General features: G+C 38.2%; 2 protein-coding genes across 10 annotated transcripts in view; one reads left to right on the top strand and one right to left on the bottom strand.

Moving 5' to 3' along the window:
- The window catches only part of mad1l1 (mitotic arrest deficient 1 like 1), a 246,651-nt gene extending 166,596 nt beyond the window's left edge, over positions 1-80,055 (top strand). For 2 of the 4 annotated variants that reach the window (XM_058995955.1, XM_058995957.1), the window contains exon 18: positions 77,847-80,055. In XM_058995955.1, coding sequence (XP_058851938.1) covers positions 77,847-78,005 — 159 coding nt within the window. In that variant the 3' untranslated portion in view covers positions 78,006-80,055. Of the gene's footprint in view, positions 1-25,420; positions 25,583-77,846 lie in introns of those variants that run through there. The other 2 variants (XM_058995958.1, XM_058995956.1) reach the window with 2 other exon arrangements.
- A 26,944-nt stretch (positions 80,056-106,999) lies between these two features.
- LOC117431539 (protein ELFN1) lies at positions 107,000-255,927 on the bottom strand. 6 transcript variants are annotated; one of them, XM_058995953.1, is made up of 5 exons: positions 249,971-250,873; positions 165,576-165,672; positions 165,117-165,176; positions 130,062-130,164; positions 107,000-111,736 (listed from the first exon to the last, which is right to left on the bottom strand). In XM_058995953.1, the coding sequence occupies exon 5, from the start codon at positions 111,344-111,346 to the stop codon at positions 108,947-108,949; it is 2,400 nt and encodes a 799-aa protein (XP_058851936.1). In that variant the 5' UTR covers positions 111,347-111,736; positions 130,062-130,164; positions 165,117-165,176; positions 165,576-165,672; positions 249,971-250,873; the 3' UTR covers positions 107,000-108,946. The 6 variants fall into 6 exon arrangements, with proteins under 6 accessions (XP_058851936.1, XP_033908434.1, XP_058851935.1 ...); XM_034052543.3 differs by lacking the exons at positions 130,062-130,164; positions 165,117-165,176 and adding an exon at positions 248,965-249,041; XM_058995952.1 differs by lacking the exon at positions 130,062-130,164.
- Positions 255,928-288,358: the final 32,431 nt, after the last annotated feature.

The raw sequence follows: 288,358 nt of genomic DNA, 5'->3' as shown, positions 1-288,358 counted from the left end.
TCAAAAGCTACAAGAAAACATCACCTTTATTTTACAGGACCATAATAAAACACGTCAAGGAAACATGTTGCCTATACTGTTGCCAGAATGTTTCCTAAAGTAAACCTGGATGCCTTTGGTCAGTCGTCTGAGATTCTTTGAGCCTGTGACTTTGCAAGATAACAACTCGCCCCCAACAGGTTCTTTATAGCAAGGGTGTACTGTACTTTTTAAGCACAATGATATAAAATAATAAATAACTATTTCTTCCTGGCGTGTGATCTCTTCCTGTGATCTATGTCACAAGAAGTGATTTATAGCTACACCATTGTAATGGATCTCCAGCACATCTCCAGCAGAGGGCTTCATTTTGTATTGGGACTTACAGCAACATTTACTTAAGTGTTGCCTTCCAAATTCAAGATGTAGCTGAGGCTTTGTACTGCTTTTTTTTTAAGCTTGCAGGCTGTTTATATGTTTTCTCCTTTTGGTTCATTTTGATTACATCCAATTTGAAGTATATTGATTTTCCAAGAAAGTCAATGTCAGTCTAAAGAAATAGGCATAAGACTGTCTTTGTTAATCATTCTGTTTTAATGTCATTTTCGCATTTGCACAGCAGGGTTAGCACCTACCGGTTTAACTTTATTGGTCACGCCTGCAAGCTGTGTTTTGTTTCTTTGTTCCGTTGCTTCCAAGCTGTGAAACCAAGGAAGCGAACATTAAACATGGTAAAACTTCTCTGGAAGTCATCACGTACTTGACCTTGCAGGTCGGAGACAAAGTGTTAGACACGTCATGGAGCAGAGCAGAGAGCCTGGAGTTTGTGATTTTAGACCGAATGATTTCCATTAGATATGCAGTGCATTGGAGACCTTTCCTGCAAGGGTTTCTGATGCTGCGAGTCCCTTGTCATGTATTTTTTTAATACCTTTTACATTTCCGCAGATGTGCAGGCATTATGAAAAGTGTGGTAGATCTTGTATTCTTACAATTACTCTGGTTTTCGTTTTCCCCAGAAACCCAACATGCAGTAATGTCAAATATTTAGTCTTGTACTGTTCTGGCAAGAGGCAAAAAATATGGTCACATTTACAATATGTTGTACTATTTCCTAAATGTCTTTCTGACATTTTCGTTGTGTGCAGTTAAGTTAAGGTACAATTTCTTAAATTCAATATTTTTATGAAAACTCTCTCCCGAGATGATGTGTATTTCCTTTTTTCATTTATTTCTTTATATTTATTCCTGAGTTTAGTATGATAAAAAAAAAGGGTTCCCCATTCTGTCGCTCACAATGACCTACTTTTTGAATAGTGCTACAGAAGGATTTATTTTGGGAACTTGTGCAGTATCCTTGTGAAGATAGACTTGTTAATTAGAGATCTTATTTATATCACCATATGCCACAGTAAGAAGTGTGGCAGCAGGCTGGATAAAAGGGTATTGCCTTTAGATGTTTAAGCTCTTTCATTAAAGAAATATTTTAATGATGTATGTTAGGTTTTAATTGGGCGTCCTGTTAACAATGAAGTATACACTGGCTAGGGTATCATCTGATTTTTAACTAACACAAACAGGAAAAAATTATATTTAATTTCATCATTTTACAATGCCAGAAATTGGTCAAACTGCTCTCCTCTCTCATAATGTAGACTTATTAGAAGTGGAAGTTATATTGGGTTAAAGAAGAAAAATTGACTGAAATCATTGGAGTAAAAAAAAAAACCCTTTCTGCATGGTTGGGTGACCTCCAGTTTGACAACCTGTCATAAAGCTTTAAAGACAGTTGGTACCACTTTCTGTTTTAAAACCCTACGAATGCAGAACTCCCTAGTCACTACTTTTTGTTTGTCCATATTTTGCAAATCCATTGTTCGTTTTATGTTCTCTTGGGTACACGTCTTCCGTGTAGCCCCCCCCCCCCCCCCCCCTCGCCTCATGCTTCGTCTCATCACTAAAGACTTGTCCTAATTGTGTGACTTATCAACAGAACACGACAGCTCAATACCCATGGATGAGACTTTTTTTTTCTTTCTTTTTGGTACATTGGAGCAAGGAACTAATAGATTGTTGGACACCTCTGTTTAATGTGTTTGGACCTCAATATTTCTTCATGACATTTCATTGACCCTCCTTGCCAAATAATTGGTCCGAGCCCCAGGTACGGCACTCTCCATTAAAAGTATTAAAGGCATGAAGGCACACACAATTGATCTATTCTTCTATTCAGCTCGCCCTTGACCTGCTAGTGATTCTCTTGCACATCCTTTCATTATGGTCACCTTTTAACAATAGACCTGTCTATGAGCTTATTTGAGTAGTAGTAGTAGTAGTAATAATAATGTGACAATCCAGTGCTAGTTCAAGTGTACATAGTCATGGTTTGGGTTACAGATGGTAACTGACACAAAGCCACAATGTAATCCATGTGTGTTTCTGTAATCCCTTTATGAAGCTACAGCATTGCTAAAGGGTATGTGTGCTGTTGGCTGTTCTAGCAATTAAGGTGGGTGCCCTGATAGTATCTAAAGGGTTAGCCTGATTTAAAATTGTCGAGTTCCTACCAAGTCACAGAACATGTTTGGTTAATCTGTCCCGTAGTGTGTGGTTTGGCAATGTGCAGTGGTGTGGCCTAGTCAGCTGGATAATGTAGTTTCTTTTCAGTCAAAAGTTCTGTAAGCAAGTGGAATGAACAGATTGAAAATGTTTTCACCCCTGTAGCTTAAAACTTATTTTTCTGTTATTTAATTATAACCCAGCTCAATTAAACAAATGGCAGATAATACTAGTGACAGTGATAAGGCTTTTTGTTAATGGCCAGTAATTTAGACCAGCCCAGTTCTCCCCAGCAAAGAGTTCTTGCATGCTGTCAACTTTGGAAACTCTCTCTTATTATTCTTCACTTCTGGACAATACAGATTAGGTGAATGTTAAGCAACAGAAAGACTTGCACTGGAGGTTTTCTTGAAATACAGATACATTACAATAGCAAAAGCTCCTAGTTAACATGGCTGTTGGTTTAAATACTGACTATGTAACTATGTAGTAATTATATAGTGGTTAGGGCTCTGGACTCTTGACCGGAGGGTCGTGGGTTCAATCCCAGGTGGGAGACACTGCTGTTGTACCCTTTAGCAAAGTACTTTACCTAGATTGCTCCAGTAAAAACCCAGCTGTATAAATGGGTAATTGTATGTAAAAATGGGTAATTGTATGTGATCTGTATAATGTGAAATAATGTATAATGTGATATCTTGTAACAATTGTAAGTCGCCCTGGATAAGGGCGGCTGCTAAGAAATAAATTATAATAAATTATAATAATATATAATAATTTCTGGAGTGTCTAAGGAAATTTAACACACAGGTCTTTGAACTTGCCTGCCTGGAAACTGAATTCTTTAATTAGTCAAGCAATGTTGTTAAGAATAATGTGCAGTACAACTTGAACAGCCTACCGGTGTTTACATCCCCAGGCTTGTACCAAGCAGGTCTTGGTAACAGCCCAACTGAGGAAGCAACTGTACATTCCTACTGACCTGACGTGACTTTCAGACGTGGTGCCTGCCTCGGGTTCAACCCCACGACCTGTCCCATAGCAGTTTATTCATCTGTTATTTAATCCTTTAGTTTTTCACTCCTATGTTGTTACATGCCACTCATTTTTAAAACTTTGTCCCTGAGTTCTTTTGAAAGCGCCTTGGTGCTCATGGTTGAGTCTTTGCTTTGAAATGCACTACCCAGCAGAGGGAACCTACAGGAACTGCTAAATTTATCCTGAAATCATGTGAATCACTACAATTTAACACAGGTGGAGGCCACTTAACTTGGTGTGTGATTTTGAAGGCGATTGGTTACACCTGAGCTAATTTAGGATTGCTATTACAAGGGGGGTGGACACTTATCCAACCAAGCTATTTCAGTTTTTTATTTTTAAGTAATTTTCTAAAAAATTTCTAGAATATTTTTTTCACTTGGAAGTTGTGGGGTAGGATGTGTAGATAAATGAAAAAAAAAAAAAACGATTTTAATGCATTTTAATTCCAGGCTACAAGGCAACAAAAGGTGAATTTTGAAAGGGGGTGTAGACTTTCTATAGGCACTGTATTTACACAGAATTATACAGAAAAACTAGAATTTGCTGTTAAATTGTTTGAAGCAACTGCTCAATCACAACAGTCAGTTTATTACTCGCCTTACTGCATTTCAAATGAAACTCCTATTTATTTTCTTAGCAGTTTCCTTTAAAAGGGTATCCGTTATACTCATCATCAAACCTGTTTTTCAAACTTTTAAAATAAATGTGGTCACTGAAATACAATTAAGTCGGTAGCTATCCACTTTGCAACAGCTTTGGTAATAGTGTCCCATTGAAAGTAGCCCAGTAAACAACGTACAACTAAATAAATAATCACGTGATGGAGCAGACACAGGCGTGTACAAGAATCCTCATTATTACAAACTCGCTTTATACAGGAGTGTCACTCCCAACATGGACTGAATGCCAACATCTAACTGAAATACTTACGGGCTACTTTCCAGTGGGACACACTGTATCCTACTGACATGATGTAGCTTGATGCACAGGCTTGCAGAGATCCGGAATTTAAAATAAAGTACTCTGTCAACTGACGGGTTTCATTTGTTGTTGCTGCCTGTAGCAGAAGAACTGCTAGAAAGTGTATTTTGAGAAGTGAAGGCGTGTTTATAGCACGCAGGGGGTACAGCAGACTAGATGCATTCTGTGATACTGTGACTAACAGATACAAGTAATAGTCTTTCTAACCAATGAACTGTCAAAGAAAAAAAAAAAGAAAAAAAAAAAATCCCATAGAGAAGTCCTTCACTTTAAGTGCTTTGTTCCATAATGCAGTTCTGTGACTAACTTTCTATGCAATCGCAGACTGCACTTATTGCGTTGCATGCACTCGAGTATATTAATAGTGCTGCAGGGACTGAATTGCGGTATGCTGAGGGTCAAGACAGAGGGCTATTAACGTGCGTTAAAAAGAAATTAAAACGTTAATAACAGAGGTTAACTGCGATTAATTGACAGGCCTAATTATTTATATAATTAGGCCTGTCATAAATTATATATATATATAATTTGACAGGCCTATTTTTTTTTTTTTTTTTTGGATGGTGTTTTGTAATGTTTCCATGCTTTTTATTGTATGGATTTTTTTGTTTGTTTGTTTTAGCAGCTAGTCAGCTGTTTCATCTTATCTGACACAGATATGACTCGGGGAAAGCATACATATTTTTCATTTCTGGCACGGTTCCTGGTATGTAAGAATATTATCACAGCGCATCAGACAGTAATTCACTGAACTGTCATTAATACAGTGGATGGTAGCGTACTATATGTTGCTTTGTGTTCATGTCCAGCATGAGCCAGTGTCTTAAATTTGTTCATCTGGCAGTAGGTGGAACATGATTCCTGGCTCCTTATATTATTTCAAATTCAGTTATATTGTACAAGCCATAATAATTGTAAGCAAGACTAGTATGTTCTGTATCTTTTCTTACTACACTGTTTTAATATGACTTTTTTGGTCTATATCATGCAATTTCCAGTCTGTTTATTAAAGCCTCAAAATGGTAGTGTCTCAGTAACTCAGGGGTGTGGAGACTTCTCCAATTATGATCTTTCAGTTTTGTATTTAATATATAATTTTTCTCAATAAAAACTTTTTTCCCCTTAATAGTGTGGAGTATGGTGTGTAGCTAAGTAAAAAAAAAAATCCTCATTTAAATGCATGAAACTCTGAGGCACTGCCACAACAAAATGTGAAAAAAGGTCAAAGGGGTGTAGACTTTCTATAGGCACTGTATGTATAATGTTATCCACAGAAAATATCAAAAGGCACACGATAAAAAAAAAATCTGCCTTTGTGGACAAGCAGGACAAAAAAAAACCTCTTACATGATCATGCAATTGGTTACTGGTTTTATTTTCAGGCTTTTAATTAAAATTGTGAATTACTAGTATTCCCTTGCCAAGGGACATTTGTTTTTTGCTTTTTTACTGTAATAGTGATACATTTAAGTTGGATTTTAAAATTCTGTCATTGAGTGCCTAATTAAGAAATGTAACCAAGATGCAACTATTTCTGTACTTAATTAATAGTGTAGGTTAATTTGCCAGATGATTTATCAACCGTAAAATCAGTCATCTTACTATCCAAAGTAATAACAGGGCTGCTAATTTGCAGTAAACTTAATGGGTTATTTCCCAGAGGCAGATATACCTAATAATGGATAGTGATGGCTTTATCCACTTTAGCTGACCCCCTAGTTGTTGGAGAGAGCACTAGCAGGTAGGTGTTCCATATGCTTCCAGTCAAATTGTTCAAAACATGCCCGTAAGGGGCACAGTGTGTTTCTGTATTCATCCAACATCTTATGTATGTTGGGTGAAAAGCACAGAAACCGTTGGAATCATATTGCACATTTATCAGAGCCTGGAATTCATACCTTTTGATAGATAGATAGATAGATAGATAGATAGATAGATAGATCAATGTTTTTTTTGTTGCAAAATTCCTTTATTGTAACATATTTATAAATAGTTTCCAGAAAAAAGAAACATTTCATACACAAATCACAGAATTTTTATGTTGACAGTCTTCATAAAAATAAGTGCAAAAGGATTTAAATAGATGATCAAACAATATTGTACACCCCCGTCCCCCATGACAATCACCCCGGCCCCCATGACAATCACCCCCTCTGGTGCAGACAGGCAGGTGGCAATCAAGAATGGGATTTTCTTGCATCCAAAAAAGGTGGTATGAATTGAGTATAACTTATAAAAGAAAGTATACAGATTTGTTAATTGATTAGGTAAAGTTGTTACAAAGTATATTGGTAAGTAAACCAGTATAAATAAAAACATGTAAATGCATGCAAATATACTGTACGTTTTAAAGACTTAACACTTGTATTGTATTGTATGCTTGGAGTAGATTATACATTATCATTGAATAATAGTATGAATGACTTTAATATAGAATGTAGTACCTCTATCAAGATGGCGTATTCATTGCACATAATAAACTAGCATGCTGAGATGAAGCATTTCATTGACAGTGTGACCCTAGTACTGTTAGCTATTCCCCTTATTTGCATGTGCATGAACTACAACAAATCTACAACAAATCAACAAATGAACTACAACTATCAGGGGTTTTAAACCCTGTAACATAATGGGGTTCTGTATGTATTGACCAACCAAACTGGGAGGATAGACCACAATTCTAGTTCTGAAAGATCACAGTACATAAATGTTCTCTTTGTCTGCACCAGCCCTCTAGTATATCCAGTATTACATTAATTATATAGACTCTCATAACAAACTCCTGGGTGTTTTCTTATTTCAGTACTGTTTTACTGTATATGATCCCCATAATGCAAGGTACTTTTTGATGATTTCTTGACATAAAATGTAGTTTCCTCTTGCATGATAAAAGTAATGATCTGTGCATTTATAAAAACAATGTGCCCATTACCCCTCCAGCTGTATTGATCCCTATTGAACTGTAAAGCAGACAGGTATAAGAGAATGTCTGAAAAAATCAATCGGCATTTGTTTTTGTTCGTTCTCTATTTGGAATATTGAACTCTTGTATTATGTATTAGTTTCACAACAGGGCATTGCTGGAGGATATAATGTGTTATTACCTAGCAAGATTATGTCTCTATAATTAGCAAATAGAAAGAAATATTTTGCAAACAAACATATAAACTAATGTCAGGGTGCTTTCCTGTGTGGTCTATTTTACTTGAGTTCAGGAGGTGATCTTTGGTTCTAGTTTCCTGCCATAGATATGTAACCTAGGCTAGATCAGCCAGTCTCTTTTTTATAGAAGTAAGAAGCAGCGCCATCTAGTGATCTGCCACTTTGCTATCAAGTTTCCTTTAGCTTTTCTAGCAATCACTACTGTACATTAAAACACTTTGGCTGATCTAGACTGCATCACACAGGTAACATTACACAGTTACAAAAGTAACTTTAAATGCATAGTCCAATCAAATTAAATAAATAAATAAAAATAAAATATGAACTTTACAAAGAACAAGCATAAAATGAATGACCTCAAATTCATAGTTTTAGAAAAACTAGACAATGTACAATATAGAAGACTAAAAGAAAATAAATGGATAAATAAACTCAGTACCAGGATTTCTAAAGGTTTAAATAGAAAGGAATAGTAGATCATTACATCTACAGTATGTGGTGAATGACATCACTATCACATTAATAGATTTAAATAGAAATAAATGAGTGTAGTTGCCATGACATCCAAAGCCTATAAGTACCTCCACTGATTGTTTTCAAACACTTTCCCTTGACAAAGGTATGGCTCTTGAGTAAAAACTTAATTTGTGTGAAACTATTTCAAGATAAATATTAGATTATAGATATATTTAAAAAAAAAAAACTATAAATATAAAAAATATAAATATTAGCTCAGAGTCAGCTGCCCAATGTTTCGATATGTTGTACATATCTTTCTCAAGGGAGCCTGTGTTTGAATCAAAACATTGGAGGTATTTATAGGTTTTTGACGGCATTATTATTATTATTATTATTATTTATTTCTTAGCAGACGCCCTTATCCAGGGCGACTTACAATCGTAAGCAAAAACATTTCAAGCGTTACAATACAAGTAATACAATAAGAGCAAGAAATACAATAAAACAAGTAAAGTACAAGTTTGACAAACCACAATTCAATAATACAGCAGGTAATAGTGATAGTTACATCAGGATATGATTAAATAGTGATAGTTACATCAGGATGTGATTAAATACAAAGTACTACAGGTTAAAAACTTGGCAGATTACAGTATTCTGAAGTACAGGATTAAATGCAGTAAAATAGGGGCTGATAAGAGCAAAATAAAGCACATTTACATGAAGGGTGATAGTGTCCCAGGATACAAACAGAGGAGTTCTACAGGTGCTCTTTGAAGAGGTGAGTCTTAAGGAGGCGCCGGAATGTGGTCAGGGACTGGGCAGTCCTGACATCTGTAGGAAGGTCATTCCACCACTGCGGAGCAAGGGTGGAGAAGGAGCGGGCTTTGGAGGCAGGGGAGCGTAGCGGTGGTAGAGCTAGTCTTCTAGTGCAGGCGGAGCGGAGAGGTCGAGTGGGGGTGTAGGGAGAGATGAGGGTCTGGAGGTAGCTGGGTGCAGACTGGTCAAGGCATCTGTAGGCTAGTACAAGAGTCTTGAACTGGATGCGAGCGGTGATCGGGAGCCAGTGGAGCGAGCGGAGTAGTGGAGTAGCGTGGGCGAAGCGAGGCAGAGAGAACACTAGGCGGGCAGCAGAGTTCTGGATGAGCTGGAGCGGTCGGGTGGCGGACGCAGGGAGGCCAGCCAGGAGGGAGTTGCAGTAGTCTAGGCGGGAGAGTACCAGGGCCTGGACCAGGAGCTGGGTAGCATAGTTGGTGAGGAAGGGTCGGATTCTTCGGATGTTGCTCAGGAAGAATCGGCAAGTGCGTGCCAGAGTGGAGATGTGCTGGGAATAAGAGAGGCAGGGGTCCAGGGTGACTCCAAGGTTCTTAGCTGAGGAAGAGGGAGAGAGTGTGGTAGATTCCAGAGGAACAGAGATGGAGAGATCAGAGGAGGGGGAGGAGGAGGGAAAGAAAAGGAGGTCAGATTTAGAGAGGTTGAGTTTGAGGTGATGCGAGTGCATCCAGGAGGAAATAGCAGACAGACAGGTAGAGATACGGGAGGAGATGGTGGAGTCAGAGGTGGGGAAGGAGAGGAAAATCTGAGCATCATCAGCATAGAAATGGTATGAGAAACCATAGGATGCGATGAGGGGGCCCAGGGAGCGGGTGTAGAGAGAGAACAGGAGAGGACCCAAGACTGACCCTTGGGGGACTCCAGTTAAGAGAGGGTGAGGTGTGGAGGTTGCTCCACGCCAGGTTACCTGGTAAGGCATGACAACTATTTGTTATTGTTTACATTCAAATCCATGATTTATTCTTACATGATGTAATGGTGTTCTATATATTGTGACATCATTTTTACTTCTATCTTTGAATCTGTATTAATTCTAATTAACACTACTTTATATAAACTTACATTTTTATTATATCATGCAATGCTGGCTCTGAGGATCAGTCTAGATTTGGCCTCCCCAGCGCATCAGTATGTACAACTTTTGAATGAATTTTGTTTATTTATTTAAATGTTATATATTTATTGAAGTTAATTAGTTCATTCTTTTCTGTTGAGTCCCGCTGGCATAATCGTGTTCAGTCTATTTATCCATTTACTTTCTTTTATTCTTCTATATGTCGCATTGTCTAATTTGAGCTGTTCTGATACTACAAACTACAAACATCATTTATGTGATGTCCCTGACTGGTGAAGTGCTGTACTATTGGTTCATTCATTTTTTTATTTCTAATTAATGAAAGGTGGTTCTGAATTCTTTTATATAAAGTAGTTCCAGTCTCTCCAACATACTTGATTTCATCACATTTTTCACAGGCTATTCCATAAACAACATTGCTATTTTTACAGTAGGTATTAGTTTTTAGTGGATATGTGGTGTTCTTATGTTTAATTATATTTTTACTTTTGTCTGTGTATTTACACACTTTACATCTACTAGTGCACATGTTCGTAGAACCTATTTTGTCAATTATTCTTTTATGTTTACTGTGAACTAAAATATCACCTAAATTAGCTTCTCTTTTGAATGCTACAACTGGGGCCTTAAATACTTTTTTTAATTTTTCTGAATTATGTAGAATCCGCAAGTGTTTCCAAACTATTTTAGAAATATTGGGCAAAAGTTTAGAGTAAGTCATTATTAATGGGACTCTTTTGACCTTTTTATCTCTATTTTTATAATCTAGTAGATCATCTCTTTTTAGTTTATCGACTTTTCTTAACTCCATCTCTATAATTCTTTCTTTTGTATCCTCTTTTTTAAGATTTGTTTTTAATACAGTTCTTTGTTTTACGTAGTAACTTTCTTTTGAGCATATTCTTCGTATTCTTATTCCTAGACCCTTTGGGATTGCCCTTTTAGTGTGTATCGGATGTGCAAAGGACATGTGTAAATATATATATATATATAAAATACATATATATAAAACTGCAGTGTACAAAATTGAAGGCATATGAAAGTTTTTTTTTTTTTAAATGGACACAAAAAGCTATATATATATATATATATATATATATATATATATATATATATATATATGCGCACAGTGCCTTGCAAAAGTATTCAGACCCCTGCCCAATTCTCTCATATTACTGAATTACAAATGGTACATTGAAATTTCGTTCTATTTGATATTTTATTTTAAAACACTGAAACTCAATCAATTATTGTAAGGTGACTTTGGTTTTATGTTGGGAAATATTTTTAAGAAAAATAAAAAAACTGAAATATCTTGCTTGCATAAGGATTCAACCCCCACACATTAATATTTGGTAGAGCCACCTTTCGCTGCAATAACAGCTTTAAGTCTTTTGGGGTAAGTGTGTACCAGCTTTGCACACAGTGTCGGAGTGATTTTGGCCCCTTCTTGGCAGATTTGCTCCAGGTTGTTCAGGTTGGTTGGACGACGCTTGTGGACCGCAATTTTCAAATAGTGCCACAGATTCTCAATGGGATTGAGATCAGGACTTTGACTGGGCCACTGTAGGACATTCACCTTTTTGTTCTTGAGCCATTCCAATATTGCTTTGGCCTTGTGCGTGGGATCTTTGTCCTGCTGAAAGGTGAATTTCCTCCCAAGCTTCAGTTTTTTAGCGGACTGAAGCAGGTTCTCTTGCAGTATTTCCCTGTATTTTGCTCCATCTATTCTTCCTTCAATTTTAACAAGATGCCCAGTCCCTGCTGATGAGAAGCATCCCCACAGCATGATGCTGCCACCACCATACTTCACTGTAGGGATGGTGTGTCCTGAGGCATAGGCAGTGTTAGGTTTGCGCCACACATAGCGTTTTGAGTTTTGGCCAAAAAGCTCTATCTTGGTCTCATCTGACCACAAAACCTTTTCCCACATCGCAGCTGGGTCACGGCTTCTTTCTTGCCACCCTCTGATACAGGCCAGTGTTATGCAGAGCTCTTGATATGGTTGACTGGTGCACCATTACTCCACTCCCAGCCACTGAACCCTGTAGCTCCTTCAAAGTGATTGTTGGCCTCTCTGTGGCTTCTCTCACAAGTCTCCTTCTTGTTTGAGCGCTGAGTTTTGAGGGACGGCCTTTTCTTGGCAGTACCTGGGTGGTGTGATGCAGCTTCCACTTCCTGATTATTGATCCAACTGTGCTCACTGGGATATCCAAACACTTGGATATTATTTTGTACCCTTTCCCTAATCTATGCATTTGTATTACTTTATCTCTAACTTCTGTAGAATGCTCTTTGGTCTTCATTTTCCTTCAGATTCACAGCCTGACCAATGATCCTTCAACAGTGGGGTTTTTATGCAGAAAATGTGACAGCAACTTTAATGGTTCACAGGTGGAGGCCAATGGTAAGGTAATTGTGTCCTCGTTAGGGCAATTTCTTTCATCGGTGTAAACTGGGAGCTTCCACAGCACAGGGGTTGAATACTTGTGCAAGCAAGATATTTCAGTTTTTTATTTTTCTTAAAAATATTTCCCAACATAAAACCAATGTCACCTTACAATAATTGATTTTGAGTTTCAGTGTTTTAAAATAAAATATCAAACAGAACGAAATTTCAATGTACCATTTGTAATTCAGTAATATGAGAGAATTGGTCAGGGGTCTGAATACTTTTGCAAGGCACTGTGTGTATATAATAGTAATTGCATAAAGAACCACTCAGTTGTTTTTTTTTTTTTGCAAACATCATACAAATTTTAAGGTGCAGTAGTAGAAAGCAAATGTAATTTGAAACTGCTCAGTACTTGGAGGGTTGGTGGCACACAGACTTTATAGAGTAAATAAATGTAACTTTTGCTGCCAAGCTAAATTTTAACTGCTACCTCCCATTCTGTGCGTGCCACAGTCGAGTTTGGCCAGGAAATCAGGAACCTGTAGCAGCTAGAGCTTTTGACCACATCTTTACTTTCAGAAACAGTGCTGTCAATCACTTACAAATAAGTATATACAAATAACCAGCACACTGTAATAGAGATGATTTGGTACATTGAGAGGCGCTAAAATGACAAGACCTCTCGTCAAAGGCCACTGAAAGGATTAAATCCAATCTCGACAGAGTCTTTGCATTTCAAGGTTTTGTCAAAAGGAAGTCCGCCATCTGGAGTTGTCAGTACCGTGGTATGTGTGTGTTTTATCATCTTTTTAAATTAAAACAGATCCTGTCTGAGAAACATTTGTTAGATGTTTGTGATTGTCCAATTTCCCACTGAGAGTCTCTGTCTATTCAGTGATTGTACTAATTGAGGATATTAACTGATTACAGAGGCTGCTTAATTAAATTACTCATCAAACAGCAGTAAGATTAACACTATTACTGAGCTTAGAACACATTGAATTAAAGCTTGTCAAATTTTTCAATTATCCACGTGCAAATATAGGGGACATGCTAAAATAGCGACGATAGCCAACCATTTGTTGAAGACACTGTCCCAACAATGTATCAGTTGGGTGTTTTTTTTTAATCAGCTTTTTATAGTAAAAAATAAGAAAGCCAGCATAATTTTTTTAATTCTATTCATTAATTTAAGTTTTAACTTTTTTTTTAGAAGTTTGCTGTCCATAAGTATTGCTCTGTTGCCTGTAAGTGAATTGCTAATACATAGTAATGTGACCCATGAGCATTACATGGAAAATGAGTTGAGTTGTTGATTTCATCTGTAACATTACAAAGACGTTGTGATTAACTTAGGTAATGCACGTATTACTTAAACAGAGCTGTGAAGTATATTTAGATTAGATTAACTCCTATGCATTTTCTGAATTGAGCCTATGGTGTCTGTTTTGTGTGCAGGACAGGAAACTAGTAGATGTGATGTATTTTCCAGTAGTGGGACTACAAAGGAGTAATACGCTGTTTTTAAAGCAAATCAAATTCACATTCTGCGCTCGCCACTAACCTTAAAGTAAAGAAGCAATCTACCAGCTTTAGATTTTGTGGATCCTACATTCTACATTATCGAGCTGCAGTGTTTGCAGAGCATGATCCTTGCAAACTTGTCGGTTTTGTGAAGGCAATGTTTTTATCCCCTTAGTCACTGGGACATGCTGGATGGTACTGTGCCAGTGCTGCATACATAGCATGATGTTTAGCTGCTTTCAGGCATGTCTAGATCTGGATGCCCTATGTTACAGATTTACTGTCACATTTGGAACATCAAATGGCTGTCACTCCTCCAATGTGTATTTCTAAATGAGTGCTGGCTTTAAAAACTCCTCTTACTCGGTGGTCATTGTAAAGCATATTAAGCATAGTTATCAAGGCCAGATATTGTCCTGCAGATATAGCTGCCCTGAGGGAAATTAATTGTCAATTCTAATATAGTTGCCACTTGGGATGTCACAGTATCAAATTGACGGTATGGTAACCGTCAAAGAATATACCACGGTTATTGTCATACTGCAGTATAATGTCATTTTTTTTGTAATCTGTTTTTAAATGGCTATTTAAAGAAATACACTAAAATTTCATTTATTGACAATCACGTTTGCTAGCGATCATTGTTTAGTTGGGCGGTTTATATTAAATATGACGTCACTTATTTAATAGCCTACTCGAATAATCTCATGGCAGTTTTCAGAACTTTAGATGTCTGTGTTGATTAGTTAATTCTAATGAACACAGTGGCTCACCGATGGACAAACGGTGAATAAAAAACCGCTCCCATATCACCTTCAACCGTGTGAACTCGGTAATCATGGCATAGAAAATTGGTTGTGGTTTCAAAACCGTGCAAGTTTATACCACAGTTTACCATAAAACCGGTATACCATGACATCTTGCCATCCCCTCTAAGTTCCCTCTCCCTTAGATGCACCGGGTAACACAATAAAGTTATGGCTGGATGTTCTTTCCTTGAGCAGTCGTGCATAATGAACTTGGCTTAATGCCTGCAAAAAGAAGGAAAAAAGGAATGTTGACTTTCCTTTATCGCTAGCTTTAGATCTGCTCGTCATGAATGAGGGAATGCTTTTTGACTTTTGTGGATTACACTATTGATCCTGCAGGTTTAAAAAGATATATCTTTTTGGGGGATGCTGTCCTCTGTCAAGCAAAAACAAATAATCATGATAGTGGCTGGGAATCTATCTGTGTTCACTTTAGCTTACAGGGGCTGCTCTGCAGAAGTGCTTTGCAAGGATGAATAGAACGCTGGATTTCCATTACTCTTTTTTCGATCACATTGGGATGGTTTTGGGGTAGCAAGAGCAGTACTCCATTCACAGCGTCCTTTTGAAAAGACTTTTGTATGTGAATCGAGCATAAGACTCTCACTGCCTTGGAGTTTGAGCCTACTTTTCTCCTGTGCAAATTGCATAATGTTTGAAATGTAAGGGGAGTTTTATTTCCATTCATAGGGTAGGGGTTTTATCACTCCTCTATACTTCTTCAATCTTTAGCACAGTCATCTCCCGAGTAGCTGGTGTTTAATCAAACAGAAGGTCCCTTTGGAGTCAGTTGCCAAATGTGTCATGGATCTTTTGTTTATGAATTCCTGTCCATTAGGAATCAAGTTGCAACTTAAAGAATCCTAACTTGTATCTTGAGACCGATGTTAAACACTAAACTACAGATGCATGTCAGGTCTTTTAAAACCCATGAACAATATCCAGTACTCACTTATAGACAAAGTGTTATTGGACATGTCAGCTTTGAGTTCAGAGCTGTCCTTTGTGTTGACAGTAAAGCAGGACAGAAGAGGGGTTCCTGGAGGACCTGTTTCAACCGCTGCATCACAAGCAGTGAAGATGCTAAAAAGCACCATCTAACTTTACAATCTTTTTTTTCATGGAATTGTAGAATGCACTTGGTGATGAGTAAGTGCTGAGGTGACTTACACTAGTGACTGCACTAGAAACTGTGACTTAGACAGAATATACCTATCTGTATCCTCTATCAAAGTGCATGGATTTTTATTCATCTCTTTTAGTAAAGATTGTTTAAACCATATTGACCGTGAATTCAAATAAACTCTCTAACCAACTGTGCAGTGTCTCCCCCATGTGTTTATCTAGAAATAAGTGCAAATGGTTCTCTTTCAGCTAAAGCCCAGCATCTGAAAGACTTACAAATTATATATTGTTTCACCCTTTTCATACTGGGCTGCGATGTCACCATCGGATATAATTTAAAAAGCCACTAGGCAGCTTGAGACAGTATCATTTGAAAAAGGAACACTTGTGCTTGTGCGTTTTATTGAAGAACAAGGATAATCCGAGTTTCTAAATCATCTTGGAGCTTCTGATCCTCATAAATGTCAAAGACGCTGCACAATGAGGAAATGTCAACAGTTCATCAGGAAGTGTCACCGTTTAGTGCAGTCACTCTTTATTGTATTCAGTGTTGGTCCCCACGGCTGTGCTTATAAATCCCAATTGTTGTAGCAATGATGGAATGGGCTTTTGAGGAGAAAGGGAACGTTTTGCCACCCAGACATATAACTAAACAGCTCACACAAAGATCTACGTTGGCTCTGGAATGTACATGTCTCCAGCATCCAAGCCTCTGACCAAAGTAGAAGCTTTGTGTTGCCTTGCTAGGTTAAGGAGCATCGTACAAAATGTCTGTGATTTTGGGTTTGAGTAGCATCCAGACAAGAAAGGAAAGCAGATCCTATTGATTAGGTCACAGATGGGGATAATAACAGAAATGTTTCAACCATTCTTTGTCAGTGTGGCAGGACAGGCTGAGTGGTGGCGTCAGGCCAGAACTGCAAACACACAGGCAGTACTCGGGTGCAAAGCACGCACTGCGGCGCTATTTTTTTATTTTTTAGACAAATAAAAAGGTTTCACAAAAACACTTGCTCACAAAAACAAATCACAAACACAAAAGAACACTAAGGTCAAACTGAGCAATTGCCTTCCCTGATCCTTATCTTTTTTCCAGACTCCCTTGTCTCTTCTCTCCTCCGAACTCCCCACCCAGAGCGCAGAAAACTGTAGGCTTTTATACTGGTGACCATCTCCCATTTAGTGACAATTAATTAAATCGAGAGATCTCCACCTTCTGCCTGAGGTTTTTAAAATAAACAATTAACAAAATGCACAGCTTTTTGCCGTCATTTATATAATAAATGAATCGCAATACAAATTAGACACGGGCGGAGGGGTACCCTGTTCTAAAATAAACACAAACAATATATATATCTATATAATGAATTTTAAATTAGTATCTGTTCACAGAAAGCAATATTCAAAATTGCTGAAAGATGGAAGAAAAACATTTTCATCTATCAAACCTAACATTTTCTTCATTTTAATTCTTGTGTATTTCTATCCCCAATTTGCAGTGAGAAGCAGGTTGTCCAACCAAAGGGTTGGAGGGCTGTGTCCTCAATATGCTCAGAAATTGGCACAAGTATATTATAAGACTGAAGTGGCCAAACCGCAGCATTTGTCATCCACACAGCTCTCCAGTATTTAATACACGCAGCAGTCAGGTCTTAAAGAGCTTGTCAAAAAGAACCCTTACAAAAATGTGCCTGTGGTGTTTTTGATGAAATCAGGTCAGCTATTGTATTTTGCTCCAAACTGAATATATTTTATTTAAAGTGCATAATATTATTATTATTATTATTTATTTCTTAGCAGACGCCCTTATCCAGGGCGACTTACAATCGCAAGCAAATACAAATACATTCAAGTGTTACAATACAAGTATAATACATACAGTATAAACAGAAATAATGGAAAAACACCAGTGTGTTACATTAATTAATTAAGTTAATACAGTACAATAAAAAATACACAAACTTTGTAGGCTCTGCAATATTCTATCCCTTGATGTGTATTTTGCTGCCATCAAGAGACTGCCTAACAACTGCTGCACTGCACAACAATGCTAATATTAAAATGTCTTGCTCGCACATATTTCATGTTTTACAGTATGTATCTTGCAGCTCTCGACCCGGTTAGACTTACTTGTAATAGTTATCAATGTTGTCACAATGGAACAATATAGGTGGATGTGTTGAATTATTTACACTTGTAAATGCATTATCCCAAGTCTGTCTGAATGATTTATAGGTTGGCCCTATAATCTGTGAGTGTTTAGAAGTTATGGACAAATTGTCACAAGATCTACTCATAATGTGAAGAAACCGATAATTAAAATATCCCTTGCATACAGCACTCACAAAGACGTGAACTGAAACAGTGCCATACTTTTCTTATCTACTTAATTTTGGTTAACAAGGTTGGAAAACAATATGCTGGTCGCTGGATTTATTTTTGGCATTGGGTAGCTTTTCCTAAGTAGCACCACTTCAAATGCTTCTTTCCAGCTGACTTTCCATAATGACTGACATGTTTTGCTTTGACCCCCTAAATCATGTGTTTATATATAGGTACACAAATGGCGGTGCAAAACCAGTATGATTTATATAATTATTTAATTGGCTATAACCAAAACAGGAGCTCTGATCTGAATTCTAATGATACGTAGAGAAAAATGGTCATTCTTTTATTGAATAGAATGGTCTCTAGGTAGTACCCCACTTAGAACCAAACTACTTTATATGTACTAACCATCATTCATTTCCTTGAACGGTCTCCACTCCTTGTTCGGCAGTGTAATATGAAGACCACGGAGGGCTTTTTCATTTTAATAAAATGTTCATAGCAGTGTTTTTTTTTTTCTTTCATAGCAGTGATGGAGCAGGAGGAAAGGGAAAAAAAAAATCAATGGCAGGTTTATTGATCTTGATTTGAAGCCACGTGAGAAATGGTATTTCTAAGCAGTGCTTTTATACTGGCCTTTTGACCACATTCTGATCTTTTTGATTTTTTTTTCCTTTTCTTTCACTCAGCAGCAGTGCCATTTTCTGTACCTAATAACTTTTCAAAAATTGTAATTGCTGTTGACATGCTTGCCTATAAAGAATGTTCTGACACTGGAAATGCAGACTTTTATGTTTCTATTAAAATAAATAAACATATTCTATAATGGTACATTTTATTTATTTATTTAGGTACGTGCTCTATGTGCCGTGCTTTGGGCCTTGCATGATACGGGATGCCCGTTATGAAAGTTGATGTTGGGTCATTAACGTCAGCAGTGTGCAGGCAGGATTTTTTTGTCCTTTTCTCATGAATTCACTGTGAGCCTTGTGTTGAAGTACAGTACTGTGGGTATCAGCTACTGCAGTGGTTTTCCAATCTGGTCATCAAGTACACCCAACAGTCCAGGTTTTTGTTTCAACCTCAAATGAAACATTTGTTTTTAACATGCATTGCTTTACAGTGCATATAATATAATACAACACCTCGATAGTTTAGTGCACCAGAGTATGTTCATCAAAAAGACTATATTAAAACCATAACCAATTATTTAACTATTGAAAGTCAGAGTACCAATCCATGGAAGGATAAAAAGAACCAGCCCCCAGAGGGGAGTGTCCCCTCTCGTTTTTTATTGGGTGTGATTTATTAATTAGCTGCTGTTGGATTGCAGTTACTGATACCCCCTGTCGTTATCATCTGTTGATCCCATTCAAACTTTTTCATCTTGTTCTGGGGAAAAAAATGTAACCCAAAGAATCAAAGCAATACAAATCTTAAAAGGAACTCTGAAACTCAAATTAAATTAATGCATTTGCATTCGTGCTAGACCTGGAGCTCAATTGGATACATCCGTGGTCTTTGCTGTTTTCATGTGCTGAGCATTAATCCCTTATCAGATCATCTGCTTAACAGAGAGGGTTTACAGCATGCTGAGAGGCAGTTTCATGTTGCCTCTCCCAAACTAGGAAGCGTGGATGTTTTATGTGGTTGAGGTTGAATGCTTGTAAATTAGCTCTCAGTATTTATCACTCAGTTGCAATTAGAGCTGAACTAAAACATAGCATTTTCCCTATACAGTAGGAAGGACCAAAAAAAGTGAGAGATGCAGAAATATAAATAAATACTTTTATCAGACCCTGCGGAGTGATTACATATCTGTTTTTTTATTACCTATTTTCATGCATCTTGGTTTCAGACATCATCTATTTTACTGTGAATAGGGAGCAAGAACAATTTAGCCTGTTCTCACAACAAACCCAAACAAGACATTCATCACTTCCTTACCATTTATAGGCCTTTAAGAAAAAATAAGTGCATCGACTGAATGGATTGCATGCGACCGTAGGGAATGGGTATCATTGGAAAGTTTGAATTACTTAATCAGCAATGCAATTAACCAGAGCTGTATGGCTCAAATAACTTTAGCTGCTAAGTTTTAGTCTTGAATATAAAAGAGCATAATTATTTTAGTTCCATCAAGAAGACTTAAGTAACAGGCAATGATTTGGGAGTGAACTATTAGAAATTTATATTTAAAATCAAGAGACTATATTTCACAGAGAATAATTATCGCTTTAAGTAAGAGATTCATGGAAATTGCTCAAAGCAGTTGATGTGTCCCTGTCAGCAGGATGAGATATTTACTTGGACTGGGGTGTTTAAATCTTTTAATGGAAATAGCTGAATCGTCAAAGTAAATCCAATCATTCTGCGGGTGCCTTCACTGGCATTATCTTTCTTAATTACAGTTGGTAGTGTGTTCCCTTTCAAGTATGAAATGTAACCATTATCTTATTGGTTATTTACCTCCTAATGACCCAGAAACCTGAATAAGATATACCAAAGCTGCTCCTTTCAAGACTGATCTGACAGAGAGCCTTGTTCAGATAAGTACTTGTTACTTCTATCTACTATATATTTTGCATTTATTCTGTTTTCGCTTAATTTATGCAATATTAAATTAACGCTGTAATAGTTTTTACTAATTACGTATATATTGTGCACTACAGCCTGTTGCTTGTTACATCCCTCTGCGACCTTGTGCCTCACATGAAGCCAGCACCTAAAGTCATCTGACTTTGTGCTTTCCCCTCAGGCTGCAATAGCTCTGGCTGGAGTTCTTTATTCTCGCTTTGGCAAAAATTACAAGACATTTTAGATTATTTATGTAACTGTTAAATTACTGTTTTGTTGAGAGTTGTTTCTCTTTTTTGTGTGTGTGTGGTGTTTTTATACAGACTACGCGCAGGCTGTCTGCAACATGGTGCCATAGCAAGTGCTCTTCCTGCCTGGGGCCAGAGCATGCCAGAGGCACTCACTGACCACAGTTTATTCAAGTTTTGTGCACGTTTTTCTAAGCGCACGCTGGAGAAACGTGCGTCTCGCAGCTCTACAGAGCGCTTGTGTCCATTGCACCAGAGCAGCGCAATTCCCCATCACCCTCTGCCAGAGAGGTGGCTGTGTCCTCTCCACTTAGCTCTGTGTCAAGGGAGAGTAGGCCCACGTAGGAAGCCGTCTTCACAGCCGCCTTCATCCTCCTCTGCCTCTCCTTCTCCAAGGAAGAGAAAGAGTCATCGATCCAAAAGATCGGCAGACTCAGAACAGCTGGAGAAACTCTGGGCAGCTGTTTTCCATCAAGGAACGGTGCTTGCAGAGCTGGTGAGCGTGCGGCACTCCCTGCCCCGTTGGGGCTACAAGCACAGATTGGCAGCAGGATGATAGGGGTGATCAGGAGCTGGCATTCTCCTCTGACGAGATGGAGTCAGACAGCACATCCCCTGCGGTTAAGCTCTCGCTGTTAGCAGAGCTTTTGCCACCAATTTGAGGGCCACTGTGGTTTTGCAAGTGCCCTAGCCCATAGGTGAGATGAGGCAGTCCATTTTTGATGATGGGCCTGCTGCCTCTTCCGTGTCCCCCCCCAGTGCACCCGTATTTTCTTTTTGAGATACAATCCTCCTGGGGTCACACGGCTACAGCTCTAGCTGTTTCACGGTCGATGGATGCATTGTATAGCCTTCAATTGCCGCACTGATATAGGCATTGGAAGCTGCTTGTTATTTTTAATATATTTTGAATAAATGTAGATTTTGTGAAGACTAAATTGGAAATATTTCAGGAAATAACTGCACAAATGTATTCCTCTCCACCATGAATAAAGTGCATCTTGACTTATGTAGCCATCCTTGTAAAACGGCACACTAATGTGTAACAGTGACATGAGAGGTTGACATTAGACACCTGCCTCTAATGATTATAGACTTAGTCCTCTGGGATGCACTCATGGCCAGAATCCATTGCCACAATTCAGTGGTGTATCTGGGAACCATTACAGTATCCTTGCAGTGCCGGTTTCAGCTTTTTAAATGATGGAGTTGCATGTAACCCCTGCCTATCGCATCTAAACTAATTTTATAAACCAAAACACAATGGCAATAAGAATAATATTTTGGCTTTATTCGAAATGTTATAAATATTTAAATAGTTGTTTTGTAATTTAAAGCCCAGCTGTAGATCAAAGCGAGAACCTGTGAGAGCACATGTTATGAAGGAAATAAAACAATAGATTTGTATTGTACTTGCTCTATGGGCTCCCCTGAGCTCCCCTGTGCTTGCCTTGCTAACTGTGTTTTGACGACAATGTGTTAAAACAGTGGTTGTTTAGATGTGATCGCTTAATGTCTGGGCTAGTCTCTGACCAGCTGCTGTGAGGACATCATTCCAAAGGTTGAAAACAGTGAGGGAGATCCCCAAGGCATAGCAACAGAGTGAATGAGAAACACATTCACATAATTCCATCTTCCTCCTCAGTCCCTCTGTTCTGTGCGACGTGCTTCTCACTGACGCAAGCTGCTTCAGGTGGCCAGCTGGATGGGTTTTCTTTTGGCCTTGATTTTTGATGAAAGAGAAAAAATTGAGAAGTGATCCAATTTCAGTCTTGAATTGTGCTGATAATATTGCACCCCCAAGATACTGCAATACTGCATTATCTACAATTTTAAACTCATGCATTTCTACTAAAAAATAAACTTCTGGTATAATTAGACATGTATATAGACAAGTGTTGAAAAATGCAGTATTGTAGCATGCTTTTTTAATGTATTCATTTCAATTCCAACGACAGAATGACTTGGCAGATTGTAAATTAGCCTACTTGGTGTTGCTAAGCAGAGACTTGGTCTGAAAAAGCAGAGTAATTCCCCGCATTTTTCTGTTTTAATTTAGGTTTGACATACAGCACTTTCTTTTCCATGCATTGCACTTGTTATATGTATAAACAGATTACTTCATTGACATAGTGCTGTATTTATTTCACACATGAGGATGGCTGCAAAAATAAACAATATGCACACTTCGAGGGCTTGTTTGGTTATTCTGCCATCCTCACAGAACTTCATGTACATTCAATACATTGACCAGTTTCTCATTGCAACATTTAATAGTATTACTTAGTTTCTTTTAGGTCTTGTGTAATTACTAGTAATCCAATTCTAAGAAGGCTATGTTCTTGTGGAAATGAAAAGATTACCAACTCTGCAACTGGCCTCATCTGTCTGGTTACATCTGAAGCACATGCCACACAGGTAAGCACAGTCTCAGGCCTTCTCGTGCTTGTGACTGTTTGTCTGATCCCTGACGTGGTGGTTCAGTACAATCGCTTGTTTTATTACATGGGTCCTGTAGCGTATGTATAACCGTGACAAATTGGTTGCATGTGTATTTGTCGGTGGAGATAGTAGTGTGCTTACTTGTCGGTGAAACTGGATTCATACTCCTGTTTTTAAGATCACTTTTCTCTGCCAGTTGTGAAGGGTCGCTTCTAAGCAGTGGTTGCTGATCTAGATTATACTAATACCATCGGACCTACTTGCCTCTGTTTGTGAGGTCCCTTTCCCAATCAATCTTAACATGGAAAACCGTACCAGGTTGGGTCCAGAAATCCGTTCCTAATATACTGTAGTAAAAGAATGTTCTGATAAATGTTGACCGGGTCTAAAGAGGCTTCTATAGATCTTCTCTAAATGTTGCTCGTTTACTGTATGACCTAAGAACAGTATCAGTAGACAGCAGCTGGGTATAAAGCCTGGATCTTGCAGTGAGGTCAGTAAAAAGAGTTGATCATCCTCATTTTGGGATTAAAGATATCAAGAGAGATACCAATAACATTGAGAAACAGAGCCACTTGAATTAATCCCGACTAAATGCACATGTTGCAGTCCTCTCAACGTGTGCAGTATTAACCTGCAGCTGTGCCATTTTAGAAGGCAGGGAGGCTACAGTAACAACTGTCGTTTCCAGAGAGGACTCACTGTAGAGTAGCTCTGGAACTATGGACTGACTGAACTTCAAGAAGGCCTGATTGCTACCGTGAAAGCACTTACATTTATTGTGAAGTGAGCTGGAGCAAACTGTGTAATTAATTCTTCAAAACTTTAAAGCCATTTGTTACAGTTTTCAAACAAGAGCTGAAATTAGAGGGTGACATTGAAATTCCACAGAAGCCATCAAATTGTTCAAGGTCCATGCTTTTAGCACAGTGTACTGTAGGCTTTATGTATATGTGTGTGTGTATATATATATATATATATATATATATATATAAAAAATATGTGTGTGTGTGTGTGTGTGTGTGTATATACTCTCCAATTTAGACACTATGGGGTAGGTGTACTAAGATGGGCCAGTCATAGCGCAAATATAACGCAGTTTGCTTTTTTGTTATGACATTTTGTCGTATATACTAAGAAAAAATATGTTGATGAAGAGAGCCGCAATATACTAATTTAAATATTATCCGTAGTGCACTTTTTTTTGTACTTTAGCCTACTTGTAACAAAATAAATCATGCTGCTGCATTGTACACATTGGTGACCAATGTGAATAATAAAAGATTATTTTCAATTTAAACTAAATGATTTTCGGGTTTTTTATTTCATTTTAATTATTATTATTTTTAACTTGTTCTACTTAGTAGCCTAGACAATTAACACACATTTCTGCAGAACGCCCAGAATTACATATTCATTTAAGGCTAAAGCGCAAATAAGAACTGCAGCTGCAAAGCATTCGTTAAAATGATGCGAACAGTGTTGCGCTTGTTTAGTGCATTTCACGCTAGACTTCCGACTGGTTTGCATGTGGTTTGCAACGATTGTGACGACGCCTGTAGTACGTTTACCCCTATGTGAGAAAAACTGTAACCTTACATTTGAACTGTTGTACAAAAACCCGGTCTTGTAATAAAAACCAAAACAACAATTATTCTTATTTGCTTTATTGACCATAAACAATATGGCTGTGAAGCGAATAAACACAGAAACAGATTTTTTTTTATTAGAACGCTGCAGATAGAATATATATATATATATATATATGTATATTTAGAATCTTAAATTATTTTTCTCCCGTTTTTTTTTTTTTTTTTTTTCTCCCAATTTTGAATGCCTAATTTATTATTTTTCTCCTTCACCGCGGCGATTCCTCACACAGCCCAGGGACCCTAGCCTCAGTGGGCGTCTTTTTACACCCAGGAACTCGAGAGCGGATGTCTGCAGGCTACCCTTCTCTGGAGGACAAAGACCAGCCCAGCAAATCTCTGCCCCCAAGTTCACTCGGTGCCTAGCTGCAGAACAGTGAGAAGATACAGTCCAAGCTGGATCCCACCTCTGCAACCCCTGAGCACCAAAGCCAGTGCTCTCCCCCAGAGTCCTCAGCGAAGACAGACTGCCTTGCACAACCAGGATTTGAACTTGCGATCTCTGGTTGCATGACTTCCCCTGCACGCCGTGCGGCCAGATGGATACTTAAGAAAAGGCCTGCATGCACATACCATATATTTACAAAGAAACGATAATACTGTATTCCTTGTTAACCTCCGTGCTATAGCAATATAAAGCATCCTGACTCTCCAAACTTAAAATTAAAATTGTATTTATTATTACATTGCAAGTGAGTGGATTCAACTGGACTTATTGGTCATATGGCAAGTCCCAGGCAGGCTACAATTAACTGTCCTGACAGTCTCTAGCTACTGCACGCAGTATATTCACAATTGACCACTGAGATGCTGGGAACCAACAAAGTACAAGAAGCCATTGTCTCTTGTTACGAGTGGAGGGCGTTCCTTAAAAAAAGGGGTGGGACTGACAGTGATGTAAACCAATCACATGTCAGAGGGGAGACTATTTCCCGGTGGTGTAAGGATGTTAGGGCAATAGTTCCATCTATTTTTGCTCCTCCTGAGGTTTTAACCAATCATAGGCCAGGATTTACAAGCAGTGATGCTTTTAATACACTTTTGTATTTTAAACTGTACAATACGTTGTTGCAGACAGATGTTATGGACAAACGCATACTGTAGTAAACAATTGCTCCAATAGTATATTTATTCTCCTCCTGGACAAAGCGTTTAAAAATACATTGGGCCAGATAGATCAGTGCTTCCAATTCTAAGTGCAATTTGCACACAATTTGTGAAGTATTAAATACAGCTCTAAGTGTTACAAAACCAAACAAGACCTTGATACAGAGTGTTCTCTTCTGTGTTTGAATGGGTATTTTGACCTTGGTATTGTCACACCCTTTAAAGGTGGCATTGGTTACCTTAAAAACTAAAGAGGATTATTTTTGCATAATTTAGAGGGGACATGATATGATATTATTTGTTATGGTCAGAAATTATATGAGAATCGATTTGGATTGTATTAACTAAACTCAAGCAAAATTACTCAAATGCAATAGTACTTTGGGGGGGGGGGGGGGGGGGGATAAATAAATAAATAAATATACTGTCTAGTTGTATTGAATATCCTCTCCCAGGAAGCACAGGCACAAAACATCTTTCAGCATATGCAATTTGCATAGCAGATGATGCTGTTTGTGAGGCTGGCATGCTGATATATCTTTGTTAGTTAGTTACTTGGAGAGCAAGGTCCTTATTAATAAAGCAGATGAAAAGAGAATTCAGGATGTTAACTGAACAATGGATGTAGACAAGGCTACATAATGCATTTTACAGTAATTAATGTATTCAGACTCCATGCTGTATATTACATTTTGTTTTGAGGATCAAGTCTTAACCTGTTTTTATTAAGAGGCTAATAAAAAGGTGTTGTCATTGTCACAATGAAAATTAGAAAAAAATATGACTGTTTTTTTATAATTGAGATTCCTCCCCCCCTCCCCTCTTGGATCCTTTTAATTTACTACAAACTCGGAATTTATTTATATTCTGATACATTGCGCTATATCATTTCTGTTCTGATTACTGGTTAATGGCAATTGTTATCATAAATGTTGTTGAGTGCTTTCATTGGGGTGATTAGAGTTGCAAGGGGGGAATGGGGTTTAAAACCCTTTATTTTGATTGAATAGGAGCTTGTTAAATAATGAAGTGAAAGTAGGTTCATTGAGGGGGGTGTAACAGACTCTTGCTATCCTTGTTGATTGACTCCGATCTCATGAATATGATACTAATTATAGTAATTTAGAATAAAAAGTGGTGATTTAGCAATCAAAGTATGCTTTTCATTCTGTGAAACCAGAATGCCAGCTAATGGTGGGTGACCTTTTTGTAATACAAATATTACATTTAAACTGACTGCTTGCAGTGGTGGTTTGATGCCTTGGCACCTTCTCGTTAGAAATGTGTTAATTGCGTGCATGGTTTGAGGCAGTATAGGGAATGCCACAAACCGTAGAATAAAAAACATTCGCCAAAATTAGGTAAAATTCTACCAGGAGGAAGATCACTCACTTGTTATGTATCTGTAACACAGCCTGCAGGTGCAAGTTCCACAAACTAAATTACAGGGCATAGTGGCATCACTGGGTAGCCTAAAAAGCAACTTCAATCTGATAGATAAGTGAGCATACCATTGAAAAATAAAAACCAAAAAAAAAAAGATTGCACACATTCACGTGTGTCCTTGATGGTGGCAGATGGCTTTTCCCTTGAGACTAATTAATCAGGATGTGTTGTGGTCTGCCTCCCGTCCTGGACAGGTCCGAGCTGCATGTGGAATTGTGATCTGTACAGATATCGACAGAATGAAGCATCAGGCACTCATTAGTACTAACAAGTTTCATCACCACCAGTGAACGACGTCATCCAGTTTCCAAAACAAATCAATTGAGAGTGCTACCTTTGTAAGATTGTATGTTAACTTCCTTCCTTTCTTTTCATTTGTTTGTTGATATAGGGACACTCCCTGTGGTGATTTTAAGGTGCATTATTCATTGCACAATTTAACCTTGTTTTACAGTACCCCGTACTGGTTTCATCCAGACATTTAAAATGGTACTGGAAAAGAAACCCTGTACCTTTTTTGTAAAAATTAACGGCACGTAAATAAATCTGGAGCTACATAGAGTTCCTGTGATGAAATACATTTGAACAGCACAGTACATCAAAATAGTCAGTTTATCCACGAAAAATCTAAACAATACTAGCATGAGAAATAACATGCATGTAATGATACTAGAAAGAAAAAAAATGCACTAACTGTAGGGCTTCAGGTTTGTGTGGAAAAGCTGTGTAGTGATGGTTGTCTTCCATTATTGAATTACATTAACCATGGGGGTGTACGATGTTTGGATCAGAAGCCTGCGCAGTTTAGATTATTGGATTTAGGTTTTATCAAAAGAAACAAAACGGTTATTTTGCACCTGAAATTTATTTATATTTCAGACAATCAATACTTGAGTCTCCCAAGTATCAACTATTTTGTACTATAGTTTGCAATCAAGTGCATTCTTTTCAGGTTACCGAAACCCTGTACTGTGAAGTAAACAAAACGTCCTCTGATTGCACCAGCAAATACTGGAGTTTTCCCACCATTGTTTGCACTAGCATTATACTTTTTGGCCAGTTATAGAAGCTATCATAATTACAAATAGAAATCCTTTATTTTGACAGCTCCAAGTGTGCTGTCCTGATGGATGATATGCTCTAATTTGAATTTGTATGGCGTCCCTCGGCTTTTACCAGTTTACACCTACCCAGCGTCTCGGGCAACCACAGTAATCAGCAGGAAGGCGTTTGGAAGATGACACAATCATAATTACAGCCACTCTGAAAAGCCCTATTATTGACCAATTTGGAGCTACTAAAAAGCTTGTTTGCAAGCACTCTGCCAGTAAAAAGCATTGTGCCATGATAAGCGATGCTGAGCTGAAGGAATATAAAATGAGGTTTCAAGGTGACTCGATGATGGTCCCAGGTAGGAATAGGGAAGTAAATGATTGAAGTGCTGGGTTGTTTGATGCAGAATGGTATGTTTTAATGAGCTTTTTCTGAGTTTGCACTGTAATGCATTTGTAGATACTTATATAAAAATGTTCAGTTAACGATTTTCATGTAAACAAAGCTAAGAAACTTTTTATTCTCTAGACTAAAGTGATCAATTTTGATTAAGCTTAGTTTTTTTTTTTCATTGTTGCACTTTATAGTCCCAGCTTGTGTGAAAACTTGCAGTTTTAAACTACAAATTCTTGGGGAAAGAAAACTTTGCCCCACCATTGTATATCCAAAGTGTGTACATACAGGAGCAGTAGGATCGTTTAAATAAACAGAACAGAGTTGGTTCAGTCGCAAAATTGCTCCCCTCACTCCTGAACACACATTTTCTTTGTCATTTGACGAGAACGCTATATTTCTGTTTACTCAAAATGATTTAAAAGCTACACGCAAAGAAATTAGATTATAGACCCTACTCTTGGAACATTTGCATGGTTGAAATTCAAAGAAATACATTTGCTGTGCTTTTGTTTTTTGAGAGATTACCAGCTTGATTCTTTGGACTGAAAGCATGCTTTTGACTGCAGCCTGCCATCTAAAAGAAATTGGTTTACTGTTGTTATTTCCACATTGCTGTTGCATTTAAAATAAAGGTTGACGGATTTTCAACAGTACAAAATATTTCACAGGCATTTCAGATATAGTTGACAGATGTTGTTGGGGCCAGTTTTTTTTTTTTTTTTTTCCTCTTGCAAATTGACTTCCATCTGATATTCTGCCCATGGAAATAAGCAGTGTTATTTGTAAAAGCAGGCAAGCTGTTCTTATTTTGCTGGATGAACAAATGCATTATTATATTCCACACTACTCAAGCTCTATAATTCGTTTTAATAAATCTAATCTAGTCTCCATGTTCTCTGTCGTACCAATCTAGATCTAGATAGGCATGGTGCATCATTATGCAGAACCATGCTGGAATGTTGAGATCCAATTAATTTCAGTCCTGTCAAAAATGCATGTCTTAAACAGTCTATGTTCTTTGTAAATAAGAGTAAAGTATCTGATAATTCCAGGACCTTCACATTACTAATTACTTTCTGTAATCAAACAGGTTTGTCCAACAACAACAATGCATTGCCCTATTTACATTTTTGATGTTGTGGATGCCTAATTAAAAAGGCTATATTGTTTCTCTTTATTATAAAGTCATATTTCCAGGAATACACTTGATTTTGGTTGTATTGATTCTTTTTTTATCATCATCATCATCAGGAGTTCTTCCCACCATAATCACCCAATGTATTTTATTATTTTTTTTGTATATATATTCTGTTCCCTCATCTCCAAAGTAAAATAATAATAATCATGTAATCTCATGCGCATTAAAGTCAATAGCAATTTCAAATTTTCAGAACTCAGGATAATGCTTTTATTTGTAGTACATAATCTCAATAGACATACATCAACTGTATTTGCCAAACTGGTCACAGTCAGAAAATGTATTTCATTGGTTTAGGGTTGAATGGTAAGAAATAAATAATATGTAATAAAAAATACATCAGAAGAAGCCTTGAGCGTATGATCTTTTTCTTAAAGCGCTGTCCTTTTTGATACAGACCTGCATTCTGACAGAAAATAAATTAATTTGCTCCATAAACTTGAGAATTTTATTGGGATGAAGCTGCTATTTTTCAATAACTATTTATGATTCACTCCCAGTATAATAACCCCCGCCACAGGTGGTAAAGAAGAGTGTATCACAAAAACAGGATTAATTATCTCATTTGGCATGTATTCACTAATCAAGCTGAAAATTGCATGGCAATGAAATATGGAATATTAATTAACTATTGATGATGAATTAATAAGGCAAAAAAAAAAAAAATTGCAGGATTTTGCATTTAGCTGCAGTAACCATTTCCATGCTATGATGAAACAGAAGTTTAGTTGGTTTGAATTGTGTCATTAAGTCCTGGGATCAGCCTATTTGCCTTTCTCTGTACTTTCAAGTGCAATGATGTATTTTTTGTAGTGAGGTGACCAGAACTGCATGCAGTATTCTTGGTGGGATCTAACCAGGGCATTGTATTATCTTATGATAACCTCTCTAGACTTATATTTCATGCTTTTTTCAGTCCTCGTCCCCTATTTCCATCTCGTGTTTTTTTTACTTATAACCTGGATTAGTATGACCAATCTGCAATGCTCTACATTTCTTAATATTTAAATGTATTTAGCCACACTTGCCCACTTACTGAAAGAAAGTTAAATGATAAATGAACTGAGCATGTGTCATTAAATTGTATTTAATTTAATTCGTTCAGCATTTCTATATATACCACCACTGAGTCATAGTTTTTATAAATGATATATACAGTGACCTTACATACTTTACTAATCAAGAAAATCACACAGACTCATTTAATTTGAAGTTTTAACGAATCAGAGCATTAGTAGTGCGAAGTTCCTGTGCTAACTGTAAAATATATTCTCTCCTTGGTAAATTCTTCTCTGTACATTCTTTGTAAAGTACCCAGGAGTTGATGGCTGCTAGGTCAAATACATTGTAAAACACCTGAAAAGGCCACTGTCGGTAGCCAGGCTGAAAAGGCTGATTGAAAAACAATAGACTGTCAGTCATTCACTCAGGCAGAGAGTAGAGACTAATCTAATTACAGCTAAGCACACTGCGGACTAGTAAATAAAAATAATAAAGTAGAATACCGTTCTGTATAATCACAATACAATTGTTTGTGTGGCCGTCAATGTGACTGCTTCCGGAGTTTTTAGGTATAATGTAATATCTCCTTTATTTCTGCACTCCCGCATTTCATGCTTTGTGAGAATATTTAATACATGCGGACAGAAAGGTACATGAACACGCAGCCCCATATGTGTTACACGACTGGAGAAAATTACATTTTAAAACCAAAAACCGCCAAAGTGACTACCGCGGGGCTTCTAGTGTTAAAGGTCTATCTGGCAGTCATTTCGGCTTGCCATGTCAAAATTGACTCTGTCTCCACAGGAACTTGAAAGGCGCTCCGCGGCTTATGAAGTACATTGTTCCTCGCTGGGAGCTTAACGTGGTGCTTGATGCACTCATGAAGCCTCCATTTGAGTCCTTGCATTCAGCTGAGCTAAACTTTTTATCGCTCAAAGAGGCCTTCTTGCTTGCAATCCTCTCTGCCAAGCAGGTGAGTGAGATGCAGGCATTCTCAATTGCGAAAGCCTGCTTTAATTGTTGCAGAAGCCAGGACAAAAGCTACGCTCCGTACTATCCTGCTTTTTTTTACCGACAACCAGTCTGGAATTGGAGGCTTTCCATCCGCCACCTTTCCGCCCAGTGCAGGCCCTAGCGTATTATGTTGACAGGACGAAAGGTTGGAGGCAGTCCAAACAATTTTTTGTCTGCTATGGGGCGAAGTTATCCGTAGTCAAGCCCTGTCTAAACAGAGGATGTCCAGATGGATAGCAGATAGTCAGGACTGCGTATGAGCGAGTCAACTTGCCCCCTTCAGAAAAACTCACTGCCCATTCTACCAGGAGCATGGCAGCTTCATGGGCTTTATTCCAGGGTGCATCTGTCAAAGACATGTATAATGCAGTGGTGTGGGCTATTCCCCATACCTTCACTAGGTTCTACAGACTGAATGTGTGGATCATCAAAACCCTGGCTTTGGAACTAGACTTCTGAGTCGACCCTTACAACACAAACACAGACGTGAGTTTCTCCCTCAATTTTTAGCTCTAACTACTTGTTACTGGGGTTCCTAATGGTAATGCACAACGCAGCCTCTCGGCTTAGCCTTGTAGCACTCCAGTCATTCTGCAATCTTGCCCTTGCGACGGCTTTGGTACACTCTCCCATTACGTAATGGTTACATTTCGTACTTGAAACGGAATGTTAGGTTATTATCATAACCCTGGTTCCCTGAAATAGAAATGTAACCGTTAACCTTCAAGGTCACTGCATCCATGACTGCAGCAAGCTTGAAGGAAAAATAACTGAGATCTGTGCACGCAGTTCATTTATACCATTGGGGGCTGGCATGACTGTGTCACAGGCTTTGGTATAGAATATTCAGGTTTCGGTAAACACCCATTAGGTAATGGTTACATTTCTACTTCAGGGAACCAGGGTTATGATAATAACCTAACATTACTTTTCCTGTCATGACAGACGTGGCGGAAGCTGCTGGCGGCTTTTCTGTAATAGTTACTGTCGTAATCCAAGGGGGTTCCACAAGTATCATCTTCGCTGTCACATCTGCAGAAGTAGCCACTTCAGCTGAGCTGTTTTCCTATTTTCATAGGTTTAGTGGGCATAAGTGACACATGGCATTTATTAACTACTTAACACTTGGATAATTGGTCTCAGTGGATTGAACATAAACTTGTTTTTCCTTTTTATTTCCAAATGGAGACAGGAAATGGCACTAATGGCCTATTGTTGCTGCTATGATTTTTCTAATGGGATCAGCCCATTCTGTTACCCTCTTCACACTCTCCAGTCAACACGTGTTCTCAGCGCATGTTGATCTTGCATTATTTAGGCCGTCTGAAATGGGTTCTTGTTTTCTAAAATAGTAATAAAGCACAGGTATAATTTATTATAAAATTACAGTAAATTGTTTGTTAAATAAAAAATACAATATCAGACTTGAGAAAATATATTTATATCAGAGTGTCAAGGTTAATGCATAAAGTATATTTACAAAATGTGTATGCTTCTACTATGTTTTAAATATACTGGTACTATCCTTGTTCAATCTACTAGACTTCAATTCAGTATTCAATTTGTATTGTTTTTATTTTATTTTTATTTTAGAGGGTGCTTTGTCTAATCCTTTGTAGCATATCTAGTTTAAATTGCATTCTGCTTTAGAACCTCTGACTGGTTAGTTAGGAAATTAATTAAAGATTTTCAGATTGACTTTCTTCGCTTTGTTACCAAAATAAATCATCTGTACCTGATTTTATTAAAATATATATGAGCGCAAAGTTATCTATCCGTCTGTCAGTCAAACAGATGTGCATAGATTTTAATGAAGTGTTAAAGTAGTTCATAAATCGATTTTATTACGAAAAAAAAGAGAAACTTTACTTAATTATGAATGGATTTTAAGTGGAAAGAGCTTAGACAAACCAAGTACAATCTAGTGGTGTTATGCAGAAGTTACACATTTGGCAATACAGTTATACAGCTACTTTCCACCCAGGGAAACGTTTTCATTGCAATACGATGAAGTTACTATCAAACAGCATTGGATATTATTACTGCCCTATTGGATAAGGAACATTTCAAGCTGTCTGGGTATTCAACTCACCTAGACAGTTGGAATGCACTTAACTATTCTTTTATTTTTTTGTATTTGGGCATTTTATATAGTACACAAAAACATGTGGATATATACTGTCTTCTCTGGTGTTATATATTTACTTATTTTAGTTGGCTGGGTTGCCTGTCACATTAGTGCTGCACTCCACTGACCTATTGAATTAAGGTGAAGAAAACTAGAAGTAATTGCACATCCTCCTGTTTCAACCTACCTTCTTTACAACTGGAATTCAGGTCTGTGGAAGGCAATGACCACGGGGGTTGCCTACGGCTGCTGCTGTATTGTCCATCAAGGATTTAGTGTGGTTCCATCCTGCAGTTGTTATATTGTAGTTTGCAGCTGGCAATGCAACGGAGAGACTATTGTTAATCAGAGTAACCTAGGGCATGGAATGAATTTTAAACCAAGATATAATATTCTAAAGAAGTGTGAGAAAATACAACAACATTTTATGTGCCTATGTTATAATTATAACTGTTTGGTGCCGATCTAAAGAAGTCGACAAGGTATGTAATTAAAAAGACTGATCCTGCAAATGTTCAGATTTACACTGAATTATAATTCCTTGGTCTCTTTATACTACATGTGTCCGTTGGTTGCGTATCCTACTGTGCAATCAAGTGTTGACAGTTTGTTGACATTCCCCAAAGGATCCAAAAAGCCATGCTCCTGCTATTACAAAACAAAAGGGGGTTAAATATGACATAGGCAAGCTCTTTTGAGGCCCAAGAAGCAAAACTGAAATTTGAAATGGTGTCACAGTTTATTGAAAATAAACATACTCACTTTACTGTAAAATGCCAGATTTTCAGTAGAAATCTGTGAAGACAACAGTATGATGAAGAACCAGTTACTGTATTATGATGAAAAACGACAATAGGTATATGCGAAGAATATATGGAAAAATATCTTCTCCAAGCTTGTTTGATTAATATGTTTTCTGGGAAGTATGGATTGTACATTGGTTTGTATTTTAAATGGAAGTGCTCTTGGTGGCTGCTCACTGTTTAGCCCTTTGTATTCAGTATCTGGGCATTATGGTGTTTACTGTTTATGGAAAGTTCTAAACACCACACATATGCAAATAGGGTTTCACGAAAACCCTGTTTTTAAGCAAAAAAAGGTTCTGAAAAGTGGGAAGCATTGATTAGAGTGCTACTATAAATACAAGAAGGACAAAGAGAATTTTAAGTCATAACATGACCCATAAGAGCACTCGCTTCTGAAAATTGAAAGTAGAAAGCTACTGTCATGTCACCGATGCTCGTAATAATAGGTTTTGCATGTAGAGCCCCACTCATTTATTTACTTCAGCCATTATTGTACATTTAAGAGCAACCCCGCCCCCAACCTCATTACAGAGAGTTTGTGACGTCAAGGCAAAGAGATTGAATCTAAATCTATGACAGGAAGCCTGGACATCACTTTCCAGCCTTGCCTCAGACTGAATTAAAAACAATCAATCTGAAAAGGAGTCCAGCTTCTTTATTAATGTCTGGTTTAGTCTGAACTTGTCAGGTTCCTCTGCAGAATAAATGCACTATGTACCTTGCTCTGTAGTCTATAATTGCATTTCACAATGTCTGATATTTACAGCATAAAAAAAGGGATTTCTTTGTGTTATGAATCTGAATAGGTACCATAATCTGGGAGAAGGATGTAATTTACACCCTAATCAATTAGAAAATTGTCTTTCCTTGCAATACAGTCAATCACTCCTGGAACATGAAATTTAAACTTCCCATACTTACAGATCCAGACCGGGTTAGTCATTCGTGAACTGGGCATGTAATGCAATTCTGTTGATATACTGTCAGATCTTTGCAGTGCTTATAGGAGCAGGACAAGCGCTTCAAGAAGGGATGGTGCAAGAAGGGACAAATATCCACCAATGGGAAGTACCTTGCATCCAGAAAAGGAGAGTTGTGCTGTAGAAAGTGTTTTTACTGCTGCCAGGTATGCCTTGTAATACTGCCTAATGTACTCTCTTTCCTATCTGTCTGACAGGGATTATACAAAAATACTCAGAAATGTGTGTCTATTACCAGTGTAGGGATTGTGTACAGACAGAAGGTACATGCTTTTGAAATATTAGGGCTATACATACAATTTATCAACAGTATCTTATTAAAATACTTATTTGTGTTATTTTTTGTAGGATATTTGTCTACTGAAGTTAGCACCACTTTTTCAAATGTTTTGTATAATCCTCCTATTGTATTTGGAAGTTGGTAAAATTTCTATTATATAGCATTGCTTATTGAAACCGCTTGCTTTCCTTTGCTGTCTAATTGACAGTAGAAGTGAGCGATGAGAAGTTGAGGCGGACAGTTTGAACTGTTGTGGACGGGTTGTTAAAGGGACTGTCAAGGAGAGCTAATCAATAGAGATGGTGGGCAGCCCGCAGTTGAGGTGCAGGTTAATATCCAATCTGTATTCAACGGGCTGGATGGATGGGAAGAGAGACTGTGGGAAAGCCAGCAAATAGGCTACAATACATGTAATGGGTAACTGGGTCTAAATATATTAATATGTATTGATGTTTTATACTAAATATGAATTATTTTGAAATTGTTCTACTGTAAAGTTTTGGTTAATGACTTGTTGATGTTACTTTTATATAGCTGCATGTCCATTCAAATGACGCAAATGAAAGTTGGCCTTTTCTTAACAGTAAGAGAGAAATCCAGTCGAACAAGCTGCTTTTTTAAAACTGGGAGTGTCTGTAAATGTTTGGATAACTACAACACTAAAACTGTCATTTACATAAATAGAATATTACCTTAATATGCACCAGTTGGTTGCACTTTTGACAATGGACCCTTTGCAGCTGCATGTTTGTTTGTTTTGACATTTTTTACAAACAGTTTTCAGGCAAACAATGCCCAGTCAATGAAGACAAGCACTGTTATTTCAATCCCTTACTTATCTCAGAAATACAGTTGAGTTTCAAGAGCTGCTTTGCAGAGATACCCATACCTTAATTTACTATTTAAAGGGCCTGCCATCATTGATGGAGGGTGTGTTTAAGGAAAATTAAAATGCTAAACAAATGCACATGGAGTGATTGATTTGTCTGTTTTTGCCCCATTCTTGAGATTATGACCGAGTGTTTGTGAGCCTTGCTGCATGATACCGCGGTTTATCACCAGGGTCTCGTGTGAGTGGATAACTGACTGAGTGCTGCATGGTGTGTTTAGGACTGTCAGCATTGATACTGAATAGTTCCGCAATTGTAGTGGGAGACGGACAAAGTTAATGTTTGAGATTAATAAACGTTACTGCTATTTAGGTGTAAAACAATTGGCTGCACTGTAATGTGTTACAACAACGTATGTATGTTCCAGCCTGTGCTGCCTCGATTTGAGTTTTTTTAAAGCCAGTAGCCACTTCAGAAATACTGTAGAACAGAAGTAAAGCCAGCTGGATTAACATTGAAGACTTTTACAAGTTGCCTTATAGTTTGGTGTGAACTGTTTTAATATCAAGGTGTAAATAGGTTATAGGCAATAATGAAGTAGCTGTGTAGTGCAAAGGGTAATCTCATGACAAGATTCAGACAGTGACTGCATTGGACAGGGTATTGCACAACAAGGGGCGTGTGTCTGTTTTTAAAGTTATTGCACAGTAACAGGCTTTATGAACAAGATCACATATTATACCGCGACTGCTCTAGAGTTTACTGCACAATACAGGGGTTAAGACCAAGATCAAATGTGAATTAATGGCGGTGTGCTGGTGGGTTTATTGCACAGCATGGGTTTTATTACTGCATGGAAGGTCACCACACAGAACTAGGCTTTGAGTGTGGGAACACCTGAAAGAATAACTCGAGGCTTGTCAGGTACTCCTAAAGTAGCCAGCATTGAAACAGTGATGGTTTTGACAGGGCTAATGTGGAGCACAGGGGTTAATGACGGAGGTTGAGTAAAGAAAAATGTTGTTAATTAAGGAGCTCAGTGAGACTGGGGCTGATATTAAGATCTGAATGCAGTGATGGGCTGTCAGTAAGATGCTGTACAATATTGAGTTGTAGTAGCCCCTCCCCCGGAGAGAGTTAATAATTATATATATATATATATATATATATATATATATATATATATATATATATATATATATATATATATATATATATTCCCTTTTTTGTTGTACAATAAATCTAAATGTACCAGTTGCATTGTGGGGAGAGTGTATCGCATAGAACAGTATAATCATAAACGGTTTTACTCTACCAAGCAATACACGATTAGGCAATAAAGTACCTGGCCAAGGAATGCATCGCTCCTCAGCGTTTGCTTTGATGCCCAATTCAATGAAGAGTGGACCTAATCTGTTCCATTTAAGAAGGGATAAGTATAGCGCTTGGATTATCTGGGTTCTGAAATTGAGTTTATTAAATGGCTCTATTTTGTGAACTCTTGCTGTAGTACTTCTTACATCTTTTTGAGTGCCAAGTATTCATGGAAAGACATTTATCTCTGTTCACGGTGACATATATTGAGAGGTGAGGGATAAATGGGGCTCAACAAAATACATTTTTTTTGTCCTAAGACCAATTTAATTCCTACTATAAAAATCAGTCTGTATTCGTATCATTGAGAATTATACACAAACATTTGTATCCTCAACATACACACCAGTGAGCTGTGTTATCCTGTACCTGTGAAATAGGCATCTCATCTCTGAGTGTATGTGTGTAAACTTATTAAAAAAAAAAAAACACTGACCCACCTTAATTTAGAAAGCCAAACTGTAAAGACAGCTTATTAAAATATGTGATATTTTAGAGCAAATTGCTTTTGAGCTTTTGGAATAATCAACTGAAATAAATCATGGACATTTCTATACCAATTTAAGGGTAAGAATGCTATGCAGTGTATATGATTAGGACAACATATATAATTTAATTAATGTGGACATGTATTATAATGCTATATAATATCTTTATAATACAAGTGCTTGGAAGACCAGACCACCTGTCCATTTGACATCGAAGCGATATAAATTCCTTCAGGGAATTGTTAGCTGGGTGAATTAATGTGCTGCTTTTGCACACTGACCTTTGATCTTTTTGTTTTATCTTTAATTGCTCATCAAGGGAGGGATGACAGTTATAGACATAGCAGCATTGCAGTTCTTTATTCCCTGGCCAGTACAAATTGCTCACAAGGTTAGGGATGTTCCAGGGCCACAAAGAGGGAGGGGGGGGGGGGGGACTGCAGCAGCTCTGCATCAAGACCCCAGTTACCGCTGTTCTTTTATCAATGGAATGTATCGATATCGGAGGCAGAGTAGTCCAGTGGTTAAAGTCCAGGGCTTGTAACCAGAAAGTCACCGGTTCAAATCCCACCTCTGCCACTGACTGACTCACTGTGTGACCCTGAGCAAGTCACTTAACCTCCTTGTGCTCCATCCTGCGGATGAGATGTTAAATCAATGTCCTATTGTAAGTGACTCTACATATAATGCACAGTTCACAGCCTACCTCTGTAAAGCGCTTTGTGATGGTGGTCCATTATGAAAGGCGCTATATAAAAATAAAGATATTATTTATTATTATTTTAATAAGTGATATCGTGGGATTTAAATAATAACTAACGTACGCTTGCAGGGACATTACTTTTTATTGCTAATCCTGCTAATACAAGCGCAGTATAATCAAGTTTATTTTATATTGAAATACAACAAACCCTATACATACCAATCATGTTCAGTCTCGCAGACAAACACCACACACTAAAGTGTTATATAACAATTGTATTACGCTGTTCAGCCAGATATACCCCTTTTGCCATACAATAGAAAGTAGCAGATTTGTCTAAATGTTGGTGGATGTGCTTCTGCACACTGATGCGGTAGGCAAATACTGAAGCATGATTAATTAGAATGCAGAACATTCCAGAACCTTTCCTTAGGCTGTAGGAAACATGAAAGGGGAAATGCATGTTTCTCATCCTGGCTTCTCCACCTAAATGTAAAATATGATAATGAATAGATCTACTTATCTCCTGTCCCATAAAACACGGTTGCTGCTCCAACAGTTCCAACTATTTGATTACATGATAAATCCCCTCACTGACAGTTTTCAGCAGTGACTGATGAGACTTGACAGATTTAGATAAACAGCTGTCTCTGGCGACCAGATAGTCAAGGATCAGATATCACAGAACACATTGGGGCAGGGCTTCAAGAAAAGTGACAGTCCAACATGGTGCTTGCGTGTCGGTTGTTACCAGAATTCAAAGCAACGGGAACTGTATCATTCAGTTCAAGCCCTGAAATGAAAACTATTCGAGTTACACATAAAAATTGAATAAACAGCTCAAAACTAAATTCAGGGGGACGTGTATCAACGTCAACTAATGCAGCTCTACGTTGGCGGAGTGTAAAGTAGTGCTCTGCCGCAGCACAAATTTTACCCCATCCCAAATGTATTAACTGGCCCATTTAAATGAGTAAGATGCCACATTTAAATGGAAAAATTTAATGAACCAAGTTTATTATACGACCAGTACAAACAATTGTACACAATGAAATAGCCAGTATTGAGCTATAATTTAATCCTCAGGGAGATCAAAAAGGGTAATGCAGACCACAAATACTCTTCCTTCTTCTCAGTACTCTCCCTCTGTTCCTGGGTTGTTCAGGAAGGTTAGGAGCCTGCACTCTCCGTTGTAAGAAATGCCCCTGAACATTCACAATATCACAAATTTCACGGAAATCGTATATTTGACTGCCTACCATGAAAAATATGCATTTTATTTCTCACAGTATTTTACATTACTGTACTGTTCACTCCCCTGTTGATTTCATACTTTTATCAAGTAGAAGCAGTGCTTCTGCAGCCATGCATTTAGTTACTACGGCAACAGGGTCAAACAAATACCGGCTTCATGGTTAGTGAATTCCTCATACTGTACAATGACATTTCTATATACGAGGAAAAATACAAAAAGCTTCGGTTTTGTCATTTCAGGTTTGCAGTTAACGTTTCTCCTGTGTTTTAATATTTTGGAATTAGAGGCAGCAAAATAGGCTATAAATTACACAATCATTTTAATTGATGTGTCAACATAAGTTTTAAAGGTTTACAAATCTTGAAAATGTTGCAGAATTTGTCATTCAAGGTTGTTTTCTAAAAACTCTAATTTGTCTGCTTGTTTCTTTGTTTTGCAGCCAACATTTTAAACGTCTTGTTTCCAGCAGAAGTTTGTTCCTTTTTTTACATTTTAAAGATTGTTTCAATCGAGTTACAATGTACATTTTTAAAGAGTTGACTCAGTAGCAAGGCTAAATGTTAAAATGTTTCAGCCTTGGTTTATGGGTGATGTTCTTGATGAACTATCAATGATAACATATTTTAGGCATCAGTAGAATATTATGTAAATAGAAAATGTGTTTTTTGTTTTATATATATATATATATATATATATACACACACTACCGGTCAGAAGTTTTAGAACACCCCCATTTTTCCAGTTTTTATTGAAATTTAAGCAGTTCAAGTCCAGTGAATAACCTGAAATGGTACAAAGGTAAGTGGTAAACTGCCAGAGGTTAAAAAAAAAAAGTTTAGGTTACCAAAAACTGAAAAATAATGTACATTTTAGAGTTATACAAAAAGGCCTTTTTTCAGGGAACAAGTAATGATGGGTTAACAACTTACAGCTGTTCTGCAGCAATGGAAGTAAATTAAGCCTTGAAAGTTGATGCTAACAATTCCTACAGGTGTACCAACTTTTGTTGATTACTTACAAATCCTCTGTCTGTATAAAAGCAGTGTTGGAACAGACTGTGTTACTACACCCTCTTAAGCATTATTTGGACAGTATTGTACTGCAGGAAGTCGTATATTGCTCTCATAATGGCGAGAAAAAGGCAATTAACAAAGGAAGACAGACAGAATCAGAAGACAAGTTTCTGAGAGTCAACAGCTTGCGTGATAGGCGGCTCACAGGACAACAGCTTCAAGCACAGCTTAACACTGGTCGAAGTAAGCAAGTCTCAGTTTCAACTGTGAAGAGAAGACTTCGAGCTGCAGGTTTGACAGGTCGAGTGGCAGTAAGAAAGCCATTGCTAAGATGGCAAAATAAGAAAGAGAGGCTTGCCTGGGCCATGAAGCACCGCCAGTGGACTACTGAAGACTGGAAGAAGGTCTTATGGACCGATGAATCAAAATTTGAAATCTTCGGTTCATCACGCAGGGTTTTTGTACGCCGTCGAGTAGGTGAAAGGATGGTTACTCGGTGTGTGACACCAACTGTCAAACATGGAGGAGGAAGCGTTATGGTCTGGGGCTTTTTTGCTGAATCCAGAGTCGGCGACTTGCACAGAGTGAGTGGCACCCTGAACCAAAACTGCTACCACAGCATTTTGCAGTGCCATGCAATACCCTCTGGTATACGCCTAGTTGGTCAGGGGTTCATCCTACAGCAAGATAATGACCCAAAACATACCTCCAGGCTATGTCAGAACTACCTTAGAAGAAAAGAACAAGACGGTAGGCTTCAAATCATGGAATGGCCAAGCACAGTCTCCAGACTTAAACCCCATCGAGCTGGTTTGGGATGAACTGGACAGAAGGGTGAAAGCAAAGCAAAGCAACCTACAAGTGCAACACATTTGTGGGAACTTCTGCAACAGTGTTGGGAAGAACTTTCCGAACAATATTTGATTTCCATTGTAGAAAGAATGCCACGAGTGTATTCGGCTGTTATATCTGCAAAAGGTGGCTACTTTGATGAGTCAAAAATTTAGATTAAATTTTGTTAAACAAAACGATTCCATGATTTCTTTTTTATTTCCAATTGATTATTTGTTCTATGGTTTAATTTGTACATTGAGACATTTAAACTGCGTAAATTTCAATAAAAACTGGAAAAATTGAGGTGTTCTAAAACTTTTGACCGGTTGTGTGTGTGTGTATGTGTGTATATGTATATATGTATATATGTGTATATATGTGTATATATATATATATATATATAGTACTGTGCAAAAGTTTTAGGCAGGTGTGAAAAAATGCTGTAAAGAAGGAATACTTTCAAAAATAGACATGTTAATAGTTTATATTTATTAATTAACAAAATGCAAAGTGAGTGAACAGAAGAAAAATCTACATCAAATCAATATTTGGTGTGACCACCCTTTGCCTTCAAAACAGCATCAATTCTTCTAGGTACACTTGCACACAGTTTTTGAAGGAACTCGGCAGGTAGGTTGGCCCAAACATCTTGGAGAACTAACCACAGTTCATCTGTGGATTTAGGCAGCCTCAGTTGCTTCTCTCTCTTCATGTAATCCCAGACAGACTTGATGATGTTGAGATCAGGGCTCTGTGGGGGACATACCATCACTTCCAGGACTCCTTGTTCTTCTTTACGCTGAAGATAGTTCTTAATGACTTTCGCTGTATGTTTGGGGTCGTTGTCATGCTGCAGAATAAATTTGGGGCCAATCAGATGCCTCCCTGATGGTATTGCATGATGGATAAGTATCTGCCTGTACTTCTCAGCATTGAGGAGACCAATTAATTCTGACCAAATCCCCAACTCCATTTGCAGAAATGCAGCCCCAAACTTGCAAGGAACCTCCACCATGCTTTACTGTTGCCTGCAGACACTCATTCGTGTACCACTCTCCAGCCCTTCAGCAAACAAACTGCCTTCTGCTACAGCCAAATATTTCAAATGGACTCCTCAGTCCAGAGCACCTGCTGCCATATTTCTGCACCCCAGTTCCTGTGTTTTCGTGCATAGTTGAGTCGCTTGGCCTTGTTTCCACGTCGGAGGTATGGCTTTTTGGCCGCAAGTCTTCCATGAAGGCCATTTCTGACCAGACTTCTCCGGACAGTAGATGGGTGTACCAGGGTCCCACTGTTTTCTGTCAGTTCTGAGCTGATGGCACTGCTGGACATCTTCCGATTGCGAAGGGAAGTAAGCATGATGTGTCTTTCATCTGCTGCAGTAAGTTTCCTTGGCCGACCACTGCGTCTACGGTCCTCAACGTTGCCCGTTTCTTTGTGCTTCTTCAAAAGAGCTTGGACAGCACATCTGGAAACCCCTGTCTGCCTTGAAATTTCTGCCTGGGAGAGACCTTGCTGATGCAGTATAACTACCTTGTGTCTTGTTGCTGTGCTCAGTCTTGCCATGGTGTATGACTTTTGACAGTAAACTGTCTTCAGCAACCTCACCTTGTTAGCTGAGTTTGGCTGTTCCTCACCCAGTTTTATTCCTCCTACACAGCTGTTTCTGTTTCAGTTAATGATTGTGTTTCAACCTACATATTGAATTGATGATCATTAGCACCTGTTTGGTATAATTGTTTAATCATACACCTGACTATATGCCTACAAAATTCCTGACTTTGTGCAAGTGTACCTAGAAGAATTGATGCTGTTTTGAAGGCAAAGGGTGGCCACACCAAATATGGATTTGATTTAGATTTTTCTTCTGTTCACTCACTTTGCATTTAGTTAATTGATAAATATAATCTATTAACATGTCTATTTTTGAAAGCATTCTTACTTTACAGCATTTTTTCACACCTGCCTAAAACTTTTGCACAGTACTGTATATACAGACGTGCTCAAATTTGTTGGTACCCCTCCACAAAAAACGAAGAATGCACAATTTTCTCTGAAATAACTTGAAACTGACAAAAGTAATTGGCATCCACCATTGTTTATTCCATATTTAATAGACTTTGCTTTTGATTTTTTTTATTCAACATAATATTGTAAATAAGAAAACAAATGAAAATGGCATGGACAAAAATGATGGGACCGCTAACCTAATATTTTGTTGCACAACCTTTAGAGGCAATCGCTGCAATCAAACGTTTTCTGTAGCTCTCAATGAGACTGCTGCACCAGTTAACAGGTAGTTTGGCCCACTCTTCCTGAGCAAACTGCTCCAGCTGTCTCAGGTTTGATGGGTGCCTTCTCCAGACTGCAAGTTTCAGCTCTTTCCATAGATGTTCGATAGGATTCAGATCAGGACTCATAGAAGGCCACTTCAGAATAGTCCAATGTTTTGTTCTAATCCATTCTTGGGTGCTTTTAGCTGTGTGTTTTGGGTCATTATCCTGTTGGAGGACCCATGACCTGCGACTGAGACAGAGCTTTCTGACACTGGGCAGTACGTTTCGCTCCAGAATGCCTTGATAGTCTTGAGATTTCATTGTGCCCTGCACAGATTCAAGGCACCCTGTGCCAGGCGCAGCAAAGCAGCCCCAAAACATAACCGAGCCTCCTCCATGTTTCACTGTAGGTATGGTGTTCTTTTCTTTGAAAGCTTCATTTTTTCGTCTGTGAACATAGAGCTGATGTGACTTGCCAAATAGCTCCAGTTTTGACTCATCTGTCCAAAGGACATTCTCCCAGAAGGATTGTGGCTTGTCAATATGCATTTTAGCAAATTCCAGTCTGGCTTTTTTATGTTTTTCTGTCAAAAGTGGAGTCCTCCTGGGTCTTCTTCCATGGAGCCCACTTTTGCTCAAAAAGCGACGGATGGTGCGATCAGAAACCGACGTACCTTCACCTTGGAGTTCAGCTTGTATCTCTTTGGCAGTTATCCTTGGTTCTTTTTCTACCATTCGCACTATCCTTCTGTTCACTCTGGGGTCGATTTTCCTCTTGCGGCCGCGCCCAGGTAGGTTGGCTACAGTTCCATGGACCTTAAACTTCTTAATAATATTTGCAACTGTTGTCACAGGAACATCAAGCTGCTTGGAGATGGTCTTGTAGCCTTTACCTTTACCATGCTTGTCTATTATTTTCTTTCTGATCTCCTCAGACAACTCTCTCCTTTGCTTTCTCTGGCCCATGTTCAGTGTGGTGCACACAATGATACTAAACAGCACAGTGACTACTTTTCTCCATTTAAATAGGCTGAATGACTGATTACAAGATTGGAGACATGTGTGATACTAATTAAAGAAACTAATTAGTTTGAAATATCACTATAATCCAATTAGTTATTATCTTTTCTAAGGGGTACCAACAAATGTGTCCAGGCCGTTTTAGAATATCTTTGTAGAATAAGCAATAATTCATCTCTTTTCACAGCTTCTTTGCTTTATTTTATGACATACCAAAGGCATGCAAGTATACATGATAAAATAGCTTTTAATTTCATCACTTTTCAGGAGGAATGAAGCATTATTTCAATGAGCTGTAAGGGTACTAACAAATTTGAGCACGTCTGTATATCACGTTATATCACAAAACAGAAATTCACGAATTGTCATTCGTGAATTTCTTTTAAAAATACAGTGAATTTTCCGGGCCCCTATATGACTGCTGCCATAATGCTCTTTACTATCAGCTGCTTTCAGACTTTTTCTTTGTGCCCAAATAAGAACAATTTGAAATCGGTCTTATTTGTGGACCCTTTTAGGACCGGCACTGCTGTTTTGCCGCTTCACAAATGAGCCACACCTACAATTTGCACATGCATATAATTAAGGCTTGACACACCTTAAAATGCATGGCTAATGAGCGGTGGAGCTAATACGCCCTGAACTTGCCAAGTGTGTCATGATACATACGGGGCAATTAAGACCGTTGCAAACGCTTGATACGTGTCCCCCTTAGTTTTTTCCTTGTCCAGTTGTGTAATAGTGGTGAGCTGTTTGTTGTTGTTCTTAGAGCAAAATAAGTTCTCCCCTGGATATTTTATTTGTCTAGATGATTGTTTCCCAACAATTGACCAAACTTTCACAGTACATCATTGGGGGTAATCTGCTGGGAACTGTACTAAAACTGCACCTGAGGATTGCAAATGAATTGCAGGTTGGCTTCACTGCTGCTTTCGTTAATTTAAAGTCCAGCACTAACCTGGAGCATGGGGTCTTTATTAAAGGGTCTGCCTCCCAGGTGTGTTTTCCTGTAATATTGATTTTAGAGTTGTTGTTGCATTGTACTGTGTAAATGTGTTTAATTTTATAAAGGGTGCAGTCATGTGTCATGAAAGAACACGGCAATGTCATTTTAAAGACACCACTATTAGTATGGGCAACTTTTTTTTGTTTGTTTTTTTGGAATGTTTTAAGTAATCTTATTCGTGATGACTTCTTGTTCCTCTTTGTACCTGTCGACCACTGTTCAGTATGTCATTATTGTACCTATGAGGCCCAGTGACCCTCACAGTGACAAATGAGTTTCCACAATAAGGATGACATTTTATTGCGTACACTAATCTGTCTCCAAGGCCGTTTAGCACCTACAGTAGTTGAGGGTCGGTTCAAGATTAGTCAGTCAGGGTTATTTATGGACTTGAATGCCGTGTGTATATTCTGTTTAATGTATGAACTAGCACTATGCACTTACTAAAAAAAAATAAAGAAGCAATGATGTAATTTAATCAGGAGCCGTGTGAATTTGAGACATTTTTAAATGTAAGGCAACCGCGTGTTAGTAGTTTGATTCAATTGTGAGTTCATGCCCGCCCCCCGCTATCTGACTGACTTTGTCTCTTTCTTCAGATTTAATGAGCACATTTGAAATTTCCACCCTCGCAGCACAATAATAGTGATTTTTTTCCTTAATTTCAATAATTGCTAGGCAGGAAGAATATTACATTTGCATATTGCCTTGACTGGAATTTGAAACCATGCTAAATGTCTGCTCTCTGCTCTTGCAGGGATATGAAGACCCCGAGCCTGAGTTAATAAATTACTGTCATCGGTTAATTGCATTTTTAGAGCTGGGGTAAAATGTTCTTGTTCACACTAATTCCAAAATTTCTGTTGGATCTGATTTAAAGTGTGTGTTTTTTTTTTTTCTTTTTTTTTTTTTTTTCAAAACACTGTGAAATTTGCACCTAAATGGTTTTAAAACCCTTCACCTCCTTTACTTAATTTGCATTCAGTGAGAGCAAAACAACAAATAACTCACTGCAGGAAACGTACTATAAATATTATAATGTCTGTTGTTGGTGGTCTGGATATTATTATTGTTATGGTTGTTGGTATAAGAACAGTATTGTTTTTATTGTTAGATGTTGCAGATGTATTCTAGCTTTGTTTTCATTTTAAATGAGATATTCTTAAATTGTGAATGAAGCATGTTGCTGATGAGCCACTGAGCCTTCAGAAGCCTTCTCTTAGCAGCTGTGTTGAGATTGTGGGAGAACTGCCTCCAAGTCTATTGAAGCACATGCTTCCACAATCCACTAGTCCCTCGTCTGTGGCTTAAACAGGTATAATTTTAAGTTTGCAACAAACCAGAACTTATTGAAGTTCTAGTGTATATTTCTATGTTTTTTTGTATACCCAAAAAATATATTTTGAAGGAATGATTTTGCTTCCGTACTAGTATAGTATCTACAACTGGAAGATGCATAGTTTCAGATCTTGATTGTGAACAGTAGGAGTGCTTAGCCTCCTCACTGGTAAGGTTAATGATTTCTTTTTGTGTTGAGGGTTTTTATGGGTAATTTAACGTATAACAACGCTGTGGTTTACTATACGGAACTGCTGGAAACCGGGAAGCTTACAGCTAATGGAACCTGAGCAACAGCCACCGTGGAAGTACAGTTTTACAGGCAAGATCAATGTCCTACTCATTTGGCATAAGACTGTTGCTACATCCGGAGCTGCGGTATACATTCATACTCCTTTTGCCTTCTGGTATTTCTTCTATTGTTCAATTAACAAATTATTAGCTTCTTGATCCATTAAAGTGATTGCTCAAAGAGCTTTAAGTAAATAACTTTGGCCTACAGTGGCAATTCATTTTCATTCTGAAATAAATCTCAATTAAGCATATTAAGTTTGCCGAGATGATGCATTGTTAAACAGGCTCTGCATAAAGTAGTGTCAACATTTTTTTTTTCAAATAAGTTTAATAGGTAAAGATTTCAGGGTACCATTCTATGCTCATTAAAATATCTAGCATATTTTATAGAGAGGAGATACCAGGGTATTTAGTAAGTAAGGGGTCTGAGTGAGGAAACATGGGTGATACAATTTCCATCCCTCGTCTTGCTGTAAATCATTTGTTGTTGCCATCATTTATGCCGGTACTGTATATAACAGCAGGAGAAATAGCATGTTATACTAGTATCTAAGATCTGTCAGCTCAGCTGTATATGTCTGAGTAACCACAGTTAGTTTGAGTCTAATGTCTCCTGACTATTATTTTTTTTGCTGTTCCTCATTTGCCTTATTTTTGAGCATATGTCCGCTGTCCCATTGGGGAGGGACTAGTCAGAAAGCCCCACAAGGGCTCATCATCCATTTGTACCAAAAAATAGTAATAGCTAAAACACCAAATTAACAGATTCCATGGGGTAACCATGACATGGCTTTATGTACCCATACGTTAAACATTGTGTGGCTTTTCTTTCAGTAACGCATTATTCACAGAATATGGTAACGGGTTATATATATTTTTTTTAGTAAGACTATATCATATTTACAGGTGTCCTAGTTTTTTAAATCGCGTACATTAGAAGCTCTCTTGGTTGAGTATTTTTCAAGGTAATGGATTTGAAATTCTTGCAAGTCATTTTTGGCACTACCTGTAGTTGGCATGGAGGGAATTCCTTGTTTCTTTCTCACTAACTTGCCCCAACACTGACCATGGTGGCATTGAAGTCCAATATGCACATTTTACTTAATTTTGCTGTCGTCCAATAGGAGCTGAGACAATCAAACTTAATTCACATTTGAAATATGAGTAGAATTCAAAACATGAAGGACTTGACAGACAATCTAATACCCACAAAGGAGTTATAACACAGATGTACCCACAGCAAAGCCATCACATTATCTGGAAGACTTAATTAGAGCAAATTACAAACAACCTCCTAATTAGTTCAATGATGATCTAAAAATAGACTAAAGCAAAAGTTTATTTTATTTTTTTTTATTTTTTTTGACACGCGCGTTCGGCAAAGTGTGAAAAGGACGTGATTAGAAATTCTGCACCATTCTGTTCTTTCTGATATGGAATGCAGAGAACATTCTGAGAACGCAACCAAACAAACCACAAAACCTTTTTATTTTTTTATTTTTATTTTATTTTTATTTTTATTTTTTTTACTACTAATGGCTCTTATTTTGGTTACCGGGAGCGTGCAACCATTCTTAACTATTCCAGCTAATGTGCCTTGACAGAATTGTACATAATGGTATGTTAATGTAGGTGTATGAGACCTTGTAACTACCTTTTAAAAATAGTGTTGAGCATCCTTTCCCCAGAGTAGCATGCTTCACTACAACAGGTCATTTATAGCTGTTTGACAGATTGATTAGATAGTGAAACTGAATTATACGATTTGCGGGACCAGGATTGGGATACCTAGATTCACCTATGTAGAAGTGTACATTTTATAATAGGGTTTATTTTGGCTCAGACCTGGTTACCGTGCTAATGAGCACCATTAACCCACAACACACAATCAACACTTTGTAATCTCAGCTAATAATACATTATACAAGGAAGCTGTGTGGTCCAGTAAGGAGGCTGTGTGGTCCAGTGGTTAAAGAAACAGGCTTGCAACCAGAAGGTCCCCAGTTCAAATCCCACCTCAACCACTGACTCATTGTGTGACCCTGAGCAAGTCACTTAACCTCCTTGTGCTCCGTCTTTCGGGTGAGATGTAATTGTAAGTGACTCTGCAGCTGATGCATAGTTCACACACCCTAGTCTCTGTAAGTCGGCTTGGATAAAGGTGTCTGCTAAATAAACAAAGAATATAATAATAATAATAATAATATAAATACATGCTTGTTAGCCAAATATAAAAACCACAGAAGCCCTTAATACAAAATAAATACAGTAGGTTATCTAAAACAAAGTCAACAGGGGTGTGATGCTGCTTGAGTTCCATTCTGATCTGATATGAAAACAGCACCAGGTCATTTCATCATGAAGTTTGGATTATTTGTTCCAGTACATTCTCTGCAGCTGTAAAACCCAAATATTTCGTCAGGCTAAATTTGAATCTCTGATCAATGTAGAATTTTAAAAATGTAGTTGCTTTGGACTAACAGTAAAACTTAAAAAGGAAAGTGTTTTGTTTGACAGACTTTTACACCTACACTACAATAAGCCGGTGTTGTATACTTGCTTGGGATGTTTCAGAATTAGTTTGTATTTTCCCCAACAAACTCAATTACTAATGCATCATTGTCACAAGGCTGGCTGAGTGGTGACACGTCGGACCCGGAAGAAACAGACAGACAGAGACAGCGAGGTTGGTGAAGCTGAGCACTTGGTTGTGCTCAGCATTTAATAAACAAAACAAGAGAACACAAAAAACAGGACACGGCACTTACGTCAAAATAAATATATAAACAAAACGCACTAACACACACAAAACAAGCGGACGAACGTTTAAACAAGTACCGTGCTGGCACTTCCAGCACGCTGTAACAATTGTTATTCTTTACTTTAGCTTTTATTTCTCCTTCTCTCTCACCCGTTCTCCACTCACGAACACCCAACCCCGAGTGAATGAAATGTGCATCTATTTATACTGTTGTGCTGGGATTCAATTACTAAATTAATTATTCACTTGAATCCCAGCACGTGACTTGATTATGTGCAACCTCGTGCGCGCATATTACTTACTTTAAATGCACGTGCATTGATGTGCAATCCCGTGCCTAAATACAATTATACATTTTTAAATACACGTGAAACACAGACCCGTTTTATATCCCGTGTACTATCTCTATAGACCAACATTTACACACGCGACATACAACACATAACACACAAATACACACAGGGGCGGGGCACATTGCCACATATACCCCCCCTTGTGCGCGGCACACATGGCCTCAACGGCCACCTCCCCCCTTAAAAACCCAGCAGTCCAGGACAAAGTCTCGGGCTGGGAAGGGAGGCTTCAGTGGGCCCATGGTTTGGCCATGCTGTCAGCACCCCTGCCGGTAGTGGCACGGCTGACAGCATGCTGGTCCACTCCTGCAGCGAAATTGCTGCGGGGGATGCTGGTCTCCTGACCTCTCCCCCTTTCTTCGTAGCCGGTAGCTCCCTCCTGTGGGGCTCCGCCCACAAGAACTCCTGCAGCGAAACTGCTGCTGGGGAAAGTGGTCTCCTGACCTCTCCCCCTGTCTTTGTAGCTGGTAGCTCGACTTTCTGGGGCTCCGGCCACCATACTACCTGTGGTGGAGGTGTAGGAAGCAAAAGCAGCTCCTGCTCCTCTACTCCGGGCAGTGGCGGAGGCAGAGGCAGCTCCTGCTCCTCTGCTCCGGGCAGTGGCGGAGGCAGAGGCAGCTCCTGCTCCTCTGCTCCGGGCAGTGGCGGAGGCAGAGGCAGCTCCTGCTCCTCTGCTCCGGGCAGTGGCGGAGGCAGAGACAGCTCCTGCTCCTCTGCTCCTGGCGGTGGCAGAGGCAGCTCCTGCTCCTCTGCTCCTGGCGGTGGCAGAGGCAGCTCCTGCTCCTCTGCTCCTGACGGTGGCAGAGGCAGCTCCTGCTCCTCTGCTCCTGACGGTGGCGGAGGCAGAGGCAGCTCCTGCTCCTCTGCTCCTGGCGGTTTCGGAGGCAGAGGCAGCTCCTGCTCCTCTGCTCCTGGCGGTGGTGGAGGCAGAGGCAGCTCCTGCTGCTCTGCTCCTAGTGGAGGAAGCGGTGGAGGTGGCGGAGGCAGAGGAAGCTCCTGCTGCTCTGCTCCTAGTGGCGGAAGCGGTGGAGGTGAGAGCAGCGTGTAGTCTCCTGGCGATGGAGGTGGGAGCAGCGTGTAGTCTCCTGACGATGGAGGTGGGAGCAGCGTGTAGTCTCCTGACGATGGAGGTGGGAGCAGCGTGTAGTCTCCTGACGTTGCAGGGGACTGGTGCCGCTCTGCCTCTCTTGCAGGGGACTGGTGCGGCTCTTCCTCACTTGCAGGGGACTGTGGTGGAGGCAGTGGCAATGGGGCTGATGCTGGCCACTCAGAGGGAGGCTGTGGCGGTGCTGGCTCCCTCTGCTGTGGCGGCTGGGCTGGTGTGTGCCGTGCCCCCTTCAGCAGCATAAATAGAGGCTGCTAGGGGACACCAGCATCCTGCCCTTCTCCCCCCCCAGAAAAATTCAGGGGGTTGAGCCTGTAACTCCTCCCCTTCTGTCTCTCGGGATGGCAGCAATGGCTCCTCCCCCTCTAGCTCTCGGGACGGCAGCAGCAGGTGAACCAACAGGCATGCTTCCTCTGCTGGTGGACACGGGGACAGCAGGCATTCTTCCTCTGCTGGTGGACATGGGATCAGCAGGCATTCTCCCTCTGCTGGTGGACATGGGGACAGCAGGCATTCTTCCTCTGCTGGTGAATATGGGGACAGCAGGCATTGTTCCTCTGCTGGTGGAGGTGGAACCAGCAGGCATTCTCCCTCTGCTGGCAGCTTGGGTCCTAGGGCTGTGGAAGCACCGACTCCCCCCTCTTTGGGCTGTGGACGCACAGACTTCTCCCTTTTGGGCTGTGGACGGACCGACTCCTCCCTCTTGGGCTGTGGACGTTCGGGCTCCCCCCACTCAGGCGTAGGACGTTCAGGCTCCTCCCATTCAGGCGTAGGACGTTCGGGCTTCTCCCATTCAGGCGTAGGATGTTCGGGCTCCTCCCACTTAGGCGTAGGACGTTCGGGCTCCTCCCACTTAGGTGTAGGACGTTCGGGCTACTCCCACTCAGGCGTAGGACGTTCGGGCTCCTCCCCATCTCTAGGAAGGTGCAGCTGGCCATGAATCCTCCTGCTGGAGACCCTGCTACCTGGGCTGCTGTTCCACTTATAGCTGACTCCAGGTAGCTGAGGACCAACTCCACACCTTCCTCCCAGGTGCTTAGGGTGTGTTCCCTCCCATAGGCCTCCCATCGCTACCTGTCTATTGATTTATTATTCTGCCCTGATGTGATTATATTGCTGCTTATGCCATCATGGTGTGGGAAGTATTTACTACTTTTGAGAAGAGTGCTTACCTTCATACGTATGAGAATATATTGAAAAGGAACCTGTAGGCATTGATTCTTACCATTCAAGAAGTCAATGCAAGATTGTTATATTATGAAACACACCCCTACAGCAGTACAGTGAGTTTGCTTGTGGGATCAGTCAGGTGCTGATGATACATCCTGAGGGTTTATCTTGCTGAATATTCTGGTTCACCTTTCCATGTGCAAAATGTTGTTTTACAGTCAAATGTTTTTGGATGGTGATTCTGTCTTCATTGGATTTCATCTAGAGCAGTGGTTCTCAAACTTTGGACCTCGCCTCCCTTCCTCTTGTCTTTGGTGCTTGACAAATATGTACTTAAATGGTAAAAAAAAAATCCAACATGGCTTTGGCTTCTCTGTATGTCACTGCTGTTGTGTTTCTGATCGCATCAATTCCAGATTTTTTAAATCCATTGCTGGAAATGTCTGGTCTACTTTTAATGTTTTCAAGCAAATTGGCTTCATCACTGCCATTCTCATATCCACTTTGACATTTGACACATTCTTTCCATCGTCCAGCGCTTCTTTAACATTTTCTGCATACTGGTCTGCCGAGGACGAAATCGCTACGAGCACTGTGTGCAACCCTCTGATTTGATGCCGGTATTATTGGCGATCCAATCAAAACCTCCAATAAAGCCAAAATAAATTATCCGCCAGTTATACAGTATAGGTTAAGATGTGCGTTGTAATAAAATCCTGAACCATCTAACACCCTACCAGGATACAATCTGCGCCCCCCAGTTTGACAACCCCTGGTCTAGAGTTTATCCCTGAATTATCTTGCTCTATGACATTTTGATCTGCATTTCTCCACAAAGCTCATTCAAGGCATGCGTTTAAACTGCAGTCAACTTGATACGTTCAACCTCTATGTCCTTAATCATTTTCAAACCAACTAGTGTCATCTTATAGTGTAATTTTAAACTCATGTTGGTTAACTATTCTTAGACATAAAAGCATATGAGAATATATAGGAATTAAGAAAAAATATAGCTTTTATTAAGTGAGTTTATCTATTTGTATTCCTTACTATTGATTTAAATAATATTATTAATAATAATTATAATAATTATTATTAAAAGCATACATTTTTATATAGAACTGGAAAAGCCATGTAAGGCCCATCTGAAAATGTATTGCCCGTTTTAAACCGCAGCCCTATGGAAAGGGCCCATTGTTCAAACATAATTATAAAATTCACTTTTTACTCCTGGTGCATCTGGTATTATTCTTTAGCAAAATGTCAAAATCTGCATTTAAATTGAAATGTTTTCATTTACATTTTTTAAATTATCCAATTATTTTGAAGCTATTCTCACAGTTAATAAATCTCGCTTGTTTTGCATGGCAATCAGCCACTCTTCTAATCCAGTGGCGTCACTGATTAGTGAGGATCGGACTGCGTTCCAGGCTTTCTGAGATAGCATCTGAAGAGCCTCGGTGGAAATGGGATGGCATGTTCTCGACTGGCACGATAACATCATTTGAGTCCAGTCACTTTGACTAGCATTCGCTCTGACAGGGACATCAGAACCCCTTGTTTGTAAGATTAGCGGATCCTGAATAAATCGATTTACCACAACCACTGCTTTATTTGTAGAACATTGGATTTGCTTAGCCCCTGTGTGGGCTAGAGTCCAGCCATATTTCATGCAGCTAATTGAACACTCTGATCTGTCATGTATTGGGCTTATGGCATTGTGTCCCTAGGATATATCTGGCTGTTGCTATTATCACGGGCAATACAAATCGGTGATATTATTATTATTATTATTATTATTATTATTATTATTATTATTATTATTGTTGTTGTTATTGTTATTATTATTGTTATTATTATTGTTATTGTTATTATTGTTATTATTGTTGTTGTTTTAGTACAAGCACTTTCTGCTGTTATGATAAAATATTATAAAAGCCATTTGTAAGCAGAGTATAAATCCTACCTTGTGATTTCATTTTCTTTTTTTACACGGCTAGGATAGCAGAGTGCAGAGCAGCTGCAAATGTATCTTAGGTGCTTCTGTAGTTTTAAATGTACTTCAGCTGTGGCAATGAGCTATTCTTTTGTGTGCATCGTGAATCTTGGAACCTGAGGAATGTAATATGGATGTGGATTTTTCTCCCCTGCAGTTCAGCTCCTCTGTGTGTATTTTAGACTTTAAACACCAGAGCTGGCTACAGAACAGCTTGCATGAGTGTTTTTCAGTGAGATGCAGGAGTAGAAAATGAGTTTCATTGCAGGCATGTGGGCAATGCGTCTTTAAATGAAAGGTAGGATCTACTGAACAATATGAAGAAATATAATCTAATTTCTTGTAGGGCTCCTTAAAATTAGATCAGATGTGTTCTTTCATTTCGAAGAACTAACAGCTTTATTTTAAATTGCTTGCTGCTTCAAGAGAGGTTTCAGCCTAAAAAGTAAAGTCTAATAAAAGCCTTGTAATGTATGTAAAAAAGATATGGTTACAGTTTAAGCTGTGGTTCACACTGCTGCACCAGTGTTTACATTTATTGCTATATTTTGTAGCATATGGTTTCAGTTGTGTTAATGTAATAGTTTACTGAAAATAAAAATATATTTATTGGTGGCTATCAAAATGCCATGCATTGTCAGCAGTTTAGATACAAATACAGTTATTTAATGTCCTATAATTTAAGAACAAAATTAACACTCCACTTCTGCAAGCATAGGCTCGATTCTGGCTCAAGCTACAAGTTTAAATCATCTTATTTAAAGTTTTTACTGCCCGGTATATAACCCCTTAAGATTACAATGGGGCTATACATTACAAATACATTTACAATCACAATATAAAAAGCATCATGTCATTTCAATATCAACATTTACTCTCAAACGATATAATCTCGGAAATAATTTGTTTGATGGTTTAAACTTAGCCATCTTTGGCGACTGCAAAGCCACCAAGCAGTCAGCACAGAACTGAGCATTGAGAGGGAGACTGCACGGCACCTTCTGGATGCATGACTCCATTAACAGGCATCAAGATGTGTGTGTTTTAAATAATGAAATAAGAAACACATTTCTCAGCCCTGACTTGAGGTGTATGGGTTATGGTACCATTCAGAATTTCTAAGTGACTTGGAGTCCAATAAGTATAACTTCCAGGGAACCATTGCTGAATGGTTTAATGAAAGCCTGGCTGGCTCCATTTGTTAAACTATTTTTCTATTGCCTTAATACTGTATTCCAACCTTTTTCCAGAGGCAATTCATTTGTCATAATTAAACCATAAGTACGTTTTGATGTTTTTTCATATATGAAATAGTCATTGAAAGTGCATACAGACACATCTGCAATGTAAGTTTAATGGCCTAAATAGTAAACTTAGAACTGAGATCTCATGTGCCATAGTGTCAAATCCATCCAAGTAGTGTGTTTGGTGTCTATTCTGAGCAAATACAGCTAGTTCCTATTACAATCCTAGAATGTCAAGAACTCTAGTTGTGTTTTGTTGGTTTAAAAGTTGAGCTTTAAGTGTTTTCACTAATGGCTTCAGTTTTCAAGTCAATATTGCACATAAAGGTTAATACAAGGTTGATGGTTTATAGCAGTGGTTCCCAACCTTTTTCAATGTAGGGACCACATTGGTGTTAAGATTTTTCCCACGGACCACTTGTCACGCATTTTTTCACATCAGCATTTTGAAACTAATACCAATAATGTACCTAATTTAGTTAGATTCCTGGGCTTGGATCTTTGCTACCAGGTCAGCAAGGAACGTTGTAATTTTGCACATTGAAAGTTGCTGATGGCAAAGTTCAGGTTCTCTTTTGTTTACATTTTTTTTTCACATTCTGAATGCTTTGTCGATTTTAAATGGTGTCACAATTTTGCACGTTTACGAATTTTGTTTGGCAAAACCTGCTGACAAATACTGTACTGGGGCTTGGGTCATCCTCGGACCGTTTCCTCGTGGCAAATTAATCTATCCAAAACATTTCTAACGCAACTTATTATTTTGCCAATTTCGCTCAATGTACATATAAAAATACCGGAACAAGGTGGGTGGGAAGCAATTTAAAAAAAAAAAAAAAAAATGATTGGAGAGTGTACAGGATGTTGCTTGCCACTTCTGGTGGGCTGTGATGTGTAAATTAAACAGTGTTGGTGGAGCACAGTCGATGTTTCCAGAAGTAGTGTCAAGAGAATTTCCTTTTGGCATATTTCCTTGTGAGATTAAATCTGGCTGAGTAAACCAATATAATAACATGGAGCTGAAATCGATCATTGACATTACGGTACAGTTCACAAGTCAAACTACAAATATAGCCTAATTTTGTATCACATTAACTTCTATTACTATATGCAGCTAAACTCTCCAAAAACGTATGGAATAGGTATATTCCTATATCCCTGGCAACACTGTAGCACATTTTATATTGAAAATTTAAAAGTACTAAAACTGTGGTTTTAGTGTGTTTTATTTTATTTTCTATTTTATTTTCTTTGTTAGGAATATTCAATGCAGTGCACTACTTTTATACAGAGCGAAAAGGCTGGGACAGCCAGATTATGTTGTTTTGTTTTTTTTTCTCCCCTGAACAGTGAACACAAACAGTAGAATTAGCACAGATTAGATTTACGTGAATGCTAGGTGTCGATTTTTTAAAATAATGCTGGCAAAAAAAAAAAAAAGTTTGTAAATGACAAGACAAATGTGCCTTCATAATGTGTAACTTATTTAATTAGTATTTGTTTCACATTAGAAAGCTGTTTCAGTTAATGGCGGTTTTGAAGGTGATGCTTGGTATTGCATAAAAGGGTTCTGTAATATTTATTAATTTATAAACACACCCGTAATAAAAGAATACAGATAAAGGGGAAAATGCAGACTACATACATATCTTGTAATTGTATATCACGTGGTTAAAGCAGTTTATTGTGTTGCTTAGTAGTAGCACAACGTGTGATTGTGTAGAAATGCTTCAAGGCACTCTTTCACAGAAAACCAGTGGTGGTTAGTGAAAAAAAAAAGAGAGATCTGTTTCCCACTGGCTGAAGTCAGAGATGAATAAAAAAAACAGAAATGAGCTGTAGGTGGTGCATAATTCTGTGGTTTACTGGCAAATGGCAATAGCTAGTAATCTAAGGTTGTTCATTTTCTCCACAAGTTTCATATGAAAATATTTAGACTGTTTGAGTGATGTAAGTTTTAATGATCAAAATCCATCTGTTCTACAGTATGTGTGCATCGAACTAACTTCAGTCCCTCTGTCAGTGTTCCCTACATTGTGTGCAACCATGCTTATAACCGTGCCCCATGATGTAGACCTGCAAAGACAAGACATTAGAATTCTACACCCTTCAAGCTATATTGAAACTAGCAGACGGTTACATTTACAGTGAACTGAAATGCTTTTACTTTCCATTGAAAGAAGTGGGTGTTTTAAAGCAACAAAACCTGTAAAGAAAATCTTCTTTATGCATTTGCAGCAGTGATTTATGTCTATTTATTGTGATTCCTGCAGGGTGGGTTCCCTTTCATGTGTGAAATGTAACCATCACCACATGGGTGTTTACCCCCTAAAGACCCCAAAACCTGACTAGATAAACCAAAGCTGCTCAGCCGAGCCTGTGACGCAGTCATGCCTGCCCCTGAGGGTATAAAGGACTGTGCGTACAGATCTCAGCGCCATTTTTCCTTTCAAGATCTGGCCTGACAGGATCCTGGTATGAGATGAGTACTTGTTGCTTATGACCTGTATCATTTTTGCTAATTATTGTGGTTTACATAATTTTTGTGATTTATGTTATTTACATTGTAATCTTTTTTTTTTTTTTTAATTACTTGTATATTGTGCACTACAGCCTGTTTGTTACGTCCCTCAGCGGCCTTGTGGCCCGCATGAAGCCAGTGGCTTGAGTTGCTCCTTCCCAGGGATCAAGCAACATAACTCGGCTGATTGTGATCTGCTCACAGGCTGCTAGCTCCGGCTGGAGTTAAATTAAAATTCTCGTTCAGTTACGAGACATTTATTTTCTGAACTGTAATTGTGTTTACTGTTTTTTATGGAGAAATATTTTTCTTGTTATATTTTCTGTATTTATTTTACTGAAATACACGCACAGCTTCTGGGCTCAGCAGCGCTGCGCTGGACCAAGATACATTCATCAGATTGAGATTGCTTGCAGTCTCATATCCACAGTACGAAGGCTGTTAGTACCTCCTAACAAGCAGGCTTCCCTCAGTCTCGTGTGGGTACTGACTCTGTGGTTTTGCCAGTAGCTTGTACATGTGGGCATCCCTATATCGTGCTACCTGTGGTAACCGGTGGACCCGTACTGTACGGGCTGAGGTTACCACACCAGTACCGACCCGGTGCTACAGTTGCTGAACCGGTACCAAACCGCGGTGGTTTGGACCCGCTACCAACCAGTGCTTAAATCCCCTGTCCAGTGCCTAGCCGGTCTTGTTCGGGTCTTGACCAGCGCTGTTGCTGTCTTTAAGCAGGCTGAGGCAGCGCCTGTACATTGCTTACTGTACGCTGCATTGCTGCTTGTATCATGCCTGGGTTTTATCCCTGCGAGACGTGCAAGCCGAGTGCCTATTGAGGACAAGCACGGCAGATGCTCTACCTGCCTGGGGCCAGAGCACGCCAAGGAGGCACTTACAAAAGTTTTGTGCAACTTTCTCCAAGCGCACGCTGGAGAAACGTCTCTCCCAAAGCTCTACAGAGCGCTCTGCATCTCTTACACCTGCACAATGCTCCCCCCCCCCCCCATATCCCTCTGGTACGGAGGTGGCTGTGAGATAGATTGGCAGCAGCATGACATGCTCTCCATTTCCGCCTCTGAAGAGGTGGGCAAACAGGAGCTGGCGTTGCTGCCAGTTAAGCTCTCCCTATCAGTAGAGCTTGTACCACTGATCAAGAGGGCCACTGCTGTCTTGCAAGAAAAGCACACTGCCCATTCCACCAGGGGCATGGCAGCTTGTGGGCTTTATTCTAGGGTGCATCTGTCAGACATATGCAGTGCAGTGGTGTGGGCTATTCCCCATACCTTCACTAGGTTCTACAGACTAAATGTTGTGGATCCTCAAAACCCTGGCTTTGGAACTACAGTGTTATGGGCAGTTTCCGAGTCAACCCTTACAACATAGGCATAGAGGTGAGTTTCTCTTACAGCAGGCTTGAAGGAAAATGACTGAGATGTGTGCGTTCAGACCTTTTATACCCTTGGGGCGGCCATGACTGCTTCACAGGTTCGGCTGACTTTCAGGGGTCTTTTAGGAGGTAAACAACCATGCGGTAATGGTTACATTTCAGGGAACCAGGATTATGATAATAACCTAAGGTTTTTTTTTTTCGTCTTGATCATTCTTACGCCATTAGATTTGACGTATGAATAATAATAAGGGCTGACAATCCTGAATATACAAATGCCCCTGTGGGCAGGCTGCCTGTAAAGACTTGGAGTCCATTAAATATTTACACTTTTATTAAAGGACTAAGTTCTACTTTTAATAGCAGATGCTTAGGTTAGAAAATATAATATAATTATATAAATATAATGACAACATGGATCTTCGGTCCTCTCCCATAACTGTGATAAGTTATTTTTTTAATCTAGTATTAACAAACACAATTAATACATAAATAAAGATATCCTGAACTAAATGTATTGAATGTGTTGTGTTTTGCCATTCCAGCAGTTTGAGTTCAAATAGCCAGTGGTTAGGTAGGGTCCAAAATAGAACTGTTATCATATCACATTGAGAATTTTTGTTATGTGATTAAGTAAGCCAATATGTTATGGCAGGGATCTGTTTTATGGTTGTTCCATTGTTTCATGGCACCATGTAACCCAAATGAACTTGGAATACCCTCTCTTCAGAAAATACTGAACTTCTTATTTTATAAATATTAAGATTCTTTTGAGTGGTGTAAGTGTACATTAAAAGGACTAGTGGTAATGACACTGCATTATTATTATGATGATGATTATTATTATTATTATTATTATTATTATTATTATTATTATTATTATTATTATTATTATGATGTCCGTTCAGTACATTTAACAAATGTGGAACATAGCCAATTTTGTATGTCTCTTTAGATAAGCTACAATAATTTTGAACATTAAAAAGTATAATGTTTTAAGTATGTTCCCTTCACGTACAGTTTTATGAAATATATACCCCTCTGACCCGAGGGCTATGCACCACTATTGATTTACAGGCGCTTAAGATAATAGTGTCAAAGTCGGTTCATATTTACAGAAAATGGGAGCAGAAGTGTTTCTCAAGCAAGTGTAGTAGGAGGATTTTTTTTTTAATGTAGTTTTTGGACATCTAGATTGGAGTGTCCTTTTACCTCATTAAATCCCAATAATGTGGTTGCAGCTTCTTTAGAATAACGAATGTCAATACAGATTTATTTGTATACAGTCTTGGTTGAGTGTTTGTCTGTTGTCAGTATAAAATCAATTTGGCCAAGCAGATTTATTCTCTTGTCGGCTACCCGCTTACATCTGCCATTTGTAAATTGTAATTTAAAAGTGGGCCTCTCTATTGAAAATCAATGGAACTGTTGGTACGGGTTATCAGATAAGAAGCACTTGCAGTTGATAATCGGAATAGCCTTTACCTAGGATTGAGATGTGGGTCAATGCTAAAAGGCTATTTTCTCTGGTTCAGTTTTGCAATGCCAAATGCAGCCAGTTTGTCATTCAAAATTGGATAATAAGTGATACTATAAAAGTGTGATCTGCAACTATGATTTTCTTAGCTCCTATTCTGTCTCCTTGTTTAAATTACTCTACCAGTCCATTCCCGGTCAAATATAATACAAAGAGCCTGCTGCCAGTAACACGCATACAGTACTCACCAGTGTGTGCATTGAACCATGGGAAAGATTGAAGGCCTTCACTTCAGAGCTCACCTATATCAACGGCCATCAATCCTAAAGAAAATAAGCATTACAAACGGCTTGAACAGGATAAATTACTTGAAAATAAGCATTATAAATTACTCCATGAGCCATCCCATGTTGCCTCTTGTTGTAGAACCGTCAGATTTCTATTAAAGCAACAGAGACTTACGATAGTTGTGCTGATTTTTTTTTAATTCTTTTTTTTTTCTATTTCTTACTGCTGTTCTAATAAACTACAAAAATGTAAAGTTGAAAAAGTGGTAATACCATGTTGACATTTTTTCTGTGCAGTCCTATTTTATTTGTCCGACTATCTGACATCAAATGAAATGGGTTACAGACAACTGCCATCAATCTTACTAGAATTGTCCTGAAAAACAAAAGAAAATAGTTGCTACACTACTGAGGGTTCCTCATTTCTTTCCTCGATAGAGTAATTTTAGAATTTGAAGTACAGGTATGCCATTTTTTAGGTATTTCCAAAGACTATGCATTTCATTTGAGGTAATCATTTCTAAATGCTGAATTGCTTTACAGTGTCCCATGAGATTATAACATGATTTCAGATGGCATATGTTTACATATACCACTAAGACTGAAAAGGGTTACAGATTGAATCTGTCTTTCTGTGTATATAAGAGTATGTTGTGCAGTAGTTTAAAAAAAAAAGGGGGCTTGTAACAAGGAGGTCTCCAGTTCAAATCCCGGCTCACTCACTGACTGTGTGACCCTGAGCAAGTCACTTGTTCGCCATCTTTCGGGTGGGACGTAATTGTAAGTGACTCTGCAGCTGATGCATAGTTCACACACACTAGCCTCTGTAAGTCGCCTTTGATAAAGGCGTCTGCTAAATAAACAAATAATAAGTACACATCAAAATGGGTGATTTTGTAGTGTTTGTAGAAATAGTTATGTTTTTTTTCCCCCATCACCTATACGTGCTTGTATCATTAATGTGAAGCAGGTACTGTATGGAATGGGGAAGACAATAGGATTCTTATCTGAACTGGTGTTCATCTTAATACACCTACATCTGTTCAGAAGATGTAGGTGTGTTTGATTTAGCTCAACTCAATATTTGGCCATAGACCCTATGTAACCCGATGCACCCTGTCTAATATCATTAAGATCATTGATATCCTTCTAATAAGTTTATCAGATCAGAGGCTGATATTGATCACATTTCAAGACTGTTAGCAAAATAACGTTATAAACGATAAGCACTGTAAAATGACCATCTCTCCCTTATGAAATGGAAAATTAAGCTCATTTGCCTTATTACATTTGTCACTGTTCATTTCATACTGATGACCAAGCAGTCTTTTAGTTGGGACATTACCAGTGGCTTACTTAGTGACTCCTTCAATGATGGAATGTTATTGATCTTCAATAATATATATATATATATATATATATATATATATATATATATATATATATATATATATATATATGGGGTGATGCACAGTGGGTGTAATGAAATCATTTAGACAGCCCTTCCCTCCATTTCCTGGTAGTATCCCACCACAACACTAAACAAAATCATTATTAAACTCAATTAAATTAAGAAATTGCCAGCAGTACACCTTGGGTGCCGCCGAGTCACTGAACGCAACTGTGAGAGAGCTGGAGAGAGAGATACTTAAGCTTGAAAATGAACAGAGCACAGTGGCACAGGAGACCTTGCGGGAGCAGAGACAAGCCCTGGGCAGCCTGCTGGAGGAGAAGGTGCGGGGGGCACAAGTGCGATCCCGTTTTATTGAGTTCAGAGACATGGTTGTCCCCACAAGCATCTTCTTTGGACTTGAAAAAAAGAGAGCAAGCAGCAAGCGGCTGACTTGTGTCCGACTGACCGGTGGCAGGGAGCTACTTGGCCAGAAAGAGATCAGCGAGGCAGCGGTGCAGTTTTATACTGAGCTGTTTTCCAGAGAGCTCTGTGACCAGACTGACACAAGTACGATGCTACAAGGACTGCCCATCTTGAGCCAGGAGGAGCAAGGGAGTCTGGAAACACAGCTGTCTTTACAGGAACTGACCACCGCCGTCATGCAGATGGCCATTGGAAAAGCCCCAGGGATTGACGGACTGCCAGCTGAATTCTGTTAGCGCTTCTGGAAGGAGCTGGGGCCAGACCTGCTGCTGGTGCTGTAGGAAAGCCTGAAAGCTGTAGAGCTGCTGCTCAGCTGGGGTGTCATCACTCTGCTGCCAAAGAAGGGACATCTGTGCCAACTTAACTGGAGCCCAGTCTCATTATTATGTGTCGATTTAAAAATAATATAAAAAAAAGTGAACTCTATATTTCACACTGATCAAACATACTGTGTGCCAGGATGGTCAATTTTTAATAATTGTTTTTAATAAGTTGTTGTTTTTTTATTTGACCAGAATGGGTTATTTTAATGTGGGGCTGGTCTCCATAGACCAAGAAAAAGCGTTTGATCGTGTTGACCACCGCTACCTATGTAAAACGCTGCGAGCCTTTGGGTTTGGCCCTGTGTTCATTAAGAAAGAAGCGTCTATCTTCTTCCAATGAACTTCCTCCCCAGGATACACTGCATCGCCATCATCCTGAAAGCTGCTACCCTGCAAAAATGCTACTGTCTGGCCTGCGAGGCCTGGCAGGACTGTATCAAGGGCAGAGCGAGAGCAGAACTTCACTGTAATATTGCTGCAAGGAGGCTATCATGTGGGATCTTCATATATAGTAGCAGTGGAACTGTATACGAACTGTATACTGTGCACATAATGTTTCCTGTGTTGTCTGCTGATGTGAGTGGGTGTATGATGCGAGTCTGTTTTGCCGGCTAATCTCTCTCCCTAGCAGCCTGCCTGCATGTTCGTTATTTGTGTGTGTGTGAATGCGAGTGGATATCAATGGGCCAATGGGTGATGAGTGGGCGGAGTCAGCATCCATAAAAGGGCATGCTGCGTGCTAATTGAAGGAATTGAGTAGAGAGAGAGACTTTGAATAAAACAGCGTGAAAGCAGTTTTACTTGTAGTGCTTGTAGATCAGACTTTGCATACAACGACATATTGTATTACATTTAAGTCTCACTATGGCTGAAACCCTCATACACAGGAATGCACAAAACATAAAGTAAATTCAAAAGTAGCACACATTTTTATTTTAAGTGCTTCATTGCGTTACATTTGTGCCTCGCTATGTTATTGGAATCCTCATTGGGTTGGGGGTGTAAGTGGCCCGCTCTGCGGCTACCCGCAGGTCATTTGGCCCACCATGAAATTTAATTGCCGACCCCTGTCCTAAAGAATGTTGGTCAAAGTTAATTTTCAATGTATGCCTTTGCCACTAATGCTGAATTGTGAGCAGGCATCTGCCAATAGTGCTAAATTGTGTGCAGTCATCTTCCCTGATTTTTAATCCTGTGCTGACCCTTTGGCACTGTTAATTCAACACATTGGTTAATAGATATTGAATTAGCTGTTTTAATAAAGACATGTTGTTATTTTTCATTTTAAAGCTGAAATCATCTAAAGAAAGGAGCATTTATCGCTGCTAAGCATGTGCATTTAAGCTCTCGCATCTCCTGTATTGAGTAAGCAATTTCATAAAGAAGCAGGGAAGAAATAATTAGTCAAAAACCTTTTATTCTTATAGAAGAATAGAGCTATTGTTTTTTTGTGTCTTGTTCTTTTATTCTCAAGTATGATCAGAAGGAAAAAGAAGGAGGAAGGAAGAAATGAGGGAGCGCTCATTGTAGCCAGAGGCAAAAGTTCCTGCGTAGGCTGCAATATTTTTTTTTTCTAAATTTAACTCATGAAGGTTCTTTGATATATCCTCTCTTTGTATCATAATGAGCTGTGGGCTTTCACCCTGCTTCAAAGATGTTTGCATTTAGCTTATTGCATGCTGCTTGCTTGAACTCTTCTTCCTCCTTCCCTGTTTGGGGGTCTTGTGTTGATTCTACCTGGCACATTCCTCACTCTAGTTCAGCGCTTAACCGTGCCCTGGCACATTATACTGTCAGTCATGATGAGCCTTTCTCCTCAAACGTGTTGCACTCAGATCACCTTAGATCATTAATCTAGTGGCTGGGCTGTTTCTCATTTCAATGTTTTGACTTCATGGAAAGAAACCCTATATAGTAGGCTTAGAAACTTGCTGGAATGATTTCAAGCCAGGGGCTTCCCCAATTAATGTGTTGGGAATAGTGGCAGTTAAAAAATGACCTTTGCAATGCTATTTATGCTTTGCCTAGCCCATGTTTTATTGTAAGTTTCTTTACTGTATGTTGACTTGATATCTGACATTGGCACTGCATCGTAACAAGATTGTGCAGGTTTCTAAATGGGGAAAACAATCCATGATCCAGCTGAAATCAGTGGGCGTTTGTGGCTCTCTACAGTATAAAGCTAAATTGTCATCTTCCTAGTGATCTGAACCCAATGCATTTGCACCAGGAACTGTTAGGAGTCTTGCCAGCATTTTAGTATATTAAGTTATTCTTGATCAAAGGTTACACAATGCTACATTCTCATTTTAATAACATCTAGGGAAATTACATCTACTGAAAAGACAAGTGTCTTGGAGTGAAGAGTGAGCTTTGCAATCATGGTTAGAATCCAGCTAAATCAGACTTCCAAGTGTCTGTTGACAAACCTTGCACTGAGCCTTGACCCCGCATATTGAGACGTTACAATGCTTCTGCTTCTGCCATCTTCAGCGTGGATAGTAAGGTCAGATGTTTGGACCTTTTATTTTTATACTCCACATATGGATAAACTGGAACGTGCTTAGTAAAGCGTGGCTTCACCCACATGGTTAATCAGACAGTAAAGTACAATTCCATTGTTCATGAATACATGATTACCTTCTGAAGAACTAGGTATGGACTTGGTGTTCTCTTGAGGCAAGAATAACAAATACTGGAGAAGCAGTCCCATGCAGCACACACATACAGTCAATCATTTTGGAGCTTGAGGCAGTTATATCCCTATTCCTTTTTTTAAAGTCTACATACATATATGTGTGTGTGTGTGTGTACAGTTAATCCTTGCAGATTGGGACTGCTTTGAGCGCGAATTTAGTGAAAAACACGGATTAGCCGAAATTGAGTTTACTGTTTGGGAAATCCCTGCGCTATTAATTGAAAACTCGAAAAATGCAACAATACAAATAAAATATAACAGAGTTAACGCCTTAACTTGCAATTTCCTCTCTTTTGAGGACTTTGCTTGAGTAACCTTAACATTTAACACAGTGAATATATATATATATATATATATATATATATATATATATATATATATATATATATATATATATATATAAAATAAAGAATTATAGAGATGAAGTTAAGTGGATAAACTAAAGAGATAATCTACTAGATTATAAAAATAGAGATAAAAAGGTCAAAAGAGTCCCATTAGTAATGACTTAATCTAAAGTTTTGCCTAATATTTCTAAGATAGTTTGTAAACACTTGTGGATTCTACATAATTCAGTGAAAATGTATTTCTTAAGGCCCCACTTTGTAGCATTCAGGTCATATTTTAGTTCACACTAAACATAAAAGAACAATTGACAGAATAGGTTCTACAAATACTTTAAATAGTACATGTAAAGTGTGTAAATACATGGACAAAAGTGAAAAATATAATTAAACATAAGAACAACATATATCCACTAAAAACTAATACCTACTGTAAAAATAGCAATGTTTATGGAATAGCCTGTGAAAAATGTGATGAAATAAAATATGTTGGAGAGACAACTTTATATAAAAAAAAATCAGAACCACCTTTTCATTAATTAGAAATAAGAAAATTAATGAGTCAATAGTACAGCACTTCACCAGTCAAGGACATGACATAAATTATGTAAAGTTTGTAGTATTACAACAGCTAAAATTAGACAATGTGACATATAGAAGAATAAAAGAAAGTAAATGGATAAATAGACTGAACATGATTATGCCAGCGGGACTCAACAGAAAAGAATGAACTAATTAACTCCAATAAATATAACATTTAAATAAATAAATAAACACAATTCATTCAAATGTTGTGCATGCTGATGCACTGGGGAATGCGAATCAAGGCTGATCCTCAGAGCCAACATTGCATGATAATATACCGAGCATCAAAAGAAACGTATCACTATTTTAACACATTTATTTAAAAAAAATATAATAAGGTATATAAATGATGAACATTGACAAAATGTTTTTGGTTTCTTTTTAATCACTCGACCATTCATCCTTAACCATGACACGCTTGAGTGACTATGACTGAAGCATATGCACTTAATCATCTAATTAGTGAGACAGTTGATTGGACACACGATATGTAGTGATTTCAGCTGTTGAATTGCTAACTTCAATAAAAGCAATAAAGAAAATCACAGAGCAGCGCTTTCGTGCAGTTGGCATGTTGGAGGCTGGACTAGGGCAGCATACTGTGGCTCGCCATCTTAGGTGCTCACAGCCAGGAATTTCAAACCTGGCAAGATGGTATAACCAGACACACTGTCAATGACAGTCCATGAACTGGGAGACCAAGAGTCACAACACCTGCTCAAGATCGACAGATCATTTTGCAGGGTCTTCGTGATGTCAATTAGTAATCGGCACAATAAAAAGTCACTGCACCTGCTCTAAAACAGTCTAATTCATTTTTCGATCACATCTAGTGAATTTTATCCAAATATAAGTGATAAGTTTCTTTTTATGCTCAAATATAAGTGATACTCAGAGTTTTTTTTTTTTTTTTTAATTTAGTAGTCGGCAATAGGAGGCTGTGTGGTCCAGTGGTTAAAGAAAAGGTGGTGAGCCGCTAAGCCCTCCCGGGCGGTGCTCTGGCAATTGTGCGCCGCCCCCTGGGAGCTCCCGTCCACGGTCGGCAATAGAATAGCCTGGACTCGAACCGGTGATGTCCATGCTATAGGGCGCATCCTGCAGTCCAGGCGGAGTGCCTTTACCTAGACATTGATCGTGGCAGTGGAATTCATAGAGGCACAGTGTGATGTTGGTGTATCTATTGGAGACATTTGCAATGCAGCGGTGTGGACTGCTCCCCATACCTTTACTAGGTTCTACAGACTTAATGTCGTGGATCCTCAAAACCCTGATTTTGAAACAATTGTGTTAAGGGTGGCTTCTTGGTCGACCCTTTCAACACAGGTAGAGGTGAAACTCTCCCTCCATTTTTTTTCACCCCAGCTACTTGTTACTGGGGTTTCGAATGGTAACACACAAGGCAGCATTTGGCTTAGCCTTGTAGTATTCTGGTCGCTCTGCAATCTTGCCCTTGTGAAGGCTTTGGTACACTCACCCATTCGGTAATGGTTACGTTTCGTACTTGAAAGTACGTTATTGTTATAACCCTGGTTCCCGGAAATAAAAATGTAACCATTAACCTTCAAGGTCGCTGTGTCCATGATTGCAGCAGGCTTGAAGGAAAAATGATGCTGAGATCTGTGAGCACAGTGCTTTTGTGCCCTCGGAGGCAGGCCATGACTGCGTCACAGGCTCAAAGAGCAGCTTTGGTATACAATATTCAGGATTCAGGTCTTTAGGTGGTAAATACTCATTCGTTAATAGTTTCATTTCTATTTTAGGCAACTAAGGTGGTTATTATTATTATTATTATTATTTATTTCTTAGCAGATGCCCTTATCCAGGGCAACTTACAATTGTTACAAGATATCACATTATACATTATTTCACATACAATTACCCATTTATACAGTTGGGTTTTTACTGGAGCAATCTAGGTAAAGTACAACAGCAGTGTCCCCCACTGGGGATTGAACCCACAACCCTCCGGTCAAGAGTCCAGAGCCCTAACCACTACTCCACACTGCTGCCCAAGGTTATGATAATAACCAACGTTTCCACTCTTCCCACTGTAATTAGGTCATGACCTTCGCATATTCAATCATTGCTTTCGCAGTGAACACCAAGACATTTCTACGCATATGTTTTGTCTTTGTGTGCTGTTGATAAATGCATTTGAAGAGCCATTGAAAAAAAAAAATCTTCTTTTAAAGCAATAGAGTTTTGCTGCCGACATTAGTTTTATGTTTTCTGTTGACATGCTTACAAATCTGTGGAAACTGCAGATTGATTTGTATGTTGTCAAAATTGTCATGTGTGAGTTATAACCTGACAAAATGATAATGGGCAAAGGGTTAAGCACGTCTGTGAATGAAAGCTCTGCAGTTCCCCAGCAAGTACAGTAAAGGGCACTCAGAATAGTAATATAAATAACATTTACTAAAGTGAGATATCAAAGGCGAAAAATGTTTTTTTGACTGCATAATACTTCACTACAGCACTTAAGGTAAACACTCGCCACACTAAGCAATGAAATGTGTGGTTAAAAGGTTAAATACATAATGTTTTTGAAAAAAAAAAAAGATTAGTCATTGTTGACCTCTTTTAGATGCATTAGTAAGAACATCATTGTGAACATTATAGAAATACATAATGATGTGTGAAAAAAATAATGTTGAATTTTGTTAATTTTAATGACACTTAAGTGGTTGCTTGGATTTAATTGTGTTGATATTTTAGATCATTAACTATTTCCATACTGCATTTTTCCCTAATTTAGGTATGTTTGTTTTTGTTTGTTTTTTTGCATGCTGACACAATTAACTTAAATACAAAATTAATACATTAAAAAAACACATATACCATGTTTGTGACGTGATTCCTACTAGTTTTTGTTTGCGTGATTTTAAGTGTCGATGGGATGAACGGAATTTGTAGTGTTGTACTGTACAGTACGTATTTTCTTAAATGTAAATCATTGATGACCATGACAATTATTGGGGAGGTACAGCCATTTGTACTTCACACAGCGTTTACAATGACATTGATGGTTAGGATTTCAAAAAAAGCCAAAATAACAAAACAGAGCCCTTGCACAATCACATACTCATGAGTCACACAGTCAGATTTGAGATCTAGTCCTTCAATACCACCTGTTGAAGTCTAAGGAACCTTCTGTTTTTTCTTTCATACAAATACAATCCGTGGAATGGACAAACTGGACCATCCAGTCCCATCAGGATGTATTGACTGTTTTATTTATGAATAAGTTTTTGGTATTTTAGCAGAAGAGCCTGACTGCCCAGCTTTATGGCCAGAAATATCTCCAAGGTGTCCCGCGATGACATTTACAATACATGGGGGAGTTGAATTGCAAGGATATTTTTATCAAGCGGAGTGTTCACAATAGACTAAAGGGTAGCCCTGGTAAATGGGAGACCCTTCCCCCCCCCCCCCACACAAAATGTCAGTAATTGGAGAAGGACACCTCGGTGAACTGTAAGTCCCAGTCAGGTTTAATCTTTTAAAAGGGCCCAGGTGATTTTTGAGTCTCAATCCTGGCAGATTTGATACAAATCTTATGGCTCAGTGACGGTAGTGAACCTGATAGAATATTTCCTCTCAAAGTTCAGCCTTTAACAGATTTATTTAACCACTTTTATTTTTCATGTCAGGGATGGAGTTGTTGAGTTAATGGGTCACTTACTAAAGGTCATGTATTGTAACTGACAACCTGTATAGGTCTTAATATGCATGGCAGCATTGATAAGGTGATATTTAAAATCAAACTGGGGTTTTCCAAAACAATGCACTTGACCTTTTTTTTTGTTTTGTTTTTTAAACTATATAGTGATTGGAACGTTCTAGAATGTATGTAGTATTGCAGTACTTTACATTGTAGGTGCTATTGGTGTAAATATTTCTGCAGAAGTGTGTCTGCTTGAGTCCTTGGTCACAGTCCACTGAGGTCTGATTCTATTACAGTAGTAACTGACTTGAAGCTGAATCACATAAGTAGCTTTGGGATTGAATACTATAATTTAAGATGCTATCAAGAAAATAGCGTCTTTTAAAAATTACAGCAGCAAGTAGGATTATACTATTTAATATTACGGAAAGTAACTTATTTTAGTTAAACTATTAAAGATAACATTATGACGCTGTTAAATTGGGGTCAATATACATCAATAATAGAATACATGCACATTTTAAAAATAAAGCTTTTACTGGCCCCTGAAGAAATAGTTTTAATGGGAAAATTTCAAAACCTATGATAAGCTAAAATGCAAAACAAAATGTCAGTTACAGGATATTTAGTAGTTTTATTAAACAGTAATACCCTTAGATGAGGACATTATTGTTAGGTAATTACCTCATTGGGGTAATTGCTGTATGTGAAGATGGTTCCAGTAAACGAGAATGTGTTCTATTTTAAACTGTACAAAATTAAATTGTGTTTTTTTTTTGTTATCTGTTTAGATATATATTTTTTTTTTTAGCAGGACAGCATTAATCGACAATGGAATATGACGAGCAGCAGTGTGGCGTAGTGGATAGGGCTCTGGACTCTTGACCGGAGGGTCGGGGGTTCAATCCCAGGATGGGGGACACTGCTGCTGTACCCTTGAGCAAGGTACTTTACCTAGATTGCTCCAGTAAAAACCCAACTGTATAAATGGGTAATTGTATAAAAAAATAAATAAATAATATGATATCTGTATAATGTAAAATAATGTATAATGTGATATCTTGTAATAATTGTAAGTCGCCCTGGATAAGGGTGTCTGCTAAGAAATAAATAATAATAATAATTACCTGTTTTCTTATTTAGGGGTATGCTTTGGTAATGTTACTTAATTTTGTTTTAGGTGCAATGTTGGCATATAATTGATTGTGCGTTTTGTCAGTAAGCCAGATGTAAACTAGAAGTAATGTCTTTTTAAAAACTGCTTTTCAGTCTCATTTTCAGAATTTAGTCCCCAGGATTTAATGTGAGAATACAGATTAGATGCATACCTTGGTATCTGTCAGTCTGCAATGGACCTTTAGGGAAGGGAAGTTTTGAAGGTCGAGCTGTGCAAGCTGGAACTGTTACAAAATCAAACCAACCAAAATGACTTACACATGGTCTATAATGGAGTCCCAGGGACAAAAGCAGTCCAGATGCTTCATGAATCTGAACTGGTCTGGGACTTGTGATTTGTTTTTTTGGGGAACTGTTGTCTGAGGACTGGTGTCTCACTAGATGCCAGATGACTGCAACCCCCCGCCATTCCCCCCTCCACTCTCCATGTTTTTTCTTTTTTTTTTAGTGATAAAATAGAGGTACAGTTCAGTTGTTCATGCACTGATGCAAAGAACATACTAAATGTGATTGACATCACATGGATAACCATAGCACTATTAACACAGAAAATACAGTGATTTTGCTCTCCCTGTTCCTACTGGTTATAAAATTAAACTGACAGGACTCAAACACCACGTCCTCGTATGTAGCCTTTCAAAGCCTTTTAACATTGACAAAAGTAGGTCAGGGCAACCAGGGAGAGGTAATGCATTTCTCAGCCAAATTGTGGTTTCACAGGAGGGCTACAATGTCAGGAGAAAAGGTACCTCACCGCAAACTGAGTTTGGAAAGGGCAAAAATACTTTCAGATGGTAATACTATAAGAAAATTAATTTGAGTTGTAAAAATGTTCAGCTATTGCAATTATCACTTTGTTACAACGATGAAGGTGTTGTCTGAAGCATTTGACTACATGACTTAGTTTGTTTTATATATACAAATCTTGTACAGTTAAGTTCTCCCTTGTTGTTTCACGACCACACACTACCCTCAATATTTAATGATTTTTTTTGTGAAATGTGCTGTCATCATGGGAATTATCAACACTGGAGCTCTCTAGTTTTTAACTTGGTGAAGGCTGACAAATCATTAGCACAGTGGCTCATGCTTTAATTTTCTAATCTTTGCACAGGTCTTTAAACTGGTGGATGTTCCATGCCATTGAATTAAGGTTGTTGGGAAGAGTTGTAACTGCAGTCTCATTTAGGGAAGAAGACTTTCAAAGAAAGTAATTTTTAAATAATCAGTGAGTCAGACCCCAAAATCTTTGGGTTGTAAAGAATGGTAGTCCAGCAAGGTTAAAGCCAAAACGAGCATTTACATTTTTATTATTATTACTATTTTATTTTGCAGAAATGATTCCCATGGCTGTCATTGTATTTGCATCCCATCTGCCTGTGGCGGTTGACGTTTTTTGGGCTAATATTGGCTGTAGGAGAGCGCACTTGGAAAGACGTAATAAGGCTTGCCGTTGGCTCTACTTGCTTGTACAGTACTATTGACCCATGAGCACTAATAAAATAAGCTATGCATGTAGGTCACCGCTGACATTATCACAATTGTAGGGTAATTATGTAAGGTTCACCAGTGGTTGGAAAGCTAAAGAATGTGCCCTGATATTTGCATTCTGTGCAAGTTATTATTATTATTAGTTTATTTAGGAGACGCCTTTATCGAAGGCGACTTTCAGAGACTAGGGTGTGTAAACTAAACTATGCATCAGCTGCAGAGTCACTTACAATTACGTCTCACCCGAAAGACGGAGCACAAGGAGGTTAAGTGACTTGCTCAGGGTCACACAATGAGTCAGTGGCTGAGGTGGGATTTGAACCGGGGACCTCCTGGTTACAAGCCCATTTCTTTAACCACGGGACCACACAGCCTCCTATATTATCTTAGAGGAAGCAGACTTCTAAGACACTGCAGGAGGCTGGATAGTATTTGAACATTTCTGTCCTAAAGTCTCTTTAGAAATCCAGAGCTTGATAAAAGCCAGCATGACTCTGGTGTCCACGACAGTATTAAAAGGGGTCTTGTTTTATCATCTTTTTCTTTAAGCCTGACAGCACTATGAGTTTGTGCCTTTATCAGTTCTTTCCAGTGGGGTGATAGTGGTTTTCCCTTTTATTCACTTGGCAAAAAAAATACACTTGCATTGAAAGGAAGATTTTAGATAGATTATAAATATTGACTCAACTTTTTAGGTTCAAGACCAAAATAATATAAAGATTATCTTGAGGTAAATAAGAATACTATTATGTTCCAAAACTGTATTTTTAAAGATTTATCTTCTGTATTGATTTCCAATAGCAAAACTCCTGCAACTGCCTCTCTTGCTATCTCCATGCCCTTCATTTGTAAGCTTAGCAATGTCCTTTCTTAAGTTTATTTTCAAAAGAAAATTCTATTTTTCATACAGTATTTATATTGCTTATACTGTATAGCATATCTTCAAGTGGTTCTAACGTAGAATATTCAAATTGAAAACGGCTTGTTTTTTCTTGTATGGGTGCATGAAAACATGCCATTTCCAACAGAAACATACAATAATGTGTTTGCATTACTCTAACATGGCGTGTCTAATACAAGCATACACATTTGTAGTCCCTTATATTTATTAATTCATAAAATAACAATAGAAGTGTGCTGTAATTTTATTTTTTTTAAAAGTGCCCTGTGTATAACATGCACTGCAGTTATTACACTACAGGTGAGGAGAATTGGACTACATAATTATTTCCTCGTCACATTGGTTTAGTGATTTTGTTATTTTTTTAAATCACTCAATTAACTGAATGAATGAACAGAGAGAGAGAGAGGGGAGGGGGTCCATTAATTTCTAACCAAATATTTTGTCACATTTAGTAATGTTTGTGTATTATTACACCATTCCATGAAATTCCTGAAGCAGGGTCCCATTTTGTAAAACAAAAAGCAGCTTATGTATTTTTTTATTTTTATTGAAATTGAATTTACAACAAACAGAAATATACATACAAAATAGAGCTCACACATGTTTTTTTTTTTGCATACAACAAAACAACATACAACAAAACACCTGCTTTATTATATTCAGCCCTACTAATTACCACAAAGTACCACAAGTAACCACATACTACCACAAACAATCTTTAAATGGCATAAACAACAATGCATTTGTATAATTTGATACTGTATTGTGATTCAGTGCAGTACATCATAAGAAGCTTTTTTTTTTTTTTAACACGTTTATATAAATGAGGATAACTAAACATAACTTCATTAATGGATTGTTATACATCACAGGTAATGGAAATAAACATTGAGAACATATCACATCACGATCTGATCCCCCTTCCATGTATTTCTTCTCTCTTCTAGCCTGTATCTCCCCTACATGACAGGAACCTGCTGTAAGTCAGCCTTCTGGCTGTTGGGACCGTTGGTGTGATCTATGTGTAAACGTCTTATCATTTGATTATACACCTTTCTTTTCCTGTATAAGTAAAAATACATAAATGGCAAAAAAGTCAAACACAGCTTATTATAAGTAACACAGAATTCTTGGTATTCTTTGGTATACTTCATTCATGGATAGCTTCAAAAGTTAAAATGTGAACAGATGTCATTTCCACTTCCAGGTCACAAGTGAATCCCTTCTGTGTATACGGAAGACTGATTTGAGTATGTTGATGCGATAATGATTATTGCAGCGCCTGAAAAAAAAAACACTGCCTGCTGGTGGGCGTTCCAGTAATCTACAGGATGGGCGTTCTGCAGTATAGAGGGTTAATACACATTGCAGGATCAATATTGTTTTTGTTTTTATTGGGGGTTTAATGTTATTTTTTATATGTATTTAGTTTTTTATTAATGTTTTGCAGGCTAACAATCAGACTGGTGGAAGCATGCAGCTCCTTGAGACAGATTTCTCCCGAACTCTACATGAACTCATCGACCTTCACCTATTTCATCAGAACAGCATCCCAGCCTTCCTCAGTGCCGTGACCCTTGACCTCTTCAGCCGCCAGACATCTGTCTGACCCGGCCCCCTCGCTCCAGCCATGGTTTCCCCGCAAGGAAACCCGTTCTATTCATTTTAATAGGCTGATTCTTTGTGATTAGATACATTTCTGCACAAGGCTGGAGATTTACTCAGGCAAGCTGTAATGTAATGTAATTTTTTATTTTTTTTTGGGGGGGGGGAGTTTCAAACCACCTCACATTGAATAATAAAAGTGTATTGGTAATTAGGCAAATGTAGATACATTTGTGTCCATGCTTGTGAAATGAAGGGTTTAGTTACACCTTGGGAAAGCCAGTAAACATGATCGAGGCAGACCTACTGACCTACTTTTCAAGCCGATAATGAAAGATAATGCCCCTGCAACAGTGAATAATTCTGTCAGGCAGAAGTTTCAGTCTTCTGTATTACTTTACATATAATGCACAGTTTACATTATCTTCCAGTCTGGGGTCTTTGATATTCTACTGGTGTGCATGCCAATGGCTTTTTATTAGGTTCATTATAACCTCTATTTCGTACTTCTAAGACAAAGACTACACATTAGCAAAACCAAGTAGAATATTAGTTACACCTTGAATCAGATAACATGGCACTATTGCAGGTCTCACTGTAGTATTAAACTTACAAACTGGTAAACCAGCTTATATATGCAGACAGATTTGGGGAGCACCTACTGATCAACAGCAGTTCTGTTTTCGGCATACCACCTATGACAAACAATGCATAAAACAAATAATGCCATCACTTAAGTAAATAACAGAGCTGTTGAAAGTGAGGCGAATAAAGGCAAATACAGCATGAACAGACTGATGGCTTTGAAGAACAAAGCTCAGACCACGACGATTATTTTCCCCGATTCAGCACAAGACATGAATATATTTGAATAGTTTGATATTCCAGGGATGAAGGGAGTCCACGTCTGTCCCATTCGCAAACAGGGAGAGGCGGATTGTATGAAGTAGCTGAGAGACACAAAGGGCAACAAATTCACAAACCGAAGGGGAGGTAGTTTTTATTGGTCAGTCATCACAAAGTGTATTATTTCTAGACTGCTTTTTACTCAGATATCCTGCCTACAAAATGCTACTGAAGTAGGGGAAATAGATCTTTGGTACCATAGCTAATATGAACTGATGATAATCCAACTATAAATGCATAAATGCAAATGCATCGTTGTTCAGTGGTGTTCATGGCAGGATGGTAAAATTGGTAGCTCCATGGAAAGGAACTAAGATACATTCCTGGTGATTCATCTGTACCTAGGATGCGTTTCCAATGGTGGAGTGGTAATGATAGTAATAATGTTTGTTTCTCTTGTGGCCAACTGTTTTATTATTATTTCATTAAGTGAATATAATGTTACGCTTTACCATCTATAATTTAAGACAACAAATCAAGGAAACAAACATACCTTCATCAATGCTATGTTGAATGATGTAAATACTTTCCCAAAATTCAGCTGTTGTTACACTGCTTAGAGCCTAGCATATTTATGTCCCACCTCTGGTCTCATAATCAGACAGCTGCAAAACCAGGGCAGATCTTTGACTCTTCCATTGGTTAAACTTACTCAAAACAGTCAGCCAAGGCAGAGAATACCTTCAACTGTTTGTGCCACCTCCGCTCACTTATGATTGGACTGCCGCAGAGAAAAATCAGATCTTATATTGGTTGGTTTTATTTTATATACAAAAATAAAATTCTGCACTCTTTAGTTGAATAATCACACACACACACACACACACACACACACACACATGCTGTAATCGAGTCCCATATTCCTTAGTTTAGGTGTTTCCCCTACATGAGAGAGTGAGACTTGCACAGAGAGAGGGGAGTCTAGAGTAATTCATTTTGAACATTTGTTATAAACTGTGTGCTGTGGAATTGCATAGTGACTGTTCATCTTTTAAACACAACAGATGGGTTCTTGCCTTGTCACAGAACTGAGGTTATTTTCTATGCATGTCTTTCTTCCTATTTTTATGTCTGTCTTACTGCCCTAATCTGCAATATTGTAGATTTTGAACTTTTATGACAATAAAGAAACTTACAAAGTCAATTTATTTCATGCTCTGTGGTAATTTTTTTCCTCTGTCAATAATGTGATGTTTCCTTGTGCATCCTTGTACACAGAACTGAATTGTGGTTCATTAATTTACTTTTGCGAATGGACTGTTATTTCAAGGCTGCTCATCCAATAATGCATTAGGAATCCCTGAGCACTGGTGTCCAATTTGCCAGAATACGCTTTGGAAGGAATCTAATAAAGTTTTCATTAAACAAGATGGTTCATTATGTTACGCTGTGTTGGTGGAAGAGTCTTTTAAAGAGTAAATTAAGAAAATTAAGCAATTGTGACCAAGCAAAAATAGGAAAAGTTATCAGCAACCCATTATTGGTTCTGAAATAGCTAAGTTGAAAAAAAATGTTTCATTATATTTGTTTAAAAAGCCTCATTAAACATTTGAAGTTATAGGTGAGATGTTTTCTTGCAACAAGACCGCCAGTCTATTCCATTTCTCCTGTTGGAGAAGCGCTATCCTGTAAGATAAGACAAATTGAATTAAATTATCTTCTGTTGAACATCACCATTCTTAATGGAGTGGCAGAAGGAGTAGACATAGATACATCACATGTTTGCTTCCCGTCCTGAAGTAACATTGTGACTTTATGAGCCTTGACTTGCACACAGTACGTTTTGCAGGGTCCTCATCGGAACAACCAGAGGGAAGCCAAAATATATACAGTATGTACATTAAAGAAATTTAAAATTCTGTAGATATTTTATTATAGCTGACAGTTTTCATTAAGGAGGTGTTTTGTTTATTGTTCCAGCTCAACAACCATAATGGACATTCTTTAATCACAGCAAGACATAGTTGATTTATTTCCCCTTGCTGTTCTGCAGGTCTACTGCACCATGAAAACAGCATTGTTCTGTGCATTACCAAAATGACTTTTGTTGATGTTTTGTGAATGAAAAAGCTGGCAGCTTTCAGTGAATGTCACCATTTCCAAGACCAAGAACAGTTCTAGTCCATGATTCTAGCCCTCTGATTGGCGAGTCCAAACACGTATCCTCCAGTCTGTGACTGACACATCGCCTACTGCATTAAGGCGATGACTTCTAGTTTTGTGGCTCTGCCCCCTTTCTGGATGGCTGACTTCCAACTGACCCTGGAATGAACTGTTAAACCATCCAGTCCGGGGCACGCTGTTCCTGTTATACTGTGCCCTCACATGTCGGAAGGGAGATTGTCTTGCAGGTGCCCTGGTCTACAGAGCGTCTGCCCTGTTGCATTACTGTACAGCGGCATTGCTGCTTGACCAGACGCCCCCTTGAGGCCAGCAACAGTATTGTACACTACTGTACCGACCCCGTGCTGTTCCGGTACAATCTCGGTTCCGACCTTTTTCAGACCACGGTTTTACAATCCCCAATGTGGTATCAAGCAGGCCTTGTTGACAGTCAAGTTGCTGTTTTAGGCATGCTAAGGTAGTAACTGTACATTCTTACGGAATTTGCTTGGTATTTGCATAATGCCTGGGTTTTATCCCTGTGACACATGCAAAGCCAGCCAGTTTTGTGTGCATTCTCCAAGTGTACGCATAGAGAGGTGGCTGCGTCCTCATCTCATGGCTCTGTATCAAGGGAGAGCCACACACCTGGCTACTACACTTCAGTTCAAGCACGGTCCACCTCCCTTTCAGGGCATGACTGCAGCATCAGTCATGGACCCACAGGACGCTGCTGTGGTGTCTCAGGAGGTAGCAGCTCTGCGGCAAAAACAGTTGGAGGACGGGTTCTACTCCGTGCCCAAGTAGGATGGTGGCCTCAGACGAATCCTCAACCTTAGGCAGGTCAAACTGTATCTGAGCTGAAGGAGGCTCAAAATGTTGACCATGCAACAGCTGTTGAAGTCATTCAGGCCAGACAACTGCTTCACCACGTTGGACCTCAATGACGCCTATTTCCATGTCCCCATAATAACCGGCACACTTAAGTTCAGAGATCAGCGTACGAGTTCAGGGTCTTGCCGTTTGACCTCTCTCTAGCTCCCCATGCCTTTTCGAAGAGCAGGGAAGCTATATTGGCCCCATTGAGACTCAAAGGTATCGGAGTACTCTATTCTTTGGACAACTGGCTCATTGTGCCCAGTCTCCAGCTCAGGCATACACTCAGCTTCCTGGCGGGGCAAAACATTTTTTAAGTGGTTTGGTGGCTTCAGCAGCATATAAAGGACATTGTTCCTCGCTAGAGGTTACATGTAGTGCTAAATGCACTCTTGAAGCCTCCATTTGAGCCCACGCATTCAGCTGAGCTCCATTGTTATCACTCAAGTGACTGTTTGCTTGCTATAACCTTCGCAAAGTGGGTGAGCGAGATGCAGGGTTTCTCCTTAGTGAGAACCTGCTTAATTTGTCCTGGGTGCATCTGTCAATCACATTTGCAATGCAGCGGTGTGGGCTACTACCCATACCTTTACTAGGTTCTACAGACTTAGGTCATGGATCCACAAAAACTCTGGCTTTGGAACTAGAGTATTAAGGGCAACTTCCAGGTCAACCCTTATAGACAGAGAGGTGAGTTCCTCCCTCAGTTGTTAGCCCTAGCTACTTGTACTGGGGTTCCTCATGGTAACGTGCAAGGTGGCCTTGGGCTTAGCCTTGTGGCGTTCCAGTTGGTCTGCAATATTGCCTTGCGACAGCTTTGCTATTCATACCCATGAGGTAATGGTTATATTTCGTACTTGATACGGAACGTTAGGTTATTATCATAACCTTGGTTCCCTGAAATAGAACGGTAACCATTAACCTACTAGGTCGTTGCATCCATGATTGCAGCAGTCTTGAAGGTAAATGATGATGATGATGATGATGTCTATGTCTGCAGTCCAGTTATGCCCTCTGAGACAGGCACTACTGCATCACAGGCTCTGATGTGCAGCTTTGATATAGCTTATTCAGGTTATCAGGAGCTTAAGGATAAATACCCATGAAGTAATTATTATTATTTATTTCTTAGCAGACGCCCTTATCCAGGGCAACTTACAATTGTTTCAAGATATCACATTATTTTTACATACAATTACATTATTTTTTTTACACATTATTTTTTACATTACCCATTTATACAGTTGGGTTTTTACTGGAGCAATCTAGGTAAAGTACCTTGCTTAAGGGTACAGCAGCAGTGCCCCCCACCTGGGATTGAACCCACGACCTTCCGACCTTCCAGAGCCCTAACCACTACTCCACACTCCTGCCCAATGAAATGTAATGGAACCAGGGTAATGATAATAATCTAACATTCTCATAATTGGTAAATAATTTTAAAATCAAGAAGCATTTCAACTAAAGTTAACTTTTACTTGTATTTGATAAAAAAAAAAAAAGATTTAAAAAATACAAGATGATAAAAAGCCTTAGATAATAAAAAAAGTTATTAAAACTCAACATCTAACAGTACTTGTTGATCTTTTTAGTGTGTTTCTGTGTATTTGTTTAAAAAAAAAAACCATGTGAATGAACGTGAAATGTCATATGTTGATATTTGCTTTTATAAGGTCCCTGTGTATTTTATCATAACTGAGAAAAAGAAGATTTGAACCGAGTTACTGATCCTTTACCTGCTTATCCTCCAGACCAGGGCTGGGTATACCTGGCTCTTTCTGATCAAGCATGTGTTCCAACGATTTTCTGAATTGCTTTATTGAACAAATTCATCCTGGTCTCAAAGCAGTGAATCATCTCATTATGTACAACCTGGTTTCGAATGGCCCTGCAGGATGAGTTGCCACTCCCTGTTCCACACCATTTAGTATGCATCTGTCCTGAAGTATTTGCCTTAAAACTAAAAAGCATATCATTGACTGGTAATGGAATAACAATTAAAAGATTGAATGCTGTGTTTTCACAGACTGACAGGTCAAGACCACTCATTTTCTATTGTGATGATGGGTTTTGGTTTCATGATGTCCTGCAGACCACCTTCTCTTAACGGCTTGGCTGTCTGGAATAATTTGTGTGCCTCTTGCCTTTTTTACAAGAACAAGTCTCCGTTGTGTTTTAGGTAAGTTATCTTGTGTTGGTCTTGTGCCAAACGTTTTGTTAAATGAGCCCCTGACACTTGAATATTTCGATGTGTAGTAAGTGTATTTAGTTTCTAGCAGCTAAATCACCAGTGGCATGTTTTTTACTGTTTTATTTATTTTTTAAATGCTAGGTTATTAGCACACCTGTCTCTGTTAGAGTATACTATATTTTAATGAAATGTGTCTTTCAGAAGCAGTTATATAAATACAAGACAGACGCACAAGTATTAGCTTTGCCATCATCATGTTTTGGGCCTTCATAACGCACAGCAACACGTGTACAGTCCTGACCGATGTGATAAATGAGTAAAATGAGTAGTTCAAGGTACTGTAATAATTAGCATTTCAATTATAAGTACTTTGAATCCTTGAATAATCATCTATTATTCTACTATTTTATTCAATGTAAGTTTGGAAGTTCTGCTGTAGTGTTTTGAGTTGCTGTTGGTTTAACCCTTCACACAGCACAGTGTGCAAAGAGGCATTAATAGAGTTTATTGGAATTGCTGCACAGTCCTAAAATGTTAGGTGAGGCAAAACTTAATATGTAGTAAATTGACCAGAGTACACCATAAAAGGCAGCTTTTATCAAGAATAAAAACCATGATGCGACGACAGCAAAGTTCAGTTTCCTTGCAGACATGCTGTGTTTTCAAATTAAACATGTAAGTCTTGGGACCTTGCAAAACCATAAAGATTCCCAAAGCTACTGTTTTATTCATTTATTGAAACAAAGCATTCTACACTCATTGTTCTGTTGAAAATCCACTATAGACTCTGGATTATGGTCCTTTTAAAAGTCCCAATTCCCCCCAATCTGATGACCTTGGAGGTCACGCTATTAGCTGCTATGCACTTTTGGCTTGTAATTATTAAGAGTGCAGCTAAAAGCCCACTCAGATTCAAACAAAATGCTAATGTGTTCATGTTTGACAAAGCATTTTATGCCAGGGCTATATTACCCTGGGCTATTTTGCTGTACATTTTTTAAAGTGAAAAAGAGTGTTAAACAGAGGGAGGGGTATACTAGTTATATTGGGAGGCTTGCAACTGGACTGGACTTTTTATGTTATATCAAAGACACAGCAGAACAAAATGCATGCAAATATACAGTGTTTAATTAATGTACCTTTAGGTGATGACAGCAGTCCAGTGAGTTTAAATGAAAGATCCTGCAAAGCTGTTTGTCTTACACAGCAGTGGTCTCCGTTCTAGTATAGTAAACTGTTCAATGTATTTGCCAACCATCCATGCACGCTCTCCAAGGCACGTTGAAACATTTTCTTACCCCATTTCCTTAAGCAAACACTTTTCCCCCCTTTATAGAAATCCCAGACTGCAGCAGCAGCCACAGAAAGGCTCTCACGCATACAGATAATAAACACACACCAGTCTTTCTAAACCACCCATGCCTGGCTATTTTTTTAATCATATACTATGAAGTCATCTACGGACAGATCTCTCTGTTCTTATTTCATTTATTATTGATGATATGTGGTTTGGGAGATTGGAGAGAGTGATGTATGTGTTGGGATGGAGGGATACAGAACCTGAGATGAACCCTAGACCATTTATGCTTTACTCCTGGTCTCTGCAGAGTTGTAACGGTCTGACTGCAAGCCTCAAAAAACACCTGGTCACGAAGGGTTGTTAATTCAGGGTCATGAGAAGCCATGCACATTCCTATACACACTGAAGTGTATGTCAAAGCACTCATAACTCGGAGCATATCAGGTTCTAATGTATCCCTCTAAGATTATTGCCTCAACACTGAACCACCAGGGGGCTCTGTGAGCAAACCTCTTATTGTAAGTAAAAATACATTTACAAAGTTAAGAAAAGGGCAACTATATATTAGAGGAAGTAATAATATAGCGATGGTATTAAACAACAAAACAGCACCTGCTGTACATAACTTGTTTCAAAACTGAAGAAGCCGCTTGAGTGGATGTGTTTACTCTTAATACAGTTGTTTATAAAGATATTTGTCATTGCATCGATATACAGGGTGATTAGAAAGTTGATGTGGTAAACGTACTTTCAAATCACCCTGTATATTACCGATTTGAAATAGTATTATACTAAAATACTTACTATGTATTTTATTAACTGTGCCCAAACAGGCATAGGAAATTTTCCATTAACTGTTTATAGTATATATTCTACCTCCTTACCTGCCTCAAACGTTGTGTGTAAATGTGTGTGTGTGTTTATAGCTGTACACTATATAGAGCACTGTCAGAAGAGAGACTACCTGTTGTGTATCTCATTGTTGTTTATCAAGTAAATGCAGAAGGATATAGGATTCTGTCATTCCTAGCAGTGGGGGCACATCTTTTTAATTCCACAAATCCTACACCTGGTGACTTACAGTAAACCTGTTGGTAGACTTATTCCGAAGGTCCCTAACAGTGATTTGAGCTTAGCTACTGCCCTTGGGGGAACAGCTGACTTCATTTTACCAGTGACCTTGCGGTCTTCAGATTCCAATGATTTCTCAATCTGTTTGTTCTTGACTGGATTCAAACTCTAGACTACAGAAAATGTCTCAGTTTTATACTAGGCATGTTGATGATGATTAACATCAAGAACAACTGAAAAAAAGTGTATCCAGAGTTAGTGTCCTGTCTGTATAAAAGTCATGTCAGAAGGCAAATGCTCAAAGAGAGAATTCTGAGCTTTAAGCATAAGAAGACCAAACAAACAATAGACAGCCAGCTACACACAGAATTCATAATACCAGTCTTGGTGCAGTGTGTTCTCTCTCTCTCTCTAGAAGACAGGTTGTGAACAATGAGGGCCATTGATGGAAAAAGGACAGAAAAGATGAATGTTTTTATGAATTCCCATCATGTGTGATATGCCCTGATATGAGGTGTCAGTACCTAATATTGTGTATTACTTGATTTGTGTAGCTTATATAAAACTGATTATTACATCCAGTTTATAATGTCATGGATCCTGATTAATCAAGGTTAAAGCATGCTTTGTAAATAAGTATGTTGTTTTACAATGGCCCTCCTTAGTCTCCTCCCAAAAATCTCCTTGAAAAAGCAAGTGGAATACTACAGCGCAGCTTGTAGTTCATACATAACCCCTTCTTACCACAGGAGCATGTCTGTTTAATTAAAGTTAAGTGAATGACAATAATGTTTCAAGGAGGAACTGGAGAAAGCTTTAGCAGAGAGTGGGACAATATAGTAAATGTCGTTGATATCACCATCCTTAAAGAGTAACTAACTTTCTTTTACTGTGCCCTTTTCCTTTTCATGGTGTTTTGCAATCATGTTGAGTGGTTCTTATTCAAATTACTCACATTATTATTGTTATTATTATTTTGTTCGGTGATTTGACTAAGCACCATCTAGTGGTCAGCTGTGTATCACCAACAATACAAAATTAAACTTGATCCTTAGAGCCTGTTTACTAGATAGCCCAGGCTCGCTCTTCTATAAACACTTTGCCTGGGTTACATATTGTATGTCCATTGCAGGGAACTGGAACAGATGGGCCGCTAAACTCAAAGCACCTTTGCACAGTAAAATACAATGACAATATTTGAGTGATTAGAATAAGGACCTCTCAGTATGATTGTAAACGTTGTAAAATCAATAGACATTCTTTAATAAATCTAGATAGATTTATTAAAGAATAAGAATACTAAAGAATAGTATTTCTTCCACTTGGACTGTCCTTGTGAGAATGGAAGCCAGTGTAGTAATCCCTTAAGGCTGCTCCCACATAGAATAAGAAGAACTCCTGCTCCAAAATACCACAAGGCTTTAATACATCGCTATACAGTCGTACGCCAGTCTACTTTTCATCCCACATTGATTTAACACAATTGTTTTTGACTGACAGCCTTTATGAAGTGAGGCCTCCCTCTCTGCTTATCTCTATTTATTTTTTTCATTAAAAATACATAAATAAATTCAGGAGATAACAGCTTGTGTGCTCTCTCGCTCTCTCTCTTTTCTCTCTCTGCGCCTCTGAAGTTGATTCTTTTCATTTTCGTTTCCATCGAGCATAACCCCTAAGTTATTAGATAGCAGAGACGTAGCAGTACAGTAGATCATACAGAGAAAAGGAATGTAAGACCAAATAACAAGAGGATAATGCCGGCTTTAGCTATCTCTTACGGGATTATTTTTCCTAACCTGTCGCTCTGAAATTCAATATGCTCTTTTATGTGTTGGTTCAAGTGAAATTTTGCAGGAGAGGCTTGACAAAATGCAAGCATACAGAACATAAGTGTTATTACACATACATTATATGTAGGATTTCTGGTTTTTGGTGTTTAACTCCAACTTCTACTCTACTTTTAATAATTCAATTGATACCTGTTAAGCCATTTGTGTATCTCAATCACAACTGAGAAACCCATTAATAGTAAAATATATTTAATTTACAGGGTTTTTTTTTCTGTGAAACAACTAAATGGGCTTTTAAATCATAACACTATGTAACACAATTTTTGTTCCTGGGTAGTAAGTGTTATTTCCTAATTGCTTATGCCTCAAAAGTATAGAAAATGGCTATTATTCCCCACAAACTTTGCTTTTGTGACTAGGACAGTGATATTTTGAAATTTACCTATTTCCAATGAGAAAACGGGCGGATTTGTGTCTTTTCGTTCACATAAAGTCAGAAAAAAACAACATATGAATCCAAATTAACATGTATTTATACTAAAGTAATACAAAAATGACTACAAAAGATTTAGAAGTGAGTAGTTTTTCGAGATTTATGATTATACTGTAAATCACTTTCACGAATCAGCCCCCAAATGTAATCTCCCATCATGTTCTCGTTATACTGTCCTTGGTAGCGGCGTTCAAAGTCCAGTATATCCTGGTGGAAGCGCTCGCCTTGCTCCTCCGAGTACGCTCCCATGTTCTCCTTGAATTTATCAAGATGAGCATCAAGGATATGGACTTTGAGGGACATCCTACAGCCCATTGTGCCGTAGTTCTTCACCAGAGTCTCAACCAGCTCCACATAGTTTTCGGCCTTGTGATTGCCCAGGAAGCCCCGAACCACTGCGACAAAGCTGTTCCAAGCCGCTTTCTCCTTACTAGTGAGCTTCTTGGGGAATTCATTGCACTCCAGGATCTTCTTTATCTGTGGTCCGACGAAGCCACCGGCTTTGACCTTTGCCTCAGACAGCTTAGGGAAGAAGTCTTGAAGGTACTTGAAGGCTGCCGACTCCTTATCTAGAGCTCTGACAAATTGTTTCATAAGGCCCAATTTGATGTGCAGTGGTGGCATCAGCACCTTCCGGGGGTCCACCAGTGGCTCCCACTTGACGTTGTTCCTCCCCACAGAGAACTCGGTCCGCTGTGGCCAGTCCCGCCTATGGTAGTGCGCCTTGGTGTCCCTGCTGTCCCAAAGGCAAAGATAGCAGGGAAACTTGGTAAAACCGCCTTGGAGACCCATCAGGAATGCCACCATTTTGAAGTCTCCTATGACCTTGATGCCATCTCAGAAAAATGCAGATATGTATCCACTTAGGCAGCTGGAACTAAACTGAACTGGTGGGCTTAAGGCCCCTGTATTTATGCTACTATTTATATTACTGGAAAGTTCTAGAAAGTTCTAGAAGTTACTCCAAGTTTACTCAGCACTGAATCTATCTGGAATGTTCTGGAAAATAGGTAAATTTCAAAATATCACTGTCCTGGTCACAAAAGCAAAGTTTGTGGAGAATAATAGCCATTTTCTTTACTTTTGAGGCATAAGCAATTAGGAAATAACACTTACTACCCAGGAACAAAAAAAAAAAAAAAAAATGTTACACGGTGTAAGTCTTACTTTTTCATTTAAAAGCAGAAATGACTCATCTTTATTAATGTAAATACAGTCACGCATAACAATTGTTATAAAGTTTGTCCAATATAAAATACTTTATTTTTCATTATAGCTTTAATAAAGATTAGTTGCTTTTTAACATTTTGCTATCTCGTGTGTATGTTCTTATAAATGAAAAATTAAGGCTTGCCCGATTTTAAAAGCCCATTTAGTTTCACAGAAAGAAAAAAACGTAAATTAAATCATTGTTGCTATTAACACGTTTCTCAGTTATGATTGAGAATTATATTGCTGCTACCATTTCACTATATAGGCTAATATCTGAAGAAACCATGTAGCACATGCCTCTAGGCACACAAGGCTTATAGCAAATGTCATAGCTTCCAGTCCTCTCTATTGAGATATACAAATACTGTGTTCATACTTGAAGGTGCCATCTGTGGTGTGTCTGGTTTAGCCAATGGCACATGAAATAAAGAAAGGAAACACAATTGATTGCTTTCATTATTTATAAAATGTATAACCTCAAGGTTGTTCTCTACCAGCTTCAAATTAGTGGGTCAGCTGCATTTTTAACTTGCAGCCTTCAGATACGTCTTTCCTTCAATGAAAACAAAATGAACTGATTAACAGGCACTTTGGGAGGAGTTATAGGAACACTGACTTCAAGTTTGTATATTGATGGCAGGAGTTTCCAAATAAGGTTGCTTGCTGGGTCGCAAAAAGCCTTGGTCCCTTTGCTCAGTCTCGATGTGCAGGTCATACATATACATCATGGAAATAGAAGTGTCAACTCCTTCATTAACTCTGACAGGAGTACAGTTTAAGCAACTGCAATAATGTTAGCTGGGCCCCATCTCTCCAGGATGAAGTACAGTGGATCAGACACACAACTTTAACCAACTGCAATAATGCTAGCTGGGCCCCATCTCTCCAGGACGAAGTACAGTGGATCAGACACACAACTTTAACCAACTGCAGTGTAACATTCCCATAGACTAGAATATAGGGTAGTCCATGAACATTGATTCTGTTTATTTACAATTATGTGGAAAAGAAGGTATGTTTAAAACTAAATTAAACAGTGGCATTAAAGAATTACTTTCCTTAAAGCAATCTCTGCATCTGCTTAACGACATGGTGAAATTTGGACCAGTGCAATTTCCCTGGTCATTCTGACCAACACCAGAATGGTAAGATATAGGGAGGCTGTAACAATAGTGGCAAACTGTGATTGTTAACTCCATAGCAGATTTCATGTCTTACATACCTGACACTTTCTAATGTGAAATCAAATATCAGAGGAGAGCAGAGACTGGCGCCATCGTTTTGTACAGTAGTATTTCTCTGGATAAGGTTTTGTTGGTCAAAGCACTGTTTATTATGATCATGAAAGCAGCATTTTAATTGGTAGATCTTGTGACCTGCCTTTGTAAACAGCTAATCGCAGTCTGTTCAATAAAAGCTTTATCTCGCTCATCCACATGACATCCTTTAGTTTAAATAATCAAGCAACTGTTTGTTGCATGTTAATTGCAGCAGATAAAGGGATACACTTCCAGTGATACTACATTTTTCCACAAAGCACAAAATTACAAACATTTAAAGAAAAAGTGTCCATTGCAATGGTTTAGTTCAGAGGTTCCCAACCTTTTCTCTGCTGCGGCACACCTTGATATTTTTTTTTTTTTTTTGAGGCACACCACCCTATTTTCTCCAACTGAACTTGCCCTCAAATAAAAGCCTCTGTTTAAACCTAAAAACAATTCAAGCCACCCTCAAAATAATTTCTTATCAGTTAAACCATTTACAGTGATAGCCATTCAATGCCACAGGCTACAAGTCGGAGCAATAGGTAATTGCAGAGATACCTATGAAATACAATTTTCAAATGTATCCCTGCGTGTAATATTTTAAATGTTTCAAAATCCAATGGCCCAGCATTTCAGATTTTAAATTCTAAATTGCAGACCACAAAAAAGCTTATATAAGCTTATATATTATATAAGTCTTGCATTTGTCAGTGTAAAAGTCGGTATTATTGAACAAAATAAGTTACCATTTAAAGTTTCAATTGTTTGTTATGAAGTAAAAAATATAATATTCATAAAAAAACAAGTTAGAACTGGTGAAAACAGTAAGATTAATTTTGAGGATTCGCTATTAAAAGCAGAGACAGCAGACCAAAATGCAAGAGAGTAATAATGTGCAACAAATTACCATTAATGTGAAAGCTAGGCCTGCCTGAGTGAGTAGAGTCGCTTGATCCTGGGTGGAACTGAAGATAAAGCAACTCATATTGGCTCAGTTTAGAGGGTTTGGTCCGCACTCAGTACATTTGGTGTGACGTGTGAACAGCAAAGTCCGCTTGGGAAATTAACTGTACCGAGTCCACCTAAGGTGATCTCGGTCTGTTTGGCAAACGCACCAAGTCTTGTTCGCTAAGCCTTGCTCACATTGAGGTTTAGCGAGCAAATCAGACTGCGTTTGCCAAACCAAAGTGACCACAGCGTAACATCTCTGGTTTCAACTGGTTTGTTTAGTGTATAAATTATTTTAGACAATAAACATGCTACTCCGCCTTCATAATATGCAGTTTCAGTTGACTAACAATGACTCTATTGGGACACATGGTTCCCTTTCATGTACCAAATTGGTGTTTACTCGTGGTGCTCAATGCACTCTTGAAGCCTCCATTGAGCCCACGCATTCAGCTGAGCTCCAATGTTCTCACTCAAGCGACTGTTTGCTTGCTATCACCTTCGCAAAGTGGGCGAGCGAGATGTAGGGTTTCTCCTTAGTGAGATCCTGCTTAATTTGTTCAGAGGCCAGGACAAGGGTTACGCTCCATATTGATCTTGCCTTTTGCCAAACACTGTCTCGGCATTCCATTTCAACCAGTCTGTGGAATTGGAGGCTTCCTTCCACCTCTTTTTCAGTCTGACAGGGAGCAACAGCTCCATACGCAAATGGTAAAAAAATTCAGGCAAGTGTTATTCATTATGCTCACATTTTCTTTAGTTTTTTTTCCCCTCATTTTCCACTAATTTAATTTTTCATGTATTTTTAAATCGGTATTCATTCTGCAGCTGAAATTCATTGAATCCAGACAATTAATACCATTTATCAATGTCATGCAACCACAAAATAAAAGATCAAACATGTTTATGATAAAATATGTGAATGGGTACAGAATGCCTCAGAATTAGAGGACATTTGTCAATATCAGCAGCCTAAAGCAGGACAACTCTATTGGAGCTTTTTCTAAAATGCTTCAATAGACAGACCATGTAAATGATCTACTTTGGTAATAATATAATACTTATTTTATATATTATATTTAAACTGTAATTTTGACAGTCATTACATTTTGGAAGACTCTTTAAAGTCTCAGATTTACTTTCAATAGGGAATTTTACAGTGTAGCGAAATAGTTTTTGCACGATGATGTGCACAGGGGCAAGCTGGGAAGGTGACTCTTTTTGAAGCCACACCGGTTCAGAGTCTACAGTCAGAACAAATCATATGTTTATCCAGATGTGTGCAAACAAGCCAATCCCTACAGAGTGCCAGTATATAAATACATTACAAAAGAATATCCAGACCTCTAAAATAATTGCTAGTCTGCAGTGTTTAACGCTCAAGAAAGCTCCCCACGAATAGAATGGCAAAATAAATGCATATCTCCTTTTGTAATATATAATATTTTCATATCATTTTGTCTTTTCTGTCACAGTTTATTCCAGCGTAGTCAAAGCTTGTTACAGGTTCTGTCTATCACTGTACACCTTTATGAATGCTGCCATCGTGCTGCTACCGCAGAACTGATTACTTGTTTGGTTTTTTAGTTGGCTGTTTTATGTCCTTTTAATTTGTGTTTAGTTTAGTTTTTATCTTTCATTTAAAGTATGGAGTTTAAGGTGTTCCAGGAATAAGACTTACTGAACTACATAATTTTTGGTGTTTCAGCACCTTTTTCCAAACTAATACACTGACACAACCTTGAAATTTAAGTGCTTGACACACACTTATTTTTAAAAAAGTCTTAAAAAAAACAAAAAAAACTAGCTCTTCGGAGCACTTGCTAAACAGTCAGGATCACCCTAACTAACAAACCGGACAGCTAAGCTGTTTACTGGCAGACATAAACACAGAGTTTTACACATTAAACACACAGAACTGTACACACAGTACTTATAATTATGACTGCTCAGAAACAGAGTACATAGCCTTCTGTTTCCTTCTACTCAGCAGTCCCGAAATGAACTATCTGTGAGGCTTTTATGCCACACAGAAGGAGGTACAGGCAGCTGGCTTAAATTTGTAATTAACCTTGCCAACTGACAAAACGATAAAACGATTAACTCAACTTAAACAATTACTCAGAATTAACTTGGAGCCAGGTTTATTACCTGATATACATATATATAGCATAGCCTCAGTTTCCCTGACAAGCGCACACACCACTTCTTATTCCAGCTAAATACCATTTCTATGCTGATGATGCTCAGATTTTCCTCTCCTTCTCCCCCTCTGACGCCATCCCCTCCCATATCTCTACCTGTCTGTCTGTTATCTCCTCCTGGATGCACTCGCATCACCTCAAACTCAACCTCTCTAAATCTGACCTCCTTTTCTTTCCCTCCTCCTCCTCCCCCTCCTTTGATCTCTCGATCTCCATTCCTCTGGAATCTACCACACTCCCTCCTCCTCAGCTAAGAACCTCGGAGTCACCCTGGACCCCTGCCTCTCGTATTCCCAGCACATCTCCACTCTGGCATGCACTTGCCGATTTTTCCTGAGCAACATATGAAGAATCCGACCCTTCCTCATCAACTACACCACCCAGCTCCTTGTCCAGGCCCTGGTACTCTCCCGCCTAGACTACTGCAACTGGCTGTCCTCCCTGCGCCCGCCACCCGTCCGCTCCAGCTCATCCAGAACTCCACTGCTCGCCTGGTGTTCTCTCTACCTCGCTTCTTCCATGCAACTCCACTGCTTCGCTCACTCCACTGGCTCCCGATCACCACTCGCTTCCAGTTCAGGACTTGTACTCGCCTACAGATGCCTAGACCAGACTGCACCCAGCTACCTCCAGACCCTCATCTCTCCCTACACCCACACTCGACCTCTCCGCTCCGCCTGCACTAGAAGACTGGCTGTACCTCCTCTACGCTCCCCTTTCTCCAGAGCCCGCTCCTTCTCCACCCTCGCCCCGCAGTGGTGGAATGACCTTCCTACAGATGTCAGGACTGCCCAGTCCCTGACCACCTTCCGGCGGTGATATTGCTCAGATATTGATTCGTATTTTGTAATATACTTGTACTTACTAGAACTGAAGTCATTGTATTTTATCTTACTCTTAATTGTATTAATACTTGTACTGTGATTCTTGAAATGTATTTGTTTACGACTGAAGTCGCCCTGGATAAGGGCGTCTGCTAAGAAATAAATAATAATAATAATAATAATAATAATAATAATAATAATAATAATAATAATAATAATAATAATAATAATAAATAGCATCAAAGATGTCATGGCCAGCACATTCTCCCAAGGCTGGCACAGCAGTTCAAGTGGAATGATGTTTCTCTTTGTCGATCCCTGGATCTCACTGTGAGCATGTTGCAGTGTTGAGGCACAACCTGCACGATGCCAACAGAGGGCTCAGCCGGTATAAACTGCAAGAGTGACTTTGAAAAAAAACACCTCTGCTGCTGTTTTTGCTCTCTGACCCAAACGATTCAAAGCTACGGTTTTAAGCAACTGTTACAAACAACTTTAAAACATACAATTAATATTAAGGGGTATATTTTAAAGTGTTTACTCGAGTCTGCAATGTACTCCTGTCTTTTTAAAAAGCAGTTAACCCTACAAAACTAAAACATCCTCACTAAATGGTAGCATACTGTATTTAGTAATATTAAAAGAAAGCTTTTTATTATTATTTTTTTATACAAGTTTCTTTCAGTATTGCTAAACTTATAAACATAGAACAAACAAAAATAGCTAATACTATACAATTCAAAATCTCTTGAGCACTCAATTGTTTGTTTCTAACTTTGTACATAAAAAAAATAGGACTGGAAACAACAGGCACCCAAGTTCATAAAACATGCTGAAAACTTGTTTCTTTGGTTTATTATTTGATAGTTACTAATCAAGAAATTTTACTCTTCTGCATTTTTCCAAGAGAGTCGGGCCCCCTGAGCTTCAGTTTTGGGATTACTATTGTGTTTTAGTAAATGATTACCTATGTGTCTTTATTGTAAATGCTGATTATGCTATATTTGTATTGTAGTGTGCTGCTAATGCAGGAAACAATTTTGCAGAAGCACATTTTCATCTAATACATTAGCCAAGAACAACACAAAATCTGTCTCCATACAGCAACCATCCATTTAAAGTAACAATCCTTGGCAGCTAGTTTTAAATTGGATGGCCTTTGATCAGATCAGCCACTATCCTTTGCTGATCAAATTGATTGCATTTGTTCTCATGTAAACACAAAGCGTGCTACCTTCTTTAGAAATAAAGACTCCCTGTCCATGAATGAGGGAGAGAAAGCACTATCTCAGCTAATTACGACACTTTTAGATTAGAGACTTGATCTATGCCTTCCTCAATTCATTTAAATAAAACTGCAAAATAGAACAAATAACTCTCTAGATTTATCCTTAAATCGCCCATCACTGTTACCTTTAAGCTAATATGGTACTGTCATGCAACCAACTTAAATGCTGATAATTTGTGCATCCTCTAAATAATAATACTTAATTGCTGAAGTATTAAATGTCAAGTTGAGGGTTCATCTTTTCAATCCTTACTGTTTATAATGTTAAGTAGCCCACTATAGAATTTGCACAGGCAGATCCTCAATGTAAAATCATGTTTTAATTGCATCTATTTAGAGTAAGAAGACACTTCTTTTATAATAAAACAAACAAAAAAAACAGTTCTGCACTGGGAAAAGATTCTTCATGCTGTCAGCCAACACAAGAGAAGTTGAGAGGAAAGAAACAAAGTGATGTGGAAAGTATGTTATAATTCCTTATGTGGGTTCAAGAGAGATACAGATGAGGGGCAGAAAAGGCATTATATTTTGTGCTTGAGGGCTTTCTATTTTATTAGTGCTGCAGAGTTTGTTTATAACTGAAAAGGGTTTAAGCATTGCTATCATATAGGCGTGAAGGAGTGATTGGGAAATGAACAATCCAGGGCCATGCTATCAATCTCTGTCAGTTCAGGCTGCACCCTGGGTATGACTCACCACTTTGATATGTCATTCTCAGAAGAGCTACAGTACAGGCTGGCTGAAAGAGCAGACAGCTAGTACTGCAGTGCCATGCCTGCCACTGCTTCCCAAAGGTCAGGCTTCTTAAAAAATGTTTAATTAACTTTGCCTACTAGCTGAATTATGTGTAATGTAATACCAAGTCTGTAGACCGCATACAGAAATAGTTGGTTGCTTGCGAAGACTGCTGGGAGTCATGTAATGCCAAGACTGTGTGATTGGAGATATCCTACAATACTGGAAAAACGAAGCGTTGCCTCTACATCCAATAATTTGAGGTGTAATGAATATCATTGCATTCAAATGAAGATTTAATAAATTCTCAGTCCCAGATTATGCATCCTGTTTTAATGTTCCAAGCCTGGGATAAAAATGTTTAAAGGTGTTCACTGTTTGTGGTTTTCTGTAAATGTTAGGTTTCAAAAATGAAGAGAGACGCATCAGGCTTTTTATTTATTTATTTATTTATTTTTTTGCACCTTTGCTATGTTGCTCTGTGTGTGATATTAACTGCTCTATTGACAGATAGGTCAACTTTAGAACCATAGTTTCTGTGTTTTTTCTACTTGATAAGGCTATATCTTAAAGGTCAAATAATGTCTTGAAATTGTGTAGAATGTGTTTTGAATTCAAGCCGAGATGTGTCAACTGAATAGAGCACATCTTTTAACTATAATTTCAAAAGGTGGTGATCGTTGTGTGTACTGAACCATACGAGAAGTATGAAAGACCAGTGAGTAAGAGGAGACAGAGTATTAAACCAGTGCATAGATAATGCTCCTCATAATCCTGTAATAAACTCACGTTCATGGTGAAATGTAATCTGAAACTTGCATAGGAAGCCATGAGTTTATAAAATGCTGAAACACTTTACTGGTAGTGTCAGTTCATATTAATATGGGTTATGAGGCTGCTCAAATAAATAAGTGTCAGCTTTATCATTATTGATCATTAGACCACTGGAATTAGGTATAAAAAAGGTTATTCTTTAAATTCATACACATTTACATTTGAAATTATAGACTTATAAGTGTTACTGAAAACCCAAATCAAATGTAGTAATTTTATCTTTATCCTAATATATGACATGGATGTCATAGTGTATCATTTTACTAGATTCAAATCCAATACTTGTTTCTAGAATCTTAATTGGTGGTGACTCACTTTAAATTATGTAGCCAGTTCCATCTCAGTTCCCAGGACAGTACTGGTTGTACAGTACCAAATGTTACAGCTGGATGACTTTAGCTGAAGTGAGGTGGCCTTTACGTTATGTATCTGTCATAATGTTTACTGCTGTATAATGCAATGTAGTAATTTATACTTGTTTTTTTTTTTATCAGGGGTAAAATCTGAGAGTAAATGGAAATGGGAAGCTATTTAAATGCCCTTCACTGGGAACCAATTGACTCAGTGCAAGTGGGATTCATTACTTGGTTTAACCAGGTGCTCCAGAAATTTCTAAATCCAATACTGTTTGATCCAGTTGTAAACTCCCTAATTTTAAAATGTGTGAGGAAAAGAAAACAGTGACATTGTTATGGCGTACATGTTTTAGAGTTGAAGGGAACAAAGTAGATTCTTTCTCTCTCTAAGTGAGGCTGTCAACAGATCATACCTGGGCAGGTCCAAAGTGCTGGGGATGGTATGGACGCCTGCTATGGTCTGGTACTATGGACAATACTCTGTACTTTACAGGTATGTGTTTATTCAGTTTCATTCTGTTCAGAAGGGAGGTGTGTCTAGTAGGTACACTAAAGAAAAAATAAAGCAAACTTGACTTGAAGGGGTCATTGAAAAATGACCTGCTGTTTTTCTAGAAATTCCCTCTGTCACCACTTGGGCACATCCACCGTTTTACAGAACTCAGTATGACTACATAAACAGGCAAACAACATTTGTATGTAGCTGTGACAGGAATGACTGAGTGGTCTGACGTCACGGCAGAAGAAGGGACAACCAAAACAAAAGGTACGGTGCAGTGGCGCGTGCGCCGTTTTATTTAAAGAATCCAAAAATAAATAAAATATTCAAACAGAAAACACTTGCTCACAGAGCAAATTAAAAGGTTAAACAAAAACAAATCACGAACACAAAATAAACAATAAATAATACGATCCCAGGTCAGGCTGGGCAGTTGCTGTCACTGTTCCTGGAATCTTTGTTTTGTTTTGTTTCGTTTTGTTTCTCTCCTCTCCTTCTTGCTCTCTCCTTCCAACACCCCACCTCGAGCTGGAGAGCTGCAGGCTTTTCATATTCAGGTGACCATCTCCCGATTAGCAACAAAATGAATCACTTAATTAATTCGGGAGATGGCCACCTTCTCCGAGTTTTTCCATTACTCCTGGCAGAGGACGAGCACCGATCTCGCCTCTGCCAGGACACGTTTTAAAAATAAACAAAACAATAACACGGCGGTACTCCGTCACAAATTACAATAAATATATCATAATACAAAACAAATACAAAATACACTGCACATGGGCGGAGGGGACTCCGTTCTAAAACTAAAATAAACAAAACAATGTACAGGGCTGCTCGCCCTGTTACATACCCCCCCCCCCCCCTTGTGCAACGCACACATGGCCCCAACGGCCACCTCCCCCCTCAGTCTCAATGTCCTGGAAGAGGGGGAAGCAAGTTGCTTCTGGGGGGTGGCCATGGTGGAATCTCCGGCACCCCCCAATTCTTTGTGGCCGGCAGCTCCCTCTTCTGGGGCTCCCTCCACACTCTCTCCTGCCGCGAAAGTGCGGGTGGGGGAGCTGGTCTCCTGAACTTCCCCCTCCTCTTCATGGCCAGCAGTTCCCCTCCGTGGGGGTCTGACCACACAATCTCCTGCCGCAAAAGTACGCCTGGGGGAGCTGGTCTCCTGACCTTCCCCCTCCTCTTCATGGCCAGCAGTTCCCCTCCGTGGGGCTCTCACCACACAATCTCCTGCCGCGAAAGTGCGGCTGGGGGAGCTGGGGTCCTGACCTTCCCCCTCCTCTTCATGGCCAGCAGTTCCCCTCCGTGGGGCTCTCACCACACAATCTCCTGCCGCGAAAGTGCGGCTGGGGGAGCTGGTCTCCTGACCTCCCCCCCTTTCTTGATGTCCGTCCGTTCCCCTCCGTGGGGCTCCATCCATAGTGTAGTGACCCCAGGCGAAGCAGGATCCCTGGCGACCCCAGGCGACGGCAGCGGACCCTCGGGAGGCGACGGCAGCGGCAGCAGACCCTTGGGAGGCGACGGCAGCGGACCCTCGGGAGGCGACGGCAGCGGCAGTGGACCCTCGGGAGGAGACGACAGCGGCAGCGGACCCTCGGGAGGCGACGCAAGACTGGCAGCAACCCTAGGAGACGCAAGGGAGACACAGGCGACCCCAGGCGATGCCGACTGTGGGAGGGGAGCCCCTGGCCATGAAGGCGGCAGCAGGAGCTCCACTTCTCCCAATGGTGGTGGTGGTGGAGGTAGAGGTAGCTCCTGCTCCTCTCCTCTTGACGGTAAAGGCGGCAGGGGCTCCTCCTCTTCTGGCGGCCATGGCGGCAGGGGCTCCTCCCCTTCAGGTGGCCAAGGCAGCAGGGGCGGCAGGGGCTCCTCCCCTTCAGGCGGCCAAGGCGGCAGGGCTCCTCCCCTTCAGGCGGCCAAGGCGGCAGGGCTTCCTCCCCTTCAGGCGGCCAAGGCGGCAGGGCTTCCTCCCCTTCAGGCGGCCAAGGCGGCATGGCTTCCTCCCCTTCAGGCGGCCAAGGCGGCAGGGGCTCCTCCCCTTCAGGCGGCCAAGGCGGCAGGGGCTCCTCCCCTTCAGGCAGCGAAGGCGGCTCCTCCCCTTCTGGCTGCAACAGGGATACCAGCAGGCATGTTCCCTCTGCTGGCGGTGGTGGAAGCGGAACCAGCAGGCATACTCCCTCTGCTGGTGGTGGTGGGAGCGACAAATCGTCCTCCCATGGAGGTGGAGGTGGCACCAGCAGGAACTCTCCCTCTGCTGGCGGAGGTGGGAGCGACACACAGTCCTCCCAGGGCGGTGGAGGTGGAACCAGCAGGAATGCTCCCTCAGCTGGCGGAGGTGGGAGCGACTCACAGTTCTCCCATGGAGACGGAGGTGGCACCAGCAGGTATTCTCCCTCTGCTGGCGGAGGTAGGAGCGACACCCAGTCCTCCCAGGGCGGTGGAGGTGGCACCAGCAGGAATGCTCCCTCTGCTGGCGGAGGTAGGAGCGACTCACAGTCCTCCCACAGAGATGGAGGTGGCACCAGCAGGTATTCTCCCTCTGCTGGTGGTGGGAGCGACACATCGTTCTCCCATGGCGGTGGAGGTGGAACCAGCAGGTATGCTCCCTCTGCTGGCGGAGGTGGGAGCGACACACAGTCCTCCCATGGAGACGGAGGTGGCACCAGCAGGTATTCTCCCTCTGCTGGCGGAGGTGGGAGCGACTCACAGTCCTCCCATGGAGACGGAGGTGGCACCAGCAGGTATTCTCCCTCTGCTGGCGGAGGTAGGAGCGACACCCAGTCCTCCCAGGGCGGTGGAGGTGGAACCAGCAGGTATGCTCCCTCTGTTGGCGGAGGTGGGCTGTGGACCTTCGGCCTTCCCCTTCTTGGGCTGTGGACGCACTGACTTCCCCCTCGGGCTGTGGACGCACCGACTCCCCCCTCTTGGGCTGTGGACACACCGACTCCCCCCTCTTGGGCTGTGGACGCACCGACTCCCCCCTCTTGGGCTGTGGACGCACCGACTCCCCCCTCTTGGGCTGTGGACGTTCGGGCTCCTCCCACTCAGGCACAGGACATTCAGGCTCCTCCCATTCAGGCGCAGGACGTTCGGGCTCCTCCCACTCAGGCGCAGGACGTTCAGGCTCCTCCCATTCAGACGCAGGACGTTCGGGCTCCTCCCACTCAGGCGCAGGACGTTCGGGCTCCTCCCACTTAGGCGCAGGACGTTCGGGTTCCTCCCACTCAGGCGCAGGACGTTTGGGCTCCTCCTTTTTAGGGGCAGGACGTTCGGGTTCCTCCTTTTTAGGAGCAGGACGTTCGGGTTCATCCCACTCCAGGTCCGTGTCCTGGAAGACCTCCAGGCAGTGGTGCTCCTCATGCCCGTACCGCATGCAGTTGGTGCACCACTCCTCTTCCCCTCGTTCCACCTTTCCTCTCTGCCTCCTCCTCCTCCTCCTCCTCACCTCTGTCTGTGTCCCCTCCTCCTGCCATATGGGGAAGGTGCCAGGGGAAATGTGCCATGGCTCCCCACAGTTGAAGCACCACTCCTCCCCCAACAGGCAGGTAAGGCAGACTTGCTGCGGCTGTTGCTGCTGCAGCGGCTGCTGTCTCCTCATCCTCCTTCTTCCTCCCATCTTCCTTCCTCCCATCCTCCTCTTCACTCTCCTTTTCTCCACCAATCAAAAAAACGAAAAAAAAATGAAAAAGCTACAGTACCCTCTTCTGCCTGCGTCCTGGAGGCGCTGCGATCCCACCTCTGACACCACGTGTGACAGGAATGACTGAGTGGTCTGACGTCATGGCAGAAGGGGGGACAACCAAAACAAAAGGTACGGTGCAGTGGCGCGTGCGCCGTTTTATTTAAAGAATCCAAAAATAAATAAAATATTCAAACAGAAAACACTTGCTCACAGAGCAAAATAAAAGGTTAAACAAAAACAAATCACGAACACAAAATAAACAATAAATAATACGATCCCAGGTCAGGCTGGGCAGTTGCTGTCACTGTTCCTGGAATCTTCATGTTTTGTTTTGTTTCGTTTTGTTTCTCTCCTCTCCTTCTCGCTCTCTCCTTCCAACACCCCACCTCGGGCTGGAGAGCTGCAGGCTTTTTATATTCAGGTGACCATCTCCCGATTAGCAACAAAATGAATCACTTAATTAATTCGGGAGATGGCCACCTTCTGCACGAGTTTTTCCATTACTCCTGGCAGAGGACGAGCACCGATCTCGCCTCTGCCAGGACACGTTTTAAAAATAAACAAAACAATAACACGGCGGTACGCCGTCACAAATTACAATAAATAAATCATAATACAAAACAAATACAAAATACACTGCACATGGGCGGAGGGGACTCCGTTCTAAAACTAAAATAAACAAAACAATGTACAGGGCTGCTCGCCCTGTTACAGTAGCCCATGTGTTTTAAATGGTATAAAAAAGAGAAAGAAATTGTTCTGATTAAGTTCCACACAATGAATCCAAAAGGAGGATGTCATTAAATATGGCTAAGTATGTGGAAAATTCAACTATTATCCCTAGTGGTAATTGGCCAATTGGGATTTTGAATTTGTGTTTGGGGTGGGGCAGTGGAACAGAGGGAAAAGTGAAGTGTGTTGATAGAGTGGGGCCGAACTGGAGAGAGGGGGAGAGATCTTTTTGACTTGACATCTGTTGTTCAAACCTACTGTTTTATTTTGTTCCTGTAAATGCCATTTACTTCAAAGAAGGAGAAATCTTTGCCAATCAGGAATATTGTGTGATTCCTGATTTATGTTTAGTTCCTGTTGGATTTAATGAGAAGCATGAAGCTTCTTCTATGTGCTTGCAGGATGGAATAATTGGCTCCCTTTCTGAATGTGTGGATAAGAAACTGCTAAAATTGTTTGTAACTTTGCAAAGCAATAATAATAAAAGCAAATAATAAACTTGGAATACTTTCAATACTTTTAAGTTTGATTATTTGTGTGAGTTTGTTCAAGAAAAGGCCAGAGGTTCACAGTCCTATTGTGACATTTATGGAACTTTACAATCACCGTTGGATGAGCGGCATAATTGTTACATGCAATTGGTACTTACCTGATTTTGCTTTCAAATATTTTATATGGATTACAGACTAATGAAACTATATGGTGCACCACATATATTCAACATATAAAATAAATATATGGATTATATATTTTAAATATTTCACATATTTTATATATATATAAAAAAGGGGCCAATTTCTAGATATGAAAAATATAAGGATCATATTTTTCTACCATATATTAAATATATGTTTTTTTCCATAAGGGATAGTACATTACAGAATTACTGGTGCAGTCTAATTCCTTTGTCACACAAATCAATCTCTTTGCTTGTCATAAATGACTACTGAACCCTTAATACACTTCTCTGTATCAGAACCTGTCATAGCATACTTACCTATAGCTTGCCAGTCATTAAAATCATTAATATAAAAACTGTGTTGTAGCTTTACTTTGCGGTAGTTACTGTCTGGCTGCAAATAATGTTTGTCATTAGGGTTAGCAATTGGTTAGTTAATGACAGGCTAGAATGTTGGAGAATTTCACTCTCCAGGTGAAATGACCCAGGAAGTTCAAGTATAACAGACTACTGTACAGTAAAGCATGCAAACTCTAGTCCTGTAATTTTACATTAGCTCTGTTGACAAAACCTGGGGTTGTCGAGGAAATTACTATTGTGTATGCATTGCAAACTCACTGGAGAGAGGATTATTGGTCTGGCGCTTTTCATTTCATGCTATTCTTCCAGTTAAAAGGATAGCTCAACATTGAACACATTTTAATACACATTTTTTTTTTGTATTATTATTATTTTTTTTACTTGTCAATTTTTCAAAGACTTTCACTTTACACTTTCCAGTCATAGTGTTGCCATTGAAGTCCATCCGATTGCAAAGAAACTGGTGTGCTTCTTTCTGGTGTCTGATTCATATATATATATATATATATATATATATATATATATATATATTTTTTTTTTTTAGCTTACTAGATTTATCAAGTTACAAACCTGAATTGGAATAGTATATCAACACTGCATACCTTTCTGCGCATACTAATAGTATTGTGACATTTATGTTCGGGTTTAATGTAAATCCTTGTGGCATGTATCATGATTGATGTTTACTTCATAAGAATTAAATAGGAAAGCATGTGTTTGTCAATCTGATTTAGCAAACACTTTGTATTACCAGCTTGTGAAATAACAAACTTAGATCTTTTTAATCACAAAATATTAAATAAAACTATTAAAATGAATACCATTCCTATTGATGACTTTTGTTAAAAAAAAAAAGTGCTCTCACGACAGACCAAGAGGGAATACTGTTACTTTTATCTCCTTCATCTCTAGAAACTGAAAGTTCATTTTTCATATGCACATATGTTGTAAGGGGTATATTTTTGTCATTGGGAATGGTTTTCATTGAACTGTAGTTGGAATGCTTTCAAAGCGCAGCACGAAAAATGGTCATAAATACAATGCTATTTTAATCAGTACCTAGTTAATCCTTTCATTCCAGTCTCCCTGTATGGTAATGTGCTGGTCCCATTTGACTACTTGTTTTATCTCTTGCCATTCATGTTGAGACCCTTTTGAAACCCCCCACCCCCCAAAAAAAAACTCTATATAAAAAAAACAAACAAACATAAAAAAGTTAACAATCGCTGTAGATCGGTTTTGCAATACATTCCGAATCGTAAAGTAAAATCAAGTTCATACAAACAACTCTATCTGATGAGTTATTTTTAAAGAGCCCTTCTCTGGAATGAAGTAAAATACAAGGGTGGCATGAAGTCGCTCAGTCTGGGGTATATTCACACATTATGTGGCTTAATAAGCCACCTTAGAGTACTAGCATTTGGTACTGGCATACAAGAAATGAGGAACCAATCGTGGAATGAAGATTTGCCATATAGGCACTGTTGAAGCCCCTATGTGCATATCACATGGTATAAAGATGTTGTTCAGAACACTTGTGATTGCACTGGTGCACAGAATTGAATAGACAAAAGACAAAAATGTGCATGTTGCACATTGTATACCTACATTTGCTGTAGGCAATTTAAGTGACTCCATTTGTTCACAATGCTGATGTGCCTCCAACACTGTTGCATATTTATCTCAATTACTGGAACTTAATGTTTATAATATAGGTTTATAGACTTGTCTGACATGCGTTTTTATATAGAGTTGTCCTACGTGCGTTTTTATATGGAGTTGTCCTACGTGCGTTTTTATATGGAGTTGTCTTACATGCGTTTTTATTTAGAGTTGTCTTACGTGAGTTTTTGAAATTATGGAGGTGAGGCAGATGCCAATCTTTAAGTTATAAACCTGCAAGTGCATCCTGTATTAAAATATGTAACAGCAAAATTAACCATTCACAACAAATAATAATTTGTGATGTACAGGGGTAGCCCATCTAAAATCTGCTGCTTCTTTTTGACCTTTTAGTACCATTTCACTGTTCCTATTATTGTTGTGCCTTTGAAATTTTCATGTGCCTTTCCATAATACCCCACATCCCTAAGAGTTATTTTCATACACTGAAATGGCAACCTGCAGTGTTGACAGTGTTATAGCAAATAGTTTGGTCAGTAATAGTTTGTATTATTTCTCAGTAAACACCAACACTGCATTAAGGATGCACTTTATAATTGTGGGGCCTTGGTATGTGTTGAATGTTATAAAAGTGCTTACAGAAAGTTCTCTGACTGAATAAAATGTTTGTCCAGGAATGTCCTGAGGATTATCATGTATGTTCTTCTGAATAAAAAGGGAATGGGGGCCCTTTGTAAGCCAGGGTTCTTGACATCTATAATGGTGCATATGAGTCTTTTTAAGTGTATATTTTGTTTTTATAAGTATAAACAATATGATGAATACTTTAAATAGTGGTATGGCTGGGATTTAGTGTTTTCTTGGTTTAAACACTGCTGCAGTGCCGTATCTGGCATCTTGAATAATCACAATTCTGTAATGGCAAGCATTCATAGTTGCAGCCTCCACATGCACTTCTTCAACCTGTACCTTGTTTCTTAAGCTGAGGGCACACAAAGTCACTTTTTTTAGGAACAGTGGCTTTGAACATGGATCCAGGAGACTGAGAGACCTGGATCTCCTCGGGTGTGTCATGCAGTGGCCTGAAAGCAAATTTCCTTAGTTTCCTGAAACCAAATTTCAAGCCACAAAGTGACTTTGTGTTCCCTCAGCTTTACAGTCTACCACTTTTTCATTTTTCCCAATAATTGGTAGGAGGACCGCTTTATCCAAGTTCTGCATCCAGGCCATTATTATTTATTTTTAAAGCCTCCCAGGAACTCAGCTGCTTTTGTTGTGAAAGCTCCACAAGTCCTGAGACATCTACACCATGTACAGTAGAAACTTGTACTGTTCCATGACAAAATAATTTAAACACTTCAGTTTGAAGACATACATTGTTGTGGCAGCTGTGACCTGTGGGGGCTGTGAGGCAGGACTATAAAACACTACATATACAGTCTGGTTGGCCCTTGGAGCTTTGAGTGTTGTTGCTCTGACATGGGTCTGTAGTACACCCTAAAGACATACACAGCCTGCATTGTGTCTTTTTTCATTTCTGTAGATGTCACCTTTGCTTAGTCTATTATTCTAGAATGTATTTCCCTGGCGAGCAAAATGATTCACAGAATATAGCAATTATGTCTGTATTTAAATGACATTGTGTTGTTGCTGACCAAATGAGGTTATAGTGTTAAGCAGAATACTGTACTTGTGTAATTGGGAGCAACTGAGTTTTGTGTGCTTTCTATAAACACCTATTTTTTGTGTATCTTTTGTTCAGAATGTGGGTTTCTGCTGCAAAAGGAGGTCGTTCAAATATCTGGCATTACATCATTAAGATTCCACCTGGATGATTGAGACATCTGCTTGTATTAACATTTAACCTCTTAGTTCTGGTGAAAAGCTCTTTGTTTAAGAGCATTTCCATAGCCTAAATGACATAACATATTTTTTTTATATTAGTTGTGGGATTTTTATTGTGTTTTGTCAGGAGGGAAAATACTGTAAATCTATTTGAAATGTACTGTATGCGATTCTACAGGAGAGGGGAGGAGTGGGCTGTGAATAACCCAACTACAGCTTGTAACAAAACCTGCCATTTTTTATTATTATGTAAAATATACATCTGTCCTCAGATCTGTAGGTTTGAATTAGTGGCTGAGATACCAGCAGAGCCTGTAAGGGCTTGCTACCACAGCACTTTGGTAAAATAGAATTAAATCAGAGACGATAAATCTATACTGTTAGTTTTGTGCAGAATGATTTGTGATTTCTGCAAAAGATATGCGATAGACAGAAAAAAAAATCAGGGTATTTTGTAGAAGAATGTACCATTTCATTGAACAGTGCAATTTTTATCCATAAGGACAGGGAGACATTCATTTGAGACATAAAAATGAAGAACTTGTCTCTTATATCCATGGTTAAAACCTGGTACAAACAGGTGATATTTGTTTTTACAGCAAACATTGCAAATATAGAAATTTCATCTGTACATATATATTTTTTTGTATGTAGAATTCACTGATAAATAATTACTTTACAATGCAGAGTGAGAAAAGTGTGTGCGTGTGGGTGCAGTCCTCTGACAAACATATACACAGTTAAAGAGTCTTCAATACAGAGTGTTCAGCGGACAAGGGTTTGTTTTATGTTTTTTGTTTTTCTCTCAAAGTACACAATAGTTAATTCACAGTCACAGGACACGGCCATGCGATACCCAAATAATTATATTCCAATGCTTTTTTTTTTTTTTAAGTTTAAGTTTTTCTTAAAAAAACAAAGATGAAGACCATTTATACAGTTTTTCAAAGTTCTTTTCTTTTAATTTGGTGCATAAACCCACAAATGCGAGACTCTATTTTTTAATTGTTTTTGTCCAGAAACTTGATCTGAATAAAAATAGCTGCAGAAGAGTTTCATTTTTCATTTTCAATTTTTTTTTTTTCTGTTTTAATTTTAGTCCAAATTTGAAAAGGAAATCTGAGAGGAATCAAGATTTGTGCTGGGCTGACACGCCCTTCCAGTAGTCTAAAATGTCGTGCAAGTCCTCATCCTTCGCAAACTGAACTTTTTTACGCAATGCGTGCCCGGCCGCCATGTAATCCTCCTCTTTGTGGCGCTTGCGGTGGAGTTTGAAGCGCTCCCAGATGGTGTGTGCCGGTTTGCAGGAGTACTCGGGGCTGGAGGAGTAGCTGAGGTTGTGGTACTGCGGTGAGAGCTGGGAGTAGGTCAGGTCCCTGGGCCGAGGACGGGTCAGTGGCTCCAGGATGGATGGTTTGCGGCTCTCTGGGCCCTCAAGTTGTTCCCCCTGGTGAGAGCCGGGGTACGAGTGCCTATGCTCACTGTAATGTCTCATTTTCTCGGCCTCTGCTCTCAGGATGGCTGCTGTCGGCGTGACTGTTAAGATGGTGTCAGTCGTGGGAGAAGTCTTCTCTATATACTTAGCCTCTGACTTGTAGGCCCCCTCTGAGCGAAAGGACCTTGGGCTCCGGATGGAACCACTGGAGGAAGTGCTGGAGCGCTTGGGAGGCACTTCCATGCTGTGGTGCCGCTGCAAGGGGTGGTGGTAACTGTCCTTGTACACAGGGGACAGGAAGCCAGACTTGCTCTGCGGCTGCTCTGAGATCAGCATCAGCTGGGGCTCTGCGGTGGACACTGCTCCTGATTTCACCCCTTGGAAGGAGGTGGACTCTGACTTGAGAGCATCAATGCAGTTGTTAATGATCTGATTGACTTTGTCCACTTCTTTTGCGATAGTTGAGATCTCTGCCACTGACCCTTGGTTGTTGCCCTGCATTGACATATCGCACTCTCTCCGATCTTGTTGCTCCCCGGTTCGCACCTCAATGTAATTCCCCTTGGTAGTTTTGGGTGTCTCGCTGATGTCCTGGAGTTTGTAGTGCTCCATTTCCCCAGTTGATGGCAGGTAGGGCATTCGGGGCATGCTCTCCCCAGCCATCATCTGCTTTTGGGTTAGCTGGGAGATGGTACCACTTTCCAGCTCGGCCCCGTACTTGAGTTCGATGATGGTCTTCTTTATGCTACACGCCTTCTTGTGCTTCTCATCCTGCTGCCTTTTCTTGCGCAGGCAGTAGTACACCACCCCTAAGACAATGACCATCACGAAGAGGCAGCCCAGGATTGTCATGATGTAGTGGGTGGCGGTGGAGGAGTTAGCTACAGGCTCCCCTCGTCTCTTTTCAGTCGTGGTGAGAGAGAGACAAGTGTGGTTGTAACGCAGGGAGTTGCGGATTGAAGCCACACAATAGGTGTAGTCAGTGTTGGCTTTCAGACTGTCTAGTTTAATAATCTGCTCTTCATTTCTTAGGTTTCTTATATCTGTGTAAAAGCTGTTGTTGTACAGAACCAGAATGTACATTTTGCTGTAGTGGGAAGGAATATGCACAACAAGGGTGGCAGTGGTTTGTGTTACGTCAATGAGTTTGATAATTGGCTTAGCACTTGGGTCAGGGTAAGGGGTATTCAAAGTTATTATAACACTGGGCTCATATCCAGAGTTGCAGTCCTCAAGCCCACATGGAGTTTCTGGTGGCGGTGGGCTTGTGGAGATGAAGCGGGGTGGGATGTAGGCTGGCACCTCTGGGTCATCAGAGCACACAGAAGAGAGGATGCTCAGAGCGTTGCGGTAGTTGGGCTGGCCTGGGTTCTGGTTAAGGAGATGGTAACCAGCATACTCGGGGGGAGAATCACACAGCATCCTCTCATTTGTTCGGTTGGGGAATTGGGCCAGCCACTTAAGGAAGCCCAGCAACTCACAATAGCAGTAGAAGGGGTTGGTGTAGAGCTGGCATGTGGTTAGCTTGCTTAGCCCCACGAAGGTCATGCTGTCCAGCTGTTGGATCCGATTCATGGAGAGGTCTATGTTCTCAATGTTGGGGCACTCTCCGAAAGCATTGGGGGTCACTGTCTCAATCAAGTTGGCCTGGAGGTAGAGGTACTCCAGCTTGCTCAAACCCCTGAGGATCCCTTCGGTCAGGTTCCTCAGCTTGTTGAAGCCAAGTTGAAGGGTCTGTAGGTTGAACTGGGCTGAAAATGCACCATCCTCAATGTAGGAGATCTCATTCTTCGTTAGGTTCAGGAAGGTCAGGTTTCCGAAGCGGCTGAGGGAGGAGTAGTGAATGCTCTTGATTTTGTTCTCGTCCAGTCGAAGGTCGACTATGGTGGTGTTAATGTGCTGTGGGATGGACTCGTAAGGTGGCTGGTTCTGGCTGCAAATTGCCAGCCACACAAAGCCCTTTTCCCCCTCAATAAGCCAACAGTCCCCGCTGACACCAACTGTCTGCATTAAAGTAACTATTGCCACCCACCAACAGAGGGCATTCATTGCTAACCCCCCATGGTAAGCCATCTGTGCTCCTGCAGCAGTCATGAAAGACTAGTTAATGGTACCTTTCTTGTTGAATTACAACAAGGCAAGAAAAATGATTACAAAGTCCAAGGCTGAAAAAATAGAATCTTTTGGTCCTATACTACTTTGTTCTAGTTTGGCAAAGATTAATAAATGTCCTGAAAACACTTTGTATAAAAAATTACAAGAGATGGAAGAATTTCTGAAGATGTACCCCCAACTCTATTAATAAAGGCCGTCGGTTGGCTGAATGGAGCACAAGAAGGTGTTCACGGAGAAAGCTTCAATATTTCACTGCTTCAGTTTGGTTTGTGCTTATTTCCCTAGTGGCCCACATTTCTGATCAGTCTTGCGCTTTTGGTCTCTCTCTTTCCTTCTGCTTGCTTTTCATGTATATTTTCCACAGCGTCCCTGCAAAAAAAGCATAATATATATATATATATATATATAAGAAAATGGAATAATGAAAGGCAGATTCATCACATCGCATATACAGTAACCATATAATATAGTATTTTTTATTTTAAAGTATAGTACATTTTGAATACATAAAAAAAAAATAACTATGAGTGTTATATACTGTATAATATGAAACTGTACCTTTCATTTAATTTAAAATAACCTAATTTGAAAACCATTGTATAGCATTACATATGACAGTCTCTAATTTATCTGAGTAATATCTTTGGTTCATCAATAGGATGTAATGAGCTTGTGTTCGCATTACTGGGAATAAGTCCACAGAGAAAAGCAACGAGAAGGGGTTATAACCGACAGGTGTTGTGACAGAACAGGACAATGCACCACTGGGTTATACTTCATGCACACTTATTTAAAGAACAGCTCCTGTATCCAGCCCTTTTTTGAACTTACAGTACGTCCTTACCTCTTTGCATGTTTTAGCTTTTGTCAGTACTAAATATCAAAGGGAGACAGGCCAGTTAAAACTGTAAGCTCTGCAATTTAAAGTATGCCCTCCTGTTTAACATACAGTGTGATTTTTATAAAAATCTTGTATACCATCAACAATGTCACTGTGGACTTTTCCTATTAAGAAGATGGCACTAGTCAATTATCAACTGACAGGTTAGAGAAAACAGCAAGGACTTGTTTTTACATCATCAGTCAGCAGACTGTCAAACAGAGCTGATAAACACATCTACACGCCACTTTAATTTCATTAGAAAAAAAAATGTATGAACCTCTGAAGGATAACATCCTAATGATGCTTTTTCAGAAGAATATAAAAAAATTAAATAAAACCGCCATCAGTGAGTCTGGAGGTCAAAGTTCAAACTGTTATTTGATTACTCTTGAATTGAGCTATAGTAGGTGCTGCTAATTTCTTTCGTACTGTCGGTTCTGTTTCTCACAGCTTTCTCTGAGCAAGTTGATGGGTGATCAGAAGAAGATGAAGTCTGATGGAATTGTCTTTGGAGATGTATTTACACTTTAGATGGTAGTTACTTAGTGTTTGTATCGAGTTAAATAGCCATCAAAAAGCATCAATTGTAAAAACAACAAACATTCAGAAAGCAATCCACTCCTTCCAATGTATTCTTAAAACATCAACAAGTTTCTCCAAAGCGTGTACTGGTGCATATATGCTTTTCGAATTGAATGTTACTGCTCATACTTGATTTAAATTTGGACCAGATATGTGGTGCTGTGTTAGATCTTCTTGGCCATGTCCCTGATTTCATACATGTTAAAGTCCCTATTTATATGAATTTCCAAATGGGTTAGAGCAAAGATCACTTTTACATGTTGAGGCAGCATAGTGTTGCAGTCCTATTGCTTTTCAAGGTTCATTATAAAAATATATATCATCAACTGCTCTTAATGCGTAGGGAGCATCAGATTGAAAGAAAAGTAATCTTGTAGAGTTTAAATCCTACTGAGGGATATATGAATGTTTAGTTTTATTCAGATCCATACTGTATGTATTATCTTAGCTGTTCTCGTTCAGGTATATTCATATTAGCAAGGGGGTTGACTCAGGTTCAAATCTCTATACTGTAGGTTGAAAGTGTAGCATCTGTATGAGCTCAGTGGAGAGCAGTCCTTTTTAAGATGTGTACATCAACCATCATTAGCATTTTAGTACTTCCACTTATGCTTTATGCTATATTAAATCCTATTGTGGTGTAACTCCATTACATTATATCATATCTGCTTGACTAATGTTTTGAAGGAGATGTACAGTAATAAAGTATATTATGTTACACCCAAACAATAATAAGACAGCATTACATAAGCCCTTTCACAAGCCCAGCACCCAGTCTTTTTTGTTGAATTCCAGGTGTATTTTACTTTATCATATTCCTAATCAAGAATGTGATGCTTTCTTGTTATTACTCCTGATTTCATGTTTAGTCAGTAGTACTTAGTTTCATGCCTTTTATTAAAGCAGTGTTATCTGGATTTACTCTATATCTGAAGTTCATAATATATAAAGCACTGGAAAATAAGTGAACCAGCTACAATCCACTTACTTCAAGACCGAATCCCAAACATTGATGTGGATTATTACACGTAATCCAGTACCTGCACTCATAATCCATATTCCCCCTACAATCCACCCCTTTTTTAATAAAACCTGGGATGGCGATCTATGTTTTTTTTTATTTGCATTTCATTTTATATCAAATAATCTAGTGTTTGAAATACCTTTTCCGTTCCTGTTTTATTAAAATCTTGGCTGGACTTGCAGGTTTTTGTTTGCATTCAGCTTCATGTGGAATCGCAAACTCGTTAGAACATGCCCCACCAAAACACCAATCTTAAAATGAGAGTAATCAAATTTGTTGCAATCAAACATTAAATGCATGGAGCACACAAAATGTGACATTTCGAAATTCTAATATGAAATACTGTACAACTATTTTGTAGTTTCTTGGATCACACAACGTTAAATAAAATATCTAAATGATGTTCATATATATATATATATATATATATATATATATATATATATATATATATATATATATATCTTTTTTTTTTTATTGTCTCAATATTAAAATTCTATGTGATGCAAAACTGTTGTCCATAACTGTATGTCTAAATGCAAATTAAGGATCATTTAGAGGTATGGCAAAATTTCACATGAAAACTGACTGCTCTGGGAATGGCTCCTTCTAATGCACTGCACAGATGACAGATTTATGCATTGATAATGATCTGGGTTAGTCTGACTTCAGACTCATGTCTTCAAATTGGATTGAGAAAATTTGCAGTACTGGTAGTACAGTAACATCTTATGAGTTATTCATTCAACAGCGTGGAAATCCAATGGAGGCTATTATGAAAGCCCTTATTGATGATATCACTAGCAGTGACATGCAATTAATTACCTCTGTATTAAAAGAAAATGCAATTCCCTTGGCACAGTTCTGCTGTGTTTGGTAAAGTTGTGTTCAACCTAACATCTTTAGGAAATAATTTCCAAAACTCTCCAAAGGGAAGGTGGAATGGGGATTGCCATCAATGATAGCTGCTTTAAGGAAAGAAATGAGTTGTGCTCAGCATATTGTGTTCATGTAGTGCCAGCAGGAAGGGCATCTGAGGTGCGATTCCCCAAAGATAGGAAAAAATATCCCTATCAAGTACATTCTTTCTAGTAGTAGGACACATTTTACAAGCCCATAGGACTATAAATAATTGAATCTGTTACTTATATTGTTTTTAAATAATGTACTAAAAGTCAGGCAATCACTAAAACTTGTTTTAAGATAAACGTGTCTTCTGTCTGTTATAGACCAATGATTTAAGGACATGTAGCCTGTTTGCTGGAGGCCTCCCCTGATATTTCGATTGCATTGCTTAGTTCAGGATCAGGTCAGGATGTTTACTCAGCCAGCTGCGCGCCACTGCAACATTCAAAACCTTTGTACAGACCCGGATTGATGTTCAACTGGATGAGCAAAAGGGAAGGAATACAATACATCACAATGAGCAAGTAAGAAAAAATCATTGTGAGGTTCTAAATGCTTGATTGATTCTGTTGTTTACCTTGGCAAGCAAGAACTGGCATTCAGAGGGCACTATGAAGGCACCAATTCCTCAAATAGAGGTAATTATGTGGAGTTACTTTCTCTGATTTGTTTTTTTTACGACAACATGTTATGCAATCACTTGTCAATAGCCACAGTATTCTTGGGTACCTGTAACAAGATTCAGAATGACTTAATCTCTTTGGTGTCTCAGGTTTTGCTAGATGCAATTAAAAGGAGCAGTACAGGAAGCAAAGTGCGTAGCTATAATGGGAAACACAGCTCAGCCTTCTTATGTTTTCAGGTATTATTTATTTCTTAGCCAACACCCTTATCCAGGGCGACTTACAATTGTTACAAGATATCACATTATTTTTACATACAATTACCCTTTTATACAGTTGGGTTTTTACTGGAGCAATCTAGGTAAAGTACCTTGCTCAAGGGTACAGCAGCAGTGTCCCCCACCTGGGAATGAACCCACGACCTTCCGGTCAAGAGTCCAGAGCCCTAACCACTACTCCACACTACTGACAGTGGCTTGAATGAATGGTTGTTCTGTGAAAATCTGTTATATTTAATAAAATAAAAATGCTTTTAAAAAGACCAAATTCCGGGGGTCTCCAAATGGCTCACCTGGTAAAAGCACTGCCGCGTGGCGTGCAGGGTGTGTCATACAACCAGAGATCATACAAGTTCGAATCCTGGTTGTGCGAGGCAGCCAGTCTTCGCTGGGGATTCTGGGGGGGCCGCATTGGCTTTGGCACTCCCAGGGTTGGGGAGGTGGGATCCGACTTACTGGACTACTCACATGACCCTCCCACACTCATCATCATACCCAGGAGAGAAGGTTACTGTCATGTGGGAAGTTTAACTGCAGAAACTGGTTGCAAACATGTCTTCGCAGCACACTTTTACCCAATTATCAATTAAGTCAGCAAGTCAAAAATATATGTGGGCAATAGTAGACTTAACAGGTAATGATAAATGCATTTTATGTTTTTTAAATATTGTAAAATAATGTTTCATGTTCACAAGCCTCTTCATTTTACCGCAAAAGTTAAACATATTTTGTTGATTAAAAAAACATAATGATTTGAATAGATGCATGTAATCACGGATTTAAATTAAAACCAAATCAGTTGTTGCAGCTAATTGCAAATCTAATCCATGAATACAATTCATCAACAATGTGTACAGCTTTCTTTCTAACTATTGAATGTAGCTGAATTCATGAGCTATTGTTTTATTAATATGTCGAACGTTTGGGCTACTCAGGTTTGCTGTCTTCGGTTTCTTAATATTGCAATTTTAGTCTTAAGTGATCATACACATAAATATACAGCACACGATTGTGTCTAATACCATTTATCACTAAAAACTCATTCAAGAGTGGGGAGGGGGGGGGGGGGCAGAGTGGTTGATCATTTAACACCAGTAGGCTTTCTGGTGCTAAACTTTCAAAACCTTTTTACACCAGTTTTCCAAACGATTTGCACCCCTGATAGTCCTCCTAGTTTAGGCAGTGAGAGTCTCTTTTTCTTTATTCTCGGCTGGGAACCTTACTGAACAAACAGCATGATCAGGATTAACACATACTGCACATAACTGGATATTTTTATTTATTAAACTTTTTATTTTATTTATTTTGCTAATCAATGTTAGGACCTAATGGTAACTTAAATACGGAAATGTACACAAATGCACAAACATGCACTCAGAGTTAGCTGTACTTTTATCCTTTACATGTTTTACAAACAGTTAACAAACCATGTAAGCAGAAGCTTTTTTATTATTTGGCAATTGGAAATAACTACGAAGCATCCACCACTGGGATGAAGCCTGAGTGGCTACAAGACAGATGGAATTCTGAGCAAACCGCATTACTCATATAATAATGAGGAGAACATTTGTATTCATTAGCAACAAAAACAACTGCTGCATAAAATAAAAAAATAAAAAAACAGAAAAACTGTAAATGATTTATTTATTTATTTATTTTATTTATTATTATTATTTTATGTATCTATTTTCTAATAGCAACACAACCCTCATAAGAGGGCTTTATCGTCTGTAAAGGCCCTTCTTGTTCTGTGAAATTCCATCGCCTTCGGCTCTGGACATTTAAGGACACAACGGGCCTAACCATACGATAATGCCTTCTTTTTTGGGTTCTATTGCTTAAATATTGCATCATCCATCTTAATATGATAACTGTTTTTAAACACACTGTTATCTCATTTCTCTCTGCATTTAAAAGATATGCATCTTCATTTCAAAGCGTGAAATGGCTTGTGCTATTCTTTTTATGTATCCGAATTGCTTCGCTTATTTTCCACTGCAATAGAATTAATTATCAGGAGTTTAATTTGAACCCATTATGGCTTGCAATTTGCGGGTTATTTGTTTTATAATGTGTAAATAACTTGACAGTATCAATGAGATGTAGTGGAGGAGCAAAAGCTAATCTAACTGTTTGAGAAGGCTGCTAAAATACATGACCAGGAACTGGAGCCAAGTGTAGCTCAGACCTTATTTAAAAATTGCATGTTTAATTATATATACTGCACCATTATTTTTCTCTGGTGTCAATGCTCAATCAATAGGGGGATTGAGATGCACCCATTATATCAACATGCATCAGTTTCTAAAGTTCATTACAAGTTGCAGGAAGAAGTCCAGACCTCTCAAACAAATCCAGGTTTAAAGAGACACGTTCTTTGTGTGTGCCTCGAGGACGTTCCTTTGCTTATTTTTTTTTTTTTAAAAAGGTAAAGAAAACAAAAAAACAATTGTACATATATGCTCTTCCATGCTGGGTATTTATGAATTTAAGAATGTACTGATTTTAGAATAATTCTTCCCGCTAAACAGCCTCCCAGATGATGGATCCTGTCTACCTGTTAGAGAAGTGGGATCAGTCAAGGTAAAAAGAAAAAAAAGATGATATGGGTCAATTCCCAAATTGGATTTTAAAAAGTTAATTATCATCCTTTATTTATGCCTCAATTCTAGCACAATGGGTATTTTTTTTTCTCTACAGTTCTAAACCTAGGGGCATATAACAACTCCAGAGCTCTCATTAGCTAATGACAGTCTCTGGATTTTGATTAAGCAATTTTTCTTTCTTTGCTTGAAGCAAACTGAACAGAATGTTTGGCATTCTCTATAATAAAGTTTTTTCCCCCTTGAAACGTCAGATCATCCTGCCATAAGTATGGTACATGAAAAGAATTGCAACTACACAGTTGTTTGCCTAACATGGCAAATGACACCAATGTGCAGTCACAGATGATTATTCTCATACATCTATTTAGTGGTTGGCCTCTTTTAAGCCTCAGATGCTGTACATGTATCATCCCTTCTGTAGCACTAAAATAAATAAGAAAACAGCATCTCATTCATTAAGTGAAAGCCTGTGTGAAGCACTGAAGGATAACTACAGTATACAGACCAGATTTTCAGTGGAGTGGAGGGGGAGATTAAACACAAAACTTTATGAAAATTGGAGGAACAGCAAGATGATGTTATGGATATCTCAGCTTATTACAGTGTTTGTTCCAATGAGGAATGACAACTGAACAGTGTTCAGACAATACAATTGAAATGAATTAAATGAAAATTCAATGCTAGCCTACCATAACTGTATTTAGGAGAATTATAACTGCATAAGTGCTTTTTTGCATTAACAAAGTGGTCTGTAGGGTTTCCCGTGTGGCGCATCCAGTAAAGGCGCTCCACGTGGAGCGCAGGATGCGCTCTATAGTCTGGACGTCGCGAGTTCGAGTTCAGGCTATTCCACAGCCGACCGTGGATGGGAGCCCCAGGGGGCGGCGCACAATTGGCCGAGCGTCGCCCAGGGGGAGGGAGGGTTAGGTCGGCCAGGGTGTCCTCGCGTCACCGCGCACCAGCGACCCCTGTACTCTGGCCGGGCGCCTGTGGGCTTGCCTGTAAGCTGCCCGAGAGCTGCGTTGTCCTCCGACGCTGTAGCTCTTGGGTGGCTGCATGGTGAGTCCGCAGTGTGAAAAAAAGCAGTCGGCTGATGGCACACGCTTTGGAGGACAGTGTGTGTTCGTTATCGCCCTCCCGAGTCAGCGCAGGGGTGGTAGCGGTGAGCTGAGCTTAAAAAATAATTGGCCATTCTAAATTGGGAGAAAATAATAAAAATAATTGGCAACAACTAAATTTATAAAAAACAAAACAAAAACAAAGTGGTCTGTGTGTTTTGAATGATATGAAGTACTGTGCTTTAATACACTACCCATATATCCATATAACCATACACGATGTGCAGTAACAGTGCTTCAGAAATGTATAAACATATTATTACTTTATAATAACTGATAAGCAACTTTTTCAATGGGCTCATTAACACCAGCAACAGAGCGTGACCACAGCGTGAGCTGTCATACTTCACAGTCGGGCATTAAATTCTCATTTATCACACATTACCCCATGCAGTATTTTTTATAATCTCTGGTGAGCAATTTTTTTTCCTGCCAGAGTTCTAAAGTTCTATATTGCTTGTTGTGGGGGACTTACTCTACTTCCTTTCAGTTATTCATTATTCTCTAGTTAACCATGACTGATATGCTTCAGTGCTGTTATTTTATGGAGTCAGAATCATTATTTGAATTGAGAGGGTGGAGTCTAAGCTCACAAGGTAAAGGTTTTGTGATTGACAGAAGCAGCAGCCAATTACAATTCGTTTTCCACTGCCTTTCGAAAAGCAAGAACAAAGCAAGGTGTTAAAACACCTGAGCTGTGCTTCAACAGGTAGATGAAAAGAGAATCCGTAGCCTGGTACCTTTTTCTGTGCCTGGAAGTTTTGCTGAAGAACAATAAAATGTTTATTTTGTAAAGATAGGATAATATAGTATAGACTGTACAAGTGGCAGAGGATGGTATTTTTGTTTTATTGTTTCATGTCAATGTATAGCTGATAATATGCAGACATAATAACTGCAGAAAGATGGAGCTAGTGTAAAATAATTCAAATGTCATTTGAATGTAAACTATGACATGATGTCTAAGCAACTTAAAAAAAGCAGAACACTACATTTGTAATTCAAACACATGCAGTCTATATACCAGTGGTCTCCATGGTAACTTTGGAATGAAGCATAGCTGGCTTCCAAAACAGCCTTCTGCAAATGATCGGGTGCCAAAATTCGGTTTTACCTCAGATAAACGATCCTTGTGAGCCTAATTAGCTTGACATTCTGATTCAGGTATATCCACGTTCGACTATGCATGGAAATTAGGGTTAAGTTTACAGTAGGTCGGTATGAATGCTTTTTAGATTGTGGAAAGCCAGCCACTGTCATAAATTAATGGGTAGCCACGCAATAAGAGAAAAAGGTCATGAAGTCACACATATCAGTCCAGATTGGACTTCAAAGTATAAGGACCATAAAAAGGGTGCAATGTCATAGGCACAGATTTGACAGACACAGAGCATAATGGATGGGCTACTGAAAAGCATGTTTGATGTGTGATCTCGTTTGGAACATTAGTAAGAACAGTGCCTGTCACCCTACCTTTGATTGTGTGACCCTTTAATCCTTTTATCATATTAGCAGGGATCTCGTTGAATGACACATCTGTATACGATACGATGCAGAGCTTGTTATCACAGGAACTGTAGTGACCAATGTATGAAAGAATCGATTCAACAACACTAAAGGAAGTAGGGCATGGCAAAGTACACGTCTGGTACAAGGAGGAAAAGCACTAAACAACTAATTCAAACACTGATAAAAATGCTGGGAACAAGAAACTGACAAATGTGGACAAGCAAGGTTGTTTTATTATGTGTATGAATGCGTGTGGCAATGTGCCCCGCCTCTGTGTGCATATTATGTGTTGTATGTTGCGTGCGTGTGTTAATGTTGGTGTATAGATTGGTACACGGAATATAAACGGGTCTGTGTTCACGTGTGATTTAAAAAGGTAGATTTGTATTTAGGCACGAGGAGGGCACAAATCACTTCACGTGCTGGTTAAATGTAATATGTGAGCACGGTGTTGCACAGAATTAATTCACGTGCTGGGATTCAGGTGAATAATTAATTAGTAATTGAATCCCAGCACAACAGTATATATAGAGACACGTTCTTTCACTCAGGGTTGGGTGTTCGGTGAATGGAGAACGGGATTGGAGATGGAGGTAATTGTGAATGATAAAAGTAAATATAAGTGTTATCTGCTCACCGTGTTTGTTTGTCTGTCTAGTCCGTTTTGTTCGTCTATTTATTTTGGCCTCAAGTGCCGTGTCCTGTGTTTTTGTTGTTTCAAACCTTTTATTTTCTGTGCTGTTTATTAAATGCTGAGCGAAAGCATTCGCTCAGCTCCACCAAACCACAAGTCTCTGTCTGTTTATTTCCTGCTTCTGGTCTGACGCCACCCACTCCGGCCGTCTTTGTGACAATGCGCAATGGAGGTTAAGTTGAGATCCCCATACTTGTTTAATTTGTGACCTGTTTCAAACCCAGCCATACAGTGATGATTTACATGAAAAGCTAATGAATTGGCTCTCTGCACCACCTAGTCCCCTCGAGATCTAAAATCCTAGTGCAGCAACAAATTCATTGAGTGCCCTTTGGTCAGTCACTTGAACCCCTTATGCTTCAGTCACAGTGCACTGCATAGAAACTAAAACAATTGTTTTAATGTAATCTTGGTGCAATATGTATCAATTTTCAAATAACTCAATCGGTTCCTCTGTCTAGTAAACACACACATCATATTACTATCTCCCCTGACAAATAACTGAAACCTTTACACATTGTATTAATGTCTTCACAATGCTAATTACAAATGTATTTCTCATTTTGACCGAATCTGTATAGTGGGCAGTTTATTACTTCTCCAATACAGAGCAGAACGTTCTGGAAAGTTCAAGTTCAGTTACACTCCTGTCTTAATATGCATTAATAGGTTATTAAAAAGAAAGCAGCTCTCGCCATAACAATATTAACAAAAAGGCTGTTGGGTGACTGACTAAATCAAATCACTGTGCAAATTACTGTAGAAAAAGGCTTCAGGTTACAGCAATATTATAATACTCCTTATAATTTATTCATTTTGTTATCACTCCAAATGAATTATTTTTGCCGCAGACCAAATTTATGGGCCATGTGGTGATAAAAGTTATGATAAAGTAATTGTAACATAAATCCTTAAGCTAGCTGGAGACAAGTATTTGGATGCCTTCTCAAGACACGCCTTTAGCTATGTATAAACAAAACCTTACTATAACAATCTAGGGTTTTACAACAATATCCTTCTATATCCCCTTCAAAACTACATTCATATCTAAGTAGAATTAAACATATAAATATATATTTTACAGTAGTCATAGAATTCTGGCAATAAATACGATTGATTCAATATTCAAACTTGATTCAATTCAATGTTATCATATATCAGTGCTTGTTTCAACATACAAAAACAAAACGACAAATCTTGTTGAAAGTAAATACCTTCTTTTATTAAAGTTACAAAAATAAGAGTAGATTGTAGTAATTTGTTTTCAATGTATAATCAAGTATTATACTAAGTATGTTCAAGACAAATTAACCATATATTCAGTTGTAATTACGATTGCAAATGTTCAACATTCAACAATGCATTCATATTCTATTATGTAAGTCAACAGGTTAATATTACTTCATACTAAATTTAATCATACAATCGATTTATGTACTATGGAAATTCATAAGTTATTTTAGTTACCAGTCCTTATGTGAAGAAAGTTGGAAGTCTCGCAATGAATAATTACTGTACATAGCTTTATCCTCGTAGTTTGTAGTCATCTTCAGTTAAAGGATTTCTGGAGAAAAACAAGATGGCTTTTTCTTCAGGACGCCCTCTTCCACGATGCAACAAAGTGACACTTCCTGTGTGCTTTAGATGATGCTTGTAGCAAGGAAGCGCCAACTCGAGCAGATTTAAAAAGCACTTTGGTATTAAGTAACTTCAGTATTCTTCTGTTTACTTCTTCGTTTATTTTAGCATATTTTTAGTAGCAACAAAGTATTTTTATTGACCTTTTGAATTAAGATCTTTTCTTCAAGAAGTTGTTTTCAGCAGTTATGTTTTAGTTTTCGTGTATTTAGAATGTTATAGTGCTGTTGTTGAGTCTTCTCAGTGATTCAGTCCAATTGCACTCACTTAGATGTTTCTGTATAGCGTTTCCAAGAGTAGTATTGTCTTGTGAGAGAGAGCAAGAGTTCTTTGATAGATAACATTTTGACCAGATATTTCTTATTGAATACACATTCAAAGACACAACGTCTCACAAGAACTTTACATGGCCCTGTTATCAGTTTCAAGATACAAGGTGTAAACAAAATATGTTTGAAGTTCGATACATAGTTCTGATAACAATCTGAATGTTCTTAACAAAGTCAAGCCTAGCCGATCTTCACAGCAGAGATCTATAATCCACTTAAGTCTGGCTGACCAACACAGCAGGGATTCTCTCTAAACAAATTTCTCAAGTAATCAATGAGTTTCTCATTTAAGCAAATATTAAATTGTACTTTTTATATCACAGCCACAAGTTGAAAAGCGTTTTACTATCCTGCTGAAAAAAGGAAGTTTCTCTTTTGCTCGCTGTTGATTCAGACGAGCTCCAGTCTGCTGTTTGTCACAGAATGAAAGATTATTGTGCAAACCTGAGAGAGAGAGAGAGAGTTGTGCAAGTGTGTAATCAGTCGCAGAGAAGGAGTGGGTCCTGGCTAAAAAGCAGCATACGCTAAAATAAATCAGTGCCCATGTTTTTAATCTAAAATTATTGGAAAAGCTGGATGCTGCCCATAAAGCATTTACACAGGGTCATTAACTCTTTGCGACCTAAAGAGAACAGGCCGTCTCCATGCTGTGAAGAAGAAAATACCCATTATGAAAATTCCTGTAGAGGTCAATTGTCAAGTAATGGGCAAACTAGACCGACTGGGCTGTTGTGGACTTATAAAGTGGTTTAAAATATTCTAAGCAATATGATCATACAGAGAAGGGAGACCAAACACAGTGGGTGGTGTGGATTAGGTTGTGTTTTGTTTTGCTGACCTAGATTGTATCCCTTACAAAAGAAGGATGACAGGTATAATAAAATAATCTGGGAATGAAACAGATCTTATTGTATTACTTGTATTGTAACACTTAATGTATTTGCTTACGATTGTAAGTCGCCCTGGATAAGGGCGTCTGCTAAGAAATAAATAATAATAATAATAATAATAATAGATTGCCAGGCTCTTTAGGAAACATGAGCACAATGGGGTTGGCTGTGTACAACAGACAAGGATGTATCAAAAGTTATTGGAGTACTTTTGCTACATTTTTTAACTGTGCAGCAGACAGCTGTTTTAAGAACCAAGTTAATAATGCATGACAAAGCAAACCTGTAACAGCACAGAAGAGGTAAGAGAATTCCTTTGTGAATATTTGGTTCTGGTGTTTACCCATATCTGACATTACATTTTCAAGAAGAAGCCGTATAAAATAATTGTGGCTGAGGATCAAAAATGATGCAGACTGACAACGCTATTGAGTAGACTTCTTATGGGTCAAAGAAAAGGTAAAATGTAGCAAGGCACTTCCGTTGAAACCGAGACAAGTTATTCTGCAGACTTATATCTGGAGGCTTGCATGCTATTAGTCAGACGTTTGTAGTTGCCTACGCAAACCCATGACAGAATTTTGCACAGCTGGCAATCTCTGTATCAGAACAACCAAGAACGAATGGTCATGATTGACGCACTTTGCCAAAACTTTACAGAGACACTCAAACAGCACTAGCTTGTCATGTGCCCATTAGTTCCTGTGGCAATGTGCTCCGCCCCGTGTGCATTTCTGTGTTGTATGTTGCGTGTGGTGTGTTAATATTGGTGTATAGAGATGGCTGCACGGGATATAAATGGATGTGTGCAGCACGAGTTATTTAAAATGTATAATTGTATTTAGGCACGGGATTGCACATCACTTCATGTGCATTTAAAGTATTTAATATGTGAGCACGAGGTTGCACATAATTAATTCACGTGCTGGGATTCAAGTGAATAATTAATTAGTAATTGAATCCCAGCACAACAGTATATATAGACGCACGTTTGACTCACTCGGGGTAGCGTGTACAGGGTGGAAGTACGGGTTTGGAGACGGAGGTAAAGTAAAATAATAATAATAACAATCACAACATCATCATAACTCACTGTGTCTGTCAGTTTAATCCGTTTTGTTTGTCTATTTATTTTGGCTTAAAGTGCCGTGTCCTGTTTTCTGTTTGTTCAACCTTTTTATTTATTTGTTATTAAACGCTGAGTGCAGCCATTGCACTCAGTTTCACTCATCACCACCGTCTGTCTGTGTGTTTCTTCCGGGTCTGACGTGTCACTACCAGCCAGCCTTGTGACATATGGTGTTAGAAGTGGGATAACAGCGCCCCCCAGACTCAGGCCGGAAAGAATAACGCAGTTTTTTGGAGAAAAAAAATGACAATGGCAGAAGACGCCATTAAACTATGGGACTGGATCCTGGACAATGCTGGGCTGGAGGTCCAGTCTATGCCCATAGCCACCCGGATCCTGTGGCTGATAGACAGGGAGCGATGGGAGGCCTATGAGAGGGAACATACCCTAAGCACAAGGGAGGAAGGTGTGGAGTTGGTCCTCAGCTACCTGGAGGCAGCTATAAGTGGAACAGCAGCCCAGGTAGCAGGGTCTCCAGCAGGAGGATTCATGGCCAACTGCACCTTCCTAGAGATGGGGGAGGAGCCCGAACGTCCTACGCCTGAGGGGGAGGAGCCCGAACGTCCTACGCCTGAGGGGGAGGAGCCCGAACGTCCTACGCCTGAGGGGGAGGAGCCCGAACGTCCTAAGCTCAAGCGGGGGGAGTCGGTGCGTCCACAGCCAAAGAGGGAGGAGTCGGTGCGTCCACAGCCCAAAAGGGAGGAGTCGGTGCGTCCACAGCCCAAAGAGGGGGGAGTCGGTGCTTCCATAGCCCAAGAAGGGGAAGTCGGTGCTTCCACAGCCCTAGGACCCAAGCTGCCAGCAGAGGGGGAATGCCTGCTGGCTCCATGTCCACCAGCAGAGGAAGAATGCCTGCTGTCCCCATCTCCACCAGCAGAGTGTGAATGTCTGCTGGTATCACTTTCCCTATCGTCACCACCCGGAGGAGAGGAGCAGGAGCTGCATCTGCCTCCATCACCTACCCCTGCAAGTGAGGCAGAGCCGCACCAGTCCCCTGCAACAGTAGGAGACTACACGCTGCTCCCACCTCCATCGCCAGGAGACTACACGCTGCTCCCACCTTTACTGCTTCCACCACTAGCAGCAGGGCAGCAGGAGCTGCCTCTGCCTCCGCCACCTCCACCGCTTCCTCCACTAGGAGCAGAGCAGCAGGAGCTGCCTCTGCCTCCGCCCGGAGCAGAGGAGCAGGAGCTGCCTCTGCCTCTGCCACTTCCAGGAGCAGAGCAGCAGGAGCTGCATCTGCCTCCGCCACCTCCACCAGCAGAGGGTGAATACCTGCTGGTTCCACCTTCATTGTTGTGGGAGGACTGCTTGCCCCTCCCACCTCCACAAGCAGAGGGTGAATACCTGCTGGTTCCAACACCACCAGGAGCAGAGGAGCAGGAGCTGCCTCTGCCTCCACCACCGCCAGGAGGAGAGCAGCAGGAGCTGCCTCTGCCTCCGCCACTGCCAGGAGCAGAACAGCAGGAGCTGTCTCTGCTTCCTGCACCTCCACCACAGGAAGCACGGTGACCGGAGCCCCAGAAAGGGGAGCTACCGGCTACAAAGACAGGGGGAGAGGTCAGGAGACCACTTTCCCCAGCAGCAGTTTCGCTGCAGAAGTTCTTGTGGCCGGAGCCCCACAGGAGGGAGCTACCGGCTACGAAGAAAGGGGGAGAGGTCAGGAGACCAGCATCCCCCGCAGCAATTTCACTGCAGGAGTGGACCAGCATGCTGTCAGCCGTGCCACTACCGGCAGGGGTGCTGACAGCATTGCCAGCCATGGGCCCACTGAAGCCTCCCTTCCCAGCCCGAGACTTTGTCCTGGACTGCTGGGTTTTTAAGGGGGGAGGTGGCTGTTGAGGCCATGTGTGCTGCGCACAAGGGGAGGTATATGTGGCAATGTGCTCCGCCCCTGTGTGCATTTTTGTGTTGTATGTTGTGTGCGTGTGTTAATGTTGGTGTATAGAGATGGTTGCACAGGATATAAATGGGTGTGTGCAGCACGAGTTATTTAAAATGTATCATTGTATTTAGGCTCGGGATTGCACATCACTTCACTTGCATTTAAAGTATTTAATATGTGAGCACGAGGTTGCACATAATTAATTCACGTGCTGGGATTCAAGTGAATAATTAATTAGTAATTGAATCCCAGCACAACAGTATATATAGACGCATGTTTGACTCACTCGGGGTAGAGTGTACAGGGTGGAAGTACGGGTTTGGAGACGGAGGTAAAGTAAAATAATAATAATAACAATCACAACATCATCATAACTCACCGTGTCTGTCAGTTTAATCCGTTTTGTTTGTCTATTTATTTTGGCTTAAAGTGCCGTGTCCTGTTTTCTGTTTGTTCAACCTTTTTATTTATTTGTTATTAAACGCTGAGTGCAGCCATTGCACTCAGTTTCACTCATCACCACCGTCTGTCTGTGTGTTTCTTCCAGGTCTGACGTGTCACTACCAGCCAGCCTTGTGACAGTTCCCCAGACAATTTAAGATGGGAAATGATGCACCTGCAGAACACCTTAAGCACAATGGGCAAGCAAAAGGTCACAAGAGAGGTAAAATTTAAAAAAAACAGTCCATCCCCTATAAAACAGTATCACTGCAGCCATAAAACAACGATACCCAGCAAGATTAGAGAAGAACATTTGACAGTAAGGAGGCTAATTGTTAAGGATGAAAGCACATGTAGTTTGGTTTAAGTGCAAGATAGCATAAATTGTCTGATAATATATATTGCAAAGAAAAGGTACTATTATAGTTACTGTAGTAATGCCAAACCATTTCTGCTGCTCTAATTCTCAGCGAAACCTGATGCTATTTTCTATTGTAATTAAAAATTATTCAATGACACATTATGGGGGAGTCACAAAAATATATTTTATACAGTATCCATCAATATAAAACATACAGAATTGTACCATACCTGTACATATGGACTGTGTCCTTTCAAATCACTCATACAAGAAAAGAAAACCAAAAAGAAATGGACTAACAAAAATATACTATATATTTAGTAGTATTTCAATTTTTTTTTAAAAAAATCACCTTTTACAAAATGAATAAATAAGTAATGTTTGGCACAAATCAATAACCTTTTTATGAAATTTGTGTTGTTACATTTTTTTCTTGTATATTTGCTTTAGTCCTTATAGAGTACCTGAAAGAAATTGACTAATTAATGAAATCTCTGTGTCTTGAAGAAAAAGTGCCCCGTTCCTGGCAGAGATACTCAACTGTGTGACCAGGGCTCGGTGGCATCTGGACTAGATTAGGCTGAAAGGACAGTTGACTTATGGACAGATAATTCACAACTGCAACAACAAGCGGTTTGACGCAAGGAACACATAAAGATAGCTACTTAGCAGAGAGAAAGACTATAAATATTCAAGAAAAAACTAAACATTTTGCGATCCACGTCGATGCAAGCTGCAACTCCAGGACTCTGACTGAGAACAGGACCCAAGAAGAGAAGGCAAGCTGCATTCGACTAAGCTGCCAAGAGCAAAAAGATGAGGCCCTGCGAAAGGACTTCTACTGCTGTAAAACTTACAGAGACTTTTATCAGACAAACAAATCTGAGTCTGCTGTACCTAAGCCACAGTATCCAAAGAGACTGTGCCCGGCTACCTGCGTAGCTAAAGATTCAGTGAAGAGGACAGAGCGGACAGGCGCTGTTTGTTGATCCTATCTGGGATTGAAGACTTTGTTGTAGCTGTTTGTTGATCCTATCGGGGATTGAAGACTTCTTTGCAGAGTGTGTTGATCCTATCTGGTGTTGAAGGGTGATGAGTGGAGAGCCTTTTTTACTGGACACTTCAACAGAATGAGTTCCAAACCAGCTGACCAAGAGTCCAAGCTTCAAGGAACTGTTGAGTATAATTCTAGTTGCATTTTCCTCTCATGGAACTACACTAATTAATTGTAACATATTTACATTTACTATTAATTGTTTATTTTGCATACCTTGAGTGTGAAATAACTTTTTAGTGAAACTCGATGAAGTTAACTATATGTAATCTACTATATGTAATCTACTATATGTAATACAGTATTTTACAGTGAACTTGCTATATAGTTAAACAATATACTATTAGTAAGTTTAGTGTAATCTATTCTAAGATTGCCTGCACCATTTCATTTCAGCAAGGTACTAGCTATGTCCCAGCCTGCTGCTGCTGTGTGTGTGTGAGTATAAGGGATGTCATATTTCATTGGCCCTGCTATCTGCTTTAACGCAGGGTGAGAGTTTTGACTTGTGTTTCATGCTTAGAAAACTAGGAGATTGACTTTCTGACATTTGTGATTTCTGTTTACTATATGTGTACTTTATAAAATACTACTATTGATTAAACATTACTTGCATCTAGAGTGTGTATGTGTGTTCGTGGTAAATCATTGATCTTGTAACACGTCAATTAAATATTTTTATAAGAGAACTAATCAATCTAGATAAACTAAACTATCAATTATAGAATTGTTCTTACATCTTACCATGTTTGTATTGACGAGTTAGCTGTTGCAGGGCCCTCTGTCCTTGAGTAAGATCCAGTTGTAGTCCACTGTTCAGAGTGTGGTTTACAGCAGCCAAAGATCCCTTGAGTTAATAAAGTGGTATAATGAGCTATGAGAAGTTTCTTTATTAATTCCCTTCAGCAAAATAAAAATAATCTATGTACGAAATCTTTAGATCTGCTCTTGCACTGCTCTGTTGATATCAGCCATCTTCATCAGAGTAGCAACAATAGCATGAGTTAACAACTATGTATAAAAAGCAAATATACCATTTACACATTGAGTCATAGTAAAACACTGGCACTATTTACAGTATGTACTGGAGTTGTACAGGTTGTATACCCTTCAGGCTTGTAATGTCCTGCAAGAGCACTGGGGATGTCTTTTTTTCAGTTTATGGTTCTCTAAGTACTGGTACGGTACATTTTGTGTCACTGACACAAATCACACTTTTCCCAGAGCTGACCATCAACATGATTGGACTGCTCGAGGCCTTGAGGGTCCCCTTGACTTGTCTGTCAAAACCACTCTGCAATCAGGCAGCACAGGCACGCTCTTCAGCTGGAGGATGTTATCCAATTTCCCTCCATGTAAGGACTGGGCACAAGGGTTCCATGCTTTCATAAATTGCTGCTGGGACATTCAGAAAGCGAACAACTGTATTCCCTTGTGCATGCTTAAGAAATGGACCAGTCAATCAACTAGGAAATAAATATAGAAGACGCCTACCGTAACTTGTGTTTTTATACATTCTATTAAAACTCTCAGGCACACTTTAAATAAGTGACAATCCACGATAATAAGAAAGCACATCATACATACGCACATCATAATTGTTATTCAAAAGGCTACATCTTGCTATAAAAACATTTTGTAATCACTACAAAATGAGTACAAGCATAGGCACCCATGAATACTGTACCTGGTATAAACAGGATATATTGTACTATAAACTAATAACAAACACCATTTTATATGGATATAGGGCAAGAATGGCTGAATCTTAAAGCAACAAACTGATAGACAGGTTAATAATCTCAGACTGCTTTTATATTCTTTTCCCCTAAAGATATGTGATGCACAACACACTGGTTGACCTGGTAGAGTCTAATTAATCTATCTGTCTACATCTAAGACTTCTAAGATATGATTCAAATCATCGGTCCTGGTGATGAACTCTGCCTGCTAGATGACTGGCTACAGTATAACTTACAGGGGAATGACAAGGGAAGTCCCCATTCTTATGCTGCCCAGTCACCCTCCTCTAATTCCCGTTTAGACCTGATACTACGGCTGGCTTGTTCCAGGTATGGTAATTGCCATTAGTTTTCTCATTTTAGGTTCCTGCATCCCTTAGTACCTGAAGCCATATTGGTTGTCCTTGAAAAATAAAAAATAAACTTTCAAGCTGCATTGCTGTGCATAAGTGATGCTTTTGGCGGTTGCAGTGAAATGGTGACAGCTTGACATTCCTCCTATCATGTCCCACAAAGTGATACAATGGTGCAAGAGTACGGTATTCATAAACAATTCCATTAGTACATCATCTGAACCAAAAAGAAGACACTCTCAGGAGGAATGGAGTTTCTTGTTGATAATCAAACTCTTAAATGGGGACATCGGTTGGGAATGAGATCCGAACATCTTGGTAGACTGCCTGTATTTGCGTTTTGTAATAAAAGAGCTCCTGAGTATGACTAAACAGTTTTTCAATGTACTCTTAATGATTGATATCAATTCGGAGGCCAGCCTCTCTTCTACATCACTACACTGCACTGTGTAACACAGCGTATTGCCAACAAAACACTGAAAATAAGAAAACATTTGGTTCTTGTATCTCATGGCTAAGCACTTAAAGTTATCAACGAACAACCTACGTTAGCACAGAATACACTCAACCCAAAAAGAAACTGATACAAAATGCTGACGTGTAAAGACTGGATGTTGGGATGTCATTTATACATTCTACACTGTTGGGAGATTGAATCCATGTTGCCTCCACTTAACTGCATCCTAAGATACAGCACCAAAAAAAAACCCCTCCCAACTGCCTTTTTACTCTGAGGACAGACAGCTCAGTTTCTGTAATGCAAATGCAACTACACATGAACAACAAGTATACCGAGCATCAAAAGAAACTTGTCACTATTATAACACATTTATTTTCGAAAAAAATAAGGTATGTAAATGATGGACACTGACAAAATGTTTTTGGTTTCTTTTCAATCACTCGATCATTCATCCTTGACCATGGCATGCTTGAGTGACTATGATTGACGTATATGTACTTAATCACCTAATTAGTGAGACAGTTGATTGGAGACTGGATATGGAGTGATTTCAGCTGTTGAATTGCAAGCTTGAATAAAAGCAATAAAGAAAATCACAGACAAAAAAACAATATGCCACGTCTGTCAAGAGAGCAGCGCTTTCATGCAATTGGCATGTTGGAGGCTGGACTAGGGCAGCGTACTCTCGCCATCTTGGGTGCTCACAGCCAGCAATTTCAAACCTGACGAGACGGTATAACCAGACACACTCTGTCAATCACAGGCCACAAACAGATCAATAGATCATTTTGCAGCATCTTCGTGATGTCAATTGTTAATCAGCACAATAAAAAGGATTGCATGTATCCTGAATCCATGCTTACTTCATATAATTCCAATAGGAGATATGTTAATGTATACATAAATGAACACGTGTATGGGAGTTATTTTAGAATGCTAGGATTTTCAGTCTATGATAACAAAATGAATTAATTTTGTGGAGTACCTCTGTCAATAATTCAACTTTTCAGCACTCAATTTGTCCCTTATCCATAAAAGAACCCAATCCTGTTTGAATTACCTACTGTATTAGATAGTGTAACCAAAGTATTAAAAATTGTTGATCCCACTTTCCATATTGTTATGCAGTGCTATTTCTCTCAATCACATTGCTACATGGCAAAAAGATTCGATCAGTTAAGCTTTGCAAATCTCAAGAATACAGCAAAATAAAACAGAGGGCATGGAGAATAATTATAATGAACACCCCATCCCTGAATTAAAACTTTGCAGACCTTTACTCAAATGTTGTATGGAAATCCCACATCCTTGCGTCAGGGCTACAGGCTGCAAAGACATCTGATTGCTTTTTTATTTTTTAAATTTACAATCTGATTGAAATTCATTAAAGGAAACATGTTGTCTAAAGTGTTGGCTGTGAGAGACAGATGATAGGTATGCTACAGTTACCCTTGGAACACATTTCCTGGATTTTGACTATGGTTAAATGCCTTAACCCTTTCAGTCCTGGCAAGACCTCAAGTGTCTTAGTGCTGTATGTTAACATATGCCATTGGAAATCACATTGGAACATCATGGGGTAGTATATAAATATATGAAAAAAATATGTTTTGTCCTGTTCTCATGTATGCTCATTAAAATAGTTTATTTTTCTATTATACAACTTAATTGCAACAAAAATAATTCCAGACTGAAAGGGTTAGCCCAGTGATCCCCATGATTTGCATTACCAGTTGTATTTTTTACTATTCTTTGCAGCTTTTTTCCGGTAATTGTTTTAGGTGTACATTTACTGGCCTGGGTGAATTGAGGAAAATCCCAGGTATTTGTTGGTGATCCCTGTCAGAATGTTTAGTGAGAGGTTTCTTTTATTGTTAACTCCAAGTCAATCGTATCAGATTGCAAAAATTGAATTATCATATGTAGTTGGATTAGCCAGATTTTCAGATAAACCACAGAACTACATAGACACTGCATTGCACAAACTGATTGCAAAAGTGAACTGCTTAACACCTGCACATTTAGGCAGGTCATCTACAGTAATTGTTACTTCTACATGCAAGTTCTGTACAGGTTGTGGGTTGATTATCTCCTGCTGCCATGTGTATTAGGGGATAGATGCTCTAGACATGTGGATTAGACTAGATCAAATAAATTGCAGAATCAATCACTGAATCAAGTTACATGCTGCCTTCAATATAAAAGGTGCTATTTTAAAGCCCTGTCCAGCATCTTCATGGGTCTAGCTTTGTGCTAGCTCATGATGCCTTTTGAAGGGCTCATTGTGCTGTAGAAGATTCAATACCAGGCTTGAACGTGATGTTTTTTTTTAGATATTTTGTTCACAATATAATGCAACAGCCTGTCTGAGAAAGACACACACAGCATTTACACCATAATTGCTAACCAGCACATTCAGCTTAATAGTACAGTAGCTCAATGACCCTTGCACCTAGGGGTGACAAGTTTGATTCCTATTACCGGACAGTCTGTGCAGTGATTTGTTTTTAACTATGTGATCCAGGGGAAGTCATGCTCTTTAGTGATGATGGGTTGCCACCAGGATAGGCGAAAGCAGTGGGTTCAGAGGCAGTGATTCATGCCCTATAAGACAACTTGCTGATCAGGACAACTGTGTGAACTGGCTGCAATGGAGCCTGAAATCATCACAGGTATGCTTTTTTTTTCTAGGAAGGAGGAAGAAATATATACTGTCATGCTGTCCACTAAGAGCACGGCTATTCAACTGCAGAATCATACTTGTGTGTTATATTAGGGAGAAGGCATCAGTCCTGTGGAAGTCACAAAATAATGAGCAGGAATACAACACTTGAAGGTTGGGGGGTCAGAAGAACACAAAGATTTACGCAGTGTATTCTATAAATATATAGGAGTTCAAATCTTTATGTATTAAGAGCAAGATACAAATCACAGCTAAAAATCAAGCAAATGCTTTAGTCAAGAATTAACATGTATAATGGGAAGGATTTAAGATTTAATATATCCTGTAGATGTTCTTATTAAATAAATCAAATTCTTGGTAAGTAATAACAGATATATAAAACTTAAATGTATTCAGACTTGAGACTTGTTAAACATTGAAATTAATTTAAAAGATACTTGTTTGTGAGCAATTCTTTACTGACATTTACCCTTTAGCTGTTTTTTTATTTTTATTAATATTGTGACAATATGGCCATAGTTCACTAGTGTGTTCCATTGGGGCTAATAAGATCAATCTTTTTTGGTTATTTGACACGTATGTCTTTCTTCTGTTTTTTAATTCAGGTTTGTTATTTTGTTTGCTTTGAAATGAATTAAAATATACTGCCTACCAGATGCAGAGTCTGTTTAATTCTTGTTGCCACCAAAATTGTTTATGGGACCAAATAAGAAACAAAACAGAAAGGATGATGAAGCTGCTTTCATAAACAAGAGAATTTATCGGATAGGATTAAAGACACCTCTTCATCCCAGCATTCATTTACAGACGTGCTCAAATTTGTTGGTACCCCTCCACAAAAAACGAAGAATGCACAATTTTCTCTGAAATAACTTGAAACTGACAAAAGTAATTGGCATCCACCATTGTTTATTCCATATTTAATAGAAATCAGACTTTGCTTTTGATTTTTTATTCAACATAATATTGTAAATAAGAAAACAAATGAAAATGGCATGGACAAAAATGATGGGACCGCTAACCTAATATTTTGTTGCACAACCTTTAGAGGCAATCACTGCAATCAAACATTTTCTGTAGCTCTCAATGAGACTTCTGCACCTGTTAACAAGTAGTTTGGCCCACTCTTTCTGAGCAAACTGCTCCAGCTGTCTCAGGTTTGATGGGTGCCTACTCCAGACTGCAAGTTTCAGCTCTTTCCATAGATGTTCGATAGGATTCAGATCAGGACTCATAGAAGGCCACTTCAGAATAGTCCAATGTTTTGTTCTTATCCATTCTTGGGTGCTTTTAGCTGTGTGTTTTGGGTCATTATCCTGTTGGAGGACCCATGACCTGCGACTGAGACAGAGCTTTCTGACACTGGGCAGTACGTTTCGCTCCAGAATGCCTTGATGGTCTTGAGATTTCATTGTGCCCTGCACAGATTCAAGGCACCCTGTGCCAGGTGCAGCAAAGCAGCCCCAAAACATAACCGAGCCTCCTCCATGTTTCACTGTAGGTATGGTGTTCTTTTCTTTGAAAGCTTCATTTTTTCGTCTGTGAACATAGAGCTGATGTGACTTGCCAAAAAGCTCCAGTTTTGACTCATCTGTCCAAAGGACATTCTCCCAGAAGGATTGTGGCTTGTCAATATGCATTTTAGCAAATTCCAGTCTGGCTTTTTTATGTTTTTATTTCAAAAGTGGAGTCCTCCTGGGTCTTCTTCCATGGAGCCCACTTTCGCTCAAAAAGCGACGGATGGTGCGATCAGAAACTGACATACCTTCACCTTGGAGTTCAGCTTGTTTCTCTTTGGCAGTTATCCTTGGTTCTTTTTCTACCATTCGCACTATCCTTCTGTTCAATCTGGGGTCGATTTTCCTCTTGCAGCCGCGCCCAGGGAGGTTGGCTACAGTTCCATGGACCTTAAACTTCTTAATACTATTTGCAATTGTTGTCACAGGAACATCAAGCTGCTTGGAGATGGTCTTGTAGCCTTTACCTTTACCATGCTTGTCTATTATTTTCTTTCTGATCTCCTCAGACAACTCTCTCCTTTGCTTTCTCTGGTCCATGTTCAGTGTGGTGCACACAATGATACCAAACAGCACAGTGACTACATTTTTCCATTTAAATAGGCTGAATGACTGATTACAAGATTGGAGACATGTGTGACACTAATTAAAGAAATGAATTATTTTGAAATATCACTATAATCCAATTATTTATTACCTTTTCTAAGGGGTACCAACAAATGTGTCCAGGCCATTTTAGAATATCTTTGTAGAATAAGCAATAATTCATCTCTTTTCATAGCTTCTTTGCTTTATTCTATGACATACCAAAGGCATGCAAGTATACATGATAAAATAGCTTTTAATTTCATCACTTTTCAGGAGGAATGAAGCATTATTTCAATGAGCTGTAAGGGTACCAACAAATTTGAGCACGTCTGTATGTTGTTTTTATATTATGTGTAAATTATACACTACATACATACATTTAGAAAAAGAATAGAAATGAGCAAGATCAAGTGCATTCATTATCTTTTTTTTTTTAAATCTTTTTACATTTTGAAGATGCATTGCAATACAATATGTAAGGTAGATTCGGCTAAAATAAATCAAGAAGATTATGTGTGGAGTGGGAGTGTATGTGTTTGTGGGGGGGTGGGTATGGGAGTATGGTATCCAGTATAATGTTTCAATAACTGCATAAATAGTTCATATAAATGCTGGTTTGCTAAATATACCAACATAATACTGTCATTGCCTAAATATAATGCACACTTACTGAAAAACACTATAGTCTTCTGAATAGAATGCTATTATCTGTGTAAACTGTACAAGTGCAGCATGCATCCTTATATAAAACAGAGATATTCTCTTACATGTGTAAAAGGTTACACACAATATTTCCTTAATAACATATTTCCTTTGTAACTACAAAACGCTGAATGCTGGTATTTTTAACAATTAATTTATATTATTCTTTTAGTAATATTACTTGGACACAATATTCCAAAAATGGCAGCACTTAATATCACATTGTTTGATATGTTTGTCAATGTAAATTGTTTTAAAGATACTTGGAGATTGTTTGACTTTTTCTTCTTTTTTTCTTTCTGTGGCCATCCTTTTGCCATATGAAACTTTTAAAAGAATTTACAAACTGTTTAAGAGGACAAAATGAACACTAAGTGCAACAACAAACAAACATGGTATTCTTTTACAGCTCATGTAATCCCTCGGACATTCCATATTTGAATTACATATTTGAAAAGAGAGCTCACATACTTTTCATATATATATATATATAATTAATTAATTTGCTGAAACTGAATTTTTGAAAGAACAATGAAAAAACAACTTTTTTTTCTCTCCTTGTGTAGCAAATCAACACCCTTTTACGTTGCCCTTGCACTTAGATGCTGCTACAGTATTAAGAATGTCAATACGCACTTTAATCTTATAACCCTTCAGATCAAACAAGCTGATTTATAGCAATATGTAACTAAGCAAACTAACTGAAATATGTGTTGAGACTTTTAAAATGAGAGCAAGTATAGGACTGGGTTATTACAGTACAGTGGGTTACTGTGAACTGTGTAGCATTGAAAATAAAATAAATCTCTATACTAATCCAAATATCCAGTCAATTCCAGCCCTTAATATTCAAATGATAAGTTTATATACAAAAACATTATGCAAACTGATTACAGCTACTTTCTTTTTTTATGTTTTATAAAGCAAAATCCTGACATATTATTGAGATTGATCAGCTTAATTACCATATGTATGTTTCATTATCCGGTTGAGTTGGATGATCACTTGAAATTGACAAGACAAGCAACAAATCTTGGTATGTTTTGCTGCTATTGGTAGATTTTATCAAGGGTAAATGTTAGCAAATTAAAAATGCAATTACAGTTAAACCTCGTGGAAAACCAATGAGACAAGTATGACCTCTGGTCTTTTATCTTTATTTTTTTTATTTTGCCAACATACTCAATTATCTTTTTTATCACCTTTCATCCCCTTTTATAGCGAGAACAATTCCTTTAGCATATCTGCTGACTGCAGGAAGAATACGGTTCAATATCTTCTCAGCTGAATTAAACTGTCAAGAAAAGTGGGTTTCAGGCTCCTACCTCTTTCAAAATTCAATATACAGTATTTAGCACACTACAACAATAAAAAACAACACAAATCCAAACAAAACTCTACTGGAACTTAAATGTGAAAAAAAAGACAGAAACCTGACAAAATTTGATAAATATTACAGTATTCTCAGCAACCAGATAGGGGAACGGGATATTGCCTCCATGCATGTACAGTGCTATTATTCTCATCGCCTTTGGGCTCATGAACTGCAGAACATGAGCACCTGATCCTCTTCCAAAGACTTAGTTAATATGAGGGGAGGTGTAGTCCTTGAAGTTCAAGACTATACCCCCCAGATTGCCATGGGAGTGAGCCAGGATAAAATACACCTGGCTCTAATTTTAATGAGGGACACCTGCTTGGGATTAAGCAGGCAGGTATATAAGCAGGTCAAAATGTTTGGTCTGTGTCTGTGTCTGCGTGAAGGCTAAGGCCTGGTAAGGGGCCTGTGTGCAAACCATGAAAGGTATATTAACACTTGAACAGTATATATGTGTTTTGTTGAACCGGTAAACAACGTAGCCATCCACTTCTTGATTTGATTAGCTAGAACTTAGCTAGAAGTTTAGTTAAGAGTTCCAAAGTGAAACTAGGTTTTGTTTTGTTGTTTAATGTAAATAAATAAATATACAGGCACTGCCCTGTTGAAACGTACCTGTGGTTTTGAGTGCTGTTCTTTTTACAAGAAGACAGAGTATTAAAGGTTCCCGAAGTGTGGCAAAGCAAACCCACTTTGCCACACTGGTTAAAGGACTTAAACCCAACTTCAAATAGGGCTTGAATTTCAGCGCAGGATTGCGGGAATTGCGCATTTTCCAAGTTGCTCCTGCATATCTGCAACTTTCAGTGCGGGAAAATCCCGCAGAGATATTTTAAGACACCAGGCTACTGTATTTTCCACCCAATTTAGAATGCCTGAACGCTACAACAATCTATAAGGAAGTGGGTGTCAGTGACGAAAGCACTATGAGCCACATTCTGAGTAGTTCTGGTTAAAATAAATAAAAGTAGTGCTGGATATTTTAAGTACCGCAAGACTTTATTCTCTCGTAATTGATTCTCGGCCGCTATCTTTAAGGATTATAGAAACTCAGTACAGTTTTGAAAAAAAAAACAGTTTTGAAAAAAAAGACGATATTAAGTCTATCTAGGTGTTGTTTTGCAAGCGGTGACTTTCGCTTTAACTCTTAAAACTCAGCTTCATTCATTTTGGGGCGCCAGCAACTGCAAGGCGGAGCTTGCCTCTGAACCCAAATCCAAGGACCCCTTCGCTCACCTGCCCAAGAGCACCTTCATGCTTGATGAGTTTAAGAGGAACAAGTGCCTTTTCTTTTGCCGTTCCCCCCCCCCCCCACCCCCCCCCCCCCCAATTGGCTGCAGCATAGGGGGGAAATCCCCCCAGTACACAAAAATGGAATTCAAGCCCTGTTAAAATATAAAATGTGAAGGCTTAAAAGCCAGAGAAACTCCAGTGTTAAACACTTATCTGCAAAAGGTCAGTTCTGTTCTGTGTTTAATCTAATCCCATGTTGTCGCCAAGACCAAGGGTTTTCAACCCTGATCCCCAGCGGTCCAGATTTCTGTTTCAGCTGCTATCCAACGTTCTATGTTTTTAAATTGGTATTGCAGTCTGGTGATGAACACTGACTCTACAGCAATCACTGTAGTTGCACACTGTCTCAGAGGCTGTACGTCTGTGCTGTTTTAAGTGCTCTGGACAATAATGTACATTTAAAACAAAATAACTGTATCCTGGTTTAAACAAAAAAAAAATGGTCTATACTAATGGTTGGTCTAGCTCATTTATTACCAATCATACTGTGTGAAGCAACACTAGCTGTCTGTTAACTCCTACTAATCAATCATTCATGAATAGTATAATAGTAATAAAAAAGATGATAAGGCACTGACTTATCTATCTATCTATCTATCTATCTATCTATCTATCTATCTATATATATATATATATATATATATATATATCTGTAAATGGGTTGTACTATATTGGCCACAATATGAGTTCAACTAGAATCACTAGCCCCATGTCTTATTAGCCACAAATGAATATTGAATCCTAATAGAATAGCATACAAATGACATTGTATTTTAAACCAATATATTAAAGTGCTTTCAACAAATGTAATCAAATAAATATAAGAACCAAAAACACTGTTTTGGCAACCATCTATATTCATGGTTGCACCATGCCAAAAATGCTAGAAGAGGAATGTATAATCTCTCTGTTAATACAACCTAAATCATACTGTGATGATCATGAAATAATGACAATAGTAATCAAGACATTATTTCCGAGGGTCTGTTTGGACCTAAACCAAACCAGGACTGCTGATGTAGTGACTCATAGCTCAACCCAATGTTTTTAAATGAAATCTGCTATTAGAGCCAAAAGAAAGAAATTGAACCTGAAAGCATAAATATCAGTGCATTTCCCCAAAACTGGTATAATTGAAAAACAAATTAAATGATCCAGAAATGTGAAAATAACCTTACTTTTGTTAAGCATTGTAAACTGGCTCAGTAAACACAGAATTCAATGAGTATTGGGTGCCCTTCGAAGAGGCAATGCTGTGAGAAGAAGCTAGTTCTGATTTGGATGGATTTATGCAATTAAACTCCACTGAAGGATGACAAGTGCAAATATGAATGTACAAATACTCTTTACACAAACATGGACCATTACAAAATTAACTATGCAAAAATCTCCCCACAAGAAATTTACATACTTCATATGAAAAGTATGTGCTCTCAACCATTCCAACTCCAGTATAAATTAGACTTCTGTTAAAAAACTGGAAGATACTGTAGAGAGGGAAATAGGTAGTTGTATTAAGCAGAAGGTAAATATTTATACTTATGTTTAATTTATCTGTACTGTATATACTCCAGGATACTCCTGGATTCACATTCCCGGAGCCTTTTTTAGTGGATGAATAGTTTATAAGTTTGTTTTTCATGGTGTTTTAAAATGGTAGTTTCAGTTTTTTGTATGACCTTTAAAGTAAAACCAAAATGTCCGATGTTGCAGGGAACCTTAAAGTGTAAACTTTATGAAGCGATGGTTCAACCTGAAAAGACACAAGCCATTAATAATCTATGCTGCTGTTATTTGTCCTCTCTGACTCACTCTACTGAGTTACGTACCAATTCGCTGGTGCAGTCTTCACTAATGAAATTAGAATCAATCACTGTGGATTATTTTCTTTTACTGTAAATTACATCCAACCACGTTCAAAATGTGCAAGCAGTTTTTATTCTGTCATCTGTGGGAACTGTCCACTGCAGACGAGTTTACTTTTTTTTTTTTTTTTTAAGAAATGTATCTTCTTGTCTTGCACAACCCCATCACCGAAATTCAGTAATCAGCCAGTTGGAACTTTTCGCTTTGCAGAACTGTGGAGCTTCTGACAGTTTAGGTTTGAGATTTACATTTTAGTCTCATTTTTTCCAATTAGTGTCCACCCCCACAGGCCTGCTCTCCCATATCTGGAGGTCAGGGTTAAGGTCTTAGGGGTCTAGTGCTGCATGTTACTGCCACCTGACTGTGCATCTCTCAGCCTCCGTGGCTGGGCTGTGTTGTACATGGCCAGCCACTGGGGTAATGATGGGCTTGCCATAATAGGCTTGCTGCCCTCTGTGGGTGATCTAATCAAGCTAGACTATGGTGACAGAGACTCAAGGACTGAACTAACTAGAAGACATTTATACAGTCCCTTTTTTCTTTTTTTTTCTTTAGCTTTTAAACTTTTTTAATAATACAGGGTAATTAAAATAAAGCAGGGCACAGGCATAAAGTGAGTCATATTCATGGCAAGATTTTGAAATACATGTTTAACATTCTGGCCTATGGCAGAAGCCCTAGAACCTTGTTGCTCATCCGTCCCCTAGCCATCACTACATTACTATGCAGTAGCCACCTTCCCTGTTCATATTTAATGCTTCAGAAATCACGAGGTGCTAGATGTATAGCCCTAGGGAATGTACTTTTTGAAAACACTTAATACATTTCATTGATTGCCTGCTGTCATTACAACCCACTCCTGCTAAGCAATGAAAAAGTGTTCTCGCTGTAAGATGCCCTTGACCTTGGTGCAAAGCATAGGCATGGGTACTCATAAGGGGTTCTTTTTCTGAACTGTATAGCGAATCACAGCAATCCCTCAGCGCTGTGCACTGCTCTGCACAAAAAGGGCATTGATTAATTTTAAGAATACATTGTACTGTATTTATATGAAGAGGCCATTTATTTGAGAAAAATCGTCTGCACCATGGATATACACCAACTGCCCTTGTGTTAGAGAGCTCATTCAAAAGAAGTGCTACTGTAAATTACACTCCTTTTCACAGTCAACTTTAACCACTGCTTCTTTAACTTCTGGATTATCCATAACTTCAAACATTCAATCGCGGGTAGTTTCACAGTACCGCTTAACTGCTGAGAATTGAATATAAGTATTAAAACCGAATTCAACTAAATTATTAAATTAAGGGAAAGTTGGATGAAACAGAATTATGTGTTCATTTAAATGCAAATAAACAGTTCTCCACATTCAAGTGAACATACTGTATATCAGTAATTTCCCTTTAGTAAAAAAAAGAGAAAAAAAGTAAATTTAATTCTGAGGGGGCAGTGCAGGCTTTATAAATATAACTTTACAATGTAGTCCTTTTAAATGTAGCTTTGCATTATGCTACCACTCAACTTTCTGATAAGCTGTGCTCAACCAGTTGATATAAACTGCTTATCTGCACATTTAAGGGAAAGTTCTGGGGTCGACAGCCCTCTCTTGCCTTTTCATTTATGTTGTTTTCATAGCTCTTAATAAACTATGGTATCTATCAAATTGTTGTGTCAAGCTAGAGAGCTTCTTCCCATGGCCAAGAGGTTTAATAAAGACAAATGTTTCTGAGTGCTCTTCTAAAGGATGGCTTTACAGAGCTCTAGTTAATACACCAAAGCAATAGATAGATAGATAGATAGATAGATAGATAGATAGACTTAACAAATCACCAATATGTATCAAATGTACCTATTCCTCTCTGAATCACACGTGGGCTTTGCATGGTTTTTTGTTGGACAGTAACTGGTTCCACCCTCCATGGGGGCCTGTCATTAAAAGCAGGCCTGATTTAACGTCACAAAACTGCACCACACTACAAAAGCCTGAACATATCTGTAAATCTGCCTGTTGCAGCTTTATCTTCATGACAAGACCAATGTGGGACCATACAGTGCTGCAGAGCAGCAGATCATTTCTCTGTTTAAGTGGCAGTGAAGGTGGCACCAAGGTAAACTCCCTGTGGGGTGTCTGACTCTGTGAATGTCTTCAGTGTGCCCTTTATGTCCTGCATGTTATTGCGGATGCATGAATATGCACAGAGCCAAAGTTGCAAGTCAGAGGGAGAAACAATTGGTTATAATTAAACTGTATCTCCTGGGAAATTTAGTCATTCAGCTCAGTAAACTTCTGAAATCGGGGGGGGGGGGAATTAAAAAAAAATCTTGTTACATGCCCTACTGACATGATTAGTGTTCCCTGTTAACTATCAAACGGAGAGTGAGTGGAAGCGAATTATAAAAGATACACCCATCCCAAACATGGAATACGTGAGATATTGAAGTGGTGTATCTCATATTTGCCTCATAACCGGCTCATACCTTTAACTGTCCTGTATTATTATTATTTATTTCTTAGCAGACGCCCTTATCCAGGGCGACTTACAATTGTTACAACAGATCACATTTTTTTACAGATATCACATTATTTTTACATACAATTACCCATTTATACAGTTGGGTTATTACTGGAGCAATCTAGGTAAAGTACCTTGCTCAAGGGTACAGCAGCAGTGTCCCCCACTGGGGATTGAACCCACAACCCTCCGGTCAAGAGTCCAGAGCCCTAACCACTACTCCACACTGCTGCCCTGTATGCACCCTCAGAACTCTTAATACCATTAGCACACACAACTGTGAGTCCCAGTAGCATCCATTTATTTAAAGATTATTTTTTTAACTGTTGTATTTGTACTAATTTCCGAGCACTTCACAGTCTTGCCTGATTTGATCAAGGGTCCCTCATGCAAATGCACACCCTTAGTGGAAAGGTACCTGCCTCCCAGGAGCCAGTGACAGAGTTAAATCACAGCAGAGCAGAGTTGGTAAAACCCTGAAGATAAGACTTTGTATTTAAAGGAAGATAAGACAAAAAGAAGCAAGCTGTTGAAAGAAGCTGCAAGAGGCTGACAGTTTTGTGAGCGGAATATTTCACATTGTTGGGTGAACATCAAAAAGGGGAGGGAGGGGGATGCAATTTGCAATATTATGCATTGAATAAAACTTTGATTACCAGTAAGCCTTTGATTCATTGTAAGCTTAAAAATATGCAGACATACAACAGCTCTGAAAAGCATTTTCTTTTAAAGCTGGGTGTAACGCTGTTTATAAACTGACATCATGACAGTCTTAACATATACAATTAAACAACACTAGACCTAAGATGGAGAGGACAAAAGTGTACAGCATACTTCACATACCAATGCCCTACTGCTAAGGTAAGAGTTAAGAAAAAATAACACATGCAGTTGTCTAGCTGTTAGACATTAAATGCATTCATGTTTTTTGCTTTTAAATTGTATATATTCCCTACAGTAACTACTTTAAATTCCCTCTGAATTAAGAAAATAAACAATTACTTCATAAAAGCAATTTAAACTAATCCCTCTGCTCTTTTTTACATTTTTGTTTTGAAAACAGAACTACTTGAGTTGTTTCTTAGTTCTTGGTGTCTGCTATGATTCACAGAGTCCAAAACAGTCGAATCAGGCCAGTAGATTGTTATATCATTTTCCAGACCATCAAACCAGCACTGCAAGGTTGATGCTTTGGTTTTATGAGCTCAACAGCGTGGGGGCAAACTGAATTCCAGCAAACAGCTATCAAAGGCGATGAATCACTGATTGATTTGATAATGTATATAAATAAGTAATTTCCAATGGCTAGTGAAATACACAGGAAGTTATATACAGTAAGCAGTCAGCACAGTCAAGAGTGAGACTTAGAAGAATTTACAAATCAGAAATCTCTGTATATCACTCTCATATTAGTCATATGAGTGACCCTTCGTCATAAGTGCTGTTCTGACCTTCACAAAAAAATGATTTGGTGGAGCAAAAGTTTATGGGCGCTTCCAATTACAAGGCAGAAATGAAGCCATAAAATGGAAGGTGAAAGAAGACTCTAGTTTACTCTCGTGACAGTCGATGAACTGGAATTGTGTCTGACTGTAAGCAGCCCAGAATCAAAATTTCAAAGTATCACATCGACCAAAAACAAACAACAAGTTTGGTTGAACTGTTGTATGTCTAAATTAAGGTCACCCCAAGTAATAATTTAACATGCGATGCACATGAAAATAGCTATAATTTAACATGTGATGCACATGAAAATAGCTAATCCCATTTGATAAGTGTCTCAGTATTGGAAGAACTCATGAATTATAATGTTTAGTGCCCTGCTATCATATTACAATGTCCTGCTTTGCTTGTAATATGTTTGGTATTAAATGATTTAGTCATGATGAAGGTAGATATATGGCTCACAGGCCTAGAAAAATTAACATTATTTTACCTTTTACTAAGAAATATGGAAGGCAGGCTTAGCCATTGTACCATCATTATTACTCAGGAAAGAGTATGTCATTTTTGCTTTTGTAGTCAAGTCTCCTGACTAATCAATATTTTGTGGTGGGATAAATTTTTTTTTTAAAAAAGACATAGGGTAAAAATATGAATAAAAAAATAGTCAATAAACAAAAACAGGCTTTTACAAGGTATATAAATGACTCCCTCTGCTGCAGTGAATAAATATATAATTTTTTAACAGTATAGAGTAGAGCTTCCCTTATTCATAAAACTTCCACAGGATGTAAATACTGACCACTAACCCACTTGAGCATCCCACAGAGGACCTTGCTACTGCTGGCCTTTGAATGTTTGTATTCCATCACAGAGTCAAAGGTCACACTGCTGAGTGATGCACAAATACAGTCGTCACATCTGCATCTAAAAAGGCCTGCTGTACAAAATGGCTCTTAAGCCTTCACTGGGCTGCTAAAGTAATTTACAACTTCTCAAAAAAAAAAAAAACATACAGTACATTATTTTTAACTCCCTCTGTAAATTTGGTAAAAGCTGACCCCACAAAAACATTACCTTTTTATAAATATTTATAAAAAGAGTCTTCATTTTACTGTACATAAAAAGACGATAAAGAATAAAGAAAATCTTAATAAAGCAATTATAAATGATGCCTTGTTGAGATGGCACCAATATTTTAAAATCCTAGAGACTGCATTGTTTTTGCTGTCATACTCCAATATACAGCTAGCACACACATCCTCTAACTCAGAGTGTTGATGTAATTAGTGTCAGCAGGGTAATTATTGAAAACCTAATCACTATTTTCTGTCTAGCAATCAGTAATCACTACCTACTATAGTACTGATCTTTGCTTTGCTATTTATTTGTCAACCCCAACATTTGCACTTACTGATTTTCAGCAAATGCAATTTTTATCAGATACCTTGTAGACTTTTTCCTTTCTTCAAATGTTATTCTTGTTAACCCCACAAAGTCTTATATTTATGTAGTCACTAATTGCTTTTTAATCAACAGCTTTGATTTGTATATGTTACATTGAAAGAGTGAAATCCAGTGATTGCGTAGAATCCAGAGTGATCCTATAAAATCACTGGCCAGTTTAGTGAATGTTTGAAATTGAACTCTGTTGTACACAGTCACTAGTGATTGTACACATTCACTATCTATCACATGTTAGAATAAAATCATACAAAATAACACAATTAAAACAAAAATAGATTTGTATTAATAAAGGAGCTGATGTTTATCACAACATTAATTTAGTCCAATCCAATGATACTGTTGTTTTTGAGTCTTTTAACTAGTACAGTAAGAATATAGGCAAAATACAAGAAACATATAGACTTGTAGTATTCAATTATGTATTAAGCAAAATGAACAAACATATGGGGAACAACTTATATCTTCAAACAAATTATAATGTAATAAATGATAGATGCACTGAAAATGTCCATTGACTAGAAATGCAAAGAAAAAGCAAAGATTATAATATAGTCACAAAAATGAGTATGCAGTTTAAACTATAAATGTATGTCAAATGTTCATAGAATTTATAAACGTAAATACAAATGCAAAAATTATAATATAGTCCAAATCGATTAATATACTGTTTAGTAATTATAATGATCCTTTCCTCTCGGTGACCCTGACCCTTACATCTCTTTTAACACATTCACAAACAGCTTCCAGTGGTTCTATACCATCCATAGTGAGTGTATGAAATGTTTACATCTCTTTTAACACATTCACAAACAGCTTCCAGTGATTCTATACCATCCCTAGTAAGTGTATGAAATGTTTACATCTCTTTTAACACATTCACAAACAGCTTCCAGTGGTTCTATACCATCCCTAGTGAGTGTATGAAATGTTTACATCTCTTTTAACACATTCACAAACAGCTTCCAGTGGTTCTATACCATCCCTAGTGAGTGTATGAAATGTTTGAGTTTTCTCAATATTTCATAATTCCACTGGCCAATTTTATTGATTCTATACATTCACTAGCGATTTTATACAATCACTTATTTCACACTTTTACTGTAAATATACACTAGTTTTGAGCATTGATGACCCTTAATTATGGGTGGAGAGGCACTCTACTGATCTCTTCTTTATCAAGGGTAGCAGACATACAAATTGGTAAAGTAGGTCTGAATAATTGGCAGCGCGTTTGGAATGAAACATGATGTCACAACCCATCAACAATATAGAAATACATAAAAAATTAAATTCTATAATTCCTTCAAATTGTTGGTGTCTTTCTCTAGAATAGCCCTAGAGTTATCACTTTTGTGAGCATTTCTTGTTAAGTCTCAGTTATTTGTGTTATTTTGCGTGGTATTTAGTTGATATGCCATTACTCATTTCGGTTCAGTTAATAAATGTGCATTAACAAATTTATCTGTCATTTGAGTTCCATTTACACAAAAGTGTTTCTACTGTACATAGAGCATGTGGATGTACACTCAAAATATAAGCAGCATTTCAGTTGGACTATCCTGGGTTAAAAAAAGAAAATAAATAACTGGAGACTTTTAGTATTGCACTTTTTTTCTATCCTTATTTCTAGCCTTGAACTTTGATGCAGCACGTATGCATGGACCTGTAGACATGAAATGAGAGTCATGAGACCTATAAATAGTACATAGGACTTGGCAACATTCCATATGGATCATCTCATAGATCCTCAGTTGTGAGGTAAAGGGCTGGACAAACCACTGCTGTACCTGCGTCTCTTTGAACATTATGAAGGAGCACTTTGCAATAATAAACGACAGTCAGTGGAGGCTTAGTGTAGAAACTATATTAATCCAAACTGCTGTATTGCTTTGTTTTGTTTGAGGAAAGAGAGTCTGTTTTTTTTGCTGTAAGTGCTTGTATCGTTTGAGACTGTGTCTTTGTTTTCTTTGACTTTGTTTGTGCAACAACACGTACTTCACTATCCAGTTGTACAGGAACCCCTGTCAATTCAAATGAGTGTGGGAGTCATGGATTGCTTGCCACTGCTGGGGAACCACACTTGTTTCTCTAAAGGACTGTTGAAGGATCCTTGAACATTTATGGAAAAGTATAGTTTCTCGCTAGCCCCCCTCTTTCTCACCTAAATTGACTGCAGCATTTTTTTTTTTAAACTCTATAGGTGTTCCCTGTTATCACAAATTTGAAATTGCATTAATAATGATTTCTCCCGACCCTAAAATTGATTTGGAGTTTTTAATAATTATAATGGTAACCACAGTTAGTTTGGGCCATTCATCACTTAAAAAAGGTGTGTAGATTCTAGACAGATGATTACCACTTTTTTTTCTTTTTTATCATTTTCTCCCAATTTAGAATAGACAATTATTTTTAGGCTCAGCTCACTGCTACCACCCCTGCGCTGACTCGGTAGGACGAGGACGAAGACGAACACACGCTGTCCTCTGCTTCTTTTCACATTGCAAACCCACCATGCAGCCACCTCAGAACTACAGCGTCGGAGGACAATGCAGCTCTGGGCAGCTTATAGGCAAGACTGCAGGCGCCCCGCAAGACTAAAGGGGTCGCTGGTGCGCGTTAAGCCGAGGACACCCTGGCTGACCTGAGCAGTGGGAAGGTAATGTCCAAATGTTAACTTCATAACAAGCTATTTGCAGTAAATTACATTTAAGCAGATAAGGTAGCCTATTGTTTTGCTTTTAATTTATGGCTAATATTGAAATTGATACTGCTGCACTTTCTCTCAATCAAATACATGAACTTTTAAGAACCCTCATTTCTTCCTCAAAGCAAATCATTACATTTAATTGAGTTGAGACCTCAAAGACCTTGACAATAACAACAGCAAATATTGTGTAAAAGGGAACCCAATTGTATTCCTAACTTACTGTAAACAGTTGGCAGAATATAGAGTAAACGAGTTTGCAAATTCTAGTGTATTTGTGCAGTTCATTCCCCTACAGAACATGTGGAAAATAAAGCTTTTTGACTAAATCTAGGCTTAGTGTACTAGCTGTGAAAAATACAAGCAGTAGGCAGGAACTCTTTGAGCCTAAAACCCTGAGAAAACATGGCCTTGTGTAAACTGAAGTTGTTTAGATTTCCAGCTATAAAATAATTGAAGCCTCAACAAGTATAATAGTCAAGCAGGGGAAGGCAGATAAGTTTGCTCTTCAACAGAGAAATACAGTAATATGATTTCTGACATCAACTGATTGTCTATGAATTTGATTAGTCAACCCTGGACTTGCTGTTTGATGCGCTAAGGATTGTGATTATTGTCAATGCCTGAGCAGATAGTGATACAATATGAATTTTCCACACCTTGTGCCACAGCGAAAGCTGTCATCTTATTAAACAGAATCGGTTTAAGCTTGTCGAGCCAGTCTGCACACATTATGGGCCATAATAAAAGCCGCAGTGCTCAGGGAAATAGGGAGCTGAAATGAGCTAAAGAGAATTGATTACTGGGGTTAAAGCAAAGAGGGATAATGGATGAATTATTTTAATATCGGTAAGATCACAAAGCCATGATTTGGCAGAAATCAGCATTTTGATTCTGCTTTGCAAAAAAAAGAGATCATGGTTCCTTGCTTACAGTATTGACAGGATCACTAGTGAAAAAAAGAAACAGTAAACCTTCTGGGCAGTAGTTCTGTTATCAATAAATAGTGCAGCCATTTATCTTATTTTCATGCACTTATCAGTTTAAATGGAAGTCTGTCAAAAACATATATTTTCCATTCCCTTGCCTCTCTGCTATTAAATAACTACTTTAAACACTACTTACTGTATGTTGAGTTTTATAGGAGATGAAGATCGTAAAAAACGAGCTCTCATGCACTTTCTTTAAATGCTCCAGTAGGATTTGTATTTTTAACCCAGGTGGTGCTCTGTTATCCCAGTCAACGTTTGGATCTTGTAACAGACTGAAAAGAAGATGAATGATTTAAAACCAAGAGTACTATGGGATTGACTTTCAAGAACAGCTTGGTTAGTCCAGGATATACTAACATTGATTTATACTGTCTTGCCAAAACAAATCCTTAATACTCACTGCAGTAAAGGCCAATTCCACACCCACAGCAGCTCAGACATAGTTTAAAAAAAAATCACTAGGACGTGATCAATAAACAGAAAATGATACAAAGTGAATGTCAAAAACAACAGGAATACATTAGTTAAGATATTCCAAGTTACCTTTTAAGATCCACAACTGACTACAAATCACTACAACTGACCTACAGTATTACTAATATAATTGTTGTCCCATTTAATACAACAATCCATACATGTATCTGTGCATATTGATTTGTTATAAGGGTCAATCAACTTTTATTTGCATGACCCCTCAAAAGTTTTGACCTTCAACAACCCAGTCCAAACCCAATCAGGTAAAGATTGTTTCAAGACTGATTCAAGCTATGTTCTAGATATGTACCAGCTTTTAACAGAGCTTTTAACTTTAAATAAAAAATGATGTTCAACTGAGGATTTTCATTTTAAAAGGGTACCTGGCCCAGATCCAATGCAACAGCAGTAGTACAAACCTAGGTAGCGTACTATTAAAAAAAAACTATAATCACAAGAGATTGAAAAAAGGAACAATCCTGCCAAAAAAGGTAATGAAACAGGTAAACTAATAAAAACAATGGAACTGAATATTTAATTATACTTTAAAATATAATGAAAATACAATCTGACAACATGGTAAAGTCGCCCTGGATAAGGGCGTCTGCTAAGAAATAAATAATAATAATAATAATATGAAGAGAGTGCTTATAAAATTATTATGGTTGCTAAGAAATGGAAATGAGGTGATGTTTTAAATGTGTCTTGGCCAATCAGAGTGCTCCGTTTGTCCAAGTCCAAGTTTAGCACTAAACAAGCTCAATTACCTGCATATGTTCTGTAAAATTGTGTTAAATAATTATATTAAAACACACAACAGTAAACAATACCATTGTAAAGAAAGTCCATGTAAATATGCATCGCTGGTTAAAAACAATATGCTGCTGTTGTTTTAATAGATAATCCTCTTCTAACAGCAAAAGAAAAATAAAAAGCAATCTTTTTATTGTGCCACACTTCTTTTTTTATTCATGCATTTTTTTTTTCATAATGCAGGAACATAAATCATCTGATTAATATTTTTTTAGAACATAAGCTCACTGCTATCTCTGTGCTGTAAACATTCGCACAAGGCAGCCCGATTTCAAAATATATGCATTTTTTTCCCTCAAGTAGTAATCCATCATTATTCCTAACACAGCTGCAAGATAAAAGTACCAATTCTGTGCAGATAGGAGGTTGGGAATTTATATTAGCACTCTAGAGCTAATGGAATTGTGGCGTGTGTTTGTTTTGAGGGCTTTTGCCTTGTTTTAAAAGAAAATAAAAGGGCTGCAGGAATTCTGCAGGCAGCATAGCAGTACCCTTGTAGTGTTTGATTGGGACCCGCAGTTCTTTTATCAAAGATTTCAAACTGGTTTCAAGTTTTACAAATAGTTTCTTTGTCCTATCTTTAAATGAACTAGCCTTTCCACAAAACTAAGAGGCACTCTGTTTTATAAAGGAGGAAAGCTAACTGGTTCTGAGTGATTCTCTTTGGAATAGTTTTTCTCTAAAAATACAGAAGGTTATATACTGTAACTTGTTTGTATTTACAAGTGACTGACCCTGTAAATAGGGTTTATTTTTGTGGTTTTTTTTGTGTAAATAGTTTGTAGTGGTACTTGTTTTCATTGACTTGCATATTCTACAATGTAAATGTGCAGAATTATTCTACCAACTAAATACATGGCAATATTGTCTATTTTCCTATTCAAATGTGTTAACTTTATTACTTTATAAATGTTCATTAGTTTTTTGTTAAATGTGTGTTATCTAAACCCAGGAAATGGTTCATTTTGAGCATTGATTTAAAGACTTGTTTTCCATGTGAGAATGTGTCTGGATGTGAAGAAACTGTGGGCCTTAATTGGTGGGCCACTTGGTTAATTCATTATTCAGTTTGGGTTCAATGATCCAGGTGTGTGTATAAAAGGCTGAAACTGGCTTCTACGCTCAGTCTGGTAGAAGATGGGGTTTAAGAAGGAGCTGCACTGGGTTGCTGCCAAATGCAACCAGATGTTTGCCTGTACATTGTTATTATTTGCTAAACAAAAATCACATTTTGATTTATTTTTGTCAAATAAAAGTGCTTAATAGCATTGCTATTCACGACTGCCCGAATTCCTGCCTTTTTGCCCGATTGCTTTTGTTAAGCTCTTACAGAACCCTATACTGTAGCTACACAATGCTTCAAATAGTGTTTCGGTTGCTGACAAGTCATTCCTTGTGTACACAAAAGGTCTTAATGGAAGGTGCATTAAGCTTAAGTCCTGCTATTTTAAAAAGACTGGTAAGGCTACAGTTAGATTAGGAGCAGCAATTTAAACTACAGGTTCTGTATTATGTGTTCTTAACTGCCATCACAAGGCATAATATACTGTACCATTTAGGTCAGGGGTTTAACATTGATTTGTTGTTTAGGGATGTTCATGTTAAATTGTTTACAGACCAAGGTAACTTGTTTTAATGTACCTTAAGTCTAGGTCTTTGGTTGTAAGATGAGAAATTCTCCTTCACTTTTGTATAAAATATAGGTTATTGCCAGAGGCAAATCTCCAAACTAGCTGCTGTAATGAAAATCATCTGTAACAATTATAGATGCCCTTGTAAACCAGAATCTGCATGTCAGTGGTACATGCTTTGCTTTGGGTCCTTGGTCCCATGGCGACTATGCCCATACCAAATTCCCATTCCCTATTGCCTTAAGGACAGAGGGCTCAATTCTTTATTAAAGAAGTTTTTTTTTCAGTCTGTTTTTTGTGTATAAAATAACATTTTATATTCACAAAGCTGTTGTAGATTACTGCTAAAGACACCAACATTCTACAACAGTGACTGTATCAAGCATATTGAACATGATCAGTCATCAGTGAGTAACTACCAGTTAATGAATTAAAGTATGGAAGGGCAATAGTGGTACATTCCCTTTTCTCAAGAGAAGAAAAAGATGATGAGCAAGTAAGGGGTTGAGGTCCCCCGATTTATTTATTTATTTATTGTCATCATTAACTGCAGGAAAGGTATATCAAGCAGCTACAATACAATCTAAATATGTTTCATGCTTGACTGACGGAGGCAGGGAGGGTTGCTACTGGAGACTGACAATGCTTGTCAGCATTGGACTGTGGACTGGAAATGAAGAGAGAGCATAAAAATGGGCATGGGATGAAAACAGCAGGGCTGAACAGCATCTGGAAAGACTGAAACGTTAGGTAATAGACAGCTAAACTGATAAAGGCATTGGAAGAGAGCATTTCCCAGTGGGAAGTGGGGGTAGAGGGGTGGGTATAAATTGGAAAAAACCTGGTAAGATTCTTTTGAAAGTCACATCCAGACATAAAAGACGGGCAGATACAGTTATGTGGAGGAGGATATGGTTGAAGCTAATAAAAGTACATAGTGCATGGTGGAAGCAAAACACATTAAATGCAGTTTAAAAATTTACGAGAGACAGCAAGGATGATGAAGGGTGTCAATGCTTAAAACAAGGAATGAAGTGAAAAATTGCATCAGGTCACATTTTGTGCTTTGTCAGATTGCTATAGGACAGTTAGTGATCAGTGGTTAAATGTGTATTTGCCTGCAAATTGTAAAGTGCAAAGTAAATTCTGTTATATTACAACTCTATTACAAACTACGGTAACATCTGCCCGTCTTTTAGGAAATGGATAGTTACAGCATTCCTGATTTTTACATTTTTATATAAAAAAAGAAATGTTCTGAAGTGTGCATAAAACAGAATCTGAAAGATAACATTCTACCAATTAACCAAAAAAAAAAAGAGAAGAAAAAAAGAAGGATTTATGTCCTGTTCTTCCTCCCGCCTAGCTTCAGTGCTCCCTGCTCCAGTGCCCAGAATGCCCCTTGCTGGGACAGAAGCAGCTCCCTGCCACTGTATACTTGTCAGTTCACATCATCATACTGGGAGGTGAGCGACTCCTCTGCTTCCCCTGCTTCCACTGCCCTGTGAGACAGTGACTCACCCATTCCCCAGAGTGAGCTGTCCCAACCAGGCCATACACCATGGGGAACCTCCCGCCGCCACACAGCACAGTTGAGCAGTCATCACGCTTTCTTACATCTCGTTAGTCAGCAGGCAAAAACATCAACATAAACAGCAGTTCCCACTTTCATTAGGTAAGTTACTTTGTTCTATCCATCTGTTATAGTTAATGAGTCACGTCTGGGGTCTCTTTCTGCATGCCGTGCAGTCTGGACGAGAGGATGGCAGAGTAAAGCTGAGGCTACTCACCCTGTTTACAATTAACCTAAAATAAATCAAAACAGATTGCAAATAAACGAAAGAGTTGCTGTTGTAATTTTTTCAAACTTTTCTGCATGTTCTAGGCACAGGATGACATCTGTACACAGGATTAGATGTACTGGAAATGTGACCAATCTAACATTGACTGGATAGTTTCTCATACATGATTTACTATATAACTTTATAATAGACCTGACATTTTTTCCACATAATGCTGATTTTAAACTTTATGTTTAGTACCCTCCCCTGATCAATAGTAAATCAGGACTATCAATTAACTCTATCAATTGCGCTACCACTCAATCTCAATTTATTACAGCTACATTCAAATTTAAGTCACTTAGACAAATGGTTTTGGTAAATGACTACTGATCTACTGATGGAGGATGAATATATATATATATATATATATATATATATATATATATATATATATATATATATATATATATATATATATATATATAATCAAGCGTATATATGTGTTTCTTGTGATGTTTTTCAGGTATTGCTAGATTGACTTGACTCAACCCTGCTGGAAGGTAGATAGCAGGATTCCAGTGTGTTCAAATTAAAGACAGAGACAGGACTAATAAGGAGACATACTGTATCTCAGTGAATTGATTACTTAAAAATGGACCTAGTGCAAACTAAAGTGGATTGGATGCAGGAGCAGATAATGCAAGGGTGAATGATTGTAGATGTACTTATATTATGCAAAAAAACAATAATTGGTGCGTCATACTACAGAATGTTATTTCATGAAACATATAATGGTATTTTTAATATTAGCTGCACAAATCATTTATAAAGTGAGTCGGTGTAAACAAAAAAAATGACAAAGTATTTAGTGGAAGTATGTAGTGGAAATGACCCAGGTATTACAATGTCATTACTGTATATGACTCTTAGTTTTGAAGACAACTGGTAGCCAGTTAAAGTGATCTGACCTGGAATCTCACTTATCAGAAATTCCTTTCTTATCACAGTATCCTTTTTTTTTTTAATACAGCACTCATAGCTGTCAAACGGGAAACGTTCCTCCAGGAAGCTGATAAAGGAGATATTTGTTTTACTATTATTATGGGTGTTTGGATAAGGTGAAAGTGTCAAAAGCCATTCAAGAGTAGACTGTCACACAAAACAGTACTAAGCTGTGCATTTTCTGTAAGATAATACGTGTTCCTTCAGTGTCTATAACTGTGCTGTTATAAAATAGCTTTGATAAATTAAAAGCAGTGATTTGCTGAACAAGATCACATCACCGAGCAGTAAGACTTGTCTTATGCACGGTTAGGGGCGAATCACCTCTCAAGATCAAAACGTGCTGGGTCAGCTGCTTAAAAAAAAGCTTCTGGCCCACTATACTAGCAGTTAACGACTTTGGGCCAAATGGATATTAAACATTTAACTCATTTTTATAGTCAAACACTAACAAAAATGAAATATAATTTTTTAAAAAAAGATAATCAATTGCCATGAATTTATTTTCTTTACAATCTCAAAATATCAAGATTCGAGAAGCGTCCAAAAAAAAAAAAGTAAAATGTTTTTTTTTTAATTTTTTAAAAAAATTTATTTAAAATGTACCTGCGACATGACTTTTTTATAGTAGTATTAAAGCAGGTTCATTCTATGGTAGTATAACTTGCTTTTTACAACACATTTCTGAAACGTTGATGCAGCTCAGTGGGTTTTTATATCCGGTATTAATAAATAAATGGTTATATACGAGAGCTAATAGCTTTCAGTGGGATGCAGTGTGTATCCTCCTGTCAGACAGTATAATGACTTTCAGTGGGTTACTCTGTGGTTCCTCCACATGAAATAAAATTAATTGCAGCTGCATAATGTGTTTACCTTGAATGTGGAGGAAAGTACATTGTTTTCTGTGTAGATTTTAAAGTATCTTTGTATTTTATGTCTAATGCCCAGTGTCTTTATGATTGCAACACAGAAACCCCAGCAACAAACAATATTGCCATGGTGACTGAGTCTAAAAAAAGTGAACTAATACAAAGGAGGTCACTGGAAGTGAACGAATAAATTAAGACAATGTATTGCACATCTACAGTATAGATAAATGCTAAATAACCTAGATGATTGTGCGCTAACAATAGTGTACTGCAGGGAGTGTGTGGGTTTGTGTTCTGTCACTACAATTTATGTACACAACATACAATTCCACCATAGTCTTACCACATGCGTGATTACATGGTAATAACATAAGATGAACACAAACCCTTAACAAAACTGTAACCCAATTTATCTTACAATGGCTGCAAAAAATGTGTATTTCTTTTTGTAGAATCAGCCTTTGCATTTGCTGTAGAATAGCTTTAAGTGTACATTTTATTTCATATTTAGGTGTATTTTACTCCCTGTTCAGTGTAACAAGTGTAGTGTGTTCTTTGGCCATACAGACAAGAGGACACCACTATGCACGGCTGCGTGCTGAGATCAACAAGCAAACTATCTTTATTTTCCATAGGGGTTTATCATAGGTGTATAGGATTTGTCGAGTAGCTTGACCCAACCTGCAGTACAACTAAGATCTGCTTTATTTTTACAGCAAATTAAGACACCGACATGTTGATTAAGTGTCCCAATTCCGAGAAAATAAAATAGCCATTTAACTAAAAACTGACCCTTAAGCCTATGTTTTAATACAGTACCGCAGTTCCTTGTCTTAATACAAAAAACAGTTTAATGATCTTTTAATCTTAATATGCTGGCAAATCTAAAGTAATCTATCCTACATTAGGAGCCCCATTTACCATCCATAGACACACGTACCACGGAACTAACACATTAAAGACAGTAACAATCAAAAACAGATGCTGCTTAATACCTGAACAGCAGGATAAATGTTTGGTAACTCTTGTCAGAAAGCAGTAGAAATGCACCTGTAATTACAAACAGAATAAAATAAAATTGAATTTCAATGAAGAAATTGTCCATTCAGAATTTAAAACTAGTGATAAGCGATTATCACTTTTACAAATCGATTTGATGTTTGACAATAATCCAGATTATGATTCAGTGTCTTGAACAACATTGTAATTACATTGTAATTGCATGCATGGCTACAAATTTATTACACTGTAATTACAAGCCCAATGTCAAAATGTATAACGGTTTTTTTCTCATTTCAAGGCAGTAACAATACACTATTTACATTTCAGCTGTGTCATCTAAAGTAAATCTATGATTATTCATCTTTTCTATGTAAAGTAGGAATCACCCAAAACTTTCAACACTCAATCATATGATATTTAGTAGTTAAGTTATACAATTAGTCAGATGAAAAGTCTTTGTCAATATCTACTGTAGATTTTGTATGAATGTAGAATATTTGCAAAAATAAATAAATAAGATTGCAAAACAACTAACTGCTGCTTTTTACAACACATTTCTGAAAAGTTGATGCAGCTCAGTGGGTTTTTATATCCGGTATAAATAAATAAATGGTTATATAAGACAGCTAATAGCTTTCAGTGGGATGCAGTGTGTATCCTCCTATCAGACAGTATAATGACTTTCAGTGGGTTACTCTGTGGTTCCTCCACATGAAATAAAATTAATTACAGCTGCATAATGTGTTTACCTTGAATGTGGAGGAAAGTTTGCACAACAGAAAAACCCTTATTTAATAATCATACGTTGTCTGTCAAACATAATGCACACTAATTTTACTGCATCTTCATGCTAATTACTGAAGATTTACAGTGTTGATAATAAGGTAAGATTTAATGTTACTAATATATGGATTTCAACACATACCGTATCCTTTTGCATGTTGTGTAAATGCATGCACTTATTGATGAAACAGTGGAACGTCACATATCCGACCGTTACATAACCACCCTGATCAATGAACCGCCTCACTAAATAAATAAATAAATATTAAAAGTAGGCTACGAGAGTAATGGCATTGGCAGCAAATGCAGCTACCGCGATGGAAACAGAAAGAAAGCGTTATAGCAATCAGCCTTGTTTATGTTTGCTTACTTTTAACGCAAAAAATGTCCCCATGTTTAAAGCAGTTTGCGTGTTGTTTTTGTTCACTAACCTATTTATGGATGTGTAAATGCTTTTTTTTTATAGATGTTTGCAAATCTGACTTTTTCACATATCCGCCTATACCCCAGTCCACATGGGGTTGGATATGCAACATTGTACTGTTTATGGAATAAAACAGCAGGTAAACTAAAAAGAAAGGCTTGGGAGCATGGTGGTGCAGTTGGCTGACACACATCACAAAAGCACCACACAATTTGGCACTTGGCTATAGCTTCTGGAGTGATTGCTTGAGGGTGTTTGCCTTGGTGCCTGTAGCAATTGCCATTGTCCCTTACTTTTTATGAAGAAAGCATTAGGGCTGTGAAGATGAAATGGAGTGCTGAGAATCTATAAATCCTGCACTACTCAAGGATATGACTGATAACAGCTTGACACTGTTTGACAGTAAGTGTCTGTCATTATTGAGAGGAAAACAAACAAACAAACAACAACACAGGAGGAGATAACCCTCCAGTCAGTCCAGTCAGCAGCCACAATCTACAGTGCTCAGAAAAGTTGACACCATGAAAAGGGAAGGGTTAAGAAGTGAGAGTAATGCCCCCAAGCAGTCATTCATCCATATACTGTATGTAGGTAAGATATCAAATCAGGGCTTAGTCATTTTGAAGCTGGATACTGGATACAGAGTGATCCATTAAAAGATTGTCATGGTACTAAAGGTATTTGTAGGCTGTACTGTGCATTTTGCACCATGGAGAAACATCTTTGCAAATGAGCAAGCTGTTAGGTATACACCTCATTAAACTTTAGTAAACAGGGTATGCAAATGTAATTAACTCAAAAGTAACATACATTAAAATATCACATAAATAATAAAATCAGCATGAAGCTGTATGATTTTTTTTTGTTTGTTTGTTTTTCATAAACATTGCTGACTACTATTATCTTAGTGAAGCAGGCCAGAGAGATTTCCAACTAAGACTAATGGTAATAGGATTGTTGATGAAGCCGACCAGTGCCTCATTAGACACAGTCACTTCACCCTATAGCTACCTCTTCAGAAGTATGATACACAGTATTCCATAAATGAGTAAACATTAAAACTATCATGGGCTGAGCCACTTTTTAAGTGTATAAAGAAGATACAAATTCACCTTGTCTCATGTGTTAACACATCTTCCAATTATAATTAATTTAAGTGAATAAATAATTACTTTGAGCTACAGTAAGCTAATCTTGATGTTACCATGAAACTGAAGCCAGTCTCCATATTCTTGCAATAACAACTATGTCAACTCATATTAATCACAAAAAACATGTCAATATTAGACATTTACATTATATTCTGCATACTTACATTATGATAGATTCTGCAGTATTAGAAAGCCATAATGCTCTAAATATCATAGCTGCCACAGATTGTATGAGAATTGCATAGTATTGGACAGTGAAATGCAAGGGAACTCTGAAGACTGTGAAGGACCTTGCTCAGACCTTCACAGATACATTGCTGTACTAGAAACGTAACCACTGTATTAAACCAATTTATTTCCCTCTTATGGACTCCTCCTCATACAGTACGCATTCAAGTTAGCATGTTTATTTGATGGAAATCTAATACTGTACATTATGGGCTAAATGTGTATTGATGAATTTAAAACAATGCTGACAATTTTTGTTTAAATACATGCTATTTTGTGACTTTGAAAAGCAGGGATTATTCAACTCAATATGTAAGACTGTACCCATTAGTTTTTAGGAAACATTCTTACAGTAGATTACGTGATGTACTTTTCTATATTGCGAAAGAGTTGTATACTTGGTGCTGGATTACATGCTAAAGTCTGATTCTATGGACAAGTTAATCTTAGCAACCTTAACAATTAAATTAAAACCCATACTTTAAAAGATAGACTTAAAAAAGTACTGTATTAATACTTACAACAATATGTTATACTGTTATAAGCCCCGCTAAATGTTCCTGATTTTGGTGTCCAGAAGCCATCAGAGCAGAAATAGTAGTCATTCGCTCCAGCTAATATTCTGCCTCTAAACCTCTGTATTTAATATGGAGCTCTTCTCCCTCAAAACGCACCACAGCTTGCATCTCTCCTGGGCTGTCAATCACACTTCCCTTTCCTGATTTCATATTGATATAGCACAGCCGGGTTTCCAGCTCCCTGACCCAGTTTTCCAGCGTGAGATTTACAGTCCCTGTGGTTAGATACTGAGACGATGGATGGATGCACAGAGAATACAATGATGGCTAGCACTTCTGATCACAAGGCTGCTAGTGACCAATGAATAGAAAATGTTCAGTTTTCAGTGATAAAAGGAGCAATAGGAGGGATGGCGGTATATAGATGGCAACAAGGAATCGCTAATGCTACGCTACTCATTCTGATTAGAAGACTCACCCATATAACATAAATGCCTTCTTTCACACGATTCTGTTGTAATGTTTCCAGGCAAAGTGCAAAATAATAAGAGACCCCTTAGCTGTTTTATTGTCTTGCACGAAGTGCACCTACTGTACTTTCTACAAGTCCTCTGGCATGATTGATAGCAATGCCTGCATGCTTGGAAGTAATACTACAGTAATAATAATTGCCAGAAAAGCATTAAAACCTTCTCGTACACACTGCGTGTATAACCTGCGTATGTAGCTGAGCTGGTATTTTGAAATGATTAATGCATGTAGCTGATCTCTTAGTTCTGGGCTTATTTAAATTCCTTTTGCTTGCAAAATTCCTGTGTTCTTTATAATTAAGAATCATTTAGATTAGGCTCTTTTGACAAGACAGGTAATTACTTGGAATTTATGAAAAATATTTTTTTACAACCAGTTGTTAGTGAAGCCACTCCAGCAGCTGCCATCTCTATATTTGTTTTGTATAAAATGTTAGTATAGTGCCATTGCTGCTTCTTTTTCTTCTTTTTTACATCCTGAAGAGCAGATTCAATAAAAAAAAACAAAAAAACAAAAAAACGCCCTGCAGTATTTCCCTGTCTTATGGCACGGTATACATTTAAGGGCTTTTAGAATTTCAATACATTCTGTTTTGATTGAATCCTCCCAAACCCATGTGAAAGGGTTAACAGTCCTGTAAATATTCATCAACATACTAAAAGGAAGCGTAACAATTCACCGGCAGTGTTCAAAACAATGATTTAGATATCAATCAGGACTTTTGGGGCTTATTGGAGCCTCTTAGAACATACAGTACAATAGTGTCAGTTACACTTCATTACACGAAGATGCACTGGTTTACATTGCACTCATTTTTCATTACCATTGGACTTGATCATCAATTAGTTTAAACTCACCTAATAACCATTAGTGAGTTGCTTCATCATACCTATCTGATGCAAATAGAAAAACCACATACCTCAAGTGAACAATAAGCATGAGCTATCGGGAGCGTTAATGTATTGCCCATTCAGCAGTCATTTGGTAATACTCAAAATATTTCAAAGTGGTCTTTGAAATATTTTGAGTATTTTTCATAGTGCACTAAATTGCTGCTATGTAACATTAACAGTGCAGCAGCTCGGACTTCATTGAATCTCTTTGATTGTAACGTCTAAAGAGAGGATCTGACACAAGTTGTAGGAATAATGAGAACTAGAGGATATAATTATGTTTTGAACTCATCTCAGGTCACAGGTCACAGGTTTGCAGGCTTGATCTTAATCTCCAGGAATAACAATCTGTTTCTTAAATGCACTACTAAAGCTTTTGCTCAGATAATGAGTAGTAGCATCCAGTTACAATTTATAATTGTGTTATTAAATGAGTGGATTATTGTATACAAGGAACAGACGTTTATTACAACAATAGTGCAAATCTTGGTGTCATGTTATAAAGTAGTTATCAGGTTACTTATAAATACCCTAGTTACATGTTCCTAGTGCATTGTATTGTTATAGCATGTTAATAGTCAGTCAAATATTGTTTCAATCCTTTCTAACACATTTGTAAACTACTGACTGTTTATAACATATTATCACATGTTTTTAATTTTGGTAAAGATACTGTTTGTCTGCCTACTTGGTGTTGGAAGTGTGGATGAAACTCCTTTAATGTTTAAATATTTAAAATCCTACTAGAGGAGAGACTTCTTGCCAATTTTAGCAGTGCCGCATTTGCTTCCAGGCATTGCTTGTAAGCTTATTGTAACTGTCTAGACCTCTATTGGTTTGTAGGAAAATCTTCAGAAGATGCCGGAGGAAAGCTTAAAACACATGTTGTTGTTGTTATTATTATTATCATTCAAGGAAACTAACTTTAATTCCCTACAAGTGCACTCACTCTCGTTCCTCTTTTTTGTCACTAAATTACAAGAAAACTGTCACCACTGTACTTGTTTTCTGATTCTCTACAGTAGCTTTGCCTTTTTATGATCTCAGTTTTACATAAGGCCAAGTCAGCAGGTGTTACAGATGCCCTTACCTCTTCAAATGCCATCAGTCTGATGTCAGCCTTTTATTGCATCATAACTGACAACACCTTTCATGACAAGTATTGGCACCGTAATAACTGTTCTCTGATGTTCCAGAAATCAGTAAGTCACATGGACATCAGTTACAAAGGCATTACTTAAATAAATACATGTATTGAATACAATATATTTAAAAAGTAATATTCCATTCTGTTTACATGAATACCCGCAGTTTATTTTAGAAATGTAATTGCAGAGAAGGACCAAGGTCTGGATGATGGGTTTAGGGGGCTTTAGATATGATGTTTCCCATAATACAAAAAAAACAAAAAGAAACTGGTGATTGACTTATGTAATTTAAAAATGTAGTTGATGTTGTCATTTCTGTTGTTTACATGTGGTTAATTATTTCTTCTATCTGTGGATGATGTGTGTTTTCCTCATGTCTTGATCCCACATGTGGACAAATCATCCATAATGTTTAAACATTCAATCAAAAATATAATATACAACAACAACAAAAAAGTAGACAGGATGAGCTGGATTTTTTAGAACATTTTACAACACGTTGGAATCACCATAGCTTAAATGAATAGTGGTAATCCTGTGTTTATCCCAGGATTACCACTATAAAAAGGTATAGCGGTGTTCAGGTTACTTAAATCAATCCCTTCTACTATTAGAACTACTGGTAAAATGGACAGCGCTTGCATCTCTAGAATGCATAGCATGGGAACAGAGTTGATATCTCACCCTTGTAAAGACTGTGTCCCCTCAGACGTCTTGTAACCAATCTGATACTGCCATTGCTAGAGCTGTCAATCGCAATCATTTCAGGAGCAGTACATAGAAAACCAGATTGGATTATTAAAAAAAAACAAAAAAAAAAAAACTCTATTACTTAAAAGCTTACCATTTTCAGTTCTAACACCAACACTTGAGTGTATGCAGATCCATCTCTATTTATTGAAATCTATTTGAAACAGAATGACAAGTAAATTGCATGCATTGCACTTGGTCTTTATTGGCACTAATGTGTAGCAGAACTTTGAATTGAAGAGTTATGACAGAAAGAAAATAGTTGTAGCCCACATGTGATATAGTGTACATATGGCTCACAGATCAAAGTGCTGGACCACACATTGTCTTCTTGAGGTTTGGGGTTAAGGCTATAGAGCTTTTCAGACCTACTACAAGTACAGCATCTCCTCAATGCAGGACCAGGGTCTGCAGAATGGGCTGTAATTACTGGTAAATCTTTGTAAAAGGGAGATCATGCAAAACATTGGTAGGGCATTACACGTCCCAAGCTGTGCTTTGTCATGGGCGTGATGGGTCCCCTGATGGGTTGGTACCAAGCCAGTTTACTCACCTGTGCAGTTGAGGTTCAGTCTTCCTTCAGGGATGTGCCGGATTGTTTTCTGCTGTTCACCCCACCGTCTTTCTTCATATTTTTTTCTGTGCCTTCTCTGCAAAACAAGATAGAGATAAAAGCTATTGACGTAAAATGTAGCCTTGACACAATTGTACATCACAATGTGCTGGTTTGAAAAAGATAAAGACGCATTGGCTCCCGAGTGGCGCATCTGGCAAAGGCATTCCGAGTGGAGTGCAGGATGTGTCCTATAGCCTGGAGGTCGCCGGTTCGAGTCCAGGCTATTCTATTGCTGACCGTAGACGGGAGCTCCCAGGGGGTGGCGCACAATTGGCCTAGCGCCGCCTGGGGGGGGGAGGGCTCAGGTCAGCCAGGGTGTCCTCGGCTTACCGCGCACCAGCGACCCCTGTAGTCTGGCTGGGTGCCTATGCGTTTGCCTGTAAGCTGCCCAGAGCTGCGTTGCCCTCTGATGCTGTAGCTCTTTGGTGGCTGCACGGTGACTCTGCAGTGTGAAAAAATGCGGTCGGCTGACGACACACATTTTGGAGGACAGCGTGTGTTCATCTTCACCGCTCCCAAGTCAGCACGGGGGTGGTAGCGGTGAGCTGAGCCTAAAAAAAATAATTGAATATGCCAAATTGGGAGAAAATAATAAAAAATAATTGCTGATTACTAAATTAAAAATAAATAAATACATAAATACAAAATAAAAAGATAAAGACGCAAATGCTTAGCTCAGTACTGAATGAAAGCTGTGAATTCTAACTGGCATGGGGGTGGAGGATTCTAGAGCAAATTTCTATAATGAATCAATTCATAAGAAAGCTGCATCCACCAGCTTTATATTGCACACTATTTTGAAGTTCCTTAAAAACAATACTACATAGTGATTGCATGGTAATGTTCACTTGTATAAAGTACACCTAATGACTTTAATAACACACTTACTTGTGTTAAAACCCAAACATGAATTCACCAGTAGCAGGGACAACATGATCATACACAGATACACTGTATGGTTGATATTAAAATGTGTTAAATGTATATTTAAATATATAACTTCATATGAACCCAATATTAATTAAATGATGTAGGTATTTGTTATTATTGAACCACAATTATAATTCAAAGTAAAGACATAGTCCACTGCATCCCGTCACCAGCAGTAAAGATACTCCCCAAGTGGTTTATATATTATGAAACATAGGACTTGTATTACTTAAAATATTTTATCTTACAATCTCAAGCACTGTGGGGAAGATTTAAATATAACGGGCTGGAAACTGGTTCTATACTAACTTCCTCTCTATGTCTTGGTTTTAACATGTGGGAGTGTTACTTATGCAGAACCTATACCGAATGGATCTCAGTATCACAGTGAAGGAAACATGTTAGCTAAACCTCGCACAGCACGGATAGGGAGAGGATTCATAGCATGAACTTTAATTAACGGCATTGGTTAATTAATTCTGCTTCCATGGAGATGTCTCCGTGCACTAGGAGCTTGCTAACCAGTCCATCTAATTAAGATAATAAATAATTCCTGACAGTATATTTTATTTATTTATTTAACACTTCACATTTGTGTCACAGGAAACAACGGCTTCATGGTCATGTTATTATTGCATTAATAACACAAAATAAAAAGTACAGCCCTAATTAACTCGTGGAAAAAACATGACCTACATTGAGTATGGTAATTTGAGAATTATATATTAACTAGACAATGATTACAAGCAGTGCTACCCCCGTTTCAAACTGATGCTCCAGCGGCATGCTGAACTGCACTGAAATTAAGTAAGCGTTAGAGCCGCACTTCATTATATTCCATGAACCAATTGATTTCATACCGGCAAGCCGAAGTGAAGTGCATAAGCAGTGACAAACCCAGGAAGTGAGTGAGCGTGAATGTATGTGTTTGTTTATGTTTGTTATCGATATTGTACCAATGAAAACATTTACCCACTGTATCATGTCCCTGTTCTAGCTAGCTAGTTAGATATGGATTCAAGTGATGCCAGACGTCAAATCATTATTTGGAAGATTCTTCAAGAGAGAAATAAAAGAAGAAAGATGATGGATATTCTCAGCATGATGCTGGCGACACGAAATTTCTTCATGAAATGCTTAATTACAAGTGTGAGACTCAGAACTGCTCCTCACTGCTCCTCTGTGGGAGCTGCCACGATTGACTCTGGTGGTAACAGGTGATCAGTACAGCACGATACTCTTTAGCATATCATTTGCGTACATTAGCATTATGTACAGTTAAGTACAGTTCGCCACTGGAGCACCGTATGCAAGCAAGGTGCACCAGAGGCGCTCGGAATGGCAGTTCAGTTCAGCATGTCGCTGGAGCATCAGTTTGAAACAGGGGTTAGACTCGGGGGTGGACACGGGTGGATGCTATCCACTCACTTTTTTGGAAGGGTAGATGCAGTCCATCAACTATTTTTGATGAAACACCATTTTTCACACTCTCTGGATAGTTATTTATCTTGAATGGTGGCCTATTTTATTTCTCTCCAATACTTCATCGTTTAACGTTCCGGACGCAACTTTTCCTTGTATTGCGTCCGCGTGTGCTCTCTGGCTAAACTGCAGTCTTGTACTGACATTGACAAGCAGCACCGGGAACTGAAATTGATGTGACAACTGTTTTTTAGAGGACGATTACATTATTATTATTATTATTATTAAAACAATGTTATTACAATAACAACATGTGTTGATCCTGCGTTCCTAGCAAGATCTCTCGAAAATAATTGTGAAAGCTTATAATATAAAGTGAAAGTTGTTTAATATCATATCAGTGTTTACAATGACACTACACACCTGTTTTTACTAGGTTTTAATACAAAGCCTTCCATTCTTTATTTTATTGATACATTTTGTCATGTTTTTTATTTGTGACCTGCTGTTTTGTCTGATTTTTAATGTCTGTTTTTTCTATGTTTTTTCTTTTATGCATACAACTTAATACTATGGTGCTTTATTGAAAGAACTGAAAGAGTTCCTTTGCAATATTCTATTGTGACTGACTGCTGTATCAAAGCATAACAGTGTGCCATTTTGAGAGATGTCCTGCAGTGTGTTGATACCAAGCCTTTTCTATTTTGTGGACGAAATATCTCTGTTTTAAATAATCATTGTCTAATCCTAAACATTTTTAAACATTATATCTGACATTTAGTGTATGTAAAATAACTGTTTTTATTGTAAATGTTTAAACATTTTTTTGGTTGACCAGTTAGGAGATGTAAATATTCAGATTGTTTTCCAAATTGTTTCATGTGGGCACATCCGCCATTAACATTTTTGAAATTATTGCACCGCATATAGCCTTGCAGACAAATAATATTTCTCAAGAACAGGCAAGGCTAGCCCTCCTAGTTTAGACAGTGACAGTCTCCTGTTCTTTATTCTAGGCTGGGCATCTTCCAGAGAAAATCTACCCAACAGTGACAACATTTTCCAGTTCAGCATGTTCTACTATAATTAATATACTGGTTATTGATAGCCTAAAACTTAGTTCCAATCTTCACATAATATCTTTATTTACATACAAAGCAAGATTTTCCCATCAAACTAACGGTATGATTTTCCATGGGCCCAGGCTCCCCAAATAATATCCACAGATCAGTGTCTTCATCTTTATTCCCCACTGGGGGCCCGATGGTCCCAAAACCCCTTGCAAGTAGGAAAACACGCGACGTCTCCACATTGGGTGACACTATAGAGTCCAACCCTGTCTAACCCTGATTACAAGTAATTGAAAGATCATATTACCAAATAAACTAAATGCAAACTATAAACTAATCAAACTGTTATTACCATGTAAAAGAGGGAATTACAATTACCTCACCTACTGGGTAATTTCGTAATTAGCGGTAACTGTGCTAATTTTATACAGTACGGTATTTTTGGATGAATGGGTCGGTTACATTTTACCCTTCTTTGTCAATGAATACAAACACACAATACAAACTTGTATTTAATAATAAATAAACAGATTAAAAACAGGATAAAGAATGCATCTTTCAATACAGTTAAAATACAGAAGACCAAGAGTAGCTTGTACATACCTAACTGAACATGTATAGATTATTGTTTTGGTTCCTGATTATGCTAATTAAGTTTTATTTTTCAAACAAAATTGTTTTATTCACAGGGAAAGCTATGCTTCATCATCTGTGTAGTCTAAACTAATTATAAAATCTAAAGCAGTAAAAGATTAATTCATTTGATTTCATCTGTGTTCGTGAAATATAATGATACTGGTAGATCAATGAAACTAGAAATAGGCACACTATGCTATTGACTGACAAGACAGGGCTTTAAGAAGGCAAACAGTCTCCATGTAAGTCTGCAGAACATTTGGGTTATCATTTATGGATGGTCATTTTACAGACATACATTCAACTCAGTGTTCAATGAGAAATACTTTGAAATACCTTAGATCTTTGGCCTCCTGCATGTTTTTGAAGATATTTGTGCTTAATCATAACTGCTAAAGGCAACTTGGCTTGTTAGCAGTGCGTGACATTGCATATGATTGACTTTGTATATTTGTGAACTAATCTGTCATACTAATTTGAATGTGTAATTGACTGTGCAAGGCGTTTTGTTACCTGATATCCTGGGAGATTAAGCCTCCCAATACTGGTCAGTCAATTATACAAATAAATTAAGAAATTAAGAAATGAAGAGATCACATTTTGTATGTACACTTAACTGATCTTCGTTTCTCATTTCATTGCCTGCTGAAGACTCATTCTTTGCATACTCATTTATTACTCACTTCACAGATCTAATAAGGAACCAGGAGGGTTTTCTTTGCACATTAAACTAACCACCACTGTATTCCTAAAGCTCATTGCTGTGTTGTGTTTACAGCTATATCTGACATCCTTTAAAATCAAGAACCTAACCTTAAACTAACTTTTCTTCTCCACATCCATCTGAACGCTGCTAGAATTTGAATAAACCCAAAGAATACAGATAACGTCATTTAATTAGCTGGTAAGGGTGTGATTTGCATTTCAATGAAAGAGGTGATCGTTATAGCGCCTCAGGCAGCTATCAACCAGTAAAGGACTGTGAAAAACATGAATATGGGTGAAAGAAGGCGAGTGTAAAACTTCAGAATCTGGTACACCATTCTTTCAATTGTTTATTTAAATGATCCCATTTAGCTGATCAATAACCCATTTCATGGCATTCAACAGCCATTGGATCTAGAGAGGGCTTGGCATTATACATCTTGCAGCTGCACAAGTCTACCTTAACCCATGAGGGGAAAAAAGCTTCTCATCTAATATATGTCAAATTGAGATTTCAAATTTGAATTCTCTCTTCCTGTGAAGTGATATCAATAATACCATTTAAGTGATAAGTACTGGGCTTACTGAGTGCATAAGAGAACAGTATTCTGAGTAGATGCAAAGACAAAGTAGAGATTGTTACACTTGCCAGGAGATGGATGTCTCCAAGTAACGCTTGATGCATCCTCTAGTTCCAGCTATTATATTAAGAAACCAGTTCTGTGCTGCTTCCACTCTGATTTCAACCTGAATTAGCCCTTCCGGAACAGGCTGCTTGGCTGCCAATGGGAGTCTTTGAGACGCTTGTGTATTGAGACTGTGTCCTGTTATTGCATGATAACAGAATATGGAATCACAATGATAGTGAATAGCAGATATAGCCCACTATATGCCATATCATATTTTATAAACCTAAAGGTTAAGAGGAAAGACTTAAAGGACCTTGAAGGGTATTTTATTTTAAGTAAGCTTTTGTCCTTTTTCTCTGTCATTTGTAAGTCTAGTCAGGTGTAAAGTAAAAAAGAGCATTTAAAAAGTACCTTCAGATAAGGTTTTTCTTATCAAAAGAATGCCCATATGTTTCATGTTCTTTTTCCCTCCATAAAGCCTTACATTTGATAATGTAACTTTAAATAGTTTCTGACCTATGTGTGACCTTAAAAAAAGATAAAAAAAGAAGATGGATAAAATTGCCTTCAGCTTCTGCAGGCTTTGAAATTTCACACTGAGTATCGGTATGTAAACTGGACACGGATCTACGAGATTGAAATGCTGGCTGTAACAAGACAGCAAATGACCATCAACCATGGTTTCCAGGATTCAATCCAAATCAAGTGCCTGACTTGTATGAGTTGATGCAAATGCAAGATGATTACACATAAGTATGAGGACAAATAAGAATTTTTTGCAAAAGCAAAAGGTAAAATAAAAGAATCCATATACACGTCATCAAATCAAACGCTGAAGCCTAAAGGCAGAGTCTTTAATTATACTTGAAAAAATACATGCATAACATTTTTTCAAAAGAAACATATACTGGATACAGTGCAAAATAGAGCTAATAGCATTCAAAATTGAATGAATAAAATCCCACTCAAAGTGGTTGTTGGCAAAGTCGATATCTGTCTTTACTGGTTGGGAAAATCTCATCTACAGTTTTCGATGACTCTAGCATAGATTATTATGTAACTTGATCCAGGAATATGGAAATAGTTTATATTAATGGATGTTCAGATACAGGGGATTTTAATATGGAAACTAAGCAACCTTTTATACAATCCCCAATAGTTTGGGAATATTTTGCACACTTAAGTGATGAAGCTACTACTGTCTTTTCTTCCCCATTTTCTTCCCCATTTTCCTGATTGAAAACACTAAGCTCCCAATCCAAATGCAACCTGTTATGAATGTTATGAAGCCTTTCTTCACAGACACACAATGAAGTACGAAATAGAAACTATGGATATCTTAAAATGGCCTTGTAAATAACAACTTGTACCTGATTTAATTAGATTGTAACACCATGGCAGAGGTCATTACCATATAATTGGACACATGTTGGTAGTTAACCAGTTTTTACCATGGTATTAGATGGTTATGTATGTCCCATAATATAAAGTGGTATAGTTGGAGCACTAGTACGCTAGTTTATATTCAAATGTCAAAAAACAGAGACATCTTGTAGGTAAACATAAATAGATAGACAGAAAGACAGACAAAGGAACAAACTGGCAATATTCTCACACAATCTCACACAAATCAGTGTAAACAAACTGCATATTCATTGTTTGAGTCTTCTGTCTATAGCAAATGACATGAGAGTTTCTAGGCACTACTGCAGTGATCTTCACTATTTTTCAAGCAAGGGCCACTTGACCAAAAAAATCAGTGAGATGAGGGCCGCACCAATTTTACAATACAACTCTATTCTTTTTTTTTTCTTTTTAAATTTGTAGTCGCCATTTTTTTTTTTTTTTAATCATTTTCTCCCAATTTTGAATAGCCAATTATTTTTAGGCTCAGCTCACTGCTACCACCCCCGCGCTGACTCGGGAGCGGCGAAGATGAACACATGCTGTCCTCTGAAGCATGTACCATCAGCCAACTGCTTTTTTCACACTGCAGACTCACCATACAGCCACCTCAGAGATACAGCGTCGGAGTATAACGCAGCTCTGGGCAGCTTACAGGCAAGCCCGCAGGCGCCTGGCCAGACTACACGGGTCGCTGGTGTGTGGTGAGCCGAGGACACCCTGGCCGACCCAGGCCCACCCCCCACTGTGCAGCACTTGGCCAATTGTGCGCTGCCCCCTGGGAGCTCCCGTCCACGGTCAGCAGTGGAATAGCCTGGACTTGAACCGGTGACTTCCAGGCTACAGGGCGAATCCTGCACTTCATGTGGAGCACCTTTACCGGATGCGTCACTCAAGAGCCCCCATACAACTCTATTCTTATACAAAAAATAGATGAACATGTGAAATTAAAAACATTTAAAGCATAATGGGATAATACTAACTAAACTGACATTAAATTAAATAGCATGCAAGGTGAACCAGTATGAAACAACCATTTAAAGATTGAATAATGCAAAACTTACTTTAAAAACTGGAAGAGCAGAAGTGTGCCTGTTGCTCCTTGACTTTCTCATTGCAGTACTGCATTGAGAAAGTAAGGCAGTCCAAATGTTCATTGGTCAGTTTGTTTCTCTGTTTCCTTTTCACAACATTCATTGTTGAAAAGGTGAACTCGTAGGTGTATATGCTGACAAAAAATGACATCACTTTTTGCACACATTGTTTCAGAGTTGGGTATCGTAAATCAGGGACCATGTTCTAGAAATGATAAACACCTGCTTTGAGCTCAGACTTCATGATGTCAATCATCTGAAGTTCCACTGTTTCACTCTCCACTCTGTTAAGACCAGTGACAGAGATGACACTGATGCATTGAAGGGGTTCTCAATGAAATTAAAAAGCTCCTTGTACACAGCAACATCTTTACATCTCTTTAATTCTTCCAAGACATGTACAAATGACGTGTGCTGCTAATGATTCAAAACATCTGGATTGTCCGAGGTGACTGACTTAAGTTTTGGAAAGTGAACAAAGCAATTACTCCACAGGAATGAACAATGTTGTGATCTTGCACTGAAATGCTGTAACAACATGCAGCATGCCACTCGGGAGTTTCTGTTTTCCATGTAATTGGAGGTTTAGTGCAGTCAGAAATGATAACTTTATTATCTAGCCTGGATCTTCCAATTCTTTCTCCTCCTTCCCCTTGCTTTCAAGAAATTCATGAATCAGAAGGAGAAGACCCAGAAATCTTTCAAGAACCCTGTCACGAGACAACCATCTCACTTCATTGTGCATTGCTAAGTCGCCACACTCTGTTTCGTACTCTGAAACCACAACCCGAAATTGCCCATGGTTCAATGCTCCTGAAACAATCAAATTGACCACCTTTACAACAAGCATTTCACTGTTTTTCAATTTGCTCACGAGTGCTTCCTGGTGAATTATGCAGTGAAACGTAATGAATTTTGGAATGCCATCTTGCTTCCGCACCAGACCAAACAATCCATTTTCTTTCCCCCTCATGTTTGATGCACCGTCTGTACACACAGATATTATCTTCTTCCACTCCAGCTTATTTCCAGTAAAAAAAATCAAGAAGTGCAGAAAAAGCATCTGAACCATTCGTCTGGGTTTTCATGGGTATTAAAAACAATAGTTCCACACAGAATAATTCTTCTTTGGGGAAATGAATCCACACACACAATTGCGAGAAGTCACTTATATTTGTACTTTTGTCCAAAGCAAAAGATCTGCCAATTCTGTGTTATTTTCTGATTGTCTTTTTAATGCAATTAAAAACCGACGCATTCTTCCTCGAGTAACTTGCTCCACAAAATATACATAAACAATCTCCACAAACCGCTATGCACTGGTGACGGTGAGTAGTAATAGATGCACCATTTTTTGTTGTACCTCATTTTGAAATATGTGTATGCGACAGTGTTTTGTTAGGTTTTATGTGATTACTGTCTTACACAATTAATTTATCACTGCCGTGATTTAAATGTGAACAGTCATCAAAACAGTATAAAGAGAAATCATAGCATAAAAATACCTTAAAGTAAAAAGATGAATCCAGAAGCCACCTTTAGGGTTTATTTGGCGACGGTTAAGAAAAATATATACAGACACTCCCATATTTCCCACCAAGGTATAAATATGGAAACAGGTGTGTGTTAAAACATCAGTTGACAACATGATAACAGCTGATTAAATAGCTATTTTATTATTCTCTTGTAACCATTAATTTACATTCCCTGGTATCTTTTTACATCCTGTACAGAATGTCACATGGAAATATAGGAGCTAGACAATTCGACGGAAATTGACAAATATAGAAATGCCAAAAGAAACTTAATACAATAACAAATTTTTGACTATAAGTCTTTAAACCATTGAAGACACTGAGAAAGACTTTTAGTCAAAATGTTTTCATTGAATTTTGTTTATTTTAGCATTTCTAAATTAAGCACTTGTTGAGTGTTTAACAGTTATGAGAGAAATTGACAGACAGCACAGGAAGTAAAACATTGATTTTCAGTCCTTTAAGCCTAATGCCAAATCTCTCAGCTCCCTCACCACCAGCTGCCTACCACTGAGTGGAAATAAACAGTAAGCCTTCTCGTAATACATTAGGGAGATACTGCTGGTGTCAGGAGGTCTGTCATTCTGCGGGAGCACATAGAATACAGTCTTCATGCAGCTATGTCCCAGCAGAGCCCAATATTACATGCTTCAACTCAAAGGTTGTTAAGTAAACCAGGAATTAAATAGGCCCTGTTACTGTCTGTAACAGTTTCTTGTATAATACATTGTATTTTAATCATAAAAAACATACTTTGAAAATAAATATTCATTAAATACCTAACTCATATGAGACAAAGCTTTGTAAATAAGAAATTTTAGTTTAGGGTCAGTGGCAGTGTCTGGGTCAAGGCTAGGGTTAGGTTTAGGGTTAGGGGTTAGTGGTTTGAAGGCAAACGAGACACACTATCAGAGAGATAAGATATGCTTTAACTAATCAAATGGCTAAAAAGGGAATGACAAAACAAGTTTCATACAGTATGCTTCAATAATTGAAGCTATTTTTGAGTCAAACTGATACAGTTTGAACTTAGATGTGAATTCATACTTTTGATAAAAAAGTAACACATTTTTTATAATTTAAATTAGCTCGGAAGAATGTTATTTGAATTAAATATCTAAAAATGTCATATACATTTTATTTATCTCAACCAAAATGACCTGGGGCTCCTGTGAGTTTTGAAAAAGAATTCTGAGGGAATGGCTGAGCACAGAGCTTTTGCATGTAGGTTTGATGTCTTGTGCTTATCCAGAGATGTCTGTGTGAAATGGAGTACCACTGGGAGTTTGGAGGGTAAGGGGGGTGGGTATCTTTTTCACAGATAATGTTGACTTTAAGCTGTTCTCATTGCTAGCATGCTGATTTCTAAATTACCTCAAAACAGAGAAATATTCTGTCAAGGATTAATGCATTTAAAATGTACTTTTGTTTACATACATCCTCCATAAGAATATGATAAAAGGGAACCGATGTTAGAGATGCATGACTGAAATTCCAAATTAAATTAGCCAAACAATCACATTCTATAATTATGAGATGACAAAGTTGAAATCCTTTAGTTTATCGAAGCTCAAGAGGTTAATGATTTACAGTATGGAACCACCAAACCATCGACAAAATACAATATGTTAATACCCATTTGTTTGAATAAATGATATAGAAATATCCCCAAATCCTGCAGTTCCACCTCTTTGCTTTCTGTTCCTCTTCCATTTGAAAGAGGGATGCTCACATACAATAGTATGTACAGTTGCACCAACACAATGTTACAGAGGCTCTGTAAAGGATGAGCTTTGATTACAAAGTTCTATTTATAGAAGAACTGATGTCTTGGCATAACGGCAACTTCCAATCCATATCACTTAAATGCATTAGATCAGAACACATTTATTTATGACTGCTGCAAACACTGGTAAAGCCTCCTAGCTCCCCCCATTCTATTTTACATGTCCCTAATCAAAACCGAAGGCTTATCTTCTTTATGTGTTTATACAAAGAAATTAATTAGCGTTTTCTTGAATAACATAAGGAATACCATCGCTAGCACGCCACTGGAATGTAGAATATGTGAGTTGCATCAGCAGAGTTCTCTACCTTTGTGATTCCTTTCTGGACCTCATTACTGGTCCAGGTTGGGTCTAGTTACAAAATTGACTGGCAGTAATGGGATTTAGTCTTTTAACCTTCTCCGGCAAGAGACTTGACACAATACTTTATTACCTTACTGCCTTTCACACAGCACATCAGAAAGACATCTCAATCTTTAGTTTAGCATCAACTCTAATGGGAGGCTCTTTAGCAATCTTTAAACGTATAAAGATAAACTTAAAACAATACTGTATAAATGGAACACTATGAATACAGGGTGTCATACATACTTTTCCTCCAGGAGGTTCAGTGACGCACCAGGTTTAGTAAGTAACAGAGACAGCTCTAAATGATGCATGAATGTAATGTTATTATGCTTGCATGTCCTGTGTCTAAAGTTTGGTATTTAATTATGAAATATGTAAAAGCAAATTTCCAGTAGATGCTCTTACCAAATGTATTCATTAAAACACTGGATACAACTGGGTGTTGGTGTTGCAAACAGGATATTATTTTCATAGTCTAACCTAATTACATTTTAATATCCTGGATACATTGCTTCTGAAAACGGGACAGGATCAAAGGATTAAAAACTTGTTGCGCCATACATCTTACTTAAAGAGTAAGTAGCGGGGTTCAAAAAAATATAACGTTACACGTCCCCACATGGTGCTACAACTGTTTAAATAACGTACCTGTCGTTTTTCTTTTTATTGTTAACATCCTAACAACTTTTTACACTTATAACTTCAAAGTCTGTTTCAAAATGGCCGCTCTAGTGCACTGAGAGTGTAAGGATTATTGCCCACATTGTCAAACAGGTAACACAGCAATAACGATCCATGATGTGGTACGGAACAGAAAAGCCAGATCACTTGTTTTGTTTTTTGTTTGTTTGTTTATTTAGTAGTTTGTTTTAAATTGCTCTTCCTGCAGTGATTTAGAGGACAGATCTCAAACCCCAATGCACTAGAGCTTTGAAACAGACTTTAAAGTTATAAGTGTAAAAAGTTGTCAGGATGTTAACAATGAAAAGAAAAATTACAGGTACGTTATTTAAATAGTTGTAGCAACATGCAGGAATGTGTAATGCTATATTTTATGGAACCCCGCTACTTACTCCTTAATACCAATCCTCAAAAAATAACCAACCAGCTGCACGTCTATTGGCTGACACACTGAGCAGCCGCTAGTGAAACCAGTTCATGTATGTATAATAGGTTACACATGCATCATTCCATGTTTAACAGACACACAGATCGCTATTCACATATGCGGCATGCTTAAGGGCACACTTTGAATAATGGCAATCTACCTTACTGCATTAATACCTGTTTATCAAGGAGACAGGAGGGGCAGGATTTTCAAAAGGCTGTAAATGATAACTCCTGTGTTAATCAAGAAATCGGTATGTAGCTTTGATTTTGGCATTTTCAAGTGGTCGTTTTGCCTATTTCGATGTTAAATAATCATCCTAATGTGATTTCTAAAATGTTGTTGACGTTATGAAATAATGTTAATATCTTAACCAGCAGTGCTTCTTGCGACTGTTTCTTTTGTTTCATGGGAATTTAAAAGCAAATCCGTGTTAATTGTCATAATTTATCAGGAGTTCATTTGCACTTGGAAAAGGAGGGCTTTAATTAATGAAACAGTATATAACTCACCTTGAAACAGAAATTTAGCAGACCGCGGCTGACGATACAGAGAGAGAGAGAGTGTACAGGACCAGGGTTAATTTCTTATATACAACCTAGATAATTCAGTATTTGTAGTTATGAAAATAGTTTAGTCTTTTCTATACGTGTCACACAGTATACACAGGACACACAGCGATGCACTAGGAATGTGATTGAGATAATTGACATGGAATTTACCCAAACGTATTTAATGTTGTCAGACTCCCCCCACACTTTATGTACAATATACACTTTCACCTTCACATGTTTGCATGCATATGAAAATGTTCTTATAATACTGTAAGTGTTCAGTGGCTACTTCTAATATTTATTTATCGCGGAGGTGAGCAAAGAGTACCAGAGAAAACTCATGATTAGAGGAATTGACCAAACAATTAAATATAAACAAATTGTGTATTGCTTAGGGAGTTCTATCTTAATTTAAAAGCTTAATAAATATATAATAAAGTGTTACATACATGGTATACATGTATAGCTAACAACTACAAACACAAATGGCACTTCAAATGTATTTATTTATAACCTACAATCGTACAGACTAATACAGACATAAGAAAATAAATTCCAACTGATATACATAGATGGCGTACGGTATTTTTTTTCTTTTTAACCAAAATGCACATTAAAAGTGTTGTATATAGTAAGCTGTGGCAAAATATTCCCCCGAAAGAGGGTAAATAACTAGTAGTGTTTAATTTTTATTTATTAATTAATTTTTTAAATGCGTGCCGTCCGATTTTTACCCACATGCCAGATAATCGTAAATCAGCATTTTATATGTGAAGTGTTCTAAATAAATGTACATTCTGCATGACAAAATGCACAGTTTTAAATGAAGATTACAAATTATACACAACATAGATATTCCCATTATTTTTCATTTCCATTTGGCTGTTGCCCGCTGGTGGGAGAGCCGCCTCCCTGTACGCTAGTAGTTTCCATAATAGAAAACTATGATTCCATTCAGTTTTCTTGATCTCGTCAACATGCATTTTGATTAACGCGTTCCCCTTATCTAGTCGTTGAGACAGGAAATAATGTAGATGACCTGCGACAATTAAGCTTTTTAATTTCAAAGCATTAACGGATTGATTTATTTGACACATTTTGTTACTAAAGCTCTAATTATTATACCACGAATTCGATACATTAACAGTGGTTTTTGAAAATCCTGCCCGAGGTGTACAACCTTTCAGCTGGAAACACTTAACAATATGATAATAGCAAAATATATATAAATATATTGAAGAAGGTTGCATTACTTTAGGGCAAGGAGGTTAGGGTTAGGGTTAGGGCTAGGGTTAGAGAGAAAGTCTCCATGTTAAAGGTTTCTGCATTTAACCCAGCAATGCAGCATTTCATTCTTTCATTCCTGATGTAAAAAATAATGCCTGATTTGCCCTTTAAACTGGAGTGCATACTCGTTAGTAAAAAGCAGTGGCAACTATTGCTGTAGAGGCAAAGCACTGAGGGAGATGAAGTCTTTATGAAATTCAACAGAAGGAAGTGTTCCATAGTAGTTAACTGTTTTCAGATTATGCTAAACCTCCACTGCCTTCTCAATATATTCTTGCTGTCCAAGGATCTTCATGAAGTGCCCATACTGGCTATCCATGTGCAATCATGATGGAATCAGACTTGCATTATTTAATTTGGGAATTCCCATGTGATTTTTCATATTGAAAGAAGACTCGAAAGTATTTTTTATGTGAATCTCTTGGAATTATTTTCTACATTATGATTTCCTATTGCTCTAAGGCTGAGAGTTCCATTATATGAGTATTTTCATTCATACATAAATGAACTTTGGCCTTTTTAATGTGTTTTGCCTTTTGCAACCCTATATGTCGACTATAATTTGCCACCAGTCCTCTTATGAAAGTTTCTGTTTGAATGGTGAGACATTCTATGGAATGACCATACATGCTAAGCATTGACCATTAGATTAATGTGTCCCCTTGATTTTTTTTTCTGTAGGGGATTCTTAAATAAACATCTTACTCTCAGTATTGTATGATTTCACAAGAGGCATAGTGACTTGTTTGTCCAATCAAAGAGCTAGATATCTGAGTGACACAGGTAGTGATTCTGTATTATATTATGTATGTGGGTTGGAAAGCTCCTTGTGGCTGTGTATTTGGGTCACCATATAATTGTAAGTTATTATTTCAGGTTTGGTATTATTATGTCAAATCACACAGACAGAACAAATACATACTTAAATGGCCATATGTCACTTGCCTTTAAGCCCTAACATGGGGTAGGTTGTAGGGCAGCATTAATGGGCATACTGTTGACAATGAACAAATTAATTCTGGGAATGAGTTTGAAGCCAAGCACAGAAAACGAGGTTAATGGTTAAAAGCTGTAAGTGGTCGTTGAAAATAAAGCTATTCTAGATCAAGCATTTTATGGGTGTTGACACAATGTGTATCACATTTTGCAACACAAGATTTGCAGGTGGAAGGGACAAAGTAATATTGAAACCATGTTAAATTGGCAAAAGATTTATTTTAATGATCAGATCTAAACTCTTAATTGCTAGAAACATTAAAATATGGCACAGACAGGAAAGTGCTGTCTCCAAGCTGTGTCTTAATTCTGTTATCATTAAATCACAAGTACATTAAAGAACATTGAGAGCAGTGCTAGAGCATGGCTGTTGCAGTCTTAACACCTCAGCATTATTCAAAATATTAAAATCTTGTCTACAAAGTGTTAAAACACACATATCAGACCTCTTCTCTCATGAGAATAATGGCAGACATTGAATGATTGAACAATCTTAGGCGCCCTTGTAACCACTATGTTGATGGCTCACATTGTCATGTCATTCTTGTTCATTATGGAACAGTGGAAACAGTGGCGTTCCCATCCAACCTGCACCCCATCTTTGTCCCTTTTAGAGCAATCTCCATTAATGTCATCAACTCTGTCCTAACATCTTTGTCAAGATGAATAGAGTGGATTTAGCAGTGTGGCATCTACTGCGTAAAAGCATGGTAAGGAAGACGGGTGCACAAAAGCAATAATTCTGCATTTTGAAAGAACTTTATACTACAGAGAGTGTCTCTTCATGCAAGCGATAACATAATTAAATGTGACATAAATGGTTTAACATGCTTTTCAAAACCCCTTCTTGTGGACAATTTAGTATGTTGAGTAAAACTGTACAGTTGTTACACATTTTCTACCTTTAAATAGTTGTTAGTTACCTAATAAAAAACTCCCATTGCTCTTTTAACTATTTTTAGAGCTGTAAAAATCAAGCAGTAAATGCTCAATTGGTTATTAATTAAACATGTACCACATTTGTTTCTTTCACTTTCTTTTATGTTTTTTTCCCTACGGTCCAAAAACACAACCCAACTGCAGTTAGAAAGCCAGTAAGGCTCCAAAAAACAAAACTGTAGCTAATTATTTTGGTAGCTGTGGGGCATTGCTCTGCTGGGAATTTCTAATTCTTTAAAGATAAACTCGATTACCACACGGACTCCAAAGCATCTGAAAACTTAATAATGACAAGGCAAAACCTTTAATTTTTTTTTTAAAGTGTTGATACATCTATCACAGTGTTATCTCACAAAAATCACCACAAATAAAAGAAAGAAAGAAAAATGTGTATGAAATGCAATTTTGGGCACAAAAGTCCCAACTACATGGACTGATCTCAGGTCTTTTGATAGCAGAGCATGTTCCCATTATAAGCATATCTGGATTATTAGAGCAACTAATTCAATAATAAAGAAGTTAAACATTGTATTCTTCTCCTCAATCCAATACTTTCCTTATGTTCTGGGATTAGGGTTGGCAACTTTAAAATTTTTCAAAACCGGACATACCCCCTGCCCGAAACGCACACACACACACACACACACACACATGCACACACACACTGCCTACAAGAAATGATTATGGGGATTTGCAACCAGTAAAGTGTGAAAAAAAAGACGAAATATTAAATATTTATAACAATCAACACCAACAAGTACTCTGGAACAAAAAAATCCAGCAAAGGAATTAAATGCAAAATAAAGAACAATATCTTTCAGTGTAGTTCTTTTTTCTTCATTGGCATCGTATCCATTTAATTTAGCCTGCAAAATATTTTCTACACAATTAAAACAAAGTAATGTAATTAACGAATAAATGTAATTAAATATATTTTTTTAAAGAACATAAAGTTGACAGACTATCGCAGAACCAGCGGGCTTGCTACAATCGCAGGCACCAGCTCCTTTTCGTTTGGCTGCTAGCAATATCTATCTTTACAGCGATTTGCTGAAAATAAATGAATGGCAAAAAATATATTAAATTATGTATCTATAAAAAGCAATTGTGCTGTTCATCGCAACAGCAATTGATAATTAAAGGCACAGCAGTCTGTCACAAATGTGCACCACTGGCACAGAGCTGGTGGTGGTCTTTCGGCAACATTGGCACTGAGTGTTGTTAACAGGCAATGCGTGTCCAGTTTCTAGTGTACTAGAAAACCGTACAGCAAGTTTACAAAACGGACTGTTGGCAACCCTATCTGGGATGCATCCAAATGACAATCCATGCCACAGTATGGACTTGCATGTGCAATACCTATAATATCAGAATGTTTTTGTAGCATTCATAAATGTACCCTCAACATCACAGTATTGATCCAAACAGAGTCCTTGGGGCTTGCCACTGGTGAACTGTTCTCAGAATGAAACTACTTTTCAAGGTACATCGCCTAGAGCTAAAAGGTAATAAGGATTAAGCACCCAAGAGCCCTGTTCATTTAGAGATATCTCTAAATCATTTAGAGATATCTCCAAATAACTCCCTGTTCATTTTAAGATATCGCTATAAAACTTCCTGTTCAATTAGAGATATCTCTAAATGGACAAGAAATCCATTCAGAAAACAAAGAGCTTTTTCACAGGAAGTAATTTCGAGCTATGTTGAAATTACTTCCTATTCATTTCAAGATACCTTAAAATGATGTGCAGATATCTCAGTTAACAGGAAGTCATTTTGAGATATCTTAAAAGGACAGTTTGGTATACTATGTTAGCAAAACATTATTTAAAGCTATCTGTAAATCAATTTGAGATATCTATATTTCATTTTTAGATATCTCAACATTAAATAAAGATATCTTCTAAATGGGTTATTTACATATAATATTAACATCTTTGCTGTTTTTTTTACAATGTTCTATTTAGAAAAAAATGACTGAGACAATGAAATGTGTCCTTTATTTTCAAAATGCAGAATGGAATTTCTGTCTTCAAGACTAAACTAACCCGAAAACGACTTAACTTCAGCTTTCCTGGAAAAAAAGATTCCTAACACTCACTTTGCAAAGTCAATGGCCACTCTATTATTTTATATAGACACCGTCAGGTTAACACAAAACCGCTAGTGGACAACAGACAAAATAGGCCTCAAGTGCTCTTACTGCTGAAGTATGCTGTCCTTTATTTCTCTTATATTTCAGAGATTTTCTTGTTTCTCATACTGGGTAGTTGAAGTGCTTCCATAAGTGCTTCCAACACTGGGTTCCATGCCATACTGTGTTCTTTTAAAATAAACATTTCCATGGTAACCTTATTGTAACTGAAAGAGCCCACCACTTGCACGGAAATGATCTCCCTCAGATTTCACACAGTTGTTGTTAGAAGGCTACCCTTAGCATGACCTTATAAGAAGTAGTAGAGGATTAAAAAATTAAACACACACACACACACGCACACACAACCAAAAACAACCCAAAGAAAAGACATATGTCAATTTGATCTTGCTGCGTTTCATTAAAATGCAACATATAACAAAGTCTGTCTGTTGCCAAGAGGCTCTGGCACGTGTGGCTGGTCTGAAGTAGTGCACTTCAGTGCACTTCAGCGCAGTCAGGATCATTATTGTACTCAGGGCTGTTGATACTGGAGTTCAAGACTCCTGCATGCAGGGTTAGCACAGCCATGCCCAGACCTGCCTTCAGTTTCACTGCTGCCCTATTAATTATTCACAAATATGACTTCATAAATATGCAAAAATCAATTCACAGTAACTAATTAGCTCCCGCCATCTGGCATTAAGCACATTACAAACAATAGGACAGTAAAAGCCAACTGTGTTACTGGAGCTAAATAGCTGACTCACACACCAGCCAGCACAGTGATATTCTGAATCAAGCCAACAAGGTCAAGGTGGTTTCTTTTTTAATAGCACCAGCTTGCTCTTTGCCTATCATTATTAAAGATTATTATTGTGACTTTACTCTCTGTGAAGTATTCTTGATGAAGATTCTTTTAGATGAAATGTGTCCTCTTTCCTCTCTCATTTTGCAGATAATGGTAATAAAATACAATAAAATAAAACAACAGAAATAATAATGCTTTCAGTGTGTGTTTTGGGTATGGTAACTATAATAAAACTCAGGGATATGGGACAGGCTACCAACATTTGAAACAAAAACTGTTTTTTTCTTTCTTTATCCCATAGGTACAATAGCACTTTAAATATTAACGCAATTGATTGGGATATTTCAAATACATGCATTATTTAAAACAAGGAGGCTGCGTGGTCCAGTGGTTAAAGAAAAGGGCTTGTAACCAGGAGGTCCCCGGTTCAAATCCCACTTCAGCCACTGACTCATTGTGTGACCCTGAGCAAGTCACGTAACCTCCTTGTGCTCTGTCTTTCAGGTGAGACGTAAGTCACGTAAGTGACTCTGCAGCTGATGCATAGTTCACACACCCTAGTCTCTGTAAGTCGCCTTGGATAAAGGCCTCTGCTAAATAAACAAATAATAATAAATAAACAAATAATAAAAACAAAACCAATTACAGGCGATACATGTTTGTATTATTTAGGAAATACTCCACATTAAGAGATATTTCTGACCGGAAAATGATTGATTTTATTCTGCCTGTAGCGTTATAACTTAATGTTCACTACTAGTCGTTCATGGTGACACCACTTGATTTAAGAGATGTTCATCTGGTTACTGACACAGCTTAAGATATTTAAATTTACATCATCTGAACCACAGCATAAGAAAATATACACATCCTAACAGATATTTTCTGGTATGCATTTTTGGTAACACTTTACATTAAGTGTCTCTAATTACTGTGTATTTACATAGTAAATACATGTGTACTTTCACATAATTACAATGCTATTATGCATAGTTACAATGTACTTAACATGTAAATCTTTTTTGCATGATATATGGAAGGACACTTTTACACCTAGTTTGTTTGACCCTTTAATGCAGATTGAATTGTGGTTCGGTTCGTTTAAAGTGATATGTGAAACCTCTGAGAACCATATAATCGCACCAGGATGCGCATCAAACCAAGTGAACTGAGATCACTTGAAATGGTGGTCTTGTTCGCTTAGCAGTGGACTCGGTACGTTTGCCACTTTGCTCCATTTAAAATGTTTGCAATGTGAAAGCCAAATGTATTCCGGTTCACTTGGAAACGAACCACTCCAAACAGCCAAACAAATCGTGGAAGTGATGTACTCCAGCAAGCACCAAGGAAAGTGTCTTCCCTTGTCTCACATACGCAACGCAGGGCTTGTCAAAACAACACACATGCTCACCAGACAAGAACACCATAATGTCACATGTACACAACAGCACATCACAAAAACAAATAATATGGTGCTGATTTAATAGCGCAACCTGGGGCTAATCAATTAAATGATGCTAATACCAGTGTTTGAGATTTGCTATTGCAGCATGCACGTTCTTTAAGCATACTAGCAAAACTGTCACAAGCAAAGAAAAGTCATAGGGGAAAATAAGTCATAGGAAATGACAACTGAATAATAATTTAGCACATGTATTATAAGTGTACAATATGTAAATCATAAATCAATAATAAATCTCTTTCATAATCATGATTGTCTCAGGCATTTCCTCCAAAAGAATAGTGTTTTTCCGACAAATACTTGACACTCTTTCAGCATATTACGTTTCTTCGTCATCGATTTGATGTTGTGAGCACCAAATAAACCAAAAGAACATTGACAACAGCACAGCCACAGCATGTAACATATTCTCCATGTTGGACATGATTGAAAAAGTTTCTCCAGTGAGAACTCTAGAACCGAGTGCGTTTGGAAAAGTGCAATGTGAAACCAATATACCTCTAGTCTGGATAAAGCTGCAAGTGGAACCAAACAAACACATTTGAATGCACTTTAAAACAAACTCAAGCTCACTTGAATTTTTCTGGTGTGAAACGATGAAGAAAACCTGAAAAAAATGGTTTGTTTGCAAGTGAACCATGATTCGAATCACTTGTAAGTGAACTAGGGGTGAAAAAAGTACACAATTGTATTAGAAAAGGGTTAGGGTTAGAGTTAGGTCTGGAGTTTAGAGTTAGGGTTAGAGCATGCAAAAAACTACTAAGTAACTACTATGTAAATATACAGTAATTAGAAACACTTAATGTTAGTTAGTGTTACCGTACTTTATTATAGTTATAACTTGCAGTGATAGCTTGTTGTAATCTGCACTGAAGCCCATATAGCATCGAGGCCCATTCACACATTCAGTAATAGGATATTAAAAAAGTAAAATAGTTGGAAAATTTAGATGATATAAAGTATCCATTTAATAGTAACTACAGTAGGATGTTGTTCAGACTCACCTACAATGTGGGTTGAGATGCTGAGTTAATGGAACACCAAAACTTAACAATAAGCTTTTCAAAACCTCATCGTTCTTTGATTCACACATTTTTTATATCAAAATATGAATCATGAAAGCAATGCTTCCTAAAAAGGAAATACAATCATGTAGATGTGGACTATATATTAGTTCTACTTACATTTGTAGTCTATAACCAGCAGTATGCTCAGCATGTCTCCCTGTTGTCAAAACATGGCCTGTGCAAATACTGAATGGCTACATTTCCAACAAAATAGAAACTCACACACAAATTAGTAATTTAGTAGATTCATGTATTGATTAAATGTAAAGACATACATACGATTCAAGTGTAAAAGTGTTTTCACGTGTCATTTTTGGGGGATTTCTTGAATCAAGAATCAGTAATTTGTGTAAAATTGTACAATGTTCCAAGGAAGGGAATATTAATACAAACATTAATCAGCCTGTCAGGGGATTTTTTTTTTTTTTAATTTCACTAAATAGAATTATTTAGGGAAACTTTTTTGACAGGTTGAAAACTGCATGCAAAGCTTGCCATAATTCATGGGGGCACATTGCAAATGCTATTCATACACTGCTGGAAGGGATATAAAAACTGCTTCTACAAGCATTCCCTGCAAGCTCTACAGCCCTCCATCTACTAATGCCCTAATTGAAGGCATACTGTTCAACTCCAGATCTCCAGATCACAGAATTATTACCCGCAGCATGAACCAAAAATTTAACTCTCTAAGCAGTGAAGCGTGCATCCAGAATGCCCCATGCTTTCAAAATGTCACTCCACCCACTTTATAAAATGATTTTCTTTACACAGATTTTTTTTTTTTCGGGGGGTGGGTGGAAAATGCTAATTCAGACACTATCATATAACTAGTAGAGAAGTTCTTTGAGGGCATGTTGCATGTGACTGCAGTCAGAATGAAGTACATCTCGAGTTGGCGTCCATCTGTATCAGATTTACACAGTTGCTATGAATTAGAACAAGCCTCCACCACTGCATCTCCCAATATCTCACACCTTCTCTATAAGAGAGATAAATCATCAAACATACTGGAAGTTAATCCACCCTGGGTTATTCCACTCACATTTGTATAAATACAATTTTTATGAAGTGCTGAAAACATACACACATATTCTGTATATACTGGAAAAGATCATCAACCAAAGGTCACCAAGTCACCCTGTATATACTGTAAGCGTTGAATGGATGGGCCTTGAAAGGTTCCAAAGCTATATTATACTGTACTATTCTTCAATGTTTGTATCTTTTCAATAATTTCACTTGGGAACAGTCCTGTGTCTTGATGTGGGATTTATTTGTTCTTATTCTTTTTTTGGTCTATAAACAGAAATCTATTTGCTTCCTTGAAAGATTGAACATGCAGCCTTTACTAGCTGTCAATATATATTTATTTTTTGCTAATGTAACATGACAGGTAAACGCAAATTGTATTTGGAGAAAATAAAAACCGACTGCTGTTTTCTGCAGGTTTGCTTAACATGTAAACCACGGCTGCTGAGAAATACCACTGAATATAATTTATTAATATATATATATATATATGAGGGAAGGGTTGTGTCAGATCATCAAAGGCAAATACAGTTTAAACTGGAGTTAGGTATCTATGTGTACCATAAGTACATTTCTTCTCATATTTCATTGAGCATATATAATGTATGATATAATGTATGTAATTACATTATACAAACACTTGAAAACAGATTATACAATTCATGTAAATAACTCATGACACACAAAATAGTGCAAGGCATATCTCTAAATGCTTGATTAAGTAGTAATACCACCAGACCTTTGATCAGTGTAACAGCTACAGTGTAAAGATGAGGTCACTTAATAGATGACAAGATCAATTATGAGTGTATACTTTTGGGTATGATTGACATTATAATTTATTCTTTGATAAAGACACCTGAATATGTAGGGATATTTTAATTCCAATCCAGTCTTACTACAATAGTGCATTGTCTTAGTAGAGGTACTGTAAGCATTGTTTAAAAATCAGGTCATGACTTCTTTAAAATACCACTAAATAAATAAATACCTGTGACAGAGAGTGAATGAATCCTAGTCAACAATCTCCCTCCCGACCTGTGAGGGCGCTGTATAACAGGAACAGTGAGCCCCGGACTGGATGGTTTGGCAGGTCATTCCAGGATCAGTTGGAAGTCGGCCATCCAGAAATGGGGCGGAGTCACAATACCAGAAGTCATCGCCTTAATGCTGTAGGCGATGTGTCAGTCATGAATTGGAGGATACGTGATTGCACTTGCTACTGAAGGGGGCGTGACTGAGGGTATATCAGGGGATGTGACGAAGCAATCTGTTCCTTTGTGTGTTGCTTTGCCTGTCTCTTTAACTTTTATATTTGTCATTATACAAGGCTAAACTCCAGGAGCTGTAGCTAAATAGCCAGCAATTAAACCCAGACTACACTTCACCATTGTGCACGTATAAACTTGTAAATCGCTGCTTTCACTAAGAGCATTCTCTCTGGACTTGTGACTTGTTTAGTGTCTTATTATTTTGGTACTGAAACCCGTGGTTTAACTGAGCAATACATATTGGTGTGTAGAGGCAGTTATTATTATTTAAGAGTAGCGAGCACACAACCCAGCCAAATAAAAGAGTTGCTTTTCACCGTCTTGTGTCTGTTATTACTGAGCATTGCATCACCTCTACACCTGCGCACTGCAAACCACTTTGCCATAATACCCCACAGAAATGTTTTCCCTGCAGATCCCTGGGTGTCAGTCCATGAGCACGGCAGGGACTGGTGAAAAATGAATTGTGCTACAAATTGCAGTTGCGGGTGGTTTAATAGACCCCTGTAGCTTTTCCATGAATCTGGCCCTGTGCTAAGTGAAAAAAAATGAAGCATAACTTAAACAAATGCATAATTATTGCATTTAAACCAACAGTTTACCAAGCTCAATTACATAACACTGGCAAGAGGCATGCTACAAAATCGGTAGGTATGAATATCTTAAGACAAACATTTTGAAATAAATAAAAAAACAAAAGGCGGAAAGCAAATGGATTTTCCATCTTGACAGTTTACACCCACGGGGCATACACCACGGAACTAAAATCTGGAGTCTCCCTGACTAGAGGAACGCAATGATTAATTCACCAGTGAGCTCAACATTTAAAAAGAAAATTCACATGTATTTTTCCTCAGCAGCACTAAATCAATCTAGAGCAATGATTCAATTTTGTTACTGTACATAACAGATCAAATGTCACTTAGCAGCCATACAGGAAGGGGGTACACAGGATGAGATCCTCCTTATCAGTGGATACCTTACACTGTGTAGCAGTGGTGCACATGCTTTTCCTAGTTGGGACCTGTTTCAATACAACTTTGGCTGCCACAAACTCCCTGCTAAAAGCTTTATTTTTATGTCTCATTTAGGATAGATTAGATAATTTATTTCTTACAGCACCCAATTATTTTAACTAAGGCCCGAATATCTAAAAGTACTGATTAGCAAAATTTGAATTCTATAAACTCTCATCTATCAAATGAAACATCTGCTTGGTCTGCCGGAAAATGAGGGAGCTAATCCCTCAGTTTGCAGGAAGCGGAAAGTTTTGTTACTAAACTGCATAATCCAGTGCAACTGTGCTATTGCCTTCTCTGGTATTCTAGAAGAGTACAGGTTCTGTATGCCCCTCATTACTGCCATTGTCTCCCTGCTGGACGTAGCTGTGCCCAGGCTGGGACTCCTGCCATGTTCGTTGCCATAGATACATGAGCGATATAACAGCACACTGCCTGATACAATGAAACACCAATCACTTGACAGAGCAGGATTGATGAGCATTCCTTGCAATGTGCTATCTCACAGTGAGTTCCACTTGTTACTGTCATTTCTTTCATTTGCTGGGCTTCCCATCTGTAAAGCACCAGCTGCACTGGAAGAAAGGAGTAGTTGAAAAAAGCCTTCAAAACTTCCTCTGACCCTCATCAGCCTTGGATTTAGGGACAAGTGGCTGGTTAACCCTTTCAGGACCAAGACTTTTTCAGTGGGATGCTCCCACAGGATCAGGCGTTTTTTGGCTGTAGTTGACTCTCTTCCTATAAACATTCACAAAAAAAACTATTTTTTTTTTCGAAGCATCTTGGAAATGGTGTCCTTTTTTCATAACACTCTGGGGAACATTATAAAGTACTTCAGAAACCATACAAACGTTTGCCTTTTTTCCAATACAATACGATATATATATTTTTAGGTTAAGTTTTTATTATGTATTCTGCTTAGAGATACATGTAGAAAAACATGTTATTTTATGATCAGAGGGACATTACAATACTTCCTGAAAGTTTTGTTGAAAAATATTAATGTTTGGGCAGATTGTTACACCTGACATAATACATGTTTATTATCAGGGTCTTTATAAGCAATAATGGACACTACTGTCGATTTATTTTCTCAAAATAAATATTTCTAAATAAAATAAGTTATTCATTCCATTATTATCAGTAATGTTCTAATATAATTATAAGTCAAATACATCAGATTTACAGTGTTTCCCTTTTTTTATTAGTTCTAAACAAGTTTCTGTTTCTGCTTTTGTCTCTGCGGGCTGCTGTAAACTGTTTCTGCCCTTTAACTAAATGCCCCTCTCAGTGACGTCACAGGAAAGACATAACAGGATGTGAACTTCAGTCCTTCCCCTATCCACTGATATGTTTTTCAAGCCTGTACTGCAAAGTATGGTGGCCCTGTAAGTCATCAAAACAAAGTGCTTTTTTTATCGTGTTTACGAAGCCCACTTCTGTATGATCATGTTAACACGATCCCGGTCCTTAAAGGGTTAAAAGCATGATTTTTTTTTTTTCTTTGTCTTTTTTTTTTTACAGCAACTTTTCTTTCAAGGTGCAAAGGAAGCTAACATTTCTTTTCGTCAACCTTTACTGCAACGTATCAATTCAGAGACAGACCATTTAAATATAAACTATTAACCTTGAAAAGTAAGGAATTAGAAGTCGGATCTTTAACATAGTGTCCTTTGAGAGCTGATTGTCAGGTTTGCTAGGCAACCTGTGCTTGCAGATGCCTTAACATTAAAATGTATTATAGTAAGTACATTATTGTTCTGCACTGCCATTAGAGTATAAATGCTTTGTCAGAAGTGGATTAAACTAGTGCCACTGGTCTGAGGGGTCATGGCTTGAGTTTATGGTTTTATAAAAGTAATCGGATTACAGCTGGTCTGCAAACTTTTTGGTAAGCCCCCTGCAGTCACCAAAACAATTTCCAAACATTACAATGCAGGTTTTCTTTTTATTCCCTCTTCATTGCTTAATGCATTAGCATACAAGTACAGTAGCAAATAAACAAGCCAGCAATAATTGGATTGTTCTCTTAGACTGTGCAAGGAACTGGTGAACCGTTTTTTTAGTACAGATGGCTTGTGGATGTTTGACAGCCTCTCCGTCTTGCTTATTGTTTTTCTGTCATGTTTTCATTGTTTTACAGAAATGTTGCTGTTAGGATACAAAGAAAGAACGAAAAACTGTATGGTTTTTAAACAAAAACGTGACAAGGAAGTGAATTCTGTCAATTACTATAGTCCTCATGTCATAATATTCATAAGCTCATATCATCATATAAAAATTGTGTTTTTGGTAGATTCAAAATGTTATTTACAGTAAAAACTATTTGGCAGAAGTTTGTACATAAAGCAGAATATTAAAGAATATAGGTATTAGCACAAACCAGTAGGCCAGAGATACATAGTGCACAGTTCTAAATTGTGTGGGTCATTTTTAAAATTGACTTGGATAATATAACCTTCCCATTGTAAATTGCTTTGACATTGCTGCCTACAACATGAAATTAAACTGCTGTATCCATGGATGTCTCTGCTGGATGATTGACAAACAGTGTGAACCTCAAACAATCGGTTCCTCCTGTAATTGGATAAGCTATGTAAAAAAAAAAAAAAAAAAAAAAATCAACTCTGTTCATGTGTGTAAAGCTTAGAATAGCCGGTTTTGCTTGTTAGGTTTTTCCAGATAAGACTAATAGGCAGAAATATCCTCTTAGCCAGCGGTATGGTATGGTACATTTGCATATGGCTTCAATAATGAATCATAGTCCATAAGGGAACAATGCACTTTTAAAATATGTAAAACTACATTTCAGCATTCTCTTTCAGGCATTCTCTTTCTTTTATTGAAGATAACTCACACAGCCATTGTGCCCAAATGGTAATACATGTCTGTTTGATTTTCCATCAGCAGTGTGTGGTCTAATGAGTAGCACGTGACTGGTTCTGTCTAAATACTTTACAGTGGATTACGGAGGAGGTTGCTGCTATTCTTTTAAAACTATAGTACTAATATGGAAGTTAGCTTTTGATTATTGAATTCACGATAACATTTTAAATTTGATTAATACAAAAATGTAATTAGCTTTTTAAACATAAAGTGTAAGTAGATGCAGGTGTGTATTTAATTTCAGCTGCGCAAGGGCGCATCTCAAAAGTTGCGGGCTATGTATTAACTGTGGAGTGAAAATTGCACCTGTGTATCTGAATGTGGGCTGGAGTATTTCAATAAAGTGAATGCACCGCACATCAGAATAGTGTAGGCTGTGGATTTGGCTGAAGGGGGAATTGTATGGCTGTTGCTTGAAATCCTGGCACTGTGTCCAATACCCCTTTCACACACAAATGCCGCTACTGAGCCATCTCAGAGAAAAAAATGATTTAAAATACCCATTCACACAGCACAAAATTGCGCAATCTATGCCAGTATAATGCCGTCATAACCCTTTCACACAGGCAAAGGGATCATGACAGTTAACAGATCGCTCTCATGGCTACAGAAACTTCACTTCAACAAAATCTTTTTTCTTTCAACACCCTGCAACACAAATGCATTATATTGCATACTGCGTATCATTTAAAACTACAGTGAAGGTTTTGATAGGGACACCTTTAATATTTTAAACACCCTTATTGGATTTACAACTATGTATTAATTTTCATTACCATTGTTAAACCAGCTCAATTACTGTACATCATGAACATCAGGCGACGATAAAATATGCAAAAAAATAATAATTCTAGCTATATTCCTTGAACAAACCTGTTTGCTTTGCTCTCCCTGTAAGGAAGATGCAGTCACTATTTTTTTCAGAAAATAGCTACATTCTGCCTGGAGATGCAAATGACAAAAATGCAGAATTAGCACGAACCACAGATCTCAATGGAACGTGAGTAGTACTAGCAACATTTTTTATAGTGCGATGGACATTATAGTAGTATGATTTACTGCTTTATCTGTTTCTCTATCATATTGCGCAGTTGTGTTTTAACTAATAACATTCTATTAAACAAGTATTGATAAATGAAACAACTGATACAAAGCAGAAGCAGTCGTCATGGCGTCGCAGCCCATTCTTATAGCCTTAGCTCTGGCCCTTTATGCAAATCAGGGTACAGCGCTCAGGCACATCCCATTGGTCCGCACACTAGGACCAATGGGCACAGACAAACAACAGCCATTGGGGGCAGACAGATAACAACCAATGGTAACAGACCAGAGAAGACAACAGAAAATTCACAATATCACAAATTTCAAGGAAATCATTAACTGCCTACCATGAAAAATATGCATTTTTTTACAGTATTTTTCATTACTCTTCACCTCCCCTGTTCATTTCATACTTTTATCAAGGAGAAGCAGTGCTACAGTAGCTGCACACAGTTCGGTGTCAATGCTGTGCATTTGGTTACTACGGCAACGGGGTCAAACAAATACTGGCTTCATGATCGGTGAATTCCTCATACTGTACAATGATATTTCTACATACTACTAGAAATGTACAGTGTGTATAAAGAAAAACACAAAAGCTTCAGTTTTGTCATTTCAGGTTTGCAGTTAACGTTTCTCCCGTGTTATTTTGGGATTAGAGGGAGCAAAACAGTCTATGGGAATTACACGGCCATTTTAATTAATGTGTCACTCGAAAATGTTGCTGAATTTGTCATTCAAGGTTGTTTGTTTAAAAAAAAATCTATTTTGTCTGCTTGTTAAATTTGTTTTTTGTAGACTATTTCCAGCAGAGTTTGTCACAGTTTTAAAGGTTTTTTCAATGTTACAATGTACATTTTAAAGAGTTTACTCAGTAGCTATGCTAAATGTTAAAGCCTTGTGTGGCAATGTGCCCCGCCCCTGTGTACATGTGTGTGTTATGTGTTGTATGTTGCGTGTGTGTGTTAATGTTGGTGTATAGATTGGTACACGGGATATAAACAGGTCTGTGTTTCACGTGTATTTAAAAAGTGTAGATTTGTATTTAGGCACGAGGAGGGCACAAATCACTTCACATGCTGGTTAAATGTAATATGTGAGCACGGGGTTGCACGTAATGAATTCACGTGCTGGGATTCAAGTGAATAATTAATTAGTAATTGAATCCCAGCACAACAGTATATATAGAGACACGTAGCACTCAGTTAGGTGTTCGGTGAGTGGAGAACGAGTGTGGAGAAGGAGAAACGAAATAGTAAGACAGTAAGAACGTGTTTCGTTTGTCTGTCTGTGCACTGTCTAGTCCGTTTTGTTTACCTGTTTATTTTGGCTACCAGTGCCGTGTCCTGTTTTTGTGTTCCAACCTTTTATTTTCTGTTCTGTTTATTAAATGCTGAGCGAAAGCCTTCGCTCAGCTTCACCAAAACCCCAAGTCTCTGTTGTTTATTTCCTGGCTCTGGTCTGACGCCACCCACTCCGGCCGTCTTTGTGACACCTTGTTTTTTGGTTGATGTTCTTGATGAACTATCAATGACAACATATGTTAGGCAACTTACATTAGTAGAATATAATGTAAATAGAAAATGTGTTTTCTGGTGATTTTATTTATTTATTTATTTATGCAAATTTTTCGAGATGCACTGGGCATTTCCCTTACGTACATGTCGCAATTTTGCGCATGAGCAAAACATTTTCTGCACACACACACAACTTGATATTTGCGCAAGCACAATTCTTAGTACATAGGCCCCAGTGACTTTATATATATACTGTTTGAAACACCATCTCTCTTACTTAACTGTGTAAAGTATTTGAAAACAGCACAGAAAAAGGTAAATTGCTTTTATCCGTTATAAAAGCCAACCTACCTTAGTTCTAATTCTATTTAAGTATATGGGTCAAGTTACGTTGAACAAGTGTAATTATCACTAAATTTGCACAAACTAAACATTAATACATATATATATATATATATTTTATACTTACTGCTATTATTACTGTGTTTAACAGAACTTGAAATAAAGCACTACAGAATTAATGTACAGGAAACGTCTATTCATGAAACAATCAACACGCCATAGTAATCCCTTCATCAACATTATCACAAACAGACTTGACTGAACAGATTAGAGAAAGCAAAAGCACACAATCTCACACACACACACACCACCCCTACCACCATTATGCCACACACTAATGCCTGCTATATTTCTTTTAATCACCCAAAATATTTGTCACTTCGACGAGTAAATTACTGTAGTTTGATATTATTTGTTTATTTAGCAGACACCTTTATCCAAGGCGATTTACAGAGACTAGGGTGTGTGAACTATGCATCAGCTGCAGAGTCACTTACAATTACATCTCACCCGAAAGACGGAGCACAAGGCGTTTAAGTGACTTGCTCAGGGTCACACAATGAGTCAGTGGCTGAGGTGGGATTTGAACCGGGGACCTCCTGGTTACAAGTCCTTTTCTTTAACCACTGGACCACACAGGTATTATGAATAACACTGTATGAATAACACTAGCCATCATAAATCTCAGCTTGCTTTGCATTACATGTATCTGAAAATGGCTACAGGCTGAAAGGTATAGATATTAGATAACCGACTGAAGACAGATAACCAGTGGATCCGACACTTCAGTGGGTCCTTCTTCATAGCACTTCCAGTGGGTTCTTTCCTGCTGATAGCAACCAACATGTTCCTGTTCTTGTGTTTACTGACACAGCTACATTTCAGCTGATGTCTTCCTTGTTTTCTTTTTTATAGTATGTCACTTTCAATCCGCTCGTTGCTTGATTTGTTTCAAAAGTATATATTTTGTGTGACACTCTGCTATTAGAGTGTGCCTATAATCCAGAAGCCTCCTGTTGTTTCTATATAGAAATGACAGGCCCACGGCTTCTCGCATGGCTGCGTTTTCAAATGGTTTCTCTCTGCCCACTCAACACATAATGTATTGGTGGCAGGAAACTCAGAAATGAATGCACTTCTGCTGCCATGGCAAACACCCTAGTGTGTTTATATGTACTCCCAGACATGACACTGGATGAACTGTTATGAAAAGGGTTTATTGAGACTGGAAATGTTCTCTCTGCAATCAATGTGTGATGTTTACATTTTAGTACCAGAAGCCTCCCTGTACAAATCTGGCACTGATTGCCAACTTGTTTGAAACTCACTGACCTGTTGCTTATAACCCCCAACCTGCATGTTACATGTTTGGCATCCCATTGCCCATTAACAGACACACTTAGAGCATGGAGTTTGTGCATATGCTCTGGGACCGATGGGCTACTGAACTACTTCCTGTGTTTCATTTTAAGATGGTACAGCTCAGTATCTCTGAATCAATTATTTTACTGACAAGACAGGGAGGTTTAATTTTCCACTTTGAAAACAGATAAGCTACGTGGTGGGGGAAACAAAGTTAGAAGCATGCCAGAGTAGATTATTGATGTCAACAAAACCAGCATCAAACCTTCATGGGCTCAATAAAATGTAGACCACAGTTTAATGAATAAAAGACCACAGTTTAAGGAATAAAATTAGGCCCGCCCACGTAATTACAAAAAAACCATTTCCAATTCAATACATAAAAACTGTACAGGATGATGAGACATTTGCTAGATTAAGCTTTTGTACCATTTACTGCAGAGAAAAGCAAAACATGTGTGCCCAGAACCAGTATTCACCCTGGGAATGATTTGGTAGCTGCTTGTTCGCTAGTACCGTGGTTATTTATCTATGTGTTTCATTACCAACCCATCCCTACTGTTGTCAAGGCTTAAATGAGCATAAGCTGATTTAAGCAGGCTAGCACTGCTTAATAATCAAGAATATCCATGAAAACGAGAAGGCTGGTCACAAAATGTATTTATCAATTCAGGTGATAAAATTATTGGGCAAGATTGCATGCATTATTTATACCCCTTGAGGAATGGAGGCTCATAGGCCGGAAACGCAGAGCTTCCCATTTCCAAATCGAGGGTCTATGGACATTATTTAAATAATCCAGCCAGGGGAGACGCAGGCACTTAATGCAAAAAGACAGGCAAACAAATATGAAACTAATCAATTTTTATAAACCTCCTCCTTCACACTGAAACAAAATATTAATCGCTTTGGCATGGCGAGGTTCCGTTTTGCTTTCACATCAAGTTTCCACGAAATCATGGGGTCATTTTTCAAAGCAGCATGCACTAAAAAGTGAAATTATTACTATTATTATTATTATTATTATTATTATTATTATTATTATTATTATTATTATTATTATTATTATTATTATTTCTAAAGGTACACAGCAGTGTTAATATTTTAAACTGTGTTACTTGTAACAGCAAAACTAGCTGCTCAAACTGAAACTAGTTCTTGAAGCCTTCATGAATAAGGTGAATAATGGAATGAGGATAGTATTCTAAAAGCACCTGTACAATTAGCTATGTTGCAATTTATTGCAGGGCTGTAAGGCTGTAATCCGTTCCAATCTCGCTACAGTTTTTTTTTCCAGTATTTGAAATGATTTCAGACAGCCTGATGCAAACTGCATCAAAGTAATAGCCTAGTGATGTATTAAGCGCTCTGCTTGGTTGAGGGTTACAGTATAAAGTGGAGTATTAATTCAGACTGGCTAATGGGTCGGAATAATAGAACTCTTTGTGTTGATTCTTTATTCAGTCATTCTGAAGTTGTTTGGGCTGTACAGCCTTTACTCACAGACTAGACTGCAAGCCAAAATCTGGGTTTCACAGATAATGGCAAATGTGTTAAGTTTGAATTTATAAATTACAGTATGAATTGGCTGCACTGCACTTTCGCACATTAAATTTCAGTGAGAGCTTGTTAATTGCATATGTTTGTATCCATAAAGCCTTGACCAAAATGTCATTTTTTTCTACAACAGAACATAAAAAAATATGTTTGTTTTTTAGTTAATAATCTATAATGCTAGTGATATGTACACATACAATGGTGACTTTTCCTACACTTTGTGATCAAAAATTCTTAATATGGAAAACGTAATATTGGAATACAAACCTGAACCTAATCATGCAACGCTATTAAAAAATCACTTACCACAACTATAATGTGTCTTCATTTACATCCAAACATCCACCACCATTCAGTGTGAAACGTTGCATTCTTTCTCTTTCACCAAAGTTTGAAATTCTGGCATGAATTTATCAGACACGGCACATCTTGTGCAGCTTTCTAGGCTTGTGTCCAGCAGTTGCGAGCGGCACTTTGACTTCAGTGATTGCTGAGAATATTGACTTGCACAACCTGCCGTTTTCACCTGGAGGATTTTTACACACACACAATGTGAGCGAGGGAAGCTGAGTGACATAAAAAGCAAAAAAATGGCCTCACATGTATTTCAAAGCTATCTCTTGCAGCAGTGTTGACACTCACATTGAAATACATGCTAGGGATTATGTTTTTGCTTTTCATGTCGCTCGTCTCGCCTCGCTCAAGTCGTGAATGTGTAACTCTTCCTTTATATGCCTTTTTAGCAGATAACTAATAAGCAGTAACCAAGGAAGAAAAGAACACACAACGATCAAAAAACACATGCACACGCTGCTTTTCGCGTTACCATTAAAAACAAATGTGTGGCTAGTGGCTAAGGTATTGGACAACAGTGCCTTAGAGCACAGAGCTGTCTTTTAGTCTTCAATACCATAATGAGCCTTTTTGTCAGTGAAGAGAAGAACCGAAGATGTGCTCTTGTTAATGCAGATTCAGACAGAGCTTTTAAAGCACATGGTTGATGATCAGATGTGCTGGATTATAGGGAATACTTTTAGGGTGCATATTTCAGCATCTGAACTATCCAGAGTATTATATTCCACTTGACTAAGAAAGGTAAGAAAATGCTGGCCAACAAAACAAAGAAATACATCTGTTAGCACTGTAAAAATAGAGGCTACTGAAAGATCGTTCGTGGTATACGTTTTTATTCACCGCAGGAGGATGTCCCAGTAAATCGTGAGCTGTGACAGGGGGACATCCTCCTAAGGGGAATAAAAACCATATACCATGAATGATCATTCAGTATTCTGTTTATAAATTTTAAATAAATAGCAATGAAATGTGTACATGTTATATTGAATCATTTAATTCAGGGATTATTTTACCTGGCAGACCTTTACTTTCATTGCCAACATACTATGCTTCGACACGGATACATTTCCAACCCTGTTTATGGCCTCTTTGCAAACGTCTTTAGATAGAACCTTGAGCTCAATCTGTCAATTTGGAGTAACCTTGAGCTCTGTTGTTTCCTGTCGCTACTGGTGTTAATGATGGGGCTACACTGCCAGGCTGTTTGTCAGGGAAATCAGAGTCCAAACCAAAATACAATAGAGATTTTAAAGTTGTATAAAACATGTATCGGTGGCAGTATTGTTTGAACTACAGAAGCGCAGCTCCGTCCTGATTTTCATCGATACATGACTGGATTGTAATGTAAACGGTAAGCATGTTATCCCACTCATGTTATCACTGGTATAGTTGAGTCGGAACGCCATTCCGGTACTTTTTTCTATAGGCAAAACCTTGACTTAAGAATTAACTTAATAATCTTTACCGATTTGCTATTAAAAGGCTTATATGGCGCCTTACTACTCTATTTTCGGTGCCTGGACACCAATGAAGTGATCTCTTTTCCGTGTGGAAATCAAATTAGTCTTTCTGCGCCTTGCCACTAGGAACAAAAAAATCAGTGTCCGGTTCCCTACATACCAGTTTTGATGGTACACTCCGAATCAGAGTCTTTAGCCCCTTTCACACTGGCACTCCTACCCAGGTCCCGACTCGGGTTCTGTCTACCTGGGTCACAAACCCGGGTAGTGTGAAACCACATACCTAAGCCAGATTGCAGCAGGGATAAAGAAACATTTGCTCTAATCAACATTTGGGCCGACGGTTCAATCCAGAGAAGCTTGGATGGAAGCATCCGTAACAAGCTGCTTCTGGGGCATTGATACGCGCATTGTGTACTTGCGTCTGTCACTCAGGTCAACCCTGCTTTATCAAAAGCAGTGTGACTTCGCATAGCCAACCCACATAACACCGGGTCCTGACCTGGGTAGGTTCTGACCCAGGTAGAGCATGCCAGTGTGAAAGGGGCTTCTGATACCCGGCGCGTGTTTTAAATGTTTGCAGAGTCCAGAGTCCACACAATTGTCTCATTGAGTCAGTCGTCCTTGTGATGCTACTTTAAGAAGGTGTGACGGGGTACACCCCGTCCCTGTGTTCATTTTGTATTATTATTATTTAAAAGTTCTGTTTTGTGTTTGTTTTAAACTAAGTTTTGTTATTGTTGTTTTACAGAGCGGAGAGAAAGTGACAGTAAGATAAAACTTTAAAAACAACTGCTGCGCATGCTGGGTCAAAACCAGCATGATACTTGTTTATTTGTCTCTGTTTGTTATTTGTTTTGGCCAACGTGCCTATTGTTTTGTTCAGTGTTCATTTTGTTTAAACTGTTTGTTTGGCTATCGAGCCATTTTTGTTTGTTATTTCAAATCAATTTAATTTAATAAATACGAGAGCAGTTGTGACTCACCCCCGCAGCACTTGTGCCGGTGTCTTCACCCGCTAGATGCTTTCAAAACAAAGCAAAATTTGGCTGGAAAAACGCCAGTCTGGCACCATTGATCGAGGGGGAGTAGCCTAAAAGTCGCATGCGAGACGCATGCATTACCTATTAAATGTTACCTCAAGTTCAATGTACAAATCTCATATAGAGAAAAACGTCTATTTTAATTGCCATTCCGGTACTTTCAGATTTAGGACTACACCACTGCATGTTATCCACTCATGTTATGCCACTAACAAAAGTGTATCCAACGTTAGATATACCCACGCTTGTGATAAAAGATACAAATATAACGCAGTGCTGGGTATTTATTAAAAGATTGAGTTAGATGTAACTCTTTATTTTGCATGGCAGAAATAAGTATTTTGATTAGGAGGTGTTTGTGTGTAGACTGCAATGTTATGCTCATATTTCATATATACTGTATGTTGAATGTGTGTATCAAGAATTGCTTTATATTGTTAGTGTCCTCCTCCAACAAATACCCAAGCCATACAAAGAGGGCTATGTAATAACTGGTTATTAGGTATTGGAATAATACTGATGTCTTGTCATTATGGTTATATTTCCATATTGCACATCTGTTGACTGTTAATTAACATGTAACTGAACTTAAACAAATGAGTAGTCAGTTATCAATTAAATACTTAATGCCACACAAATCACTACCAATTAAAAATAAAGATATGTGCATTCTTTAAATTGCTCTTTAAAAATATTGGGTATAATTAAATCCAGTATTTGTTTTACAGAATGCTTTAGATTTACAGTACAGCAGACTGAATGTCTAACTATTTGAAATCATCCTGCAATGTAATGAAGGTGAAACACTGTATCACTGACCACTTGTTTCATTTGATTAAGGGCCCTCAGGCTTTACATGAATGAGTTTGTTTGGAAGAAAAGCATGTTCTGTGATACTCTAGGTAAACCATTCTATACTCTAGTTAAAGAAACCAACAGCAGTTCAGAACAGTTTTAAGACTATCTTAACCGAATGAAAAAAAAACATACTGCTAAAATTGCTTTAAATAGTTGAATCTTTGGGAATAAAGGTCTCCACACACTGGACGCAATGCAATTTGTCCTGCGATAAAATGGTACTTTCGCTGCGACGCTACCTTTCACACCAGTGGCGACAGGAGCACACGATGTGATAGGCGACTCTCCTCTGATTGTATCATCAGCTGGAAAAAATCACACATACGATAGTCCTGTTATACAGCTAATAACAATGTAGAATATAAAATATATTAAGAATTCTTATTTCAGTAAAGGTAAACGAATCATACACACTGGAAATGGACTGCCAGATGTTCTCCCTCATTGCCGTGTCTTTATATTTTTTGTGTCCTTTATTGTACATCTCCAGGTATTTTGATACTGCAAGAATGATCTTTTTTCCGCCATTGTTTACTGAAGGCGCGCAAGGGAAGCTGTTCCTCATTGGTAAGTTCCCTAGCTGCCGCGTGACAAAATCGCAAAAATAGACACCAATCATATTTTTTCACATCGCTTCAGTGCCGCTTCAGTGTTGCCGGTCACATCACTGGCAGTGTGAACAGATCGTATCAGAAACACATGTTTTATTTTTTTTGTCGTGGTGCAGTGTGTCGTACGACACATTCACTTGTCGCATCACGTCTGGTGTGTAGAGGCCTTAAGGCTCTGCATTACTAATAACTGAGGATTATGTAGTACAAATCCCTTCAATATGTTCTCAGTACAATACTCTGACAGAGCCAACTCCCCTCTCTCCAAGGATGTCATTTATTAAATATTTCATCTGACACACATACCTATTTTATAATAAACGTGGCATTCATTTTATTGTTTGTCTTGGAAATGACTTATTCAGTGGAAGGCTTGACAGCAATTTGTCACAGAGCTGGCACAGGGTGGCCAGTGCCAACCTAATTAGAACAATGAATCTTCGAACACACTGCCAGCACAAAGAGAGGAGAGACTCAGAGACAGCTTCTAATAAATGCCCCTTTGAAACAAGGATATATGCTAATTATTTACTACTGCCTGGAATCAGAATAAGGAAGTCCTAAAGTGGACACCCCCTCCATTTACCAGTTTGACTGCAGTCCCCACTATGGCAGTACAGTACAAGAGGCTGCAAAATGCAAGCAAGGTATTCTAGTCTTTGCATTTTCACAGAATCCTTTCTCTCTTAATAGAATAAAAAGGCTCAATATGAACTTAGTAAATACTAGCAATGTTGATATTTTAATTGTCTATACATATTGTGCTAATTTCTGAACAAGATAGCATACCCTACTGTGTTTTCATATTAGGCAGATGCATGAATCTAAAGTCTACCAAATGTGCTGTCTTAAACTCTCTTTAATCACTTCTGATTTGTTTTCAATATGCTGGTCCTGCAATGATCTTTAAGAAACAGTTACACCACCATTAGCAAGAACAAACCCAGCATCATATCATATTATAGTATTAAATTATAATCAACAGCCGTGCTAAGCAATTCAGGATTTGAACAAGGTTACTCCTGAGTGTCTGCCTGTGTTTGTATGCTAATGTTTAAGAGCCTGATTCTGTCAGCCCCAGGCACATAACAAACATGAAATGGATTGACTTAATAGGCCTGGTGCACTAGTAGGGTTAACTAGTGTATAACTGCTCACCAATGACTCACTTGGCTTTTCACTCTAGCTATTGTACAGCTGTTTAAGCTATTTTCCCTCTTTTTTTAACAATGCTATAAGATTTGTATGAGCTGTAACTACAACTCAAGCTTTGTTGTAACATGTTATGTGTTTTACTAGTTGTCTGTTGTAAATGACCCCCCATTGTAAATTTGCTACAGCAATTCGGATAACATCGGCTGAGTGGTGACGTGCCCAGACATGCCCAGACCAGGAAGCTGACAGAGACACAGACACGCAGGTACTTGCAGGTAAATGCGCTGCTGCGCGTTTTTATTCAAAATTAAATAAATCAACAAAAACAACGCTCACATAGCAAAATAAAAGGTTGAACCAAAACAAAGTCTCAAACACAAAACACTTCCTGCACACGTAGCAATTGTTTTCTTTTGTTTTTCTTTTACTTTCGTTTTCTCCTGGTTTAAAATAAACCCACAACAATACATTTATTTTCAAATCATACAGCTGCAACAACTTTTTTAAATAAACCCACAAACCATTATTTTTATTATAATACCTTTCAAACCACAAAACATCCCAAAACAACACATTAATCAACAGGGCTCTTCTGCCATGCCACATGGATCGATTTTTTTTTTTTATTTGCCATGTATAAATTAAATAATCCCTCATGATCAAAAACACACAGGGTACTGAAACATAAAGGCATTTGTTAATTATGATATTCTTCAATCATTTCCATACTGGGTGCACTTTTTCCTTAGCCATCTTGGGTACAAATTATAGTCTTTTGGCATCTAAAAGATGAAGATGCATGATCCCTTTGCTAGAGCCATAGTAAGTTGTTATGGTTGTGTTATCTAAGCCCCAGAGTCACTGTTTTAAGCTGCCTTCACAATTTGTCTTTATTAGGCAGTTGCCTACTCTGCTGTGTCCAAAGACAAGCACTCCGTTAGAGTGGCGTTGTGGGAGAAAATGAGAGCATGGTGCGCTTACAAACAAAGGAAATCTGTTATCAATCTGGATGTGTCTCAAGGCGACATCATCACACTCTGAATTAAACAAGTGCTTGTCAGAAACGTTGACCTTGATGGTTTCCTTTAACTTCAAATGGAACAAGAAAGTTTTTACATTGTCTTCCTCAATATTTTTGGGCAATCTGGGATGTGTGTTTGTGTGTGTGTGTGTGTGTGTGTGTGTATGTGTGTGTGTGGGAGGGGTGGGGCAATAATTACATGAATTGTGCCTAAAAAATGTATAGGAAAATGAGGTTAAGACACTAATATTTTAGTGTTATCTGGGGCAAGAATATTGCTGTAGACTGATGAAAATGTAGGCATTTAAATTGGAATACATTAGGAAGTGTTAAATAAAAAAAACTGCTGTGCTGAATAACAGGAACCATGTGGTGTGCAACAGATCAATTATCTCTTTTTTTAAAGTTCCAAATTTTATAAGGAGAATAAATTGTATTTGGCAGATTCTGAAAAAAAAAATATTTGTTTGTAATATTGATATACAATTCCATGCAATATTTCTGCTGCTGTAAAAACCCAACAAATTAGTTCCCTCTGTTTAGCCACCATCTCACCAATAAACCAGTCTGTACCACTCGTCTCAAACCTCATTTCATTCTGATATAAAAACAGGGCTGCTGCTAGTTCAATCTTTTGTATAATTTTCAAATCAGTTTCTGCCGATGAAAACAAGCAGGACAGATTTAAAATCTGAGTCTCAGTGGCAGCATGTGTGATGCATAAGCATCCATAAATGGACAAGCAGGTCTTAGGTGACAATTTTCAATATGCTTGTGATACATTCAAGGCATTCTTTATATGTTGACCATGTAGTGAAGTAATGCTGGGGGGGGGGGGGGGCAATTGCCCAGGGTCTCGGCGATTTTAAGGGGCCCGGGCAGATGGGGTAGATATGTATTTTTAATTTAAAATTAAAATTTGCAAAAAAAAAAATAATAATCTGGTTTCCTGCTGCTGCTGCCCTGTGCAGAGCGCTGTATCAGCACTGCCGTAGATATACAGTACTGTGCAAAAGTTTTAGGCAGGTGTGAAAAAATGCTGTAAAGTAAGAATGCTTTCAAAAATAGACATGTTAATAGATTATATTTATCAATTAACTAAATGCAAAGTGAGTGAACAGAAGAAAAATCTAAATCAAATCCATATTTGGTGTGACCACCCTTTGCCTTCAAAACAGCATCAATTCTTCTAGGTACACTTGCACAAAGTCAGGGATTTTGTAGGCATATAGTGAGGTGTATGATTAAACAATTATACCAAACAGGTGCTAATGATCATCAATTCAATACGCAGGTTGAAACACAATCATTAACTGAAACAGAAACAGCTGTGTAGGAGGAATACAACTGGGTGAGGAACAGCCAAACTCAGCTAACAAGGTGAGGTTGCTGAAGACAGTTTACTGTCAAAAGTCATACACCATGGCAAGACTGAACACAGCAACAAGACACAAGGTAGTTCTACTGCATCAGCAAGGTCTCTCCCAGGCAGAAATTTCAAGGCAGACAGGGGTTTCCAGATGTGCTGTCCAAGCTCTTTTGAAGAAGCACAAAGAAACGGGCAACGTTGAGGACCGTAGACGCAGTGGTCAGCCAAGGAAACTTACTGCAGCAGATGAAAGACACATCATGCTTACTTCCCTTCGCAATCGGAAAATGTCCAGCAGTGCCATCAGCTCAGAATTGGCAGAAAACAGTGGGACCCTGGTACACCCATCTACTGTCCGGAGAAGTCTGGTCAGAAGTGGCCTTCATGGAAGACTTGCGGCCAAAAAGCCATACCTCCGACGTGGAAACAAGGCCAAGCGACTCAACTATGCACGAAAACACAGGAACTGGGGTGCAGAAAAATGGCAGCAGGTGCTCTGGACTGATGAGTCAAAATTTGAAATATTTGGCTGTAGCAGAAGGCAGTTTGTTCGCCGAAGGGCTGGAGAGCGGTACACGAATGAGTGTCTGCAGGCAACAGTGAAGCATGGTGGAGGTTCCTTGCAAGTTTGGGGCTGCATTTCTGCAAATGGAGTTGGGGATTTGGTCAGAATTAATGGTCTCCTCAATGCTGAGAAGTACAGGCAGATACTTATCCATCATGCAATACCATCAGGGAGGCATCTGATTGGCCCCAAATTTATTCTGCAGCATGACCACGACCCCAAACATACAGCGAAAGTCATTAAGAACTATCTTCAGCGTAAAGAAGAACAAGGAGTCCTGGAAGTGATGGTATGGTCCCCACAGAGCCCTGATCTCAACATCATCGAGTCTGTCTGGGATGAAGAGAGAGAAGCAACTGAGGCTGCCTAAATGCACAGAAGAACTGTGGTTAGTTCTCCAAGATGTTTGGGCCAACCTACCTACCGAGTTCCTTCAAAAACTGTGTGCAAGTGTACCTAGAAGAATTGATGCTGTTTTGAAGGCAAAGGGTGGTCACACCAAATATTGATTTGATGTAGATTTTTCTTCTGTTAATTGATAAATATAAACTATTAACATGTCTATTTTTGAAAGCATTCTTACTTTACAGCATTTTTTCACACCTGCCTAAAACTTTTGCACAGTACTGTACATAATCAAACACTAGATGATACGTCACCAGCATTCCACTCTACACTGTGTTATGGGATGTCTATAGCTGCTGCCCTCCCCCTGCTGTTCTGACAGACCGTCAGCAACAGCAGCCTGAGTACGGTATCTGTAAGTGTGACGTCTCAACTGAAATCTGGTATTGCGAATCAGTTCTGTTTTATCTTATTAGTCATTATGGAATACAAACATAAGTCCGGAGCTCAGAAGAGGAGAGACAAACAGGACAAAGAAGCCCGACTTCAAAAAAGTAAGAAGGGTAGTCACACTTTATTTGAATGTGGGGTTAGGCCTAGTAAAGAAGATCAGACAGAACCGCTAACCTATGATTCTGTTAAAACGACTGATTTAAGTGTAAAAACAGTCCAAGCTAGTATTGTTGAACAGGAAGAAAGACTCGATACAAACGAGACTGGCAAAACAAACACTGTTGAAAGTAATATTGCACTCCAAGAGAATGAAGGATGTGGATTTGATATTGGTCTGTTATCAAATACTGCGCTATCTGCAACTCTGACAGAAACTGTTGTTCGAAAAGGGCCATCTAGGCATCCAGACACATTTTCCGATAACGGAAAAAGGACGTTTCCCAATTTCATATTAAAATCAAACAAAAAAAAGGAGAAGTTGCTGACAGGGACTGGCTTGTGTAGAGTGAAAGTGCAGAATCGCTCTTTTGTTTCTTGCAAATTGGTTTTGGCAAGTGACAACAGCTGGAAAAAAGAAATGTCATGGCGCAAATTATATGATAACTTGCCTGCTCACGAAGTCAATGATCATCACAAGCAATGTTACCGGAAATGGCGAGATTTAGAGAGAAGACTTGCCCAAGGAACTGATATAAATTCACAGCTAGATAAAGAAATAGAAGCTAAAGGGAAGCACTGGAGGGATTTGCTAAACCGAATTCTATTATTGACTCTGTTCCTGGGTGAGAGAGGACTTGCTTTCAGGGGAACTTCAAACAAAATCGGAAACAGCAATAACAGTAATTTTCTTGGAATTATTGAATTTCTTGCCAAATACGATCCAGTTCTTCAGGATCATGTTACTAAAGTGAGGTAATCTCAAGACGACGGAAAACGACTTCAAGTTCATTATCTTTCTGCAGACAGTCAGAATGAGTTTATCCAGGCATGCAGCGCAAAAGTAGTTAAAGATATACTATCGGAAAGATGAAAATCGAAATATTTTGCTAAGATCCTAAGATATGCTATTTTTGCTAACATCCTAAGATATGTTTTAGACAACAATAAATGTTTTGTTATCAAAAAACAATTTCTGGAGTTTGTTGACTGCAACAAAAAAACTGGATGAGCCATTGCTAACCTCATTATAACTGAACTGGGAAAACACAATATCCCATTGCAAGACTGCAGGGCTCAGGAGTACCACAATGGTTCGAATATGGCTGGCAAGTATAATGGTGCTCAAGCCATTATTACTGAAATTAATCCTCTCGCCAAATTTTCTAATTGTGGAGCTCATAGCTTAAATTTGTGTGGCTCAAATGCTGCTGAATGCTGTGATGACAGGATAAAATTTTTTGGAATCATACAAAAAATCTACAATTTTTTTGCTCACAGCCCTCAACGATGGGAGATATTGCAAGCAAAGATTGGATATTCATTGAACAACCTCTCTCAGATTAGATGGTCAGCTCACATGGAAAGTGTTAAACCAATTGCAAAACATTTGCCACTAATAAAACATGCAATTATCGAGTGCCAGGAACTAAATCTGTTTCTGAGTGCAAAACAAAGATACAGTCATTTAAGTGTACTTTGATGGCAACAATATGGCTCAAAATATTGGTTGCCATAGATCAACATAATAAGGTTCTTCAATCAAGACAGACAACTCTTGACGTGGAAGTACAAAACATTGACAACTTGATTGAGGAGCTTAAAGAGTTACGTGATAAGTGGGAAACTCTTCTTTCAGAAGCCAAGCGTGCAGCCGAAGCCATGTCAACAGACATGCCAACAGAAACTGAAATCCACCAGAAGTGCACAAAAAAGAGAAAACAGTTTCACGATGAAACACCAGAAGTCCAACTGGGAGAAGTGAATGAGGAAAAAAACAAACCGAAGATATGTATTCCTGATAGTTTGGATTCTGTTTGCTCTCTCCATAGAAGTGGACAGCAGTTGACACTTGCAGAAGTAAATCCTCTCTACATACTGTTCCGTGATCGCTGGCTCTCAGAGCTGTTTTTGACTGAATTGTAGTTGTCTATCATTGTGAAATGTTAAACAGCTGGGGTGATGAGGACTAGTTTGTTATAATGTGATTGACTAAGGCATCAGTTTCCAATGAAAATGACTGAGTACACTTCATGGATTATTCAGCGCTGCTGAGATCTATCCAAAGTGCAGCAGACAAAACAATTTCCAAAAATGACATCTCGACAGGGCGCAGGCCTCCAGTGTTAGAGCAATGGCTTTTACAAATACTGCTGTGCAGGAGACTATTGGCAATGAATAACAAGTTCTACCAATAACTTTTTCTTTATAGAGTCAAATTTAACATTTTTATAACAAATATGAACTCTCTATTTATGGCCAGATTAGATTTGTTCAGGGATAATAGGTGATCAGTATTAGAAATATATCTTCTTTTTTTTTTTAGCTACCAAGTGTGTAACAAGTATCAAAGGTAGCTGTCTTAGTTTGGGCTGTGCAAATATAATCCATTTGGATCTTTGATACAATTACATACCACCGAGTGACACTATCCGATTTGTAGTAAAGGGCAATAGACACAGGTAAAGGATTTTACAACAGCTGCAAAAGTGTGCTATTCTGTTCCAAACAGTGGCTAATATTGTGTCAGTTACAGCAGGTTCAGTCCTACATGTTGAGGATAGGATCAAAGTGTTATCTGATAAGAGGCTTTAGCAAAGAATACTACTGTGACAGCCTGTTAGGTACAAGTGGGATTGTCTGGCACTGAGAATAACAGATTTAATAATGTATCTCAATCAACAGCTTTTAAAAAGCATGCCAGGATGTGTGCATCCACCTGGGCTGTATGTGTAGCTACAGTACAGTAAACATAAAGACAAGCGTTTATAATAAAATTAATTATATGATGGAGAAGAGCAAACAGCATGTATTTTTGACTAGGCTCTTACATTTTCCACAAACCATTCGCCCATTTATAAACTACAACATTATAATTGTTGATATATAAGGTTCCAGTTGATAAATGGAGACACTCACGCTGCCCTTTACAATAAGTTCACTTTGTGTGCACAATTAATAGTATTTTTCGTTGTCTGAACAGGAACGGCATATGCTGTGTTCAAATGATAAGGGTAGATATAGGTAATTTGTGTCAAATTATGAAATATATGAAACTTGAATGGCAGTCACCAAAGGTACTAAATATTTTTGGCAGAATACATTTAAGATCTTTATCTTCCCTTTTCAATTCGGACAATCTGATGTTCTCCCTTTATTATGGCCAGCTCTCTATTAAGACCATGTTACTTCTCTTTGGTGGCTGTAAAAGAGGGATTTCAATTATAACAACATGCATACATATACAATTAGGGGATACAATGATGTTCCATGACTGCTTTATGGAATTGATGAATAACCCAGGATCCCGAGCAAGAAAGTGAGAAGGCGGAGTTGCTTCTGATCTGATAAAGTCTAAAATGCCCCAGGAGATGCCTTCTTTGTATTTATACTCTTGTGTTATCCTCTTTTACTCCTAAACCTGAAATACTTACAGTGTAAGCACTGCAACTAATGGATTTGCATATGGTGCAAATAAAAAGAAACAGTAATAATAAAAGATACATCTAGATTACTGTGTGCAAATGAAGCGAATAGATAACTGTGCAAACTAACTGAAGGAAAATTAAAGGAAACTCAGTCACTGAGTGCCTAGTCTTGTAGAGCTCACCTGGTTGCCATCAGTCTTTACAAAAAGTGTGCATTGAAAAGCTTCCTCCCAGGGCTGGTGCTCCTGTTAAGATGTGAGCCTTTGTCGTGTTCCGCTCTAGCAAGCCTGGCCAACGGCATTACTGTTTGAAGAGTCCAGACAGGAGCTCTCAGCTTAGATCCATGGAACTCTGATGCTAGAATCTGAAGAAGGAGAGTGCTTCACTGTTCCCTGCAGCAATGTCTTTGACAGAAGATGTACAGAGTTCTTACTAGTGGTGGTATAATGATGGCACTGTTTAATTGGCTTTGAATTGAAAAAAATAAAATAAAAGCTTTCCAAATAAAAAAAAAGCAGAATGACTCACTGTCTGACACTAAAGCATCAACATGTCCCTTGTTTTGTAAACAGCCCACTGCAGTCTGGAGATTAGGAGGAAGAACATATGTTTCTAAGCATAAGGGTACTGATTCATATTTGTGAATATTTAAAATGAACTGTTCCACTGCTCCACATCTGCATTTATCTTATTGTAAAATTGTTGGCATGTTATTAGGCAGCTTGACAGCACGCACAAAAATACATGTATAGCTGATGTAAAGCTGCAGGAATATGAAGGGATCATTCTAATGTAATCAATCCATAAAAAAAGTGTCACTATGCCAAAGGAATGATGCACTCTCATGATTTTCTTGCTACAGTGCGATTGAGGCACAGCTAATGCTGTCTTTATTTCCAACTAACCAGAGTTATTTCAAGTTAACACAACATAGACATAGCAACACTGCCCAAATTGTTCATGTTTTCAGAATAAAAGACAGCCATACTACTAGATACAGTAAAATATTTTATATCACTGTATAGATTTTATAAAGAATCCAGTGGTACTGCACAGTGGCAAGGTGACCCCCCCCCCCCCCCCCCAAAGAAATGAATAGTTTAAATTCTGGTCTTGACTAACTGATTTCAGACAGCATTGTTTGACCTATCTTCAGCTCTACTCAACAGTCTATCTTTATCATTCTTCGGTTACTTTGTTAATTACAATGGTCTCAGTTCATGAAGCAGCATAACAGAACCTGCTGCAGGATAAAGTGCAGTCCCATCCAGAGTGCATGAGAAGAGCCACGGTACGCCACACTTGCTGCCTGTCCTCGTTTCCCTGGAAGGTCAGCGAAGTGCATCACAAATCGTCAGGCCTGAGCTTATCTTAATTCCGAAGGCAACAAAATCCAATGACCTTCTGCCAGAGTTCCAGTCCCTGCCGACCCCTTTTAATTGATGCTGACAAGGATTTCAGAAAAGCGCCTGAGAATGCTCACAGCTTCCAGATCACAACTCATCTCATACCATATCAGACAGAACAGCATCCAGTACCCTTTTAAAAACAGGATTTCGAGCTACGGTTAAGGGATCATTTCCAGATTAAAAAAAAAAAAGGTTTAGGGAAGTAGTTTCTCAATGTAGCTACAGAAAATAAACATCTGGGGCTCACATTTTACTTCAGGCAGAATTGAGAACAAAATTAAAAAAAAAAAATTGTAAGACAAAGCCTCTTATGCAAACATTCCCCAGTTATGATCTTCTGAAACTTAAAATTTTCAACACTGTACGCTATCTAAAAAAGTCCTTTCTAGAATGTTCCCATACTGTATACAAGCAATATTGTGTTTAAAATCTAGATACTGTTACAATATATTTAAAGTGGGACTACAAAACTGTTTTCACACTCAGTAGTTTGTATAATGGGAAGTGCAGGATGGTAGAAATGTACATCATCTTTTAAATCAATTAATAAGATTGGACACTAATGTATCCATAGATATTTAACAAATGTAAAACAAATGCAAAAAATGTTGGGACAAGCAGGATCTCCATATTCCAAGTAAAGATCAACTAAACACAATGACACAAAACACAATATATTTAGCAGGAAGCGGAATAGCTGTAGCATTACCACATACCAAATCAATACATGTAAGTAACAATTCCAAGGGGGAAAAAAAGAAATAAAAGTCTATGCTGCCATATCAAGCTGGGTTTGTAAGCATTAAAGTAGAAAGAGGGATACAAAATCAATTGGGGTGAATAAACTTGTACTCTATTCTCAGAACAGCCTAGTTCCTAAAGCATTAAACATGAACACGATCAGATATGAGACACAACATCTGAGCCTCGCCCTTTTCACCCAAACGCTGGCTTTTTGAATGAAGGGGTTTCTGTAACAGAACTGCTAGTTACATTCAAGAGGTTAATACGTTCAATATATTTTTAAATATGAATCAGTAGATTCTTCACCAAACGTTGAGTCGATACAAATTAAATAAACTCCAAAAAATACTCAGTACAGTATACAGCAGAAAGAGATCACAGAATGTTAACACCTAGATCGATTGTCCACAAAGCACTACCATCTACTTCTACTGGTATAAAAACAAACAAACATGGGTGTCCATTAAGCAAAGTGATGATTCTGGCAGGGAACTCACTTTAACCTTAGATCAAATCACGTAAATATCAAGCATATTTTAGGCACTTGCAATACCAGACTAAATCGTCAATCGAATAGTTAGTTTCTTATTTGTCTCTTAATAAACAATAAGCCCAATGATCAGCAAGGAAAGGATTTACATCTTACCTCAATCCATTATGTCCCTGCTGTGCACCAGAGTTCGTCCTCTCCTCCCCAGCCTCCACCTGCTTTTTGGTCTAATGGGGAGGGAAGCTATCCTGCCCCCCTGCCCATGGCTTCCCTATGGCTAGCCTCTCCACTTACCTGCAAGTTAATTTATGGGCAGCAGAACTTTGAAAGGTGAGGCCAAAGGCCAAAGAATGACGTGTAAAATATGTATATTGTTTTTAATAAATAATCAATGAGTTTTCTGACTGAATTAAGAATCCTCATAACTTTGGAATTGTTCATTTCTAGTTTTGAAACATAAAAAAAAGTTGTATATTTTATGATACTGCCTTATTTAAAAATACAGTGTAGATAACTCCAAATCCAAACAAATAATAATACATTATATAACACATAAATGGATATCTGGGTAACATACCGCAAATTTTACAGCCCTCAGGTAAAACAATGGGTGGGCTGGCGAGGTACAAAGCTTAGATAATTAGATAATTCCAACAGAGATTATTAAACAACAGGATTACCATAAAGTCATACCAGAGCGTCATAGACTGCTGGACTGTAATAAAGAGATTTCTGTCAATAAATACAGCTGTGACCCCTGGATGATACATTTCTTAAGCTAGGAACTGAGCCAAGCCAAGGCTGTAGCGCCAAGACCAATGCCCACAGATTGGGCATAAACAGATTGCTTTCATGCATGTGCTCAAGAAGAGTTTAATTTAGTTTCTATGAAATATAATGCATTGATTTGAAGGATGCATTTTGTATGTGCTAAAAGGTTCCCTGCTTGAGTTTTTAGGAACTTTCCCATGTCTGAAACTAGATTGCTAGCGAGGTGCACAAAGTCAAAGCTTGAATCCTAGAACATACCAAATGGGTTATATTGGGTGTTTCTGGACGCAGATTTGGTTGATTTTTTAAATTCAGAATTACATTTTTCTGATACACTATCTGCAGTGAATCGCAAAGTCTCACCATTAAGTTCATATCAGTGAACTGAAAATAAACAACAGCAATGATAACACCATGGTGCTTTAAACACATCTTTACAAAAAGGTATTAAAGGAGAAGCTTGAAAGCAATATATTTCATTGAGATAGAAGCTAACAGTGGGAAGTGTGGGTTTAGAGGGTCAACACACTTTGAAACAGGAGTGCTTACAGTTTGCAATATCATTCTTATTCAAGGATGAAACTGTGGTACCTGTTGAATGGGGATGCTACAAATGTCTTCACAAGCGCCTCAGGTGAAACTGGGACAGATGGCAAGATAACAAGAAACAAAATCCAATGATCTTTTATCAGTTTTCTCAAATGATGTATTCTAGATACATAAAAAAACACAAACTATCCTAAGGGCAGATGAATCCTAACCAGTTCAAAAAATAAAAAAAAAACAGGACAGAGTTAGTCACTTGATCCCACTGATCCAGATAACGAGAGGGAAGGTGTCACCAACACAATACTCCAAAGGAGTCTCTGTATATGATACACAGCAGAGGCCCAAAACCATAGACCAGACACAAATAGAAAGATGTTACTTTTTGTGTCTTTATTTTTTGAGATGGCAAAATAAGTGCTGTTTTACGCTAATATCATCTCCAGCATAGATTTGAAGATTAAACACAATATGCACCAGCATCAACCCTTAATCTTGACTGATATTTCAACCTGAATTCCCAGGAATAATGATCAAAACATACATCTATGAAAGTTGCACATCATATGCAAAACTGGAGAAACTTTTCCAATGTGATCAATGTTCATTTAATAAAAGCAAATAAGGCATTCAAGCCACGTAAATCCATTAACTTGATTTCTGATCTCTGAGTTATCACTGTCTCTCCCCACAATTTGTTTCTCTCTCCCTCTCTGGCAAGAAGTGCATTGCCTTTTGAAGTTGTATTCCACTAAGTCTCTGCTTAGTGAAAAGAGATCAAAGTACAAATGACACAATTATCAAACAGAAAAATCTGATTTTCGATAATAAAATCTCTCAGCCTCAAAGCAATCTTTGAAATGATTTGGGACTTCAAAGCCACTGAAAGGGGTCCAGTGTTAGGAGGAAGCCATACTTAAAGAATTAAGGTACTTTTTAACTTGCTTAAAGATAAAGTTAGATAAGCCACTGAGGGGTAAATGTGCTGAAGTGTTGCGGTCGCAAACCACTTGCAAACCAGTTGAGTCGGAAGTCTATGGTGAAATGTACTAAACATGCGCAATGCTGTTTGCGACTTTTTAGGGAATGCTTTGCGGCAGCAGTTTTTCTTTGCAGTTCAGCCTTAGATGAATATGTAATTATAGGCCTTCCTGCATAAATTCGCAAAAATGGGCTGGAGATGAGAGTTCTCAAATATTATAATGAGATGTACAGCAGTGTGTACTTACAAGTCTTGAAAACATATTTTTAAGACATTTCTGGTTTCCCCAACGTGTTGGGAGCAACAACAGATGTGCCGCTAACCCCTCCAGCTCATTCTGAGCATCTGTATAGGAATAGGAAACACACCTATTCTATTAATGTGCAGGTGGTTTGTAATTGTGCACAATTTAGCACTGCACCACTGACTAACTTAAATAAAAATGGACAGTATACATTTGGCTTACAGGCTACTCATGATAATACGTATTAGTGGTATAATGCATTATCTGTTGCATATTAACAAGCATTGACTGTCCTCCTGTAAGTATCATAACTTATCAATTCGGCACCACAATCTATTTTGTGTTAATTGTCTAGGCTACTAAGTAAGCCAAGTTAAAAATAATAATAATAAAAAAAAACACTAAAATAATTTAGTCTCAATTTAAAATATTTTTTTATTCGTATTGTACACCAATGTGGCATTCATTTGATTTTACTACTGTACTGTATACTGTATAGGCCTACTGTATATATTTATATTTTAGAATGAAATGTGTAGCCTACCCATTAATGTTATTTCAGCGCAATGATTTATACATTTAAAATACATCAAGAACTGTAAATGCATGTGTGTGTGATTTTATTGTATTTATTTTAAAACTGACACCTCCTTGTCGGGCAAACATGTCCGGCTTAGCGAGGGGCTACTGTATGATTATAAAAAGCTTTTTGAACAACATTTTTTATTTGGGGGTGAAGGTGGAGGTTCCAGTATAGAATCTGATGGGATTAAACTGCCTTTCATTATTTATTCGAAAATATGTTGCACAACTCTCGCAGTGCTACAGATTTCACTAAGAGGACGCAATAAATATGACAATAGTACATATGACCAAAACACCTCGTTGGCTAAAATAAAAACTGCTTCAACCAGTAGATATTGAATTATTTCCTTTGTGTTATTGTGTGTTATTAGGTGGGTGTATATATATATATATATATATATATATATATATATATATATATATATATATATATATATATATATATATATACAGTGCCTTGCGAAAGTATTCGGCCCCCTTGAACTTTGCGACCTTTTGCCACATTTCAGGCTTCAAACATAAAGATATGAAACTGTAATTTTTTGTGAAGAATCAACAACAAGTGGGACACAATCATGAAGTGGAACGAAATTTATTGGATATTTCAAACTTTTTTAACAAATAAAAAACTGAAAAATTGGGCGTGCAAAATTATTCAGCCCCCTTAAGTTAATACTTTGTAGCGCCACCTTTTGCTGCGATTACAGCTGTAAGTCGCTTGGGGTATGTCTCTATCAGTTTTGCACATCGAGAGACTGAAATTTTTGCCCATTCCTCCTTGCAAAACAGCTCGAGCTCAGTGAGGTTGGATGGAGAGCATTTGTGAACAGCAGTTTTCAGTTCTTTCCACAGATTCTCGATTGGATTCAGGTCTGGACTTTGACTTGGCCATTCTAACACCTGGATATGTTTATTTGTGAACCATTCCATTGTAGATTTTGCTTTATGTTTTGGATCATTGTCTTGTTGGAAGACAAATCTCCGTCCCAGTCTCAGGTCTTTTGCAGACTCCATCAGGTTTTCTTCCAGAATGGTCCTGTATTTGGCTCCATCCATCTTCCCATCAATTTTAACCATCTTCCCTGTCCCTGCTGAAGAAAAGCAGGCCCAAACCATGATGCTGCCACCACCATGTTTGACAGTGGGGATGGTGTGTTCAGGGTGATGAGCTGTGTTGCTTTTACGCCAAACATAACGTTTTGCATTGTTGCCAAAAAGTTCGATTTTGGTTTCATCTGACCAGAGCACCTTCTTCCACATGTTTGGTGTGTCTCCCAGGTGGCTTGTGGCAAACTGTAAACGACACTTTTTATGGATATCTTTAAGAAATGGCTTTCTTCTTGCCACTCTCCCATAAAGGCCAGATTTGTGCAGTATACGACTGATTGTTGTCCTATGGACAGAGTCTCCCACCTCAGCTGTAGATCTCTGCAGTTCATCCAGAGTGATCATGGGCCTCTTGGCTGCTTCTCTGATCAGTCTTCTCCTTGTATGAGCTGAAAGTTTAGAGGGACGGCCAGGTCTTGGTAGATTTGCAGTGGTCTGATACTCCTTCCATTTCAATATTATCGCTTGCACAGTGCTCCTTGGGATGTTTAAAGCTTGGGAAATCTTTTTGTATCCAAATCCGGCTTTAAACTTCTCCACAACAGTATCTCGGACCTGCCTGGTGTGTTCCTTGTTCTTCATGATGCTCTCTGCGCTTTAAACGGACCTCTGAGACTATCACAGTGCAGGTGCATTTATACGGAGACTTGATTACACAAAGGTGGATTCTATTTATCATCATTAGTCATTTAGGTCAACATTGGATCATTCAGAGATCCTCACTGAACTTCTGGAGAGAGTTTGCTGCACTGAAAGTAAAGGGGCTGAATAATTTTGCACGCCCAATTTTTCAGTTTTTTATTTGTTAAAAAAGTTTGAAATATCCAATAAATTTCGTTCCACTTCATGATTGTGTCCCACTTGTTGTTGATTCTTCACAAAAAATTACAGTTTCATATCTTTATGTTTGAAGCCTGAAATGTGGCAAAAGGTCGCAAAGTTCAAGGGGGCCGAATACTTTCGCAAGGCACTGTATATATATATATATATATATATATATATATATATATATATATATATATATATATATATATATATAATAACCTGCACCATTTAGTTATAATAAACTAAATAATAATAATAATAATAATAATAATAATATAATTGAAAATCCAGCTGCATTTTGCACAACTTGGTTGGCCTAGTAATGAACATCCTGAGCCCTTAACCTCTCTACTTCTCATTAAGAAAGAAGAAACTAAATAAAATGTGCACAGCTGGGCTGCAAGTTACTGCATGAGCTGATGATGCCTGCAGCTTTATCAGCCCTAGTCTCCCTTTACAGGAAGGGATACAGGCATTGGGACATTAAACACATTTTGAGTAGAGTTGGGTACAACTACAGATGAGACCAAAACACATTTAATTAGATTTAAAATTGGATCATTTACAAGTGAAATAGGTCATGCAATTTCAAACAGTAGAACTGGGCACACTTGGTGCCACTGTACCAAGACTCTCCCAATGTGTGTTTCAGCGTGACTACATGGGGAGTATGTTAACATGCAACTTCAACAGTAGGGACTGCTACACGCAGTCACATACTGGGAATACCATGGAACAGAAGACTAAACACGTTTAATTAAAAATGAACAAGCAAAGACATGTATTACTTCAGAGCATTAAGATAAAAAGCTTACAATGAATTTGCTTTCTCTTAATTGTGTTACCTTTTGTTTGAAGAACCCAAGGATTTCCATGGTTTGTCCTGTACAGTATATACCACTCAGTGGGGAGGCTTGGTTCAGCTTGACGGCTTGATTTGATGTCGTAGGTTGGATTTGTTTGTGTTGAGTTGGCTGAATTATTCAAGATCCACCTAATTGGCAACGATATTTCAGATGGCATTAATATGTAGCTAAGGTGTATTTCGACGACTTTATTTGAATTGCACTACAAGTGAGAAGTCTTAATGAATAGAAAATCATGGCAAACAAGGGTATCTTTTTTGTTTCGTATCAGTAAAATTTAGGGCTGCTCCAATTAACAGATTAATCGGACTGACTAATCAGCTAAAGATTTGATTGTAGATTTTTTTTACAATTTAATCGTGCAGAATTTTATTTTTGTATATAAAATAAAAACAACCAATAGAAGATCTGCATTTTCTTCGAGGCAGTCCAATCATAAGTGAGCGGAGGTGATACATAAACAGTTGAAGGTATTCTCTGCCTCGGCTGACTGTCTTGAGTAAGTTTAACCAATGGGAGACACAAAGATCTGCCCTGGTTTTGCAGCTGTCCAATCATGAGTGAGCAGAGGCGGGACATAAATATGCTAGGCCCGAAGTGGTGTAACAATAGCTGAATTATGCGCGATATTGCTTATTATAGAGCGTTACTGAGAATTATATTAAGAACGTCAAAGTGATATTTCGATTTACGTTTTACAAATAAAAAAAATGTCATCTGACAACGGAGGCATCGTAGTCGATTTGGTTACGAATCAATTTTCAACAAGAACTTTCTGAGAAAAAATTGGAGATTATTAAAAAAGGGAGGGAAATAACACACAAACTGACACATGAAGGGACGGGATATACTTCCAAAATGTCCGTGGCTTACCGGTAGCTGTCAATTAAAAAAAGAAACACTGCTGGAGCTGTCTTTTGTTCAGTACAGAAAAGGCGATATGGAACAGCACTGGCTACAGCAATCTAGGATGTCTATCGAAGTCAGCACAAAAAACATGAGCGTTCCCAAAGTCTCTAGCGAGTCACTGCAACACTCAAAACTTTTGGAGAAACCTGGATTGATGTTCAAATGCATAAGCAGAAGCGTAGGGATACAATACATCACAATGAGCAAGCAAGAACTGGCTTTCAGAGGGCACAATGAAGGCACCAATTCCTCAAATAGAGCTAATTATGTGGAATTACTTTCTCTGATACTTTCATTAACAGCATGTTAAGCAATCACTTGTCAATAGCCACAGTATTATCGCGTACCTCTAACAAAATTCAGAATGACTTAATCTCTTTGGTGTCTCAGGTTTTGCTAGATGCAATAAAAAGGAGACGTACAGGAAGCGAAGTACATAGCTATAATGGGAAACGCAGCTGTCAGGTATGTGACTTAAGGGGCGTTCACACCAGACGCGGCGCACATGCCGCCTCCTTGTGCACTGCTCTGCAGTCGCCGCAAACCACTGGTCACACCGAACGTGGCAGGGGAGCGGCAGGGGAAAGTCACCAGGCGGTCTGTTATTACGTCACGGCTGCATATACAAGCAACAAACAGTAATAGTCAGTAAACAGTCTTCTTTTTATACAGAAGACACAAAGCTTAGGAAAAAAATATATTTCAAGTAATGAGGAGCAAAACATTATATATTTTTTTATAAAACCAAATTTTACCCCCACACACAACATAATCCCCCCACACCATCAAAATCCCCCCACAATTACCCAAAATATCAGGCAATTGTGTTGTTTAAAATAAAATTAAAACATGTTGCTTTTAAAAATTGAGATATTTTCTTTCTTTCTTTGTGAGTTTTGTCTGGTTTGCTGGGTATAGGCAAAGAGAGTGTGAGTTAAAGGCATCATTATACATTGATATTATCGAGCATTATCGTATACACTTGATTAAAAAATGCAACTACTGCTATCCCATCATATCAAAATCAGTGGTAGTGTGCATCTGACAACACAATGCCTGGAACAATGAACAGCAAACAAAAAAGATAATTGCAATTGCTCTGCTCTACTGGAGAAAGAAAAAAATGTAAGATTGCTGTGGGTCCATGACATCCTCAAGAAAAGAAAAAGGTACGGCGAATATCATCGGCTGATACAGGAGCTCTGGTTTGATGGAGGCAGATTTCAAACCTACTTAATATTGTATCATACAACTCTGGAAAATCTGAAATCAGAACCACAAGCTTTTCCTCCATTTTATTTTTTAATTTATTTTTTATTTCTTCCTCGCAAAGGAGCCTCCTACTTTCCCCTGATTGGCTGCTGGTAGTTTACATCATTGCGCGGTGCGGTGAAAGTTGAAAATATTTTCTCTCCTGTGCACCACTCTGTGGTGCCGCTTGAGTGCCGCTGCGCTTTTAAAAAGACTAAATTCCCATTGGGCTTATTTTTTATTATTATTCTATTGATTTAGACATATTAGTATGCAGGACAGCCACTATAAGAAGTAGGTTAATTTTAAAAGCAAATGCCACTCAGACAGCTAGCTTTATAGACCCCTCTTAGTACTAGTCTTTTACTACCTAATGTTATATTAGGTAAGGTCCAAGATTAGTGCTAATCATGATCAGTGAAACCAGCTGTCTATCTCTAAAGCTAACATGTAAATGAATGAATAAAAAAGTGATGCCAGAAGCGAGCCTGAAAGCCAGGATCCAGAATCAAATAATAGTGCAAAGTATCCAAGCAACCATTTTAACTGGTTACTGCTGAGTCAAACGAGTAAGGGTAAACCTCACTGCTGTACTCTGCAATGGAGGTATTATTTTTATCAGGAGACAAAACAAGTGTAAGTGAAAATCTAAAATGCTACCATTATTAGTATTTGTATTTTGTAGAGGGAATGCTTTCATATACAAGTGAAGAGCAGATGCATTTGTGGTTAGTATGCTGTGGTAAATAAGGGCAGCAGAGTGGAGTAGTGGTTAGGGCTCTGGACTCTTGACCGGAGGGTTGTGGGTTCAATCCCCAGTGGGGGACACTGCTGTTGTACCCTTGAGCAAGGGACTTTACCTAGATTGCTCCAGTAAAAGCCCAACTGTATAAATGGGGAATTGTATGTAAAATAATGTGATATCTGTATAATGTGATATAATGTATAATGTGCTATCTTGTAACAATTGTAAGTCGCCCTGGATAAGGGCGTCTGCTAAGAAATAAATAATAATAATAATAATAATATCAATTTTGAAGGAAAGAAAAAAAATGGATTGCTCCTCTTATCGTATAAAAGCAACAAACCAATTGGCTACAAGAAAACAGCTGTACGATTTAAATAGATTCCAGGAATGGGCTAATCTGCAACCCAAATCTCCAGGGCTCCATTACCAAAGAGCACCAGCATCATATAATCTAAATTGAAAAATACAACCTCGCCATGACATCACCAGGACATTACTTATTTGTGAGGACTGAAGTAGCTCAGGTCACGTAATTTCTCATTGCTGCAATGAGTCAAAATGAGGGTCTGTATTTCCTGATAGGGTCATAGAGTCAAAAAAACAACAGCTTTGTAACATTCTCCAGAACTTGCAAAACTTATGTATAATAAATATTCAACAACATTTATTTTTACAATTCATGTCTGATCATCTCTTTCAACAGGACCCCTTTGATCTTATAAAATATTTCTAACAACGTAGAGTGACGCAAATCGCTGAAAACCCTTTCTCTCGCGTTTGAAGATTATGGTTTGTTTATACGATGCTACTAAAAGAGAAATCTAGGTAATGTATCCTGAATGATCTACTGTCAACTGTGCGTTTAATTTTTCAGACATAAAAGATAACTCTATTTCATATGGTTCACCAAAAGATTTGGACCAAATTGTATTTATAAACTATGATGCCCACGTCTAGTACGATTGGGGAAAAGCAAAATCTGTTTGGAAACGTATGCCTTGCAGACAGTATTGTGCAAGCTCAACCGCAGTGGAGCTAAAACATGAAACAAATTGAAAATAAACTAAGTCACTCCATAAGCTTGACAGGATTCCTATTGCATTCACATGATGCACTGTTAATCTGATAGAGCTGCCTTAATGTACTAATGTAAATGTTACAAGGTCATTTGGTTGCCAAGACAGATGACTCACATTGTGGTTTGTACCCTGGTGACTATGAAGAAAGATTAAACCATGAGCTCAAACAGTTAGAGACTCCACACAGGTGACTTGAACTCCGATCCTAAAGGTGAAACTGTGTTTTGGACTTTAATACAATATATTGCCTGTGCCATTTGTAAATGAACAATATTTCATTAGTCTATTTCTACTGACATCTTTATATAGTACCTTTACTTCAGCTTCATAAGACTCAAAGGAGTACCAAGAGCAAGAGTAAAGGTAGAAAACCATCTCTCTTTAAAATGTACACTAAATGTACTGAAACTCAGTGTGGCCCGTTCATTATTAATGAAGAAAACAGAAGACCTATGGGAGGGAGTGCAATATATACTGTCAGATATTATAGGGAAATCCATATAAAATATACATCACATATTATTATGCAAATGGTAATACTAAAGCATAACCAGAGAGAACATTGAAAAGCACAACTTACTTATAATCTTAAAATGCTTACTCTTGTTGTTATTTGTAATTTGAAGGTCTACTGGGTCTACTTTAAAAATACCATAAAATAAGATCAGCATTCACATTATATTTAAACAGCTTACCCTGTCTCTGACTAACCCAAATATGGTTTTTACCATTTTAAAAAGCAAATCCCACACACATCATTTAACCCTGAATGTCAAATTGATCATTTCCAGGAAATTAGAAACCTGTAAAGGAGGGCTGTGTGGGCAGAGATGGATAACAGCAAAAACATAGAGCTCGTTTCACCCTTTCCTTTCTATTTTGTACCTGTCAACCTACTTTCTGATGCATTGACCTAATATACATGTGGAATTGTGCTCTGAATGATAAGCAGGTTTGAACTGCCATTCACAATAAAGCAATTACAACGGTGATTGTTTCTCAGACCCGTGCTTTAGGGTTTGCTGTATCAATTAACTCTTTCAACAGATGACTCCGCTCAATTTATTTTCAATGAAGAAATTATTTAACTGGTCATTATGAGGCCGTTAACGAGGAAAGATGCTTGTGAATTCCCTGATTGTGCATTGCCTGATTGTGCAATCCTTGATTGTGTGTGTGTGTGTGTGCATGTGCGTGTCTGTGTGTTCATGCATGTGTGTGTGTGTTTGAGTGTTTGCGTGTATGCATGCGTGTGGGTGCGTTTGTGTGTGACTGCGTGTGTGTGTGTGTGCGTGTATGCATGCGTGCGTGTGGGTTTGTTTGTGTGCGTGTGGGTGCGTTTGTGTGTTTGCATGTGTGCATATGTGTGTGTGTGCGTGCGTTTGTGTGTGTGCGTTTGTGTGTGTGTTTTCATGGACTACTTTGGGATTAACATTCTGCCTCGGAATGATATCTATTGCTCCTGACACTTGTACCCACCTAAACTCAACTATTTGAAAAATGAGTTTCATCTCACATATAAAGGCAGCTGATTCTCACCAGTGCATAAATCACACAGACATTCGCTTCCTGCACCAATATTATTAACAGAAGAGAGCTCCTGATTTTTTAAGTTTTTAAGAAAAAGGGATGCAACCAAGTTAAAATGACCTCAAAGTATGAGAAAGGCACACTATTCTGTAGTTTATGCAGTACATGGTCTGCTGTATTTGACTTTGTTCTACAGATGTTCTGGTGATGATAAAAGTATGAGCTACCTTGATCTCTAAATCTCCCTTTGTAAAGAAACGTCTCATTAAACCCTCATATGACAAGCATAACTATCCCAACAGTTTTATTCAATGTTTTAGCCTTATGTCAAACAAGCTTCAAATCCTGCATGGTTTAGCAAGGCGGATATCATTCACCCCCTGCCAGTGCCACAGGACTTAAAGAAGTTTCCTATTTGATTCAGATATATAGGACTTGCTAAGCATTAGAAACCAATAGACAGCTGATAAAAATCTGCAGTGAGTCTGCATTTCTGTTGATGTATGACACATAAAAGCACAAGGAGATTTATACTGAGCTTGCTGGGTTTCTGTTTTTACATTACTCAAGGACATCTGTGAAAATAAAATGAAAATCTCAAGGTCCATTCCTGTCTTACAACAATATTTAATGATCATAAACGTATTGTAGTGGTATGTCAAATTTCCCATTAACGACCTAACAGCAAAATGAAATCTAAATGTTATCCATGCACAGGCAAAAGGCAAGGCAATTTAGCAAAACCAAAATATTAAAAAAAAACAACAAAAAGAAAAACAACACAGTTTCCAGAATTAAAATAGTATCCAAAGTAGTATCCAAAGAATATAGTGCTTGATAAGGCCCTAATGTCACAGTTCTCTTGAAAATGAAGATGCACAAAAACAACTAAAGATCACAGATAAAAAAAAAAATACATCACAGTATCTAGAACTGTTTAATGATTAACTGTTACATTACCCTAGCTTGTCTCGTTCGCTTTGTTTTGGCTGCATTTTCGTCTGGTGAACCTGGAGGAAGCGCTGTGTAACAACTGCACAATATAAGACAGACTGATATGGCACTAGAGAAATTGTTAATGTTTTTTTTTTTTTTTTTAAAACACGGACTGTGATGGATATTCAGATAAATTGCAACATTGAATTGATGGGCTTTGTATCAGAAAACTGGTGACGGGGCGGAAATCGCGTGTGACAGGTAAGTGCATTAATTTGTTACATATATATATAATGGGGATTGATTTTATTCTTAATACAAGGGTGGTAAAACGCGACTGACGTGTATCTGGGTAACGGATATCCGAGTGCTGGCTGTGTGTGTGTGTGTGTGTGTGTATATATATATATATATATATATATATATATATATATATATATACACAGACGTGCTCAAATTTGTTGGTACCCTTACAGCTCATTGAAATAATGCTTCATTCCTCCTGAAAAGTGATGAAATTAAAAGCTATTTTATCATGTATACTTGCATGCCTTTGGTATGTCATAGAATAAAGCAAAGAAGCTGTGAAAAGAGATGAATTATTGTATATTCTACAAAGATATTCTAAAATGGCCTGGACACATTTGTTGGTACCCCTTAGAAAAGATAATAAATAATTGGATTATAGTGATATTTCAAACTAATTAGTTTCTTTAATTAGTATCACACATGTCTCCAATCTTGTAATCAGTCATTTAGCCTATTTAAATGGAGAAAAGTAGTCACTGTGCTATTTGGTATCATTGTGTGCACCACATTGAACATGGACCAGAGAAAGCAAAGGAGAGAGTTGTCTGAGGAGATCAGAAAGAAAATAATAGACAAGCATGGTAAAGGTAAAGGCTACAAGACCATCTCCAAGCAGCTTGATGTTCCTGTGACAACAGTTGCAAATATTATTAAGAAGTTTAAGGTCCATGGAACTGTAGCCAACCTCCCTGGGCACAGCCGCAAGAGGAAAATCGACCCCAGAGTGAACAGAAGGATGGTGCGAATGGTAGAAAAAGAACCAAGGATAACTGCCAAAGAGATACAAGCTGAACTCCAAGGTGAAGGTACGTCAGTTTCTGATCGCACCATCCGTCGCTTTTTGAACGAAAGTGGGCTCCATGGAAGAAGACCCAGGAGGACTCCACTTTTGACAGAAAAACATAAAAAAGCCAGACTGGAATTTGCTAAAATGCATATTGACAAGCCACAATCCTTCTGGGAGAATGACCTTTGGACAGATGAGTCAAAACTGGAGCTTTTTGGGAAGTCACATCAGCTCTATGTTCACAGACGAAAAAATGAAGTTTTCAAAGAAAAGAACACCATACCTACAGTGAAACATGGAGGAGGCTCGGTTATGTTTAGGGGCTGCTTTGCTGCGCCTGGCACAGGGTGCCTTGAATCTGTGCAGGGCACAATGAAATCTCAAGACTATCAAGGCATTCTGGAGCGAAACGTACTGCCCAGTGTCAGAAAGCTCTGTCTCAGTCGCAGGTCATGGGTCCTCCAACAGGATAATGACCCAAAACACACAGCTAAAATCACCCAAGAATGGATAAGAACAAAACATTGGACTATTCTGAAGTGGCCTTCTATGAGTCCTGATCTGAATCCTATCGAACATCTATGGAAAGAGCTGAAACTTGCAGTCTGGAGAAGGCACCCATCAAACCTGAGACAGCTGGAGAAGTTTGCTCAGGAAGAGTGGGCCAAACTACCTGTTAACAGGTGCAGAAGTCTCATTGAGAGCTACAGAAAATGTTTGATTGCAGTGATTGCCTCTAAAGGTTGTGCAACAAAATATTAGGTTAGCGGTCCCATCATTTTTGTCCATGCCATTTTCATTTGTTTTCTTATTTACAATATTATGTTGAATAAAAAATCAAAAGCAAACTCTGATTGCTATTAAATATGGAATAAACAATGGTGGATTACTTTTGTCAGTTTCAAGTTATTTCAGAGAAAATTGTGCATTCTTCGTTTTTTGTGGAGGGGTACCAACAAATTTGAGCACGTCTGTATATATGTGTGTGTGTGTGTGTATTAGGTCTGTCACTCGATTACAAATTTTGATTGGTCAATTTATGGGCATTAGTTGATTAATCAGTTGATTAATCCCTGCACATTTTTAATAAAGGTAACGATCTTATAGCCGAATGGGAATTTGGTCTTTTTAAAAGCATTTTTCTTATTATTTTTATTTTAGTAAATGTAACACATTTTAACAGAAAAACATAAGACAACTAAACTGCATTTCCATTGTCAGTTGTTTAATCTGCATTGCACCTACGGACTTGGCTTCCTGTTCTGTTTTTATTACTTCTGAATCTTCTTAGAGGTACCCGAGAATACTGTGGCAATTGATAAGCAATTGCTTAACATGCTGTCGTAGTCAGAAATCAGAGAAAGTAATTTGTTAGGTTACTTACCGTAACCCTGGTTCCCTGAAAGAGAAGATGACAACCAACCAATACTTTTGGGATATGCCTGCCTTAGGTAGGTATTCGCTGAGCATTTTATGTCAAAGCTGCCAATAGGCCCCTCCGTGGAATGACATCCTCGGTCCCACCTCACCGAGGGAATAAGTAGTCGTTCCACGGAACTCACTTCTGCATCGAACCCGCGAATGCGAGCGATGCGACCTTGCAAGGTTTGGTGGTCGTCTTCTCTTTCAGGGAACCAGGGTTATGGTAAGTAACCTAACGTTCCCTTTCAATTCGAAGATGACCACAAACCAATACTTTTGGGAAAGTATACCAGCGCCGTCGTGAGGGAGCGTGAGTGGATAGCATACGAGGGACACCTCGCTACCACCAACTGGTGTTGGTGGTGTGCGCGTACAACTTCAAGGACCCTTGTGCCAAATGAAGGCTTAGAGAGCACTATCATATTAAGTCTGCTAAGAAATAAATAAATAATAAATAAGTCGGTAGAACCTTGTGAATGTATGCGGCTTAGCCCAGCTAGCCACAGTACAAATGTCAGTCAATGAGGCACCTCGAAAGACGCAACCACACTCCCAGGTGGGGGTAGACCGGCATTATTGTACGCAGTCGATACTGTGTCCACAATCCAGTGGGCCAGTTGCTGCTTCGAGAGGGCTTGACCCAGGGTGCTTTCACATAGATTCAACTCAACAGCAGGGAGCAGCAGAGCTGGGTCCCGGTGGAGGAATGACGCTTATTTTCTCTTCTTTTTTTTTTTTTTTAAATTGCAAGGCAGTAAGAAAAAAACACATACACACACACACAGCAGCAGCAAGCTGTGAGGGTAAAAAGAACAGTTACCATGGCAATGGGCTGAAACAAGCCGTTGGATTCAACTCAAGAAAAAACACAAAACAGCCAGCGCTGTAAGGTTAGAAAAGCAGCCTACAATCGCAAAGCGATGTAGGCTGTTGAAAAGAAAAAGATTAAAGGTAGCGCAGTTGCATAGCATTTATAATACAGGAGAACGCCAGAAAACTTGAGAGAGAGAGAGCTATTTCACACAGGCTCAATCACAGCAACTGGATAAGGGTATCTAGCCTGGACTGCGTGCAGTGACACAACCGGGGTAGCGCGTAGCCTACAGTGGAGTGGAGCACCGTCTACAGGCAGGGGGCACCGAGCCCCGTGCTGCACTGAGCACCGAGGCACCGAAGAGGCGGGGGGCAGCTAATGCAGCGGTGCATACCCTAACCGTGTGTAATCATCCACCTGGTCAGTGAGCAGCATGCACACACAGGCCGAAGCCGCGGCGGGTGCGTGTGCACCGACCACTGTGCGTACCGAGGCACCAAAGTACCAAGGGAATTGCAGTCGACTCAGAAGAGCTCTTTTCGAAAAACACACTCTGGTTAGTGACACAAAAGCATACCTTACTGTAGATAAGGTATGCTGTGTGGTCCAGTGGTTAAATAAAAGGGCTTGTAACCAGGAGGTCCCCAGTTCAAATCCTGGCTCAGCCACTGATATATTGTGTGACCCTGAGCAAGTCACTTAACCTCCTTGTGCTCCGTCTTTCGGGTGAGATGTAATTGTAAGTGACTCTGCAGCTGATGCATAGTTCACACACCCTAGTCTCTGTAAGTCGCCTTGGATAAAGGCGTCTGCTAAATAAATAAATAATAATAGATGAGAGGCAAAAAAGGAAGTGAGTTCCATGGAACGACTACTTATTCCCTCGGTGAGGCGGGACCGAGGACGTCATTCCACAGAGGGGCCTATCGGCAGCTTTGACATAAAATGCTCAGCGAATACCTACCTAAGACAGGCATATCCCAAAAGTACTGGTTGGCGGTCATCTTCAGATTGAAAGGGAATCACATAATTACCTCTATTTGAGGAATTGGTGTCTTCATCGTGCCCTCTGAATGCCAGTTTTTGCTTGCCAAGGTAAACAACAGAATCAATCATGCATTTAAGAATCTCAGAATTTTTTCTTACTTGCTCATTGTGATGTATTGTAACTGCTCACGCTTTTGCTCATCCAGTTGAACACCAATCTGTGTTTGTCCAAAAGTTTTGAGTGTTGCAGTGGCTCTCAAGTGACTTTGGGAACGCTCATGTTTTAGTGCTGACTTCGATAGACATCCTAGATTGCAGTAGCTAGTACTGTTCCACATCGCCTTTTCTGTACTGAACAAAAAGAGAGTTCCAGCAGTGTAATGTTTTTAATTGACAGCTACCAGTGGAAGTGGCGAGTATATCCCTTCCCTTCCTGTGTCAGTCAGGTATTTGTGGTGTATACCTCCCTTTTTTTAACAACCTGCAATTTTTCTGAGAAAGTTCTTGAAAATTGATTTGTAACCAAATCGACTATGATGTCTCCGTTGTCTGATGAAATTTCGAATTATTACTTAGAAGTTCTCAATAACGGTCTCTATAATATTTGCAATACTGTGCGAAATTCAGCTATTCTTGCAATGCGGTGCAAAACCAGGGCACATCATTGACTTTCCCATTGATTAAACTCACATGACCTTCAACTGAAATGGAGAACACCTTCAACGGTGTATGTCCCACCTCTGCTCACTCATGATTGGACACCTGCATAACAAAGGGAAGATCTTTGACTCTCCCATTGGTTAACCCTACTCAAGACCTTCAGCTGTCCTGCCTCTGCTCACTTATGATTGGATTGCTGTGGAGAATATGCAGATCTTCTATTGGTTGATCTTATTTTATATTAAAAAAGATTCTGCATGAGTAAATTGTAAAAGAAAAAAATAAATCATCTGTGATCAACTCTTTGATCTGTTAATCAGAGCAGCCCTACTATATATATTATCTATCTATCTATCTATCTATCTATCTATCTATCTATCTATCTATCTGTCTAAATATGTTATGCTATATATTTATAAAACACACTTTTGTCCTTTACTTTGTTTTATAAGAAAAAATTTGGTAAGCATAGTCATTAGAAATCAATCAATATTATTATTCATAGGGATGTTGCAGCCAGATCTCATTCGTATATCAATGCTAGAACCATCACAAGTTCTTTCTGCAAAGCTTTTTCTTTAATCTATTCCCAGCCAGGAGTACAATTCACAGAGATGACTTGGCAGTTCTCTAAGTGCCTGGAGATTAGAAATCTTAACAATATGGGGTGTTTTAGCAGGTCTGGAATTGAGGTGGCATTATCAAAGCACCGTGCCTTGCTTGCAGACCAGGGAGGACCTAGCACTGTGTTGAAAGCAAAGGAATTGCAGTGTTTCATTCCCCACTGCACTGTCATCCATCATCTTTATGAGCAATTAAACAAAGATCAACACTTCAGAACAGTATCTTAAAGTTATAAATAACTGTATATACTGTATATCTTATACTACAGAATGAAGTATCATTTCTGACTGATTTGCTTTTCCAAGTCACGTGAGGGTAATGATGACGCCACAACAGATTTGTATGAATTATGTTTTACATTTTCAAACATTTGATCCAACTATTCCCTTCTTTTTGTTAAAATATCAACCATTTCTGGATTGAGCCTAAATTTAATTAAAGTCAAAATGAACAGCTGATTTTGAAGAAAAATACAATTTTCTTTTTTTTTGTCATTGCTCTGACATAAGCCCCCAAAACTGCAGTATACTATATAAATTAGTTAATTCATGGAATGGAGATTTGAGGCTTACACTCTGTAGTTCACTGTAACCTTACATTGTAAAGGTCATGCTTTTAAAGTCTAATACAACATGAGTCCACATGGGTCTCAGTGTAATATCTTACATTGTATCTGTAATACCACTAGCTGACAGATGCATTAGTTGAATGGCAATGATTTGTTAAACTCTCATACAGTAAATGCAGCAAAATGCTTTATTATCAGTAACTACTAGTGTGATGTTTGTTTGATAGCAGAACTACGTAGTTTCATTACACTTGGTCGCATGTACAGCGTGTATGCATTGTCTTTAAATACACGGTGTTACGTAACTGAAGTGAAGGGGCGTTTTGAATACAGTTTAATAAGGGTCAGTGGAAATCGGGCCCACACAGTATTCCACCACTTATATCAATAGTCATTTATTATTATTATCAAGTTCGATTAAAATATGATGTATGTATGGTATGTATGTATGTATGGTTACCTAGCAACAGACCTGCTTCAATCCCGGAATCACTTTGGCTATTGTTCAGCATGGGTTGCCCTCAACCATTATTTTATTGATTAATATTTCTGAGTTTATCTGGTTTTCACAATATACCTCCACTGCAGTGGTACATATATTTATTTAAAGAAGCACACTTTTGGGGTCCCCGAGTGGCTCATCCAGTTAAAGTGCTGCCGCAGGGAACGCAGGATGAGTCATACAGCTTGGACGGCAGCGCTTCCCGTCCAGTCTGTGCAAAGGGGCTGAACTTTGCTCTGACGCTCCCAGGGGTGAGGATGGGAAACCGGCAGGGACTTATTCTCCTCATCACGCATCAGCAAACCCTACTGGCCAGACACCGAGCATATTCAGAGTGGATGAGACGCAGGGCTGATCTCTGTCTTCCGGGATCGGTAGCCCGCCCACCTCTGCTATGGATTGCTCGGCGTAAAAGCGATTCTGGCTTTAGGCTTGTGAGATCGGAGGACACTTGCACGCCCTCAGAACATCTGCGCTGTGTGGGGACTCGCTGCGGTGAGGAGAAAAAAAATAACTGGACATTTCAAATTGGGAGAAAATAATTAAAAATAATAATGGGTCACTCTAAATTTAAAAAAAAAAAAGAAGTACACTTTCTATGTTTAGTTTTCTATGATAAAATATACAGGAATGTTCAAGATCATCACTATTATACAGTAATAACCAGTACAATTCATCAGTGCCCAAAAAAGTCAGTTAATTGTAATAAGCTTAGCATCAAGTGTTCTGTATTTAATACACAAGGATAGAACTATAATAATAACAGTGAATTGTGGAGCTAAAGGTTAAAACTCCACATAAAGTGGCTACATATGATAACAGATTGAGCTAGATTAAAAAAGATATTTACTCCAAATCCTCATTTGCAATATTAACGTCTGAAAGGGAAAAACACCATTTACAGTTCTAAAACAAACAAGAAACAACGTTGGACTGCTCACAACACCCTAATTAAATGTTTTAGTTGTTTATTTCTGATTTGGTCATTTTATTGGATGGGTTTTTCAAATCTGAAAATATCATTCTAATTATGTTTTGGAGTAATGGGCATTGAGAATCTAGCCCAAAGTGTTTAAAAACCTGGGATTCAAAGGACTGTAAACTAAGCATGGCAGCTGGACCTGTCAGCAACCAAAAACAAAGTCTACTTAACAGCCATCCAGCTTTAATTAAAATAAATGTTAGGTGCTTTGTAATGTCTGTCTTCCTTTTGTATAGTGCAATCGAGCTACCCTATGCCCACACACAATGTGTACATCAGCAGCAATCTCTTTCACAAACAATCTCTTTCTATTAATCTTCAACTGAAAGAATTACCCATGAAAACTGACGTTTACATATCAAGCACTTCATCAAAAAGACAAATACAGTAATTATGACATTTGCATATATATTTTTTATATATTTTTTTTAACTTTCAATTAAACCATGTTTATTGAGTATAAAAAGCTGATGGTGGGGCACTGTTGTGGTTCGAACAGATGTTATAGTCGGTACTTCTGTTCGCAGTTACATACAGCATTTCGAATTGTGTTTACTATTTGATATATCCCCACCACAATGGATCGTTTAAGGCCTGTTCTTACACATATCTTATGTGTAATTTTACTCTGATGTGACAGGTAGCTTTGTAGTAAACTATTAGGCTAGAACTGTTAAAATGTGTTAGTATTCATGAAAAGTCCACGAAGAGCACACACAGTGTCAATATGAGCATTTTCACACAGCCCCACAGTTGTGGTCATTTGAGTAAATTAGAGATATTTAAACCAAAGCTTCCAGAATAGTCTAATGCGTTAACCCACATTTCTGTTCAAATCTGAAGTATTGTTAATAAAATAAAATAAACCAGGAAGCAATCACAACCAGGGTCACAGAGTTCCTTTATTTCACAGACAGTGGTTTCAGATCACTCATCTGTGATACACATATGCTAGGCAGCCCGGCCGACATTAACCATGGGTTCGACATTAACCATGGGTTCGACATTAACCATGGCCCGCAGCCTGGGCCCGGTAGAGATCGCAGTTTGGCCGGTAGTTATGAAGCACCACAAGCCCGACTGGGCCGGTAACATTTTTGTATAACCCAAGAAAATTCATGATCCCAGGGAAATGGGCCAGTGTGCCAAAAAGCTAAAAAATAAATAATTTACAAAACCATTTTTTAAAACACGTATAACGCCGTAATTGAACTAGTCCGAACTTTCGGGTTTTTTTGTACAGTTAGAATCTGAGATTACGTTGTTAAGTAGTCTAAGTGCTGTTGGTAAGACTCGCTCACTTGACATGGCACATTTTACAATTCGTCGAGTGGAGTGGAAGACTTAACCTGGCTTCATCATGACAGTGAAACAAATGTCATGTTCTGCCTTGTTTGCCGTCAGTTTCCCAGACGCAGATAAAACAGCAGCTTTTTTTGTTATGAATTCAACATTTAGTTTACATCATATCCAGTCTGACAGTAAAGGGCTATTCACACTACAGCATTTATTACACTGATGTTTCGCTGCTATTTTTGTATTCAGACTTCGCGTTAAATACCACAGGCAGGATGGTGGAATGTCTGATTATAGCAGTGCAGCGATATCCTGTTCTTTATGATAAGCAGCACAAGAAATAGCTCGATAAAGAATACACACAGAAATGATGGGAAAATACAAGTGAGGAAATGGGAATTTTAGGTTAGCACTATGTTTGGTATGTTAAAATAAAACAACAAAATCATGTATCTAATTAGTTCCAGTAGCATACGCAGGTAAGTTGTATTGTATTTAGAGCAAATTAAACTGTCTAAAACTGGTTTATGTCAATCATATATGTTAGTATACATGTATTTTCCCCCAGTAATGTAAAATACTGTCTGTGCAGCGATTACACTCAATTATGAAAGGTAGTATTCCATAGGTTCGATTTTTTTACCTTAGGAAACGCAGCGTATAAACGCTATAGTCTGAATAGCCCTTAATAGTTTGCAAGCTAACAGATGTCTACTGTGACAGTAGCAAGAAAAAGATGCACTGATGGATACCCAGATATGCCGCATGGAAGCTGGACAACAGGATCGAATTGTTAAACTTTTTGATTTGGGATACTGCCTCTTTTGAAAATCATGCTGTATGTGTTCAGGTCAGAAATGCCATTCACAATCTTTCCAGGACTCGTTGGTATCAGCTGTGAGACTGGTGCTGACATGGAAGAGGCTATACAACTCTCTGAGAAGGATTATATTTATTATGATTATTGTTTTAATAGTGTTTATTATTAGGATTATTATTAATCAGTTAACCTTTTAGTGTTGCTGTTATCATATGGTAACAGCTCGGTTGCGGATTTGCTTGTGAGTATCATTTGTACACATACATTTTCAAATATTGAATACAGTATTTTCATTTTCTGACAAGCACGCCAATGTGCACATTTTAAATGGCTGAAATAATGAAATAATGCGATAATGTACATTGAAAGGCTTCGCTAAGCCATTTTTTTCTTTTCTTTTGATAGACGTGGGCTCTCTTTGGTTACCGTACACATTAGAAAAATACGGATATTAAAAACCATCATGAAAGAGCATTATATATATATATATTGGTCCAGTAAAAACACTACCTCTGTGGCCCAAGGGGCCAGTAGTTACAAAATCTAAATGTAGAGCTCTGGATGTGTTTGCAGCTTGAAAGCATTGTTTATACTGAACAACAATCTAAACAGAAGAGACATGGATGCCAGTCACCCCAAGTACAAAATGCCCTTACATGCAAAGGAAAACTCAACCACTGATGGAGAAGGAAGCCATTTGTCACGCCACTGACACATGATATCAGATGACTTATTATCTGATTTATACACAGAAGTAGATCTGTTAAAACACATAATACATTTAAATATGAATTTATGCAAATCAGGAAAAGGTGGTAAGTTTCAAGGTAAAACAGAAACAGACATTTCTTCTCTGTGCGCTACTGACGATTTGTTTAAATCAAAGACAGCACAAATGAGACCTTAACCGTTCAATCTATACAGAGATCTACATCAGGACCTTGAACACAGAATCCAGGGGCATATTCCGATTGTAATCTTCTGCTGTAAATTCACAGATTAGTGTCTGGATTGATTGCTTCACCTTTAGTCATTGGAATTTTGGAGGTACACATCAAGATCTTTCAAGAGAAACAGAGTTAATAATTACGAGAGACGAAGACCTATGCATAGATTGAAACACTGCTGACTGGTGTCTAGGATTTAGATATATATAATCGGTGTTGCAACAAGGAAAAGGCAATAAACAATAAGGAATGAGACCGACAATAGTGATGTTGCCATAGTAAGTTAAAAATACGTCACCATGGGAATGAAAATTGTGTATTGAGTTTTACTTTGTGACTAAGCCCTGTCCATGGTTTAGGATCTGAGCTCTGGAGGTGCTTTACATTTGGACTTTAAAGGTTAATCTACGAATCCCAGAGGATGAGTGAAGTCATGGAGCTAGGGATGGAAACTAGGCAGTGTTTGTATGTACATATTTACCAACCAGGAAGCATGCCAGTAACATCAAGGTTTTTTTTTTTTATTATGAATAGGTTAAGGGAATAATTACAGAAAATATGACACCAACTGGCATTAGTTACTGCTCCTATAAAACTAAAGGCCAGATCTAAATTAAAAGGCTTTAATGAATAATACAAATAATTAAAACTGTACTCTAACCAATACCAAGCATGTTCTTATGTCTTAACATTAACTGGATTAACGGCACAGTAATCAGTCACAGTGAAATTACATGTGTAATTACAACTTTCAATGGTGACTTTCTTAATTATACTATAATTGCAAGCATAGCCGCTCAGTTACAGTGTTATTACTGCCATCTAACATACACTTTTCACAGATCTTTAAATTTTAGTGAATAGGACCCAGTGTCTGAGATATTAAGAGGTCCTAAATACAAGAATAATGCAGACAGTGACTGTCAATGTAGCCACCGTGCAAATATTGTGCACCTTCATCCCCTGTATTATTATTTGTTTATTTAGCAGACGCCTTTATCCAAGGCGACTTACAGAGACTAGGGTGTGTGAACTATGCATCAGCTGCAGAGTCACTTACAATTACGTCTCACCCGAAAGACAGAGCACAAGGAAGTTAAGTGACTTGCTCAGGGTCACACAATGAGTCAGTGGCTGAGGTGGGATTTGAACCAGGGACCTCCTGGTTACAAGCCCTTTTATTTAACCACTGGACCACACAGTAGAACAACTGTAATTATTTTAGACATCTCTGTCTCACTATTCACATCCTACTTCTCTCCAAGGAGCTAATTACTGTGATTAGTTTTAGGATTTTTAGACCTCGCTTTATATAACAGTTTGTTCCCTATAGTGTAAATGTTCTTAATCTACCATTTCTTATAAGGTGCTTTAGCATCTCTTTATTGTCTGTAATGTATTATTCTCTGTTGATAGTTTCTGCATCATCAGCTATATCAGTGTATTGGTGCACTTTGCAGACACTCCCTGGTCAGAATGGCTAGTTATGTAAACGGTTTCCTTTCTCCACTCACCTAAAGCTGTAGAAAGTGGACAGCAAAGACCTCACATAAGTTGCTTCACCACCTCAATCAAAGACGTTTCTTTTTTTTCATAAACCAGACGATCAGGCAGCTAGAATTCCCCATATTAGATACAAATGAAATAAAATACTTTCATCAGTTAAAGCCAACATATTTGCATAGAAGTTCTACAATAGAGAATGCCTGTATCAGAAAATGCAACAGAGAACCACACAGTACATGCATAAAGAGACTGCAGGCATTAAAAAGGGAGTTAAACTTACAATCCAAGGTGGCACTTTACATTACAATTACTGTGCATTTACATAGTAGTTACTTACAATTTACATAATGCGTACTCCTATTCCTAACTCTAAACCTAACCCTAACTCTAAGCTTTTTTGATACAATTATTATTATTATTATTATTATTATTATTAATATTATTATTTAGTAATTTAGCAGATGCTTTTATCCAAAGCAACTTACAGAGACTAGGGGGTTAACTATGCATCACAACTGCTGTGCAGAGTCACTTACAATAGGACCTCGGTCTCATCCGAAGGATGGAGCACAAGGAGGTTAAGTGACTTGCTCAGGGTCACACACAGTGAGTCAGTGGCTGAGCTGGGATTTAACAAGGAACCTCTTGCTAACAAACCCCTTTCTTTAACCACTGGACCATGTGTACTAAGTGCATGTATTTACAAAGTAACTACTATGTAAATACAAAGTAATTAGAGACACAACGTCAAGTGTTGCCAAATCATTTAATTACCAGGCCCACAGGTACACTAACAAAACTAGTAAACTACGCCAATAAATGAAACATACGCAAATTTTAATACAAATTTAAATAAATGACATCCCCCCTATGGAGGGTAAAACATCTACAGTAGATGGACTGTACAGTCTACATAGTTTAACGTGTCTACCAGGCATCCAGGCCTGTTTGTTTTGCCACACTCTCAGCCGGGCTGTAGCCAAGGCAATCCGGTGATTGATTTTGTAATCCTGCATAACAACAACAACAACAACAACAGCATTGTTACAACATACAATTAAAAGCCAATTTAAAATAATACGTCTTTAAAGAAGTTTTAAAAACTCCAGAGAGCCTGAATTTTTTATATAATTTGGCAAGGAGTTCCAAAGTCTGGGTGCATAAACAGAAAAAGCCCTGTCACCCTGAGTGTGCGGCCTGGAGCTGGGGACAACCAGCAGACCAGCCTCAGAGGAACGCAGGCTGTGAGCAGGGACAGAGGGAGTAAGCAGGTCAGCAATATATGAAGGAGCAGTGCCATTTAGAGCTTTATAGGCTAGCATTGCAATTTTAAAATCAATCTTAAAGTTAACAGGCAACCAATGGAGTTGACATAGTACAAGTGAAATATGATCACACGCTTTTGATCTTGTTAGGATACGAGCAGCAGCATTTGGGACATACTGGAGCCTTCTAAGAGTATTATTAGTAAGCACACGCTGAGTCAGACATAAAAAGCTTATTTCCAGAATCTACATCTTTAACCCACAGGTCCTTTCCTGTGCACTGCTTAATCTACATCTGCAGTAGCCTGGGCTCAAGCCTCAACCCTCCTCTGTTACAGCAATGTAAAGGGCTGCATTTGGAAATGACTGTACTGTGCTGGGTTGTACTGTACAATATCTAATATGCTTCAGTGAGTGTTCCCCCAGTAGACAATAATATAATCGCAAAAAAATACATTGTATTGTTATTTTTTTGTTTGTTTGTATTTGAGTTATATCTAGGAAAATACACTGTGCTGCTATATGCGATATGATTTATTCATATGACTATTGCATTATATGACTTTCCACAGAAAAAAGGGCTTTTCAAGGTTTATTTTTGTATTGCTTTTCAGAGTTACTCATTTTTTCTTTTTTCCTTTTATCCTTCTTTGACTGTATATTACTCATATCTCCCCTTTTTATATTTGTCTTTATAGAGATTTCAAAGAAGCAATACTGACATTTCATTACATTACGTGTTTGTTTCAGCATGCCTGGCTATACTATCTGCACATACCTGTTTATTTGCAGTAATAGTAATGCTGATATTTTTTGACTTCTTAAAAATATATATGATGAGTTCCATCATGAACTTTGAGAATCTTGTATTAAAACACATGCCACACAGGTTCCTCTTCAGAAATGAGAATACTAATAAATATTATGAATACTGTTCATAGGAATCGTTATTTAAGCAGATCATTTTCAATGGTGGAGAAAAAGAGTTAAATACAGTAAGAATCATACACATTAGACTTGATAAGCTGTCAAAACAGAAAATGTGGGACATTTATCTGGATGTAATTTGGTTTGTGCAACCTGTCTGTTTGCTCAATGTGATATCTGTGCAAAATGATGGTGAGTGACATGATGAATGATCAGCTTTGCAGAAGGGTGCACATTTTGGAGTTGAATTGCACATTACACTATATCAGAACACCAACTCACTTAAATGTCATTAATCTGTCACCGACAATCTTCCTTTCATACATTTCCTTGAAACTTTTAAAAACACATGTGTATTTTGGATTTTGGTGTCATATTTCCTTTGCTAAACTGAAATAAATTAGAATGTTAGAATAAAAGACAAATGGTTGCCAACTTCAACTCTTTGTTGCTTGTACAAACAGCTACTTCATCCTTCTTGTGTCATCTCTATTAGTGCTGAATATATCATTTTGTTTTTGTTTTCAACCACATAATGAATCAAATTTACAAAGATTTTACTTATGAGTTATTTCAAGAATGGTACGTTTTTCTTATTTAATGAATATTCCTTTTTATGAATAAAATGTAGTTTGATATCCATGAAACTGTTCTAGGATATTGCTGGCTTTTTAACAATTTTAATTTTATCATAATAACAGACAGTTATTTAAAATGGCCAGATAAGTGAACTAGCAAACATGTGATACTTCTCTGAGGATACTCTTTATAATGCATAGTTTAAAATGCCAGGAATGAACATGACCTTTGGGAAACAGTCAGCTGAATACAGTTCAGGTTTCTAAAGGTATTTACAGACCTGAAATAGCTATGAACAGAAATAGCTATGGAAAAGATTTGAAAATGAAGTGCTAAATAAGGTTTTAAAATATTGTTATATAGTTAAGAAGGTTGTTCCAACTATTTTGAATAGTGTTTATTATTATTATTATTATTATTTATTTCTTAGCAGATGCCCTTATCCAGGGCGACTTACAATTGTTACAAGATATCACATTTTTACATACAATTATTTTGTACACATTATTTAAAATCATATTGACCAGTGTTCATATAAAATAATAATATAATTGAAGAAAGCGTCATAATGTAATATAATTGAAGAAAGCCTATAATATAATTGAATAAAGCGTCAAGGTAAACCATTTAATGGTTTACCTTGCATACAGTAATAATTTTATCGCACCTGTGATCTTGAAACAGAGATTATTTGAAGAGACTTTACAGCAATATTCATGTTCTGCCAAATGAAGGATTCTAGATGGATTTGAATTACCTGATAAGAATGTTTGGCAAGAAGATTCAGATTTGCTCTTTCGCATACCTAGGCAATTCCGCAAAGTTAAATGAATTAAGCTTCAGAACAAAATTAGATCTCTTCCTTGTGACAGGGAGACCAGCTCCTGTTAAGAAAGTGCAATAATAAAAGGGTTGAACTCTGTCAGGGCTCATCACAGCTGGATAGCACCATTTCCTCCTCGCAGGGTGGTGGGAAAGACATTCATTTTTTGTTTTTTACACTGTTCCTTTGAGAGATGGAACGCTGAACATAGTGTGGTAAGCAAGGGAACTGGAATAAATACTACCTGATGAAATGGATGGAAGTTTTGTCAAACACGAGCCTCATTATTAATGGGGCCCGGTTCAGTCGGCTGTTCAAAATTGGCAAAACTCTGCTCATCTTGTGTTTGTATTTGTTTTAAAGAATTTATTTGTGTAGTCATAGACCAATAACTTTAATGGAAATTCAGAAAAATAAATCTACTTAACACAATCTCTGGCTCTGGCAATTAAAGGATTAGAGGTGCAGATTAATTCAGCCGTGAGCACTGTAGAGCAGTTAAGACTACAATTTTGTATTGGCATTGGTGCTAATTGATAGCGACTTAAGCCTTATTTAAATCCATAAAGATAGACCCTAAAAGGGGGCATTGTCCAAGTCCCCAAACTGATAGAAAGCGTGTCTGAACATGGATTGTAAAGAGGTATGAGGGGATAAATGATTGTTTATTGCATCTTAATCTCAGCTATATGATGAATTGCATTGTTGTAGCATTTTTATCTGACCATGCCAGTGATTGAGAAAACCCCAAAGTGTAAACCTTTAAACCAGTTTTCTAACACTCATTTAGCATTGGATATAATCCTATATGGGCTATCAAACACAAGTAAGCCAGGAGCACACCAGAGTGAATGGGATTTAAAAAAAACCTTAGGGTCTTGTAATTGTTTATTTTAGCTTTTAGGGTATGGTTCAATTGTCTGAAAAATCAGATCACGCCTCAATTAGTCAGCACGGTTACTTGGTGTTGTGGTGTAATTGCATTTTCCTTCTTATACCGTGTACAGACTACATATTGATTGAACCAGACCCATAAGCAACATAGTTCTGTACCAAGACATTTGTTCAATACTCCATAGATATCATGGAATACTACATATAGTTACCTTCAGTAAGTGAAAACATTCATTCAGTAGCATCAATTTAAATAGATAAATATGACAGTGGCAAACTGTGATAGCATCTATTCTTCTGAAAATGTAAATTGTTGATGAGGTTCTGTATCATGTAGCAAGAGAAGAGTATTGAAGTTTCTGAAAAGAATCCTCAGTTGATTTCCTTTACACTCCATACCTCTGTTTTAGTACCTCTGCTGTGTCTCCCAGAGATGAGAGGGAAACATGTCTCTTAAAATGACTTTGATTGGGAGAGATGGCTTTGTGAGTCTGAACGCAGGATTTTAATGATCTATGAGGCGTCTTCTCATGTGGCAGGACCCTTTAACTTCAGGAGATAAATGCATAATAATACACAAAGATACAGATCATAGTAAAGATGGACATCATTGATCTCACTGTCTTAGAAACTTCATTTCAAGGATATTACTAAACATATCTTATTGCTGTCCCTGCCAACAATCACAGGTGTGGCCATTCCCCAGTTAAGTAATTGAGTTCTAATTGGGGAGTGGCCACATGTATATAAGGCAGGAGAAATCCTTTGTCTGGTAAAGGGAGTTTTGGTGTGTGTTAAACTGTGGTTTTCTGTGTTAGTCAGTGAAGGTGAATGCCCAGCCTGACATCAGTGTTAGTATTCATTATTGTTTTGTTGAAACCTGTTATTTTGGCCCTCGTGCCCTGTTTGTTTATATATTAAAAGTACAAAACAACGCTTGAACTGCAGCTCCTTGTTTCTGAGTGTGTCATTCCTGATGCTATCCTGCTACACTTATGTACAGCATTTAATGATTAGATTATTTAGAAATGAAATAAATACTAGATTCAAAATACAAAAATACAGTGGGCTGTATTTAAATGATCTAAAGAGAACACAGTTTATATTACATTCATTAACACAGATTGCATAGCCGTTTAGAGTGTAATGTCTGAATGCACACAAACATATATAGTAACTACAGTAAGCACAGACAGAAGATTGCTCACTCATACATATTAATGTGGCAAGCTGGAATAATTATGTTTTGTAGAAGTAAAAGCCACTCCTCTGGCTTCTCATGGTAACCAAAGACAATTTTTATTATGACAGAATGGGTTTCTTGTGCTGTTATGACTCCATTATGATAGTATCTTTTAAACTCAGATTCTCCTCACAAACCATAATGATAACACCACATGATTATCACTTACAGGGAACTAGTAAAGCTGCCAGGAACTCATCAATCTTTTTACAGATAGAGCTTTCTGAGTTCTGATTGATGGTAATTTATGTATCTTAAAGATGAAAGTGATAAGGTAATTCTAGGATCCTACTGGTATCCACTGCAGAATGGAGCTACGGTGTGTGGTTCTTCCATTTTACAGTTGAGGATATAGACTTTTACTTTCATGCAATAAGCAGGCCAAAATCAGATGTAATGCAGGAAATTACTTGGGTGACAGATGCTTTAAGATAAAACTGCCTCTGTTCATGGCCTGCATATTTGTACTGTATGTGGCTGTGGTGAAGTTGATGGAAGGATTAGGGTATTTTTCAAAATGTAAGTAACCAGTAAAATAATAGATAAGTCACACATTTTAAAATAAAAAAAAATACATTTGAAGTTGTGCTGTGATTGTATTAAGACCTACATGTTATTGTCTAAATATATACCACAGTGCCATAATTAATACACAGATGGCTTTAATTATGTTTTTAAAAACTATGTTTTGCAAATTCAATCAAATGTTATATAGTAGAACTCTGCATAGCCGCAATAACTGGGACCGAGCCCTGTGCGGTTGTGAAAACATGCGGTTGATCAGTAATCTCCCAAAACATGACCAGTTCATTAATATATAACCCCGAAATTAAATAAAATATTGGTAAATGAAATGCAGATATGGTATAAAAAACGGGTTGACTTTCTCCTATCACAGCTCATCACGAGCGTGAGAAAAAGAGCTGAAAGAGCAGTGATTTATTTTAATAACAGAACATCATTACAAAAAAGTAGGTTTTGTTTTGTTTGCATGTAAACAAACGCAAGCACTCTTTATAACAAAAAAGACATTACTGAATGCACTGTACAGTAGTTAAACACAGTATAATTATGTCATTAGAAGAAAGACGTTTTCTGTCATTTCCTGTGCATGTAAATTAATGCAAACAATTTTTATAACAAAATCACAGAATTTACTGCATTTTAATACAGTATAGTATTATTTTTATTTTATAAATAAAACAAGTACTTTTCATTCAGTAGGTACCATGAACTGAAATTTGTCTTTTCCATAATCATTGGACCCAATACTGGAGCTCCAGTATTACGACACTGAACCAACGATACACAGCACTATCCACGCTACGAAACTCACACTCCCTAATTATATTCACTTTGGATAGGCCACTGCTGTCTGCGTCCCTGTAAAATGTACAAAGCCCTTTTCAAGACGTTGTATTTTATTTCGCTTTGTATCAACAGAAAAAAACAATTTGTTTTCTCTTGCCCTTGTCAAGACACCACACTGCTTTAATAAGATTTTATTAAAGCAGTGTGGTGTACAAGGTAGTTTTCTTTTAAACAATTAACAATGTTTTGTATGAGCTTGGTGCTAACAGTAGACATTACACACATTATCTTTACTATTTGCCCAACTTATTAGCGATTATAGACTTAGATAATGCCTTGGCTTGGTTCCTGCATTTTTTAAAGCTGCCTCAAGGAAACTAAATACTGTGGTGTAGATTTACATTAATTAAATCCTTATATCTCACAAGATTAATTGTCTGAGCTGGAACATTTCTAGATAATTAGGCTTACTTTTTGTCAAAATGGAAATTTGGATATGTGGATTTGGAAAATTAAGCACTTAAAAAGATTGACCTTTATATAATGAGTATTGTTTCTCCTTAAAAAGAAGGTGCATAGCATGAAAAATGAAAATAGAAATAAAACAGAATATATGTCAGATGTGTGATAATTAATGTATTGGGGCTGGGATATATTCCTATCCAGATGTCAATATTATGAATGTATATTGGAACACAATATTATTTAAAACTTTACATTAATCTAATGTGGCTTTAAGAGCAATCAGCATCATAAGGGAAAAAGGAAGAGCAGTGGTTACGAGTTTACTAACATTAAAGCATTACCCACAATGCATTTGCATGAACCACATACTTATATATTAAAAGCGGTAATAGAGACTAAATGATATACTTGTGTAATTGTAATTGTAATTGTATATATATAACTGTGTGTATACACACACACACACACACACACACACACACATACATAGAACGGCCAGGATTGATACTCTGGAGTAAGAGTGCAAAGTCACTCATTAGAAATGTACAAAGTAATTGTTGCAGGGATCTGAAATCTGTCCCTTCTTACTTTGAATTAAGATGAGCAGGTGTGTATAGGTACAATTACTTGTTTTTTTTTTGTATTTCAGGAATAATAATAGTATGTAGCTTACAACATAATAAATAACATTACAGTAGTCTAGCTGGCAAGTAGTTTTGGATGAGGAGCATTTAAAGAGAGAAGTATATGTCTCTTGTAATTAGTGATAAAGTACAATTAAAATGCAATGTGGCTTTAAAACGGACATAACAAACTGCTAATAATTTTTCACAAAATTGGGACAGACTTATAAGCAGGTTATTGTTATTTGGAAAACCTAGCACTGTGTTTTTGGCCACATATTTTATTGTCTACATTCAGCCGTGTATACGTGTTTAATTTACACATGTCCCTTCTTTGTTTGGTATGATGAAACTAACATCTTAAAGCATTTCAATGTTACCCAGAAAGATAAAAAACAGTATCACCTGTTACATTACAAATCTATATTTTGAATACAGTTTGTTATGATGTGTTACCAAAGAAACCCAAGCCGCTTGCTCTTCATTCCTTGGAGAACATAAATCCAACACATACGGTCAGGGGCGCTGGAACTATGGGTGCTGGGGGTGCGGCAGCACCCCCTGAATTGAAGTGCTGTGCACCTGCTTCCATCATATACAGGGGTTACAGTTTTGCTCAATGGCTTTCAGCACCCCCACTATAAAATGTTCCAGCGCCACTGCATAAGGTCCAAATTAATCACAAGGGCAGTTAAAATCATGGCATCATCTACAATACATTTCTGACAAGTAGTCAGTTACCCTTTGAAAAGTAAGTTTCAAGTAAATAAATGTGACATTTTATTCGGTCTTGATTATGACTTGGAAGGTTTGCAATAGTTTCATTTTATTCATGTCACATTTTGTAAAGATGTAAACTAAATAAGCAACAACTGTACTAAAATATATTTACAGTAAACATAAATTGCAAATACTGTGTACTTGCGTGCAAGCCATGTTGAGCACCAAGGACAGTTACTCAGGGTTTAATGACCGCCAATAATCTAGTACCCGAGTACAATGCGTGAAGTCTGCATCAAGAGCTATACTTTTGTGCACCCCTTCCCGTATTTTCTGGTATGAACGTCAACTTTAACCACAAATGAAAACGCTTTTTTATTGACTGCAGATGGGAGTTACAACAGAATAAGTATGATGTAATATGTCTTTGTTACCAACGATTTAATTTTAAAAAGAAGGGTCCTTACCTCTCTTTGTCTCGCATGCCCTCATTGAGCTTGCAAGCCCCTCGCTCTAACGTTATCCATGTGAAATCAATGGAATTCTGACAGCAAAACCCCAAACATCAGTTATTCAGAGTGTGCCAAAATGAGGCAGGCACAAGTATTATGGCAAAACAGGAAAATCGATCGTCTATGACCATAATCTCTGGAGTACACTTGACGGGTCTCATCTAGCTAATACATGCGTTTAGTCGTTTTCTGCAGTCAACGCTGCGTGACTCTATATTCAAATGTAATTTACGAATACTCCAAACTATGCTGCAAAATAGATGGGGCTATTAATTCTGTCAACATTGTAGCATAAACTGATTTTAGGTTAAGGATACAATTTAAGGCGATGAAATCACATTGATTGTCACAAAAGTAATTTAAAGAGGCTATATTAAAAGACCTGATTGTGATGGTCGTGGCACTTGCTATGTGATATATATATATTACTTTTACGTTCATATTAATCTACTCTAAACTCCTGGGTTAAGACCGTCTTAATTTGATTTGTCATCTTAGACCCAGTTTTGGAAAGCTTTCTAGATCGTTGTGATAAACACTATAGTCATTCTACCCAGTTTTGCAATATGGCTGAATATGTATACAAAACATACGCTTAAAGGTGTTAGGTTTTTCATTCCCTCGTTGCATATTATGTAGAGAAATCTTAGTCAGTGCAATTACAAACAAGGCAAAAATTAATTTGTGCGTAAATATATTACAAAATTATTATTTTAAGAATAGATAAGTCTATATATAAATATATAGTACGCAATATTTTTTTCTAACTTAAATCCCCCCCCCCCCCCCCCAACACCCAAATTTCAGACCAACTGTTACACAGTGTTTCATGTGCCATATACCCTATACAGTATTTCCCAAATACCTACAAACTAAACTGTGATGAGAATTGACTAGTTTCTTATCTTCTTTAACTGTCAATATGAAATAAAGTGAAAGGGATTCAGAAAAATGTGCTTACCTTTTTGTAGGTTTTGGATCAGATCGTACAAAGTCTTCTTTTAAATCTTCTTTTCCATGTATGTTTGGAGGCTCTAAGTCGTGTGTTTACAGTTTATTGAAATTTGTTTAGAGTCCGTGTCTGACTTTCGCTTCATCTCAAAGCAGCATTAAGCACAGAATTAAAGTCGTTTACCATAGATCAGTATTGTCTTACTTTGAGGAAAGGCAAGTGTCCAGAGTTAAATATACGCCAGATGTTAATGTCAGTAAAAGCAGTAACCAAAGAAGATGCTCGCTCTGGGGAAAGGGAAATCCACGTGTTCACTAGCAGCTCCGGCTTGCAAAACGAGTCAGCAACTTGCCCATTCAATCACATAACCCTAAGAAAGGATGGTCCGTTCTTAATACCGTTCAAGCGAGATTTGATTTACATGCTATGCCCATCCCCTTTTATTTAAAGCACCCACTTGTTTGAGTCCATAGATCGGTTTAGGTCTTGTGGTTGCCAGTCCATGTCCACTTGCCCATTTAACAACCAGACGTTTACTAATAAAAACAACGATCTAAAGCCTGATTGAAATGTGTTAGCTGTTACACTTGCATCAGACCACACTGAAAATGTGTGCATGACATACGTCGCATGAACTTGGATCATGCGTAGATCTTTTTCCCCCCATTTACCACAGTACCTGTGTTTACCAATAGATTAGGTCGCAAAAATTAAGATCCCTGTTGTTTTCTGTCAAGAGACCACGTTTCCTAAAGCCACCGTCGCTTCCCCTTTGGGAATGCAAGCTACTTGTCCCTGAGAAACAGAGTTTCACAGTGAGATTGCTGTATCTCTTCCTATGTCTCTGACCCGATTCATCTAAACGCTGATTCTTTTTCAGTATCCAGCGCACGATCTCTCTCTCCTCCACAAAACAGCCAGCCCAGGCAGCTAGCATACAAAACAGCTGACTCAATCCACAGACAGCAAACCAAGATAGGAGAGAGGGAATAGAGACAGGAGGAAATGTGTGCGCAGGACAGCCCATTCCATAGCCATATACCCAGAAACATACATTTTCAACGGAGAAAAAACCAATGTGCATAGGCTAACATATTATTTTGTTTAGACATTACCTCCTAGTATTAAATTAACTATTGACTAGGGGAAGTGGTATGTAACTAAAACCCGTTCTGTAATATAGTCACCAAAAATGTCCTATTTCCTTGTCAGCAGGATTCTTGTACAGTATCTGCATGAAAGTTAACTGAATTGATTTGAGATGCTCAAGGTTTTGGCTGTACGGCACTATAGAAGAGGCAAATACATATATCTCGGTTAGCCAATGCCGAAAATAGTTCCCCAACCGACATAACTATTGCCCACCTTATTAAAAAATGTACTTGGAAACATCCAAATATTGTAATAATAAATGTTCACATTTGCTAAACCTTTAGTGAATCATACTCTTAAACAAATTTAATCTAGTTTTTAAACAAACAGATGTGTTCATGTATACAGTTCAACCAGCCATAAAGTCAAGTAGTCAAAAGCTTAATATGATGTTTTTTTTAAATACTCATTTAAATAGCTATTTCTTACAAGTGTTTTATTAACTATTATATACTAATTTTGAAATACAATACAATACAATACAATAAACTTTGTTATGCTGAACAATTGTATTGTGTGGTATTAATCACTTTAATAAATACAATTTCTTATTGAGATATACAGTAACTGCAGCCAGGCTTTTTGAGTATTGACAAATGCAATAATTCTATGGCTTGGTCCTTAGGCATTATTTGTGATATTTATTTGTGACAAGCACTGACAACATTCATTATGTGCTCTGTTCAAGAGTCGTACTTTGATTATGTTTTAATCCAATAGATGACTGAAATGGCCCCACTTTTTGAAAACTTTCATTTAAAACACATTGATGTTGGGTGCAAAGATTTAAATATATGTACACAATAACACCACTACATGCTAATGCATTTTGTTTCAAGCAATGCATTACAAATGCAATCCATGGTCCATACATCTTCTTTTAATATGCTCATTTTGCAAATTCTATTTTATCTTTGTTTTAGTTATTGCACAGTACTATCTCACAGTCACCTAATATACTTTACTATAGTAAATTTGCATGGTAACTTTATCATGCTTTCCCTCTTATTTTCCATAGTTTATCATGTTTTTTTCACTAAATGTTACAATATGCCAATGCTTCATAAGGTGTTATTGCAGTAAGCTCATATTCCCTTGGAGAATGACAATTACTGTGGGACACGAGTTGAAGTCCAGGATATGACTGTTTTAATACTTACAGCAGCCTCTCAATTATCAAACCCTAATGTGTCTTTCTTATTGCTCTCTATGCTGGCTCTCATTAGTCCCTTTCTAGTTAGAATCTTTGTGCCATCTTGTTTTACTGAATCTCAATCCACCCAACAGAGCAGAGGAGGACTCCAGCCCGGAGGAGCCAACATGAAGGAGAAGGGGGATCTATTGTAATGCACCCTTAGAGATTCTAACATATTACATTTTTAAATGTTGAAACACAGTAAGATGTGGAGTGAAAAGAGCACTGGACCGTTAGCTGAGCACGCAGATGCTTTCAGTGGTTTTAGCAGTTGTAATTGCTTTGGGTTTGAAAATGAAATGGTCTTTTGTTAAATTAAGCTATGACCTTTACTTTGAATGGTATTAGTGGTGAAGTCAAATACCTTTCCAAGATATGCTGGTCAAAGTGGATTTTAACAGTTAGAAATTAAAGATTGTGTCAACGCTTTGCAATATATTCATGAAATGTAAATCCATTAAAAGGGCTTGGGAATGCTTCTATTGCAGCGTTACAGGCCACTTGGAAATAAAAATGCTACTTAGATTAGATTAAATTGCTGTTAGTAACATTTCTGCTATACTTTTTTTTTAATATTGCTAGAACAATAGCTCATATTTCACCTAGGCATGTCAGTTACATTGATGTCAGTCTCTATATACAGTTGAAGGTAAGGTTTGAGCAAAAAAATCAAGTTACTGTGTACAACTTGACTCATAAAAGAAGCCAACAGTGATGAAGCTTAGGAAGTTGACTGACATGAACACTTTCTGTGTAGATGAAACTCAAAATGTTAATACATTCACTTTTAATTGGCAACCGCTAGATCATATATTTCTTTCCTTGGTAAAATGTGATGCAAGTTAAAAGCTGGCTATACATAAAAGTTCAGTTTCAGGGATTGGATCTCACTTGCAAGCTGTTTCTTTCAAAGTGATTGTGATTTTTTTATAACAAACATAACAGCTCCCACTAAAGCACTGGTTTCAAGGATGACTAATAATCCAGTGTGCTTTTATAACAGTGCCCTGTATTTTCCACCATCAGCAACTTGCAGGCCAATTGTCCACTCCACAGTAAAAATGGCCCAGTGTGTTTTTTCTAGAGACTTTGTCCCTATATACAAGTGAGGCATGCATGTACAATAGCATTATTTTAAAGGTTATAGAAAACTACAGATCACTCAAATGTGTCTAATTCCTTAAGAGTGAGTATCAATACAAAACTATGGTACCAAAAATACAAAAGTATCATGGTCAATCCCAAGCAAAACCACAGGCTAAATTAAAGTACTGTTATAAATAAATCATCTGGACTGGGAGGTAAGCAATGTTAAAGAATCTGTTGTTTATGCAACATGCAGTTTAATTTACTGGCCACAGTGCATGCTGAGTCCACATAATAAAGATAATTACAGTAAGCCTACATTACAGTCAGTTGTACACAACTGTATAAGAAAACAACAGTCACCCCAAAAGGATGTTATAATTGGTGGGTGTAAAATGCTGAGATTGTTTGTACACCTGTGTTGCACTTCAGTATTCAGTATGTCATGGGTTAAGTTCTTTAATTTATAAGAGTTGAATAATTTTACCAGTGACAACTAATAGGTTTTGTAATCTTTACTAGGCACAAAATGCAAAGCAATATCTTTATAAATGGTGGATGCTCAATGCAGGGAGTATACATTTACTGACTGAAATACTATCTTTTGTACAGAAAAGCTCTTTAAATACCGTACCTCAAACTGTCTTTATCACTGTTAACCATGACACTATCAATGCTTTACCATACTTTTACTATATATGATTTACCTTGCATGGATGCGTTTTACAATGATTGCACAATGTTGTTATACTGCTATGCAACACGTTGGTATGCGTGTAACATTATTTAACCACAAAACATTACAAAGAACATAGCTTATATTATTTTAATCATCTGATTGCCTGTTCTACGTAACATTGATTGCAATCTGCTCTTTTCTTTCTGGTTAAGTAGATCTACCAACAAATATAAGGTTAAAACTTAAGTTGCATTAAACTAAGCACCAAACAGTTTTAAATATTGTCAAAATTATGACAAGCAGATTGTTCATTTTTTTTCAAAAGCAATGGAAACATTTTTTTCCTTGAGGAGGACTGTAGTGGACTGTACAGCTGTCCGCGGTTCCTGGTGCTGAATTCTGAAGAGCTCGTTTCATTAGATATTTATTGTAATTTCTTGAGCAAAATTAAATGTCATCTATGCCCGGAAAACAAACCATTCTATATTTCACCGGGGCCCCCTTTCATTAGAAATTTATTGTACACGTAATATTAGGGATTAAGATCAGTCACACTTAAAAAGCAAAAAAATAAAAAAAGACTTTCAGCAAAATAAATAGCCTGTCTTAAACACAATATTCCAACTTATCGCTTATGTCATTTGTGGGTTGAAATTGTCCTGTTTTATTACGCATTAATTTGTTACATTTCTTAAACCACTCATACAGCGCTAACCAGTTTAACCAGATTTCTTTATACCCGGCAGTACAAAAAAGAAAAAAAGTTTACAAATAAAGTCAAACAGCGATCCCTGCTGGGGTTTACACATTCATACTTCTAAGATGAAACTCACTAAAAAAAAGTCCATGTTTAACGTTTGCGGCTGCCTATTTCTATACCTGCACTTCTTTCTAAAAAGAAAATCAACCAAAATAATAGTAAACTTGTTCATATACATACCCTACCTGTCTACCTGTTGTTTTAACGACAGTGCAGTGCATAGTTGTACCTGGAAATGGAACCGGGGCATCAAAAAAAAGGAAAAAAAAAGAAAAAAATAATAATCTCGAGCGAGATCTGTTCTTAAGTGGTTTCATTAGGAAATAATAGTCTCGTATTCCTACTGCGGCACATATAGACAGATTAGCAAGACGATTTTAACACTCCGCTCCAAAATTGCAAAATAATTATTGCTTACCTGTTTAAATCAAGGGGGTCCATGAGTTTGCAGGTCAGTCCAGATGCAAATCTGGGGGTCTCCGTCTCCACAAGAAACATTCAAGGAAGACAGCAAATTACTAACAGAAAATCCAGGGTGGGCTCGGCGTGAGAACAGAATGGGCTGCAGCTGCTCACTGCGTCAAGCGCGAACCTCAAAGATCCATTAAACAGAAGGTGATTAATTCAAGGTAAACCCTGATTGAAGGCTGTGTTGCTCTTTGCCTTTATATATTCCGAACAGAGCCGGAGTCTGGAGCTTCCGTCATGCATCGGCAACACGATGTTCTATAGGAGATCGGACGTGACACTACATTTTAACCATCTTTAAAGGTTTATTACTGTAAGACTGAACTGGTTACTTAACGGTAAATGCATGTTGATTCTAAAGTATGCCAGCAGGTGAAGTTAAATCTCATAATCAGATTGTTTGACATTGACAGTCTATATATGGGTGTAACTTAGTTCAGCGTGTATGTTGCAAGGCGAGTCCAGATCCCGCTGTCTGTGCGAGACAAACCTTTACGTCTGCAGAACAAGAAACTAAACAAAATACATTTGAAAAGCCGTTAATGTCAACATGGTACCGATTTCAGCAAAACATTAACTTCCTTATGCTCACTGTAAGAGATTCTGTCACGGTCCTATCTTCCCCTGAGCTTTATTTCATGGAATATTTAATTAAACTGCACGTGCTTTTATCCCATACCCCTCACTTCAGATTGATTAAACTTTCTGGGAAACGAATCGTAATTAAAAAAAAAAAAAAAGATTCTAGTAACATAAGCCAAGTTTAAGCATCAGTCTTTGATATTATTAACAAAATCTCTAGACGACCGATCTCATTAACTCTGCAAATCAATTCGCATATTACTTTCTTTAACTCGGATGTTATTTATGGATCGGCAAGAATACGAAATTATATCCTGAACCTTCAAAACAGTATTTATACAAAGTTGTACTTTACATGTTTGTAAATTGAAGTTCAGGAGTTTATTGAATTATCGATTCAATAACTGTAAGCGGAACTGTCTGTGTGTGTGTGTGTGTGTGTGTGTGTGTGTGTGTGTGTGTGTGTGTACTGTATACTCTGCCATGGCTTTGCTCAATTTTTAAACAGATAGCCACATTGCCTTTCTGTTACACATAGCATAAAGCATGCAGCTGGTGCCTCTCACCTAGTCAATCAGTTTTGTACTGGGATGCTGCCCTTCCCAAGTGTCCTATATACAGTAGAAGAATTATTAGGGCATAGGTTTTAATAGGCTTTTCAAATTCAACAATTACCATTTGCAGTCTGGGTAAATTAGGTATACACCCTTTACATACAACCATAGCCATAACTAGCTATGAGGACACCGAGGTTGTGTCCTGGGTGTTTTTATTGCATCATAAATGCCGATGCTCATGTAAAAATTCTGGTAAAGTACATGTATTGGTTTGCCATGTAACATAGATTTGGAGGTTGAATAGTAAATACTGCCAGCTATAGTTTGAAACCTAAGTTTGACCTCGGTAGAATGGCAGCTCTGGTTGTGACGCTGCATACAACCCTTACATATGGCATCCATAATATTTAATGTGTCTGTAAATGTTTGAAAATAGGGTCCTCCTTATTAGAGCAGGACCTACAGGCAGCTGCTGTGAGCTAGATTCTCAAAGCTACTCCAAATTGTAATTAGGGTACATCTGAAAGGAACCCCATACAAATCCTAAATGAAAATGAAACCACTTAAGAACTTACAAACCACCTAAACTGATTTTCGGAGTTGTTTATTTCTGGTTTAGTAACTTTATTGGGAAACAGTGTGTGCTTATTGCACAAAAGCCTATCAAAGTGCAAGATTATACTGTTACTACCTGCCCCATGTGATAATATGTTTGGCCCTATTTAGACAAATCATTTTCAGCCAGTCCAGAATACATAGTCAACCATCCACAAAAAACAGATTTGAGCATGATGCTATAGGAAAGACCTGTAGCCAAGCATAAAGGGCATACAATCAATTAATGTGGTATAGATATTTTGACTATTCAATTGCAATTTACATTAACTATTGGCAAACAAAAGTCCTTTGGGTGCATTTTCTCTAGTAGAGATTACACAGACCATAGCCTAATGTGTGAATAGGGCACCTAGTTATAACAGTATATACTACACTCATGTTGTAGAGCACAGGCGACAATGCAGATATGATTATGTTTAGTACACAACGTTGACATGAAACAAGCTCATCATTATAAAAATTGGAGTACCTTTACACAACCATGTAATTATACTGTCAAGCATATCATTATACCCACCTGCAGCTGTGGTCAAATGTTTTGTATCACCGATAATTTTCGGATTGAGACATAATTTGTTTTTTAAAACTATATGAACATAATTTATTTTATTTAATATCATGTAATCAAAGAAACTACAAAATGATATCGCAAAAGTCTACCAGAAGCCATAATAGTAGTACAGTGTTTCATGTTAGACTTCGAAGTGTCACATATTTCGATTTTTGTCAGTTTTGTCATTAACTATATGGAGAACTACAAAGTGGTATGCAATTCAATATCATTTTTTTTTTTTTTTTAATTTAGTAGTCGCCAATACGTTTTTTGTTATTTTCTCCCCAATTTAGTAGTATCCAATTACTTTTTTTTTAGCTCAGCTCACTGCTACCACCGCTGTGCTGACTCGTGAGGAGTGAAGATGAACACACGCTGTCCTCTGAAGCGTGTGCTGTTAGCTGGCCGCTTTTTTACACACTGCAGACTCACCATGCAGCCACCCAGAGCTACAGCGTCGGAGGACAACGCAGCCCTGGGCAGCTTACAGGCAAGCCCGCAGGCGCCTGGCCAGACCACAGAGGTCGCTGGTGTGTGGTGAGCAGAGGACACCCTGGCCGACCGAACCCTCCCTCCCCCCGAGCAGCACTTGGCCAATTGTGCGCCGCCCCTGGGAGCTCCCGTCCTTGGTCGGCAAAGGAGTAGCCTGGACTCGAACCGGTGACATCTAGATTATTGGGCGCATCCTGCACTGTACGCGAGTGCTTTTACTGGATGCACCACTTGGGAGCCCCGCAATTCAATATCTTAACGTAACATTATTCCGCAGGTTTCATTCGACTTTATGAATTAATTTTATAGGGTGATGCAAAACTTTTGGCCATAGCTATAGTTGGCCATGGAAATGCGCACGCGTCAGGGTTGAATCTGACAAGTAAACAAACAAAACATTGGAGGTGTCTTGTGTTTATTTACTGTTTTGTTATTTGCGAGAAACTATAGAGCTGCTATGATACTGTTTTAAGCAACACTATACTAAAAATACACATGCAGGAAACGACTGACAAGTCGTGGCAGAAACTAGGTTAAAGAGGTGGCAGATGGACAACACAACAGAGCAGTAATAGACAAAATATATAAACAGTAGCATGACACTGCTGCATCTAGATGAGTTATATATGTGAACACAATTAGCATGCCAATTGTATAAAACTTAGTTATAATATGAATGTTAAGCTCATTAAAATTTGAAAGTAATCAGGTTACCTAAACAGGCTTGTTCGTTAAATTATAAATTGACTGCATGGGCTACAGCAGTTAATCATGTTAGCATACTTAGGATCTCTTTTTTTTTAATGAAACATATCTAATACAATTAATTAAAATATATTCCATTGTTCAATGATAATACACCAGCTGCCTGTTAGATCAATACAGCATCTTTTAATTGTAATTCTATTAGATACTTCATAAATAAAAGATGGACTTATTAGTGTTAACAAGCTATGGAATACATCTTTGCAATGGTCTCCCTCTGGGGGCAAGTGAAGCTCACTTCCCAACCTCCGTGAGCCAGGGGGGACCCCTGGCCAAAACTATCTTAATACACTTTTGTTTTCCTGTTCTCCTTCACTCTAGGTTCCCCTTGGGGGAAGTAACGGTTGCTTCCCAGCCTTGGAGGCTGATGGGTTCAGTCTCACCCCTGTAAGGGCGGCTCATCGCAGGCCAAGAGTAGAAACCCTGTACTCTACTAACTATCTACTTTCATCTGTGCCAGGCTCTCTCTGGAGACCCCTCCTGCAAGACTTATTCTTTCTTTTCAGATTTCCTGTATCCTTGAATGGGTCTGTCTCGGAGGGCTGGCTGCACCAACCTCCCTAAGTGTAGGCGACCCTTGTAAGCCGAGGTGACTTCTCTTCGATCTATCCACTATCCTTCTCTTCATTTCCCCTTGGGGGAAGTAAAGTTTGCTTCTCAGGCTTGAGGCTGATCTGTACGGTCTCACTTCCATGAGGGTGACTCTCTGCAAGCCTGTCCTCTTTCTAAAGTCATAAAATACTCAATACTCAATCTAATCAGTAAAGTCAAGCTGTCATAATTTGTTCATTGTTGACTGCATGTTTGGTCACAATAAGTGTTTTTTTTTTTATTTAGTAGTCGCCAATTGTTTTTTTTTTTATCATTTTCTTCCAATTTAGAGTAGCCAGTTATTTGTAGGCTCAGCTACCACACCCGCGCTGACTTGGGAGCAGCAAAGACGAACACATGCTGACCTCCGAAGCATGTGCCATCAGCCGACTGCTTCTTTTCATACTGCAGACTCACGATGCAGCCACCTCAGAGATACAGCGTCGGAGGACAACGCAGCTCTAGGCAGCTTACAGCCAAGTCCGCAGGTGCCCTGCCAGACCACAGGGGACGCTGGTGCGTGGTGAGCCAAGGACATCCTGGCCGACCTAAACCCTCCCCCAGTGGATGCTGTAACCCTACATGTGTCTTATTTTATGCTTTGTAATTCTTCATCAAATTGCAGATCATTGTAAGTAATTGTAGCACACTGGTGCAATACATACTGAACAGGCCAAGGCTTCCCATACCAGACCCCCAAAGAAGCTCTGTCAGGCCTAATTTCATCACAAAATATTTAAATAACTAAAAATATAAAGGTTATTTAACCATAGTAAATGGCAGAAATGTCTGTATGCAATTAGTTAATAATCTTTGACGTTCCTGCTGTTTAAATACAGTTCCGCCGCATCTACAGTGTAGTTGGAATTTAGAAATCGTTCTAAGAACTCAGTAGAGGCCACAGGAATGATTTACATTTTTGAAGTCAACAGGATGTGATGACTGAAAATGAAGAGTGAAACTAACAAGTTTCAAGAGGAATATGTTAGTCAATGCCTCTTTGAAGCACCATCATTCCATAGAAATATTCACACATTTTAGGGAGTGTAACAGGGGAGATCTGGACTGACTGTCTGGCACATCCGTATTACTGCAGGTAGAGGGCAGCAGTCTCGTGGGATCCGCCTGTCTGCTATGGCGATGACACGGAGAGGTGGGGAAGAGTGTGTGTGTGCTTTCCCTCTCTCTGAGTGGCTGAGGGGTGGGCCTTGGGAGACTGCTCGGCCCATAAGAACTGGCTTGGTTATGCGCTCGGGTGGCCGTGTTGGGGGAAGTACAGTGTCGCTGGCAGAAGAGGCCGGCGTGAAATAAGGAGCAGGCGAGCCCGACTGAGGGGACAGCCTTCTGTAAAAAATAATTTACAAAATAAAAGAAATAATTACCTACCCGAGGGGACGTGTATAGATATACGGGGAACCCTGGCCAACCCCAGTGTATAAGCACAGCGGAGTGTAGGACAGAGACCCGTGCTGACCGGCTTAGCGGCAGTGGGGGCACTGCATAAGCAGCACTTTTGTTTGTAGTTTTATTACTGTGTTTTATTTTCCCTTTTTCTTTCGCCTTCTGTTTTCATTATTATTTTGAGCACTTGAAGGTGCACGGAGTAGGATACCTGTGTTGGTAACCCCGTGGTCCTGGTTTACTGTCGGCAGTATCCAGACCACGGACAACAGCGCCCTCTGCGGGCTAAAGTAAATAAAACAACTAATAAGAAAAATAAATAAATCTGGGCACCTGTGCTAAACTTGTTTGCTAGTAATGCCAATCAGTTTAAAACTAAACATGTAGTCGTGTAGCTACATAATAGTAATAGTCAAAAGTTTTGCAGCACCCTATAAAATCAACTCATTTTGCTTCATGAAGTCGTACGATACCTGTTGAATAATGTTACGTTAACATATTGAATTACATTCCGCTTTGTAGTTTTCTATATACTTAATGAAAAACTGACAAAAATTGAAACATTTGACATTTCAAAATCTAACATGAAATACTGTACTGTAATGAAAAACTTTTGGCCATAGCTGTATATTTGCACATACAACAACATAATAACATGTTTTTACTATCTTTGTGGTATATGTGATTTGACCTAGCCAAAAAACAATTGTACATTGTTTACAATTATTCCATGCCTAGTATTGTTTACTTGAATCCGACAGATATAATTCTCTCAGAACATTGTCATTATCTAGTCCAGTAATATATTTTGGGGTTATTAAGGCTGTACTGTTATCTGCAATTACAAACTATATGAAATCATTATAAATATGACCAATGTAATTGGGGATAACTTTAACATCAATGAAAGACCAAAAGCATTATATAGGTTATACTGTACATGGATCGGATGATAATAATGCATTTTTCCCTCAAAACTAATAATGTGTTTCATTCCTTGTTTCTTGTGCATGAAAAGGGGCACAGATCTATTATAATATCTACTTTATTAAACTACCTCAATGTCAACTTGCAGCTCTCTCTCTTCATTGGATGACAGCTGTAGTTGTATTAATAGAACGCAAACCCCTGTAATGGTTATTTGTCATTGATGTTGTTCATGAGGTTACTTCGAGCTGGGCTCCAATGCAGGAATGAATTCCTCTCAGATGTAATGGTGTGAAATATGAGGGACCATATGGCTTCACATGATCTCAGCCCTTTGGTCCAAGTCCCAATTCTTGGTGAGAGAATTCTTTAGAAGCTGTGAATCCAATGTGTTCTCTCAAATGTGCTGTTGTAAAATACCCCAGATGGTTGCCACTAATTGCAGAATAGTTTTTCTACATGTTAAAACTCAAACTAGGATTTCTACTATATATAGATATATTGCATTTATATCTTAAAAAAAAAAAAAGGTTCTGGCATGCAAAGCTGTTAGCTTTTTTTGTGACACCTTGGTGTTTCAATGAATGTTTGAATTGTTTGTTACAGTGATAAATCATATCAGAGTAATGGCTAATTTGAATACAAAGTATGATCTTGGGCTTGCCTGTGTCTGCTATTGATGACTTATCCGAAGGTTCCATCTTCTCGGAATGGTCCACATACATTGAATTTAGTGATCACTGCAGATTCTGTAATGGACTAAAGTATAAGTGATAGGCTTGGTAGGTTTAACATCTTCAAAAGCCTTCATTTCACTCATCTTATCCTGGGGCATCATACCAACACTACTTCCTACAGCACCCGTTTTTCAAACTAAACTTAAACATAATTAGATCACAACACGTAGTGCTGTGGCTGGAGGCAATGTGTGCATTGTCCTGTTTCTCAAGGAACTCATTTTGTTGTTTTTATGCCATGTTTTACAGTTGATTTCCTCGAATCTTGACATTTCTTCTAAGCTAATGTCAAAGCATCAAAGAAATGAATTATTAACAAAGAAGAGTAAAACATCTCGAATTGAAATGTGATGTGCATGTGTCCCACAGTGGTGGGGGGGGGGGGGGGGGGGGGAGTGACAGTCTAGCCAGTGTCCTAGCTGCTTCAGCTTTGATAGATTCATCTTTGCAATGCTGTTCTCTTTATGCCTTCTGTTTTGCATGTGTATAAATGGCTCAACTTGGCAACTGGTGTCTAACAAACAGGCAGGTTTGCAATTCCATTTTTGGGGCTTGGAAAAATCCATTCAAGGGCACTGAGGTAATTCAATTCAAGCCGAGTTCAGATGAACCTAATAAATTCTGTTCTTTTCTCCGCAGATTAATTGGTCTGTTTTATCCGTTTGCTTTCTATGGTGCTGCATGAAGCAAAATTAGTGCTTTGATTATTCAAATATAAGAATGATTTTGGCTGATGAGGAACAGATGCATAAACAATAGTATGCACAAAGGGAAGAGAATATGTAATTTACTGTATTAAAACTTAGCAAAACAGCCTTCGGCTTATTGGTTTGAGTTTTGTTTTTATCTGTACATGTTTTTGATTTGAAATAATAATAATAAGGATCATTCAAATCTTCGGTTGGCAAAATGATTTTAGTATGTGCCTATATTTCCTTAATTTAGGAGAAGTTACATCACCTTATGAATTTACATTAAATTGAAATTCAGCATTCATGTAGTGCTTGGATTTCACAACCTTCCACTAACATTAAGAAAAATCAAGTGATGAACAGAATGCATTCGGGTAGGTTCAAGGCCTCCTGACTGCAGTGCAATTCATTAGTGCAGGGCATGCTCTATTTTCAGAAAGGTCTGATGGCTTTGCATTTTAACTCCCCATCAACCCGACCTACCGAGCTGGATAAATGCAGTCTGAATCCTCAGGGACACTGCCCATGCAGGACTAAAAGGAGGCGTCTGCCTTTGATTGGTATACTTACCAAGAATGAGCTGTAGGTTATTTTGATAGCCTAGCTGGGGCATTTATAATTAAAAACTGGCTAATTGCCTGCATGCTTCAGTTATTGTTACATACCAGTTGCTTTATTTTTAGAAGCTGAGAGTAGCTAATCTATGGAATGCTTTTTTTGCACAATTGCTCACTGTTTCTGGCAAATCTGTGAAAGGCATGCTTTTTTTGTTTTAAGATCGAAGAAAAGCAATACAGCCCTGCTGCCATTTTCTGATTCTTCAAATCCATTTCCTCCTTGTCGTCATTACTCATCCTAAAACAGGGACTTCAGCATAAGCTTATATAAAAGCATAGCAAAGCATGCAGAAAGAATCTTAAAGCATAGCCAAGTAGTAAATGAATGGTAGAGAACAATGAAGCATGGTTAAACATGGCAAAAACATTAGCATGCATGCTTCCCATACTAAGGAGGCTACATTATATTCCGAAAGCAGCCCCAGGGATTGAGCATTTTACTAATTATTTCTGCAATATGCAGTCTTGGCAGCATACTATACACTATTTCTTTGGTTCTCTAGATCATTAGCAAGATTGGGATTGTCACCAAGTAGGAGTATGCTTAGTACAGCAATATCAATATATCAGTGACTGCCAAATCGCAAACGCAGTGCATTTTTTTCAGACCGTATGTATCAACAATGTTTTCTGGGTCTGACAGTTCCAACTCACTGGAAAAGACTGAGCAATATCTAAGACATTTACTGTTGTTTACTTGAAATTACATTCTGGCACAGTGAATCAAACGTCTCTGTGAAAATATATTATTTGGACGACTGAGCTGGTTTTTAGTAACTATATTGGCCTGGGTTGGCCTGTTGAACCTCCCATTTTATTAAACAGTCTATAGTATCTAAAATACAGTATACAACATGTAAAGAACTGAATGTGTAAATCTTTAGAACAGTGGATCTACTGGTAAATACTGGCGCTCTTTACTTCTTTAATAATCCTATTGGTGATTTCCTCTCAGGGATAATGTATTGTTCCCTATTATTAACATCACTAGAAGTGAAAGGGGTGGAGAGGTCCTCGAAAGAGCAGGTTTACACATTGGAGATCTAGGGTATTAAGATTTCCCACAGTTCAAATGATTTAGAAGGCTAATTCCTTAGTTGGAAAGTTTTGACTGCCTGCCAATAAGCCATTGCCCCTTTGCCCATCTGTCATTTTGCTGCACTATTAAAAAAAAAAAAGAAAAAATAAGGTATCAGCTGTATATATTTTAATGCGCTTTTTGAAAACTATTGTCCTAGATTAATGGAACACTTGGTTGTGCTATACTATTTTTATTACAATTCCTCTATCTCTTTATTTATATTCAGGGATTAAACTACATTGCAATTTGAGCCTCTGAGGTTCAACTATGAGCTTAAATAGATATCCAGAACCTGTATTATAATAATAATAATAATAATAATAATAATAATAATAATAATAATAATAATAATAATAATAATAATAATTAGTAGTAGTCGTCGTCGTATTATTATTATTATTATTATTATTATTATTATTATTATTATTATTATTATTATTATTGTGTTATCTACTGATATGCAACATATTTTTTCTAGGGCTGTCTTGTCCCTATTTACAGAGATCTCTTGTATCAACTCTTAGGTTTTAAGCAGTATTTCATTGATGTCTTTCACTAAAAAGATAAGTACTAGCTTTAGGATTTTTCTGTCGACTCTTATTGCTGGAGCAGCAGGCACGGCTTTTGTATTTCATTACTTTTTCATTACCTATTCTCTAAAGGTAAGTCAGTGGTAGTCTGGTCTGCAGAGAGGTTTCCAGCTGTATTTAATCAAGATTAAATATTTATCTTAAAAACTTGCTCAGTAAAGTCTGTGTAAGCAGATTAGGTTGAATAAGCATTACTCATTAATGTCTAATTGCTTTAATAATTCCCTATTAAGCCAGGTTTTTTTTTTTTTGGGGGGGGGGGGGGGGTAACACTTTATAATAACACTTAAATTAATAAATCATGAATAAGCATTTTAAAATAACACCAATAAAGAAAATATTGAGTGTACCTGAAATGGATGTTTTTTTTACTTCAAATACATTCAAAAGGAAATAGTTAGTTTACACACAATAATATTTTAATCAATGACACTTATTTTAAACACTTTTTTAGGTAAATATGCATTATTTATTTTGAAATTGCATTTTGAAAGGTTGATGTTTTGCCCCTGTAAGAATATGTGCAATACAATTCAGTGATCTTGTGCCCCAGGTCTTGAGACCAGATCTAGAATTGACCCTATATAGCCTATAAGATGAAGTTCCCAGGTCTCATTAGCATGGGCATAGTTTTAAGCACAAGCGTATGAAGGTCATCTCCGTTTGTTGATTTAATGACCCAGTCCAGTGATATGATATTTCTGCACATGTCATGGGTTTACTATCAGTACTTAAATGTAATGAGCTTTAAGAATACATCAGTTAACGTTTTTTTTTTACCATGATTAAACAATTCAAAACAATGGCAAAATGCATAATACATGCATAGGAGTTTGATCAGATCAGATTATTTATAGTAAAAGATGCTTGGGTTCATTACAGATAAATACAAATGATCTTAAAATTATTTATTAGGGAAACTTGCAGTCAAGGGATACAACAGAGGGCTAATACATATTGCCAGGAACAGAACACCTATGAAAGCCCTGTAAATGTAAGCATAAGAGCGCAGGGAGGAATTGACAGAAAGACCTGCCTGTCTGAGCAGTGGAGGAGATTGACAGCCAGCGTCAGACAGGTCAGGAAGAGACACAAAACGGGTGAGATTAGTGAGGGATCAGAAAGGTAATTTTCCACCCCCTGAGTTTGCAGCCTACATCCCTCAGAGTGGGCATCAAGAAAAATCATCATTTGGACATCCATCAACTTTCCCACACCTGAGGGGAGTTGATTGATTCCCTTTTCTTTGCTGGAAATGTACGGTCCTTGGACTGGATTAACAACAGCCAAAACCCAAATTATTCACACCTTTAAATCTGAATTACAAAATTACCATTTTTACATGAAGTCTATAGCTGCACTAAAACTTGCTTAAAGGTGGTCATTCATTTGTGTGTGTGTGTGTGTGTGTGTGTGTGTGTGTGTGTGTGTGTGTGTGCATGTGTGTGTGTGTGTGTGTGTGTGTGTTAGTGTGTGTGCGTGCGTGTGTGTGTGTTAGTGTGTGTGTGTGTGCGTGAGACATATAGCAGTGTCCTCAATCTTACACAATACGTTTGTTTTTTTTTGCTGCTGGAATGTGGAACCTTGAAAGTATTTAAGTGGATGAATTATGCATTCTGGGTCATGCAAACTTTGTATTGTAATTGGTGTCTTGTAATATAAATCTGGGTAACACTTTACATTAAGTATCTCTAATTACTGTGTATTTACATAGCAGTTACATAGTAAATACATGTGTACACATTATTACAATGTTATGATGCATAGTTACAATGTAAAATGTTGGGGATGGGGGTGGTAGTGGAACATCTTTAAATGCATGATTTACGCTTCCTACTATATAGCTTTGGTTTTTAATCATTTGCACTGATTGAATGCAAGACTGATATCAAGGAAGCGCAAGGTTCTCATATTGATATGAATGCCTGACAAATGTGGCTTTGGTAGATTCAACATGACAAATATGCATGTGGGTGAAAAGGAGGTAGTGACAACAATCTTTAGAGACCTTTAGCCTAAGCTAATCACTGTCCTTATTTTCATAGGATCTTAAAGACTACTGTTTCATTGATTTTATTGAAGAAAATTAAATTAAGCACTGGGAAAGTGGGAAAACACATTTAAAATAAACTGTTTTCCACTGCCTAAAGTGTATTGTTTTAATTTGTAATGGTTTGGATGGCTCCAATTATTTTTTTATTTGTAAATAGTTTTTTACAATTCAGTGAACTTACTTCTTTGGACTATCTATGAAAACCATCTCACCACAAAATTAATAATAGCAGGATTGCACTGTATTAAGTAGAACGCTAATAGTTTCTGACTATAATACACATTGCTTGAGGATGTAGATAGATTTAGTATATAAACATTACTCATACAGAGTGACTGTCTAAATAGCCTCTAAAGATCAGTAATTGTTGTACACAACCACGGATACTGATATAAACCAAGATCATTTAACATTCAATTTGAACATTTTTTCCAGTTGAATTCCAGTTTTTTACTGATCTTTTTTTATTGATATATGTGAATAGCAGAACCATTGATAATAAATAACTATCAATTTAGCCAAAAACATAATGTTTAATACCCTTGATAGGAGCAGTTAACTTTTCAGCTGGAGAGAAATGTTTCTGAGAAATGATGAGTTCACAAAACCAACTGGTTCATGTGGAGCAACATTAATTTGGAAGAACCAATTAACGTATAATTAACAACAATCTCCCAAAGCATTCTACTTGAGCCAAAAAGGTAATTGCATTGGGGTCTGTGTCTGTTCTGAATGCAAGTAGAGAAAAATAAACTTATGGAAAGTGGAAAGATGTTTGCGATTATCTTGCCAATTACTTAACTTACTTAACTTCTAACTTAAAAATGTGAGCACAACACGGTTTATTAAGCTGCATAAGACACTCCAATCCTATTAAATACATGTCCTTCTGAACGCTGACAACAAACAATAAGTCAAATACTATACTTCAAATTTCATAAACGGTTGAATTCTGGTAACTTTTATGCAGCTTTACTTGTGTCTGTCATACCTTTTGTACTTTCTAGTTCCCTGATATCTTACATTTTCAGCTCTGGATAAACCAATGATGTATGCCACATCAGAATAAACAACTCAAATAATATTTAGTTCTGCTTATTGTCTTGTATTTTTGCTAATTTTGAACACAGTCTACATTCTTATCAACAGCACCCCTCTCTCCACACACAAAAAACTGCCAAAATACTGCTGGAGGCAAGCATGTTCCATTGCATATGGTGCAATTCACACTTAATTCAGCTTTGATCTGTATTTCCAGCAAGAGACTGTCTGTATCTCTGCCCAGAAACTATAAGGATTTTCTGCATATTTATCAAATAAAACTTAAACATCTTTGGGAGGGGGAGGAAAGGCATAATCCAAAAGCCCAATTGTCTTCTGTCTTCAAAATCTATCTTCCTTTATCAAGAGGCTTCCCAGATGGCCCCGTCAAATACTGTTGCAGCAGATATTATTAAAAATGTGTAATGATAGACCATCTGTCCAGGTTTTAACTTTCACAGCATAAGGCTGGCTTTAGGACTTTATTAAATATTCATGATGGTTTTTTTAATAACCTAGCTTGCAACAATAACTATATCTAAATGAGTCAGGATAATGAGCATGCTCAGTATTAGTATGAGAGGGGACAGCATGGGAATAACAGAAGTGTGATGACTTCTATTTCACTTATAGAAAGAATTGGCTTTTGTATTACATCAGGGCAGAATGATCTCTAACGTAACCTTTACTGCTGACACCTATTATGACTGATACTGGACTACCTAGTGTTAACTTAATCTAAGGTTAGTGCTCATTGAGGTCTGTGAAGCCATCTGTATATTTTACACCTTTTAAGACGTATACTGTAAGCCTTTCTCCACTGCTCCATATAGTATATATAAGTAAGCAATAATACATGAGAAAGCCTTTCATGTTATTGCACTGAGAAGATTGCTCTTTTTTGGTTGCAATGAAATTAGATCCATGTGGGATTGGAATGTCAGCAGCCTATCAGGATGCGGGACATTACCAAGCCATGTTATATTGTACAGTCAATGCTTTACATATTTGAACTGTATATGATTCTGTTTTTTGAGCGAGTTTGCTCTGCACACAGTTATTTGGAATAATCACAACAGTCAACAGTTTACTAAAACCACATCTCTTGATGAACTGTTTTATCTTAATGCTTATAAATCCTTGATCATCATAAGATAACAGGCGGAGATGCCCATAGGATTGTGTTTCAAACAAAATTCCAGCAAACAGGAAATCACGCAAGCAAAGCATAGAACAGGTTGAAAACAGTCCCTCAAATTGTAATAAGAGTTTCCTGTCCTGTACTTGTATGAATAGCCCTTCTTAACCAAGAATTTGAGGTTTACTTAATTAAGCAATTAGCTACATAGTGCACTTTTACTGCACCCATGATTAGAAGCAATGCATTAAAGCATTGGGCAAATAGATGAACAGCAGCACCTGCACATAGTGAGATAGCGCACTGCTAAATCGCAACTTAGGCAATCTGAAGTACTGTATAAAGAAGTGACATGGTTTGAAGTGTGTTTGGAAATATGCTGTCATCTTGATTAAATAGCTCTGCTACCGGCAGTACTAAATGTGCCATAAAGGGGTGATTCACTATGCTACTTTTTCATTATTCCATTGAGTTTTGCTTCTGATATGTAGCAAACCTTCCCAACTCATTTCACTTGAAGGATGCATCAGGGAGTTTTTTCTCCTTCCCTTTTTGAAATGGGTTCTGTGTTTATGGTGTGTGTAGCCGCATCAGAGATCTGAGATCTCTTAAGTGTAAGTGGACTTCAACAGTCCAAGTAGTGCAGTGTCAGTCAGTGCCAATTAAAATACATTCAAACTTACACTGCTTTTTAACAACAAACACACTGTGGTATTAGAAAATATTGATACAGTTATGCTAAGTTTCAATATTCATATTTTAACAACAACTACAGGTTGTATAATATTGACCATATTATAGCTATTTTCAGACGTGTAATCCACTAAGTTCCACATTCATTGCCACTACCACTTGCTTTCTTGTTGCAGTTTCCTCCTTTTTGTTTGGTCTTTGCTAATATAAAGCTTGCAGGGTTTTCAGGCAGGAGATCTATAGTATCATTAATTTCATTGGCCAAACCACAAGCCAATTACTGGCAAGTTCCCATCAACCTATAAGGTATATAAACCTACTTCGCAAACTCGGTCATGCTTTCCAATTACTGTTTGTCATTTGTTTGGTATCCCCGCCGGTCGTATCTATGTTGTTCCTTACCTTCGCATTATGGATTTGACTTTTCCAATCATAGACCCAGTTCCAGGATTCGGCAGGAAAACATTGTGACAGGAATCCTCCAAACCACATCCATCTTACAAACGCTGCAGTGTTTCATTTGCAGCAAATCCTTTATTCCAGTCGTTCTGTTGCCAAACATTCTTCGTTTCATTAACGTCATGCGCAAAATTCACAAAGATAGGACCGTAAATGAGTCATAGTGTTACTTCTCCTTGAAATACATGACATCAAGTTCAGGACTGCGACACCTTGCTCGTGCAAAAAGTAACTTTCCAGATTTGTTTCAGCTTAGCTCTTTGACACAGCCCGCGACAAATGTCCAATGCGCCGTCAGGTACGCATCAATGCCACGGACGAAGCCAGATACAACAGCAGTCTCGCACAACAGCATTACAGTAAAAGACAATAAATTGTTTCATCGTCGTTATCGTAAAACAGGACCACATCATAACATTCATACTTTACAAGTCTTTCCAAACGCCGCATTTACTTCCATGTTTTGCTATTTTAGTAAGTCGTTTCATCTCAGTCTGTATCAAACTTATCACACCGGTCTCTCACCTTCCATCCTACCTCGGAGCGTTGGACGTGGAACCACACAAACATGCTGGATATTCAGGACACCGCGTAGCAGATAAAGTTCAATTGAGGTATGTGTATGTTTAATGAAATGATAATGAATGCAGGACGATCTTGCATCAATTTCGGTACTTCTGCTTGGCTCGTGGGGTAAGGGCATTGTTATTATCAGAATTTAGTTATTATTGTTCATGAACAAATTCACAAATGTGAAATCGGCAAACAGAATCCTGCTTGATAGGTTATTGTGTATATGCTTACTGATTTTTTTTTTTATATATATAAATTTAGTAGTCGCCAATTAGTTTTTTGTTATTTTCTCCCTAATTTAGTAGTGTCCAATTATTTTGTTTAGCTCAGCTCACCGCTACCACCCCTGCGCTGACTCGGGAGGGGCGAAGACGAACACACGCTGTCCTCTAAGGCCTGTGCCATTAGCCGCCCGCTTTTTTACACACTGCAGTCTCGCCATGCTGCCATTGGAGAACAGAGGACAGCGCAGTCCTGGGCAGCTTACAGGCAAGCCCGCAGGCGCCCGGCCAGACCACAGGGGTCGCTGGTGCGCGGTGAGCTCCCTGGCTGACCTAACCCTCCCTCCCCCGGGCGGCGCTCGGCCAATTGTGCGCTTCCCCTGGGAGCTCCCGTCCTCGGTCGGCAAAGGAATAGCCTGGACTAGAATCGGCGACATCCAGACTATAGGGCGCATCCTGCACTCTACGCGAGTGCTTTTACTGGATGTGCCACTCGGGAGCTCATGTGCTTACTGTTAAGTACAGAAATTGATATGCACAATATAAACATTTCCACAGAAATTAATTTGTAGTGTATCTGAATGTTTCAACAGTGATTCATTTATATAAACTTAGGTGTTCCCAGTATTTAATTTAAAATAGAATGCACAGTTGTGCAGAGACAGACACCTATGCTGCCAGGGGGGCCAGTTTCATCATACAGTGACGCGTATTTCCATTCCATATGCCTGCTTTCTCTAAATGTCACACAGCCAATTCTTCAAAAACAATTCAAACGTTAATGTTTTCCCCGGGACATTCAATTTCATCACTCGTATTATTTCTCTAGGTAGGTCATTCATATCTCATTTCACCACTGTATACTACAGTAAAAATACTACTCATGTCAAAATTCCAACATCTACAGTATTCATAACATCTCGGCTTCATTTTCTCCTGTTGATTCCGGGAAAGCTACAGGCTTGTATGAATTTACCGGAAGGGATATTGTACCCTGTGGTACATCAGTTTAAGTTACAAAGACATTTCTACATGTTTTTATAAAAGCTGCTTGCCATCTTAGAATCTGTTATGTTTGCTTTCTCTAATTTATTGCTTCTAAACCCCGATTTAAATTGGACATTCTATCACTCACTCATCAAAACTCCAGATCAATGAACCATAACGGATCCAACAGAAAATCTATTTTAATTTGCAGTATGCTTTGCACACGGATGTAGGAGCAGCCCTTAATTTCACTCCCCCTGAAGCTTGTGCTGAATCCAGGATAATCTATCTACTGTGTCAATAATTAACAGCAATTGTTATCGGTTCCATACTCAATCATACTGGTGCGTTCGCTTATAATCTCCCTTTTAGGTTTTTTAACCGAAGGGAGACACAAAGCTCTTTTAAGGCTGTTTATTACTGCAACCAACAATCAACGTAAAACCACTCTCACTCACTCATGCGTACTGACAGCCCACTACAGCACAGATGCAGACATTTCAAACAATTCTACTTTTGCTTTACTCAATGCATACATTATTACTCATCACAGTTCAGTTATGGTTGGTCATGTTGACTATTCAAAACTCTACCATAGAATCGATGGATTTCGCCAATTAATGTAATCAAGTCTCCCTATGATGTGCGTTACTAATTGGGGTGACATATCACCTCACTACTTGCAATTAATGATTTCTTTAACCACTACCTCAGATATTAATGTCGCTGTGGGACATTCAGGATGTGCTCCAATCTTCCAAACCACCCATCACAAAAGAGTCCTGGAGTCTGTCAACACTCTGCATTCCAGATGCTTCTCCCCATTCAAGGATGTCTTTCTAGAAACGATGTTCGTCTCCATTACTGTGGGTTCCGCCCTGGCAATCACCACCAAAAACAAATTTCTTGATCCAGCAGCGGACCCCTACATCAAGACCTTAAACTTCAAATCTCAGGTCATGTATTCCGTACGCAAATATTGTACTAATTGTATTTGCTCTTTTCTGCTCCCTCTAGCTACCTATCAAGCCCTGCTGCAGTTCAAGGGATGTTTTCTATCTTTCTTAAACAAAGTAAATCTGGTAAATTAAGGGAGGGAGAAACTGTTCACATTGCTCCCACTAATTCTGTTTTCTGTCCGCACGCTTCCTTGCTGAGATATCTGGCCTCCAGACCCCAATCCGCACCTCCGGACCTGCTGTTTCTAACTGCGCAGAACCTGCCAGTCTCCAGATCCTGGTTTCCTGCAATACTCCAAGATCTCCAAAAAGGCAGCCTTTCTTCCTTGAACTATTCGTGCCACTCCTTCAGGATTGGAGCTGCAACCACAGCTGCTCAGCGAAACATTCCTGCACATGTCATCAAAAAGCTTGGTCGGTGGTCTTCAGATGCTTATGTGATTTGCATAAGGAGCAATATTAAAGACATTCTCATTGCCCAACAACATCTGGAACTGGCACCCTAAAGAAGGACATAATTCCAGGACGAGTAATAATAAATATACAGTATTCAGTTGTGATGTAAAAAGTACAATTTATATTTGCTTAAATGAGAATATGCCAATTGAATCTGTATTCCTAAAATCACTCTGACAAAGATATTGACAATCTCATCTAGGACCAGAGTACCATTTGTTAAGATAAATCCCTTGCTGCGTCAGTCAGCCAGACTTAAATCTTTTTAACAAATGGTGATCTTTATCAGAATTAAGTATCAAACTTCAACTGATAACAATTCAATTCAATTCAAATTTTCGAAATAATGCCAGACAATATTTCAACAACAGATTGATCAGAAACTGATAGGGAGATGGAATTTTGTTTTTTTAAGTCAGATCATCCTCAAAGACCTCATTCCGAAAGGAAATACATTGTTTCCGAATCTCATTTGCTAGTTTATGTGGTATGTCTCCATTCTGCAAACATTCCGAATCAGCTGGAGCTATATCTATGTATTGAATATATTGAAATAACTATAATTGTGGGTAGGTCCCTTCATTAGTTGGAAATGAGAACAACTCATTTTTCACAGACATTTTTATTTATTTATTTTTAAATGTCTGTATTTAATGCAACATTAATCATAATAATATATCAAAATACAACATACAAAGGAAACATGTACAATGTCAAAAATGTCTACTACACAAAATGAAATCAGGTACAAATTCCTTCCTTATGGAAAATTAGACGGACCATGTTTGTCACACAGACTAGTGTGTTTCCACACAGAGGTAATATAGCTTATACAACGCTTCATTGGTCATGTGTCGGTACATTTCAGAGCACATGTGAGGGTACATGTTTTTTGGCTCAGAAGAGATGCTCGAGAACAGTGATTTTGGACATGGCAGTGTGGTATTATGCAGATGTTTGGGCGCATACAGATTATTATACAATGACCAAATACATTCGTAATAGCAGGTGGGATTGTTTCTGTTTTATTTTTCATGTAGTGCTGATGTAACAACCCACGTAAACTATTCTCTACCTTCTCCTCCCTCCTAAACCCTCCCCCCCGTCCTCCTCCCTCCTCTATCTCCCCTGATGACTTTGCCTCCTTCTTCTCTTCAAAAATCTCAGATATCCGCAAACTCTTTAACACCTCTCCCTCCCCCGCACCCCCTCCTGCTCCAACCCCTACACCCACTACATCTCCTACTAACTCGCCCTCCTTCTCCACCTTCTTGCCCCTCTCAGACTCTGACCTCTCCTCCTTGCTCCGGGGTCACAAATCCACAACGTGTGCCTTGGACCCCCTCCCCACTCACCTCTTTCAAGCTGCTGCTCCTGCTCTACTCCCCTTCATCTCCTCCCTCCTCAACACCTCTCTACTTTCTGGTATCTTTCCCGCTGCCTTCAAAAAAGCCTCTATCACTCCCCTCCTCAAAAAACCTACCCTCGACCCCAACTCCCTCCAGAGCTACTGTCCTGTCTCCCTCCTACCCTTCCTCTCCAATACCCTCGAGCAGACTGTACACCGCCAGCTCTCTGCTTTCCTGTCCAACCACTCTCTGCTTCACCCTCTCCAATCTGGCTTCCGCTCTGCTCACTCCACTGAAACCGCCCTCCTGTCTGTCACCAACTCACTTAAGTGTGCCCGAGCTGCCTCTCTCTCCTCTGTTCTAATTCTCCTCGGCCTCTCTGCTGCCTTTGACACTGTTGATCACTCTATTCTACTATCATCTCTTGCTGACCTGGGGATCTCTGGCACTGCTCTGGCCTGGTTCTCCTCCTACCTCTCCAACCGCACTTACCAGGTAACCTGGCGTGCAGCAACCTCCACACCTCACCCTCTCTTAACTGGAGTCCCCCAAGGGTCAGTCTTGGGTCCTCTCCTGTTCTCTTTCTACATCCACTCCCTGGGCCCCCTCATCGCATCCTATGGTTTCTCATACCATTTCTATGCTGATGATGCTCAGATTTTCCTCTCCTTCCCCACCTCTGACTCCACCATCTCCTCCTGTATCTCTACCTGTCTGTCTGCTATTTCCTCCTGGATGCACTCGCATCACCTCAAACTCAACCTCTCTAAATCTGACCTCCTTTTCTTTCCCTCCTCCTCCTCCCCCTCCTCTGATCTCTCTATCTCTGTTCCTCTGGAATCTACCACACTCTCTCCCTCTTCCTCAGCTAAGAACCTTGGAGTCACCCTGGACCCCTGCCTCTCTTATTCCCAGCACATCTCCACTCTGGCACGCACTTGCCGATTCTTCCTGAGCAACAGCCGAAGAATCCGACCCTTCCTCACCAACTATGCTACCCAGCTCCTGGTCCAGGCCCTGGTACTCTCCCGCCTAGACTACTGCAACTCCCTCCTGGCTGGCTTCCCTGCGTCCGCCACCCGTCCGCTCCAGCTCATCCAGAACTCTGCTGCCCGCCTGGTGTTCTCTCTGCCTCGCTTCGCCCACGCTACTCCACTACTCCGCTCGCTCCACTGGCTCCCGATCACCGCACGCATCCAGTTCAAGACTCTTGTACTAGCCTACAAATGCCTTGACCAGACTGCACCCAGCTACCTCCAGACCCTCATCTCTCCCTACACCCCCACTCGACCTCTCCGCTCCACCTGCACTAGAATACTGGCTCTACCTACGCTACGCTCCCCTGCCTCTAGAGCCTGCTCCTTCTCCACCCTTGCTCCGCAGTGGTGGAATGACCTTCCTACAGATGTCAGGACTGCCCAGTCCCTGACCACATTCCGGCGCCTCCTTAAGACTCACCTCTTCAAACAGCACCTGTAGAACTCCTCTGTTTGTATCCTGGGACACTATCACCCTTCATTTAAATGTGCTTTATTTTGCTCTTATCTGCCCCCTATTTTACTGCATTTAATCCTATACTTCAGAATACTGTAATCTGCCAAGTGTTTAACCTGTAGTATTTTGTATTTAATCATATCCTGATGTAACTATCACTATTTAATCATATCCTGATGTAACTATCACTATTATCTGCTGTATTATTGAATTGTGGTTTGTCACACTTCAACAAAAATTATTGTATTTCTTGCTCTTATTGTATTACTTGTATTGTAACACTTGAAATGTATTTGCTTACGATTGTAAGTCGCCCTGGATAAGGGCGTCTGCTAAGAAATAATAATAATAATAATAATAATGTACCCTTTAAAGGCGCGTGGCGTCACTGTGTCATCTGTCAGCCTCGTCAGTACCTGATGCATACGCATGAGTGCGCACTGCAGGCACGGTTGAGAGTAAGTGAAGAATCATCACCTTCGACAAGTGATTTGCACAAAATCATGAAAAAACATTCAAGCGGCACTCAGAAGTGTAAACGTAAAGCTGAAGTTGGTGCAATTACTGCAAAACTGCCTCGTATAAGCAGTTACTTTGTTAACTGTACTCACTGCTTCGACTGATGTAGACACCTGGTGACAATGACAATGGCTCTGACGAACACATTGGCTCTTATTCTATTATGCTGCTTCTGATGAAATCCTTTCACCAGTCACAAAACAGTAACCTGCCAATTAATAATAATATACTTTCCTGCAATGTTGCCTTGTGACCTGTTGATGCTAGCATCCAAAAATACTGGATAAATATGGTCCCCGATTTGTGCCGTAATCATGATGGAAATTATGCAAACTCACCAAGACAATATAAGGACAGAACAAGGTAATTTTAACCCTTTCTATGCATTTTCTTTTAAAATTCAGTAAGTTTACATGAAAACCAGTGTATCAGAAATGAAAACTAATACATCTGAATTAATTAGAAATTGGTTTTCTGAAAAAGACAACTTAGAATTATAAACTAATTACAATTCTGATAAGATCAGCTGTATACATGGATTTAACTTCTAAGAAAACAGGGCATTTGTGTATCTATTTTAGAATGCACAATGTTTTTCTCAAAGTTTTGGCAGGACAACTTCCCGAATGCCACACAAACTGTATAAAAATATCTAAAAATGATAGTTTGTTTCATGTGTGTGTTAGTGTATACTTAAGAAGTGACTGCGCATCGGTATCCTAAGTGCTTAGCAGAAAGGTAATTGATGTCTGACATGTCTGACAAAATAAAGCAGAACATTGTTGATGAGCTAAAATCGGCTTCTTAAAGTTGGTTCCAGTTACATCGCATATGGGTCTTCATCTATTTAATGTTATCCCTGAAACCCTAAGTGACTAACTAAATATCAATCTAAAGGAATGCAGGGTCAAACACACGACAACACCAGTAACATGTCCGGCACTTGTTCTGGTGTGCAAGCTCGGGTAATTGCAGTCAACGAGAAAGCAGTGTACATCCCATGCATGAGCCACTCACTTAACCTATGTGATTGTGCTGCCGCAGAGTCATGCACTGATGCAATTACATTTTTTGGATTTGTCCAAAAACTTTGTGTTTTTCTCAGGATCGATTTATCGTTGGGGCCTCTTGTGAGATTCTCTTAACGAGAAGACATCTGATGACAGTAAGAGAAAACTTCTCCCGAAGTGCCTCAGTGACACAGGGTGGTCAGCTCGAGCGGAGGCACTTCCCAGTTTATCGTTAAACTACAAAAGCTACAAATCTGCGCTTCAGGCTCCTCGTGAAGAGCGACCCATGAGCAGAGACAAACTCTTTAGTTGAAACCATGGAACACTTGGAGACTGCATTTATGACAGTATTTTAGAGTAAAATCCTTACAAGAATAAATTAAACAAGTAGATTTCTGTAGTCTGAAACAATGGACCTAAGCACAGCTGTGGCACTATTGAAGTTACTATCCCAGTTTATGGCAGCACAATGAAACAATTTTGAGAAACACCACGATTCTGCAATGTCTTTAAGTCCTACAGTGAACTTCCAGTTAAAGCAGCAGCGTCGTCCAAAGCGTATGGCTGACAACAGTGAAGAACCTGTTGTTGTGCTGACTGGTGAAGAAAAGTTGAAAGTTGACTGACTTGTTAGCCATCTCAACAGACAAATTCTTGCATATTCAGAAACAAACAACGTTTTTTGCTTTTTAACAGTACTGCTGTTAAAGAGTCTCTCAGAAGTTTAACTGAATCCTATTCAGATGACCTCAGTGAAGAGATGTTTGATGAATGGGTACAGTGGCATTGACATTTTTTATGTCATCATTTGTTGTTTTATTATAAAGCTGAATCTCTGCTTTAATTGATATCTTTCAATAGATCAATTAGAAATCATAGAAATCACTTTCTTTATGGTTTCTCTTTTTTTTTTTAAACTGCCCAAATACTTTTGTCTGTGACTGTAAATACTATATAAATAAAACATAGCAAAGATCTGTAGCAAGATTAAATGATCATTGATCTGCCCTTTCACAGAAAGCAGGAAGTATGAAGCAGTGGTTTAGGGTGCAGTATAAATGCACTATTTAGCTAATTGCTTAAGTAAGTGAATCTAAAATTGTTGGTTAAGAAGTGCTATTCATAAAAGTACAGGACAGGAAACTCTTATTACCTTAATTTGAGGGACTGTTTTTGAACCTGTTCTAGCTTTGCTTGCATGATTTCCTGTTTGCTGGAATACTGTTAGAAACACAATCCTATGGGCATCCTATGTTGCAGGCTCCTCTCTGATAAAAAGCTTTCACAATTGAAGGAGATCTCTAGTATTGGACTATTTGTACCTCCTGCTTAAAACGGTCTCCAGTTAAGCACATATATTAACATTTAATGACTCTACAAGGAATGCAATCTCCAGGATTGTGTAGGGAAAAGTGGCTCTTTGTAATACGATAAATGTTTTTTTTTTTGTTCTATTGAAATGCTTAGTATTAATCTCTTCAGTTTTGTCGAAGGTGAATACTTCTCCTTAATGTAGGTGGGTTAGATAATTTCTGCAGTGATATGATCAGCCTACCTGCTTAGAGACGATGACTATAACACTAAACTAATACCCTGTTCACACTACCTAAATAATAAGATTGTTATAACTATCTCGTTTTTAACATTTGTTGATTGTGTGTTATTTTTTAGATTGTCTTGTTCATTTTGCTGATCTGACTAGGAGCCAGGGATCAATTTGGGCCAATTAACAGCTTTGTGATTAATTGTGATAGAGCAAGCTTAAAAACCTCTGGCTGGGATCATTTTGTCAGTGACTTGTCACAGAGTATATCAAAGCTGGACCTGTAAGTTGTAAGTGGATATGCACGATCTGTCTCTGCATTGCTATACTTTCATTATGCTATGCAAATATCATTAAAATAATAATTAAACAAATTAAATTAGACAAATAAATATATATATATATATATATATATATATATATATATATATATATATATATATACATATATATATACACACACACACACACACACACACACACCCACACACACACACATATATATATATATATATATATATATATATATATATATAAAATTCATGGAGCTTGTTTGGTATGGTTCAGCTTCATTTTGACCTAGAAAAAAAACACTTTAGTGTTTTTTGTTTTTATATGGTTTGCTCATCCATACTTAAACTATTACTGGGACATAAATGTGATATTTAGACCAGAATGTTAAAAATAGAGTAAAAATGTTTTGTCGCAAATGTAGTTTGTGCATTCTAGAAAAACAATGCATTTGTGTATGCATTAAATGTGTCGTCATTTAAACTCAATTTCAATTCTGTTAGCTCTTTCTCCCTTGTTTAAATTCCAGTTGTTCGGTCATAGTTTTCCCTATTTCTAAATAGGGTCGCTGATGGTTTACCTAAATTCAATTTGAATCCCAATACAGATTTTTTTTTTTAATGTTGTAAACCAAATTGGTTGATTTCGATGCACAGTATCACGTAAAAACAAAACAAAACAAAAAAAACCCAAAAACATTCATTTCATTACTTTAAATTATTTTCTTATATTAATTGTAATTATGAAATGTGTTGTGATTTAATGTTTTCTTCATATAGAAGAAAAAAGACAACATTCCCAACCAAATTGAAGGATGCCATCCCAAAGGTTTTGCGTACGTGTCATAATGCTGCTCTGTGACATTTATTGTATTTCTTCAACTATTCTTGAACCATAATCAGTCCAATAATTTGCCAGGTGTTATTGCTCTGCAGTGGATGTGCCTTTAGAATCAGCCTGTAAATAATACAGTACATCTAATTAAGTCTAGCCCTCTGTGCAGTCCAGTTTATTTATATCACCCATAGGTAGTTTAATCTCCCCTTCCTCTCCCACTCCTCACTACATCATTCTGTGAGCCAAATGGGAATGCTTTTGCTACTACTGTTTATGCAGCAGTAGAGCTGATGTGATCAACATGGGCTTAGAATGAACTTTTTAAACTATGAATATTATGTTATACCTCATATGAGGCTCACACAATTTATGTTTCAGGTAGAAGAGCTTACCAAATTCTTATTCATGTTCAACAAAACAACATTTAATTAAAGTGTGAGTTCATTTTTTTTGTGACTAGTTCTCAGTGACACTACTTATTTATTTTGCCAATGCAGATTTCTTGCAGTAGGGTTGCATTTCATTAAGAGGTTTATTGTGCACAGTAATGACTACATTTAGGGATAAGTTAACACTGTATTATTCATTTACTTTTGCCTCTCTGCTATTGTAAGAGATTTAACAACAACAAAAAGTTGAATGTATAAGTAATGAACATTACAGGCACTGCAGAAATGGGTGAGAGTAATCATTTCTATCTTTATTTTTACCTTAAATACTGTATAGAGGGCATATACAATATTCTCAAAGGCAACTTTGCCTTTCATAAGAAAAGATGTAAAATGCCTTGAATGGAGAAGTCACCTTTTTACATTAAGGCTCTCCATTATTTATGTTTAGCTGCAAAACCATAAAAAAAAAATCAAATTGATCAATAGTGATTATTACTTTATATGACGTTCATTCACATTTATGAGCTTTGGGAGCTGAAGTCATAGTGCTAGCCTCGATAACTGGGGAGAAGATGTGGGGTTATCTGAGATCTTTATACTAGCAGCAGTATGTTTTTCCCTGAACAACTTAAATGATTTAAGCTCATTAAAAGGCTTAAATCCACTAAGCTTCTGTCTCATAGGAAATATCCAAAAGAGACTATATTTATAAAGACACTTTTGACAGCAGTGATGTATGCCTTATTGGACATTTCACAATTGCTATTCCAACATGAAGATTCAATCTAACCTATCAGGATGAAAGCACACCCAGTGACTTTTAATAACCCCTTCATTGCCTGGGGCTCTTTTTCTTTGCAAAAAAAAAAAAAAAAAAAGGCATGACCAGCATATTGCATATCACACTTTTCAAGTCTGTCATGCACTGTGCTTTTTATAATGGATGTTGGTGGAAGTACAGCCACCTCAGGGTCAGAAGTTCACATGTTTAAAAGCCAACTGGAATCTGTAAATCGAACAAAACTGACCCATAGAAAAATGATATATGAACATACAGTATATTAGATTCTACATTAAGTAATAATTCCATTTACAGTATATCAGCTCAAATATGACATTTAAACCAAAAAGGTAATGTCAGCTACAGTATGACATATTGGCCATAGAAAATAAAAATTAAAAGCATAGGACAAAAATAGCCACCTCTTTAAGATATTACTGATTCCTCTGACTGTTACTTAACCCTACCCTAACCCTAACCACAACAGCCATATTGGACTATATGGCACCCAATTGTACCAGTACTTGCATCAGCTTGTACTTGCACTGAACTGCTCCACTGCTCTTAATTATAACTACTTCATGTATCTTGAATTTGATTTTACTCTTAAAGGTATCCTTATTCATGTTTTTTTGTAATTGCTTTTATTTGAAATCATTCTCATCCATTCATCGTACTTACTACATGCTCTTACTGGACTTTACTCGTATAAGCAAATATTTTTACTATAAGTTAACTGCTCTTAGTCGACCTCGCTCTAATTATCTGTAATATGATACTCTGTAATGTGATATTTTACGATGTGATATTTTGTACTGTGATATTTTGTAACAATTGTAAGTCGCCCTGGATAAGGGCGTCTGCTAATAAATAAATAAATAAATAAATAAATAAATAATAATCATCATTTTGCAGGTACAATACATTCACAATTGTATCAATAACATTTCATTTAAGTATCTGTTTAGTTTATAACAAAAAAAATACAAATACATGGTAATGTACTATGTTTTAGTAGAAAAATGTACCCGTCACACAAGGAGAGTAAACAAGCTGGATTGCCATATTTGTTTCCAATGGGGTTCTGCCAGTTTCATAGCTGTGTGGCACAGGGGGTGACGGGACATGCCCATAGGTGCACAGTATTCCAGGGTTTGATCTACAGTGTGGAACAGGATCACCTGGCACCAAGACCCCAGCTCTGTCAGACTCATTGCTCTGCTTCTTTCTCTGATAGAAATAATAAAGCTGAAACTTTGCCCTCAAGGGAACAGTATAAATTCACAAGCAGTGCAGGCGTTATTTTCATAGGCCTTGAACGGACATAAAAATGAGGAGGGATAATGTCACACGCTGGTAAGATAACACCAGAATTTTCTCCCTGCTTGCTAACATGATGGTATCTGGGTTTGACTGCATGATATTTGCACAGTAATTTACCATCATCCTCAGTTACAAATCAATGCAGCGAACTAGGGAGCAGCAGTATCCCTCAGGCCTAATACGAGGATTTGCATTGTGTCACAAAGGTACTGATTTACATAAAATAAAAGGAAAATACTTTACAATGCTGAAGCAGTGAATAAGAGGTGGCCTGTATTTTACAGGAATGTTAAATGTGTTGCCATTTAAACCAACATGGCTTCTAAATCATGCATATCATTACGCTGTGCGAGTTAATGCATTCATGTTTTAGTAAAGCTACTGAGTGTAAGCTGCAACAAGCCGGCAGACATCCTGTTGATTCTGGTTAAAATAAATTGAAATACAGCCATTCACATACTGGATTTGGCACAGAGCAAGCTCATACCTGTCAACACTTGAGTTTTCAATAAAGGGAGCTTTTGTAAACTGAAATCTTAGTGGCCTGAATTGAAGTGAATACCAACTACATAAGACAAAGGCATACAACTATTTCACTTTATTACTTGGTAGAATGTTAAACTGTGATATGGTGCTCCTTCTAATTGCTTTAAAAGGAAACATATCAAACTGATATTAATAGAATTAATTAACAGATTGGCTGGCCACCGTGTAAAATTAAACTCTTGTGCAGAATGTGGCCATCTCCGGATTGATTAATTTATTGCTAATTCGGAGATGGGCACGTGTATAAAAACCGGCAGCTTTTGCTGGTTGGGGTGGGGTTCAGGAAGGAGGAATGGGAGCGAGAAAGAGAGAAGAGAAAATGAAAGTAAAAGAAAGAAAGATGACAAATGTAACTTGTTTGGTCGAGGTATTTTTGTGTGTGTTTTTGTTTAAACGTTTCTGGTGCTCTGTGAACTGTGTTTTTGTCAATCCTTTTTGTTTGTGAATAAATATACACGCGCACCAGTGCATCAACCCATAACACCTGTGTGTCTCTGTCAACTTCCTGGTCTGGGGATGTCACCAGACCAGTCGTCCTGTGAGATGTGATAGAAGTGGGATACAGCGCCTCCACGGACCCAGGCCAGAACAGGTACTATGGGTACATATTTTTATTTTTATTTTGAATAAGGATCTTTTTTTGTTTGAGAGATGAAAATGGAGCGGTATGAGAGCTCGCTGAAGGACCACAGCACTAAGGCTAAGAACGGAGGGGAGGCACCTGCTGTGGGACAGCCACCTGCATATCCTCTTGGACTTCATCACGCTGAAGAGGTCGTAGAGTGGATCTAGGAAGAGCGAGAGGCGGAGCAGTCCCTGTTGGCCTAGGCCGGTGTCCCACAGTGCTCCTTCTGCCTGTGCTATGGGCATGAGGAGGAAAGCTGCCCAGAAGCTTACTGGGACCCAGGCATGGACCTGGAGTGGGAGAAGCCCGAGCTTCCAGCACCCAAGAGGGAGAAGCCCTTGCATCCAGTGCCCAAGAGGGGGGATCCCGAGCGTCCAGCGCCCAAGAGGGGGAAGCCCAAGCCTCCACCGCCACAGGGAGAGTACCTGCTGCTCCCGCCTCCACCACCAGAGGGAGAGTACCCACTGCTCCCGTCTCCACCGCCAGAGGAAGATTACCCACTGCCTCTGCCTCCACCATCAGACGGCAACCAGCCATGCAGACCTCAGCAGCCGCTGCATAAGCTGCTGAGGGGAGCGTGGCGAAATTCAGGGGCTCAACTGTTACTGTCACCTCCTGTGGGTCTGCTGCTGCCATCGCCTCCCGAGGGTCCGCTGCTGCCATTGCCTTCTGAGGGTCCGCACCTGCCATCGCGTCCCTAGCGTCCGCTGCTGCCGTTGCTTCCCAAGGGTCCACATCTGTCCTGTTCGCCATCGCCTGGGGATGCCTCTTTGCCATCGCCTGGGGATGCCTGTTTGCCATCACACGTTATTGCCACAAGGAGCAGTTTTGCTGTAGGATTTCCTGTTGTCAGTGCTGCCGGCTACAGAGAAGGGGGGGGGGGGGGGGTGAGGAGACCTATGTGTGTCTGTCAACTTCCTGGTCTGGGGATGTCACCACACAGCCGTCCTGTGACAGTCACACATGCGCAAAAAATAATAATGATACATGTCCACAAAAACCGTCAAGACTGCTTACACCCCCAGTTAGTCCCACATAGTTACAACTGTGTAATGCAAGTCTAAAGGAGCTATATATACTGGAGGAGTATATACTGACGGCTGGTTTCACAGACCACGATTAACACTAATCTTGGATTACCTAGTGCTAGTTGGCCAAGATTAGTGCTAATCAGGGTCTGTGAAACCAGCCATACGAGTATACAAAATAATGCTCCAGCTAGATCACACAGAGAACCCTGTGTCCATTTGGTTTACTGTGTGTCCAGTAAGCTTATATTAGGTTGTCCTATTGTTGTTTAATTTAACTGTTTTCTTATTTTTAGTTCAGTTTTGTTCACTTCTAGAACTCGTTAAGATTTTTGGCTTAGACAAAATAGACAATCTTTCTCAACACTTGTGCTGTTCGTGTCACTGTGTGTTTTTCTTTGGGCTGAAATACCACTTTAATTTGTCTTTCAGATTCACTCCATCCTCTGGCAGCGACATTGTTTATTGTATGGCCTGCAGCAACTGCATGTTTTCCTGAGAGACTTAATTTCCTCCTTTCAATGCTGATATTTACTGCTGAAGTCATTGCAGGAGCTGTCCGTTTGATGTAAGGAATAGTTTTAATTTGGGTAAGCTGCAGTATTCCCCAGCCCCCCCTTCTGAATGATGCTTTCCCTTTAGGATTCCAAAAAGAAATACAATCTCAATTAAAGCCACTGCCAAATTCAGAAAGCCCAAATATGTTCTGCTTGAGGTTGTCATCCTAAAGCCTCCATTGCAATGAACCCATGTGCCAAATCTATACATTTGATGAGACCATTAGCATGAAAACTGACCATGTACTAGCTTTCACTTACAAACGGTGCAAGAACTACCCCAGCTTAAACACTGTCAGCTCCAGTGAGATATTAACTCCAAGATGTGAGTGAGATATTAGTTGAAGGAGAATCCAGTTTTGGAACACAGGTGCTTCACTGCAGCTCCCAGAATGCATAGATGCAAAGCAGGCAGATCAGCTTCTGGAAAAGTGAAGTTTCTGCATTGGAATGAGATGACTGTTAAAATGACAACTAGAACAACAACCTCAATCCGAACACAAGCAGGTCACTCTGTTCGACGGGGGTGATATTTTAACATATACATATTTCCTCTAAGAAACTACTACTGGCTGATCAGCCACAAATCAAGTTTAATAAAACTGAAGTTCGGGAGAAGGGACGGCCCCTACACATTACATCATCTAACAGTAACCTATCAAAATACATAAATACCCATGTAAATTACCCTGTCTCGCGTTTGATTCATTCACATCCCTCAACCTCCACATCTCCCCCAGGAACTAATTATAATCACTACGAGGGGGTCTCCTGGATCGTCCAAACGGCCAGGTAGTGGTCCCTCAAACCAAGCAGGTTTGATGCCAAATTGTTTCCAGTCAACCTTCACATACCTTGCATTCTTTGCATTTGCATTATCATAATTAAAATCTTTAAACTCATATTCTGTGTCAGGGGGTTTGTCCTGAATTACTGAATAGACTTTGTTTTGTGTAGCCCTGGATCATCTATTAGTTCAGACACACAGGAGTCTATTTTAATGATCTAAACCAAGGGTAAGTAGCTCCTTTCCTGAAGTTCTGTACCATTACAGGTGTAATAGGTACAATTAATTAAATGATTAAAAGCTTTATGACCATGGGTTACAATTGGTTCAATTAATTAGGGACAAAGTACTAGTCTAGTGGCAAGGTTGCCTAGCCCTGAACTAAACCAGTGGCCGAAGTATTTTTATTGTATTTAGAAAAGGTAACAAGGGGACCAATAAACAGTTATTACAATGCTTCTAAAATTATACAACTCAAGGAGAGGTTTAAAGAATCTCTTTTTCAGAAATATATTAGAATTAATAATTTAAATTGCCATCTTTAAAGCAAATTGATAATATCAATTAACGGACTGCAACACATAGAGTGTCAGAAATAAAGAAACAGGTAGCTTTGTCTCTTTGGATGACACAACAACCTTAGCAGATAAGGAAGGGTGTCAATGCTGGAATTGCACCAGCGATGAAATGGGAATTCTTCGATTCTGCAGTCACCTGCCTCCTGGCAACGCTACTGATTAATCCACACTTGTGTATTTGTAGACAACAGTGACTACATTATCATTCTTCTGATAATGAACATTTTATAGGTAAAGCAGGTTGCAGCAGGACGCATGTTCAATTATTCTCCTGTGAGTTTTTTTTTTCTTGTCAGATTTCTGCTTCCAGTAATTTCGGGATCATCTTTAGGGTTGTCTCTTTTATTGGTATACTTGTGCATAGTAATAGAAAATTAAAAGAGGCAATTAACTCTTCATCCTCTATCAGTACTTTTGAATGCAATCTATCATTCTGATGACATCCTTTTCTCTGCACACTTGTGTTATTTACTGTGAAAGATTTGTTTAGTACTGCAGTATGTTTTGAGTAAGTATTCCAGATGCACAGATGGGAGGCACTAGAAGGCATTCAGTTTTTGTCTATTTCAGGCAAGCTAAAATATTCATGAGGCTCTGGAATTACTGCACATGCT

This window comes from Acipenser ruthenus, chromosome 22, assembly GCF_902713425.1.
Source record: "Acipenser ruthenus chromosome 22, fAciRut3.2 maternal haplotype, whole genome shotgun sequence".
Taxonomy (NCBI): Eukaryota; Metazoa; Chordata; class Actinopteri; order Acipenseriformes; family Acipenseridae; genus Acipenser; species Acipenser ruthenus.
Note: the sequence above shows the minus strand (reverse complement) of the source record. Positions and strands in the feature narration are given on the sequence as shown.

Coding starts and splice junctions, on each gene's coding strand:
- LOC117431539 (XM_034052547.3), bottom strand. CDS start 111,346: ATGACTGCTGCAGGAGCACAGATGGCTTACCATGGGGGGTTAGCAATG.